The sequence below is a fragment of the Lepeophtheirus salmonis genome, chromosome 4 (genome assembly GCF_016086655.4).
Source record: "Lepeophtheirus salmonis chromosome 4, UVic_Lsal_1.4, whole genome shotgun sequence".
Classification (NCBI taxonomy): domain Eukaryota; kingdom Metazoa; phylum Arthropoda; class Copepoda; order Siphonostomatoida; family Caligidae; genus Lepeophtheirus; species Lepeophtheirus salmonis.
In genome coordinates, this window is record NC_052134.2 from 3,395,958 (window position 1) to 3,641,286 (window position 245,329).

The 245,329-nt window shown below is 30.7% G+C and overlaps 2 protein-coding genes across 2 annotated transcripts; one reads left to right on the plus strand and one right to left on the minus strand.

The window, feature by feature from the left end:
* Positions 1-47,556: 47,556 nt before the first annotated feature.
* LOC121116729 (uncharacterized) lies at positions 47,557-224,001 on the plus strand. Its single transcript, XM_040711024.2, has 4 exons — positions 47,557-47,831; positions 168,863-169,237; positions 217,636-217,841; positions 222,944-224,001. The coding sequence occupies exons 2-4, from the start codon at positions 168,949-168,951 to the stop codon at positions 223,355-223,357; spliced, it is 909 nt and encodes a 302-aa protein (XP_040566958.1). The 5' UTR covers positions 47,557-47,831; positions 168,863-168,948; the 3' UTR covers positions 223,358-224,001.
* A 7,829-nt stretch (positions 224,002-231,830) lies between these two features.
* Positions 231,831-233,211, minus strand: LOC121116392 (putative ascorbate peroxidase). The gene is made up of 6 exons (XM_040710645.2): positions 233,062-233,211; positions 232,741-232,982; positions 232,531-232,674; positions 232,308-232,464; positions 232,036-232,247; positions 231,831-231,968 (listed from the first exon to the last, which is right to left on the minus strand). Exons 1-6 carry the CDS (start codon positions 233,194-233,196, stop codon positions 231,884-231,886), a joined length of 975 nt encoding a protein of 324 aa, XP_040566579.1. The 5' UTR covers positions 233,197-233,211; the 3' UTR covers positions 231,831-231,883.
* Between the last annotated feature and the right edge of the window lie 12,118 nt (positions 233,212-245,329).

The window sequence follows — 245,329 nt, forward strand, 5'->3', positions numbered from 1 at the left end:
CTGCCCATACCTCTGGAATGACTCAGGATTGGCTCGCTGCCAACATGCCATTTTGGAACAAAAACATTTGGCCACCTCAATCACCTGATTTGAATCCCCTTGACTACAGTGTGTGGTGGCAAATTGAGAAGAAGGTCTGTGCTACCCGCCACCCGAATTTGGACTCATTGAAGGCCAGCGTCAATGAGCAATGGGCAGCCATGGAAGACCATTACATCATCAATGTGTGGAAGGCCTTCCGCAGGCGCTTTGAGGGTGTCATAGCAGCTGATGGCGGTTATATTCAGTAATTATATTAAATTTTAAACCAGAATTAATTCTCTATTATATAATTCAAAAAAAAAAATACGTCATACGAATTTTATTACACATTTAATTATTTGCCACAAATAGTCCGCGTATTTATGCAACTACCGGTATATTGTGTGGCACAATAGTGTTCCATGGATCATCTGTAAAATATTTTATAACCTTTTTGTTTAGAAGAAATGTTCAAATTTTATACTGAGATATCGTACATTTCATTAAAATAAATCAACAAACGATAACTTTTTTACAAAAGTATAAAAGTTTTTGTGTTTTTACAACTATTTCCCGACTACTTTTACTCTAAACTATGTATACACAAGTCGTTTGATTTTATGTTTCATTAAAAAGAAATCAAAAGAGGACATATAATCCATGATTTAAAACGATTTGGTATTTAATTAACCTACCATTAGTCAGCATCCTTTTTGATATTGTGGTCAATAAACTGAGTAAAAAATAAAAGCCCAAAAGGAAACCTATTAATTTACATTATAAACAGTTGAAATATTATAATAATTACTTTACTTCAATTTCCATAGATTTGCTACACATAAATATCTGTTAAAATGCGGGAAGTACTTGTATAAATAGAATACACCGAGAAAAAAAATAATTCTTATTATATCCTCAGGAGTGTCCAAGAGGGGTGGCTGAAGGGGTTGTAACCCTCCCCAAATTAAGAAATTTTTGATTTTTACTAGAAAATTTAATATTTTTTTTATTCACCGTTCCTTTTTATATGTACAAAGCAATTACGTATGTAAATATTATTGTTTAAAGTTATTGCTTGATATAAGAACTTTCAAAAAAAAATTCCGAAGGAGTCAGATGACAAATAAAAACACAGAATAGGTTATTTCATGCAAACAGTGTGTTCTAGTGGGGAAAGTTAAGTGTCTTTGATTTAAAATTTAAAAAAATGAAGCGCATCAATAATAAGAAAAAAATATTATTAACAAAACACATCCATAATTGTTACTACATAAAAATAATTGAAACCAAAATAAATACTAGCAATCAAGAGTCCGTGTTAGAACTTTTAAAACTTCTGAGGATTGACTTTAGTAGCTTCTTATGTTGGAGTGATACGGATGGATAGAATTTCACTTCCTGTGCAGCTCGGATTCAGAGCGTGACATTAGCATTGGGGATTCTCAAGAAAAGGGTAGTATATCTATCAGGTGATGCTATAAAGTTGTTCTAAGTTCGGAGTTGTACATTGGCTCATAGGATGTAAGCATTCAACAATTAATGCTTTAGAATTAATGGCTTTAAGCTTCTGTGGAGACTGATTCTTCCTTTGAGATAACCCAAAGAGTATAGAAGCTTTGATTAAATTCAAAGGTCCATTTTCTAGATCCTTGATGTCGATAACGACAAATCTTTGCAGAATATGTTGACAGTTCCACAATCTCTGCACGGCTTATGAAATTTGATACAATTGGCAGAGATATGAAACTGAGTTTTTAAATTTCATACCATCCGAAACATACATGAGGGAAATAAAGTTCTTTTTCTCCAAATTTCTCAAAGTCCTAACAAATTAAAAAAGTAATCGCAAATAGATTGAGCTTCGTCTGTTGGTTTAATAAAAGTCATTATAAGATACCAGGGTCAAAGACAAATAAAATCTTTTGTCCCTCTTTTTAAAGGGAAGTAAAAATGCCCATCGCAAAAATGGGGTTTGCGGCTTTAGGTCATGAAAGGTTAAAACACTTTTTCCAGGGCTTCTTCCTCTTTTTTTTATTATTTTTTTATTTTATATACACAAATTACATAAGAAACAAATGAAGGAAGAAGGATCATGTAAAAAGATCACATAAATAATTATTTTAGTTTATAATTATCCCTTTCCAAAAAAAACCCCTACCTAAACACTATACACATATTACTTATCAAATACAACTAAATAAAATCCTTCATCATGCAGAATTTAGAACAGACATACAAGCATATAACTTAAACCAAAATAGGAGCAAATAAGAATAATATAAGAAGCAATCCACCATTAAAAGTACAAACAGTCTACTTCTCCTGTTCACAAAGCCGGAGTAGAGTTTGCTCTATTAAATATTGATTGATGGCTAAAAAGTTAACTATTGACTCTCCATTACATGTGGAAGAATTAAGAGCTATAATGATAAGTGTAGCTGCTCGATATTCAGCACTTTCTATCAAAATCCCTCAGTCATCATCTTCGTCGTGGGCATGGGTCGGAAATATGATTAAATTTGATCCTTCGAGGTCCGTGCAATATTTTCATCTCATCAAGTCAATAACATTGTCGTTTTTTATTAACCTTAGCTGATGTTTAGAATTTTTTATTAAATCAGGTTATTTTACTTCAGGACTTTAAATATGAACTATAATGTTCATTTATGTTTTTTAAATGTAATCTTCCTGTTGCTTTTTATTTATATGATATACTTTTATCTTTATTTACACTGTTTGTATTGTAGAATATAAATAAATTATTTTAACCAAAAAAACAAAAAACAAACAAATAGTCTCCAAAGTCAGACTATTTCTCTTTAAAAGCTTTGTAAGATCTTCGTCTTGTTTCTTGGGAGTGCTAAGATTCATGAAGAAGACATGCTTCTTAACCTTGCCTCATATTATGTCCAGAAAAGAATGCACATTTCATAAAGGAAAAGCTGACCAAATAATGATCTGAGCCGTAGCCCATATTGTGGAATGAGCAGCAATTATCTCGTTGGGGAAGTCGGTACCCATCATGAGTCTATGATAGAACTCGCTGAACGAAATCTGTCTCTTCCATTCAAAGTCCGGTTTCCTGGAGATATTAATAAATCTCTTTTATATATTTTCGAAATTATATTCACTAGAAGTGCAATTCAGCTTCTAATGAAGAATTTAGGCCTTTTTATGGGGGTCAAATAGCATCGGTAAATAGCTTTTTAAGCCACTCTTGTTCCTCTTTCATGACCCTACTAGGAAATTGAGGCGAAGCATGTGGTTTGTATATAACTAGGAGAACTCCTTGTGTGTTATATATATCAATACTTCTCTGAAGATTCTAATTTCTCCACCTAGAGAGTTTTTGGTAAATAACACAATTTATAGAATGCCAATTCAAAATATGAACGCCTTGACACGCCCAAATCATGCCCAAGATTGCTTTTTCCTTTTTTTAGAAAATTTTTTTTTTTTGTGATTTGTGAAATTTTGAAATTTTTTTCCAAAAAATTAAATTTCCTAAAAAAAAATTCAAAAAACTCATTTCAAATATTAAATTTTTTGGAAAAAATACAAATATCCATAGCTATTTATAAAAGATTATCTTTTCCGAATTTTTTTTTAAATTGCTATCAAATATTTCATTTTCGGGGAAAAAAATTCAAAAAAATCACAGCTATTTACAAAAATAAAAATTTTGAAAAATAAATTCAAATGTTGGAAAAAAAATTGGAAAAATAAATTTCAAATATTAAATTTTGTAGTAAAAAGCAATAATTCCTTAAGTTGGAGAGGGCTACATCCCCTCCATGCCACCCGTACGGACACCCCTGATATAACGGAATCTTTCATAAACGATATTTTCTCATTTTGGAAAGACAATGTCTTTTTTGAAATTTAAAAAAAAATTAATATCAAATATTTTATTTTTTGGCAAAAAAATTCAAAAAATTCGCAGCTATTCACAAAACATTAAATTTTTGTATAAAAAAATTCAAATGTTAAATTCTTTGGAAAATACTGAAAAAATAAATTTCAAATATTAAATTTTGTAGTAAAAAAGCAAACACTTCTTAATTTAGGGAGGGCTACAGCCCCTCCAACCCGCTCCTGCGGATGCCCCTGATATAACGAAATCTTTTATAAACGATATTTTCTCATTTTTGGAAATACAATGTCTTCGTTTTTGATGATGAATTAGCCATTTTTTTGACATTGGATGGAAACCTAAAGCCTGGGCCATGTTGATATGTATCATGTTTGTATCTAAAGATCACAAAAGAGCATGCACTATTTTTACTCTAAAAAATAAATGGTTGAAAGATGAGGAGTTCCTCTAAAAATTTGTTTCAGAGTTATAATTGTAAACTCAAACTTGTTGGACTCGGAGTAAATTTAAGGCTCTGCAATATTGTAGTTTCTGCCTATATTCATGCTAGACATGGAGTGGGATTTGTATTTATTTCCTTCCTTTTATAGACTTGTAATCGTGTACATGGGAATTTTTTTTTTTTTTTTAACTCGCCGTCATATTTTCTTTAGAACTATACCAATAACACATGACGTTTCATATTTGATGTATGAGTTTTGGTTTGAGAAGTTCGAGAATGCTTGAGCTTTTAATATCAATTTTTAAATAATAATAAATAATATTATATTATTTATAAATAAGAGAAGATTACGTAATTTTGTATGAATCTGGACCTAAATAAATGTCGAGTCTGTGGAGCCAGACATCAAAGTAGAAAAAAGCCGTTTGACAGAAACAATAGAAATAAAATCATCACGTTTGAAGAATGATTGTCTTAAAAAGATCAAAATAGTTTGATAAAATCATCATGTCTTTAAATTGAGAGGTAAGGTTCGGTAAGAGTAAGAATCTATGAGCCGGATACTCATTCTAGTATCCAATAATTTATTAACAAAAAAAAAAAAAAAAAATGGAGACGAATTTGAATAAAACACAATTTTAAAAGTTTCACATATTTCATCTATTCTATTATATTCTTTTTGTAAGCTTCTTTGTATTCTTTTGTAGAAATAAAATTTGAATTACATAATATATACATATAAGTATGATAATAATTTAAAAAAATGCTAGGTTATCTATTTGAAGAAAAAAAAAAAAGAATATTTATTGTTCTTTTAAAATATTGAATGAAGAATGAAATTATTCTTTTAATACGGTTCAAAAATATAGGAATTGACGGTTAGTGAAAATAAATTTCCATTTCTTAAACTATTTTCAAAGGAATTTTATACTGTACATATCTTGAATTACGAACCTTCCAAATTATTTTGGCAATATTCACCTGCTTATTTTTTCTATTTCTAGAATATATGTTATCCATAGCTATTCTTCTTATGAAAGCTTTCAATTTTTTCCATAAAATATTCAGATAATGATGGATTGCTCACCTAAGAATGAAGGACAACAGTTTATATTTTTATAATTGATGATCGATCTTCTTTCAAGGAAAAATAAATACATTCATCACATTGAAATATTATTCAACTGAACTTAAATATAGGGTAATACTTAAATTTAAAATGTTTTTTTCTTTTGTGAGCCACGGATTTTGGTAGACATTATAACAAAGATTGTTAAAATGTATATTTTTTTCTTGAAAAATCTTTTGCAGAAATTCTATCAATTTCAAATTTGCATTAATCTATGGTAGAGGTTGCATGATTTTCCATTAAAATACCTAATTTAGACAATTGGAACTCGAAAATCTACGAAATATTATAGACATAACTGGTTATTTGGCGGTCTAAGTGATCATCTGATTCGTTGATTCTTATTGATGGAAATTTCTTACTTGCTTTTATATAATGGCATTTAACACTTCACAAGGTAAATACAAGGTATGTCAATGACATAAACCCGCCAGGGTTCCCTTTCAAATTGGGGCTCCGAACCTTGTGCTGGTCAAACTAAATAGAAGGATTATTTTTGGATGTCAGAGCGCTGGTATTAAAAGTTTAAATCTTAACCACGAAGCATTCTGATATATGGATCAGCATCCAACCATCCTTGCCCTTCAAAGGTGTTCAAATTTTTTCCATTTGCAGGATATCCAGTCCACTCCCACAGCTTTTGTTCCTCTCTTCGACTTCATCTTCAAGGGATCTCATCTCTTTGTGCCTCACTCTCATCTCATTTAATGGAAGGCTCCTTCATTGCTCAAATCCCCCTTCACATAAAGGTCTGAGAACATTTTAATCAATGTCTCTATTTTAAAGAATAGATCAATTCCTCCAGATCTTCTACAGAATCATCTTATACCTATACCTACTTCTTAAATAAGAAATAAGGATTTCCATAAAAAGACAGAATCATCAACTGAAACAGAGAGAGTTCTCAACCTTCATCCACAACTAATTCATTGAAATTTTTAGTCCTCTATATCTGAATTTAACTTTAATAAATAAAAGAGATGTTGAAGTAACCTCCTGCATTAAAGAATATTTTTTTTTTGCGAGTGGCACAAAATTAGTATGTGTACCGTTGAGTTGGTATTTTATTTAATTCATGCACATGACCCCCATAAAAGAAATTATGGATGACCACGTGGATAGTTCTATATATTAATTAATGGAGTGGGAAGTGAACCGATTACGCTAAGGAGAAGTAGCAGAAAGAACTACCCTTGCCCCCTGCTTTTCGTTGCTGCAGTTGAGTACCTGGTCAGGGTTGTTTTAAGAAAAGTTTGTGGAATGGTATAGCAAGATTGAGTCACCTGATAGATCTCTACGCTGACAATATCACTCTAACAATAGTGAGTAATTCTGAGCCATAACTTGTGAAAAGAATAGAAGTTATACTAAATTTGATTGAAAGATTTGGGAAGGTTTCAGGCCTTTCTACCACAAGAAAAAAACAAAACAAACAACTACCATCTTACCCATTAGACTGTGAAACTCTTCTTAAGGTCAAAGAGATACTTCCTGTGAAATAAAAAGGAAGATTGAGATGTTGAGTCTCGTTTGGTATAGAGACTGTGAGGATAAAAAAAACTGGAAGGACATTTGCTCAGTTATTCCTCCAAGATTATATAAATGGAGATCCTTTAATCTTCAGAAACGAATAGATCTGGACAATAAATATCTATGTGTCTGTAAAAAAACCCTTTTATAGGTGAATGAGCAATTATTGAAGAAGAAAAATGATTCAGTTCTCTATTTCACAAAAGTTACATTCCTGTGATTAAAAGACCGAAAAGTCAACTTGGAGGTGGTATTACAAGATTTTCCGTTGTCATTCCTAAAATTTGAATTGAAATTTTAATAGATCAACAGTGACTCATAGTGAGATCTATAGGTGGATCATGTTTGGGTTGGACTTGACGAACAATACAATTTCCTGGATATACCAAGCTTGGGGTGCAAGACAAAGAATCCTTTGGGATTGCGTTCCAGCTTATGAGAGCTATACCATGATTGATGTGATTAAAAAAAAATCTTGGGAAAAGTTCTTCTTCCAAGATCTACCAAACCCAAAAGATTTAGAAGATAATGCCATCAGGAAAAACGTTTTTACCTTATCTTTAATATGGACATCAATTTTACACTGGGATTTAATTGGGATGTATTTTATCATTTTGTAAGTAATTATTTCATTTTTTTATTCAGAAATTATATATATAAAACAAAATTTAAAAAAAAACACTATGAAGCTATGCACTGATTACCTGTAGTTGTGAGGTATCGTATAGCTATCTTGGAAATATTTTGAAACTTATTTAAATCATCTCCCCATCAAACCACTAGGATTTCGTTAATTGGGATGTATTTTATCATTTTGTAAGTAATTATTTCATTTTTTTATTCACAAATTATATATATAAAAAAAAATTTAAAAAAAACACTATGAAGCTATGCACTGATTCTACTTTTTTCTTTTGCAACTTTGCAGTATTTTCTGTTCTAGAAGATGCATGCTGTGAATTTTTTTATCTCCTGAAGTAGAGTCACATGTTAAGTAGTTATTTTGCTGCAGTAAAGTAATTTATTTTCTTATACCTTTGATCTGTAATAATCATGGTATAAACTAATTTAGTACTCTGGAACTATGTACTGTAAGAGCTAAGTATGTTGAAATAACAATGTGAAATAAGGTTTGATAAGTCTCTGTAAAATTTATGTCAATTGCAAAATATTGAAAATACATTAGTAGGGTAAAACGAACACCATGAAGATGGGCGAATGTGAACATGCCCATATTCGCCCATTCATGAATCTAATCAGTATTTTATCTTATAAATATATTTAAAGTAATTATGTAGAATAAATAATTATGTAAAAAAAAAAAAAGTTAAAAACATTTTTTACTCCAAAAAGGCCTACAAATTAAACAAAAAAAACTACTAGAGGGGGCTTTTTTCAGAAGAGCTACAATGACCACTACAAGAAGTTCAAAATGGAAGGAACAAAAATGAATTATCCCAAGTATTTAACATACCAAGAGCAACTCTGATGTGATATTCGCAATGCAACAGCAATAAAGCTCTGTTTACTCATAAGGAAGAAATGGAACTGAGTGACTACATCCTCGACTGATCTAGGATGTTCAACGGAGTGAGTATTGTTATAACTCATGAACTAGCATATCAATATGCAATACACCTAAAAAAAAGATATTTTTAAGATATGAGTCGATGAGAAAATTGAATGGAAAAACTGGCTTGGGGACTTTCATTTTCCAAGTTGGACACAATTTCAACTTTTTTTTCAGCTTTCATAGATTGAAAATATGCATTTGGATAAAAAACGATGACTGACAAATTTTGAAATGTTTTTGAAAAAGTTTCAGAGGTCGCCCAATTTTCTTAAAGTTTTGAAAATTGATGTTTTTTTGAAGAAAATTTCTTCTTCCGTCAGACGCCACGATCCCCAGGACTACTGTTTGGGGCGTTTGTTCTGTACGGAACGCCTACTTGACCTCCTCTGGTGATCCCCCAAGGCAACAGTCGTTCCAACGGTTGTAGACCTGGTCCACGGTGAAAATTTGCCTTGATCCACACGCAAACTTTCTTGCACCTCTGCAGCCTTCCTTCCTTAAAAGTGTCCGTCAACAGGTGGTGTGGGATCCTTGTGTAAGAGGACAACCCCAAGTCCTCATTCACAGCCCTTCTGATTGTCCCCTTGTCCATGTCATATTCGTTAGAGAGGCGATTCATGGATTTTGTGGGGTCCTCCTTTATCTTCTTCTTCAGGTCCCCCAGAAACCCCCCAAAACATGATTTTGACCATAAGTCTTTCGTTAATAGGTCAAATTTTTTCTTTCCAATATAAAAAATCTCACTCCAATTCCGTGGCACTTAAGGATGAATTTTCCCTCCAACTCTGAAGAAAAGGCGGATATGATATTTTATGGATACCTCAATTGTTTGAATTTACCTAAAACCTGGAAGAAGAGGATCACGAGTTCCATCTAAAATCAGGCATGGAAAGTGATTTACTGTTCAATTTGCAAATATCCTCGTGTTGTCTATTTTTTAATACTCCTCGTAAGGACTGTGGAAAAATGTTCAACACTGTAATGCATGCATTTGCAAGTTGCCCGGCACTCCAGATTCTCAGAGATTTTATCCCATTGAACATTGTTGAGATTACAGAAAAATTTATAACGAGTTTAATTTTATTTGGTCTCTCCTTAAAAAGATCAAAGTGCACCAACAAGGACAAAAGCTAACATCACATATAGTAACTTTTCGGAAATTCTGACTTTGGTTTAGGGAATTAATTTTAAATTAGAATGTTTAATTATATACATATATTTGTATGTAACTTCTCTTAATAAATAAAGTCATTAAAAAAGAAAAAAAAAGAGGGAAACTTCAATGATCCAGAAAAAGTTTTAGATGATGGTTCTCTATTTTTACATACTATTGCCAAAGATACCGTAAACCTATTTTTTTTAGGTGAAACGGAATGCAAAGAAAAAACCTTCTTGTAAACTAACCCATCAAAATAACTCGACGACGGTAATCAAGAAAATTGTTGAACGTGGCATAACAATCACTGACCCACAATAAATTTTGAAACTACTCTTCCGTACGCATTTCCAAAGGCTTATTAGTGGTTATAGAGCTATTTTTCCTCGATATAAATCCGGAATATATACGATTTTTACAGAAAATTTCATTTCCAAATACACAAAAAAACAATATTTTAATGATAAAGCTTCTGAACCTGATGGCATGGATGGAAAGATTTTTACCCAATGTGTAGATAAGGTAGCTCTCTACTTAGTCCAAATAGGAAAGTACGGGACAGAAACAGTGTCTTTTTTTCGAACTAGACGTTTCTGGATAAATATATTAATTCAGCAATCTCCTCTTGGGGAAAATTTAACTTTCAGAAGAGAATCAATCTGTATAACTTCTTAATAGTTTCTGATACCATTTACAAAGCAACAGCTATTCCATGTCTGGCCGAGAAAGCATTAGGAATTGAATCTACCTGGCTCAATCAATTGTTTCATAGATTTTATTTTGCTTCAATCAAAAGATTCAAATCTCTCATCGGAGGAGGACTATCTCTACTCTCCAGAATAATCCCAAAAATATACCAAACAGTTTTAATTGAACTTAAGGAACATCTGACTATTTCATCAAGTTGGTGTTGCACTTGGTTTGTTCTTGGAACAGATTTCATAAATAATCATCTGGAGAAATTTTCTCTATCCTTAGCAGCAATTGAAAGGATTTCATTGTCAGGAACACCGTCTTTTTCATCGTCTTCTACCATTGACCTGGTAGAAGACGATGAAGAACACCGTCTTTTTCATCGTGAGACAAAATTCCAATAGAAAGTTTTATTTTAAAACCCTTGTAGAAACCAGAAATTGGAATGGTTGGCTTTATCAAATAATATTGTTCCGATTCACCATTTAGGCAACAACTTAATGTTCAACTGTGGTAATTTTTTTTACTCGCTCATGAAAGCCGCAGAATTTCATTTAATGCCCATTCCATGGCATTTGAGAATGTCTTTCGAATCAAATTTTAAGGAAGATGCTGAAGAAATATGCAACAAGTTTTTAAAAGTTTTAAACCAACCGATATAATGGAAAAAGATTATTATGAGCTCAATTGCGAAAATTAAAGATGGAAAAAGTTTTTCTGCGTAATTTCAAATCTCAGCAGGATGTCTATTTTGTAATGCTCCTTGCAAATATTGCGGGAAATTATTTAATACAGCAATACATGGTTTTATTGACTACTCTTTGTATTGTAAAGAAATTTATTTCTCTTAACATTTCTGGACTACGGGATAAGTTCGTAACTCCTCTTCTATTATTCGGGGTCACATTAAATGTCGCCAAAGCTCCAACAAAGACACGTGTCTTGGAGTTTGCTCTCTCAAACTGTAAAAGTAGAATCTAAGACGTTAACTGAAGGTGAACATGTCAGAAAGGAAGAACTAAGAGGTATTTTTATTGTGACCACTGCAAGGTATTCAGCATTCACCATCAAATTCCTGATTTGAATGGTATATTGTGGAAATATGTGAGAATCTTATTGGTCACTACTCTTCAAGTTCGAATATCAATAGTAAGTTCCTACGTCGCCTGATACACATCCATAGACAGTTTCAAAAGTTGTGCATCTCAAAAGTGCAATAGTTGTCTTTTTTTACTTTTTTTTATTGCCATTGAAACTATAACTTTTTTTTACTTTTTTTTATTATTAATATTTTAATGTGAATTTTTAGAACTTTTTTAATGTTTGTTTTATATGTATGGACATATTTTGTGAATCTTTTTTGAGAATTATTCTAAACAATAAATACATAGGAAATTAAATAGTAATTATACAAACCAGAGGTCAAAAATGTATGTATGTAATAATGTACACTATCTGTTCACCATGTTTAAAGTAGTCATGTCGGTTTAGTTTCGGGATTGAATTATAAACTATAATGTTTCTTTATATATTTATTGCGTAGGTAACTTCCTAGACCTATAAAGAGAAAAATAAATAAAACGGAAAACGAGTGTGGTTGATATTGAAAAAATGTATTCTCTACTTGATGTACTTTTTTTTTTAAATCGGGTAATCTTTTTCGATGATCCTGTTTCTTCTCTTCATCATTATTAATTAAGGAGTTGAATTATTTTATGAAAGCCCCCCTTAAGCTGAATTATTAAACACCAACTTATAGTCATCCCTTGAATTACAAGTTTCAGGGTCAGCTTGAAGGAAATTATCGATATACCCAAAGATGTAAAAAAAATCAGGATTTTTTTTTGATCAAATTTTGCTTATGACAGTTTCCTATTATTTTTAAGTCTACTTTTAATCGTTTTGGAATATTCGATTGATAAATGAACCTTTCCGAATTAATAATTGCTTCAGACATTGTTTGTTTTTCTTAAAATTATATTTTTGGGTAAAAATCAAGAGCAGTGAACAAAGCTCAGATATATATTTACATAATAAAAATAGAAATATTACGAGTTCCTCCTATTTCATTAGTTGTACGTTTGAATTGGCCTAGAAACATATAAATCTTGAGAGCGTATAATGTCTGAATCATCCAACGGGCATGGTGCATAGCTCCTGGTGTAATAAAGTGTATATTTTGAAGAGGATTACCTCCAATAAAAATTATAATAAGTTCTAACAAATCTCTATAATCATTTCCTACTTGAACACGGAAGTTTTATCTTAACAAAGTCAAATTTTTTATCCTTCATACCAGAAATGATTTTGAAATCATTGGCCATAACTAACTTCAAGTAGGTTTTGTAAATTTTTCTCCAATCGTTCTGAAACCTTTTAAAAACTTGAATATCAGGTTCAGATGAGGTACCCATACAAATACAGAAAACACTTGCTAAAACCAATTCAAAAAAATTGTGTCTAGATGGAAAGTATGCAAGATTTCTTTGCAATTTTGACTCAATCATTGCATATTAAGAAGGCAAAAAAACAAAAAACAAATGGTTTAGTATCGTGAAGCCTGTACTGTTTTATTATGAGGTTTTTCAATATATAGCTAACATGACAAAAATTATACTGATATCTTAAAAATTCAAACAGCTCTGGTGGAGGCTTCATGATTTACTTGATATGAAGGGAAAAATTGCTACAAGTTTTATGGTTTCAGCTCATGAAAACTTTATGTTTCAGTGAATATAACTAATTTTATGCATACCATTATTTTGTTTGACCTATTTTTTCATCATGATACAACTAAATATTAATATTTTACTTTATAGTTCTTTAAACTAATTTTTCTTTCATATTTTAAGTAAATTTTTATATAATTTAGACCTTTTTCTGCGTAAATATAATAGTATGAGTTATTTAGGTCAACTTTAAAGTACATTATAGGTAAATTTAAACCTGATACTAGAAGTTGTACACTGAATAGAGCTAACACACCAGCTCTTCTTTAATGTACCATTTGTATCTTCGAAATGCATTGGCTGCAGCAATAGAAACTTTCTGATCCAATGTTTGATAGTTTAATAACTCCTTCTAAAATTTTAAATCATTAAGTGAAGCTTCATTAACTAAAAGTGCTTCAAACAAAGAAGGCCCATTAAAAACACTTGTGAATCAATTTTGGTTGTGTTAGTTTTATCTAATGTATAATTTTTGTTGAAGGTTTAACTTTAATTTTGTTACTAGCATAAATTTCTTAGAGCTAGCTACAAATGAAGATGATTTATCATTTATTAAAATTTTTGATGCCCTTATTCCCTCATTCTCCCCATAAAATCAAAAATCTCAAATATATTATTTTTTCTATAACTTAGTGATGTTTGGGATTCTCTTAAAGGGTGATAATATTTGTGCTATTCATATCAAGAGCTTTAATTTGATGGACAGACCAAGAACAAAGTCAATAAATCAAAACGACACTTTCTTTCCTATCAAAATTCCATTTTTTTCTCTTGGTATCTGTATAGTATTATAATCATTTAATCATATATTTATACTATTTGATAAATATTTGACAGTATGTTTTTTTTTTCAATTTATCAAACAACTTTTTTTCTTTGGAAAGAAAAAAATCAAAACAAAAGTTTAGTCAGGGGGAGTGGGTGTAGCATTTCCCCCTGTAGTCAAGGGCTTGAATGTGAATAATGATGAAATGGGGGCATGAACAAGCTAAATACTATCCGCATGGTGGTGTGACAGTATGTGGGCTTGTAGGCGCAACCTAAATATACTAAAAAGTTTATTCCTTTTTAGTTAATTTTTCTTGCACTCCAAATACAATTTTGAATAACCAAATTAAAAATATATTAAATCATATCATCATACAGAGTGTTGTACTATTTCGCCACAAGGCAGTGCACGACTCTTGATCGTTTTGTAAATAAACTAATGTGAGTAAACAATGTTCATTCCCCATTGACCAACTACTAAGTGATTATTGGCCTTTTTCTGTCTCCTGATTTTTGAGCGATAAAATAAAGATTTCATTGTATTTGATTATCTACAAGAAGGTTTATGAGCACTTCTCTAACTAATACCCATGATTATTGTACTCCAAAGAATTACAATACAGTATATACATGTATTCAAGTACTAGATTTTCAATTTGAAGAAAACTTTAAAAATAAAGTTTTTGTTTTACATTTAAAAAAAAAAAAAATGGATCTATTACAAATTTATGAATCATCTCATTGCAGAAGTATAATTGAAAAAAATTACATTTGATCGTACCTTGTTCAACCGCAAATAGTTCAAGTTAACACTAGAACGACGGTGGGATAACACTCCCCCCCCCTTTTATTGGACATATGATCTCAAAAAGGATCCCACGAAAGTTTCAAACCTATGCTGGCCAAAAACTATATTGTAAGTTTATAATTCAATAACAATTAAAACATAATTAAATATAAAAAAACTGTCAAAAGAATGAATTTTAATTTGTCTGAAAACAAATATTGTTCCCTAATTGGTCTAGCAGTTCAAGCGGTTCCTGCTCTTGAACTGTTAGAAGCAGTACCGTCACTGTAATATATTGCTTATTGGTCTTAGATTTAGATTATGGATCCAGGTCCGCTACTAAGCTTGTCGGGGGCCTTTAATATTTCTTAAGCTAGGGTTTCCCAAACTTACTAAGCCAAGATCCTCCTACACTAATTTTTTTTAGCTGAGGTCAACTTCACATGAAATATCTGTATGTCTGTTTAGATTGTTAACAATAATCAGTTCTCCATCTTCTTGCACCTTCCTTCACGGCCGCCCCACTTTGAAAGATATTCTCTTGAGCAACCTTAATTTTCAGGGACCCTGCTGGAATTGAGAGTACTACTCACTCAGTGTATAAGCTAGCTGCAGCCCTGTTTGTATCTAATATCATTTCCTGGATCTTAATTTTCTGGCGAAGTCCATTTTTTTGGGTGCCTGTTATCAAAACTGAGGCTGTATAAAAAAGAACCGTGACTGAAGTATTGAACCAAGACCGACAAAAATGAAATGAAAGAAACAAGACCGATAGAACCGCTGAATCTGAACTGGACACAACCATGCCTAGTACATGCTTGAACAAGTATAAATCAGCGGGTGCAAAAATGATTCCACCATCCTCTGAGGAAGCATAACTTTCTTAAAATGAATAAAAAAACTATGGCACCGTAAGTTCCTCTACACCAAGGTTAATGGAAATAGAAGGTCAGACCCTCATGTAATCGGGCTTGCTGGAATTTTCAATTTGATGTTTCTTACCAACTGCTAGGTAAGAGAGGCAGGTTTAGACAAAACATGCAACCAATCATAATCTATGACGTCAATATTACTAGAATTTTCAATTTGATGTATCGTACCGACTGCTTGGTAAGAAAGACAGATTTAAAAAAACACACAACCACTCATACACTATGATGTCAATATTAAGAATTATGGGGGAAGTAAAACATTAGTCGGTCACATGTTATGGTATAATCGTGTATTTCTTTTCACCTTGCTCTTGACGTAGTATTCATCTACACATTTTTTTTTTGAAGGATAACGTTTCAAAATCAGATAATATTTTACGGTGAATTTCCAAAAGACGACCGATTTTTTAGCAATATTGTCACAATATCAAAAAAAATGACGTCATCTCGTATTTTCTGGTACTTTAACGTCAGGGGTGTCCACAGGGAGGGGGGACTCTAACTCTTCCCAAATAAAGGAATAAAAAAATATCGCTCAGTTAAAAAACATAATGAAAAAAAGAGGAACATATTTTTCAGGCTTTCTTTTCTAAAAAATGATCATTGATCAAATTATGCAGTGGAACAAATTTTTTTAACTTTTTCAAAAAATTCAAAAACCACCATTCCTACAAATAATCCTGCGAACCCTTTTGAACAGGGTTGCCCGATTGGCCTTTTCGAAGTAGTTTGGCCATGAAATATTATATTGTTTGTTTTTTTAAAAAAATATTTGGCCTAAATTTGAAACAAATATGTATTTCATAGTTTTGATTTATGAAGACATTTTTTATGAAATTTAATTTAATAGGTTAAGTGGCTCATTAAAATATTTCATGTGTCAATGGAGCCCATTATACCCATTAACGCCTAACGTCCTCATATGAGGACGTTTAATATTTTGCATGTTTTTATTGATTTTTTTGGATATACTTTCTTATTGAAATAATAAAATATTAAACTTGGTTTAGGTTCTTTAAGAAATATTAATAAAATGATTTTATGATTTCATCTTTTTATAAAAAAGTTATCGGATCAAAATGGAGAAGTTTTAACAACCTGGACTGGTTTTTATATTTTCCTACTATAAAATAGTAAATATATATTAAAACATCCTTCATTTTCTTTAAAACATACTCACATAGTGTTAAAGTAACCTTGTGTACCTTTTTAGCAAAATAAGTAATAATGATTTTTTTTTGCAATACGCCTCAAAAGATACATGTCCTCATATGAGGACATCAGTCTGATACGTACTTAAAAAAGAAAATTTATTTTTGAAAGATATAATGCTCCAGTTATTGTGTTGCATATAATTTACGCATTAATTTCTTTTTGTTTGAGCTTCCAGTGAATAAAATTTTCAACAGCCTTGTCAGTGTGTTAGGTCAGTGAAACAGTTTGATGATCTTCAATCGCTGGTTTTTGTTAAACTGTTTGAAAACATGAGTTCACATTGTACAGGACTGACTCTTTATGAAATTGAAGCATTGTTAGAACCTGAAGAATGATTGATTCAGGACGAAGAAAATACTTTCGACATTGCTTTCATTCCCCCAAATGTGGACGACCTGATGGATGACGAGGATACTGACGACGATCTACTAGGCCTTCCACAAGTTACAGACGTTGCTGGAACTCTTGAAAGAATTTCTACAGAATCGCTCGAAGATTATATTAAACTATAAATCCAAATTGTTTTGGCGTCAAAAGGACCCTGTTTATTCAAAGCTCCATCAAAGGCAAGGCAATGAAAAATTGAAACTCGATCATTTTACCGAAAAAATGATGGGTTTAACACGTAAGGAGATGTTTGAAAATCTTTTTAATGAATACATTTTTAATCATATCATCACTGAAAGCAATCGTTATGCGATTCAAGATAGGAACACATGTTCATTTTCCTTACATACTAAGGAATTGCAAATATTCATTGGAATATTGATATTTTCTAGCTATCACAAACTTCCTTCCAAGGGGGACTATTGGTCATTTTCGGAAGATTTAGGTATAGATTTAATCAAAAAAACCATGCCCAGGGATCAATATCTAAAAATTAAACAAACTCTCCATTTTTTAAATAACGAAGAGGCTGCCAATAGAAAATATGATCCTGGTTTCAAAATTCGACTCTAATATCTATGCTTCAGAAAAACTTTACTAAATTTGGAATTTACCAGACACAAATAGCTGTGGATGAGATGATGGTTAAGTATTTTGGAAGAAATTCATTTAAGCAATTTATATGAGGGAAATCAATAAGGTTCGGATATAAATTATGGGCACATTGCGGACCATCTGGCTATTCTTACAATTTTGATCTCTACTGTGGAAAAGAAGACAAAAAAAAAAGAAGTGTGAAAGCTTCTTTTAGGAAATAAAGTTGTCACAAACATGCTGAAAGTTGTGAACAATCCAGAGCAGCATTGTGGATATTTCGACAATTTTTTCATATCCGTTCCTCTGCAAATATTGCAGTTACTGGCACTTTGAGGAAAAATAGAACTACAAGCTTACCTCTCATAGAAAATAAATCTTTGAAGAAAGAAGCAAGATTTGAGTCGAATTAAGAAATTGTTATAGCAAAATGGAGAGGTAGTAGTAATGTTATAGTCGGGACCAACTTTGATAATATAGAACACTTATCAAATGTAAATAGATGGTTACCTGAAGAAGTCAAGAAAGGTACTATCAAGAGACCACAACTAATAAAAAAATATTCTAAATACTTGGGAGGAGTCAATCGTCATGATTGGCTGGTCGGGAAATATCTCATTTCCCTCCGAGCGAAAAAATGATACAGACCCATGGTGATTCGACTGATTGATATGGCAGTAACGAATGCTTGGATTATTTATAAACAGGTCAATGATAAAAAAGATTGTCTATCATTAAAGGATTTTCGAAGACACATAGCCTTAGCTTATTTGAAAGGAGACTCCAAAAAAAACTATAGTAAAACTAACATATCCCATCGAAGATATTCGTTATGACCAGCTATATCATTATACCCAACAAAGAGAAATTCAAAGGCGGTGTCGTATGAAATCTTGTGTAGCAAAACCTAGAACATATTGTGCAAAATGTAACGTAACACATTGAATTGAATGTTTTAAGGCGTATCACATGTATATATTAGGATGTATTATAACCCTACTTTAACCGGATGTCCTCATATGAGGACAGGCCAAATCATCAGAATTAATAAGAATAAATACAATTTAAACTTTTATTTTGCTTCATTTCAACCTATTTAACTCTGTGTATAAATTTCATGAAAACATCCCTGTTCTAGTGTTAAGGTTGAATTATTGATGTTTTCATTTATTTATCAAGAAATAGTAGAACTAGGCGAAATTTAGATCTACAAATAATGAGACTATAGAAATGTATCATAGCTTTGAATATATTTAAAGAGAAAGCGAGCGGAATTTTGCAGATTTAGTTTTGATTGCTTCCTAGTAGAAAATATTATTACATTTTTTTTTTAATTAAAATAATTAATTAAGAATGATAACTCTAGTGAGCATGAAAGTTAATATATAATCAAAAAATGGTTAGTTAATATACTTAAACAATTTGGAGTGGTAATTATTGTATAATCAGTTATATTAATTTAACTGAGGTTGTATTACCAAATAGTAATAGTAACTGGCGTTGCCCTGAGTGATTAGGCGTCGACAAACTATCTTTAATGATATAGAACATCCCTCTCACAAAATCATAAGTGTTACACTCCGTTTTTCATGAGCACACTCAAATGTAGTTACTCAAAACTTATATGTTCTCTCCGCAAGAATAATAAAAGCTAGATTTTTTTGATATGACGTAATCAACGAAAGAGTACTTTAGGGTAGAGACTTAAGTATTCTATCTAGCTGAGCTTTTACTACTCACAGTCGTTGATAAACCTTCTTTAAAGTCACATTCCTTATTTTATATGATGTAATTCCCTTCTTAGCTCTTACAGTGTGGAGTCGAATCAAATATGAGCTGTCATAACGCCTGTCATTTTTACACAACGTTCTTATACAATTCTATAAATATATATACATATACTCCCTTTTATCTTTTAATATTGTTGCTCCTCAGGAATTTACTTGACGCAAACTATTAAAAGAGGATCCAGAATGGCCGAGAGAATGAAAGAGAAGTCGTAGAAGAAATTGATAACATCAAATATATTGTATTACACAAAAAAATATAACACTACTCTGACGTTTAATATCCTGTCAGGGTATTTATAGTTAGAAAAATAAAAGTACTCTGTCACTCATAAATAAAACACAGATTAAATGATCATAATAAGTAAGAAGAAGATCCATATGATCGAGAGTACGAACCAATATACATAACCAATATGATGTGTACACTCGATTGGATCGTTATTTCTTAGATCATATATCGACGCAGTCTTACACGGCGTTACCTCGCTAACACAAAAATACCTTATTTATTTTTATCAGCTGTCGATTTATTCTTCTCTCTTGATACGTCATGGCTATTGCATAATTTATTCTTTTTTGGCGAATTAAAGCATTAAATCAAGTAGCACATCGAAGGCTAACGTCATTATCAACGAAAAAAAAATATTTTGGTCAAAATTGACCAAACTATTTCCTCAGGCCAATGGTGCTCGATGCACTACTTGATTTTATGCTTTATGGTAAATATACAAAGTAATAGCTATTAGTGTTGAGACTCGGTCCAGCACCAATTCGGGTTTTTTTTCGGTTTGGTCTTAATTGATTTTTTCTAGACCGATTTTTCGGTCAAGAGCACGGTCTAATCTTTTTCAGACTCACTTTTTAGACTGATTTTGAATCTACCTAACTTTATGGACATATTTATTTTCGGTCTCAATTTATGGTCTGATTTTTTTGGTTTCATATATTATGAGACACCATTTTTTTTTTTCTAGATCAACTGTCATTCATTTTTATTAAAAAATCTCAAAAGTACAAAATAAGTTATAGAAAAAATACTGTAAAATAGAAAAATACGAACTTTTCCTTTGGACCGATCTAGACCGAATTTTTCTATGAACTAATTCGGCGAACAAAAAATATAAAATCCAGTTTGAGATTTCCAGACCGAAACCCAACACTAATAGCTATACTTATGCTCCGTTTCCAAAAGAACATGAATACAATTTCTTTTTGATCCCCCGTCGTTTATATAATATATATATATTGTCTATTTTATTATTTCTATGAAGAAATTATTTTGACTAATTTTTCATAGAAATAATATAATAACTACTCTTTTAATCAAATATTATTATTTATCAATATTATAATGGAGTTTCAAATTAAGTACTTTGTGGATTTTAATAATATGTGATTCATTTTAGAAATGGTGAAGAAATAATATGAAAGTGATAGTAAGATAAGTAAATAAGAGATAAATGGTAGTTGGTATGATTGACTTGTTTGGCTAACTAAGGGATGATTCAAAATATTTCACAACTCAACCCCAATAGCTCTTTTGCCTTCAAATCAGTAGATTGAGCTGTCTTTTGTGAAATAGATAAGATGTGAGAGGCTTCTTTCTTTTCCAAGAAGTTTTTGCAGAGCTTGGATGTATATTTTGGGTAATTGTCTTGTTGAAAAACAAGTTCTGGAACATTTTGAAGAATGCTTGGAATGATATAACACCTGCTTATCTTGAAAAACTAAGAGCAAGAATCCCAAAAGTCTGTAAAACAGTTATAGCATCAAAGGGAGGATTTTTTGATGAAGCTAAAATTTTAGCAAAAATACTTTGATTTTGTACAAATAAATGTCTTTACCCATATTCAACCTTAATTTTTCATCATTTAATAGCCTGATTACTTTGTTATCTGATGATAAAGTCATGGGTAGTTAAAAAAATAAGTGAAACTCCAATTTTTTACAAACTTTTTCGAGCCAGTGTAGATAATTTCAATCATTTTCTCCCTCTTTTGGGAGTTTGTTTGATTATTTAACAACCCTTAGCAGTCATAATAATATTGAGAGGTCTGATCATGGAGCACGTTGTTACTTTTATTGCATCAGGCAACCTTTATTCCAAAAAGAAACAGAAAAAAACACCTAAAATCACTTCTTTATTAGCCCTTGGATCCGAAATTATTATTGTTAACAGCTTTAAAAAATAATAATTCTAACTCAATCAATCAACGTTCCTAACATTGATTAAAAGATAAATAGACGAAACATTGACAGGTCCAAAAAATTAAGCATATATACCATTTGTGTCATCAAGGTAACATGAACACACATTCTTGAGATCCCTTCTCATGAATGAAAGAGTCCCGATTTGTTCTGATATTCTATCCCTTAGCGCCGATGCTTTAAGCATTTAACTCATTTTTAAACTAATACATGCATTGACAGGGTAAATTGATTATAATAATTGCGAATGATGCAATGAATGATTTATTAACGTCATAATTCAATAATAAGTATAGAGAATCTAGATAATAAAAATACCAAAAAAGAAGAGAAAAAAAAAGAAATACGTTCAACAAAATATGGTCTTACCAAATAATGATCAAAATACTATATCCATAGTATTATTATTAATGGATGCAATTAATATATTTTTGGTTGTTCATTTGAATGAATGAAAAGCGCTTATTCATTCATATAAATAAGCAACATTACAACACCATTAAAAATATTGGAAATAAAAGACAAGAAAATTCTTTTGCATACATGTATTTATTTCCATACATAACAGTAAAGTAACGTTGCTTTCCCCAACAGAATAATACATCGTTGGGGGTTCCCCATTTAAATGGAGTAAACTTCTAGTAAATCGTTTTCCCCGCTTACATCACACTTTGTATCTACTTCATGTAAGCACATGTAAGTGTTTCTTATTTTGTTGAAATGTACGGGTCACCGGGTCAAAATCTGTTCCTTTTTATTAAAAAAATAAAATTGTTAAAGGATGATCAAAATTGAACAATGTTTCGAGGTAGGTCAACAGCCTAAAAGTTTTGGAAATGATCAATTTTCTCAATTATTGTAAAAAGGTTCATGAATCAGCTTTTTATGTTTTTAACTTTTTCAAGATGAGGGAATTTACTCTTATAAATATTTTTGTTAATTTGAGAAACAAAAAAATAAAATTTGCAAAATAGTTGAAGAGAAAACTAATACATATATGTTATTATCGTGTGAGGAAAACTGCATTGAAGAAAATTGGCAATGTAGGATTGCCCTGAAGGAAAATTGCCAGTTAGTAAAATTGCCCGTGAGAAAATTGCACGTATTTTGATCAAACTTTGTGATTAATAATAAAACATTATAAATTCGCTTAATATTATTTCTGATAAATATGTAAACATATAAGTTAGGGTGTTCTAAATAGCTTAGGGCCTTTGAAAATATGGTTGAATACTCTCGATCCTTTAGTATTAGTTTTTTTTTTTTGGATGTTTGTGATGCTCTGGGGGTGGTTTTTAAAGGATCCAGGGGCCCAAGTACCCTGTGCAATCCGAACCCTAGAAACTATTTTTTGGTATAGGAGGGGTTCCTTGGATGTATTGGTTGAATTGGCGTTGGATTTTAGCAATCTCACTCTACCCCGGGACAATCCGAGGATGGAGGGTATTCAATCATATTTTGAGAGCCCCTAAGATATTTATTCCTCCTCCCTCCTTTCCATCCTTTAAATCCATTTCTTAGAAATTGGATTGAATTTAAAAAAATACAAGGAAATTGTATTACAATAATATTACTCACATTTAAAGGTACTCCCTTGGGGGGATGGAACAAACAAATATGTTTATACATTTGTCATAAATAATATCAATCGAATTTATAATGTTTAATACTTCATCATGAAGTTTGAACAAAATAAGGGGAATTTTCCGAACTGGGAAATTTCTCCAGAGCAATCTTCCACTGGCAATTTTCGGCAGGGAAGTTTTTCTAGTAACGTTATTTTATGTTAATACATTTTTTATGTATTTTATGTCCCTTTTCTTCATTACAAAACATGACATTTTTGTATGTAATATTTTCATTTTGTTGAATTGTTTAAGTCTTATAGTGACAACTAGTAACTTTTGGTTTACACATATCCAATTGGTACGTTTTATGTCAAATTGAGCTATTTTTAGACGGAAGGTAATGTATATATTGTTTTTTCTATATTTCATCCAATGTCCAGCTACAATGGAACTTTAACAAAGAAATAAAACAAAACAATTATCAAAAAAACAAGACAAGACAAGCAGTACTGACATAAATTGAGGTGTGCATACTTCCTCGATTAGGATGATTAAAAAATACAATTGGTTCCCTATCACCAATCTTAATGGTGTTTATAGGTGTTCTCTAAAAGTTGGTTTCTAAAAAGTTTCCACAGTCTGACGTCCTGATTCCCTACTACCATTAAATGCATAGTTAAATGATATTTTAAGCTATCCATACTTCTCATAAATTTTAACTTCTTGTAATTCAACAAAAAAAATTTATCAAACACAAAAGGTTCCTCCCCAAAGCTGATCTGTTACCCTTTTCCATTGGTTTAAACAGGAAAGTCCACACTTTCTCCTCCAGGCCTAATTTTAATAAAATTTTAGGCACCAACTCCCTAAATATTTTTGTCTTGTGACATGAAGTAAACATATGCAATTGGGTGTCAATTTCTCCACATTCAAAGGTACAAAGCTGGTCTAATAGGGATTCCCTGTAAACTTGTTGCAAGCTAGTGTTCTGCTATTTATAAGGGTTTGCAAATTTCTACATGCAATATTCTTTATGCTCTTTAGTGAGGAAAAAATTGACTTGAACTTTTTTTCTCCTTCATCCTGCTCCAGACTCCCACAATGGATTTTAAACAATGTACATTGTTCTACATTATTTCTGTAAAATCCCAATTTTAAACCTAATATATATCTCCCTCTTTTAATTGCCGGGGGTAACTCTAGATTAAAAGAAGGCACCCTGCTTTTATTAATTGGTTGTCCAAGTGCAATTAACATATTAGTGATCTGATAGCATGTAAATTTTATAATTCCTACTCCAACTAATCCATTCAACATATGCCAATCTCTTTATATGTCGCTGATGATTGTCTTTTTTTCTATAGCTGCCCTTTCTGCAGATCCCACCTTCTTTCTTACCCTTCTGTGACTCAAGAGTCCTCCCATTTTGATACAAATAGGATAGCTGTCATCTCCAATATCCCCTCCCAAATACAATTTTCTTCCAAAATACCAAATGTTCATCTTTTATTTCGTCAGAATATATAATATTCTTTGACCCGAAAAGTAAACACCCAAAATCACACCCCTGTGTAATGTCCATCATCCATGGAATATTTTTTTTTAAATTCTAAAAAGCATTTTTCCAAAGATCTTGAAAATTATTGTTTCAATAGACTTCAATCCAAATCCTCCCATTCTTTTGGGCACTTCCAGTTTTTCTATATTGTATTTCGGAAATAGTACTCTTCTTATATTTTGCAGCCTCTTAGCAATATTAGACATCCCCTTCCAATCTCCAGACAACAAATATATAAGTTTTGAATTTAAATAAAAGTTCATATCCTTCTGTCCCATACTTAGGATCATTGTGTTTTCTTTATTAATTCCGGAAACTAAGTTATATCCTTCTGTCCCATACTTAGAATCATTGTTTTTTCTTTATTAATTCCCAAACTAGACTTCTTTTTGAAGCGATCGTAGATCCTTATACAAAACCTCACTATTTTCTTAAGTTCTTCCTCATTTGGAGCCTCTATAAAATGAAGTTGTCGTCAGCATAAAATTCACATGAGATTTTTTTAATCTCCAAGTCCTATTCCAAATTCCTTGAAATTGGTCTCAAACTTTTTGGATCAGATGCAATGCTGCTCGGTTTTGGTATAAGAGTTATTATTCTATTTCTTAGAACTGATGGCATGTTTCCCGTCTTCCTTATTCTCTCCACCAGAAAATATGTTTCATCACAGAAAACCATGAAGAATGCAGCTGTAATTCCATTAATCCCTGGGGACTTACCTTCTTTTAGTTTTTTCTGAATATAAACTTTCAAATCACAACAGCTAAAAATGCTATTGTTACATTCAACGTTCTTTTTTTTTCATTCTGTGGGATTTTCCTGTTAAAAGGTTCCTATAAACTTTTTCGGCATCATCAATATCAATTTTTATAGGTGGTGGAGTGTTAGAGTAGGTTATCCCTTTTTCAACTGTAATCTATAATTCATAAAAAAGATTTTACGCTCAATTATCATCCATAATTTTTTGTTTTATTTTGTGAGATACATATTTTTCTTAGTTTATAACTTTTTTTTTATCTTCATCCATATCATAGATATTGATATATATACCTACAAAACATAAAATAATATAATATGAAATTACTAGAAGGAATTGCGTTATATTAGCATAAATAAACATTTTAGCTTACAATTACACCTCATAGCCATAACTTTTTTTAAATAAGATAATTTATATCATAAAAAAAATAATTTATATTATATAATATACGATCATATTAATAAATGGTTATCTTTTTTTCTGAGTAATAAGTCTGAAATACTAAAGTAGCCAATATAAATTTTCTTACAAGTACGAATACACCTTTTAATGCTCTTCAATGACTTGTAACAAGAATTAATTGAAGCTGTGATTTGTCCGTTGTTAACGATCCACTATATTATTTAATAAGTGTAACCCCTCGATCAGCTTCATTGATAACTTTCAAGGCATGAATTACTTCAAGGATTTCTTATAATCATATTTACTCGGCCATAATTTTGAATTGACTTTTAAAAACTCTTCTGGGAGTTTCAGAATATGAATTATATTGTTTGTAGCAAAATCTTCCTATTTTTTATCGATACATTTTTCTTTTAAATGTTGGTCTTGTTTTGACTTATTTTTGATTTCATTACAAATAATATTTAATTTTTGTATGCCAAATTGACTTTACTATTAAATAAAGTCAAACCAACAAGCTCTTTAGATAAATATTATGAATACTTACTAATTTTGGGAGAATTATGCAGTTAGTTTGTCAAATTCAAATAATTAAATTGATCATTTGAGGCTGTTGGAGCAGAAATTTCAAATATATTCGCAAGATAAAGATAAAAATATTCTGTATTCCTCGTTCCTTGCAAAACTTTTTAAATTTATTAGTTTTCTCTTTAACTATTATCAATTATACTTATAGTCAGACCTGTGATAAATAACCTGGCAGAAGGAAACAGGAAAAGTTATTCCTTAGTGCAGGTGACCTCTTAAACCTGGCTTGGTATTTTGACAAAATTTAAAGGTTGCTATTGGTGCATAATACAATTAGACGTGGGCTGATATATCTGGCAATATATTTAATATATGTAAACAGGGACGTTGATAACTTTCATCATTTGTGAAGACTTAGACCCAAAAATATCAATACCGTAATATTATTAAGAATTATTAAAAATATATTATCCAATTTTTTAAGCGCTTTAAGATTTCTTTTTTTCTTCTTTTTAGTGTGGGGGAGGGCCTGAACGACAAAATCAAAAAAAGAAAGAATGGAAAACATATTGTTGTTCAATTAGAACTTCGTTTTCCCTTATGCAATTCTTACAAATAGTGTGGCACAAAGTTTGCTTCCTTCGTCATTACATTTGGTAAAACATCCTAGAAAAAATTTATTCAGTTGGTCTTCCATAAAATCGTTCTCTTATTTTTAGAGCGGTCATCTTGCTAATATTCCTAAGTAGTGATCAAATTGATGAATCCGTACTTTATAACTCAATTTTTTTTTATTCAAATAAATTTCTCTCTCATGAGTCAGCTAAATATGTCTTGTCTCTGAAAAGCTACCAAAAAATACTTAGTATTGATTTAAATAAATAGTGTAACCTTAAATTATGAATCTCTTGGGAAAACCAAACAAAACGATTGTGATAAAACAAAACCAATGCAATCAAGGGTACGGGCACATCTAATCAAATATAAAATATTTTGAAAAGGATCGTTTTTTCTAAAATGATATTGAATCGGAAAATATTTTGATATCAGCCCAACCCTAAAAATAATAGAACAAAGGATAAAATGTACTAACAGTCAGTAATGAGAGAACATTCATTCTCAGATAAAGAGAGAGGAAAAGACGGAAATGTGGAGATACAATTAATTTATGCCAAGAAATCAATAAAAAGTCTAATGCCGGTCATTCCTTCTTTGTTTTGTACTCAATAGGGAATGTATGCAAGCTCTAAAAAGTAATTGTTAATAACAGGTTCATCTATAAACATTTGTAGTAGCCATATAATGTATTCTGTGCCCGCTGGGATTGCAGAGAGACGCTTAATACAGTTTTTGATGTAATGAATTTTTTTGTAAATTGTTGGAAATGAAAAGTTGTTGTGGTGACACGCTTAACTCAAATAATTCTTATATCAGTTTAGACTCTATTGACAATTGTATAATTATTTAGATTATTTGTGTATATATACAAGCAAAAATTTTGGGTCATTGATGAAAAACACATTAAAACAAATGTTTGAGTCCAGTTGTTAAGGAAATACTCTGTCAACAAATTAAACAAGGAAAAACAAAGCAAACATTAAACAGCTACGCATGCTCAGTACTGCCCATCTATTATTTATATTCAAATAAGTCATTTAATGTGTAATTTATTCATCACTTTTTTTTACTTAATGAGCAGACCTGAGTTAATATTTTTGTAACTGTGAGATTAATTTCAAAACCGTCGTGTTTATCGTTTGTCTTTTTAGAGACTAGAAGAATCTCATTAATAATTGTGATTGATTAGAAACATTACTTAGGGACTGAGCAATTAAATTCAAAACATGTGATGAAGCTAAGTGGTAAAATATGAAGCCAACTCGGCTTTGTCCAAATTAGAAAATCAACTCACCATTTAAATTGAGTAATAAAGTCACATTACAAATATTTTCGTACAGGTTCCAGTACCAATATTTTATAGGTATTTCAATATTCATCCGACTCAAAATATTAATCAAAAATGTCATAAACCCTTTAACAACGAAGATAGAAATAATAAAAATATATATAAGATGTTTTTGATTAGGTATAGTTTGCAATAATAATGAATAGGTATTTGTAACCTTGATTTACGAATGTGTCACATTTGTGGCATTATGGGGTCAAATGCCTATGTCTAGATGCCATATAACACATGGGTGGAAAAGTTCTGGGCTTCACCCATTGATAAATTGCTACATTATTTTAAATTCACTTCATTTTTAGTTAACACCAACCTTCAAACGACAGCTATCAAAACTTCGTTACAATTTGTCCTTTAGTTTGTGAGTTATTGTCTTAAAAGTGATGTTACTTTTTCCACAACAATGGTAAAAACATTTTCGTGTTTAAATTTTTTTTTGGTCTTTATTTATATTGTTGAAATATTTACAAAATAAATACAAAAAGTTAGACAGAATTGTGTTATGTATAATAAAAAACATAAATAAACACTATAGTTTAAAATTAGACCACCTAACCAAATACCTAACAACAGCTAAAATATAAAAATACAATTAACTAAATAAAATTAAACACAGATAAAATAATGTAACAACAACACAGTAAAATAAAAATACAACTTCGATCTAGGGCTTCACTTTCTTTATGAAAAGTTGATATTGCAGGGCGAGCCTTCTCAATTGCGTTTAATTTTCCCTATTATTGAAACAAAAAAATATTTAGAGGCAATGATTGATTTATAGTTTGTTTTTTTTGAAAATTTATCGAAAAATAAAAATAGTTAAATATTCATACTAAATGAAATATATAACTGGTAGAATTTAAAAATAGAAATATGCTTAAATAAAAACAAATTGTCACTAGAAATGAAGGAATAATAAGTAAAAGGTTGTATTTTTATGGATTTAATTGACAGTTTTTGTAGTCCAAAATTATAAATTGATAAAATAGTGTGTCTTAATTAGCATAAATTAACAATGAAAGTATATATAATAGTAATATATTAGACCCTTGGTATTAAAAAATGAGATTTGAGTAATACAAATGAAGTAAAACATCAAAATACATGCGCGTAATACGCAGTACCGAAATATAATATTTAGGTATTTATTGGGAACATGTTTGGAACTGAAATACTCATACAATGAGGCAAGTTAGAGAAAGACAGTAAAATAATTGTTTCAAAGTATATCTTCCATCTATAATACTTATTAATATACAAATCCTCTAACTCGATACAATTCGAAAATTTTAAAGAAATAACATCAAAATTTCCTTTTTTTCGACATTTTACTGATTTTCAAATCAATAACGTCCATTTTTGTGGACGTTTGATGGTTATTTTCTTGTTTAGAGGAGTCAAATGCAAAATAAAATATCCGGTGATACCAAATTCCCAACTTTTGTTATTTCGTTACAGTCTAATGTATGTATATACATTAGACTGTTGTCCCTATACCAATATTTTATAATAATGGTGGAAATACGTAATTTCTCTATGTGTATCTCTTGAATAATCTGATTATGATTTAATATTAAGATGAAAGGAGGGCCTGGAGTATGATTCACATAACTTTTTTTTTTTTTAACATTCTTTTTACTCCAAAGAAATAATGTTTTAGAACATATTTTCTATCGGAAAAGTCTTTTATTTCTTGATATTTTACAAATTTATATAATATTTATCAATTCTTGTAGATATATTAACTATTCATTGACTTATACATATATAGGTATGTCATGTTTAGATAAAAATAAAATAACGAAGCTACTGTCTCATTTATAAAAATAACAAACAAACTTCATCAATATGATTTACATAAATGATACTTGAAATCAATTCAATGTGTATACTGAGGGTTGTAAGTCCTAAGCTTTTTTTAGTGTGCTATTTTTTTGTTGTTGGTATCCTGAAGAGTATTTTTTATTTTTTAAATAAGTTATCATTATTATTTAATTCTTGAGAAAAGAAAATCTAAATAATTTGTGCGTGTGGTCGAGAGTAACACTGATGAGGAGCCGTAAGAGTTAGACAGAGTGTAGAATAGAAAATCAACATCTGAGTAATTTTTAACTTTATCCTTTATAGTGTATTTAAGTTCCGATGGATCTCTTCACTCCATCTACTTATCTTTATTATTTAAAACATTATAATTATAATGTTTCTTTTTTATTCTGCCTGTCATTCTCGATTCTGGTTTGAGTCTACTTCACCTCGTTAGACATAACGGACTTAATAAACAAGGAGTGGGGGAGGGTAAGTGTTGACTAATTTCACGTCGTGATAGCTAAGCGACTCTCCCTCCAAACATTCTTCAAACTGTTAGGGTAGCTGTATCATCCTTTGGTTTATTTTATTTTACAAACTGAAAATGAACACGGGTTTCATCCCTATGGATAGAGAGTGGGAACTCAACAACAGGGGTATTTAATTACGATTTTGTCGCTGTAATTTATAATAAGGAGATTTCTTTACGCAATCAAATAACCGAAGAAACAAAAATAAGCAAGTTTTGTTTTAATCCCATGTCTAAAGTGTAAAAAAGTTGGAGGAAAAAAAACCCCGCATGTGCGATCTTTCCTGCTCGCCAGTTTCAATACCGAGAAAGGCTTCAAAGAACCTTTATATCTACATTCGGATTGACTATAATATCAAGAAGTGCAGTGAGGATAGGAATGGTCTTGAATGTGCTTCCGGCAGATACGACCACAGCTTGTAGCGCTTTCTGAGCTTCATATAGCTGACGTAGAGGGCAATATCAAGGAATACCGCAATCCACAACACGCCCAAAGAGAAGAAAATGGATTCAAATACTATACGTAAGACCGTCCATGATAACTTGGTGCTTAAATCATATGTAAAGACAACGAAGCATCTCCTCAGAGACTCTATGAACCAGGAGATGCCTGACAGGTGTAAAGTTGTGCTCTCATGCCTCAAAATAGTGGCAGAGTTAAAATTAACTTGGATAATGCAATCTTCACACTAGATACAGTTTTGAATAGTCAAAGTTTGGGGTTCCTTAAGGAAATAGAAGAGGAGATTCAGGGCATCTTTCTTACCAAGAAAACAGTCCTAGTTATCGCCAGTGATGGGAAAAAGATGTCGCTGTACTTTTTTAAGGTTGGAGAAAGAGTGGACACAGATGAGTACTACAAGGTTCTGAGGTAAACTGTCTTGCTGTTATGAAAGAGCAGCTACACTGAAGGGAATTTTGTCTGGACCCAAAATGGTGGCTAAAAAAGAAACCAAACTCTCACAGCAACAATATGACTGACTTCCGTGCTGCCTACAGCCCTAACTTCAGCCTCCTAGACCTTGTAGTTTGGGACATCTTGAAAGGAAATTCCTGGTACACCAATCATCCAAATCAGTCGTTTGGCCAAAAATACTTCCTCTTATCCAAATTGTAGAGTGTATGATTTTTGGAGCTTATAATGTGGTCTTGAGCACCTCTGACTGACTTATTGCAACATCCCCCACACCACAAGGCTTTTAAAATTGAGTTTATAATTGTAAAAGTCCATGGAATTATATACACAGTGAAAGAGGTTGGTGACAGAATAATTCCATCATGCCTAGAGGCTCTCGTGTACCAGTAGATAGACGTACTAAAAAACTTCGAGGATTTGGCGTTCCCTTCGAAAAACCAGGTTTCGCCAGGACCTTTAAATTAATAATTAGAAGTTTATCTCAGGTCTTGTTGATGACCAGCTCACTTTCCTCCTTTATTTTTTGCCTTCTTTCATCATTTTATACTATACAGTATTACTGTCAGTATGTGTATAAGTGCTCTGTTGTGTAAGATGAAGAATGAGGATAAATATACCAGGGAGTACTTTAGTAAGCACCTTGAACAGTAGGGCGGGCAGTTTTAGGGGAGTAAAACCACTTTTTTGGAAATTGATGTTGACAAGTACTGTTGAAAAACAGTACTTGTCAACATTTCAACTCTGAAAAATAATTTTTTTTAGGTGCTGATACTCGATTGAATTTTTCTATATTTTAATTTACCAAAAATATTGACTTTTATTAAATCAAAAGATATTCAATTATAAAATTTTAGTTATTTTATTTTATTTCTAATCATATTGATAAGTTGTTCCATATAAAATATTTTTTATTTAATTAACAAATAGAATTGAGAACAGTAAATATTTTATGCCCAAATAAATCCAAAAAAGAATATTTTACTCACTTTGTATAGATATACATACATTTGTTTTGACGAGCAGAATTTTAGTTATTTTTTAACAACAATTAGTACAGCCAGTGCTGGTTTTAAGGGACACTTCCCTCACCTAAATAAATAGTTATGCAGCCCTCTATCTGATACAACTACTCTGTAACAGGCTTCTTCATATGAACCCAAGGTTTTTACTTTGTCATTGAAATTACAAAATTGACTTTTTATTTCTTCTGGTACTATCTTCGTAATGATCGTTTTTAGTTTAAAAAAAAACTTTGTGGCTACTTTTCGTTAATATAGAAAATACATCATCTGGATTTGGTTTATCAATTGAAGGCAGTTGTTGGAATGTATGGAAAGTTAATTGTTCTACTCTATTTTGTCTTGATACTCTTTATTACAGGGTATCTGTTGCTTTCTTGTCTAGGACACCAATAAAAAAAAAAATTCTGTGCTTTCTTGGAACAGACAGGAAGTTTTGTTCCATACGAGGAATTTTCTTAGTCAATGAACATACATATGATGATATTTTTTTAATTTACAAGAGGAAATATCTAATAAATTATGTCAATCATTAATTCATGAATCAATCTTTTCTTGGTTACTTCTTGGTAAAAGGTTTCATCAAATTTTTATATTTTTTATGATATGATGAATTGGCTACTCTTTTTGCAAGGATGGTAGGGATTGAATCTCTTTGGTAGATATTTATGACTTTGATAGCTACAATTTCACTTATTTCTATCACAAAAGGTTCTTTTTTAGTTAATGATTTAGATTAAAACATCTTTAAATATTCGTAGTTAAGTTTCCATTAAATCATAAACACTTTTAAAGAGAGGAAAATTGCACGAGTTGTTGAAGCTATTCTTTGCTAATACAAATCTTAAAATAAATTATCACTTGATAGTAGGTTTATAATAGAAACTGATTTTTGAAATGTGTCATTTTATTGTTTGAGTACATATAATGTATCGCCTTGTTAATTAAATCATTGTCTCTTGTTAACAAAGGATTTTTGCTGGTTCTATAAGTTTATTTTGAGGAATTTGTACTTTCTTTTGACGATTTAAATAGAGGTATATATTTAAATAAACAATGAAGCAAATATTTTTAAAAATAACATAACAAAGAATGAACAAGTAAAGTCTGAATTGTGTGCTTCCAATATAATTTTTTATTCTTTATTTATTGGTGGGGTTATACAATTTCAGTTGTCTGTAGTGCAGGTATTCTCGAATGGGGTACGTCGAGAATCACAAAGAGGAAGGTAAGATTTACAAAAAAAAAGTTTGAATACATGGCTGAAAACATATTTTGAAGGTGGTAAGTCAATGAAAAAAGTTTGAGAACCACTGTTCTATACTTTTGATACACTTCTAAGCAATATACCAATTAAAAAATGATAATTTATTTACTATTAAAATTGAATTTTTCGAATTACCATGAAAAGTACAAAAAAAATGAGGAATAATAAAATAATATGAGACATTCATATTTCAATCCTATTTCGGCAGCTAAAAACGTTTTCCCATGCAATTGAAATTGGGCAGGTATGCTTATTTTTATGCATAACATTAAAATATTACTAGCCATATTCTATTTTCTACCTTTTTGGTTTTTGACACACCCTATTGAACAGCCGTGTCTATAGCGTGGTACGCTATACACACGGCCTCCATCATCAAAATCTGCCAATCTATTCAGCAATACATCGAGACTGCTATTGCTTGCGAAGGAAGACATATCGAATAAAAAATATAGCTAAAAATAGTATTTAAACATATAGATAATTGGTTTTGAATGGTCTTTTCTTGATTCATAAAAATCCTTTTTTTCTTTTTTGTAATTGAGTCATGCGACTGTATGTTTTAAGTCCACACTCGGTTTTATAAACATGTTAGCCTTATATTTTTCAAAATCAAACATAAAAGCACCCAAAAAATAGTTGAGTATAGGCCCATCACTTTTACAGCTCTAAAGATTGTACATACAAACTCGTACAACTCTTAACATCAAATAGCTAATTTTAGAGGGTCTCTATAAATACATGTACATGGAAATATAACTACCTACAAATTAACATATTAGCATATACGTATATTTTTGTATGTGCAATTATCCATCTTCTAATAGAGCTTTTAAGCATATACTCATTTAGTGGAGTTGAACATATTAGAATATAAATGAAGGGCTTGTAAAAAGTTAGTATGGTTAAGATTTTTGTATAGTAGAATTTATATAAAAAACCAGATCATTACAGAGAAACAAAGTTAGTTATGACTGTGGTTTCTCTTGTTATTATCTTTTGGTATTTTTCTTTAGGCTTCATGTGTAAACTTTTGAAAATATTTATTAGATATATTATATTTTATTTGAGAGGGTTAATCAAAATTTCAGAAGCTAAAGTTAAAGGACATTTAATGTTGGATTGATCCTTATTTATTCAGTCAAGTTTAAGGCAGTCTTAGACCCGGTCCTATTGTCCTCTAACTGTCTGTCTTCAGAATTTTTCCTACAAATCTCGATGGTTTATTAAGTCAAATAAGATATATATATGTATAAGATCATTGTATCTGTAGATATCTTGTAAAAATTATTCATGTTTTCTCTATAATGGAAGATATAACTAATATATTACTAGCACGCTATCTTAAAGATAGCCAATGAAAAATTTAAAATTAGATTATTTATGTTAAAATTCTAAACTAAAACGATTTATTATAAATTATAATTATATAATAGATAAATTTCTATTGTAAAACTTCTTTGTATACATCATTTTTTTGTCCTTTTCTGTCCATTTGATGTAAATATAATCAAACCTTCATCCCCTTTTGACACTCTTGAAAATACAACATATAATTGACAATGTGAAAATACAGATTTTGGTAAATATAAAGCATTTTTTTAGACGAAAATAATCAACTTATTTACGAAAAATCAAACTTGCTCTCCAAGCCCAGGAATATAGTCTGATTATAGTTGATAATGTAAAAATACTGATTTTGGTAAATATAGAGCATTTTTTAAAAATCAACTTATTTACGAAAAATCAAACTTGCCATCCATAGCCCAGGAATATGGTCTGATTAAATATAGTCCTACCTACGTAACTTAAAATTCTGAACAACTTTTATTTTATGTCTAAAGCCTGTATCTGGCTCTATTTTTGAAATAAATGGGACATACATCACAGACAAAAATTACTTTAATACTACGTACAGGCAGCGGGGATCGAATTGTCGCCTACTTTAAACCTTGATAACTTGAAGACGACATTATCAAATAAAAAACAGGTTACCAAATAGGAAAGCTATTCTTGTCAGCTGACGATACGTAGTTCACTTAGCATCATGCCGTCATCATATGAGGAGATAAAGAGCTATAAGTGGAACGAGGAGCTTTCGAGGTCCGCCATAGTCATGGCATTGGTTAATAATGGAGGTGAAATCTCCAATTCAACGATTGTTTCAACCTTAGAAGTGAATTTACGGACTGTTCAGCGTATTTGTAAGAAGCTAGAGGACACCTGGGATGTTGATGCCACCATAAAGAGGGCACCCAAGGAGGAGGGCGCCGACAGGAAGGTCAGGGACACCGACTTTGTCGACAAGGTGAAGAAGATGGTTGAGGATGACCCTACCAGGTCCATGAAGGCCGGAGACAGGCCCTGGGTGTGGTAACAGGACTCAGCACCCTGCCATGTGTCCAAAATCTCCATGCAGTGGTTAACCAAGAACTGTTATGACGTCGTAACCAAGGCTTTGTGGCCTTCTAACTCTCCCGACCTTAATCCTTTGGATTACTTTGTTTGGGGCTATGTCGAGAGACATACCAACAGACATCCCCATAGCACCAAGTCCAGCCTGATGGACTCCATCAAGGAGGTATTCGGCAACATGGACAATGAGGTGGTCAGAAGAGCCTGCGGCCGGTTCAGAGGCCGTATTGAGGCCGTTATTGATGCCAACGGTGATTATATCAAATGAATGGCTACTCTATATCTATATGCTCGTCATAGTTTTAATTTTCAATAAAAAAGTTAAAAAATGTATATTTTGTGTTGTTTTTTGTAGAAAAATATTTGGACAACAATTTGATCCCCGCTCCCTCTATGTAGGATATTTTTACATAATTTAATCTATTATATAACAGAATAATAAAGAAAGGGAGAACATCCACAATGACGTGGATTGATTTTACCCTCTTTAAGGACCAACAAGTGGCACTGGACTGGACAGCAGTCCTAAATATGGACCGATACAACACTGGAGATATTAGACAGCACGAATATTCAAACATATTCGTATGAACATCTCTCTTTCCTACTTACACCCCACGATCAGAACAGAATTTTGTTTGGCTACAATTATAAAGTTCACCATTTTTAAACCTGTTTAACTCCACTGGGGGTTTTGAAAACCCCTTTTAAAGAAAAAACTTTTGTATTTTCTTATTGCCAGTCTTTATTTGATCTTCCTTGAATAGTTATTTATACGTCACCATGATTTATTTTTGAAGGAAATTTATGTTCCCATTGAAATATGTAATATTTTGATTTAAAAACAAATTAAATGGTTTTTTTTCCTCTTGGGACAATGTTGGACTTATGTCTTGCCTCATATCAGGGGTTCCGCAGGATTATATATATTGTTCTGCAGGGGGGGGGGGGTTCTTTAATTTTTCTACTTTTTTTCCACAAAAAGTACGAAAATTACAATTTTTTCGAAAAAAATTTTAAATATAAATTTTTTTGAAGAAAATTTTTACTGCCCCATAACTATGAAAGCTCAATAGCTGATAGGTCAAAAAATTAATTCAATTTTTTTTTTTAAATCCTGAGTTGTTTACAAAAAAGTGAAATTTTTTGGATAAAATTAAATTTGAATTATAAAAACTTTTGAAAAAAAAGTTCAGATCTGAAAAATCCATAGCTATTTAAAAAAATACACAAAAATGGGAAAAAATTTCAAAATACAAAGCTGTTTAAAAAAAGTTTTGGGCCAGATTTTTTTTTTTCAGAATGCTTACTAAAATCTTTTAGTATCCGAAAAGTTGAGCTAAAATTTAATTTGCTCATTTCAAGAATTAAATCTTCGATAAGTGTCCTTTGTCTAAATTAAGTCATCGAGGTATGTGCAGGATTATATTTTTGAAACAAAATTTCAAAATTAAATTTTTTGAGCAACGATTGAAAATGTAAATTTTTTTTTTATAAAAATAAATTTTAATTTAAGATTTTTTGGAATAAAATTTCAAAATTAATTTTTTTATATTATATTATTTGAAACAAATTTTCAAATATTATTGTTTTTTCATAGAAAATTTCAAAAATCCACAGCTATTTAGTAAAAATTATATTTATTGCAAAAAATTTCAAAAATCCACTGCTATTCAGAAAAAATTATATTTATTGAAAATAAATTTCATATACTAAATGTTTTGAAAAAAAATAAAAAAATCCTCAGCTATTCTCAAAAAATTAAACTTTATAAAAAAAATTTCAAATATTTAATTTTTTTTGATTAAAATGTCAAAAATCCATAGCCTTTTACAAATAATTAATTTTTTGAAAAAAAAATTCAAAAATTAAATTTTTAATCTTAAATTTAACATTTAAAAAAAAATCAAAGATTAAAGTTTGTAGTAAAAAGCAAAGACTCTTTAATTTTGGGAGGGTGGCAGTCCCTCCACCCCACCCCTTGCAGACGCCCCTAGTAATTGAAACCGGATTTATTCCGGAAGAATCAACATTTTCAAAACCCTTAAGGAATTATTAATAACTTACTACTAATTCAACTATTAATCCAAAACTTCCAACTTTGAGCCTCTTCACAAAGAAATCAAATTAAAAAAAAAAGGATAAAAAGACTTCTTTTCTTTGTAAGGAAGGAAAAGAAAAGAGCTGGCCCTCTTGTACGACTGCTCGAGGATCCTGAGAGTCCGCACCATCCTAGATGGAAAAAAAGAAGAAGAATACGGATGTGAGGCCACTGGACTGGATGAACAGTACTAAATGTCAACGTACAGCGCATTTTAAAATAGACTTTTTAATTACCCATGTTTTGAACATGTATCGACGTACAATCTACATGGTATACTATTTTAATATTTCTAATATAGTTTCTATTTATTTCAACTAACTTTGATGTTTTTATTGTTAGTAATAATTATACTTTCCTCTTTGAAATATTTCCTTTATTAATTTAAAACTATAGAAATTGGAATGTAATAAATGACAATTAAATTAAAAGAAATCAAATCAGTTAATCCAATATCGTTGAACAAACACATGTTGTTAATTAAACTTTTCATCTTTTTTGTGAAAAATAAATCTTTTTAATAATTTTCTTCAATGTGAGGACTAAGACGTATGATATAGTAAAAGCTATATTATTTACGTAACCTCATTAAAATTTATGAGTACTAATTTAATTCTCAAAATATACAAAATAAAACTTTATTGTTCTTACTACATATAATAATAACAAATGATATTCTGTTGAAGTCCCAAATCCATGTTATTAAGATTATTTTTAAAATAAAGATTTAATTTTTCTCGATGACAAATATTTAAACACGTACTTGCATCATTTTAAGGTATATTTATAATTGTAAAATGGATGGAAGATTTATAAAAAAGTATTTATTTATTGCATATCTTTGAAACTTCCAATCACGTAATTAAATACGTTTTATTTTTGGGGTTTCCTTTTCACCCAGATCACTAACTGCGTTATAAAAAGGATTCTTATTAGTGTTGTGTTTCAGTCGGAGACTCTTATATTTTTTGTTGGACTGAATTAGTTCGGTCCAACAAAAAAGCTTGGTCCGAACCCGTCTCGTATAAAAATTTGGTCTAGATCGGTACGAAAGAAAATTTTGGTCAAGATCGGTCCAAAGGAAAAATTTGGACTAGTTCGGTCCAAAAAAAAAAAAAAAAAATCGGTATAGACCGATTTTACAGATAAATTGTTTATAACATGACATAATAGGTTTCTTCAAGAACAATGACGCTATACGAAGTTTAAATAGTAGATTAATTTTTTGTTCTTATAACAGTATTTTGTTCTCATCGTAATTTTGAGAAAAAATGAATGACAGTTGATCTAAAAAAAAAAATTGGTCTCTCATAATATATGAGACCGAAAAAAATCGGTACTTAAATTTAAACGGGAAAAAAATTGGTCCATAAAGTGAGACTGAATCAAAATTGGTCTACAAAGTGGGACAAAAAAAATCGGTTCACGGTCTGAGATCGTGGTCTGGACCTAAAAAGTCCATAAAGTGAGACCGATTCAAAATTTGTCTAGAAAGTGAGACTGAAAAAAATTGGTGCACGGTCTGACACCGCGGTTTGGACCAAAAAATCGGACCAAATTGGGATACACCGAAAAATAGCTCCAAATTGGTCTAGAAAAATCATTTAAGACCGAACCGAAAAAAAAGTTCGGTGCTGCACCGAGTCTCAACACTAAATTTTATCATTGTTCGTCAAACTTTTTTATGAACTACATAGTAGATTTTATCCCTTTTTTTTTCTTTTTAGGAGATTATGAAAGTCATCATTATCAAAATATTATTACTGAAGTTATTAGATGATTTGCAAAAACGAAAACAAAAGCATAAACTTTCTCAACAAAATATGGTGTTATGTTTGGAAATGCGGCTTTTTATCTCAAGAGCTGTTAAAATATCTGCACCATTGTTTCAAATTTTCATGATAGTTTGTTTATAAATTTTCAGTAAGAACATCAAAACTCACATAAAATTGTAAAATAACGTAAAAAGAAAATAATTAGTTTATTTCTTTTGTAACTTTGGTTCTTTCATATTTGAAGCAAAAAATAATACTAAACACCTTAGAAACTTTAATTTGTTATAATAAGATCTTTTACAATCCTGAAGTGAGGTTATAAACAACTATTCTTGTAACAAAGAAAATATTATATTATCTTCTTTCAATGAGTAAAACCTGTAAGTTCTTGGATTTATAAGCAGTGATGTAAGTCGTGTTTAATTTTTTGCAGGACAGTTTTTTAAAATTGGTAATCTGAAGAATAAATTTTCTTATCTGTAACAGTTGTAATTATTATGTAATTCCTAAGTAGTGAAATCCCTTTCTTAAATAGATTCAATTATATTCAAAACCTAATTAAACATTCTTATGTACTCATAACGGGCTGAAAGTAGTCTTAAGGATTTGTCACAGAATTATAATTGTAAGTTCTTGTGTGACTAAAGTAGGAACGACGTCTGAGTAATTGTTGTATATATCCTTCTTTATTTCCTCTTGTAACAGCTGATCTCCTCCAAAACATTCTTAAAAATTATCAGGGTTACCATGTTGATTTTCAGTTTTTTTTAAAACCTGCACATACTATTTTCATCTCTATTTATAACACTATGCAGCAGAATTTTCGCTGTCCGACTAAAATCCACAATTACTTTTATTATTTAAGTCATGGGACACGAAAATGACGGTTAAAAAATTCAATCGTAGTAGATGTGGCCTTCAAAGTTTTTTATTTTATTTCATGACCACGTTTCAAAGTAAATATTTGATTCAAAGTAAAATTTCTAGTATGAAATGAATATATAAATGAAAATTTTAGTAGTAAAAATGGATAAAAAAAAATCAACAGTCAAATGATCAACTATATATTAATGAATCATGAATACAGTTACTAAAAAATGACTAACCATACAAAAATCAAGTGAAATAAAGGTTCTTATTCGTTAATCAATATTTTTGCATATTCTTTATAATTCTTTTATTATGATAGTGTAATAATACCTACAGAATATACCTTTTTTTACATCTTACAGCTCGCTTTTGATGGATTTTTTAAAGTTTACCTTTTAATTTTCTTACATACTACATAAATAATAAATAAACAATGCAATGTTGTATAAAAATATTTCAAAAATAAATATAGTTAAATCGATTCCATGACTAATTGTAATAAGTAATTAATATTTCAAAGCAGGATGAAAAATATGAAAATCAATCTAGTTATTTCATTTAGAAATATGGCTCGGAATCGAAATCATACAATATAAAAGTGAATTTTTAAAGGCCGAACCTACTACAATTGAAAATTTTAAAAACTACTTCTGTGTTTTAAGGCTTTAAGTGTTTTAAGTGTAATAGCCTCTGGAGAAATAAAGATTGTGATGGGAAAGTTCTCATGAATATTCTAATTTTTGCCTATTCATCTAGAATAATTCCGTTGTAAAAGGACCAATTTTGAATGGAGGAATATTGGATCCGAACACAAGTTTCATCATTATTAGTGTCATAAAAATAAAATTATAAGAAAAAGAGAACCAAAACTGACATAGTAATCATGACAATTTGAAAAATGTTTTGAAAAAGAGCAGCTTAGTTTTCATGATATTTCATTAGATTAGCTGTAAGTAACTATGAGAGGAAATTTAGAGTCCTACTCCGTCCCTATAGCTAGGGCATAGGCAGGAATTCCTTCATATGTACAGGGTGTCCACGATAAATTGGAACTATCTTAAAATTCAACCTGCTTGATAAAAATGAAATTTGGAGTGTATTTGTTAATAGGAAAAAGTTAGACATGATATTAAACAATAAATTTATTCAACATGTCCTCCCTCAGCAGCCACCATCTTCTCCATCCTGCCCCTAAAGGATGTGCATGCCCTGATGACTTCCACGGAATCGACAGCATTCCACTCCCTCGTAATGGAGCCGTTCAGGGCCGTGATGCTCTTGTGGCTGACCTTGCACATCTCCCTCTCCAACTTCCCCTACCAGTAGTAATCACACAGATTGAGGTCGGGTGAGTTGGAGGGCCAGGTTTTGCGATCCCAGAAAGTGATGTTGTGGGAGTTGAAGAGGTTAGTAGTCCTCATGGCGCTGTGTCGGGCACTCAGTCTTGTTGGAATATGAACTCCCTCCCAGCGGCCGTATGCTTCATCTAGGGGATGACGAACTCCTCCATGACTTTCGCAGTACCTTATCACATTAACCCTTTCCTTGGGATTGAAGAAGAAAGTTGGCATCACCTCACCGGTGCTGCAGATAACACCCAGGGCATCACGGAGGCCGGGAACTTTGAGGTGAAGAACGGAGGGACATCTTCTCTCTCTTTGTCAAGCCACTTGTCATTCTGGACGTTGTAGTTTCTGTCTACAGTCCAGTTCTTCTCGTCGGAGAAGAAGATGATTCTTCCTCCATGGCTCCTCAGGTCATTGAGGAGACGCTTACCGTTGGTGAGCCTGGTGGCCTTCATGGATGCTGTGAGGATGTGTTGTTTAGCTATTCGGTATGACCTGTACCCGAGGTCCTCATACATAGCCTTGGAGACCAGCTGCTTGCTCACTCCACGGTTCTTGGCCAACCTTGACAAGGAAGTCCCCGGCGAAGCCTTGATGGACTTCCGGAGGCCTTCAAGGAAGCGGGGAGTTCGGATTCGGTCACTTCTCATGTTGTGGGCCTTGTGGCAGACCTTCCCCTCAACGTTCCAGGCATTGAAGATCCGGTACACCGTGATCTTGGGGTAGTTAAGAAGCTTGTAGATAGCAGAGGGCTTGTGTCCCGCGCGAGCCAATTCGAGGACAGGATCTCTCCTTGCTTGTTCCATGATGACTATTGTTTGTTGTCAAAACAATTGTGGTGGAAGTTATAGTGTATTGTTCACGCAACCTTTTATATTAGTATGATTTAACCCCGAATATCCACTTTATGGATCTGGATGAAGTTTAAAGTAGTTCTAATTTGATCGTGGACACCCTGTATACTCATGTCTACTCTGAATCTAACAAGGACTTGTAGATATAACTTCTGTATTTCATGAGCACAACACAGATTTGGATACTTTATTTTCAGATGTTCTTTCTCAAGAGTAAAAGAATCAGAGTTTCAATTACTTATTTTAGAAAGTTTCTCTCAGAAAAAGATGTTTAATATTCATAGCTCTTATGACAATACCACATTAGAATTAAATTTACCTTTATGCATTTTATTCTCTGATGAGCAGGGAATCTCTGTCATTTATAGTGTATTTTTCTTTCTAAAGAAAATGAAAACCGAATACTATTCAAACTATTATGCAATTATACATATGTATGCATATTCATAATGCACTATTCACTATTGCATTTGCAAGCATTTCTTTAGAAATAGTTTTGAAACAAAAAATAAAGCATTTTCAATACTGCAGTTTGTATACATAAGTAACGTTTCAAAAGGTTTTATGGAATAATTACACACATACAATGAGGTTGGAACATATATATTATGGCAAAGTTTCACTTTTTCTCTAGGCCCATAGACATGCCTATACATATTTTTAGAAATGTCAATAGCAAATTAATAAATATAATAATAAAAAACAGCAGAGCTTAGCTAAAAAAATGTTCTGTTGTAGGAATACTTAAAGAGATATCATCATTGATCGTAGAAATGACAAACCACAGCATGCAATAGTTTAAAGCTTTAACTTTATTTGGTCTATCATCCAGAAAATCGTCACACGGAAGTCAAGCTATGCATTTGATTTGTTAAGTGCCAAGGTTCTCATCACGTTAAAGCTAAAACTAAGTGTAAAAATATTTGCAGGCATGATTTAAGATCAATAATTATATCTGCTATATATTCTGCTTTTTATTTCAAAGTCCCAAACTTGAATGGTAGCTACTGGGTCTACGACCTTGAGGTGATTCGGTATTGTATTTCTGATTAGTTAGTCTATACTTTTATTGTTGTTAGAACTTGTGTAGGTACACAATTCTTTCTACCATTTTAAATTATACAATATAAATAAATACCTTATAGGTAAAATGATGCTAAGAATAATTTTTTTTTTTTTAATTCTTGAAAATAATTTTATCAAAGGTAAAAATGCTTTTTTTTGTCTCATTTAAACCCTCCATTACAAATTTTTAGTTATTTATGCTTCTTATTACATGTATTTATTGCATGAGATTTATGCATCTTGGTCCTTTGAATCTACATTTGATTGCCAATATTTTTCATTATACTCAAGAAACATAAAATCAGATTATAAGCAGTACTTTATTCGTCTTGATAATGCCTTGCTTAAGATTTGTTCGTATGTTTAACAATTTTTAATCGAGGTTTGGTGAATTTAATAAACAGTTTTGCTCAAAAGTATACAAAAGTAGCTACATAAATGTATTTCATATAATACACGCAACCTTATCAAAATTGATGAGTACACGTTTGATTCATAAAAATCACTTAAAGCAATGAGCATTTTTATTAACATTTTTATCAAAATTAAAAATTTAATATTTGTACCACCAGAATAACAAATTATATCTTGTTGAAATACAAAAACATTGTTATTAAGATCATTTGAAAATAAACGAGTTTTTTTTCTTTTTGTCTTATATTAATACAACTATTTTAATTGATTTTTACATGTACAAAATGAATGGAATTAATTTTAATTGTTTCACTATTTATCATGTAATTAAATATATTTTATTTTTTCTTCCACCTTGAGCGTATTAGCGAGTAGGTAATAATTGAGTTATTTTTCAAATTACGATTAAAAATCGTTTTTGATTCACCTAATGATATCAACCATTTATTTTTCTCGATTCACCGTCGTTGTAAATACGCTGTAAAAGTAGATAAAGTTCACCGTTAGCTACATTTTCCTTTTAAAAAATCCCTGTTAAAGTGTTTATTATATATTTATATAACTTTTTGCGTAACAAAATATAACAGCATTCAATATTTAACCCAAAATATGATAACATGGAGTTCTCTACTTAAAAAAAATAAATAAAAAAAGGTTGGAAGTTTTTATTTTGAATCTTTCTCCAAAATTCCAAGGAATATTTCTTTATCTATTAATTATAATTTATTCATCATTTGACGATATAAATTGCTTATTTTGTGATATAGTTTACAATATAAGCTTACTTTAGAAACAGATAAAACTTATACTAATAATTAATTAAAATAAGGTATTACATAATGGTTTTTTTAACTCGCCCAAGGCACTTTAAAACTGTTATTTCAATTCAGGGATATTACGAAAATGCTCAATGTATAAAAAAAACAAAAAACTGCCATTTAGAAACACTCACAAGTAGATTAAAAAATGATTATCAAGCTATTGGGTAGTACTCTATCTATATATCGTTCGTTTTTCTCAGATCGTTCTATTTTTTGATCAGGTATATGAAATTTAATATTTTGAAAATTCAAATAAAAAAATGAATAAAGTTTTTTGACTTTCCAAAATAAAGTTCAGTTGAACATAAATAAGAAATGTCTTTTGTAAAAACAACAAGAGCTTTCTCAAATATTATCTGTTCGAAAAAAGAAATGGAATTTGAAAAAAAAACATATTTGTAATAATTTTATGTAAAAAACATGCGAGATTTTATTTACTTGTGAAGGGTTTTTTTAATTTTCAAAAGCTGTAATCAATATATTTTCATTCTTGAGGATATAATATCTGGGTATAAAGTGATGTTCCAGATAAAAGACAGAGAGTAATGTGGACAAGATCGGATAAGGAGTTATAACTAGAGATGTGAAAACTATCGAAATTCTCGTGGCCATACAAATAGAAAAAGGGTACATATTGTTAACCTGGAAGATATTAGTGCCTTTATTAATGATTTCATCTTCTTTTAAAACTTCAAACGTATTAGCGAAGGCGGACCAATAACATTCTTATAGTGATACATATATTGGGTTGTAAGCATAAGCATTTTATGGCATACACTTTTTTCTTTTGTTGCCATCATCAACAATGTATTTTTATTCTTAAAGAGGGAACATTTAAGTGTAAAGTTTTAACCATGAGTGTGTCTACAAATGAATGAAGGAGAGTAACGCTAAGGAGTCTAAAGTTTAAGTCATTGTTAGACTCAGAATAGAATTGAGGATCGCAGTAATTTTTGTCTATCGACGGATTCAATCAAATTATTGTGCATGGAAACCTATCTTTTTTATGTAATTAATATTAGAGCTCTAACTATATATAACTTTTGAAAATTTTAAATTTACTACTTTAGGATAATTATAATAACAAAAAGAAGTAGATTTAATGTCGAAATACGTGGGTTAGCACATCAGTGAACCCACATTATGTATTTACTAGATTGCGAGTTTTTCTTGTAGCTTTTTATTATTTTCTAAAGCTGTAATCATTATTTTTCGATTTTGAGGAGATAAAATATTAGAATAAAGTGTAACCAGAAGTGTGTGTGCTTTTGAATGACGATAAGTAACGTTGAGGATTTCATAGGGAAGTTATAAGCGTAAATCCTTGTTAGACTCAGAGTAGAGTTGAGTTTCGAATACAGACTAGTCACTTTCCATTTCATTTTTTTTACATACTGAAAATGCTTACAAGTTACAACCCTAGGGATTTGTGTTTATACCTTCATTCCCCTTTTTAGATACTTGTTTCTAATCTAATAGAACGTCATTGCAGCCAAGCTGCCCTTCTTCCAAACATTAATTAAATTGTCAGGGTGAATATCTATGATTTTGGTTGTTGGTTTTGTACATATGGGCAAGTCATATTTTTCACAACTCTTTAAATAGACTGATGATTCAATTCATAATTGGTGCTTGGTTTTATGCGAGGAAGTAGTTATTGCTGTGTGAGTTGCAAGAGTAAAAAAAGAAGACGATGAATCTCACCTTCGTCTTGAAAGGAAAAGGAGCTACGCTACTTTCGAAAAGCGTGCGCTTAAAAAAACTACTTCCGAATGGTAGGACAAAAAAAGGAAGTTTGCAAAAAAAAAAAAGCCTTACAATTCGAGGAATATAGAATAAAAAATAATTTATAACATACCATTTTGAGTTGTGAGACAGAAAGTGCTACTCAGGTGTATATTTTTTTTCACATTCTCCTTCTTGAATAACTTACTTACAACATACGTTAATTATATGATGAATTTGCAAACTCTTAAAGATTCCTCATTTTAACTCAACTTTGAAAAATCTACAACTACAAACACACGTAAGTAATAAGCTTTGTAAAACAAATATGTGATCAAAAATTGTCAAAATGTTGTCTTATGATTTTATTGAAATTAATATCAATTGCATTCGAAATTTATCATTAGTAACAAATATCGTATATTAATAATCACAAATATACACCTTTACGTACAATTACCGATTGAATATGCCTGATGTTCAACCCCGACATAATTTTTTCACCCATATAAACATTATAGTTTTTTTAGGAGATAATCACATGTAACAATCAACTCCATTTACTGTATTTTTAAAGATATTTGCTTAAATTTACATATAATGATAGTTTAAGGTACCCTATATTCATTATATTTCCTGAATAAATAAGGAAGTTTCATTTTTTATCTACATAAAATTAAAACGATAAAATATGGTACAAGGACATGGTTTTCCTAAAATTCTTGATTATTCTGTTAAAAACTCTTCCTTTGTTAGATCCCATAGATGGAATAAACTTGATCACTTCTGATGCTCTCGACCAAAATTATACTTCACACTTCTTCCATAACAATCGGTTCACATGACGTCAACCTGCTCGCAATAAGAGCTTTTGAGTTTAGCAAAGCAAATTCAATTGCTTTAGTTTCGTGTGAAGATCCTTTTTCCTTCGTGAAAGTTCAAACAGCCCAATAATTACTATCTGAAACTTTTCCTCTCCACCCATCAAACCTTTTACATTTAATTTAACAAATTGCTTTAGAATAGTTAAAGACAGACAATCTACAAAAGCATGGAATGTATCATTGAATATCTTACCACAGTCTTTACAAGTCCTTGAGAAAAAAAAATACAATTAGTACTTTCTTTTTTTAAACAATTATTAAATTTGAAAAAAACAAAAAACACACAATAATAGTTGGCCTTTAATAATTACAGATACAAAAAAAAAAATATATAATAGGATAAAAATCTAATTCATTTTTCAAGAGTTTTTACTTCTTCTTCCATTGTTCTAAAGTTTGTGTACTTTTAAACCTCTTTTCTAGATAGATTTTTATATTAAGAGAGGTTGTATCTATGTATATATATGGAAATGAACTCCCCATCAATTTTTGAATACATTATACTGGAATAGTTATTTGAAATTAATTAATACTTTGTTTGTCCAGATAATATCATTTTCACACAAGGGGGATTTAGAAAGCACTTGATGATTTTTTTTAGAATTCTATATAGAGTAAGTCAACAATGGATTTTTTTTTAATATAAGAAGTCCTGAGTTGGCATTAATTTGTAAAATAAATATTATAAATAAATAAAAAATCAAATAATACCCCTTTTCATATATATATATATATATCACTTATGAGGAGTAGTTTAGAGACCAAATTGCCATAAATACACTAGTACTTATTTATATCCAGATTTGGTGACTTAGATTCCAGACTTGACGTGTATTTAACTCCATATTTTGAACTCAAAATACCACCATTGCCACAAAATATTTTTACCCTCTACATGGTCAGTTATTGGCGCCATGGACATCATCGCATTTTTCTCGTTCCTTCAGGTTCTTAAAAAGGTTTTTTTAAATAATATAATTCGTGGACCATGAAGATAGACTGTGATTATCACAAAGTCACTCCGGTAATAGAAATCCGACAAGGAATTGAAAAGAAAATCAAAAATAATTCAAGACAATTCTCGGTCTGTATGATCATTTTAGAACTAATTAGGAGAATATTTTTTTAAGTAACTTCAATGGGTTTGCCAGAATTTGTATCCCTCTGGGTGTGAACAGAAATTTTATATTATGTATTATCAAAATACTAAAGTTACACAAAGGAGTTGAATTATTTAATTCTTTTGATATACTTTTTATTTCTAATTCAAACAAGTAATAATTCTACATTGGACAATTGATTAATATTAATATAATAAATGCTTTAGATGCGGAACATAACGAAGCAATTCCTATCTCTTACCAAGCAGAAAGCAAGATTTTAAGAGATAGAAATGACCAAAGTTCGATTTTCTATATTTTTGCTTTCACAGTTCTTTTTTGATGAAACTCCGATAAATGTGTACCATTAATTGACATTATAAGAAATACATTTTTTTGCTTTCTGTTGGTCTAGACGATAGGATTGTCCCTTGACGCCCTTCATAATATTCATTCAGATCTATAGAAATCACAACTTGATAGTCAATAAGCAATACTTTAATTGGATATTTGAAGTTATATATGATATAATTATTTACACATACTAAATCTAGATGAAATCAACTCCTCCATACTTTTACTGTAGAGCTTTACAATTATAGGTACGCCAAGAATTTTTGGAACCTTTTGTTCTGATAGACTATCAGTGGTTTTACTCTATATGCCACACTTATCATCTTTGAGACTATCATTAAAGTGAAAATTTCGAAGTATCGTTTATAACAACGTGAATTTTGGTTTAAATATCTTATGAATACATTTCTGTATTAACTTCTTCATCCTCTAAAATAACCTATAACATAGTTATTTAATAAATTTCCAATGCCCTCTTCATCAGCACTGTATACTTCATATAAAATGCTAAAATTTGGTGACTAATTGTGCAGCTAATAATATTAAAATACCTTCTTCGTTTTTTCGGTTCCGTTATCTAGTTTTTGAACAACTCTAGATTCAATAATACAACATTCATAAAAAATATAAATACAATTTTTAGAGTTTCTTTTATGTTTGTACATGTTTTACTTGCTAATTGGTCCATTAATGAAGTTAACTTTAATAGGAATATCCTAAATTCTAAAAGAACAAAAAGCTGAAGGTACATGGTCTAATCCTTAACAATTTTTTTTCTCGATATGATAAAAAAGAGAAAAATATACTTTTCAAACCCAGAGACACACCAACGATTTTAAACTGCCATAACTTTTGCATTTCTCATTGAAACAAAGCGAAATTTTCAACAATTATTCCTTATTCTAGACAAATATTAAATAATTAATAAAGCTATTCATTTATGAAAAGCATATGATAGGTAGAATGTTATTTTATCCAATTCCAAAAAATGACTCATTTTGAAGACTTATACAGCACAAACATAAAATTCAAATGTAAGATGCTTTTTTATAAATTTTAAAGATCTACTAATACTCTTTTTAATATTTTAAAAGTATGTTAAATAACATGAAAGATAATGCAATGAAAAATGAATCAAAATATGGGGCACCAGTTTTCCGTCGATACAACACCTTACTCACTCCGATTCGCTCATTGCTACATCTTCAAAATACGTGGAGTCAAGAAAGATTGAGAATCTCACATCCAATGCTTAGGGGACCTTTCATACTGTAAGGGTTAAACTTAGTCCCGATCTGTGTGGTCTACAAAAGTATGTGTCGAGATCAATCGAAACATACATTCCTATAGCTTAGTTCCATGTTTATAAACATAATCCATCTCGTACTGATTATTTACTTGAGAATCATGGTGGTTAAGTGTGTTTTAGAAAAGAAGGAGAGAGGGAAGTACTAATCGTTTTACTAAAATTTTGGGATGTTAAATAAAAGAAACCGAAAATCAACATGCTAACCCTGACAATTTGTAGATTGTTTTGGAGGAGAGTAACTACAATCAGCAGTGACAAGAAATGAGTAGAAAATGGAAATAAACAAGGATATTGGCACCTATATCGATCCTCAATTATACTCTAAGTGCAGCAAGGGTTTACAAGTACAGCTCCACAACAAATCCTCTAGGTCATTCCACGTCTATTATGAGACACATGTTCAATCAGGTTTGGAACATAATTGAATCATGTAGAAAAAGGATTACTTCTGCAGACCAATATATATCAGACATGATCCTCGTGTTAAATAACTCCTTTATGTCCCATAGAATACGGCAGATGTTCTCTGAACGAGATTTCAAAAGTAATTATCTCGGTCCTCCGATCCCTGTATTCATTGCATTAGAAGTCGTTCCTAATAAAATGATACGGCAAGCATCGACTGTTAATATTGGTCATGAAGAGAAGGACCTTTCATCAATCACAAGGCAAAGGTTTGAATGGTATTAGTGATGGTATGGAACATGCAGATCCAAAAGTCATTTTGGAGAACCCATTCACTGACACACGTCAAAAATGGCTGAGGTACAGACTGGGGACGTCCGGTATTTTTACAAACAAGTCACAGGGGAATCCTAAGGAGATAAATTGTTATTTTACCAAAAAAACAAATTGGAGACCTCTTTTCATTTATTCTACCAATGTTTCAAAATCACCCCAATACTTTGTATGGTGGAGGAAGAAGTCTGGAGAATTTTTCATGTGAGTTTGAGCCCTTCGGATTGGCTCATTGTAACATCCTCACAATAAAGGGATAGGTGGAAGATTGAGTAGCTCATCTCCAAAATACAATGCATAATATACGCAGTGAAGCACAAGAACCAAGATCTCCCTTCATGCCTCCATGATTACGAGCTACACATGAAGGTACAATCGCACAAACTCTATTATATATATACAGACATGGTGTTGCTTGTGCTATCGAAGAGCTCCGATAAACGGACGCTTTCTTCTTGGGGGTTGGGGGAGGAGGTTATTTTGAAATAAGTATAACTCGATTGAAAGAAAGAAATCAATAATTTAATTCCATTTAAGACTAACGCTGTTTATTAAGTCTTGATTAAATGTCTAAATTAAGTACTTGAGTTTATAGAAACACCGTAATGGCAAATATTAGATATGTTATAAAAAAAGAATTTTAATATCTTCTTGAAACGGAGAGAAGTTTTTCAAATATTTGAAAAATCTGATCTGATTTATGATATCTGAATACAATTGTAAATCGAATTTAAGGGATTTCATTTACTAAATCTTAAAAAAATAAAATAGGAATCACCCTAATGTTGAATTTGTGAGCCATTTTTTTTTTTTTTTCATATTACGAGTTTCTTTTCTTCTAAAGTTCAAATATCAGCTTACATTATTAGTTTCGATTTATTTTATGCAAATATAGTTTTTTGTGTGGTGGATTTAAAAGTTAAATATTGTTCACTAGTTAAGACTTCGTTGATATATTAGTAAATGAAATCGTATATGAGTTGCTGGGGAAGATATAATTGAAGCCTTAGTTGGATGGATTGATACATATTCGATCGAATGATAAGTAAAACATATTTTTAATTTCTAGGTATTAAGGTGTTAAATTTATTTTTACATTTTTAATTGCTCTAATTGACAGTATTAATATTTATCGTTTCTGTTCATGCAAGAAAATGAAGAAAAATTGCTGAGATGGCTATTTATTTGATATTACAAATAAAATTTAATCGTCAATATCACTTTAACATGCCTGAATGTGGTATCAACTAACAACCCTGTCATTTACCTTTTAAAATGCATTTTTTTAAAGGGAAAAAACTCATCTCGAGCCAAAATAAGTGGAAAAGTATATAAGAGGAATGATTTACTACTTAACAATTGAGATTGAGTTGTTGTCTTTGCTTTTGATTTATTATGCTTACATAAAAATATACTAAGAACTCAAATCTACAACTAAATAGTTATGGACATGAAATGAGGTAAAAATAATAAAAAAACTGAAGGATTACAATTTTTAAGAACAAAGACTTGATCTTTGCTTGTTAGAAAGGACATGAGACTTTATTCAATATCAAAGGCTTTGGGCTCTACTTGTACTTGCAAAGGCAATATCAAAAAAAATTCCCATCTCTGGTTCTAACCATTTTATTAGGGTTTTTTTTTGGTACAAATAATTTAGCAAATTATTCAGTATGTTTTATGACTTATATGCTATAGAGTTTAGAATGTATGAGTGTTTCAATTTTCGGCCGAGGACTTAAGTATATGTGCTCATTACAAATATTGAAAACGTCTCATTATGATTTAGGTATGTCCAGGGATGATATTTTTTGAGAGTGCAAGGAGAAAGTGGGAGTAAGATCTATCAATTTACTGAATCAAGACCCTTGTTAATATTAGCTACCTGTTATATGGTTTTTAGGAGAGAAAATGAATTACTGACATAAAGAGAAAAACTTTTTACATTTTAATTAACTTAGTCCAAGAAAAATACCATCGTTATATTTAAATGTAAGTATTTCATAATTTTAGATAGCACTTTTTCCAAATTACATCAAAGGTAAGGGGGAATTCTTCTTACAATGATAGATGTGAACAACAAGACTATTTCTCTAATAATAGAGAAAATAAGAAAAAATAACACACGCACCAACAGTGTTTCCTTTTTTGACCTCTTAATCATCTCTAGGTATGACACATAATTTTTTAACTTTGATGTTAATTGATCTATGACAGTGGTCCTAAAATATTTTACAGTCTCTTCTACCTGAGAAAATATCAAGAACTCAAAGGCAATTATGATTAAACTGAATATACAAGTTATAAATTCATCTATTTAAGGCGTTTTTCCACGTTCTACTTGAGGAGGCTCGCGTACTACAAAAATCTGAAAATCCCTACTTAGCTATGGTATATTCAAAAAATTATAATACAAATAGATATTTCATATATCCATAAACAAGTTATTGTACGTATGATTTCAATTAGCATGCAGATTCTTGTATACGTGTATGTTTAACTTTATACCTCATCACATTCACCGATACATGTCTTAAGATTAATCAAAACCCAGATATGTCATAGATTTCCCTTATTTAATGAGACCGAGCTACAATCTTTTAATTTCAAAAAAGATTAAATTTCTTTGAATTATTATTTTATATATATATTTATGAACTATAAACTCTAAAATTATAAAAAGCAAACTTTAGTCAAAATATAGAAGTAAGTACACAAATTTGATAGTTTTTAAAATGATGAATAATGAAGCGAATAAAAAGCGTTTGTTCTACACCGAATGAAATACATCACCCATGTCACAAAAAATATAAGGATAAAAGGCAATTTAATATTTAAATTGGTATAAAAAAACTTGCTTCAAAAGAGTAGATATATTATTGAAAAATATATAAACAATCTTTAAAATAATAAGTTGTTTTTATATTCAGTTATTTTGAAAGGTAATCTTGCAAATGTTATTTTCAATTAAGTTAATCTAATAATACCGGATGATTAAACCAAGTTTCGACATATATGTATTTATTGAAATAACATTACAGTAAATCAAGGAAAAAATGAAACATTCGAAGATATGTAAAATGAAAAGCACAAAGAAATATGATTAAAATTTAGTTCTCAATATCACTTCCCTCTGTAGCTTACATACTTGAAGAATTTGAAGAACAGGCCAATATTGCAAAGTCCATTGGGTTGAAATAAAGAAAGGAAGGAGACAACAATTCCTTTGTCGAAACCCTGTCCTATTCTCCTTAAACCACTCCTGAGCAAGATTGGTTGTGTGTGACGGTGCTTTGCCTTTTTGAAGAGCTTCGTCTATTCCAAATGTGGCATCAATCCAGGGTGATAATTTATCCTTCAATATGTTTTATATAAACATGTTGATTGACTGTTATTCCTTTTTTCTTCAATGAAGATTTTTTTTTTTTTTTCAGTGGAAGTGACCCCACCCTAGACCATCACAAAAGCTTGTTCTTCTCTCTGGAAGATCCGCCTTTTATTCAATGGAAATATACCGCATTTTGCTCATTGTTCATGGCCTGAGCAGTGAATAACTTTTCATGTTTCCACAGTACTCGTAGCTGTGTGCCATCTCCTCCTTTCTCCAAATGACATATCCCTTTCACCAATCGTTTGGTCTAGGGAGCCTGCAAAAGAAACTGGTCTTTATTTTCTTGTAGGGTGTTAGGTTCATATAATTTTTTAGCACATTTTTCATCATACATTAGCTTAGTACGGCTGCTGATGCCATTTTCCTTCTGCTTCTCTTGGGATTACGTCTGAGTTTTTACCTGTTGTTTTTGATCAATTTTGGTGTTTTTACTGTATAATTTGAAGTATTTTGCATATTTTGAAGGGATTAAGCGTTTTAGAGTATTAGAAACATCAGACTTGCTGACACAAGCATTAAAAAATGTGCATATTTTACTGGGGGTCTTTTTTGCATGGTGAAATTATTGAATATCTGCATTTATTTTTCTCAAATTATTTAGTCAGTATGTATACCTTTAAGCCTAGGAGAAGGAAATTTACTTTTTTCTTTTTCAAGGGATTACTTTTAACATCCTTTATAATCATTAGGAAACTTTAGAGAATTACATCAGGCCTTTTTTTTGTAGAATATTAAAAAAGCTGTAGCCACAAAATGTATATTAAAACTGTATATACGAGTATAATTAATATAGATTATTGAGAAAACAAATAACTAACTTTTTGTCCTAATTTCCTTTCATAAAAACTATTTTTGAGAGATGAATATTTTTTTTAATATCATTGTCAGTTTTCCGATTATCATTTAAATAATTAATTTTAATTTTTTAGCTATTAGTTGAGATAATTTTATCAAGATTCACTCATTGTGGATAAATTTGAGATATTGTAAGATTCAGTAATTACAGTTTGGAACTGACTATATAAAGAGTTTTTTTCCTTTTTTCATATTTTGATCGAGATTTGCAACCTAAAGAGAAATTTTGCATAGGTCATTTCCATACCATATGACAATTTTTTCGTTTCCCTAGCCGTAATTGAAATTCGAAAAAAGTTGAATATCATGCCAGTCTAATATACCATTTTGCAATGTACTGCGTTTGTATGTTTATATTTATTATTTGATATATTTGCACTTCACAGCAAGCATGTTTGTAAGGCATGGGAGGGTACTAAAAATGGATTTGAATGACTACTTTTTCGATCTCTAGTACTGATCAGTATTCTATAATAAATATAAGATTTATATAACGGGTTTTTCATTCAAAACGCTCAAAAAAAAATTTCGTTCGAAAAAAAAACGACGATCTATTTTTTTCCCTTTGACATATAGAAACTTCATTAGTATACATTTCATCATGGTTCAATCGATAACATAGAGATCTTTTAAGTCGGTTCCCAGTAATTAGGTCAAATACAAAAAGTGTTGTAACTGCTCCTTGATCTTTCTTACTTTTAAATAATACTTTTTCCATATCTTGTTGCATTATTATTTGTTATCTCTGCAAATAAAACTTTTCTAATCGGGAGAATCAAGAATTTGACTGTGGAAAAGTTTTTGTTTTCTCAAGCTATTTTGAATGTGGTACAACCCAGTTTAATTATTTAAAAAAAGAAGATTTTTGGTTGAAATTGGCCATTGTACCCTCACGAATTGATGCTATGAGTTAAAAATTGTAATTCATTTATTTTTTAGTATTAAACTAATCCGTTAAAAATATTATGTATCTTTTTTTTTTTTTGATAATTAAAGGCATTTAAGATATCCTCAATGATTTGCAGTTTCTAACATTTATTGTCTTTGCAGATGTTAAATGGTTTTTCCTTTTTCCTAATAACAGGCATCACTTCAACAAGAATGAATTTTATTCTGATAATATATTGCCTTGTGCATAGAGAAAAGTATTATTGGGTATAAACGCGACAGTCTAATCTACATACATGCTGGTCTATATAATTCAAATCATAAATCATACATAGTATTTAAAAAACTCCATGCGTTATTTTCTCCATGCTCTACATATTGCATTGTTTATACATAAATAATATAAGCGAATAAATAAAATCAATTTTTTATTCAGAGAAAAAATTCTAAAATATATTTAACGATATCGAGAAGGATCAGAAGCAAAAAAATAAAAATAAATAAATACATTGAAAATACCTATGGGGGATTATCTCACAAGATCCCAGGATTTCTCGAGGCATTAGATTTGAAAGAAAAACCCCTTATTTAGTCATTTCATAATATGAGCTTCATTTAATAGAGCATCAGCAAAGTAAATAAAATATATTATCTGCAAGCTATTCAACTAGTTGTTTAAAAACAATGGTGTATGCTCAGAAAAATTTCAACAGCGCCCTATATATGAGTAACATTTATCTATATTTTATATTAAATAATCATTTTAGCATTCAAAGAGTTCAATTATTTTATCGATTCTTATTGCTTTGTTTTCAAACTAGTATAAGTTTTATTATTGGGGTTCGGTCTTGAAATTCTAGACCGGTCTGAGACTGTTATATTTTTTGTTGGAACGAATTAATTTCGTCCATGAAAAAAGCTCGGTCTGGATCAGTCTCATAGAAAAATTCATCCAAAGGAAAAGTTCGATCTAGATCGATCCAAAGGAAAAATTCGGTCTAGTTTCGTTCTAAAAAAATTGGTCTAGATAGATTTTACACATGCATTTTTTATAACATGACATCATACGGATTTTCTAGTAAAAATTACGTCATACGTAGTTTAAACAGAGATACCTCAAATGATTTTTAATCCCGTCGTCTCTTATATGTATAGAGTATTTTTTCTAGAACATAACGTTTACTTATAATATTTTTTTGAAAAAATCTATGACAGTTGATCTACAAAAAAATGGTCCATAGGGTAAAGACCTAAGAAAATTGGTCCATAAATTGAGAAAGAAAAAAAAAATGCTCCATAAAGCGAAACCAAAAAAATTGCTCCATAAATTGAGATAGAAAAAAACGGTCTATAAAGTACGACCAAAAAAACCAGTCCACGGTCTGGACCGAAAAATTCGTCTAAATCGGTCTAGAAAATCACTAAAGACCGAAAGGAAAAAATAAATTGGTGCTGGACCGATTTTCAACACTAATATGCAAACAAGGATCATGCTCCATTGGGTCTGGTTGTGTATTTCATAATTATACAATCCTCAAGTTCATCAATTACTATTTGAGTTCTAAACGAGACCTACAGGATCTAAAAAAACAATCCGCCCACAATTATTGATACTTATAAAAATGGAGAAAGTGACAATTGGAATATTTCCAAGGACCCCAATCAAACACATTTTTCCGGGAAACGAAAAACCCTAAAACCAAATAATATACCTTTTTTAAAGTATATTATTTAAAAAAGAAGAAAAAAGTCTATAAAAAGTGTCACTTCAATGAAGATCATAGGACAATAGAGGTATATTGATAGCTCTTATAAAAACTATATGCATAAAATATGAATTAAACTTTTTTTCTAGCCTCTCTAGCCTATATAGATAGTTTCAGATAGAAAGTGGGTAATAGTTTCTTTGGAGAGTTAAAGGTCTTCCAAAAAAAAAAAAAATATATTTTTTTTGACAAAGATTTGTACCTAAATACCATAGTTTACAACAACAATAAAAATCCGTCATAAAACTTTTACTATCATCTGTATATATATAAAATAGAGTTTATGGATGTGTCCTTTATGGGTCCCCACACCGTCGGATTTTGGAGCTCTAGGAGAGTTAAGGGGTTTAGTTATAAATCCAAAAATGCATGGTGTCTCCAAAAAAAAAAAAAAAGCAAAAAAAATATTTGAATTAAGACGTTTTCTGAATGCATTTATTTTCCTCCTTGGCCCTACAACGCCGGGTAACCCATTGCTAGTATATACAAAAAGTTATAAAGGGAAAGAAAAACACATAAAAAAGACAGAAGGATTTACAATGGAATATTGGATTCGTAAATAAAATAAAGTATTTATAAATTTGTTTGGAAATTGGTTTGAGTATAAATTTGACCAATAAAAACTAATTTTTCACGGAAATATCTGTCATTTTCTGAAAAAAATTATATTTTTAAGATGAAATGCCAGAAAACATTTTGGCCTTACTATTAGTAATTATAAGATGCAATATTGTATTTTCAATTTCCAGAACGTTCTATGTGATAATGCAAATTTTTTTTTTGCAAGTACGAAAAAAATCTTGGTAGGTAAGCATTTCTCTTTACAATACCAATAAATGTATTGTGTTTATTTAATTCGATTTTGCAAAATTTGTGCCAAAAAGTTTTTTACAATGATCTTTGCGATTAAAAAAAATAAATCATAATACATAAATGCAAAGTTTGTTCAAAAGGTACGGTTATTTTTTTTTTTTTGAATATTCATTTATTTATAAATATTTATGTTGTCTCTTTCAAAGTAATCCCCCCTCAGATACTTGTCCCAACGTTGTTTCTAATCCTCCAATCACTTCGTTTTTCATAAGCGTTATACCTTTCGATTAATACCCTATCATTTGCTCTTCTTGTAAGAGAAGAAAATGAATCATTATCTAAAAAAAAAAATCATTATAATTTGCAAATATCGGTCCTTTCATAGGTTTCATTAGTTTTAGAAAAAAAGAAAAAAGTAAAAAAAAAATGGGGCACTAATAATCCTATTGTTCTTTTCTCTTCTTAAATATGATGGTTAAGAAATTATTGAGACGTTGTTTTTGGATAAAAAATATCCCACAAGCGTGATTGACAAGCCATGTACCAACAACAAAAAAATATGACACTTAATAAATCCTCAAGATTGACAAATATTTAATCTTACAAGGCTTATCAAAAGTATATCTCTCCCCCTTTCTGCAGTCGTGAGTAAAAATATTTGAGGAAGACGGAAAGATATTTGTATTTAATATTGAATAAAACACATTTTGATTCAATTTCTTAAAATCACTAATTTATGGATTTAAATTTAATTAGAACACATAATTTATTATGTATATTATCTTAGCATCTGTTGTTTCTTATAGTACAGAAATATATTTTAACAATTGCTATTTAATGAAAGAATTATTTATTTGCAAGGCTCTATTAACAGGATTGCGTGTCTAGAGTTTTTCCAAATGTTATGTGTACCTAATTAGGTATATGCGGCATTAGTTACAATGTCAGCCAAATCTGTGATATTGGGTTCTTGTCTTTTTATTACATATTTGTATGTAATTACCCATATGAATAATATCCAACCACTATAAAATCCGTTCACGCATTTTTATATCGATTATGCATAATATTTTCTTTTTAAATGGGATTACGATATTATTGATTCTTACTAGATTATTTTTGCAAAATTTATCGTACGTGTAAATATTTTATGCTTGTAGGCATCTACGTACATAGATTTTCTCTACATACCGTTCATTATATAAATTTTCTTCCCAAACAAATAGTATTTTGAGTGAGAAAAAGCTTTCTTAATGGATATTTTGGTTAATAAAAAATAGACTTAGAGTATATTATATAAATAGCCGTATCATCCGTTCGCCCTTATATGAACATTTACATTATTTCAATAAAATTATATCTGAACTTACTTATAATTTTACATGTATGTTAGTAGGGTCAAAAATTGTAAATTATTTTCTACTTGCATATATTTTAAAATCTATTTTCAATGTAAGAAGAATACACTCTCGAATTTCATGATCATTAAAGCCTTTTCATGCTTAAAGCAATATGTAATATAACATTTTAAGTTTATAAAGAACACTTTTAAGGTAATATAAGCGGTCCAAGGTCACACACAAGTCAACTTCTTCTAAATGTTTATTTGAGCATGTGTACTAAGGTACTTTTAGGGTGACCTATTAATTCGAAATTCTGTCGTATTTTACTGAAAAAGTGATGTTTGTAAAACTTTAGTCTTCAAAGGGCGTTTTATGACCTCTATACTTATTTGAAAATGAAGTTATGAATTTCAAAAGGTCCTTTTCTAAAATGATACAAAAGTATATAATCCATATTTTTCATTTGGAAGAAAAACAAGGTGTAGCTCAACGAAATACTGTGGATACTCAAACATTAAATTTTTTAGTAATTTTTTTTGGTAATAATTTAGTATACCACAACCGATATGAACATAATTTTTAGAAAAATATCTTTTTTCTACTTGATTATTTACCCTTTTTAATACATGAATGTACATAAATAATATATAATTCTTTATAGTAAAAGTTAGAAGAAAAAAATAAGCTTCATCAGGCTATTATTCCATGATAGAACTTGACATGACTCATTTTACTTAAACTAAATAGGTCACATAGGAAATAAAATTATACAATTGAACTATTATACACTGTAATTAGAGACATGGAATCAAAATCAAACTTGTTTATTTTTCTTTCTGCTGTCATTTGGTTCTGTAATGGGCCCTCACTCTGTACATGAGAAATTAATACACTAAATTTATTTCAAGGGGGATATATGTAGGTCTCATTCGAAAGGTCAAACTCCAACATGATCGCCTACACATTCCCTCTCATCATAGGTGATCATAGTCTCAATCATGTCCTCAGCCATTTATTAACTTTGGTATCAATGGGAGGAGATGCCATTTCCACCCTTAACATCAACAAATGTGCAGGAAATTTGACAGAAGGTATTGTCTCTGTGAGGGGGCTTACACAACTTGATGTAGGTCTTGAAATTCTGTGTTTCCTATCCCCTTGTATTTTCAATATTATGTGGATCATAAAATTTCCTTTGTAATAATTCTTAATTAAAAAGAAAAAACATATAGGATTTAAAGTGGGACTGCTCTTTTTTAAATTATTTATTAATGTATCTCGAAATCATTTGTTCGCATGTTCTCTCTTATTTTTATTTTTTCTAATTTTATTTCAAAATAGAATGTTGAAAAAATAATTTATTCATTATAAATATTTTCAACTCATTCACACATCAATAAACTTTCTAGATATCTGTAAGGAAACTTTTTTATCTATACTACTGCTGGAAAAAAGATCTTGTTGTTTGTTTAAACAAAAAAATAAACAAAGCCTAATTTATATAAAATAATACACAATCTGAACTTATTGGGGTCCATATATTTGAACATACTATTAGTATTAAAATAATTCCAAGAATTACTAAATATATTATTATCATATAATTTGTTTCTTACTAGAATGTATGGTCTAATAATTTGCTAAAATAAAATAAAAACATATTAAATTATGGCAAGTAAAATGGAATATATACTGTACTTTAAAAAATTATTATAAAAAATTATAGTTTTATATACATTTTACAGCTGGGGATTATTTTACTTTTCCCACTTACTAGGGGTCTCAATATCAATATACTCTACTGTATATTTATAATTTTATTAAGCCGAGAATGTCTTTACTATTAAATAAATAATCCTGTATCAGTTTGAGTAAGTGACGTAATAGGGCATAGCAAGCTAAAATGAGTATATTATCCGGACAGTGGCGTATCAGTTTGTAGCTTGAGAATGTAGCATTTTTTTACTGCAGCCATTATGTAAGTAACATACAAAAAAAAAAATATTTTAAATAATACTTTCATTCTAGGAGTTGTATTAGTTTGCCACAAGAAGGTGCCACTCTCTATAGGTTTGTTTACAGACTAATATAAGTAACTAACGCTCATTGAATAGTTAATTGGAGATTTGATTTTTTTGAAAAAAAGATTTGAGTTGCAATGAATATAACTACAAATATATAAACCCTTTCAGCTAAATCATTGTTTCGCAAACTGTCAGACGGAGGTTTGAAACAAATACTGATTTTTCAATGGCTCCGGAACACAAGTTGTCCAAGTCTATAGGAATTCAGGAAGGATATTTCTCCATAATAAAAAGTGAGGGACTTCAACTTTTAGCCATGCTATATTTGTCATACAAATTGAAGACCCAAAACTTGCAACATCATGATTTTTATAGAATTAAGAAAAGACAACTCGAAATCAATTTTTAATATGTTTAAATACTTTATTAGCTTTTTTTTATACAGTATGTCTTTCTTTAAAAACAATAATAACTTAGACACGCCACCAAAAATATTAACAGCTCTTGACGATGCAAGCCGGATCCAATGGGTACTACCGTGGATTAGTTTATCCAATGAATATTCTTTCAAAGAGACATGCACTCTTTTTTCCTTTGCTTTTTTTTGGACCAAATATTGAAATTTTTTAATTTTTTCCCCCTTCTTATTAGTAGAACAGATAGTTAATAAAATTAATGAGAAAATTGAATAATGAATGTCTTAAGGGATTAAAATAATTTTTTTTTCAAATTATTTTTCTGATCACATAAAATAAGGAAATTAAGGCAATTATTTGAATTCAATTCCCTTTTATTTTTATTTTACTTTAAAAAATCGACATTTTATGTGGAAAAAAGGGATTATCTCAAAAAATGTGATTTAAGACAAATAAGTCTTAAGAAAAGGGGGTCTGAAGTATTTTTCTTATATTTTTATATAGGTGTTACCTCTAGAGACTTGTCAATATATAATTAGATGGCGATTATTCCAGAAATGAGCTCAGTTCAATATATTCCTATTGAAACTATTCCCTCTTATGGATAAATTGTTTTTTAGAGTATTTCATAAAAAATCTTTAGAGTAGGGAATACTTTTAAAAATATTTAAAGTTTCTTTTTAAATCAGCATTATTTTGATGGCCTATGTATACAGTTATGTAATCAGTGAGAATGTTTTTGTTATAAGTTTTGAAAAAGAAAAATAATACAATTCCCTACTAAAGTGTCGGATGCATCCAGAATCTGTGTTTCCAATTATCTATATTTTTTAGTGATATATAATTTTTTTATATAAGTTAAGAATTTAACTGAAAACGCAAACTTTTATACATATACTTATTTTTAATTATGTCATTATTTATATTTTTGTCCATATTAGGTAATAAAATACTACTTTACCTTTCAAACAAAATCATTTGTGTCAAAGAAGTAGTTCTAATTGGTAAACAAAGCTTGAAATAAAAAAAATAATAGATATATTACTATTCGTTGACACTGATCAGTAGAGTTGTAAATCTTATAAACTCTGTAAAAACCCAAAAAAATTGACGTGTTAACTTTGAGAACTTGAAGCATGTTTGGAAAAAGAGCAGTTTAGTTGTCTTGGCGTTTCCTTAGGTTGCATACAATAAGCTGTGAGTAGTGTTGTGTCGGTCCTTATTTAAGACTGAGGATTGGGATCCACTCATGTCTGATCCCATCTATTTAAGTCAAGCACTACTTGTCAGTCCTTAAAGAAGGTAAAATGGATCCCTCGAGACGTCATCAACGGGGTTTTCCTTTTTTTTCAAAAGTTACTCTCTTATATAATAGTTAATAAATTATCTAACTCAGTAAAAAAGTAATATATTTGTTTTATATTGCCTTATAATGAAGAAATATATATTTTTTTGCAGGATATGTGCAATCTTCTTAATATACTCTAGCTAATAAATGAAGAAAACAAAAAATAAACTACTCCATAATTTCTAGCAAATACATAGGCAGGATCTACTCCTTCGTTGATCCTTCATTCTACTCTCATCCCAACAAGGACTTACACTTATATCACCCCAACAAATCCTCAATGTTACTCTCCGTCTTTCATTAGTACACATAATTGTCTTTAATTTATACTTATATTTCCTCTCCTCAATAAAATATTTTTAGTATTGCATTGAATTTAAACATTGGCAATTGTTTTATAATATAACACAGTATACCGGAAAAATAACTTGTTCAAACATCTAAACAAACATTAAAAAGACTAATATTAAATGTAGCACAATCTAGAATATTTAAAATAAATATTCAGAAATAACATTAATTGGACGATGTACTAAAAAAAAGAAGAAGAGTTTAAATCCCCAATAAAACATTCGTCCAAAGATTAACAAAATGTACAATTCCATTGAGGTTGTTTTCTTTTACTGTCCATAATTTATCGACTATACTTTAATAATAATTGCATCAACTCTCTCATTATTTTAAGTAGAGAGGAAATTTTCTTTACCCAGTTGTTTATTGAATAACGTACTCACCATATTATTAACGTCCCCATAAATTTTTGATAAAGATTGACATTCCCACAAAATATGATGGGTTGGTTCTTTTGAACATTGAAAGAAAAAGCCAATTCTCATTCGTCATTAAAATACTGGGTAGCAACCTCGAGAGTCCCAGATAGTATTCCGTATTTAAATCATCTTTCGCTCAACGTAAAAACCATAAGGCTTTATTGACTACGTTTTTTAATGTTGCGTTGTTCCAAATGTGCGTTGAATTGTATTAAAGTGGCTGTGGACATACGTTTTCTCAAGTAGGAAGTACTTGTATAACATAATTTCAGTCTAAAAGGGACGGGAGGATGGTTTATTGAATTGGTTGTTCCCAAAATAGATGAATAAAAGAGTAAATCCATTTTATTCATTAGACAATCTGTCAAGTTAACATCCGCAGCAATATCTGAGTTTATGGTACACACAATATTTTTGTTAATGCAACCTCTAGTTGGCATCTCCCATTGTAAAGACAATTTAAACTTTTTGACTATTTCAGTAGCACCATCACAAAAATTTTTGTAAACGCTTTGAGAATAATTACAATATTATAAAAATATCCGAAAGTCCTAATTGTGTCATTAGCTAAAATTCCACGTGGTTTAGCTTTAAAAATTCATTTAAATGAATTTTCCAATAGTCGTCATAGTCCCATAACTTTTTAATTTTCCATAGAAAAACGAAATTTATATCCCTAGGCCTCCAAAGTTCAATGGGTTATTGACTTTTTGGTGATTTTTTTTTGTTTTATAATTTCAAATAGCAATTTTCTTGACATAATATTTACCTAGCGATACTGTTGTGGAAAGGTGTAACTCGGAAGAGTTGAAGTTACTTTAGGAATAATATAAATATTACATGCTCTGATCCTATCCCATACTTGTATCATTACTTGAAAGACGAGACGTAAGAAGTTGTTTTCCTAATTCTTTTCCAAATCTCTTTCCCATTCATATCTCAACTTCCTCCTCAATAATTAAACAATTTCGATCACAGTTTTGGAAAAAAAATAGTTGCTATCGCCAACTACTTAAAATTCCATATACGAGTTAAAACTATAGATTTACAGCTCTACATATGAGTGTTCTGGTCTTTCTATAGTGAGTAATGCAAGAAAACTTGTTGCCAAGCAAATAAATATAAAACGGGGTATTTAATGTCTAAAAGAGTTTATATGTAGTTTGCTATTTATATTTCTGGCCTAATAATAAAAAAAACAAATGGTCACTAGCAAAATATGTTTTACTGCTTTTCAAAATATCCTCCATGAAGATCAATACCCTTTTGCATAATAAATCAGAGCCGTACGGTGGATGATCCATCATTTCTATGTTTTGGACTATTCAAAAAGCTCTTTGTTTTGGGATGAAGTGTGAGTACTTCCATTGTCAAAAAATATTCACCTCTCCTTCTGTTTTATTTTTCGGATTTCTTATAAGACTTCCAGCACATAAATGGTCGTGTACCGCTCAGAATTAACTGTTTTACATTGATCTAATGCTATTGAAGCTACGTTAACTGTCACACCGAAAAAATAGGCAACCACTTGCTTTCACGTGCTTCTCCCACGAATAACTTTTGTTGGATTTGGCTCATTCGAATGACCCATAGAGTCAATTGCTGTTTTCTTTTAAGCTCATACATGTATTGTCACCTGTGTAGATATTATACACAGCTTTTGATGCAGATGCAACAATTTTTTTAGCATTTCCTTGCACTAATCGAAACAAGCCTTCTTTAGATCATTTGTCAGATTACGCGGGATCCAACGTGAAGAAATCTTCTGTACAGCCAAATTCTCATGTATTATCCTATAGATATTGTCATACTGATCCCCGAAGGTACGTTGATCTTCCAGTATATGTCATATGATTGTCTTCTTTTATTATCTCATGCACAGCATCGATGTATTCTGGCACAATAACTAATTTTAGACGACCTTCAAGATATTGGTCGTGGAATGACTCCGCCCTTACTTGAATTCATTATCCCAGTTTTATAATGTACTGTAGGATAGTGTATGATCTCCATAAAGGGAATTAACTCCACTGTTGCCTGGATAACCTACGTCGAAAGTTATGAAAAATGATTGCACAAAAGTTGTAACAAGTACATTCCCTATTTTTAACTGGAAATAATATTTCAAATCACTATAAAATACTCAAATCATGCGTAAATAATAAAACCCAATTATAAAGTTGATACTTGTAAATACCAAGCTATCAACTGGATACCACAGATGGATCTTACTACGTAGAGTTTTTAGAAGGCCAGAAATATAGGAGCAACGTAATCCGGTGGCAGCAAGTTGTTAGATATCAAACACTATTAAATATATCCTTTTGCATCCAAACACTTGTATCCTCCCACATATTGTGTATATATGCCTGAATATTCGTATATTTGTGTTCAAAGGACTTACAGTAGTAGATTCTTTGTATAATATGTGAATTCATGAGCAATCATGTCAATAAAAATGAATAAAAAATGACATGGTGAAAGCGAAAGACGCCATCAGTTGACATGCACATATGATGCACTTCATAGAATATGTACATAATAAATTTAAATATGCCTTTATTTGTTTACTGTATATAAAATATATACATACATTACATCCCTGCTTACCTATTTTTGAGATATAAATATTTAATCATGTTTTGAAAAGAACATAATCTTTGAATATAAATAATGTTATTCATTATTTAAAAAAGAAACAATAAAAACGTTGAATGAAGTACCCCGAACTCGCACTGCACCAGTCAGATACCTCTCTGTTTGGGACTTTATTATTAAAAAATTCCGTCTGGTTGGAAAACCATGGTGTAGAGCAGTGGTTCTCAAATAGGGGTACTTGAGACTTTGAAAGAATATTTTACAACTGGTACATCACTTAAACTAAAAATATTTGGAGCTAGTAAGGAGGTACTTGGGTTAAATAAATATTTAACAAGTGGTACATCACTAAAAAAGGTTGAAAATCCCAGTTGTAGAGAATTGATTATGTATAAATTAATACATAAATTAATTTCATATGCATTCTTTCAAAAAAGTACGGGGAATTATTAATTTCGCAACGCTGAAGGGATTTGAAAAAAAAAATAAATTGTAGGTTGGCAGCACTGTCTTTCATTATGATGCCAAGTTTGAACACAATCTGTAGACCAGTTTGCTTGCAACAGCTGGATAAGTCAGTCTACCCTACTAGTACCCACGATTTTTACAATGAACGAAACTATTGAATAAAAAGTTTGCCTTAAATTTTGTGTCGTGAACGAAATTTCATGTGCTGATGCTTTGAAAATGTTAGACAAAGCTTTAGGTGAATCAGTTTTATCATAACCCCGTACATATGAGTGGTATACAGCGTTCAAGGAGGGTTGTGAGATCTTTGAAGAAAATTCAAAGTGATGCTGATTGTTTTCTTTGATATCTGCGGTCTGGTGAATCATGAATTTGTCCCAAAAGGACAAACCGTCTACAAGGAGTACTATTTGAGCGTACCAAGGCGTTTGCGTGATAAAGTTAGTCAAAAAGGGCCAGAATTGTAGAAGAACAGCTCCTGGATTTTATACGCAATAAATACAATCGATCAACCACCATGTTCAACTGATTTCGCTCCATCTTTATTTACCACTCTGTGGAACTCGTTTTTAGTCTATTGGATATATGAATCAAAATTCTTGGAAGGTGCTAAAGGCCATGCCAAAAAGTTCCTTAGAAATAATGTTTTCAGGACTGGAAAAAAAAACGTTGGCAAATGTGTATTGCATCCTTTGGAGATTACTTTGAAGGCAACAAAATACATTTTAATGATTTTATGTGAAATTGGATTTTATTTAACAATTCCTGGTATTTTTTGACAGTATGTAATACATTTTCTTGACAAAATAATATATTTTTTGCGGTTTAAATGAATAATACAATTTTTTGTAACCTCAACAAAAAATTTCCAAGTTTGTTAATAATTTTGAAACTAATGCTCAAATAGAATTCCATGCAGATATTATTTGATACACTTTTAATAATAAAGTAACAGATGATAAACACAAGATATTATAAAGATAGTTCAGTTTTTAGTAGAAGATACACATTAAACACCTCAGGAAAGTAACTAAGGGTTAATGATAATCGTATAAATATTAATAGTTCTAAATGAAATCGTTGTGATTTTTTAAGTCACTAGGTAAGACAAAGCTATATGATTGAGTTAATTATCAAATTGCTTTTGTTACCAAAAATTCTTTAGTACTGGGATTTGGAATGGTATAAAAAGGTTTTATTTAAATAAATCTAGTTTAAAGTGTAAAAAAACAACTTTTTCCTTGAATAAAACATCTAACTACATCCTACTAATGTCTATTTTTATTTTTCGAACCCTCAAAGATTTCTTAATCGTTCGGAATAAGGATTCTGAATCGATTAAAGTATATGACTTTTCCTAATGATATTTATTTGTAATAAGTCATTGAATTTATATTTTATCATTAATTATATGGTATCATTAAATGATGTATTAAAGTATCCATTGGAACTAATGACTTTACAAACTATTTTGTAGAAATAATCACCAAAACCATTAGGATTGACCATCTAATTTCACCTCAAACTTTTCTCATTATCCATTTCTAATACACAAACTATCAAAAAAGTCTGTAACAAATTAATTTCCCAAGCTTTTTATTTTTTTTTGCAAAAAAAGTTTTTTTTTTGAGTTAACTAGTATAAATGTTTACAAAAATTTATTCAATCATTAAATAGTTCTTTAATTGATGCCTAAATGAAGCAAAGCACTTTTTAGAAATTAGAACAAAATCACAAATGAGTATAATTTTTAATTACATTAATGGAAAGTCACACAACTTTTCGTTGATATGCAAATACGAGCAAGGTCTTTGAGAGCAGAAAAATAGGTTAGGTTAAGTTATACACTGTCTATACCTAAAAACAATAACCTATGGGTATTTAACTTCCCCCTAATGGCTCCAAAAATAAATTTATTTTGTAATTTCAAAAAAGAAGTAAGGAAAATTATTTCTTAATAATGCTTATTTGCAACCCTTCATAGTTTGATTTATGTGTTGGATCAACATACGAGCAATCTTTAACAAAAATAACAAAGGGAACATTTAACAATTAATTTTTTTACTTCATATATACAGGGTGGACAAGGTAAATTCGGAATAGCTTTAACGGGTTATTATGAGACTTTTATAAGAGATAGAAATATTATTTTCTATTAATTTGAAGCCCACATTAAACGTCTCCTTTTCAGATCATGATTTATCCACGGCGTCTCAATGACTTACACGCCATTGCTACCTCATGCGAATCCAGGTCCTTCATTGTCTTGACGATGGAGGCCTTGAAAGGCCTCAACTAAGGTCTGATTATTCTTGGAGGCGATCCTTTTTACCCTAACCCACAAGTAAAAATCCCAGGGATTAAGGTCTGGGCTGTTGGGAGGAAAAAAAATCCAGTATATTTAGTTTTAATAACTTTTGGAGAATCTTGGCCTTATGAGTAGGTGCTGGTCTTTCTGGAATGAATATGGCTTCTCATCAGTACCCTCATTCATTCATAGAATGCCCACGTCCTGGTAGACCTCCTTGGTTACTTTCTAGCCCTTTTGGAAGAAGTGGGGTGGGCATGTTCCTCCGTACTGATGACTCCCAGGACCATAACCGCAGGCAAATTCTTTGTTTTCATGAGTGGTTGAACCTATTGAGAGTCCAGACAGATCCATTTATCGTTTCTTAGGTTATGATTGGCCGCACGTAACCACCATTGCTCGTCAGTTGGTTAATACAAATCTTGCCATTGCTCATTCTGTCTGCCTTATCCTGCTCTGTTACCAACTCGATTTTACTTTAAGCCAGCCTTAAATATAAATTTCAAATATGTATTTTCGACATAATTTCAAAGTTTAAAGCTAATATGAGTTTGGTATTCATATGTAGGTATCTTTAGAGCGGTTGAAAATGTCATTTGATGGTATGCTAAAGAAATAGAAACTGAAAATCAATATGGTTATCCTGAAATTTTAAAGAATATTTCGATAAAAGAGAAGCTTAGTTAAATCACATTTTTTTAGATTAGATAAAATCAAATTATTTAATATAGTGTATGCCAGAAAATATAATTCACAAAAAAACTTTAAAATATAATTTTAATTTGACATCTATTTGATTTTTTAATCCGGTTATTTCAATACTGTACAATTAAAGTGATCAGAACTTAACCAATATTTATTCTGCAATCTTTTTACCTGCAAATTTGTATAATATGTTATATCCAAAAATTTGAGTCTAGGTATCAAATCAAATACTTACAAGACACTCAATCCTATGCAATATTATAAATTTCTATTATATGAATATATAGGCTTAGTATGAATCCACTCATCAACAGCTACACACATTCGTGTTAACCCAAATATTTAGTTATTTATAATATTATTATAATATGAAAATTTGCAATATGTACCACATTATACGGGGAGGCAGAATATCTCCATAAACCGCTTTATTCGAAATCCGTGGTATTTGAACCCGCATTATGCGGGGACTTCCTGTAGATATAAAAATCAAAAGCATGTTCTTTATTCACTTTTACTTTTATATAAATATAATTAATTAAATTTTTGATAAAAGCGATCACACCAAAAAATTAATAATATAAATATAATTAAATCATCAAAACGTTACTCTATGATTTGTTAAATATCAATTACATGAAATAAATTTGCATATTGAAAAAAAAAAAAAGAAGTCATAAGTGATTGCTTATATTGCAAATTAAAATTAATAATTCGTGTTTCTGACAAGAATTTTTGTTTTGTTTTTCAATGAATATATGTACAAATGATTTTTATATAATGTTAATTATATGTATGTATAAAGGGTCAAATAAACAATAAATCGTGGTTTTTTTAAACTCCGATTCATAATTTTGTTTATTATGCTGGTATAGATGGCCATAACATTTGGATTGTTACTTTGTTTTTGACAAATGAAAAGGTGGTTTTTTTTGGTGTGCTTTTCTATTATTGAAAAAAAAAAAATAGAATAAAAAAAGTTTATGAAAAAATTATTTATAACAACGCTTGAAAGATTGTTCATTCTTCAAAATTTAGTATTTTGTAAAAATAACTATTTTAACCGAATAAACAATATTTCAAAAGTTTTCTATAAATTTTCCGCTAAATTAATTTTTTAATAGAAAATTGCAGTGCACACTAAAAGACGTCTAACCTATATATTTGTCAAAAACAAACTAACTATGCAAAATGTCTGTTATTTTCAATGTACGTTTTGAATATCTGTGCCAACATAACAAAAAAAAAAAAAAAAATAATTGTATTTGAAATGAGAAGGGTTTTTGTGTTATTAGAGTAGTACTTCATAAAAATCCTTATATACAGCGTTGCTCTAATAAAATTCCCCGATATTTTATTAATAAAACATTTATATTAATTACAATTAAGAATACAGTTTGAAGTTATTTTATAAAAAATCAAAATTTGAGTCTTCAGCTCCCACTCATTTTTGAGACGCGAACAAAAACTCTGGACAGTCCTATTGTTCACTGTCTATATCCGTGATTTTCGTCTATGATAGACTCAAATATCGGTGTAAAGTAAATTAACCATTGGTTACCTTTTGGGTTGTTGCTTCAACATTTATAAAGCAACTGCCACATGTCACACCTCTTTTGAAAGGTGTAAGTATTAGAATTCCAATGACGTCATTGGGTTAGAAGAGTGTGAACTACTTTAGGTGTAAAAAGATAACTACTTAACCGGGATTTTTTACCAGCCACCCTGAAAATCTTAGTCTTAGATGTTAAGTATACAAATTTAATTTCTAAAACATGCGATGAAATGTCCAGGGCTTAAGAAAGAAAATAAGTTATTTTTTGCTCAAAATTGGCTGTCATTTGTATTATTATTATTTTTATTGTTTACTTTATGGAGAAAGTCCACATAACACTTTTCAAATCATTGACTAGCTTTCACCGTATTTTTTCTTATTCAGAAACCCTGTAAACTTAAAACCCAAAAGAGTTTTTGAACCATTATTTTGAAATAGACAAGTGCAGCATTACACTTAGCCCAATCAATCACAAATTAAGGAACATGTTGTTATGAAACGTTGACAGCTGTCTTTTGAAGGCTGGTACTAACTGAAAGTGAGGGGAATTATAATAGATTTGTGAAGTCCCGGGCTTTTCAGCCCATTTTTATACATATAACGTGCATAAAATACCAATAATTATAACAATATCTATGTTCTTATTAAAAATATTAAGTAAAACTCAACTGTTTTTTACAAAAAAATATTCTTTTTTAATAAGCTATGTATAATATGCATAGTTGTAGGGGGGGGGGTATATGTAGTAACCATGTATAAACATGGAAGTTGGCCCCCTGATTAAAAGAGGTATCAGGGGGAGTGAAGTATTGAAAAAGGGCGTATATATGATCACAAAGACCAGAATGGCGACCCCGGCATAGAAGAGGTAAGTTTATTTTATAAACAAAATCCTCAAAGAAATGGCATATAAAAAATAATGATTAAATAATGACTTATGATAATTGATACTGCCCCTCATGACCCTCCTTTGATGTAGTACGCCGGTGCCTAAGAAGTTGATATATAAATAAACCTATTAGTTCTCACACCGTGGAGTTAAGAAAGAATATATTAAAAGATAAATTTTCTAGTGAAAATAAGGAACTAAAATTTCAAATGTTGGAAAATAATTATGTATCTGTTGAGTTGGTTCCTTTTTTGGACAAAAACTTCACACACAATGGTTTAGATAAGTAGAAGCACAATTTCATCTCAAAGGTGTGAAAGATCAAAAGAACAAATTTTTTCATGTTATGTCGGGATTGTCTGAGGAACTAATTGGTCACTTCGACGAATCTGAGCTCGACGGAAGCGGAGATCCACCATATGATAATTTAAAAAGTATATTATACAAAATGTATGCTCCTTTGGAAGAATCTAGAACGAATAAATATATTGAGTTATTACACGCTAAAGCAGGACCTGAAGAATCTTATATACAAAAGTAAATTGATATTCCAATCAAATATGAATGCACGTGACGAATTAATCAACTTTTCAACAATGAGTGCAGTTGCACAAGAATGCAAGCCAATATTAAAACCACGATTTGGAAAATGATCTATTGTTACTTTTTATGTACTTGAAAAATTGTTAGATTCGGAGACACATGAATTACCAACAGTTGGGGTCAACTCCATTCACAAGACACTTTATAAAATAAATATATTATCTCAAAATCAATCAAGAAAGAATGCTTCTATCATCGAAAATTTGGATCATTTACTTTGTCAAATATTAATGCCATTGATAGCAAGGATGGTGATTACTTTGTGTCTCTCTTTTATTTTACAAACATAAAAAATAGGATTAAATATTTAGTGGCAAAGGTTCTTCTTGTAGTATTCTTCCAGCAAGACTTATATCTCACAATTTCTATAGCCTAAAAACAAGTTCTTTGAGATTGTTTGAAGACAAGGGGTCTGAAATTAGAAACAAAGGACTTATAGTTCATCCGGTTCAAAATTTAAAAGAGAAAATCTTCGGGTCATTTCAATTTATGGATGTCAAGCACCCTATACTAAGTTTATATTTCCTCAAAAGAAACAAAGTAATTTTCTATATTTGGCAAAGTAATTACATCTTGAAACACCCAGAGAAAGATATAATCAAATATCCTCGATCTATATAAATAAATTTTTTATTAAGGAAGAGTTACCCCAGCTATTTAGAAACTTTGTCACATTTAGTAAGTTTATCATTGACCAAAATATATCTCATAGGATTGTTACTACTGGACTACCTGTATGAAGTAAACCTCGAAGAGAAAAAAAAAATTAGAAGCAGCCAATGTAGAGTTCGATAAGCTACTCTATGCAAAAATAATTGAAAGATCAGATAGCCAATGTAGTTCGTCTATTCACATGATAAAAAGGTCTGACGGATCATGTGGAATATGCAGAGATTATATACTTTTAAATAATCAAAACATCCACAACAGCTATGCACCATCTCACATTCATAATCTTCCAAACTCTCTAGCTGAGTGTGAACTTCTTTATAAACTAGACCTCTCAAAAGCATGTCACCAAGTTCCCATGCTTCATAAAGATAGAGATAAAACTACAGTTTCTACTCCCCTTGGTTCATTTCGATATATTAGAATGCCATTTGGACTAAAAAAATCAGCAATGTTTCAAAGATACATTGAATTCAATAATTTAAGGGCTGGACGGAGTTTTATATATATATATATGGATGATTTATTAATATCTAGTAAAGCAGTAAATCATCAACAATTGCCTGGACAGGTATGAAAGCACCTAGAACAAAATAATCTAATTTTGAACATCAAAAAGTGTGAAATCCGAAAAGAAACAATACACTATATGAGATTCAATATCAACCGATTTGGAATACATCCATCTGACGAATCTAAAAAGGCACAGCGCGCAGTTGTTGGTAACAGTCGTTTGAGTGAGTCGATGTGAATTTTTGTGTGAAAATTGTCAAAATCGAGTATCGAGCTGCAAATGAAACTGCAAAGTCCCCATGCACAGAATTTAAATCCTCTTTGATTTGGGCAGGGTGTTGCCTTTCAAAAACAAATATTTAATGGCAGGCTCATACTCGATTTTCTCCATTTTCACAGATGAAAAAACAAACAAAAAACCTTTCATCAAGAGGTAAGCACCTTTGTCAACAATTACCTTGCTAGAGAAACTCGTCGAGTACTATTTGTATCTATTTTTAGGTGGAAAACTTTTCATACTACTCTCGTAGATAAATTAATGAGTGTGATTTTGATGTATAATACTTTTTGTTACTTATATTAATATTAAAATTTTTTCAGAAAGTTTTCCTATTTAAAAAAAAACACAAAGGAACCTGGGGATGCAATCTCTATCTCTAATAACTCTGATATATCTATTTTTAAACACTTGATATTTCATAGAGTCACAAAGTAAACCCCAATATACATTATAAATATATAACTTTATTGTTTACATACAATATTCAGCGGTTTATTAATCCCTTTCTATATAAGTACTAAATATTTGCAAGAAAAATGTTAAATAATTAATTACAAAAAATACTCATGTCAAAATATTAAATTCTAATTAATATAACATTAAGTTGCCTTTAAATTGAAAAGAACTATTGTACTTTTGTAAAAAAAAAGGCATGGATATCAGAACTTCAAAAATAATTTGATTATCTAGGACCCCCCCCCCAAAAAAAAAAAAAAAAAAAGACCACCCAAATTGTTTAAATGTATAATTGTGACAGCGAAGTTAGTTTAAAAATTAAATAAAAATGATGTCCAATTTAAAAATAAAAACTAATTACGTGTATTGCTTTTAATCTTCATTACTGTAAGATAAATTAAATAATTATTTACCATTTGTATAAAATATAACGCGTATATTGTAGGTATTTCAACTTTTTTATGCGTATTTATTCTAAGACTCTTTGTACCTAGAATTTTAGTATTATTTATTTTCCTTATGTTCCTTACTCGTTTAAAATGAAATATTATGGAAGTAACGAGATCAAATAAATATAATTTTCAACCAGAGCTCTTAACAAATTTGGTTTCCGAAATTTAATATTTTATTGGGTTTTTTAAGAGAATAACATTTTATGTGTTTGTTTATTTCTATATGAATGTTCTTTTTGGAAAATATTTTACCAATCCCCAAAGAGGAGATAAATCATCTGTACATTCCTTAATTGAAGAAAGAAAGGTAATAATAAATAATGAAAAAAAACAAAAACCTGTGGTACATTACTATAATAATATTAGTGAAAATGATAACTATGAGAGATGTTTTAAAAATTTATACATTTTTCAAAGATCGGTCATAGGGACGGATTAATATTATGCCATATTAAGGACCAATACAACTCTAGGGATACCTTCAAATCCAGATACTTTTATGAATATGTTATTTCCACAAAAAAAAGTAATCTAAAAGTACTCTAAATATACTGTAATTTCTTGTCATTTGTCGGTTTTTCTGTTTTTTTCCACAAATCAGTGTTCTGAACGCTCATGGGTTGCATTTGAATAATTTATTGTTTAGTTCTGAATACTCTTCAACGATTATTATTGAATAAATATACTAGTACCAACTGATTTTTGGCCTGTGTTGCTTTTTTTCAGAGGAGGGATTGTTAGATACAATAAAGATAACTACTTGATAATGAAGTAAGATTAAATATTCCAAATGACCCATATGTATCTTTAGCCCTCAATTGAAGAACTACTTTTCTTTAAATGAGTGTCATAATATTTAGATGGGAAATTTTACTATAGAGTTTTCATGACGCACATATATCAAGAAGTTACTTGAATGGACACTCAATGGAGCATAAAACCTTCCTTGGAAGGTTTGAAGATATTCAATAAATATATATCGGGTTGTTACTACATAGGCACGTCTTACTTCTAATATATCTTTTCTACAACTAAGTATATTGTATCTATAAGATTAGATATCAGGTTAAAACTAATTGTATGTACATAAATATAATAAATAACTTTCCTTTAAAATCAAATGGAGTTATGTATCTCAATTTGTTTCAAAGTTATGTACAATTATGGATTTATTAGTTTTGGGGTACCTTGGCCTATAAAAATGGGATGACAAATGACTGGATCACTGATCCTAATCTTCGTACCAAGTTTGTACCTTTCACCAAATTCTTATAACTAACAAACAGGACCAAAAATATAGCTTCAAATGAACTTTGTTGGCAAACTTAATTAATATTATCTCCAAAAATCTTATAATAAATCCAGTCTTTTCTTCTTTTCCTCTGTATTTAAGCCATTTGTCTTGTGATTCAGTATTAACTTCTCTACTACACACGTATTATATATGTACCTACATAGGTATGTATGTCCCTGAGATCTATGGATTAGTGTCTAAAACACAAACCATAACATACTCTTAGTAGTTACTTTTTGTATGCCCATAATATATCCTTAGATCGAATGTAAGTATATGTATGTGTATTATTTCATATTGAAACATACGACTATACTACATGGAATAGCCATAAACAACAACTACTACGAGGAGTCAAAAAAAGTTGGCAACATATTTAAAATTATATTTATGTATAAAGGAAGAAAACTTTAGTAATTACTTAGTTCAGTCCTCACAAATTTATAATTTACTTGTATTTACAGTTCTTTTCAAAAAGATTCAATATTTTGCGAATATTGACGGTCAAATAGTATCGGACATTATGAATATACTTAGATAGATACTAGGGTGTTCTGAAAAGATTCCGACCTCTTTGGGAAGATGACATCATCCGTAAATAAAAGTTAGTCGCATCTATCCAGCATCTGTTTGACAGTTACTCCCCAAAATATATACTTTGTCTGGTGGGAAACTTTTCAGACCAATCTAATATTTATAAAAGCTTAAAGGGAATTATTGAATGACCATGTAATACAGTAATTATTTCAATAACATTTCATGGGAATCAATTAATAGGAAAGCTATAGTATTAATTTAATATATTTAATGGCTTAATAAACAGTTCTATATAGTTTTGTGTAGTTAAAATATAAAAAGGGTTGATCTTTTTGGCAAGCACTAAGAGAACGCTGGAGTGGAGATGAATTAAGAATTTTGTTAAAATCAGCTGTTTGTTATATTATTTTATTGGAAGGAAGGAGAAAATTAATTAACGACATAAAGATGAGAACTTTGTTTATTTAAATTATCATTAGTGCAGATGAAATATAAACTTAGATTTAATAACATTAATATAGTAAAATAATTAATTGTCTTTTCTGTTTAAAAATCCTTACCGCAACTCTGATATCATTACTACCCCCTCCCCTCAGGAAAAAAAAATCATCATATGACAAAATCTCTCGAGGTACAAAAAACAAAAAAGTAGCCAAACTAAAAGGATAAAGTCCGTATGCTTTAGTTTATAAGTAAAAATTATTTCTGGCAAAAGGCCAAATATTTTTTTTTCTATTTTCCTATCAACTCTTGAAATTTTTTTAAAACTTTATTTATTATTACTTATTCATGTTAAAATACCTTTAGTTAGGAAGTCTATACTTAGTGACGAATATAAAAATCCAAAGTTATACCTATATTTTTGAACAATAATTTTACCATTATAAATGATACAAGTAGAAAAAAAAGACATCCCCTTGTCGTGGAAAGGACTTCAAAGTTACTCTTCAAGATCATAAAAATGATTTTATTATTGTAATAAAGGAGTTTTTAAGAATATCTACTACTAATATTTAGTACAACTAAAGTACTATAAATACTCCTAAGAAATTGTGGCTAAAAGTTTTTTTTTTTGTTTTGAACTTTGCAGCACAAAAATTGCGTTTTATATATCATCTTCTCCAAACTGAGTAATATCATAAAAAGTGAACTGTCAAACCTTAACATTTTGTTATGTTATTAATATGACTGAATGTTTTTTTTTTTTTTTAATTAAGCTAAGGAGAGTTCATACCCAAAATACAAGGATGATGTCATGACAATCACATAATTCAATTAGGAAAGAATTTCTCATTATGATGAAAACATAGATGGAGAAAAATTACGCAAACATGCTTATATATTATATACCAAATACTACATTTGGATGGTACAAATTATTTATTACATAATAAAAATAACCATGACTATATGACAAAATAGAGGGTTTGGGAAATCAAACAAAGAACAATTCGAGTAAGAATATAAGGGAAAAGGAGATATTTTTTAAGACAAGACGGTTGCAACAGCTCCTTTTTTTCGATCATCAAAACAGCTACAGTCACAAAATTTGCGTCACAATTTCACAACATTTGCAGATTTATTTGAAAAAATACAATAACTTTTGTCAGTTTTTCTTTGGGATATACTTCCTAAAATGGGATTTTAACTTTGTATAATAGGACTTAATCAATTTTTCTATTATTTTAATATGCAAGAAGGTCGTTGGTGTGGTATCCGTTGACTTGCTCCACAATAGTCTAGTTACTGAAAGTCCTGATGCCTTGAAGAAACTCTATTGTTCAACTTGTAAGTTCAATATTTCATCTACACCCAGCATAGGTAGAACAGAGTCCACAATTGATTTCCATGATTTGGTCCTTTTCTTCCAGTACACGACTGCATTCCATATTTTACGATATCTAATATATTCATATGGTGCCTATTGTACCTCGACGTAATACTAGTGATAGATTCTAGGACTCTCTCTGTGTTTGTGTTCTCCAACCTCTTTTGTTATTGAAAATCCAAGAAGAGTTGATCTTCCAGTAAAGATAAAACTTCCGTCTTGTTGGTGTTGACCACTAGTATAAATTAAATAGCTCAACCAATTTAGCAATTTCCCCCCTATTGTTTATTATTCTATAGTAATTTTGATATTCAACATACTTCTTATAGAGAATTTATTCGAACCATAATATAAATCATATTACATCTTAATCTGTTATAATACATTAAAAGTTTATAACTCAACACCTTATTATTCAGTTCTCAAAAAATATAATTCAGACTATTTACTTAATTTTTAACTCATACTAAATAGATTATTTTTAACTATTGGAACCGTTCCTGATAGCTGCAACATTTGACAGGTTATATTCAAATGGAATTTGTGTAAAAACTACAAACTGATATTTTCTCTAAATTAAATGTTATTTCATTTTGTTTTGTCTTCTCGTAATCGTGAATCAAAAAAATTAGTTTACAAATATATTGGGCCTAATCCCAACTGACGAAATATGTTAGATGTAGTGTTAAATTTTGGTGCGTATGAGTACAAAATGATTCAGCAACTGAATCTTCAGACATAGATCTTTCTTTTTACTTCCTCATTCAAAATCATGAAAAAAGTCATTTACTAAATGCAATATGGAAAGAAACACTTAAAATGCATACATTTACTAAGTTGTCAGTTAATTATTTATTTATACAAAGCTCGTTTTATCATTTACTTATGCTTTTGTGTACATTGTGCAATGAGGCATGGAAAACTAAAAAAATTAGGTATAATCCACAAGGTGGTTGATAGTATGAAGTTCAGGGGCGCAACATAAATTAATTTAAATGACTATTTCATCTAACTAATTTTTTTTATGCCTTTAATACAGTTTAGAATTAATAAGTATATCAAATAACAATACGTTGGGGGTAGAAGTCATTTCGTATTTTTTGCTTTATTTAAATGCTCTATAAGAAGTGTTAGAATCATCCAATTTAAGCCAAGTATGCCCTGTTCTGTTTGCTAACTTGTTGCTAACGAGAATTCAACTTTATAATAGACATCTTATAGAATTCCTTGTCCCTATTGGCAAAAATACTCAGACAACCAATTTTCACAGGCCTCTATTAAGGATAAATTTGTAACCCCAAGCGTGTTTGCTATAGACAAGAACAGATTGCGGTTACTTGGGGCCAGATACGAACCGTAGGGAGGATGAAGAATAACTTCCCATTCGAGCTCCCGGAGGTTCTGGTACATCATCAAAGATGTGTGTGGCCTGGCGAAGTATTAATGATGTCTTGTTGTCTCCTATTCACCAATGCTGGCTGCTTTTGTTCAATAGCCAGCTGCAAACAGTGGAGTTGTTCAAAGTAGATGGCAGAATTAACATATTTTTTTCTTGCTCGAACAACTGTTCTACAACTAGAACCAAAAGAGTATCGGCTCCGTATACATTACAAATGTTCATGGTCGGTTTCGACACGTTTTTCCTTTTCAGGTATTAAAAGTGTAAAATATGGCGAATTTCTTCTATTGATACCTCCCTTGACACAAGATAATTCACAACTGAACCGGCTAAGCGCAATACTGTACAAAAAGCGTTTGTAGTATGCATTCACACCTTTACCACATTTTATCGTATGATCTGATGTGACCAATAATGAACAAAATATACTTAGTTAAATTAATTTCCCCTAACCTTCTATTATAATTCAGGGGTTGTATTATTTTGCCGCAAGATGATGCCACTCTCGATACTTTTGTTAAAAACAAATATAAGTAAACAACGTTCATACCCCATAGTATCTATATCGTCGAAAAATTGTAATGTGGAACTATACATTAACGCTCGACCGATTTGGAGATCTCAGCATTGTATATAAAATAATATCCTATGCATGTATCATTCTCATAATCTTTTGAGAATTTTTAAATGGTGTATTCTATTTTATATGATTATATTTCAAATTAATTAACTTTACAAAAGTTTTTAATTTTTTTACTATAAATGACTGTCAAAACTAATGTTATGTACGTTAAAAAACATCAATCTCAGGAATTAAAATTATAACTCAGAGTAAAATGGTTGCATTTGAAACATTTAATTTCCATTTTGTTGTTTAAAATTTGTTGACTTCCTATTTTATTTTATCAAACGTCTTGCTTTTAGGACATTAAAAGTCGGTAATAGTATTTAACTTTTTATTGAATTACTGATTAATCTGAAATTAACATAAATACATCCCACCTCTCTCTCTCTCTCTTCTTTTAATGTATATTTTAACCTAAGTAATAATATATTGATTGAATATTTGTTTGACCCTTTTAATTTGAATCATTTATAAATATAACATAAAATATTTGTATGCCTATTTATAGAACATTGCGTATATGCAATTTCCTTTTTAAAAGCTTGCTTTTCTGTTCTTGTTTCCTTACGTCATATTTTCATACATATTTTATGCATTATAATTACCCTGTGAGTGCATATGTATATGCATAAAGTTAGATTAATGAAAATTAATGCATAGAATGTACAAATATGACTCGATTAAAATATGGCACAAAGTTGAGTTTCATTTCATTTAAGAAATTGTACTGTAGATACATGCCTAGGTTAAAAATGTTAGTATTATTTTTAATTATCATGAAATGTTGCCAAGGAGCGTTTCTTTATTTAATTATTATGTTTAACTACATGCAAAAACATTATAAGGTGGATAAATCTACATATATAGTTAATTAGCATTAATATTATACATATTATGTAGGCTTGTATGATAATTTAGTTCTACTAAATAAGAACTGAATCTGTACATCCTCCTAATTTGAAACACGAGGATATCCTACGCCCTTATATCCTTTATTCGAAACGTATCAAAATATATAGAAACTGACTATACTATCGCCATCATATTTTTGTCTAACATAACGTGCCATACTTAATTTTTGAAAGAAATATCCTTCTTGCAAGAATACCATCTTTTTGCTAAATCTTTTGGAACTTTTTAATCCCAATTTAAACCCAAATTCAATAAATCTTGAAGAATAACTTTTGCTCTAGATAACAAAGGTGAATAGATCAAAGTACATAGTAGACTTATATGAAATTTTCCGCTAGGTAATAATCCATTCACTCACAAATTCTTCAATAAACATCGACAAAGAATATTCTTTAGGATTCCAAACATATCCTCGAATTTTACAGGAGTCCATAGCTTTTCTCCAGTTACCTCCAGCGATTAAGAATTTTTTCTCAGTTAACCAACGGTCCAACCATATCACTTTGCCATTTCCCCAATTCGAAATACCCTCCAATGTTAAATTTCAATAAGTCTTGAACTGAATTATTACGTCTTCTATTGGATCAACCCTGGTCAATATATCATATCGTCCATGATTAATTTGAATACATTTATAAAAATTAATTTACCCTGTTCAGCGTTCTATTTTACAGCGGATATCGACAAATGAGCTGCACTTTAGATACAAATACATTTCTAGTAGGACAATTTTCACAAATCGGATCTTGATTTCTTTGTCGCCAATAGAATCGTTATAAATTTTTATACTCATTAGGCACGGCAACTTTGCTATACATCTGTGTAATATCTGATCCCAAAGCAACTCTACAAAACGACCATTTAAAGATATAAAAAATAAATGAAATCTAAAAAATGGACCTATGTAGATAGAGTCGTTCAACGATACCCCATTTTCTGATTTCATTGATCCATCGAAAACAATTCCATGATGAGGTAAATAAAAAAGTCGACTACTCTTAAAGTCGATTTGAGATACTCTTTCTATAAATTTTAGTTCTATTTATGTTTGTGTGGTTTTTAGATATTTTTATTTTTTGCAAATGACGGATATATACGAAGCATAGCTTCTTACGAATTAAATCTTCTTTTGGTAACTTAATATCTGAGTCTAAATTGGAGTTGCAATAACATTAATTCATAGCACTCTTCATATTGTTAATGTTTGATTTTAACTCGCCCACGTCCTGGGGCCTTTTCATTTCTACGTTTGCTCCTCGTTGGTTTTTTCTAATAAATAAAATAATCTTTTTCATCATCAATGAATGCTCTATTTCTAATATATATTGCTTTTTCTAATCAATTAAAGAAGCAATCCAAATCTTTTTCGATACTAAACTAAATAAATTGGATCACGTATCCGACTCCAAGGATCATTTGTTATGTTTTTATCTACTTTTCTTTGAAGTTGGGCTAAACTTTATTTTATTAGACCCATTATACTCTTAGCACACTGCATCTTAACACTGCCTAACAATAATAAAAATAAGGAAATTAATGCCGTGCTGATGTCAACAAAACGCATTTTTTGTCTGTCATTTTTTATCCATAGAAAAGTATCAGTTTTTAGATTATTAGTTTTAAGGAATCATTTTCATAATAATTGGATCTTCTGAATTATAGTGGTTTTTTTAAGGCGTTTTCTTTTTACTCAAAAAAAGTCTTCACAGAGTTGCAGAAAATGAGATCAACTGCATTCTTAATTATGATTTTCCGTCTCTATTTTTGAAACAATCTTTAAAAAAATGCACACATCGAACCCCCTCCCATAATTGAAGGGCAATGCATCAAAAAAATATATCTTATATTGATAAATTTCTCCCTTTTCTAAACTTTGTTATATGCATAATATATATTAATATTGAGATATAATATTTTCTCTTTGTATAAAGTGCGTAATGTGTGTACATATATATGATTAGAGTTGTATAATATATTATCTGTCACCACGTAAAAAATAAAAGTAGGCGAAAATTTGAAAAATTCTTAAGAAGTCCTATCAAAACCAAAAATCTACATGGTAACCCATGCAATTTGAAGAATGCATTGGAAAGAATATCTCTAATGTCGATCCCCAATTCTACTCTGAGTCCAACAAGGACTTACAATTATAACTCCGCAGCAAATTTTCAGGGTTACACTACGTCTTTTATGGGCACACAAAGTACAAAAGCAAGTGGAATACTCTTAAGTTAAATGATAATTACAATATCTTAGGAAAGGAAGTTCACTCCTCAGGAATTAAATAATAATGACAGTAGCCAAGCAAAAGAAAGCAAAAATGGGGCAGGTAAAATATTCAGACGATTTACATTACTACTTATATTAACTCCTGAACAAATCCTCAGTGTGAACATTTGTTTACCAGTAGTTTTAAAGGTTTTATTATGCATAAACACACGTTCTAATGATTAATTTATACTTAAATCCAAAGAATAAAAAAATATTGGAAAAGAAAAAGCACTTTTCAGATTGACAAATAGAAAACGTTTTGTTTTTGTCTAAGTTCATATTTTCTACAAATATAATCATCAAGAGTTGTAAAAAATATGACTTGGATGCATGCGAGTTTTTTTTTTAAATTAGGTAATCCTCGTAAATTATTGAAATTGAAAGCAATGGAGTATCAAACAAAAGTTTAAATTCAAAGTATTTTTTTAACAATGGATTCATAAACTTATCCTAGGACTAACCATTTCTGTATGAAACAATTATTTGAATTAAGTTTATTTACGGACTGAAAAATAAGGACTGGATTTACTGAAATATGGAACAAACTACATATTATGAATAGATTATATAAATATTGTTATTTCATCAATTTTTTCATGATTTTTTGGACTAATTTCGTTTGCACTTAAATAAATATAATTATTGGGAAGATCAAAGGATAAATAGTAAAAAAATTAAAGACCTATTTTTTAAGGATTAAGTTAAGCACTAGCGGATTAGGAAAATAATTAAAAAATATATTCTTTGCATAAATTCATCCAGGGGTTTCAATTTTGATTTTCAGTTTCTCTAACCTAATTTATTCATTATTTTACAAGACAATATGTATGTATATGTTTTGAAATTACAAATCTGATCAAAAAAATTATGGTTTGTATTGGAATACCTACGTAATACAATTAGTCAATATATCATTTAATGTGTTTCCCCATGTTCTAAACAACTTTGGGAAGACACCTCATTCCTGACTTGCTGCTGGTATGTACAATGTGATCCGGAATGTTTACCTACGTAGCCTCTGTGGTTGCCATTGGCGAGCTCTTGCTAAGCCTGTAAACTACATTGACCTTCCCTCGAACATACCCAAACATAGAAAAGTGAAATAGGTAAAAATCATGTGTAGAGGAAGGCCAAAATATCTTTTCTATTCTGGCATTTCATTTGCAGTATTAGACCCAGCCAAAACTTTAATAACTTTTAATGGTACCGGAATATTTTTGACGAAATCTCTACGCACATGGTTCAATTTAAAAGTTTATAATATAAATTTTTAGTCTTTATATGTTTGGTAAAAGTTAAAATAAGTATTTATTTTCATAAGTTAAAGAATGCTACTTTGCTTATCCTGGACTTAAGGATCTCCATTGTTTCGAATCAGTTAAATCTGAACTTTAACACTGTTTATTCAGTCAAAAAGCTTGCTTTAGCTCTCCACCAAAAATCCGGAAGGGGCAGGAAGCCAAATTCGACACCGGACGAATGAAAACGAATATTCAGAAGAACTTGACTTTGATAACTCGGAAACACACAATAAGATTAGGAATGGCGCCTTCCACAGTCTTAAAATTGATTTAAAAAATGGGTGAGAAGTCATAAAGAGACCAGAGATCCCACTTTTACTTCATCTATGACGTTACTAGGGTCTACTAAAGAACCTCAAGTTAAACTCTCCAACAAAATCACACTTTTTTAAGCAGTAGAACAACATGCATTAAATTTCATATTTAAATTTGATCCTTTGATTCCAATTTTAGGGTTATTTTTTGTCTGCTAACCTCGTGGCCTTCAGAAAAATCCATATTTTATTTATTTTTTTAGCTATTTTTATCTTCAAAGCCTGTGTAAGCGCTTGTTATTGAAGATAGAAATACATTATGTGAATATATTTTAAAGCCTAATATTAAAAAAAAATTATAAAGCTATCATTAAAATATCTACATCATGCTTATAACTCTAGTTCAAAGCTAAAAATAGGTGATTTTTATTCAGAGACTCTTAGTTGTGGTTGGGAGATAATAAAAGTTGAAGACATAATTTACGAGAAAAAAAGAGTCAATTTTCTAAATTTTAAGGGCATTGGGCTGCATTTAATAGTTTTTTTAAATTGTTCAAAATTTGTCAGTCATTATTTTTTTTTTTAACCAAATACATATTTCTAGCCTATGAGAGCTCAATATTTCAAAAAAAGTTTAAAATGGACCCCTCTAACGATACAAAGTCTAGTCATGCAAAAAAAAAAATCTTTTCAAAGGCAATTGTTTCTCCAACCAGTAATCAGATTAAAAAAATTAAACTAGATTCTCAAGGCATAATAGATTCTAAGTTATTTAATTTAATAAAATCATCTACAGCATCAAATTACAATCTTTATTCGAGGCCAAAAGCCTCTGCAGGCCTTTGCCACTTTGTGCCTCAGCAAATCCTGGAGTTCCTTCTCAATCCGACATATAAGTTCGTTTTTGATGTAGCAGGGTTTTCGGTTTGGTTGTTGTTTGATCGTGTCCTACATACAAAAATCAATTAGATTCAGATCCATCCGGTTTGGAGGCCAAAAGTCCGGAGATATTAAGTTTTCAAAATGGATTTGGAACCATTTGAGACTTTTTTTCGAGGTGTGGCAGCCTCAAATTCCTTCTTTAACCTGGCGAACGAACGTTTCAATTAGTCCCAGATTTAGAGACATTGTTATGTTGTCGCTCTCAAAGCATAACCCAAGGATGGCACCTTGCCTTTTCCAAATATTTGGTACAATTAATTCAATTTTTCCAACTGGCACAATTTTAAACAGGTATCTAACACACACAAAAAAAAATCAGCTGCTTAATTGTCCATGTTTGCCTAAGAGACCGTACTAAAGTTGCCGGATAGATAGCTTGGACCGACTATAGATTGTAGAACATACAATCGATCATAATTATATAATACATTGCATATACGAGTGTAATATGGCTATTTCAAAAACTATTTCTTTCTATTTTTCTATTTATTATCAAAGCACACAGGCTTCCAAATGTCAAAAAAAGGTGAGATACCTTATATAACACTTTGAAAAAAGTAACATGAACACAATCCTTATAGTGTTATAGCATTCTTCAAAGGACACGTGATGAATTATTTCTTCTATACCATTTATATATATTTTTATTTTGTAATACGAGAAAAGCCTAGGTACTAGAATGTATTGCATAGACCTAAAATATTTTCCAAATCAATGATCTAACTTGAGCAGATGAAGTTCATATATTGTGATGTGTGACCACAAAAACAATCTTCATCAAAAATGAAGAAAGGCCCTTTTTACTACAATTTTTGAGATTGTTTAAAATGCATAAGAATATTATCTATAGTCTATAACTTTCGTTTTTTTTTATCCAATCAGTAATTTTTACGATCCTTAAGAGTTTTTACGGCGCCTCTGAATGGTTTATGCACAAAATATAGTAATAGTAATGAAATATAGTTAGATATAAAGTACAAATATTATACAGAGAGTATAATTCATGATAAATAATACATCTGGTGAGTTAACACAAAAATAATCTGGAACAAAAATTAGGAAGAGGAGAAATTTCCAATTTTTCCCCATCATATGGATAGTGTGAGGAAGTAAAGCGTGTAAATCAATTTAAAGATTGTGAGAGTATTTAAAATGTTAAGAAAAATTTATTTTTCAATAGTGATCTTCAAATATAAATAAACAACTTTTGTTAATTGCTTTTATCAAATCACATTCCTTTAAATCCTTTCTTCAAATGTAGCTCCCTTTAGAAACTTCTCTATATTTCAATAAAAGAGCAATAAGACACTAATACAACATTTACTTTTTATTGTGTGGAATAATATGTTATTAAATAAGGGGATTTCTTTACCAAGGATGAAACAATATTTATGACCCTCCTGTTTTTAAGGGAAAGTATATTTTATTAAAAAAATGAGCTATAAATAAAAATGATTGGAATTCTTAATACTTTCTTAAAGATCCTTTTTTTAAGTTAAAAATATGATCACGCTTTATGAAATTAATTGAAACACACAACAACGATTTTGTATAGGGTGCATAGGCAAAAATTCACGTCCTATAATCTAAGTTTTAAAAAATTTAACTTTTTATTTAATAGACATATCACAGAGAAATTTTAAAGACAACGAAATCGATATACTTTAAGCAAAATTTATTTTATATTATGTTCTCCAGTAGCCTTTTATAACAGCCTCAACTCTGTGTCTAATCCTAACTCAAGCCTCAATGATAGCAAACTCAGGATATTTGATTCCCTTTTTGGTAATGTCAACCCTGAGGGATTCATATGAGATGTGGTATAGTATTTGACTAAATAGTACCCTATCAGATATAATCTAAGTCAGAAAACTTTTCTTAAAATGGTTTCTTGCTCCTTTCCAATCTTTTTCCCTTCACATTTTTTGACGGGAGATGTTTTGAAGTTCTTAAAATAAACATCAGGATCCTCATGGTCAGCTTTTTGGATTCTGATCATGGTCACATTAAGATTAGCAGGGAAGAACTTATTTATTATATGGGTAGTCACGGGTCTCAATTCCATTATCATACATCATCATGCTGGTGTAGGATCGTTATTGAACTTGGCCTCCAAGCTACGGAGGAAATTAGCTTCCTTTTGTGCTCACCGCTTCTTTAGACCCTTTCAATTCCTAATTTAAATTTTTTTTTGCATATTGTGTGCACTGAACAGAGTGAAAATACACTCCAACTATCCTGGGAATAGATTTTTGATCCAAATGCCCGTGAAAGCGATTATTGATTTTTTAGACCATACCATGAAACAATTAATTCATCTTGCAGTTCTGTAGTTACGTATGCAGTGGTGTTTGTTTCGGAGACTTCTCTAATTTTGAGACAAAGACAGACTGTACCCATGCATCTCAAGCTTGAATTGTTCGCTACTGTAATGGAGAGTTTTTTAGTTGAGTATATTTTGATGTTGAACTCCAATATCAAGTCGTGAGAAATAAGTGACTCAGTAGATCCTGTATCAGGCGGAGTTTTCATGCTAAAAGATTAACCTGACTTTGGATGAACTTCATCCTCGAGATATGGAGTGATATGATCGATCGATAAAGTTTTCAGTGGGATCATCGAGTTTTGATTGCATTAGAGATTTAGAATCAAATAAGCATAAAGGTTGATGTTATGTATTGTACTAGACCCATCTATAGTATTTATGTTTGAGTTCCGGTGGATGATGATGCTTCTTATTTGTGCTCTGATTTTGTTGTTGTCGTTGTCGATCATTGTAAGTAGACATGAATGCAACATCTGCTTGTTTGTCATCTTTTATTTTTTCCTCCATAGATGAAGCCGACTCCCAGGCCATGGCTCTTTGGATAAGCTTCTCATATTTTGACTCACTTTGACAAAGAAACTTTTCGCAGAGACATCTATCATTTATAACCGTGATCAAGCATAGGGTGTACAAATAGTCTTCATCGATACTTCTGAGCTCTGCTTCTTCTTTGTAATCTAAGAGGAGATGCCAGTCTGATAGTTTTTCTCCCTGCTTTTGATGATATTGATAAAAACCCATACAGTCGCGTTAAGAGGGGAATTTCCTGAAGAAATTTTAGGTGTATTTCATCTAAATGTCCTATAATGTCCATTATTGGAGTGTCTGGAGTTGTTGTGAATAATATATATTTTCTAATTTTAAAACTATACAAATTTTAACATCTCTGTTGCTCCGCTTTGCTCATCTGTCCCATATTATTTGTTGAATAGTAGAGCTCGTAACTTGTCTGCCATGATCTGAATTCCGCCAGTGTCGAGTCTTTTGTGAGTCTCTCTGGCTTCAAATCGTTATTTATTTTTGTAGTTTTAACTTTTGACTTCTTGGACCAAAGGGGGGTTACTTTCTTTTGTTTTATTGATTTTTGGAGAGTTTTAGGGTTGATAGCCTTCATTTCTCGACTGTTTCAGTGACCTCTTCAAAAATGATCTACTCAGCCTTGCCCTCCTCTTCCTCCCATTTCAACTCCGAGTTGAATCTTGTCTCCATTTCTTGTAAGGCATCATCGACTTTGGACATGATGAATTGAACTTTTTTCATCCTACCCTCGGTTCTCCTTCTAATATTAAGGACTCCACTCTTCCCATAAAGTTCTGAAGTGCTATAACTTTACAAGTTACATTTGTCTTATTCGTGGATAAGGCATTTTAATTGGTGGCTGCGCCATGTAGAGTTATCAACTTACGACGTCTACTGATATACGATTTTATTGATACTATTACAAATATATTCTATACAAAGGTACATTATAATATTATATATATAGACGTAGAAATAGAATGATTGTCAATTTCTATGAACAAATTATTATTTCTTGGGAAATGTCGCAAAAAAAATTATTGTCATAATTAAAGCACTTGAAGGATCATATTTGAAAAAAAAAAACAATATCAGGAACAAATTAAGTCTCGCAGGTTCAATGAAAGCATTGAACTATACTTAACTTTCCTGGTTATCTCATGTCATCCCAAAAATTTGAGTACAACATCCAAAATTGGACTAAAATATATTTGCGAAATATTAATCCTAATAATTATTTGGACATTTCTCTTTTTCTGGAATTTTGTTCAAGATTGTCCATTTTTGTAACTCACCACATATAAACTGATAAAAATAAGTAAGGCATATAAAATAAAGACTCTTATGATGAAATTTCATACTCTGGGACGTTATACGTTATAAATATAAAATAAATGAATGTATGACGATACTTATATTAGGATTATCTTTTATTTCTGCCGCTTGGTCTTTAATTTTTAAACATCACAAAAATGACTAATGATGATTGAGTATGACTAAATAAATACAAAAATTTGCGTATATTCATAAAATCATAAATAGTTTTTTAGTTTGACATAAATATTCTATTTGAGACCTCAATTATTTTATTACAACTATGATATTGCTAGGAAATCGACAAGCATGTTCATTTTTGTATGAATTATAAAGGATAAAATTTTTATAATAACCCTGAGGAAAGCAATACTACAATTGAGATAAAAATACAATTTGATCAGTATGTATGCATCAAATGATTTCAATTGGTTGAATTTTTTGCCACTAATACTTTTCAGCTATTTATCGCTGGACTCATTCCCCTTTCTTTAATGGAACTTGTACAACACTTTGTTGGAGTACTATAAAGATTCACCCAAAAGTTATGGTAGAGTAGCTAAGCACTTTTTAATCTTTTTGAAAAGAAAATAAGGAGGATAACTTATGAAAAGAGGATTCGGAGGCCCTGAACTAAATAATAAAATTACTATCCTGCATTCTGAATGGTTCCGAATCCCCTATATGTTTAGATTTAAGCAAGTGCCTTTTATATGGTCAAACCTTTCTCGTTGAGATCGTTCGTGTACTACAATTGGAGTATACTTTGACCTCATTCAGATCCTGAAAAAATGTATTGGGACCAATTTTTTTATTTTATTTAATATCATAGACAGAAATGGAATATTAATTTTGAATATAACCTCCATTGGCCTAAATCCCTCCCCCATTCTCCTACAATCTAACCATTTTACTTTATAAAGAAAAATATTAATCTTGCATAAACGCTCTCAGAAGTGGTCATATTGATTTTACAGTCAGACTATGATTTTAGAACTACTAGATATTTTAAATATAAAGTTTCAGCCTCATAAGTCAACGGTATGGGCACCCATTAAAGAGAGAAAGATACATATACACTCTATTATATATTCACACTCAGGAGTGCAATACTTGTATCTATGGATTAAACCCCAATTTGTAAGATCCTGCAAACCTTTTTTTTTGTTTTTATAACATAAAAATGTACAATAATATATACATATAGCCATATGTATTTTCTGTAAATACAATATGTATGGATATATATTTATCTATTAAGAAAATATTTTCCCAAATTTATATATTAAATAATATTCAAGTACTATAAAAAAATGTATTTGCCGTGTAATACAATACACTTTAAGTGTTATTTTTAGGATCATTTTACTTCCGTTTCTTGAGCTGTACTTAAACAATAATAGATAATAGGTTAGGGAAAATTCATTTCGTATTTTTTTCCTTTATTTCAAAGTTTTATAACCATTCAATTTAAGCCAAGTATGCCCTGTTCTTTTTGATATATTATTGCAACGAGAATCCAACTTCATAATGCCCTTCTGAGGGTACAAAAAACTTGCGCAATATGGTAATTAGTTGAAAAGTTATGTACTAGTTATTTAGATCTTTGAAATTGAATTAAAACAATTTTATAATGATTGTCTTAAGGAATTAAATACATTTTTTTTTGATTAATTATTATTCCGGTAATTTAATCTAAATAGATCAATTGAAAAAATATTTTAATTCTTTAAGACTTTCTTTAAACACTTTTATTGCAAACTGTGGTAGAAAATATCAATATTTCTTATAAGTATATTTTTAATCTTTTGTTCAATAATATAATTTCAAATCTTCTTTTTTGCTTAAAGAAACAGATAAAGCTTTTGGAAGTTTACTTTTGACATCTGGTTTCAACACAATTTATACTCTTTTTTGGAATCAATCTTAAATTTTGGAAGGAATGAAACATAATTTTCATGTGACTTTCTCAAAAATAAAGTGCATTTTAAAAATATTTCTGAAATCAGCAAAAAAGATGAACAAATAATCCAATAGATTCAAATAAAATAGTGTTGCGTCAACTCGGTTCGACTATACTTGAATAGTGCCTACAATTTCAAAATTCAAAAAAATCTATGTCAACATCATATATTATTGATTCGGTTAGATTTTTTAACTTGTCCTCATTATATGGTGTTTGGAGTTGTGTGATGCTGTTCTTAAATGATTTTCGAACCAATCTCAATATTGAATGAGGTGGTTCTAACCTTTGAGGAGATTGATTAGACCATACAGCGCCTTAATAAGAAATTTTATGATCTTACCGTTACTAGAAAATATAAGGCTATGTTTACGTGAAAAAGGAACAAAATTTAAAATAACAAATTTTATATGTAAAGTGTATAAATCCTTCTTTTCTTTTTTTTTTTTTTTTTTTTTGAGCAAATATCTGTTTTATCATTTTTTTATATTCAGAATACGGACTACTTAATTTCTAAAATCAAGCACCTAACATTGCTGACCCTGAATACTCAAAAAGTCTTCAAAAATAAATCTTCCAACATTCGCTAAACCACATCCAGAGATTTTTTTAATAAGGATAGAGTTAGACAAAATCAAGCAAAATATAGTTTGATGTCATAGTTATATTGAGTATTTACCTGCATTCCTGTAAATAAAGAAGGTATCACAAATTAAGGGGCCTAGAAAGCCATATAGTAAATAAAACTAATTTGAACGTTTTCTGGATATGAAATACATCAAAAGTATTCGCCCGGTACTGTTTTGCCTTGCTACGTCTTGCAAAAGCGTCACAAGGCGAAAACGTACAAGACAAAAATGTGCACGGCGAATCCTCTGGGCACGAACATAAATATTTCTTACCAAGGAATGTCATCATCCGTATTGTTCTCTAGGGCAATCAAGCATATTTGAGGCAGAATAGCGTCTTTCAGTCGAATAGTTCATAAAAATGTATACTGTACATACAGTTTTTTTTAAAGATATTTATTTATTTTACAATATATAATATAAAAAATACATCAAAGGAAATGTTGTATTAACATTTAGTTATTTTTAGTTAAAATATAAATAAACATTGTCGTGGTACAAGTTTAGACCTCAATATCTTTGCAACCCTAAGTCTATCTGCTTATTAGATTCCGCTGTATATGGAAAATTACAAAATCCTTGAAAATTATTCCGAATACGGACCCCAAGCCATTATTGTGTGCCTCCATGCCGAGTGCGTGCCCAAGGATGGAAATAAATATATGAATAATTATGGTAAATACCTTAAATTGATGTTAACATTTCCAGTGTTATGTTTTAATTTGAAATTGCTATGGTTTGTATAAATCACGTAATAGGTACAGGATTTATTTCGGAAAAAACAACATTCTTAATACTTTATGTACTATAATATACGTACGCCATCCTTAATTTTCCGGATTTAAAATCGTCACCCTGTAAATAGTGATGAATATAAAAAGATTGGTAATAATAAAATCAAATATAAATAACAACAAGATGGACATATATAAATTTATACGTCAAAATCGAAAATATAAATAGATTTATAAAAAAATCAAGGACATATGGATTCCATTTTAATACACACCCTCCTTTCTCATAAAAAATAGTTTCTTACTACAAATTTTGAACATCACAACTCTAATATGTAAATATAATTTATAATGTGTCAACCTCATGAAAAATAACATGCATTAAAGAAATCAAAGGAAATAAATATTTTTTTATCTTCATTTTTTGAAGCGATTCTTTCTCTCTAAGGATTTACTTTTATGCAAAGAAAATTGAGTTTTCATATGTTTGTATCTAAAATGGATTCGTTGATTATGAAAAATTATTTGCATCTGATTGATGATAGTTGCCACCAGACAGATAAATTATTCATGTATTTATGGCATAAAAAAGAAATGGTAAATAACAAAAATTGTTTTTAGAAGGAAAATTTCCATTTTCGAAAAAAAAAAATTAATATACTTTACATTGAATAATTAATTCCCCTTTCACAAATTTGTTTCTATTTTTATAAACATTGAATTTTAAATAACTTTTCTATCAATATTAAAGAAAATGACACCAAACGAATAGGGTAACAAAAAACCTTCAAAAATTGCCCCTGAAAAAAGACAATATTCTTTTTTAAATAAGAAAGTGTAGGACACAAATGTCTTCAATGCTATCTGCAAAGTGTATAACTCTCTATTTTTTTTTTGTGTGTCTAGAAACAGTAAGATAAACCATTGGGACTTGTACGTATACATATATAAGCATATAAATTATGCTCAACTTATAAAAAATAGGTATAAGTTGAACTCCTGATAAGAGTTTGATTAATTGAAAATGAGTTGCACTTGCACTTAATCAATTAGTTTTTCAATATTTTTAAATTAAGTTAATCAATAATAATTATTCTTCATTCAAAAAAATCATTTATCTTCATTGTACACATACAACCTTCATCATTTATAGATAACGCTTCACTCATGCAAGTCATGGATTACTTCACATCTGTTTACACTATTCATTTTTAAAATTACAGAACCTTTCTTTTCAAACCATTACTGTTTTGAGTCCATGAATTATTGACTCATTCTATCGTTTAGGGGTGAAATATGAATTCTTTTTTTATTTATTTTAGAAGTAACATAGCAGTATTTTAAAAATGAATACAAAAACAATATCGCACATGCGTGAACATAAAAACAGGTAACATCTTTTTTGAAGGCGTGTTTTTTTCTTTCCTTTAGATAGATCCTCACTCATTTTTTTCCTTTTCTCCAATATAACATTCAGTATGCACTATGTATATACTACATATATGACGTAGAATCGACGAACGTTGACGTCACAAAGTCGGAGTCTATTTCATTTATGCAATACAATAGTAACAAGGAATTTTTGAATGTAAATTAATCTATCAATATCTTCTCGAATACAAGCAAAAAATGATGAACTACGATGGAATTGACGATATAATATCTACGTCATGGATACTCCATGAAAAAAACTTCCTTCGATGATATTTAATAAGAAGTACTTCCCCATACTTAACAATAACGGAGATTTTGGATTAAAGTTAGATCTGAAAGAAATATAAGGAAATTCTATATAAAAAATTAGATCTTTCCATGAGCAAATTGAATCATATTTTATTATTGATTTTTGGAGCACACTTTCAAGTTTCACACCCAAAAGATGAAATTACCTAACAAAATCTTTGGTATTTCCACAACTCCATAATTAACTACTTAAATCACAATGGACAATAGTATAAGTCCCTATCTGTGCGTTCATAATCCATCACTCTTTTACAAAAATTAATTTTTCTATGGTTATTTAATTGAATAACTATTTATTTTTAAGGTCAATTAACGAGGTTGCATGTCTAGTGTTCATTCAGATGTTGTTAATTAATATATGTGTAAGCTCACACTTAAGTTGCAAGGGGGATATTTATCTTGTCTATAAGTTTATAAAAACTCTCATAAAAATAGGTAATTAGAGTAAAATAACTAGAGTTCTTTGAAATTTGATTTGCAGCTTTCTGTTAATTTTCGTTATTCAAATCCTAACTCGAAAACTTAGAAAATAAAAACATGTATTCAGGTAGCAACTACAAAAAGCTGGGCAATATTCAATAAGAATATTATTTTCATCTATACATATATATGGTATATAAAAACAAAAAAAAACCTATAAGAACGTCATTCCATTAAAAATAAACTAAATTATTGATCAAAAAAGGCATTTTTAATTATATGTTTCCAAAAATGAAAGGTCCATATCTTAGTTTAAAAAATAAAGTCATTTAATATACGAGTCCCCCCCTTAAAAAATCCTAGTAATCATCCCTTTCAATAAGAACTCTGAACATTTTTCAACATTTAATTCATATTAGGGAGTTTGGATTTGCTCAAATGTCTTAGACTTTTCTTTTGGGCTCGTCAAAGGAGACAGGAGGGTGGATATCGGAAGAAATCTTTTGAGCCAAATTAAAAGATTTACTTTGGTTTGTAAAAAGGATGGACGAATAAAGCTCAGAAATCTATAAAAGAGATTTCTTGTGTTTTACCTGCTGTAAATCAATCATTTTAACAAAGAACTTTGTTTTTTAATGGACACAACAAATTTACAAAGGTTTTTAATTTGCCAGTAGCCCACACGTAGTTACCTTTATTGTATCATGCAACCTGGCTTCCAAAAAGAAACAGAAAAAAGGCCCCAAATATGTACAGGGTGTGGTTTTACAATTAATTTTTTTTTAAACCGATTTTTTTTTTTGGAAACCCTTAGTCTTACAGCTTTAAAACCCAGTTTATCAAATTCAAAAGACAATTTTGTATAAATTCTGTTTACAGAGCATTGAAAATGTCCTCCGGGTACGACCGTCCTGTCGTGCGGTGATCATTGACGCCCTCCGTGCAGGCTGTGTGCCCAAACAGATCATCGACTTTCTCAAGTTGTCCATTGCAACGGTGTAAGGAGTCCGGAGGGTTGTGAACAACAGCAAGGAAGAAAGCAGATCAATCTGCGTACAAAATTAGATTTTGGACAATTTGTAGATGTTCTGGTATATGGAAATATGGCCCCTAGCTCCCTGGACTGGAATTATTTGGACTATTTCGTGTGGGGCGCCTTGGAGAGGGAATCCAACAAGCGTGCTCACAACAATTTGGCTTCTCAGAGAGTATCCATAGTTGAGGCTGTGAACAATATGAATAAAGATCACTTGATCATGGCGAGTAGCAATTTCAACACCAGGTTGGATGCCGTGGTTGAGGCTGAGGATTTTTGGATTGAATGATAAGATTCATGGAGGGTTGTTACGTTTGTATATAAATGGATTTAAAATATCTTTACTAATTTAAGAAATAAGAAGATTTAGTTTTTGGTCTCGAAAATGCTTAATTGTAAAACTACACCCTGTATATGCAATATGTATATATAAACATTGTATCAAATCAATTTTTGAAAAAAAGTATTTTTTTTCTTCAGATTGTTATATAAAGCAAATATAACCATGATAATTTTTATGGCCTTGCATTTAATATTTCTTTGTCTTTTTGATAAAAAAGAAACATATTTTTAAACCTGAACTCTTGAACTTTAATTATTATATGGATAAAGACTTTAAAAGTTTTCACTTCGTTCTTTGAGTGATGAAACTCTAAATATCTGTAGTATAGACAAAAAAAAAAATCATTGTCCCCAATTATGATTAACAAGTGTAAAATACAAGCTCAATATATTATTGTTTTAAACATTTCTAAGATGTCAATATCCACATTTCATCAAACATTCGTGTCCTAAAAGTACATCATATTTTAACTTTATTTTGAGGCTGTGATTTTGAGTTTTTATTTTTATAGATAAAACAACAGTTTTCCTCATTTTTATGCTACTGCAAAGTTTCCTCTTAAAGTTACATAATTTAGGGGATATCATGCACAAAAAAGATTATAAAGAATGACTTTATTGACAAGATGTATTTTTATTACTTCCATAAATATCTCAATCAACTACTCCCTGATAATTTCCAGCAATGGAATTGACGATGAATTATAAAAAAGATCTCGTTGGTTTATTTCGTTGTAACCATAAATTTTGCTACTAATATATTCTATTCTAAGCTACTTAATCATATAATTAAAACTACTCTATCCGCTTAAATCAATTTTTCAGTCCTTACTTTTAAGTAATCGAATATTCGATTCGATATTCCACTTGTAACATTCATAGTGGATGATCATTTTTTTTTTATAAATATGACATTTTTAAAAATTCTTTGTAAACAAGACGTCAAAATTTTTCTCTCGCTAGAGGGTTGAGTTTCCTGCTATAAATCTTAATTTTTTCATCTTCATATAACCATAGACAATATATGCGTTGGTTATAGACTTTGTATTCAAATATCTGGGAAATTTAAGGCATGTAAGAATTTTGGCTATAGTCAAATATCTTTATCTCATATAAGAAAACTAATATTGTTCCCTATATGATCCTTCAAATAAAGACTATTAATTTAAAATTCCTTTATTATGATGATCAATTTTGACTAATTTATGTGTAATTTGAGCTGAAAGGGATTGAATAATAATTTGTTAAATAAATTGGGGATAATTCTTCAGAGCATACAAATATAGCTTTATTTTTTAGGCATTTACCATGCAAAAAGTAAAAAAAAAAAAGTTTGAGAAGTAAGATAATTTTAGAAATATATAAATCGAACACATTTACTCTTGATTCCTTTATTTATCTTCCATATTAATTAAAATTGACATTGATTAAATGCTTGAATTAATTTAACTTTTTTGTAAGAAAGGGAAAGGAAAAAATTTCAAATATTTTTTAATCAATTTATTAAGGAAAAACAGTACGATTTTTATTAATTAATTTGAGAAGGGGTTTTTTTCCTCTCTTCATGTATGGAAAAGTATTGAAAGTGAAAGTAATAGATACTATTTAACTCTTATTTAGCTGAAATTGTTATGAATGGATTAAAATTTCAATACTTCCTATAATTAGTTACTGTTTTTTATTTTCATGGTTCTTAAGTATAATTCTTTCAATGGTTATATCTCCTAAAATTAAGAAAATCGTTTACTTTATTTTCAAAGAAGATTACTTTATTGTTTATTGTAAAGTCCAGTGGGTATTCTTTTAGAAGATTATATGAGCTTCATGTATTATATTTTAAACCAAAACACTTTATTTTCCATGATGCAAATACACGTTTGTTTCTCTGTAAAGACATTTATGGATTAATTTATATAAAGGATTTGTACATATATTTAAACCCAAAAAAGAAACAGAATAAATTCACATCTTAATTTATATTTTAATGTGTCTTGTTTGGGGACACACCATTACTGCAAAGAAAGGTTGAATGAAGGCATTATACACCATTCAAAGGAAGACGCTCTTGAGCATGACTCCCTCCATTCGATCAACGCCGACTGCAGGAATAGAGACCGTTTCAGTTGTCACTCCCTAAACTCTGCATACAAGCATAAGCAACTGATTCAAGATGGAGATCAAGGCATATCCTACGGGACACGTAGGATAGCATTAGTAATATTCCATGGCGTCGTAAGCATCGTTCCTCCTCTGATAAATAATTGTTCAAACTAAATTGAATCAAAGACTATCTGATCTGGGTCTAGAACTGTCATATTGACAACCTTGGTACAGTCATCTACACGGACTTTGGATTGCGGCATCGGTATTTCAAGAAGAAGTATTCGCCATCACACAATCAGTGCAAGTATCAATCTTCTCAAGTAAGAAAAACCATTAAGAAATGTCCTAATTCAATCTGATTCTCAATCGGCAATGGCTACTATTCTCAATCTCTGTATTACAAGGGATAAAGCCAAAAAGTGCAAAAAAAAAATATTGAAAAGAGGAATCAATTAGAAAGCTATACAACTTGACTAGTTTTAAGGCCATAATGATATGAAACGAAATGAATTTGAAGATTACTTAAAAGAAATAGGCACTAAGAGCTTCCAAATCATAAGTTGGTTGGAGTGCCTAAAAGCTTCATAAAGTAGGTCTTCGTCGAAGTAACGTACAAGTAATACAAATTAGACCAAAGTATGAAACATACATACATACATCATACTGAAGAAGTCAAAGCCAAAGAGTGCTATACTTGGACATGAGAAAAACAAACTTCTAGTACAAGCATATACAGATCACGGGCCATTTCTTGCCCGCCTGAGTAAATGAAAAAATATAAATGCAACATACAATGCCTGTATGGAAGAATCCCATAGCGCCGACCATCTTATAAACAGATGTCCTGCACTCTAGTAAGAAGAACATCAAGAAAAAAAATGAACAATTTTATGGTTTGAAAATTTATATAATATTATTTAATAAATATGGATTCAGAATTTTAATTTCAATAGAGGTTGAACATAGAATGTCATCTCATGGGTTATTTAGAATCAAGTTGTTCACACCTCACACTTTATAATAAAAATAATTTTGAATCTTTCACTAATTATACATTAACCCTCTCCTTTATCTCCATTTTTCAAATTACGGTTCATGAAATGGTCAAAAAATTAAGAGAATTGTTAATAATAATTAAAGAACGTATATTTCAATGTCTAACTAGTAATCAGAATATGCTGTAGTATACCAAATTCACAAGACTCACAAGAGAAGGGAAAACATATAAAAACAGTCCCCTCTCCCATGTTATAGGGATTATACCCTCAAACGAGACTAGAAATGAAGATGGTGAATGTGCCATTGTAATTGAGGACAACGTTGAGGGATTATCTCAAATGACTATAAATGAAGATGGGATTATTGTCAGGAAGACCCTCAAAGGAAAAAAGACTATAAATGGAGATGGTGAATGATGAATTAGAGAATGGAAGTGGATGGACGATGTCCAGAACAAAAAAAGGGTGATGTCCGTTTTTTTCCAAAAAAGATAAACCAATCAGTTAGGTTAATAAGGCACTCATCACCTAAGTGACCTGGTGGAACATCAAGGGGGAAGAAAAGTAAACGTGTTGGTACTAAGTATCAGTAATATACAGGATACGTGTTTTTGCTTGTTTCGAGAAGATAACGGGAATAGGTAATTGATTTGTGGTCTCTTGAATGACAATTATCGCGAAAAAAAATCAAAAGTAAGGAAAAGATCGATAAAACAATTTAGAAAAGGATTATACATAAACACAGTTCAAGATATGAGACGAGTGAATTTGACACTAATGAAGTGGTTAAGTACTACCAAGAATGGTACAGATGCCGAGACTGTGTGTTGGCTATTAAGTACCAGAAATGTGTTTTGAATAATGACAGGAATTAAATCCAGAATCTGTTAATAGCTCAGAAACTAATGAAGAAACATCACAAAAAAATTGGAAACAGATAGTGTATATATGATGATTAAAAATTATAATCTTCCATAAAGGGTCCCAGACTTGGTTCTAATTATCCGATCCATACTCATTTCACAATTTTGAAGCTTTCAAATTAGCAAAACAACACATTAGGAATGATTGTGTTCCTTGTTCTTGACAACAGACTAAAGCTAAAAACAAACAAAACATCATTTTATTAGTCACCTTACATCTTGTATGAGCAGAAAAATGCACTCATATTGGATTTGGATGAGGTCTATGTTTGTTTCAATAGTAGTGCATATGAGCCTAGTTAGCTTTCATCATACTTAGCCCAAAAATAATCAGAACCTTTATTTAATTATTTGTATAAATATGTTTATTTTTATCATATATTGTGTACAAGTTGCGATTTGTATAAGTTCCTCAAGTTACAACCAAAAGAATAAGATGAATATGTTTACAAGAAGGATTTACAGTACTTTGCATGAGAATAATGCAATAATGGAATATTCCATGGAGTTTTGATATATTCATCCTGTAATTTTTAGCTATTTTTGTACAAATTACTAAAATATAATTACCCTGTGGCTCATTATGAAATGCCCACAGTCTTATAACTCATAAAATGCACTAAACAAAAAATTTAATAGATCAAAATGAAATGACGCTATCAATTATTAGTTGATTACTAGAATGATCAATGTGTTAATTAAATGATGCATTTTTAGACAAAGAAACTGCTACTTGTACAATGCGCTTATACAAGTTGCAGCTCGTACAGACATCCCAAATTTGACGAAACATTAGACCAATATATAATACATTTTTTGAGGGGCTTAAGTCCTCCCAAAAAGAGGCTAGAGACCCCACTGGTGGTGCACGACCCTGTTTATGATGATTGAATAATTTTCACAGAAGGTGGTGGGAAAATATGATACACACAAGATAGTAGGATATTTCAGTTTTTGGGGTAGATAAATACCGGGCGCGGCGAAAAAATCTCAACACTTTGAATTAAGAAGTTTATCAAGGTGTATTTCAGCAACCAGTTGTAATAGAGTATGTCAATCAATAAAAATAACTAATATGATATCTTAGCTACCTAATCATCGATGTGTCGTCCTTGGCCAGAATGAAGACTTCCAGGCGTCCACGGAAGGCTTTGTAACCATTGTAGATATAGTCCGTAGACTTGGCATACCAGTGCTGGTTGACAGTGACCGTGAGGTTGTTGATATTTGGGCGACAGATGGTGCAGGCCTTGGACTCAACATGCACCCAAAAAGTAAAGTCCAATGGGTTGGCACCTGGAAAATCGGGGCCAACATTGTCTTTAACCAGAAAGGTAAGTTGTCATCCAACCACTTGTGGGCTTTTTTAGACGTATGTGCAGGTGCATCATCCTGCTGGAACGCCACGTTCATGTCCAGGGAGTTGGTCCAGTTCCCCAAATGCTTTGCAATCTCCGTTGGTTTCTTGCCAGCGACCAACAAAGTGCGTTGGTCACGTTCAAATGGCATTTTCTCAGCTTCTAAGAAACTTAGTAAGATGTAGATGTTTGTATATTTTTATTATTTCACCGGAACAATTTGGTCACATTGACAAAAACTTGATTTATCTAGCAAAATCGAAGTTTAACGATTTTTTCGCCGTACCTGGTACCTGAGGAATGTAATGGATTTTCAACCTCACAACAAGTTGGCTCATAAAAAGTTGTTATATGTACCTATGGCGTCAAATTAGAATTGAAGATAAAGAATGAGGCGTATTTTTCTCCTATATATAATGCAAAAAAATAGACACGTGATATTAAGACCTCCAAAAACTTCATACATGGTATATTTAAGTCGATCTGTAATGTCTCCTTTCAAACTTTTTTTAGGGTAAATAGAAATATTTTACTTAGGCAAAGTTAAGTTTTTAAAATAATTAGATTAAGTAGAAAAGTACAATGGAAAGGACGATATATTTTAATTATTAAGGAGAGTAATTTTAGAAAGTAATTGAGACAGAGAGAGCAAAATAAGGTTTTCTTCTAACCTATAATGAAAGAACGTTAATTATTTTTACATTTTAGAGTGTAATCTTACATAGACTAATAACAGTTAGATTTAATCCATATAATAATTTTTTTTTTATTGTAAATATATTTTCTACATCCTTCCTGCGTTTCACTTCTTGCTTCTCAGCCAATTTGATCAAGGAATAAAAACACAATAAAGCTAAACATAAATTGAATTATGTGTATTGCAATCAACGTACATATATAGTAGGTAGACTCTTAATTTATTCATAGGCAGGTTAATGTAAAAAGGTTTGTCCAGTTATTATTAATATGCAAATTCTTTAATACATATTGTATATATTTGTATACAAATATCTTAAACACAAAGGAAAAAGACTGGCAATTAAGTGGTGATTTCTTAAACTATCTGTTCAACTCAATATTTGACTTAATACTAGTCTTGTTGGGTATATTGGTACTATGGTAATAATGGGGTACTGATACGGTACTATACTAAAATAGTATTGGTAGGGCTGTGAAAAATATTAGCTGTCGGTGTGCAAAAATATAAAAAACCACAAATTCCATAGTAATCTGAACAAATGAAATAATTTTGGAAAAAAAGCAGCTTAGCTGATACATCGTTTTATTAGATTGGCTATGAGATGAAGGAAATAGATACGAATCCCACTCCGTTTCTAGCAAAGACATTTGCATGATTTACTTTGATGTCGATCCTCAATTCTACTCCTAGTCCATCATGGACTTACACTTTGAACTCCTCAAGAAATCCTTAGAATTACTCACCGTGAACAAAGAGATTTACAGCTTTTGACTTAAATTTTCTGTACATTGTTGTGGGGATTCAATATCAATATTTTACTGATACGACTTTTATGTTCGATAATTCGATCAAATAGTTTGAGTACCTATTGTCACAAGTGTAAAATAAATGTCCAAATTACAACAATTTTAAGTTTCAGTAAATGTTATTTGAACTTTAGAATTTATGTAGAGATGTGAACAAGAGATATTTCCAGTTTTTCGAAAGGTTTTCCACCCCCAATTTCGGAATGAATTATGGTCATGTTCTTAAAAATTACTGTTAGTATCGTTATATCTAAAAAGGACAATTTACCAAAGGGATATTTCATCGAAAAACACTTTGCCGAATTCCCATTTTGCCGAAAGACAATTTGGGACTTTTGTAAGAAAAATGAAGTTTTATTTATCGATATATGCTATTTATAAATTAATTTAATTTAAAATGAATTCAAATTGTAATTCGACAAAAATGTCTTTTGCCAATAGTACGCTCTTCTTAAAGCGTGAGATTACTATTGGCACTATTTTATGATGGGATAAGAGAGTTGAAATATTAATGGAACAATAGACAAGTACCTCAATTAGATTCACCCTTCATGCAAATGTTCAAAAAATTAGAAAAACTCTAACTTTTATCTCCCAAAATCCGTTCTTTAACAATTATAATTATTAACTGATCAGAATTCAAAGGCTTTATTTTTTCTGTTGATATGGTTGTTGCCTTTTGCTTAGAGATTCTTTAGGTATATAAACTTTTTTTAAATGAGTATATGTACACTCAAAGCTTAATATCGTTAGCGTTGATTTCTCAACTAATGCCGATGCCAAAAAAACAACTTTAATGCATTACATCAAACAAGGATTGAAAATACAAAAGTCTTGAACGTACATACTTTTATGTCTGAGGAAGAAGCCTATGCAAGTAAATATAAAATACAATTTATCAATTTAATAGTACATTAGTTGAATGTATACATCAATTAATTTACTTTTATCATACAAGGATAAATAAGGATATATAGTGGGGACATTGCAATATAGAAAGACTCAAACAGGGCTGATCAGTATTATGTTGGTTTTTGTCCATTTAGTCGAAAAATACTCCGTAGCTATATGGAACATCCAGACTTTTTTGACCAACTGAAGGCTATAAATTAAAATATTTAAATGAATTAAAAGAACGTTTTTATTAAATATTTTTCGGAGAACATAAAATAAATCAGATAATAATCCTTCTTTCCCTTAAGGTATTTATTCCACCAAAAAATTTCCATTGAATTAGTAGCTCACAGACACCTAAAGTGGGGGTTATTGCTTGTTCCTTTTTTCAAAATTAAAATAAAGATGAAAAGATGCGTGATTACTGATGATTTTCCCCCCCAAATATTTGTGTCCATATGTATGAAACTTTTCCCCAACTTTTGAGTTGTTTCTGGATTTCTGCTAACCTAAACGGAGTTTTAAATTTTTTCCAGCGGAGGGCAGTTTGTATCTATTTGCATACTGAATATATTGAATAAAATTGGCCCTTGATGTTAAAATTGTGGAAGTGCATAGGCAGAGTTTTTATTTTTTTACTCTAGTAGCAGCAGTACTCGGCAATACCTACATTTTGTTGGAGTCAACCAACATATCAAACGTAGTTTCTCAATACTTAGATGTTCTCTCCTCAAGAATAAATTAATATTTATGACAGCTTAAGATTTATTTAATACGAGCAAAGGGAGTACTTTAGCTGATTCATAAACCTCATCTAATGAGACATTCCATTTTTTTCTTCTTCACTATACACCTAAAATAATTTATTCATTTTTATGAAGGTCTTTTATACAACTCTATACGTATACTATTTTTTTTTTATATGACGCCACGCTCGATTGTATTGTTATTTCTTAGATCAATTATTTTAACACAAAAATGACTCACGGATAGAATAGATTCGAACAAACTTTGTTTAATTAATATGGATATGTATAAGACATCAGGGAACGCTATATGCAGTGAGGCCTGCATACACGCTCGATGCTACATGTAATACGCCTGCGAGATTTCATTAGTATGAGTACATTATTGTTTCTTGGTTTACAAATGACTTTATGCAGACATACATTCATACTCACAGAAAGAAAGACAGATAAAGTTTGCTTGATTAAATAAGATATTTATATCTATCCAAGTATAGACGTAAGGTTTTAGTTACATCATATTATTCAAATAAAATTTGACAAGTTGCACTTTGAGTTTTTTTATGCCCTCACAATTTTGACTGTCAAAAATGAAAAGACAAATTTGATGAAATATTTTGTTACTAGCACCGCGTTACTTCACTTACACAAAAATATACACTATATGTGGTTTCAGCTGTCGATATTTCTGCTTCAAATAAGTGTTATGAATGTTGTTTGCTTGAATTAGCATATGCAACCGTAAACAATTTCTAATAATGATTGAGTTACAACTTTTGCGTAGTTGCGAAGAATGGGCTTACTAGAAACTCATTTAAGGTATTTTTTTCGGTTCCTTCCGTGAGTAAAGGTTGGGAGGTATAATAAAGGTAACGACGTGCTCGCCTTTTTTAAAAATTAATTTTTATTTATTTAAATCTGTACATTTTAACAGGATATTTTTGAGGCATAATGAGGTTGATTGTACAAATGTAAGTACAAAAAAATAAAACATTCTTGGTCACAGCTTCTTAAAAAAATCAATATCCTGCTGAACATATTACAAAAGCATGAGAAAAGATCTGGTTTAAGACTCAACAAGCAAAATACCTCAATTTTTCCTCTGGGTACTTGGAAACCAAGTAAGGATCAAAAAGTAATACATTTTCAAGTCGAAAATACAATTGAGATCTTGGGCATGATTTGGGAGTGTCAATTTTCTCATATATTAGATTGGCATTCCATAAATTGTGCTATTTACCGAAACCTCGCTAGGTGGAGAAATTTATATTTCGGATGGTAGGGAATTTACCGCACAATTTCAGATATATGCCAATATTATTAAATTTTATAAACCATGCAAGTTAAACTTTTTTTTTTTTAAATATACAGCATGCCATTGTGGAATGCAGGGATGTCAAAATTCTGCAAAAGTTCGTCACAATCAACATCCAAGGTCTATAAAATGGACCTTTGAATTTAATCCAAGCTTTTATACTCTTCGGATTATCTCTAAGGAAGAAGAATTCTCCACAAAAGTCTAAAGCCATTGATTTTGCTTTATTAAACATTCATTGCTAGAAATCTTACATCCTATGACCCAATATACCCTTAAGGACTTTTTTTATGGCATCCCCTTTCCTTGAAAATCCTTAATGTTGATGACACGTCCTGGATCCTGGCGGCAAAAAATGGGCATCACTCCAACATAAAAAGCTACTTAAGTCAATCCTCAGAAGTTGTAGAATTTCTAAACCGTACTCTTGATTCCTTGTGTTTATTTTGATTTTAATTATTTTTATAAAGTAATAATTATAGATCTGTTTTATTCATGATATATTTTTATTATTATTGATGCGCTTCATCTTTTTAAATTTTAAATCAATGACACTTCTCCGACTAGAATACACTTTTTGCATGAAATGAGCTATTTTATTTATTTTTTTCAACTGGGCTCTTTGATTTAAATTTTTGGAAGTTAGATTTACATTTATTCTTTTTGTTTTAGGGTCCTACATGCCCCTTACGCCCTAGTTTGAAAACTGCTGCATAACACAATTCTTCTCTCTTTCTTGTCAATAGTATTCAACTGTAAAAAAGCCTATAGGTGGTTAAAAAAAAGTGAAAAAAAGAGCGCTCGTTCAATGTGTGGAATATTCCTTGTTTTAATTAACCCCAAAAATATGTAAATTATCTTATACTAGAAGTATAGAGTAAATATAAAATAAATTAATTATAAATATTTTTTTTAGTATAATGGCGCGTGAAGGATTTATTAATCGAATTAATGACAAAATACTTTTACGATTTAAAGGGTATCTACATACTTTAACATCCTTAATTACTGCTTATAATAATAAAAGAAAGGCTGTCAGATACAAGAAAAATAGTTCTTGATTAATGGACCAAACAATGTATATATAAAGAAAGAAACTTGGCCAAATGTGTCTCATTTTCTAAATTGAATTTCAAAAAGAAAATGTAGAGACGACTTTGTTATTGTTGTGGTACAAGGTAATCGTTTTATCTTGCTTTCAACTCTGCACAAGTAAACATGCTTCATTTTATTCTCGTGTAAACTAAACAAGTATATATTTTATTATATTATTATTTAAAGGACCCCAATGTTTATTAATTATTTTATTTACTTTGTGTATTATTTGATTGTTCTTGAGCTTAACTCAAAAATGTTCAAAAGATGAACAAATATTTATTCAACATCTTGAGAGTGGATAGATGGATGAAATATTTATAAGGTATGTGTGTTGTTTAAGGCACATGTACAAAGGGAACCCCGTTTTCCCAGTTGTTTTTTTACTCATAAGGGAAATTCAACATTAGTTCGTTTTTTAAGTTTTATGTACTTAGTATAGTAATACAATCCTCAGCTTCTCCAAAAACTAACTCTTTCATCACATATTGAGTGGGGATTTTAAATCCGGAGCAAGTTTAGACCTAAATATCTTGGCAATCCTGAGATCTAGGTTTATAAAAGTATGCTTATTAGATTTAGCTGACAAAATTGTATGAGAATCAACAAAAAATCCTTGAGAATATTAACGCTGTGAAGGAATTATTGTGTGCCTCCGTGTCTACCTCACGTTCAATGACGCAAATAACTTTATAGATAATGTTGATAGAGAACTTAAATGGATGTTAACATATACGGTGATATTCTGGAATTCTAAATTTGTGGAGTTTGTTCAAATCGTATAATTGGAAACCAGATTTTTTTTTGGAAAAACAAACATGTTTAAGATCGTTATGATATGTGGAGTTCTTGGACGGCAGATTTGAGCCCCTGCGTATGAACCTATGTGTGGGGCTTCTTGGAGAGAGAGAGAGAGAGTTCAATAAACGTGAACATAACATCTCCTTGAGTTGGAGGCTGTGGCTGAAGGTGGAGGTGGTTGGATTGAGGGATTTACTTCATTTTGGACACTTCCAAGTAAGACCAGAAGATTGGCGAATTAAATTTGGGAAATCAACAGTATTGTACATTATCCTTACATTTGCCGGATTTAAAATCCCCACTGTTAACTAATTAAGTAGGTTTTTGTGTGTGTGTGTTGGCAGGGGATGGAATTATAGACCCATGGAATAATCATACATGCAGCTTAGTTTGCTTTTCTTTATTTCGTCTTTTGAAGGAATTGAGCAAAATTTAACGTGGACTCTTTTTCCCGTTTTTTCAATCAATCCCTCCTTTGATGTTCCCCTCGTATGGAAATCCAATTTATGTCTGATTATTGTAGGTCTGTATAATTCCATGGATATATTTACATAATTCAAAATAGGATAGGCAGAGTTTGAAATTTGAGCTGGGGAAAAAGGAGGTGGGGGGGGGGAGGAATTAATTTTATTTTGCAAACTCTAAAAAAACTAACCTGCGCACTATTAGTGATACTTATAAAATAAAGAACATGAGAAGAATTGATAATTAATATAAGCTTAAGACCAGTTAAAAACTTACTCCTTCTTCTTCAAAAAATATTTAAATTTGACTATATTTGTTATTTATTGATGGTATGCCATTGTTTTCCGAAAAAGAAAATTTCCGGAAATGAGAAACCCTAGTATGTATCAGAAAAATTTTACATCCTTAAATATATAGTTTTAACTTTTAACAGCTTTATTATCTATTCTTACAGGTAAGTAATTTCACATACCGTTGATTCTGCGCCAAATAATCTGACTATGTCTATATGATTTCAACAAAAAAAAAACCATGGGTAACGATTTATATAGGTTTTTTTATTAGAAAAAAACAAACAAACAATAAAATACTGCTCAACCAAATCTTAACTTTTTTTGCTCTAGGATTCTTGTTTCTTCCTTTCAAAAATTTAAAAATGACTTTTAACTCAAAATTTCGGCTTTTATAGCCTAAAATGGTGTTTTTGTGAAAAATATTCATATATAACATCTATTTAGTTTAATGTTATTTTTCCCCTTAAAATATCAAACTAAAAGAGAAAAACATAAATATACTGTGGTGGTATATATTTTCAAATTCAAAAAAAAAAAAATCAAATATTTATTTATCGTTTTTGGAATGAGAGAAAATATCTTCTAAAGTAAAAAGTAAAGAAAAAGGACGAAAAAAGTGCGCTAAGTCCTATCGCCTTAAACTATTTTGCCTCAGAACATTTTACCTTAAGCTATTTGGCCTTAGGAAACTTCGCCTTAAAAACCATTTTACCTCATGGATATTTCGCCTTTATACATATATAAATGAATTATTGGTTATTCTTGGATGAAATTGATGTTCCCTTTGAATTATTTAATCAAAATATACATTATTTATTTAAGTAAAAACCTTCAATTCTAATGGAATAATGTTAAAATTTCATTATGTAATGAGTTTGTATCAGAAACAAAATAGAGAATATAATTATTACTCAATATAATAAGAAAAATAAAGAACCACTCAATGATTCCAATGGAAGAAGTGCTTATCACTTCTCTGTCATCAATTAACATTCGACATAATGGATAATTCATATTTGAAAAAGACTCATCGATTAACGAAATATTTTCAAAAATATTTATGAACTATATATAATGTTGCTCTCTATAGACCACAAAAGAATTCATTTTGATGTCAAGATGGGTATTTTCACGTTTCTTAAGGTCCAAACAATCAAAACATACCATCCCAATCCAGAACCAAAAAAGTTTGACGAGTATATTTATATATTAGACGCAAATTTCTGTGTGCATGTGTCTGGCTAAACCAGTGAATACATACATGTTGGTTTTTTGTCTCTGAAGGTTACGGTGCCCGAAAAATTTTTATCTTAAAAACAAACTTTTTACTAACAAAGACTACTTAATATAAACAAAAATATAGGCCTTAAAATCCTACGGATTTATTCTAGCTGCATTATCTAAACTTTTTTTTAAAAGAACACTATAAAAAGAATAGAGAATAAGACAAAGGATTTTCGACAATCATTTGAAAGTTGAGCAATTCACAGTTTAACAGTCGGTACTTGAATATTTTCCACTTTAAACATAATAATCTCCTTTTAAAAGATTTATAAAAACATGCAGTGAGTAAAAATTTGTCTTTTGTTTTATGTGAAGCAAAAGCCGGGAAGATCTACTTTATTTTTATATTAACTTAGAAATAAAGAAATGGGTCTTATATAGAAGACTGAGTAGAAGGTGAGGGCATGATTTATAGACCTTTTGCTTGCGTCATCTGTTTGTTATATAATTTCAAGGGAGATAGATGCATTTCTGTTTTATAAAGAATATCCTTCTACATTTAAAATACATATAACTAGCAAAAAGATAATTTTTGGTACACCTATATAATTTAATATTACTACGACTTTTAAGAGAACAACAATTAAAGATAAGTGTGAATTTTGATGAAAAGATTTTGGAATGATTGGCGCCTGTCAAGAATATCTATTTGAACAACTCAAGTAATAACTTTTCTTGGGATAAATTATAGAACTATGATTAAAAAAGGAAAAACAGTGGGTACATATGTTTTTTTTTATTATTATTATTTACGTTGTTTCCTTATTAAATCACTATGGTGAGAGCTTCTGCCTCAAAAAGAAAACTTAAATGTTCTTAGTTTAAGTATGTCTTGGATTTCTCTCATAGTCATGGCAAATAGCTCATCTGTTTATGTTTTGAAAATAAAATTTTATAATTATGTATTCATTATTATGTTGAGGTTTTTATAGAATATAAGTCATGCTTTCTTTCTTAAAGTAAGTTAGTTTTTTGGACACAAAGTAATGTTAAATAAATTGTGGAAATTATAGCTAATGTGTATGTTAAAAGGATTTTCTTTTCTTTCATCTCCCCTCTCATTGTTCTTATTATGATTATTTGATATGATGTCAGAGTAGTCAATAATATGTATTAATGATAAAATTTATGAGTTCCTTGTAATACCTTGTATTATTCCTCCACGCCTTCTCTTCGTTTCTCTTGGTCGTCCTGGATTTTTCTGATTAAATATAATCACAACAATATCTGATTATTCATCAGCTTGCAAATATATTAATATATATTTATTGGAGTATTACTTTTTTTTTTTTTTTTGAAAAACTCAGTTAAGGGTCGGTATATAACTTTTGTTTTTTGTAAAATATACGACCTCCAAAACCTTTTTTTCAAAGCTGTAGACATATAAAATGAACAAAGAGTGGGAGGAAGGAAATAAACACAAATCCCACTCTATATCTAGCAGGGACATGCTTAGGACTCTGATGTCTTTGTTCAATTCTACGCAGAGTCCAACAAAAGATTAACACTAATGTTAACCCAAGAACAAATCATCAGAGGTACTCTCTGTGATTTATGAGCAGACACACTCTTGGTTACAATTTATAATTAGGTGTTTTCACCTCAAGAATTAAAGAACAATGTTGCAATGCTGTTTAAAAATTATATCGACTAGCCGACATTGCTCTTTTCAGAAGTGATCTTTCTTATTTGTGTTGGAAAATCATTTTAACCTAGAAACAGATTGTTTATTTTGCAATGAAAATGTGTTGCAATTTTATCTGTGCTATTTACAATTGTAGAGCTTCAGTATGAATCCAACCGACAGGTGAAACAGAAAAAAGTTTTGTTTTTATACCATGTCTCTAAGTGTAAAAATGTGAGAACGAAAAGAAAGCAAGGCGTATGAGATCTCCTCTACACCAGTCTCATTGCCAAAAAGGCTGCAGATTCGGTTGGCATCTCCATTCGGACTGCCTACAACATCAAAAAAGTATATTAAAGCCTCATTATGTCCCATAATCTAAAAAGCACTAAAACTTTTGCAACAACAATATGGCTGAGTTCTGACCTACCTCCATTCCTGACCTTAACCTCTTGAACTTTTTAGTTTGTGCCATCTTTGTAAAAAAAATGGCGGTTACACATCTCATCCAAATTTGGATTAGCTCCGAGCTATTATCTTGGCTTCTTTGTTTGCCATGCATCATCAAAACACCAATCTGTTTGACGGCATTTCTAGGCTTTTATTGCTTGTAAAGAACACGAATTATTAAATAAAAAGAAGCTAAGTATAGAATTTAAACAAATAACTAATTTTGTGTTGAGTTTTATTTTTTTTAATTCTATACAAAGCACATTTTTCGTAATTTAGTCATGCTGTGGGCTTGTGTCTCCACTCTGTAAAAAGAAACACATGCATATCATTTTAATTTCCATCAAAAAGTATTATCTGTACTCAAATTTATCCTTTCATTTGTAAATGAAGTTGACATTTGTTTGCAACGAGTTTCTATTAGTTTTATGTTAGTTCTAAGTAATGTTATACTTTCTTTAAAAGTTGTAATTTATAATAGTTTCGCCATTCTGTCGAGCCTGCTATTACATGTGAAGGAGGACATATTGATGCCATACAAATTTCATTCTTCTTAATTTAGTCATGCTACTCCAAGTTTTGGGTTTCCATTCTGTATGTAGAATGTACTTTCAAATTGAGGGATCCTACTTTTTCCTAGTCAAAAATTAGTTTGCTCTTATATTCTATTGGAAAAAGATAATTGTTACTTGTTCCCCTTTCATACACAGAGTACCAAGAAAGCTTGATTTAATTAGTGGAAACATCGCCTTGAGGTATTTTTCCTATATACATATATATGTCAATGTGCATAGCTCTCAGTTTTGATTAAGAGGCTGTTTCTTAATTATTTTAATAGATAACTATTGATGGTGGTGTATTAAATTTCCTATATATGTAAGTAATTTATTTAAAAGGAATCATGGCAATGAAATCTTAAGTGAAATTAATTCTTTTACCAATATATTATTTTAATTATTAGAAAGCTATTTATATACTGCTTGATATTGCTGAGATATTACATTTGTATGAGCACACTATACATTTATGGATTGATAAAATTAAATTTTCTACAGACTTAAAGTAACTCAAGATGAATTTAAATAATATACACAAACAATTTCAAATCGATATAAAGAAAGTAGTAGAAAGCTTTCATTACGCAACAAGTATTCATCTAACATATCCATAGCTATGTATTGTACATATATGTGCAAGGAACAAAATATTCATTATCAAAGTACTAAAATAATCTTTTTCCTCCTCAACTATATTCAATTTAAATTGATACAAATCTAATTATTCACAAATGAACATCTTTTGTGGAAATGAAATAGATTTTACATTTGAAAAAGGAACAAAGGTACACTAAAGTGCCTACAAACACTTTTTAGAATAAAGAAAATTGTAGGAACTGTAAATACTTTTCTATTTGAATGGGTTGTCGTTTATTACAATAGAAAAACTAAGTAATACATAATAAATTTTTGTTAATTTGTGTAATCAAAAATGATATGAATACTTGCTAAATTTCTGTGAATGTAAAAACCATGCTTGAGTAGTGTTGGATCAGTCCAAGGACTTATAGCCTAATCTGTATCTCCTCCCGTCCCTTCAATCATTTATTATATTGGTCTAATTTTTTTATTATTCAACGATACTAAGGACCAATACCTCGGACCTTCAGTCATACGGTCCCAGCTTTCTTTATAGCTACTTTTCCCTCATAGTTAGGATGACCTCCGACTTTAAACTTCAGCTATCTTGAAAGCTACGTCATTTTAGTTGTACTAGTTACCATAAAAGACCGATAAGGATCGGTCCCTGGGAAGTTTTATTAGGAACGGACTCATACGACTGAAGTTTTTTTTAGCTATTTGAGACCGATCTAACACTTTGCCTGAGAGAATTTCATAAAAAAATTGTGTAATTCTGAAACACGACATAACTGTTGACAGAGCCAAATAGGGATGTTAATCGTTTATATTAAGGGCATATTTAAAAAAAATCAATATGGTAACCCTAACAAGTAGAAGAATGTTTTTGAGGAGAGCAGTTTATCTTTAATGACGTTTCATTAGTTCAGCTGCAATTCCCAAATTACTCTCTCTTTTAACTAACTTTAAAAAACTATGTCAATAAACAGAATATATTTTTGTCATCATTATTTTTATGAATGAAGCTTTTGAAGAAGAAAAGGGACAACTACTTTATAAATGCTGTCATTGCAAACTAATGCAACATTTATTGCAACGATAAAAAAGTTTAATAAAACTTTATTTTCTTTTGTTTTGAACAATGCCACAATTTACATATGCACATATATAATAAATTTGAATATACAATAAAGTTAATCCACTATAATAATTTAATCCACCCGCCAAAAATTTATTTGAACGGGTTATTTACAATTGCACACACTTGATGTGTACCATTTGAGGTACACATATTTGATTTTTCAATGCATTAAACTAAAGAATTTGCTGTAACATGATAAATTACCACAGGGATAATAGGATTATTTTGTAGGTATATTCTTTTTTGTATATTTAAACTCCTCCAGAGATTTATTTTATGATCTACTGTTGACTTAATTTGGTTCCAGCTACCTTCGAGAATACCATTACTCTTCCATGAGATGCCTAATACTATATCAACTTTCTTTTTTATATTTAAGTCCCTAAATTTGAGATCTCGGCCAAGATTCCATCAACCAATAGGCATAATAAAAGTTTTACTCAAATTCAACTCCATACCGGACCTGCTCTTAAATTTTCCAAAAGAAATTTAATAGCAGTCTTTTTATTAATTGAGCTTCTGAATTTGCTTCCACTGTTATAGTAATATCATCCGCAAATAATTCAATGAAATGATTCTCTCCCTGAAAACATAATCCAAACAGGCCATACTTTTTTAATATATCTACTACAAGCACCTCAATTGTAGCAATAAAAGACATGGAGCCAAAGGATATCCCTGCCTACAGCTTGTATTCAATTGAACTGGTTTACTCTCCACTCCATTCAATACAGTTTGCAAAGGTGATTACATTTAGAATAGGTAACTAAAATACACTCGGATTATTAATCATTAAAATAAATTTGTGAAAAATTTATTAAATATTTCTGTCTGTTTTTCCTCCTTTCCAAAAGAATAATAACTGCATAGCAAGAATAATCAATAAATTAAAAATATTTTCAAAAATAAATATGCATACTTTTTATACTTATAACAAGTTAAATTACATTTATATAGAGATAATAAGGGTCTTGTAACCGTATCCAAATAACCTGATTACGGTATAAGTAAACCTATACAATCAAAAAATATACAAAAAAGTATCCTAGACCCGAACTGACTTTGTGTATTCAAACATTTATTGATCTTAAAAAAGATCCAAGGGATTTGCCAGATCCTAAAAAGCTAGTATTACTTAATAAAGACAAAATGGATCTTGGATCTGAATCCCAAATACTAGGGTATGGTATTGATAAATTAGTATTATGCAGAATTGTTTGGATCTTAAAAAGCTTATAGTTTTGCTAATTATTTAATCCCTGTTTAAAAAGAATATTTGAAATCCCTCTCATCATTATGAAATATTTATCATGTATATCGAACGTATCTCTATTTATCTTGATTAGCGCTTGAAGCAACATTTATATACAGGGAGCGGGAACCAGATTGTCGCCTACTTTAAACCTTGATAACTTGAAGACGACATTATCAAATAAAAAACCTGTTACCAAATAGGAAAGCTATTCTCGTCAGCTGACGATACGTAGTTCAGTTAGCATCATGCCGTCATCATATGAGGGGATAAAGAGCTATAAGTTGAACGAGGAGCTTTCGAGGTCTGCAGTAGTCATGGCATTGGTTAATAATGGAGGTGAAATCTCCAATTCAACGATTGCTTCAACCTTAAGAGTGAATTTACGGGCTGTTCAGCGTATCCGTAAGAAGCTAGAGGACACCTGGGATGTTGATGCCACCATAAAGAGGGCACCCAAGGAGGAGGGCGCCGACAGGAAGGTCAGGGACACCGACTTTGTCGACAAGGTGAAGAAGATGGTTGAGGATGACCCTACCAGGTCCATGAAGGCCATGGTGAGGGATATGGGCTGCCATGAGAAAACAATAAGGACACCGCATCCTGCCATGCGTCCAAAATCTCCATGCGATGGTTAACCGAGAACTGTTATGACGTCGGAACCAAGGATTTGTGGCCTCCTAACTCTCCCGACCTTAATAATTTGGACTATTTTGTCTGTCTTTTATAAATATATTATGATCTTATAAACAGGCTATGTCGAGAGACACACCAACAGACATCCCTATAGCACCAAGGCCAGCCTGATGGACTCCATCAAGGAGGTATTCGGCAACATGGACAATGAGATGGTCAGAAGAGCCTGCAGCCGGTTCAGAGGCCGTATTGAGGCTGTTATTGATGCCAACGGCGATTATATCGAATGAATGGCTACTCTATACCTATATGCTTGTCATAGTTTTAATTTTCAATAAAAAAGTTAAAAGATGTATATTTTGTGTTGTTTTTTGTAGAAAAATATTTTGGCGACAATTTGATCCCCAATCCCTGTACATAATCAGTATAGTTTAGTTATTTATAATTCTAATAAATATGTTCTAATAACCATTGTGGTTATTTACTCAGGCTTTTCCACCACTTCCAATTACTCCTAGTATCCCTGCCTGTTTGAGAATACATTGACCCTTTTATATATCTACTCTTGGAATTGCCATAGAGAACAAAGTAAATATTTTAAATAAACACTTAATAATCTTTGTATACACTTATTTCCGTAGCTAAAGCTCTTGAATCAGCAAAATATCTTCCTATATTTTATGGTAAATATATATGGAAAGTCTAGAATTTATTGTGGCCTCAAAAATTATCAAACCGATATTGAGATATATTTGTGAGGAAAGTCTATCTTTAAGCTCTCCCATTTTTTTTTGGAGTAGTGAATTTACTTTTCCCAAGTTATTTTCATTATTATTTGACTCATAACTATCTTTTGTAATATACTCAAAAACCATATTGTAGATTATTCGTGTGTATTCATAAAAGAGTTGGATTAATTTTGATGATTTGGTGTGGAGTTATAATTGTAAGTCCTGTTTGGACTCAGAGTAGAATTGTGGATCGACATAGTAGTAATTCTTGCGAGTGTTCTACTTTATTTCTCTCATCCTCCCTCGTCAGAGCTGATTGTAGCTGATCAAATGAAACTTCATGACAGCTAAGCCTTTCTCATCACAAACATTGTTCAAATAGTCAAGGCTATCATGTTGATTTTTCGTTTAATATGCCATACCGTGGACAAGCCAGGATTGACTACAAGGAAGGAAATCCTGTTTGTTTGCTAAGATTAGTAGGGAATAGTCTATATGAGCTGCTCCTCCTTAATAAATGCTCAATTCTGTCCTCTACTCTGACAACTCAACCATTTGAAGCTGTCGATTGAACAAAGGTGGCCAGTATTTGTGAATAGGAGAAGAATCCTGTTTCATAAACACATAGGCAGGCCGCAATTATATTTGATGACGCGTCAAAAGCCCCAGAAGCTCGTATGGAACGTTCTTAAGCATCCAACCTACAGTCCGAGCCTGCAACCTAGTGACTACCACCTTTTTCTGTCTATGGTGAACGTACACAGAGTACAAATTGGGTATCAATAGTGGCCTGTGAAAATCGGCTGTAAGAGTTTTCTACCAATAGGAACAAGAGATTTTACGAGAATATATGATATATGTTTAACTTACTAATAATACATGTTCAAAACTAAATAAAAACAGCAAAACTACATCCTTTCTTGATATAATGTCATGAAAGAAGATGCGAACAGTTGTGGGATATAAAATGTGGTGCTATAAAAACATTTTTCTATACAGCTATGGGACATTTTCAAGAAACTTTGGGCTTACTTCTTTTCGTTGTAAATAAAGTTTTTATTATACATATATAAGTATGTAATTTATATATGCTATATATCAAGTATTCAATAGTAATTTTTGGATTATTTATGAAAAAATGTATAGGGAAAATGAAAAAAATCACCCATGAGATTTAAAGGAAATTTTTTATTTATTTAGATGATGGAGGTATAGTTATGATATTATATGCATATATTCCCAAAAGGTAATAACAGGAATTACATATATATATATAATTTTCTTTAATATTGTTTATTCTCAACCAAAACATGTGAACATAATTATTATCAATATATAAGTAAACAAGTTTATAAAAATATTTGAATACACATAGAAATTAAATTATAATAAAAGGGATTTTTACAAATGCATTCATGTTTGTACTGGGAAGCTTCTAAACGTGTATAAAAAGTAAGAAAATTACTAAAATGGTAGTGTCATTCTTTTTGTCCTCCTCCCCTGCTCACTAGAAATAAACAAATCAAGTATCAAAAAATAAAAACACAGAAAGACTCATAAAAAAGAAGAATTGAAAACATTTGTGACTAGTGAGACATGACAACGTAGGTCTGTGAGTGCTTGCATTTCTTCCTCAATCCCTTCCGGTAGTATTAAACTGTTTAACTGGACTCTGCGGTACTTATTTATGTAAACTTAAAAAAGAAAACAAGTAATAAAATTCTCGATCTTCATATCTTCGTCAGCTTCTGGAGGCATAAAAAAATAGTCAAACCATCTCCTTCAGTGTTACTCCCTGGCCTGCCATAACCATTTCCTCGAACATAACTCGTAGCTTTGATAACTCTTGGAAGCGAGAGGACATTTCTACTTCGTCTTTAGATAAATTTCATTTTCTTTCTTCTTCCAGGAAGTGTTTGAAATTCATAAAGAGAGAGAGAGCCCATCGCCAATTGGTATCGAAACAGCTTCTGACGCAAGTTTGTTAAGAGGGTACTTAAAATTCTTTTTGTGTTAATGAGAACGGAGTCATCAACAGCATCGTTACTATCAAGTAGTCGTTTCTTCAACAGACCTCTGGATTTGTTATGCCTTAAACTGCCTGCTATTACCATTAACCGATCTGCAGTGAACATTTCCAATGGCCAAGAGACCAGAAGTGTGTGGTTACAAACAGGTTTTCTTATCTTTGAAGCCCTGCCAAAGCTTCAAGGCATGAATTATATTTCGTGTTAGGATCATTTCTGTATTGCTCAGTATAATATTCAGTTTTAAACGTTGCTACTGTCCCCATTGTCAGCTTTGAAATTTAAAAAAATAGACTAGAAAATATTTTTTGAGGAATAATGGATCTTGATTATTTACCAATAAATTAATGAAGGAGCTTAAAAGTGACTTCTTCTGTGGCTTGGAAGAGGAAACCTTATTTTATGAACGTCCGAAAGTAAGCCACGTAGTAAACGCGACTGTGGGACTCGTTTCAAACATCGATCTCCAAGACTGATTATCTGGTGAAGTCCTCCCTTTCTCATAAAATTTTTAACAAAATCAGAATCGGAAAAGGGAATATTTGTTTTGTCATCAGGTATACACAAATTTTCTATCTCCTGAAGAGTCCTCACTCCTGTTTAAGGTCGGAACTTTTAGCAACATTTAATGTATTTTCTACAGTTAATCAAGTTCTAACTTTTATAAACTTTTATTTGTAAAGAAACGATTTTCAGTCGTTTGTTTTAAAGCATTTTGTTCGGTATGACAAAAACTATGCCATTTTAGAAGTGTTGACAAAAAATAACTACTGATGACATTAATATTAATTAATTAACACTAGACTTTTTATGATGTTGAATGATTAAATTAAAACGTAATATGAATTATTTAAAGATAGGAAAATTTACTCTCTGCTAATTGTATTATTACAAAAATAGTCATCCTTAAAAAAATTTCCATCTTTCAACAAAATTGTCGAAAATAGGAATTCCAGCACCTAGTTTTAATTTTAACACATCATCTGAGCGGATTGGTTTTTAACACCTGTTTTCGGTTCAATAGGCCTACATATGTACCGGAAATCTGCATGCCAGTATGCTGGAATTCTTTCCAGCACACTGCTTCGATTAGCCGTCAGTTGTATGCATCATAGCAAAATCTTGTTCGTTTTTTATGCTTGCAGACAAAGGAAGGAACAGAAGGATAATTTAAAAAAAAAAGGAAGATTAGAACAAAATCAGAGGACAAAAATTGCATTAAACTACTCAAAAATATAACTATCCTCACTACAACTTAGATCACCATCTTGTAAGTGAGTAAGTGAAAAATGCCTTGTTTTTGAATGGTGCTTCCGACAATCACTTTTTTGTTAGATAGTTTCTTCTTATATTTTACGGGAAAAGGACACTGTAGATCGTCTAATCATGCTGAATAAGTGTTCATCCTTACACTGAGTCTCTCACTCTGTCTGTCTCTCATCTCCTTCTTCATCCTCTTACTAGAGGGTCCACCATCGTGCCAGCAAAATAGCTGATGCTGCAAAAGTGGCAATGAAAGGTGTGCTGAGACCTTTCCACAGTACGGTCCAGTCTTGGAAGACCTTGTTGGTTAAGCACCAATGGATATTCAGAGAATTATGAGAAAGTTATTACTTTTAATCATATTCGTATAAGTATATTCAGCATACAATTGAAAAATCTAAATTTATGATTTAAAACTTGAGCAAAAATTTCAAAAATATTAACAAGAAATCATTTTGCCACAGGGATAAGATGTTATAATGCATAATACTTTTTTTATATACACCAGAAGACAAAAAGATAATTTTTTTAATCTTTAATTCTTCATTTTTACATAAGAAATAAAATATAATTTTATTAATTCTTATACAAAAAATAAACTTCACAAAAATTAACAAGGGTAATAATAATTTTGAGGATAGACGTATAGATATTGATATTCAAAAATAAGATTATCTAACTATTTTCTATTTATTTCATGTTGGGAATTCTTGAAGAAGAAAAAAAGGAGTTGTAATATATCATCATCTATTTTAATCATCATCTGAGAATTGTTATATAAACTCTAATACTTTTGTTGAAAGTGAGTGCAAAAATTAATAATATCCATACTAAAGCAAGGGTTGTTAATCTTACATCACTTTCAGTTCAAATTCTAGTCTGACAACTTTTTTAAGGGTTTTCATAACTCCATCACAAAAAGTCATGCTTTGCCAACTTTTTAAAGGGTTAATCCTCACAACACATTCTAAATTATTATTTGAGTCTCCATGAACAATTTGAATTTTTTCAAAATTGGATCATTCAGATTGGTAATATACAGAAACTATGAATATAATATTTTCAAGAGCCTTGAGTTGGGTGCTGCCGGAGATTTTGTTAAGATATAGCTGTCTGATGGCGTTTCTTTTTTTTACCGGCATAAATCTTATTGTATTTACATAGTTTAGTGAAGTTTTGGGTGCCATGGCAACAGTTGCTCAAAATATAAAGAAAATCGAATTTACGGAGGAGAAAAGTGTTGGACCGTGGCAATGATTTTTGTTCGTAACAACATGGATTTCAAATACAGAGATCTCAAATCCCGTCCCAAACTGGACCGTAAAAGAAGACCGAGACAGGTCGGTAAAATGGATGACTTGATTGAGAAGTAAATATGCTCCAGCAATCCAGATCTAAATATTGTTTCACTGATGGTATCATTTATAAAATGAAGAATTATATTGCCATAATATCAATTTTAATTTGGGGGTTATTAAAACCCCCAGGAAAGATTTCTTATTAGTATTTATTGTAACGAAAGATTAATAAAAACCTAATGGAATAAGGTTAAATGAAGGAGGCATAAGATGATAAACTTAACTCTTAAAGATTTATGATTAAGTTCCAAAAATTTCTTCTTCGAAATTAGGGGAAAAATATAATTTATGATCCAATTTTCTACCTCATTTGGAGTTGCATTTGAGTTATTCAATTATTTTATACATAGATCCTCATTGATGACGTTGTATCCTTATAATTAATCCATTAATATCGTAACATAAATACAATAATAATAACATACTGTATAGCAATGTTAAAAATATACTTACCTAAGTGGTTTACTTTGCAAATATATTTATGTATATTACGTCAAGTATTAACATATGTAAAAAGTGTATATCAAATTTTTATACCATGTTGCCGTACAAGACGAAAACTATGTACCTCGGTTCCATAGTGATAAAAACTAATACAGGTCGAAATAGGGAGACCAAGTGTTAATTGTTATTGCATTTGGATAGATAATAATCAGATTAAGAATCCTGACGCGGTCATACAGGGTGCGTCGACAAAATCTGCCACATTTTGAAGACGACAAATACAAGCTTATTTTATAATATTTATTGATAAAATAAAAATAAATATCTTTATTAGGATATAGAGCAGCTATCTATTCAATGTAGCCGCCGTCTGCGGCCACAACCCGCTCAATGTGGCTACGAAACCGAGAATAGGCATTTTGGATCTGCGTTGCTTCTATCTCACTGAATTTCTCCTTGATGCAGCTGAATGAGAGACTGCTTAGTGTTATGGGAGGAGCGGTTGGTCATTTTCGCCATGTAGGACCAGACAAAGTAGTCCAACGGGCTCAAATCCGGTGATGAGGGAGGCTAAAAGAGAAGGATACGAACGCAAAAGCATTGCTTTTCACCATTTTTGCGTCCGCTTAGCTTTGTGGGCCGGAGCCGAGTCCTGATGCCACATCCACAGCCGTGATGCCCGTGTTCACCCTGAGGCCTGTCTCGAAGATGTGGGGCGGCATGACATGATCCTCACTTGGCATGACCCCAAAGACCATGGCAGTGGCCAGAAACTTGGTCTTTATGATTCTGTGGGCGTCTCTGTTGTTTACGGCAATCCAGCAATGGTTCTGGGAGTTGTGGATTTGATCCTGAACAAAATTATTCTCATCAGAGAAGAACCAGAGCATGTTTGGCCTGAAGCTTTTGAGCAGCTGCAACCCTTGAGTCTTTTCAGTCAGAAGTTGGGCTGTCTGACGCCTGTAGGACTTGCACCTTAAGTCCTCATTCACACAAGCCCTCACGGTCCACTCGGCCACGCCCACGTCCTCGCCATGGCTCTCATGGAACGCTGGGGGTCCTCGTCGATGATGTCCCTGGCCTTATTGATGAAGGTGACGTCCCGGACAATCCTGGTGCTCTTCTCCTCCTTCTTCTTCCTGTCAACAACGTCCATCGGGTCCGATGACTCCTCCATCTGCTTCCTGAGACTTCTGACCGTTCTAACTGGTATTGACAGAAGGCCAGAGATGTCAGCATTGCTTCATTTCATGTGATCACTAAGCACAATCTGAATAGTAGCGCACCTACGATCTCTCTCATTAAACATAATTACTTTTCTTGGGCACTTAAAATGATGCTATCGCTACAAGTGGAAACAATAACTGAAGCCTATAACCGGGGGAAATTTTTAACACCAAAAACAGACGGATCAGACATCAGCTGATGGAGTAATGTCGTCTTTAAAATTCGGCTGATTTTGTCCACGCATCCTGTATATACAGACAGCCTAAAAACAAAGATGGAAACAAAGGGGTTGTATGGCCAATTTTTGATTCAATGGTTTCATTGAATAACGAGGCTTCTGTGTTTTATGCAGAGATTTTTGCCAAAAAACAAGGTGTAGAATCTTCTCAAGTAACAAAAAACACTGAACAGTGTAATAATCAGATCAGACTCCCAATCAGCAATTGCTACATTCTTTAATCCACTTACTACTAGTAAAGAAGTTTTAAAATGTAAGGAAACCATCATTAAAGGAACAAGTGAGGAAAATATACATCTAGAATGATGCAAAGGATATTGTGATATTAAAGGAAATGAATTTGTAGACAGCTTGTTATTGGGACACCTTCAAGCTACATAAAAAAGGTAATTCATGACTTCTTCTATCAATATTGGTGCGACTGATATAAAAAAGATCAAAGTATGACACTTTTACATTCTATGCTTAATAAGCCGAAGTCGAAGAGGATCAAGCTTGGAGACTCATTACACAAGCATACACTGGACATGGAATTTTTTAGCCCACCTAAGCAAGTGGAAGGACATGTATGTATGGAAGAATTGCCAAGTGCAAACCATCTCATCAATTGATCCCCCGCCTTATCTTATGAGAGACATCAAGCCATGAATGAAGAAAACGAAGACATTCTTATTTTAAAATTCATGAAATGTAAGAAAAAAGAAATATTATTGATTAAAATTTTAATATAAACTAGTCATTAGAACCTTCTGTATTGGCACAAATAATCTTTTATGTGTTCGTGTTCGTTGCCTTATATTTGTACAATTTTATTTTATATACATATGTATTATGAATGGCAAACATTAATAAATATTTGACTAACTAATGTTGCCCTATCATCATATTTGGAATTATAAATTGTTGGCATTTGTAAAAAAAATCATAGTACAAATATTGTTTATATTGATTTTATTTTAAAGACAATCTCTATTTAGTTTCTACGAGTAGAAGGATTCTGCAAAGGCTCAAAAAAATATCAAGTGTTATGAACTATATTTGGAATGGGAGATACCGGTGAATGAATCTTTATATCCAATAGAAGTTAAACCCCGTGATATGTCTATTGTTGCTAACACTGCTATATACCCATCTTTTACAAAGAAAATAACATTATGACACTATAAGTCTATATTCCCAAAGAAAAGGGAAGTTGAAAGACCAAATGGGCTATTTAGATTGAGGTTAGTTACGATTTCAGTAGCATTTTGAAAAAGTATACTCGATTCCCTTCACAAAATCCTTTTTTGAATATCTGAAGAAAAATTTCAAGCAATTCGATTACGATTCAATTTCATTGCTCACATATTGATAATATAGTCCTTGGATGTCCAACATGTAGATGGCGGGCAACATTGCGGACCACCAAATCTTTAGGTTTTAATATACTTCTTGATATTGTAGGCAGTCCGGACGGAGATACCAACGGTATTTGCAGCCTTCTCTGAACTGACAGGAGGAGATATCATACTCGTTGTCTTTTTTGTTATTTTTCCAACATTTTCACACTTATTATGGTAATTAAATGTTGCTGTAAGTTTTGAGTCCCCACTCTGTAAATGCAGGATTTTTAGGTAAAAATTTCTCGTACGTGTAGAACCACGATAAATCCCACGAAACAGAATCCTAAGCGAGAAATACTATTTATTATATATGTATATACGCCTATGACAATTTGGAGTTATTTTTTTGCGTAGCAAATAAATAGCCTACCACATTAAATACCATTTAAATAATTAAAACATAAAATACAAACATGACATATAATTTTCATAATAAAATTAACATTATTAGGGAAATTGAATTTGTAGTTTCTTTTTTTAGTATGTACACATATTCTGCATAGAGACACTTATTAGTGAGATTGATCTTCAATATGTGTACTAATAAAATATACTTTTTCATTCGTCATTTTTGTATTGTAATAAACTATCATACACTTGTATTAATGCCTCAGTTATTAGATACATTTACGTTAAAACTTCTCTATTACATAAATATAATTCAGTTTTATTCCCAATAACGAAATAAAATAAACAACTCTATTAATTATTTATTTATGTAAGTATATAATATTAGATAAAAAAGTTTTTTTTGTTCTTAATAAAGTCTATTTATAAATTTTTTTATTTTTTTTTTCATTTTAATCTTCTTTAGAATTCATAACTTTTTTCTTATTTAAAATTCAAATGAAAATACGTAAATAATGAAATCTTTAGAGTATTATGTTATATCAGCCTCGAGTTATTTTTCTCTTAAACCTCTGTTACTTCTCTGGTGTATTCATTCACCCCAGAGGGATGAAAAATTCTTGTAATATCTTATGTGTATCCTATTTTACTCCAATTTAGATGAAAAGTCTTATGTACTTCCTGTAGCCACTTTTTAAGAGATTGTATTTGATTAGATTCTGAGTTATGAAAAACCATGCCTGATATTATGTTATAAAAACTATGTTGGATTGAGATAGTGTGGTCAAGATTTAGACATGTTACAAAATGGCTTTGAAATGACAAATAACGTATTATGGATTAAATAAAAGCTATAATGGACATTAATAAATGTACTTATCTAACATCGTGTAAAGTTTCCAATTAATCTGTCGATGCCAAATACTTAATTTTTACCAGGTTATTGGTATCTTCAACCTTTACTTCTGCGGAATTTGAGGGTACTGTGTCTTAATTTTTTTTTTTCGATTGTAGATATTTAAAAGGTACATCTTTTGTACTCTTTAATTTCTGAAATATTTATTTAATTCTCTTGACGTTTAAGAAAGTTGTGCTGTTTTATTGAAATATCATATTAGATCACAAATTTTACTCTAGACTATTCCATAAACAATTGGGGGAAAAAAAAGATATACTGGATATAAATTGGTCATAACTTCCTTAATATTGAAGCTAAAGACATGATTTTGTTATACAAAATGTTTCTTTTTGCCATTATCTACCAGAAGAAAAGAAAAATATTTAATTTGAAATTTTTGCAGCACACCTACAGACTCTTTACTTTAATAAACATGACAATAATTTGTATACCCATAAATTAAAAAGATGAAATTAAATAATGATCCCCTTCGAAAGCCCCCTATGTTGTTGTAAATTTGAGGTAAAGTCAATACAATAGCTAAAAATAAAGCTTCTTTTTGAATTGATCTGACAAGAAAATATTATTTATTATAAGGGAACTATTTACAGTTATTATCAGTGATGCATAAAACATGACCTGTCGGTGTGTAAAAATATAAGAAACAGAAAATAAACTTAGTAATCCCGACAACATCAAAAATGTATTGGAGAAAAACAGCTTAGCTGTCATGAAGCTTTATTAGTTCAGCTCCAAGTAGCTGTGAGCTAAAATCCTCATGGTTTTTCTCCGTCTTTCATACCACATGGACTAGTTGTTACTTTATTATTTTTTGATGTTCTGTCTTCAATAATTTAATAATGATTTCAAACAGCTTTAAAAAATAAAAAAAACCGTTCAAATTGCCAAGATAAGGTCCCTTCCACTTTCTAGAGCAAACTTTATACACCATTTCTTCATTTGTCGCTTTGATTTATAATGTGGTCATTGAAAAAAAGAAGAGAAAATAGGGAAGGAGTTAAATAGAAGGAGTGGGGAGGCAGAAGAACTCAAAAGGTAAATCTTTTGTGAGAGTGGAATTCCGAATCTGTATTCATGAATGGAGGAGTCTGCTCTGGTACTATGAGGGATTTAATTCACCTCTCAACTACCTCTGCCTACTGTAATTGGATTGAAGATCGGAATTATCCGCCACAGAAATTCCCTGCGAATGAGATTCAACAATATTTACGTACTTCTACAAAATGGAATATTGGAAATCATGCGCAGGTATTCTTCCGAAATACATTTGAATCAAAAAATGAGTAGCAGTTGGTTTGAGAAGATTTCTAGTTAACTCTCAAAGATAGATTTATCCAGATGATGGTGGACTTAAAAAAGATTCGTAGAGTTCTTCGGCCTCAAAGAAATTGTACCTCCAGGAAATGGATATTTGAATTTAATCTTATCTTGATCTCTACTCACATTTTAACCATTACAAGATTTATACCATGTATAGATACTGCATTAAGATTGTAGGAGTCCTGATGATAGGCGGTGTTAGATTCTTTCAAATAGGAAGACTTGGTCTTCCAATAGATAAAGACGTATATTTTAGGTTCAGGGAGGTTTAAATGATTTACAACTGACTATCACAAATTTTAGCCAAAAACGATTAATAATAATCCATGCAGATATGTATATATTTTATCATTATTATTTTAGGCCAGTCGAATAAAATGATTACTTCATATGAAATACTAACCATTAGGGCTTTTACGAGCGGGGCTGTACTGCAGTTTGGTTTGGTATGTTTTTACCTTCAGTTCGGTACGACCTTAAATATATATCTAATGAAATATTAAATATTATTAAACTTGTTATTTTTTTATGTTAATAGATTTCGATAGGGAGGTAAGATTTTAATCCATAAGCATACTATGCAATTTAATTTATGGAAGTTAAGTTTATTTTTACAGAAGATATTTTTTTAAGAATTAAATATCGAAAAATACTTGAGAACTACATTAATTCTATTAATTTTTTTTTTTTACGAAATACCGTACTGAACCACATACTCTGAAGGGTGTACCACGATTTATAGCTGAACCGTGGATTTAGAGTAACGTCCCAGCCCTATTTTTAATCAAACTGAACTATTAAGAAGTTGAACAAGAGAATTTTCCTCATAAATTATTAATTTTGACCTAAAATTGTTATGTGTATCAAAATAAACAATGCATTTTATCGCTAAGGATATATGTATTACGAATATATCATAAAATTATCTAACAATGTTGTATATAACAAAAATTTTACTTTGTGAGGTTCTACATTTTGAAACATTTTTATGTTCATTAAAAGAACAACACTAAATTATCCTTATTTATAGTACTATTTGAACTTTTATGCATAAAAGTCGTAAGAGTAGTAATAATATTATAATAATTATGAAAGTTTATGATTTTATTTGCTTTTTTGAGATTATAAATATTTTTAATGGAACTGAAACTTTGCAGAGAAGGTTTTCCTGCCTAGGAGCAACTTTTACTAAGTAGCAACCATTAACAAAGTATAACAAATACTAAAATAATTGGATATTACTAAATTATATACAAAAGGATATGCAGTCAAATCTGGATATAAGAAATTTGGATAGAATAAAAAGATATTTAACGTTCTCACATACACCAATTTTTAAACAGACAATTACTTTGTATAGAAAAAATAAAAAAAGCGAATCAAGTCAACTTTTTTTTTTGGTATAAAAATTCATGAGAATGAAGAATTCACTTTAAGATTTTTCCTTTTTATAGTTACAAATTGTAAGCTTGGGTCAAAAAGTTTCTTATGTATGATTATTTTGAAACTCATTACACATTACTTTTCAATAATTACCGAAACATAATAGCTAAAAGCTTTCGATGATCAGACTAAATTAGGATCTAATCAAACACTGGTTGATTGGTTGATGAAAAAGTTATATACATTGGATATAAGAAAAATCCCTTCATAGTCAAATTTTTTTTTAATGAATTTATCTAAATTAGATATAAATGACATTAAATTGATTTCTCCAATTTAAGTAATGAAAATTCAGCATTTTATGGGGAGATCCAAAACACTTTTAGACTTCCGTGCACGCCTCCTGCATGTGATTTTCTCTCCATAAATCGGTATTTTGGAATTAACCTATTTATAGAATGCATCTTATGTATGTAATCAAGAGCTCATAACTATTATTTTTTCTTCTGATAGTCAACTTTTTATCTAAAAATCGCAGTTTAATTTCTCTGGATTTGACTTTATATGGATACTTTATTTTCAATTTACTTAAGTTTATTGAATATGCGACATATATAAATGTTATTAAATCCAAACTTTGTATAAATATCGACAATATATTTCAAATAAAAATGAATAAACTAGAAAAAAAAGTATTGATTTTACATTCTAACTTTATTTTTTCTTCCAAACAAACAAAAATTAGAAGAAAAAAAAATAATAATGACATGTTGTTTTTTTCTTTTTGGAAGATGTATACGAGTATAATGATTATCAAACACGCAACTTCAATATAAATTACAAAGTTTAAACCATAATCACGTCACATATATTACAACAGTTGTTAATTTATTGAAAAGGCTTGAGGTTTCATACATTCAATAATATTTATTTATGTCATGCTATTTATAAGTCTGTCATGTAATGTATCGTATCAAGTCAAAGTGTTTTTGACTATGAGAGTGATTTTCATACTTTTAAAGGGATTGAAATAATTTCTTGTAAGTGTATACAAAATCCTCCATGTATTTGAAAACATGGTTGGTTGATTTGAATCAAAGTATTTTCCTATCGAAAAGTGTTTTATTTTAATTAAATTTTGATAATATATGCATAAATTATTGTACAAGTCAAAAAATTAAGAAATTCACAATTTATATTATTAAAATACCTAAATTCATATTATATTTAATTAATTTTTTACGTAATAACTTATTGTCGAAGAATTTCATACATAATAAATATTCATGTGTAGATAATTATACTTTTCGACAAATTTTGATTGTTTTTTTATGTTTTTAATCTGGAGAAACTTAATACATTTATAAGGAGAAAATTCTGATTTTGTATACTATAGATGTTCTTTTGAAAATTATTCTTCTAACACGTCTACATAATTTAATGTTATTTACTCTTTGAAGGATATAAATTATCGTAAGTAGATGTGTTTCTCAAATTCAAAAAATATTATGGTTATTTCTGTATCTTTTTCTGAAGCAGAGAAAATACCCTGTAAATCCAAAATATATTGTTGTGTCGTTCTTTATTTAGGACTGCAGTCCATTCCGGTCCCACTGGTTGGTCCTTAAGCAGATAAAATCTATCTTTCGTGATGTCATTACAGGTTTTTCCCCTTTTGGGATTATTTCGTTATATAATAATAAGCTGGTGGAAAAGTAATTTCGTATTTCCCACCCTACCAAAGTATGTTTAAACCTTTAGCATACAAGCATAGAAATATCAAAAAATGACAGAAATATGGATTGTTTCTCTAAAAATTTTAAGATTGAATTACTTCTATCGATTTTTATTTTTTTATTATACTACTGAATATAATTATCCCAAACGGGCTCTTCGCTCGTTTTATCAAAAATCGTATAAATCCTGTATGGGACACAACATATATTATACAAAAAAAAGTTATATACCTATATATGTATATAACAAATTGATAAATATGAGATTTAAATTTATTTTACAAGTGGATTGTCTAATTTGTTGAATTGAACTTTTAATTAAAAATATAAAAAATATTTCTTCTATTTCCCATAAACTAATTATGATCCAATAACTTAATAATAGTATCTACATAACAAAATAATATCATAATAGTAAAAAGATTATTTTCATGAAATATCCATTTAATTGTTGGTGGTAAATGAATTAAAAATTAAAAAATTGTATTATCACTAAGGCACATTGCAAATGTCGCACATCCATCTTGACCGATATATTCCGGTCCTAGTCCACCAACTTTACACGTTTGCCTATTCGGAACAAATTTTGACATGTGAGATTTTGATGCATCGAAGAATTCATTCTCAATAGGGGATTGAGCTCTTTTTTCTCTTTTGTGCATCTCTAAAGGAGAAATCTCGACCAACGATAGAGTAACTTTATACTTTTTGATAGTACTTTAGCCAATAGTTTTTTAGTTAAGGAATTTTAAATTTCGAGGCAAACTGATTTGAGACTCATATGATTTATCCCCAAAGATTTAGAGGCTCGCTTGTATAAAATCCAACCATTACCAATACAGAGATCCATTGTATAACCAAACAGTCTCAAGTACCATCTCATGGACCGCAGAGGCGATTTATATAGGTGTGTTGGCATATCAAATTTATCGATGCCGCCTATTTTTCTATTACATTCTTTGATAACATTAGGACATATATTATGGATTTTGCTTTTGGAATCTCTGTAATATCTTTTGATTGTTTGTAATGGATGACATCCTACGTCTGACGATATAATCGTAACAACCCTATTGTCTTTCCACCTCGAACCCTTGATATTTTTTTAATTCTGCATCGCCTTCCACTCCATCAATTGTGGTTTATTCTATTGGGGTTGCCGTTACAGTACCTACATATCTACAGCCATATTTATCATTTAGATAGTTTACTAAGCTTATGCTTGAGAAAAAATTATCCCCATATATATATTAGTTTGAGAGATGTCATTTACAGTTTTGGCTAGAACAATGACTACTTTGGAAGTAACCAAAAGAGATTTTTGTATTCATTTAACTTTTCATAATTTTTGGAAAATGTTGCATCCCCTTGATACAATAAATGTCATGAATAAATCCGTCGATTCTAGCCGGACCAAAGAGCTTATAATATCCCCATTTATCAGGTTTGAACATGATATATTGCCTAAGGTTACCTGCCATTGTTCCCTTGTAGGCTACCATCACTTCGTCGTCAACGGATTGATTTTCTGTACAGCTCACATTTAGGAATTGTTTTGAAATCGAGGAAAATAAAGGCCTGATTTAAAAAAATCTATCATCGCTTTTATGAGCTACATTGTTGTTGTGGGGAAATGTGTGAAGGATCTTATTAATTTAAATCTTGAGGATGGCATAACATCCGCAATTTGGGAAATTCGGGTGTAAGTATTCCAGTAGTCGTCAATAGCAGGTGGTTCAATTACTCCCATTAGTAAAAGTATACCAATAATTTTTTTTAGTTCTACTAAATCTATCGAAAACGGAGTATTTTTCGCACTTTTGTGGAGCATGGAGATTGGTTTGGTAAACTTTATATCTTTCATTAAGTCTTTAGTAAACATTTGATAAAAGAGTTTTTATGGTGATTGCCAGTATTGAGGAAGTTCTTGTCTTAATTGTTTTAGCAGTGGAAGGGATACATCCTCTTTTACCCAAATATATTGAGGAGCTTTAACATTAGACTTGGAATTTTTTGTGTTTTTTTATAGGCCGAATGAAGGTATCTTCTTCTTCTACATCCTCAACAAAACCCAGAGGTTTCACTTTAATTCCATGACCTAATTGTGGATATTATAAGGTATTGATTTGATATTTAAGTCTAGAACGTAGTAGGGATCAAGAAGGTCATCATCATCTACATCTACCTCGAAGTCGCTTTCAATATTATCTTGAGGAAATAGCCACTTACTATTACTCTTCTATGTGAAATAGAAGCTTGAAGTAGGGATCTGGTAAAAATCTGCGATATTAAATTAAAAATGGCGTAGATTAATCAATTCATTAATTATATGTTTGCTTTACTTTCTTCGTAATTAATAAAATAAAGAATACTAAGTTATGAAACCCCCTCTTAGTCTAATACCAACAAAAAAAATTATCATACATGACAATAAGGCAAAAAATCCCGTGCGGGTAAAGGCAGTTTCATAAATAAAGAACATTTATCCCGTTTGGGATTTATTTATTTTTAAAAACAAATAAATATAGGTTGTGAATGAACTATACTCCTTTCGGTTATCCCATTAAAAAGTACATATATTAAACTAAAATTTATGAGATTTTTTTGCTATTTACCTGAATAACTTAAGATTGAACAATAAATAACACAAATAAAGTCCAAACCGAAAATTTCGTTTTTTGGATTTGAGGAGTAGTGTTCTTTTCTTTTCCTTCTACAAAACTAACAAATTAAAATATTTACAAACTAAAAGATTCAATGTACTCTTAAGATCTTTTGAAATCTTTTAGGATTAAAAAATGTATTATCATTGCTGAGCTACAAGTTTGTGTGTTTTTGTTTTTTTTTTTTTTTTTAACTTAAATATCCTGTTCGGTACTCAAAAACGATAAAGGGTTAACAAAGTATGTCTTGTTCCTGATTAATCACATACAACCATACGATAAAGAGTTGTAAAGATGTGAGTGTATACTACAAATGTTTTTTTGGAAAATACTACGATTAACTAATCCAGTTGGGAATTATCGTCCGTCGAGCATGGAGATATCAAACGAAGAACTTCGCCATATTGACATTTTTACTTTCCTGTAAGGGGAAAAAGCGTCGAAAGCTACCAAGAAAATTTGCGTTGTATACGGGGCCTATACTTTTTTAGTTCGACTTGCACAACAGTGGTTCGAACAATTTCGTTCTGGTGGTGAATGATGCACCATATATTAGCAGGCCTGTTGGCGAAAATGTCGATAAAATCATAGAAAAATCTTAGCAGCCGTAGCATCGCCAAGGAGCTGAACCTCGATCATAAAACTGTTTTGAACCATTTGTAGATGGCTGGATACAAAAAAAAACTTGTATAAGAGAAGAATCGTATTTCATTGAGACAGCGCCTGGCCGAACACACTTTTATGGCCCGCCAGAAGCTTCATAAGATCGGATGGCAAGTTCTTATGCATCCATCCTATATTTCGAACCAGACACTAATTGACTACCACCTGTTCCTGTCTATGGCCAACGCGCTTGTGGGCAGAAATTTGGCCTCAATAGACGCTTTTGAAAATTAGTTGTCCAAGTTTTTTTTCCAATAACGACAAATGCTTCTACAAAGTGGGCGGCATAATGAAATTGGATTCTTGTTGGCGAAAAGTTGTCAACCAGAACGGGCTTTACTTGGTTTAAATCAAATAATTGTAACTCTTCTTATAAAGCATTGAAATAAAGCAAAAAATTACGAAATTACGCCCCCCCCCCAAAAAAAAAAAATTATTTATAACTAAGTGCAGATAAAAAATATAAAAACAATCAAAGTTTGTTATAAAGTAAACCATTTATAAGGACAAAATATAAGAACAAAAATCAGAGTCAGACCATCTCAATCTTTTGAAGTTTTGTAAATTTATCATTTAGGAAAAACAATCAAAGTTTGTTGACTATTGCAAAGTAAAAACCTTTTGTTGACTATTGCATGGAATTCTAGAGACCTGGAATAATCATGCATAATTTTTATTACAGAAAGAGGAGAATATACATAAAAGGAGTGATTGGTTGGGAAAAAAAAGAAGGAAAATAAAAGACTACCTCATTTTTTATTCCATTCCTTCATGAGGGGAAATTAAAAAAACACAGTTAAGCTTCTTACATGATTATTCCATGTTTCTAGAATCTAATGACTAGTCCTATCAGTGACATATGTATTCCTATTGTAAACCTGTTTTCAAGTCTAGGAGGATGGTTTCCTCTTTGACACATGTCTAATTTTAATACAAGGCAACTTACGACACATAGCTAAATATAGGCACGAGAGGCGGTCATCTGACCCGTCAACAATAGAAAATTATTTTTTAATTCCGTATCTTTCATTAAATCTGTTTTAAAATATTTTTATTTTATCAAATACGTTGGAGTTTGAAAAATTTATTTACGTCATCTATACATAATAAAATGGGACTTTATGAGATACTAAATGACTGATTTACATCTTGCACTCCGAAAGAAGTTGTCAATCAATACTCTAAAACATGGGTTATCAAAGAAACTTAAAATACAAATTATCAGAGTTGCTTTGTTAAGGTATTGCCATATAAAGGATTTCAGAGCGAAATTTTCATATAATTGATGAAATTTAGTGAATTCTGTCTGAGATTATAAAAAATCAGATTTAAGTTAAGTCAAAGAAATTATTCTTATGAATAAGTATCAAATAAATCTTTAATGTATGTAAAAATATGTAATCATGAATGAATACAAAGTATTTTTTATTCAGATTACAGATGAAAGTTTGAAAAACTTTAATGAATATTGACAAATTGTCACCATAAGTCAATTTGAACAAAATTAAGAAACATTTCGCAAATAAATTTCTATGAATACCTCATTGTAGAATGAAGAGTTTATATTTTGAAAAAAAGGAAACTTTTGATATATAAAAACTTTAATGTTTTCAACTTTTAATATAATATTAATGTATTTTTAAAGTAACTCATTCTGAGGTTATGAGAAACTATCTTTTTACCATTCAATGTGTATTTTCGTGGTTTTTATAGGTTTTTTTGTTTTTTTCGTAAGAAATAAAGTGCCTTAATTTGAGTATTTTAAGAATAATTTTAAGGAGATAAAAGAAGGATTTTATTTATTGCAAAATTACCAAGTGTTGCAAAAAAAAAGTTTCCACACTCAAAATCATGTCGAGAAGGAATAATTACGATCGGATTAAAAAGTTTAGAAAATAAACTTTTAGCCTATACCAGTAATAAAGAAAATGTTACAACTTTCTTATTTTTTGGTCAAAAAAAAAAATGTCCTCCCAGTAAACCAGACCTTAATACAATGTACTATAATTTTTCGTCACAAATACATTAGAAAGACTTTTGGCCGATATTTTCTAACTGAGACAAACATTAAAAGTGTTTTAACAACAACACCATGAAGTAGTTCAAAAATTTAAAGTGTTTATATCAACACCATGAATTAGGTTTTTAATCTTCAGTGGTGACCCATGAATAGCGAGAACATCGTACCATACTCAGTGGTTTATCAAAGAAAATTAAAACTGCAATCCCTCAGAGTTGGTTACTTACGGTATTGTCATTTAAAGGATTTCTGAGCCAAATTTTCCTATAATGGATGAAATTGATTGAATTCCGACTTAGTTAATAAAAATCGGAATGCAACAGAATTTTAGCCTACATTTATTATTTTTATTTAGCCGTAGAAAAAAAAATGACTATTAGAACCTTCAACAGACGTAGGGTGGGCGTTTAGGGCCATTTTTTAAAATTCACATTTTAAGAGCACAATTTCGATTCATACCCATATTTTGAAGTGAAATAACTATTTATATGAACATAAAGTTTAATAACATTTCTTATAAACAAATCATATATGAAAATTTAATAATTTATCGAGCTATTTTGTTTACAATCCATAAAAAATGTGTCTCATCATACAAAATCATGTAAAATAAAGGATCTTATTTGAAGGCCTATTTTTAAAAGACCTTTTTTTTTGACAGATTATTAATTTCATTTACACTACATTTCATGTATTTCATCATTTTTGAAATGTATTTGTACTTTCAACAACAACATTCTAGTCAGGGGAGGTAATATAATGTATCTTGATGAAACCAAGAGAGCTTAATTGTCTTTCGTTGCTAAACTAAAAATACGATTACGGAACTTCATCCGACTGGCATTAAGTCAACACAACAGTAGATCCTTAAAAACATAAATATTCTTCACTCCCTTAAGACCAATCTTGCCACAAAAAGCTATTTCCTTTTATTTATCATGATGTATTTACTCAGTCAACAATAATTTTTTTAATGAGATGTTTTTAAATATACTTTATTCATCATATAAAGTAGTCAAAATCTTACTAAAAGCGTCAAATTCCAACCTTATTTATTTATCATAAAAAAGTATTTCAAAATATATGGTTTTTTTTTTGTTAGTTAAATATTTATTACTGCTTGCCATACATACATAAAATAAAAGCAACGAACACGACCACACAACGCAGTATTTGTTCTACTACAGCAGGTTCTCAAACCTAGTTTTGTTCAATAATATTTTTATTTCTTTACATTTCATAAATTTTAAAATAACAATTTCTTCGTTTTACTCATTCACGGCATGATGTATCTCGTAAGATAATTCGGTGAATCTATGGAATGGCTGGTTTGAACTTTGCAATTATTCCATACAGACAATGCACGTTGAGCTTATGTCCTTCTACTTGCTTAGGAAGGCTAGTAAATACCATGTCTAGTGTAGGATTGTGCAATGAGTCTGCAAGCTTGATCCTCTTCGACTTCGGCTTATTAGGAATAGAATGTGTATGTTTCATACTTTGATCTTTTTTATATGGGTGACACAAATATTGATAGAAGAAGTCATGCATTACCTTCTTTATGTAACTTTGAGGCGTCCCAATGGCAAACTTGTTTTGGCTCTCAGTACCCTTCTTCGCAAGATGGTCTGCAAATTTCTTTCCTGTAATGTCAAAAGTTCATTTGCACCATTCTAGATGTATATTTTCCTCACTCATTCCTGTGATGATGGAAGTTTTACATTTTAAAACTTCTTTAGTAGCAACAATTGGTGAATAGAAGTCTGATCTGATTATTACATTGTTCAGTGTTTTTTTCGTACTTGAGCTTCTACACTTTGTGATATGGAGAAAATCTCTGCTAGAAACACAGAGGCCTCTTTATTCAATAAAGCCATTGAATGGTAAATTGATGTATCACCAAAGTTGATGCATCAAGGTCCCCATCCATCTCCAATGTTTCCATCTTCGTCTTTAGACCATCTGTATAGATGATCGTGTCAGGATTCTTTATCTGAGTATTATCTATCCAAATGCAATTACTTTTTATGTCGTCACTTGGTTGATCCATTTCGATTTTAATTTGTATTTATCACAATAAACCGATACGCGAACTAATTTTTAAACGCTTTTATCTCGAGGTTCCGTGACCAGAAATAAAACAATCCAGCACAAGTAACTCTGTAAATCTTTTGGCTTTGTTTTTGTTTTTCTTACTCGCATCAAACAAAGTCGTTTACAATGAATGACGAGGTCAAACGTCATATGGTTGCCACTCTTAATCGGACTTAAATCAGAGACCTACTTGGAGATTTTGAAGGACAAGGTCCTTCCATAGGCCCTCAAGATCTCTAACGGGGGCCCATTATCTTCCAGCAGGAAGGAACACCTGTCCATACCTCCTCTGGAATGACTCAGGATTGGCTCGCTTCCAACATACCATTTTGCAACAAAAACATTTGGCCACCTCAATCACCTGATTTGAATCCCCTTGACTACAGTGTGTGGTGGCAAATTGAGAAGAAGGTCTGTGCTACCCGCCACCCGAATTTGGACTCATTGAAGGCCAGCGTCAATGAACAATGGGCAGCCGTGAAATACCATTACATCATCAATGTGTGCAAGGTCTTCCCCGGGCGCTTGGAGGGGCTCATAGCAGCTGATGGCGGTTATATTCAGTAATTATATTAAATTTTATACCAGAATAAATTATCTATTATATAATTCTCAAAAAAAATACGTCATACGAATTTTATTACACATTTAATTATTTGCCACAATTAGTCCGCGTATTTATGCAACTACCAGTATATGTCCAGTGGAGCAATTCCTAAAACTGTCTCCATTCCTGCAGTTGGTGTAGATCAAAATGTTTAGTCATTGCAAGAGTACTTTCCTTTGAATGGTGTTTAATATTTTCCTTCCAATTTTTTCTTTGTAGTGATTCCATCTCCCCATATTAGACACCCATAGGAAATGTTAAATAAGACGTTACCAAATCTGATATAAGTTAAAGTCCTCATGCTCCGAGACACGTTCACAAATGTATAGCTATTCTTTTCATAAAAATGCCATTAATAGAGTAGACATAGTTAATGCCTACTTTTAATTAAAATTAAATATAAAATGTGACGCTATTTCTTTGAGCGTACCCCTTTTGTCAGCTGGAGTATATTGCACAACCTTTGGCACACCTTGTCGCATGATGTATTTCTTTAACTATACAATATTACTTTTTAAATGAATGTAGGTTATGTGAATCATACGTGCTACATAAATTTGTATCGCTCACTTGTGAAAGGGCCGTCTCAGTTGATGAGCCTATTAATAGGCATATTAAGAGTGGAGTGTTGGAATGACTCATTCAACTTCCCATTGTAAAATCTGCTCAAGTCTTTTAAGAATACAGTTGGAAAGAGTTATTGGTTTGAAGGATTTGGACAGGCTATAATATGTTTTACCTGGTTTCGGCAGAAAACTTACTTTCATTTCTCTCCAGCATCTTTGTGTATAACCAGTGATCCGGATGACTTTATAAAGCTGTGAGATATAGGCGACGATGTTGTCATCATGTTGTTGAGGTACAAATGGTTTCAGTTCATCAGGTCCCGAGCTTTTTTATGAGTCAAAGGAGTTGAAGGATTCCCTGGCTTTCTTGATATCCAAGAAGTATATTTCAAAATCATTTTCTTGCATTGATGTTCCAGAGTACGTACTAATATTGACACAGGGGTTTCCCAACTATTGTGGCAAGAAAAAAGTTTGAGTTTTTCTTTTGTTTTTTTTAATTATGAATCCAAAGATATTTTATTTTTAAAGGTGACTTCTGTGTAGAATAGCAAAAAGGTTAATTAGCGTACCTATTTCAGGGAAGTAAGATCCATTTTTTTAAGGGGGGTCATGGCTCTCTTTGGTCTCATCTATGGTTAAGAAAGATAAAATAAATATAATTCCAATTAGATAACACTTTTAAAATTATTGGCAATCAATATAATCGTATACAGAATTGTTAATCAACATTCTAAGTTAAAGACTAAGGATCATATTATTCCGTTATAAAATGTTCTTATCCTGAAATATGTAAAATCCTTCAACTCACAGGGGAAAACCATTTTTGACGTCTCGATTTGACTTATTCTTTCCTTGTTATTTTGTTTACATTATCTTTTATCTAAAAGAAATAATTTGATTATATATTAATGAAAAAACACCTTTACATAATGTTTATCCATCAGAAAATAATATATGCATTAGAGTGGGTCGAAAATCAAAACTTTAGAAATCGCTGATAAAGGAATTATTAATTTTATAAAACTATGACAGACTATGCCATGACAAATTAGTGGACAATTGAACTTATTTTGAAGATTGCCCAATTTAGTTGAAACTTTATTTATGTATTTTTTGTGGATTTTTTCAATACTATTTTCATTGTTACCAATCATGGTAAATAATTTGATTCCTGGAGTAGTTTAACATATATTTCAAACAATATTAATCAATTGGTTTAAGCTTTGATCTTATTTAAAATAATTAAAGCTACTCCAAACTGTGTATTTTCTATATTCCGAGCAGTGGCAACGGAACTAGCTAATGTACCGCCTGGGCGGATGTTAATTTTGCCCCCTCCCCTGCAAATTCTAATAAAACTTGAGAAAGCCGAAAAGTGAATAATATAGGTATGCTAAGCAAGAAAAAAAGTAGCAATTCTTTATTTCCCTCAAATATATTTGTGATATTTATATACAAAAACTATAATATTAGGTTGAAGAAAAGAAAGTGAATTGATTAAAAACAAAAGTTTATAAATAGATTTTATGTGCCTTGTGATTTAAAATATCATGAATGACCTCACAAAAAACTTTTTTTTCCACAAAGTCACGCTCTATTGAAAGTATTGCAAAATCAGTCAACCTTGTTTGACTCATTGTTGACCTAATGTAAATTTAATGAGTTTTAGTTTAGAAAACGACTGTTGTGTCTAGTAATACAAATTCCACGAGTTAAAAAGATTATTTTTGAATAAACTGAAGAAATTGTAAAGGCCCTTCCATTTTTTCAGCATCAGCAGCTGAAAAAATGGTTTTGCAGTCCAGCCCTCTCAATGAGAACTCTTCTCTCTGAATGCTCTCATCAAGAGCATCTAAATTACAATTATGCTGTTTATCTAACAATTTGGACGGTGTGAGAAACCATGAATTTCTTTTCAATATTCTATAGGCTTTCGAGTCTAGAGGATACTTCTTCAACTAGTCGATATATCACTGACGACATTTCTCTTCTTAGTTCAGCGGCATCGACACTTTCTTCACATTCCATTCTTTTCTTTTTGTGAATTCGACGCTCTGTGCAGATTCCCATATCAGATCAAATTTCTGTCAAAAAAGAAAATGACAGCATCGCCTGAAGAATTGAACCTGTATCAGACCTCGTAGTTGTATTTTGTGTACATCTTCCATCAAACAGTCAAGTGTAGTGATGACTTCCATGAATTTGGTGTGAATAACTTTCACTGCATTTGATCGACTACTCAATCTCGTTTTACATGCCCATTTGATAGTTACACCAGTTATCTCAATCAAGATGTCATCAAAATGTCGACAGAGTCAGTTGTATTGAGCCTGCACCCTGAACCAAATTAGTGATATCTTCAGTCCATTCGATGCAAAAATCCCAATCTTATCAACAATGTTCGGTGGTCATTAGAGTCCGGTCTTCTTGTCGATGCCAATACCGTGATTAATGGATTTCTTAACATTACAAATAGTCTGCCTGTTGCCTTAGTCAAGTTTCGGATCTTCGTTTGGTCTGTGTTCCGTACAAAGTAGAATATCGATTCTTTTGTCTCATTGTGAGGCCATGTTTTCGATTGATTGTGTTACGGTATTTTAAGGAAAGGGGGTGTTAATACAGACAGCTTGTCAGTTGAGGGAGGGGGCGGAATAATCATTTCTTCTCCTGCTTTATTCGTATTGCTCTCTTTTATAAGTGTCAAAATTTCAACTACACACCCATAATAATTAATACCTAATGAATAATTACTCCTTATTAAAATCAGTAAAATAATTTTGTCTTAACGGTCGAGTCAATAGGGATTTTCATATTATAAAAGAAATTACTCATATGAAAAAATACACACCTTTGCAATGCATATGTTTTGTGGAACCTCTGAACCGCACTTCCTCATATTTTACACAAATTATTTTTATACCAATACACAAATTTCACATGTATTCAAATTCTGAAAAAGTTGATCAAGCCCCCTCTAAACAACCCATCCTTATATGGATTAACTTTTTTCTATCTTTTGAGTACCGTTCCATCCTTTATAATTTAAAGAATATCAGTGGGGGCAGATAGTTGATACTTTTATTATATTTTAAAATAGATACATTTTCAATAAATAATGACGAAACTTTATCAAATGTTCTTAAGAAATAAACAAAGACAGATCTTCTGTATTGAATACTATTTCATACAAATGATAAACAGTGATATTTGACCCTTTTTTTATTAAATTAATATCTTGTACATTTTAGAAGAGACCAAAGCACTATTATCAGTTATCAAACTACCCGTCGAAATTATATTATTCAGCTCTCAACAGATTGAATAATATAATTTAGGATGTATTGATATTAATTACTTATTTATAACCCTTTTAATATTAAAAAGTGTATACAGAGTAGTTTGAATAGTGAGATTTGAGTAATGCAAAAAAATAATGAAATGTTAGAAAAATGAAAAAAATAAAAAATTATTATATAATAATATTGAATTATTTTTCAAAGTACACTTATTACTATTTTTTTTCTCTTTTGTATGATTAAAACAATAAAAAGATTTTATTCATCATAAATTATTTAGAAAAATGTATGCCAGACAAGATTCTTGTAAAATCATTCTAAAATTTAATATTAATCGGATATTTAGTTGACTTTTTATCTGGCATTTTAATACTGTAAAATTTAAATAATCAGAACTTAACCAATATTTATTCTGCTACTTTTTTTAATTGCAAGTTTGACTAACAAATAAAAAACAAAAGTTTAAGTATCAAATCAAATACTTGTAGGACACTCCCCCCTCCTTTACGCAAAACTATACACTTCTATTGTATGAATGTATATTATCAACAACTACAAAAAATAATTGCCTTAATGAAAAAACTTTTTATAATTTATTATCAAATATAAAAAATGCAATATGAGGGGAAAGTACTTAAATATATAGGGAGTCAGAATAATTCTAAACACCACGTTATGCGAAATCTCTGTGTTTGAAACCTTGCTATGCGGAAATCTCCTGTACATGACATTAAAGATACAATGAAAGTTGTTTACGACTTTAAGTTTGTTCACAAAAGGATCGTCTTGCGGAAAAATTCCAAAATAAGAATATATAATAATTATTTGTCAATTTAAAACCGTATTTTAGGCACAAAAAAGATAAATTAAAAAGGAATACTTTTTTTAATTTATTTATGATGTACTCTCAAACTTCCTATATACTGTTACACCACCATGCAGATTAAATTTTTTTTTTTTAGTTTTGTCCATGCCCTATTGTAAGGGAATAGTGATGTTTGAAGCTAATAATAATAAAAAAAGAGTATTTAGTTGGTAGATTTAATGGGGTTTAAGAGAGTTGGAGAAACTACAAAAATTTAATAAGCGTATTTCCTCTTTTTTTATGAGAAACCCAAGAGAATTTTATTTATGTACATTGCACATATATTTTACATTTTACATGATATCAGAAGAAGAATCATTTCTTTCATTTATCTTGCTTAAGAATGATATGTTATTTTTCCTAAAAACACGGCATTTTGTATTATTTTTTTAGTAGTATTATAGTTGAGAGTCCATTTACAAACTTGAGCATCTCTATGCTACAAATTGATGGGATTTACGTCCCACTTAGAAAAATAATGATATATGGCATTTATTTTTAAAAACCGATTCAAAAACAAACTTAGTGTCCAACTTCATCCTTTATTCAAATCTCCACTAGATATTGCATATGACGAAATAATCAAGAGAGGTCTTGAAAAAGTTAATCCACTGACAAATGGAAATTTTAAATTTATAGTAGAAAAGATCCTAATACTGATATATTCAGTTTAAGTTTATAAGCATTAGGATTACGATTATAAAAATATTGTGTTCTTAGTTTTAAAATTATTCCTGACGTCACTTTAAATTGAGAATAATCAAGATGGAAACATGACGTCACAGACTATCAAAATTTAATATAAAAGTACTTTTATGCAGTAGCTTATTTCTATCAACTTATATATACATATTTACAGACGAGATTAACTTTTGTGAGCAGGCAGGGCTCCCTTTAGCCACATCTAATTATAATTCAACCAATCAACTTTCAGAACAATGATTAGAGAAAAAGAATACATAAAATAGAGTGTATTTTTTGTGGTATTGAGGTAATACCGGTAGTAGTCTTTTAAATCTTTAAATCCGAAAAAAATTCCAACAAAAACTAAATTCGATTTAAGATGAACCAAATTATTTATAAAGAAAGGCCCTATACTTTTTGGGGAAAATGAAAATACACACATTTTGTTTTCTAAAAATACTTATATTAGCGATGGAAAAAGAAATGAATAAAAATTTTAGCAAAAAAATTTTTTTTTTTAATTTTCAGAAAAATCCTTACACCGGCCACCTTTGAAGTTCAGTTTTTATTATATTTTTATGACTGGCAGAATTAACTTTGGTCTAATAAAATAAATCGTACTCCCTTTTTTCTTTTTAAATTGGGCGTGCTGAACTTCAGCTACACACCCTCGCTGCTAAACCTATTAAAAAGAAATGTACAGCCTTTTTCTTCCTTATGTTACCCATTGAGCTTTAACTTATAAAATAAGTCCTTTTCAGACAAATAAACAGACACATTTTGATTATTTAATAGGTTTGTGGATTGATATATTCTGAAATGTATACATATATTTGTTAATATATTACTATTTTTACATTGTCGTTAGGTGTTACATATTTTGACCACCCATTTTCAGATAAAAATATATTTTTTTAATCTTTAAATTCCACAAAACAAACTCAGTCTTTGAGGGATTTAACATTTCAAAAGTGTCAATAAAATAGCTTATAGTATGTGTGTTTGAATTTTCTAGTTTTTCATTATTCTCTTTAATAATTATTAAAGAGAATATTATTTAGATAGAAGGATACTTGGCGGTTTTTAAACAAAATATACAAGTATGAAAAACATAAGTTGTTAAAAATATATATTATTATCCTTTTATGAACTATCCCAACAACATTTTTTTTTTTTTCTATATTAAATAATTTAATTTGAAACTTTTCCAAATTATTTGAGGTTCTTATATTTATTTTACTATGAAATAAGATTTATCCCTCCCTAATTCTTTATATTTTTATGAATATTTAATTAACTCCTTAATTTTCTATTGTTTTCTTTTTCTCAAAGAATCACTCTTTACTATTGCTTGGTAACAAACAACCATGCAAAAGAGTTCCCGTTGGAACGTTTTGTATAATATACAGGGCGCATTCAAATTATTTTCTTTCTTCAAAAGGTAATAAAAACAAGTTACATAAATCAAAATAAGTTTTCATTTTGTTTCATAATGATGGTATACGTTTAAAGTTTCGTTTTCCACAGTTTTGGAAATCATATCAGATAGTCCATATGCTGAATAAACCAAACTTTTTTAATTCTCCGTGATTTTTTTGTTTTTTGTTTCTCTCTAAATTAATTTTCATGTAGAGGTTTGAAAGAGATTATTTTTTGTAAGCAAAAAAATGGAAAGTGCAATTGCGAACATATTTCATAGATGTGGATAATTAGTTGATTAAATAATAAGTAATTGGCAGCTTTGCAAAAGTCTTAAAAATGTGGTTTGTTCCAGAATATATCCAGTTCCAATTACTTCATTTTAAACAAACTGTTCCAACTTAGAATTACTGCATGACACCAGCTGTAAAGGTATCAATTCCTGAGACAGGTTAAATTCTTCTAACGCCGCTTCCATAAGCATCAAAGCATGTTACCAGGACCGCTTCTGGAGCCATAAGAACCTACATGGAAAATTTCAGCAGAATCCATCCTTTGGCTCGGTCAATATTGAAGGACCTACAAACACACACTGACCTTTACATTTAATATATAGATGAGTAATTAACCGATTTTCATAAATCACATCAATAAAAACTCAAAAACTATTTTGAGAATATTTTAATTTTCATTAAATATTCTTTAACACCATATTTTGTTAATATTTATTTTAGACGACAAACACACGTTCCTCAATACTCCAACATCTACAGCAACTAACTGCATTTCCAAAAAAACTTTAGAATCTTGCCTTTAGAATGAAACCTTGATCACCTTGCCACTATTTCTAGAGCCTTAAGTTATTTTATAATATCCTTTATATGTAATAGTCATTCAAAGTACTTAGGAAATCAAATAGCCCTGAATTAATTTAATAACCTAGAGAGAAGATCTTTCGGCCTCGTATAGAGACAGTTATTGATGCTGGAGAGTAATTTAGTGAATAAGTTTAATTAGAATTCGTCAAGCTTTTTAATTTGATAACTGCTTGGAGAGAAAATTGCTTCTGAAAAAAATATTTTTTTTTACGTCACTGACAGCTTGTGCAGCCTGTGCATAATATATGTAGAACTCAAAGTGATATATTAAAAAGAACACATGTTAAAGTTTTTATGTTTATTTTTGATTGTAGAAGCTTGCATATGAAAATGTTAGGGAAATTTACTTGTATATATGAACATTTTTTGCTCCTCTTCAAAATTGTTTCTTTTATACTATTCCATTTTCTAATATCATCAATAGAGCAAAATATTCCATTGTTATGTTTAAGAAATATACATAAATTTAAGGAAGAAACTTTGTTGAACTTGCGTTACGTCCCAGAGACAAAAAAAAATTATCTCGCCTTTGTTTCCAGGGGTCCATTTTTCTGCTTTTTTTCAATCAGTTTTGTGATTGTTGTGTGGTTAAATTATAATTAGCCCTTAATAAATAAATAACCGCCAAATAGGAACAAGTATGGCAGATTGATCCAAGTTGCTGTCAAACGAAACGGTTCATTACAAGTTTAAATCCTGGATGGAAATTTCAACATTTCTCAAAAAATTTGTGAGCTTTTTTTTGCCACATTCCAATGAAAATGCATCTTTAAAAAATGATATTAGTCGAAGAGGACTCCTGCAGACTATGTAAAGGAGGATCAGAGTCTCCTATCCATTTCTTGACAGAATTCAACTCTCTTACCAGGGCGAGAAGAAACCAGTGGGAAAATTGTGAGGACGTTCGTTGGAGTAAAAGTGATATACAAAGTTTCATCAAAATTCTCTTGGGCACTAAACACTTTGAGGACATTGAGGACGAGTAAAAAATATTTCATTTATTTATTTTATTTTTTAACCAAATATTATTTATTAATTTTTTATTAATGTGCCTTCATTGTTGTGTACAAGATGATTAAAATGTTTAACTGAAAAATATCTCCCCCTCAAAGATTTATGCATCACAGATTATTGCATCAAATTGCAGTATCCGTGACCCATGGAGGGTACCGTGTGTTTATGCTCCTTGGGAAATGACAATGGAAAAAAAAGTAGTGAACAATTCACTTCAATTTTTGAGTAATCATTCAATAGCTGCAAATAATTGTATAACTACAAATTGATTTTAGGGTTTTTTCAGTTTATTTTTGGAGGAAAGGTTACAAAATCGAATAAGATGAATAGCGTTGGGTTCGATTCAAAAATTTCTAGCTTGATTTTTTCTCATTTCCTCCTTATATATCTAATGAGGTTTTTCCTTTTTTAAAAGATCAATTACTTTTCTTTAAATAAGAAAAACTCCACTTTATGTAGCTTTTTACTGTCATTTTGAGAGTTACTAAATATAAATTTGACTTGTACTATTAGTCAAATGTTTTGATTCTTCAAAGTTTCAGTAAATTCCAATTTTCAAAAATATATTTGGAGCGAGTTTGAAAGAATTTCGGAAAATTGTAGACTACATTAAAGTTGAGCAATTTTTTGAGTTCGAGTAATACTTTAACCCAACACTACAGTGTGCAAGGTAAGATGGTGGACTTAACTTTAAATCAATCTGGATTAATTTAAGGTCAATATTTTATGATATTAGGTTGAATTACTTAAAGTAGGGACTATTTTGGATAACAAACAATAAAAACAAACTTTCAAAAATTAACAGGTTGTCTGATTTGCTCTACGCACTAGTGAGTTTAAAGGAGATCGTGAAGATCGTAGTCTTGGAGCCGGAGTCTTGTTTACATAGTTAAAAACAGAATGGCTTCAGGTCAGAGCATTTAGAGGTCCGTGGGAGCGGATGATACTTGAAAACTGGGACCATATAGTACTGGGACACTGAACCCCCAAAAAGTCAGGCTCAGTGGATGAGGTTGCATGCCAAGGATCTCAATGTCAGTGATTGGACAGTGAGGAGGTATGTAAAGGACTTGGTTAATGCCTCTTATGTACGACGACATTGGTAACTTTTTCAAGAGCAACCAAGGTCAACCATGTCAAGAAAGGCCATTAATTGTTGACTAGCTTAAAGCAAAATGGGTCAATAGTTTGCATTTGTTAATAGACTATTTTTCCTTTCAATATTCTATTTTGGACTAAGGTGAGAATATACTCTGTGCTACCCCTCACCAAAATTTGAATTACTTCAAGGCCTTCGTGGAACAGCAGTGGGTGGTCCTATTCGTGACCTTCATGATGAAGTGCTGCGGCGCCATTTATACCAAGGTCAGAGGCATATTTGCACCCAAACTTTTACTCCTTTTCATTCTAGAAAAATGTACACCCATTTGTGCGTTATCAAAAAGTCCACAATTTTACCTCACACACTGTGTAAGATATATCAAAAAACCAATTTTATTACCAATGGCCAACACATATCCCTCTAGTTTGAAAGTTATGCTTTCATGTGTATGTATATTTGTAGATAAGTTCCTCATAAAAAAAGTGACCTCAATAGTATTTTTTACCATCCATATTCTGCATCATCATTTTTTTCATTATTTTATATACTTCCATAACTTTAACGACTATTTTTCATAAACTATTATGAGTCCTTTGAGAATATATACTTTTAACATTAACTTTCAACGTTTGTGTTGTTGTTGTTTTTTCTTACTTTTTTAAAGGAATGTTTATCTCTTCACTTTGTAATCTAAATTTAATTTAATTTAATTTCACCGACGTAAAAATTTTTTCAAAGAATATTTATTTCTTTGGAATTTATTCTATCAAATAAATTATAATAAGATTTTTCCATTATTGCTTTCAGCTCCTTAATATTTGTTCATAAGTATCCAATTAGAAAGCAATTTATTCGTCAATTTAATTTCGCTTTCTCCAAAATCAACTGTATGGTGATACAAGAAAAGGAGACCAGTGGCAGTTGTAACACAGTTTTCTGTTTTTCGGCCAATTGCCCGCAGTTGGTTTGACCCAGACACACAAACGCTTAACGAAACTTAATGTCAGCTTATACCTATTCAAAAAACTTTTTTTTTTTTAAATTGTTATGCTTTTCTATCTTTTTTCATGTTTTTTGCTTTCAAAAGTATGAGCATTAATTTTTTTACCTTAGTCTTCTAACACCCTGGCTCATTGGCCTTAATGATTAAAAAAAAACCTATTTTTGAATTGTATATATATTTTGAATAACAAATAATTTTTAAATGCTAGGATTTTGTAGCAAAATGAAGCTAAAATTAATATTTGAACTTATCTGAATAATATATTATATAGATTATGTTCTGTAAATATTATACTATTATTGCCTCCACATACAAAGGCATTTTATTGTTTATTCCTAAATTCTAACGCATATATTAATAACTCACATTGAGAGAACCAATCAGAATATAAAATTTTAGAGTAATTTTAATAGAAGCCATAGCATGTACGTTGCTTTTAGCATTAAAATACAGAGAGTCGATAGACTGTTAACGGACTTTTCCTTAGACATAATGAGGTTCATACCCTCTGAATCAAAACGTCATTCGAAAAATTTTCATATTGTTATTATTTTTATAAAGCATAATTGTCCCTCAAAAATGTTATAGGATTAGGTATTTTTAAAATTGTGTTTTTTTTTATAATTATAACTTATTACATTTTGGAGTATTGGTCTTATTTTTTAGAATTATCTAAAATTAAAATATAACAAGAGGATGAAGGAATTGGTTTATACCTAAAAGGTTTATTTATCTTTTTATAGTGGAATTTTTCCAGTTATTTATTTAGTTATAAATTGATAAACTATTAATTGTTGGGATATGCAGTTGCAAAAAAACAGATTACATACTTCAAAAAAATGTAACATGAAAGACAAGAGGCAAAGTTGTATGTTTTTTTTTTTTTTTTTTTTGTAATTGGAAGCTATTTCTAAACAAATGCAAATAACCTATTTATCTAAATTTTTTATTATTTTCTCCATAGCCTTAAACAGTTGCAACAATTAGAAATATCGAGTTAGGGTTTGAAATTAAGAAAATTAGACTAAATACTATTTCATGAAAAATAAATCATTAGATGTTCAAGAGGTGAAACTATTGAATTTCAATGTATCGGAACAGGCTACGATATAATGAGAATTACATTATAGATCATTAATTTTATTATAATTAGATAATATAAATAGACTCTCATTAGCATCTTCTGGGCTCTCCCATACCTAACAGACTGTGAAAAATAAGCATATACAGAAGAATAATACGAGTTAGGGGACTACTGTTCATAACAGCCTCAATCTGTACTAATGCTGTCGCCATTTCCTGAAATGACTATTCAAAAGAGTCTTTATGAATTTTATAAGAGTTTCCCAACCTCTAAGAGGTATAAACTTCCACCAAAAACCACTATCTCGTCACCACACAAATATCTGGTCTCCATTTTTTGATAGAAACTTGTATATACCGGGCCGTGCAGAATTATTTACCGATTTTTGTTTAGAACATATTGTGGACATAATGACATTTCGAATGACTTGAGAAACAATTTATTCATACATTTTTAGAATAATAAATTAGTCTGTGATCAAATTTAATCAATGTAGCCACCATTTGACTCAATGACACTGGTCAGGCGACGTCTGAAGCTGCCACAGACTTGCTGGATGTAATCGGCGGAGGTCCAAGCCTTGTTGACAGCAGTCTTTAAGGCATTTATGTTCTTGTGTCGTTTTTTGCAGGCCTTGGTCTCCACGTGCGCCTAGATAGAGAAGTTTAGTGGGTTCAGATCCTTGGCCAAAAGTTCATGTAGGCCTTGAGCCACTCCTGAGCTTTCTTGGAAGCGTGGGCGGGTGCTCCATCTTGTTGAAACCCCAAGGAGAGTTCCCGACTATGGATTTGATCCACGGAAGGACCTTGGACGCCAGAATCTTCACATAATCCTCCGCTGTTAATCTGTAGCCAGTGGGGAACCATACCGGCTTCATGGCCTTCCCGTTGGATCTCCAAACATCTCCAAAGCTCACAACACGGTCATTTTGCCTGTTGAAAACAGGATCGACCGTAAAAGTTTTCTCATCTGAAAAAATGATGATGCGTCCAGATGAGCTCTTGATATCATTCAAGATTTTCTTGGCACGCTCAAGTCTGACTTCTCGCTGACGTTCAGTTAGCAGAGGGCGTTCAGTACGCCTCAGGTACTTTCCTCCAGCCCTTATCAATGCCCTTGAAACAGTTGATCTCGACGTTCCCATCTTTCTGGCCATGTCGGCAATGGGCCTGTTGGGAGTCCTCTTGAACACTGCCTTTACTTCCCTTGTTGAGACAGTGGGCTTCCTGCCAGCCCCAGGGGAATGTTTGAGATCGCCCCCAGCCTCCAAGCGCTTGGAAACGTTGTAAATTGTCTTCAACGAGGCCCCAACCTGTTCCTTAATGTTGTTATGAGGCACTCCCGCTCGGAGGAGGGCTGCAATTTCGATCCTCTTTGTTTCCTGATTGGACATGGTCTCACGTGTGGAAGTTGTTACGCTCTCACAGGAAGGATTTTTGTTTATTTTAACAGTAAAAATACGAAACAATCAGATTGGTTGCCACAAAACCTCTTAAAAAGTATATTTACATCATCGGTAAATAATTTTGTACGGCCCGGTAGCTCTAGATGCACCAATGAAGTTTTTTCCATGGTCTAATCATATAGAATGTGGAATCCCTCGTCTACAAGTAAATCGCCTCAAGGCTAAAAAGAAGTGTATAGTTGAAAGACTGTTAACCAACTCCAAATGAACAGCCCGGGTAGCCATATCTCCAAAAAGGTAGATATAATGCCAAAGATAAGTTTGTATTCTTCTTGTTCGCTCGAATCATTATGAAACCTGCATAATCTACTGGTGTGATATGGAAAGGAGGGCCAATCTTCGTTCCAATTTTCTGAGCCCCCGGTTTCACCACTGTTCTCTGGCAAGTTATGCATTTACGAAATTGATATCGTGCCCACTGACGTCCATTAATAATTCAATACTTTCTTCATATCATTGACAAGACACACTTCGGTCCGGCATTTAATAATGGAGTATGTTCAGAAAAAAAATCTATACTCAAGCAATGATTCTTTTGGTATAACAATAGGAAGTTGTTCTTCATTTGATAAGGACACGACATTCCCCAGTCTTCCATCAACCTTGATGATTAAGTCGTCCATACCATAATAAGGGCTTGAGGAAGCACGCTTGCATTTAATATCCAACTCTTTATCTGATTGGAGCTTCTTAATCATATACCCCAATTAAAGTCTCTGTTCACGACGTATCAAACATCTAGAAGATAGTTCTATGTCATCCATAGACAATGCTTCATTAAAAATGTTCTTTTTTCCTTTTAACAAAAAAATAAAACGTCTTTTTAATGAAGCCATTGTCTTTGGAGTTGTCTAGGAGTTATTCAGTGCCAAAAAACTTTTCTATAATAATGGGTCATTCCTCGATAAATTTTGAAAAGGAACCGATTCGACTAAATTTTGGCATGCAATATTATTGAGAGTAGACCAGCTTACAAATAAAATTTTGGATCTCTTACTCAATCCAATTCTGAGACCTTAAATATAGCATTTCAAATAATATTGTATTCGTGATATATTGTAAACGAAAGCAATGATAGGCACGTATAATAAACCAATCAAAAGCTATTAGTTAGCTTAATAAAACTTATGTTAAAGTTTTTGGTTTGAGTTTTGCTATTAAAAAAAGTAGAACTTGAATTATTAATCTTAGTTTTTGACCTGAAATTTGTCTTTAATTTTATTTTTCAAGTTTTAACCATATGAAATTTTTCATTTAAAAATCTTTAAAAAAATGTATAGAGGAAATTCCACGGAATTTTGCATAATGGTGTCATTTAGAAATATCATATTTTATTGATAGAGTAAAATAAAGTTTTTATCGATTATACTCTTTTTATTTGAAAATATAATAAATTTACAAAAAATACGATATAAATAAAGTTAAAAAAAATTTTGTTTTTGTAAAAACAAATAAGTTATGAAGAATAATGTTGTCGTAAAAATAACATTTGATAACTGGTTCAGTTTTGCAAATATTGCAAAAATTATGTGATTAAATGTTCCAGAAATTGAAAATACTCCTATTATTCTTTTAAAAAAACTGAAAATTGTCATTTGATGAAAGGATGGTGGATAAAGAAAGAAAAAACGAAAGAAATTGAAAAATTATAGATAAAAAAAGTTATATTTCAGTTAAACATCAATTTTTATTTGGGAAATTTATATGCAAACCAATCTCCAGACAAATTTCGACAAACTTTTTTCTATTTACTAATCCCATATTCCATTGGAAGTTCATTTTTTAGAACCTGAAATAAACAAAATTGCAATTTTCACCCATTTCTTTTTTTAACCCATAACTTTTTTGATTTTGAATAAATTTAGAAAACGTAACGTAATTATTTGTATAGTTGTTTTTTGAAACGCCAATCACTTTTTGATCAATAACTCAATCCATTTTTAATCTCCTTGAGCTGCAATTTTTTTTCTTTTTTTGGGTTTTGTCTATAGTATACCCCTCCTTATATGGCCTCCCCAAAAATTGACACCCCGTCTTAAACCTGCCCAAGCACAAAAGAGGAACCATTCAAAATTTCAGCCTTCTAAGCTAAACGGTGTGGAACGTATAAAGGACATCTATACACACACACAAAATCTCTCTTATATATATATATATACAGATTACACCATTATTCAATTAATTTTCCACTCTACTTTTGATTTAATTATAAGGATTCTACCTTTATATGGTGAAAATTCAGCCCGTAGCCACTGTTCCTAATCTCTTTTAAGTATCTATTTCCCCCTACCTGATTTATAAAAGTAACTTAAGTTTAGTATCTAGGTATTTTTATTACCGAATTAAGTTAATTAGGTATACTCAATATATTTTAGATTAAATTTATTAGTAAAAAGTTTGACATAAGTTACACATTGAATGCAATATAAATATTTTGTTATCTCTAAAAATAGTACCATGTCGTACAACAAATGCATTTAAATTTGATGTTCCATCCAGAATAAAAAACCCATATCAAAGTTGTAATTAAAAATGGATGCAGTATATCTAAAGTATTGAATAAAAATTGATTTGACTACTTTCTGTGCGCATTACCAAAGTCGTAACTATCTATAATCATATAACTAGTTTTTAGTTCAATTTAAATGATCGTTATAATTCCTTGTTCTTAAGCCTGTGAGTTTATGCTCAATCCTATGTACAATACAGAGCTGTGAAGTCGAGTCACATTACTTGCAGATGAGTCTCTGACTTGAGTGATATATGTTCTGACTTTTGATTCAAGTAAGACTTGGGGGAGGGGGGAATTAAATCTAGTCAAACTATATATGACTTCCGACTCGTAGAGAAACTAACTTATATCCAATAACAAAGGAACAAAGGTGAATGAAATATTAAAATGTGGCCCCCGCCACCCCATCCATTGATTGAGTAAGAGAAAGATGAAGATATAGATATACATTTTCTTCTTTGAATTGTATGATGTCATCAAGTGAGTCTCAAGTTTTTAAGCATAAGGACTTGCGACTCGAGTCTCAATTGAACTGAAATGACTCATGACTTGTTTTAGACTCGATATGGTCCAAACTCAAGTACAATGAACATACTAATAATTTCCTTAGCAGTCCTGGTCTCTCTGTATTTAAATATGTTGTACAGAGTGCGACAGGGGAATTTTCCATGATCATGAAAGAAACCCAAAACCTTTTTAACTTTTTATTAGAAAAGTATAATAAATGTTTTTTTGAAAAAAAACATTTAGCAATCAATTTTTGCAAGAGTTATTATATCTTGGAGTCCTGACAATGCTCTTAAGGTCGAGGTCATTATGAACTTCCCTCCCGTTGGTGATCTCGTCCACGTTGAACTGTTCAACCAAACGGCCCATTGATGATGTTGGACCTTCCTTGATTTTGGCCTCTAGGGACTTGAAAATTGTTTCATCCCGCTTCAAAACATTTCCTCCATTTCCAGCTCTGCTTTTGACTCCTTTTCCATTCTCCTTGCCCACCCTGACCCTTTGCTCCAGACTGTCGTCACAGACACGCCGACAATGTCTGAAATTCTTTTGGATCAACATCCCCGTCGAGAAGATCCGAAACTCTTTGCCTATTTGATTCCTGTTCACTTATTTTTCGTCCGATGTTGATCAAATTAAAACCATGTGGAAGAAGAACAACACATGTTTTGGAACATTGCTAGAGATCTCACATGAAACTTTAATCAGTGCAGAGAAATTAATTTTAATGACGTGGGAAAATTTCACTGTCACACTCTATTTATATACATATATTGATAACCTTCAAACTAAGGTAGAAAAGATCTTAAATATATTTCCGACGTATATAGATTATTTGGAGCAAGATATTTATGAGGCAATATCACATTTTAAAATGTTTCCTTAGGAAATATTTATTTTCCCAGGTCTACCTACATATATTAGTGAATAAAATAGCAATGAGCAAAGTTTTTCATTAAAAAATATATAGATAAACTAAAACGGATTGATATTCTCATGCCAGGCCTTTGCATTAATACATATATGTACGCAAAAGGAAGAAGAAGATTAATTGATGAAGGCCTTATTTGCACCTCTCCATATTTTAGAATGATTGAATGATATTTCAAAATAAAGACGTCTCACGAAATTAAACTCAAGTGTTGCTATTCAAAATAGTATAAAAAAATGATAATGTATTAAAATTATTGTTAATATGACACGTATGTGACGTTTTGATGAAGGGAAGTTCTTTCCCCGTTACTAAAGTACATATATATATATATATACTACATAATTTTATGTAAAAGATAAATAGAGATTTGATTTTTGTAGAGCGGGAGGAATTGGGTTATGGTACCCCTGATAAAGACATATTTAACATCAGCTGCCTATTATAGAATTTGAAGATAGGTTAGAAAAAAAAGATAATTACTCTGTGAAAAGGATAATAGTCTGCATTTATTATACCATTAGTTCAAAGGAGAATAGTACAGTTATATTTAAATATATATATTATGATTTTGTATTCATTTTTTGTAAATACATCAAAAATAAATGGGACCTATTTTCTCAATAATGGATGTAAACACTACAAAAGATTTATTGTAGAATAAATATACAGGGGTCGTAGGAATTGGTTGTACCACTACTATAGATTCATTTTTTGAGGTGTAGTGATTTTAATTCGTAAATTTCAAATAATTCACGTGACAACTGACTTTTTTAGCTTTCGATGGAGCTTTTGCAATCGCCTCTATCATTTCTTTAAACAAAAATGGAAGCAAAAATGAATTAGATTGCTGATTTGATTTAGGCCTGTCACAGCACACATGAAATTGTCAAATATTTGGGATCGAGAGGCACTCCGTCTAAAGGGTCAGAAAGCTCATGAGTGAGGGGAGAAGCCTTAAAATTGAGCCCAATAGTGGAAGGCCGGCCAGACTGATCCCAGAAGTGAGGAAGAAGGTATTTGAGGCTAACCCTAAGAAAAGTCAGTGGGTCCTTCCACCGTGTACAGAGGATTCAAAGACGCCGGGGAAAGTCTAATGAAAATGGTCATAGAAATATTTGTAAAATATATCCTTTTGTACGTCCTAGTCCTTTCTATAAGAAATAATTTTGATTTAAACACTTGCCTTCATTTAATTTCTGTATTTAATAATAGCTCGAGTAGATTTTCCGCATTACCCGGAACATTAAGAAATTATAATTAATTCCGAACTCTTCCCATCTTTTGAGTAATCAACTTACGACGTTTCTACTGATAGGTAATTCTGTATAACCTAGTACAAATCTATTCTATACAAAGGCACATTCTAATATTATATACATACTAGTTTAATCTTTCTATACGATGACCTCACATCTCCCCCAGAAGACGACAAATACCATAATATATTAACAAATTACCAACACATAATACTAATAGACTTCACAAAACATTAATATACAACACTGACGGATAATTATGTAATACTAATATTATATAAGCCGTTTTTAAGGATATTCAGGTTGATATGTTTTTAGGAAGCGTCTATTTCGTAAAGTGGAAATTTGTTTGTAGTATACATGTATATCTTTAGAAAACTTTATCCGATGTGACCAATAACGGACAAGATATATTTATTTAAAAAAAGTGCAGGAAACAGGAAATTATTATTTCCCTAATTCCATTATTCATTGTCAAAAATGAGTTGTAAGAATACGTAATTCAAAATTAGATATTGTCACAAATACTACTTCATAACAAAAAATAAAAATAATACGTATAACTATGTATATGTATAACTGAACAATTTATAAGTAAATTATAAATTACTAGTACTCTAATATCATTATTTAGCTTGTATATCCAACAACACAAGTACATTTTTGTTTATACATAAATCTGAAATCTTTTCTTATATCATTCATTATAAATTCAAATGGAATCGTTTTAAAATAAATATACATAAGTATATTTTATAATATTATATAAATCAAGACGGTCTTTTGTTTAAAAAATATCAAAGTAACTTTTTATTCTATTTTAATCATTTTAGAACTTATGACATAAACAGTTTTCATGAATAGATATTTTTCTTTTTTGATATCTATATATATAAAAGAATATATAATTTGTCCTACATATTCAAACCAACATCATTCTCTAACAAAAATTGATTCCAATCAATATATTTTGTTGTCACATACATTTTTGAAAGCCTGAGATTTCTTTCGAGGTCATTTCAAATCCATAATCATTGATTTGAGTCTTTAAGATAAAGAAATTAGCATTTTGTTATTTTGAAATTTTTTCAATGATGTGTTATACTCGTCTGTCTTATATTTGTTTTACAATATATATCCCTAATCAACTATTCGTCCAAATACTAACTTTTACATCTTTAAGACCTTTGAGTTACATATCCACAATTTAATTTTATATGTTGTAATACTTTTAATGATACCACATTGTACATCGGAGTCAAATCCATTTCCATCTAAAAGTTTCTCGAGGAATGACCAGTATATAACAACGAGCTTTAAGAGCATGTACTGGTAAGACGTTGTTTATTGTTTTGGCGGGAAGCCAGAAGTGTTGGGCGTTAGTTTAAAAAAAATAGAATCCATCAACAACAAAGAATATATTAAACCTGGAAAGGTCCCACGTCAGGCTAGTCAGGAAGGAACCTGAAGAATCTAAGATGATTATGAATCATCAGCAAAGTGTACTGATCATAAAACGAAATGACCATATTGACATTGTTGGGCCCAGTGTTTGGCCTTCAAGCTCGGCGCAAATGTGGGGTGCAGCTGAGAAACACAACACACCAATAGATCATCCTGCAACACAAAATCTAAGTTGATATTCAGGATCTAGCAGGAAGCCTGGAATCTACCAAAGGAGATTGTCATCAAGACCTGTTCCAGTTTCTGAGGTCGAATCGAGGCCGTTATTGACACAAAAAAGGTTATATTAAATAATAATTTTTTTATAAACCTTTCATTTAGCATTTGATTTTATTAAAATCGGATTATTAGTTAAGCGGAACATCCTTTCTTTTAAATGTGTTGGTTGCTATATAAATATTGTATCCTGTATATGTATTAGAGTTAAGACTTGATCTGAGACCGGGTTTTTTTTTGTTTGTTTTTTTCATTTGGTCTTTAATTGTTTTTCCTACATCGATAATGACCAAAAAATTGATAAATTTATATAATTATTTAATATCTTTAACAAAAATGGGGTTAAATTTTATCTAGACTGATTTTTGATACAAAGCCGGTCCATTTAATATTTGTACTGAATTGGCTAAATTAAACCCATCTCAAACCAATGTAAGATTTCCAAATCCAAACTTTAACACTAATAAGTATCATTAATGTCTTTAAAAATATACATTTTAAAAAATGAATGAAAAAAATCATTTTTTATTATGATTTGAACCTTTAGAAGGAAAGATTAAAATTACTCACAAGGGAAACTTTATGTGAACCTAAAAATGATAATAAATCATGAAAAGAGTTGTTTTCTTTTTATTAATTTCAAATTAAACTTTTTATGTGGGTGGTTTTATCTTTTAGTGCATTTAAAACGTGGTCTCAAGATTTATATATCTGTTTTTAAAACAATATATGTATATAAATATTTATAAGTCGGTTTTAAAGAAGGATAAACATACAAAAAACGGAACAAATAATTCCTATTCAAAAAGAGCATTAACTATTAGTCACCTTGTAATAGTGATGTTCAGTATACAGGTACTATGGTGGTACTAAACTTGACATAGCATAATAAAATTCCAGAGTTAATTGGGATATTTATTTGCTTTTTTTTTTAAAGCTTGAACTGAATTTCGAATTTTGTTTCATTAACAAATTTATTTCTTATATTGTAAAATGACGTTCTATTTATTAGTTTTTTAAAATTATTTTTTATTTGAAAAGTCTACTCTTTGCAAGGTCACACGTGGGACCAATTCCCATAACCCCGGCTCAGAGTCCATGTGAGTTGCTCTTTACGATATTTTTATATTTATAAGAGTATCGAAATAAATAAAATGGTTCCCGTGTTGCAGGCCTGAATAGAAGGGAATAGAAACAAAGAATGAAGGTAAAAAAAAAATAGTCAGAGAGAGAGAGGGGTGTAGAAGAAGACAGAGGGAGAAAGAGATAGAGATACAGAAAGAGAAAAGGGAAAGGATGTTTCATTTTAGTTAAAATGGAGCATTTTAATGTTCTCTGAGGCCACAAAAAAAATCATAGGAACATGCTTGGTTATTTTATACTTCTATTTGCTAAATTTCAAATTGATCTGTTCCACCATTTGGAATTCCATGTATCATAACACCAGAAACTGTCTTATAAAGATATCTATATATGGCATAGAAATAATGAATTTGTGGATGTCATAGAAAAAAAACGAATCCTTAAAAAGTATTATAAGAAAGCCGTTATTGAATTTTTTTTCTAGAAAATTAAAAACTATTAATAAACACTACAGAAGCTAAACACATTTGTTTTACAAATTTAAAAGTTTTTTGGTATATATAGCTTTTCAAGAAACAAGCTACATTTTCAAAAAGTACTCACAACTAGGTAAAAATACGTATGTACCGTTGTAGATATGACTCTTTATACCTCCAAGAAAACTTAAGTTTTTTTTAAACAATACAATTATTAAAAAAATATACAAAACTGTTTTTTATTACTTTTTGACTCTGTATATTTTTATGAAGCAAAGTATCAAAATTGTTATTGAGTATACTTAACATTATAGAAGAAAATATGTTACTCAATTACCTTGTATTTTTTGCTTTCCTTAGAGATTCACTACAGTTTGATTAAAAAAAAGTAAAGCACATCTGTTGAATATTCCATATATTTTTTTGAATTTCTAATTGTATTTAAATAGCATGTTACTATTCGATCCTTTGAATAATGTGCTGTGTATTTTCATTTTATTCTATTAAGATTTATTATCAAAGTTTTGTGATACAAAAATTAAATGAAAACAAGAAGGGAGGAAATCTTTTATCTTCAATATATTTATAGTTCATTTTGAATAGATATTCTATTTGATCATTTTCACAATTATCTATGAATCAAGTAGGATTGCAATTATTATCAAAATAAATATATGTATTGCTGATAATTCAAAGGAAAAATATCCTTAAAAAAGTATAAATTAGGAATCTTATAATTATTTTTAATGTGAATAAATAACTATTTAATATTTTATCCTTTTAAATCAAACTTATTGATAGTGATGGGATTGTTAGAGAGTATGAGGTAAAGTCGAGATGATTTTTTTTTTTTTTTTGGTATTAGTGAATAAAAACCCTTTTTAGCATCAGCTGCCTATTATATGGTTTTGGGGAAGACAATGAAATACTTAAAAAGATTAGAACCTTTCATATTTGACATATAGCATTAGTGTAAAAATAGTAACTCAGATATTTACTTTACAGAATTAAGCTCAGAGACTCTATTCATTCTTTATAAATAATGTGGTTTTTCTATTTTATACAAAAAAATGGATCCAAGGAATTCATTTCAACAGTCTTAGATTCTTTTTTTTTTTTTTTTTTCAATATTAGACTTCTAAGATGACATATAGGTAATAATATTAAAATGTACATATAATTTTTGAGTTACGATAATTTGGCACTCAACCCTCAATAAAGTAGTTATAACTATGTATTATAAAATAATTTACATCAAAGATAGGCGATAATTCTTCTTTCATAGGTAGATGTTAACCCCAAAAAATAAATTAATAACTCACAAGTTATCAAAAACTCAATTATATTCAGGATGCACAATCTATCTATGACGCTATAATGGCACGCTTTCTGGTATAAGTGTGAAAAAAGAAAGTTCATGAAGGAGTTATATTCATTTTATTTTTACTGCCCATTTTGGAATCTATACCATTATGGCATTTTTTTGCAGTTTCCATTCTTTTAGTTTCAAACCCATTGAGGACCTAACTATCTTAGGTAACAATGATTTATATAAATTAGATTCTGGTCCGACATTTCTCCATATCCATAATGAACATGATCAATCTTTATCGAATATTGATTTGGATGTTTCACACGATAACTTAACAGGAGATCTAAATGTAATTGATCCAACTCTTATAAATAATAAATTTGATCATGTCCTTTATGATTGTAAGGATGTTACTGAGGACAAAGTAGTATCAGGACGAATACATAAAGCAGAAACAGAAACTCCCATCCCCTGAACCAAAGATATTTCTACTTATGAAATAATATCAAAATTTTCACCTCTTCAAAATTTCATCAAAAAAAAAAATCTTCTACTTATTCTCAATACGATATATAGTCAGACTTTTCATTGATGATGATTTCAATCAAAAATTTTGCTGAACAAACGAGCACCTACGCCCATCAACAAACTATAACATTGAATGTAACTATAGGTGGAATACTAGTTATGATTGGTTTTTCTTTTGTTATCAGAATTTACCAAATACCCAAATAAAGGGTTCTATTTGAACAAAGAAGGAGTCTGTCCAACAATTTTAAAGAATGTGATAAGGTCATTCGGTTTGGGGGCAGGCTCAAATTTTCATATATTTTCTAGGTATATAATAAATATACCTATATCAAAGTTAATAGAAATACAGAGTTATATCATAACGCGTGTACGACCGATGTTTGACTTTCACCACGCTTTTAATATTGACGTCATAGTAGATGAGGGGTTGAGTGTTTAGTCAAAATATGTTTTCTTGCCAGCAGAGAGTACGATACATTAAATTGAAAGTTCTACCAATAGTGACGTCATGTACTGTGAGTGGTTGCGTGTTTTGTCAAAATCTGCCCGTCTTGCCCAGTAGTCGGTACAACACATCAGATTGAAAATCATAGAATGCCCGATTACATGATGATGGTTTAACCTTGTATTTCTATTAATCTTGATCTATATAAATAAATTTTGAAGATCAGGGGGAGTGGGACAGACTTCCCTACTCCACCTATGACTAAAGTCTAATAGATTTGAAAACTTTTTACACCAAATTCTTTTTTATTTATGGTAAATTATAGAATTATGAGAGGATATTTTTTTTCATTTAGTTGTAAAGTTTATTAAGTTGATACATCTGATTGCAAAGTTTGTTGAAAACTGGATACCTCATATATCCGATGTAATGAATATTTTCAATGAAACTTAGCACAGTTGATTAGTGTTATAAGATAAACAAATACTCAAATTTTCATTTACGTAGGACCCCTCGTTAACTTTATGCACTAAAGGGTTAAATTTACACCAATAGAATATTTCATTTCACAAACAGTAACATACAGTGTGCGAGGTGCAATCGTCAACTTTTTGATAGGGAAGAAATAGTGTAAACTTTTACAAGAATGATAAAGAGTACAACTTTGAAACTTTATCACACACTTCTTTATTGAAATAGCTTTCTATTTTTCAAAATTACTTTCTTCGGCTTCTACCATTGGCTTAAAGACGAAGCACCACTTATTTATGAAGGCCTCGGACATGGCCGCCAGTACTGATCGACAGAACCCTTGAGTTCATCCAAATTTAGTTAAGGGGAAGCAAAGGCTCTTTTTTCATGTACGCCCCTACGGCATAGTCGAAGGAGGAACAGTCTGGGGAGAGAGTTGGCCAAACCGACGTTTATGCTTTAACCAATTCCACAATTGCTGGTCTACGTTGCTGTTGAACACAATTATCAATATCGTCGTACATAAGAGGCCTTCCCCAATTCCTTCAAATACCTCCTCAGAGCCCAATTATTGATATTTAGAGCCTTGGCATGCTGCCTGATCGACTAAGCCGAATTGCTGATGATCTGATCATGGTGTCCACGTCCTCAATTATCTCGATTTTATAAACTTCTGGTGATCACGGTGTCCACGTCCTCCATTATTTTCATTTTCCGGTGTCTAAAGATGTCAGCTGACATATCATGGTTTTTATCTGAAGTCTCCATGGTTTTAATCTAGTAAAAGACTCTTGGAGCACCCTACGACATTCATGAAACTTACTTGATATTGTTTTTAATAATTATTGACACTAATAGTCCCAACTTTTAATAAGGCTCAAGTATTTTAAAACATTTACCCTAAACTAATCTAAATTGAAATAAACAACTAATAAAACCCTAGAACACTGTATGTACCTAAAGTGTAAAGCTAAGATTAATAATTTATCATACACTTAATATTTATAATAAATATGTGTTCAAACGTCCATATTTATTTTCCAAAGGAGTGATGCAATTTAAGTAATTTATATATTATTGCAAAGTGAAACTGGGTAGAAAAATATTTTAAATGAGTATCCGTTAGGGTATAACGGACTCAAATCCACACCTTTATAATAAATAAAAATTATACCTATCAGATGTTTACATAGATATATATAAACTGTACATATGTATATAGGTAAGGGCGACCGGAGATAGTTGCTACACGCCCTTCTTCTCCAAGATCAAAAACATCAACTCCTGCAAAAATTGATAGAAAGTAATTATTCTTTAATACTAAAGTCAGTTTTTCATTGATTTTCTCTAAAATTAAACTATTTATTTTTGCTAACAATTGATATAATTTCGAGAAATCCCTCATTAAGGCTCAAATAAGAGATTTTTTTTTCACTCATTGAAACGGGATCCGTTGCAATAAGTTGCCGCAATTTTCCACGTATTCATTTGTATATTTATACCTCAGAGTATGCTAGGGTATAATCCAAAACAGTCGAACTGATCCATCAGAAATTTAGCAAATGGAACTATGAAATAGCCAAGGATTTTCCTAAGTGGATGCTTTTGACGGAAAAACTTCATTTCCATTCTTTCTTTCTGTATCTCTCTCCTTCTCTCTGTTTCTCTCCTCTTCCTTTCTCTCTCTGTCTCTTTCTACACCTCTCTCTCTCTCTTTTCTCGTACCTTCATTATTTGTTGTTATTTCTCTCTATTCAGCCCTCTAGTAATATATATTTATAAAATAAAGTAACCAGGCTTAGGGTTAGTTTCAATATTTAAAGGGTCGCATTTATTTGAATTTTTGTAAAAACTACTGACTCGTATAATGTATTAATTGATTCCAACAATTGAAAACAAATGGCCTATGCTAAGTTATATGGTGGTTATGATTATTATGTAAGGAACACAAAAGTTATGAAATTCTCCTTTGGTCTCCCCTACAATATCTATTGAGAATAAAAAAGGAGACAGACCTCATAAAAATGCAAATTCAAATTACTTTTTCAAGCATATCAAAGTATATAAGTGAAAAAACTAACATTTGTAAAAAAAAATTCACAAAGTATTTGTATATTTATTTAATGAATATTTAAGAAAACGAGGTTTCCTTATAAAAAAGTATTAATTTCTTACTCCTTTTGTTTGGTTGAAAAGAGAGTCAAGTAAGAAAGTATATGTGTGCCTACCTTAATTGGAAATTGTGTAACAAATACTGTTAAAAAAATTGTTTACAATGTTCTTCATAATTGCATATCTTTTTATGTAAGAAAAAACGGATTTCTATCCATCTTTAAGGTCATTTGTTGAAGAAATGTTGAATAAGGGCTTTCTAAAAGTCAATTTGGTTTTAATATTTACATTTTTTTTTTTTTTCTAGAAAAGACAAAAGTATTAAAAAGGAGACAAACGAACAAAAGACAACAAACCCGTCTCCTGGGGTGGGATTCCAGTGGAAGTAAGGACATGTCTGTCCTAACAAATAGTGGGGAAAGTAGAAACTACCTTGGGACTGGGTCACATTCCAACTCTACCAAAGGTCATTCCCGCGAAGAAAAGACTGATGACATCAAAATGAGGCAGCGAAAGTCAATTTCCGTGTCTCCATCATCACACAAAAAGACTAGTCCCGATGGAAAAAAATCCTCTTCATCCAAGAAAAACCATCAGGCAGACCATCCAGGAGCACATCCATCACAGCCTACTATCAAAGTAGAGGTCACTTCAAGCCCTCTTAAGCATGGGAAATCAAAATGTGAGTAGATAAAATTAATCCTCCGTTACTTCCCTGAGTTGATAATTAATCCTACAGACTCAAATATCTTTATCATAGTTTATTTATAATATATGTATGTCACTTTTATTTTAATTATTAATTTATCATAATACATGACCTCAAAAGACTCGGGCTTCACACATAGTTGGCACTATTTTTTTAACTCACCCTATTGTAAATTAGTACTAAGCTTCAAAGGAGAGCTGTCAAAATCTCATGAGAATGTGTTCTTTAGTTTGTGAGTTATTGTGCTCAGTGGAGGCCCCAAAATGACCGTGTTTTAGGAGAGACCATTGACAGCATCCCTTAGAAGCACTGAATAATCATCATGCGTCAAAAACCTCTCAGTGTCATGGTCTGGGCCGGTGTTATCTCAGACGGAAAGAAAATGCCGCTCATATTCATTGAGAAGGTTATGAAGATCAAGGCTATGTCGGTCGACAAAAATCATTCACTAGCTTCATGACATATATGGTGACCTAAGGGAATGAGATGGAGTACCCTCTCATACTGAAAAAGGTATGCAGGGCTGGTGATAAGCATGTCATGCTGCCTCTACCCATTTGAGCGAATGGAAGCTACTTCAAAGAAAAGTTTTTTTAATTTATATTGAATTTATAAACTAAAACATATTTTCACTAAACGTATTTCTCACCTTGTGCTTACAGTGCGTTTAAAAAAAATCAAGAAAAATTATTTAGCTACAAGAACTTGGCCACTTCTTGAAAAAACTAAGAACTACACTGCCAATACATAGCTTATTGACTACAACTTGAATACGTATTTCAAACGATGCCACATTATTTGGGGTCAGACTTCTGATTGGCCCTTGAGATCAAGTTGAATTATATAGTGTATTTTAAGGTATTTAAGATCAACTGTACATATATGTTTCCAATATGTACAAATACAGAAACAAATGTATAAGAAAAATAAGGGTATTTTTTTTTTGTTTTTTTTTAAATAAATAAATTGTTTTTTCGTGAATGAAGTTATATAGTGTTTGTATAATATACCAATGAGGAAAAACTTTGGTTGTTTGTATATAAAGTGAAACATGGTGTAACGGTTACTTGATTTAAGAGTGTCACTGCAGTAAGCAGCTTTGTTCAGTTTGTAATAGCCATGGCACTGCCATCCCCAGATAGCGGACCCACAAATCATTACGTAGTTATTACAAAGGGTCATCAATTCTAACAGTACTTTACGCCTAGATTAGTGATTTTTTTTTTTATTTTAATCGTATTTTCTTCATTTAAATTGTTTGTTTTTTTTTAATTTTAAACAGATATTTTTTTAATCAAAATAATCACAGGTCTTAATAACATTAGATCGAGCCGTAAAGAATTTCCATATCATCTAATGGTTACTTTAAATCATAAAGTTTATATCAAAAATATTGGTTAAATGAAAACAAATATAATGATTAGAAGATTCGTTTTGAGTAATTTATGTAATAATAATGAGGGATTGTGGAGTTACAAAATTATATACAGCCCGTGTCACAGAATTTAAAAAAAAATCGGATTTAGACTTTAACTCGAATATGTATATAATCCCAAATTTAGAGCTCAGTTTCATTATATTTATGTATAAAGTATATACCTAACTTGATTTTCTTTAGTTTTTTAACTAAATTAAATTGTCAATAGAATAACTAATGGAAAAAAAGGTTTTCTAAATAATAAGTCATTTATAAATCCAATACGTGGATTCGGAATATACATGGTGAAATGAAGTAATGTGCACAAAAGTGGCAAAATGATATCTAAATTTATATTTTTCAATTGAAAATCAATCAGGGGTGAAATGAAGAACAAGGGTCTCGAAGCAAAAAAAAAGAACTTAAGTGAGCTTATATCAGCAGCTGCTATAATACTTATGTTACGCTACTTTTTTTCTTTTGTTGTCAGTTGAGGCAATATACAGGGTGCATCATTAGGAGCGAATATACGAACTCTGTAGTTTTTATTATACATACTAGGTATATAGTGTATAATCTCTTTTGTTTTGTAAAATAGTTATTTGTTGAATATCTAGTTTACATTTTGCATTGACTTATAAAGGATGTCTTCTGGTTCTGGACCTGGTAGGAAAAATGACCACGTTTGAAACTATTTCAAAAATTATCAACAACATCTGGAAAAGCTTGCTAAATGCAAGGACTCTAACAATGAACTATAGGGTATAGTATCACAATTAAAACCTTTTATTCAGGTTAGAAAGTGTATTTACAATGTTTAATACAAACTGTTCCAATTTTCATGTGCAACTATGCAATTGTACATATATAAGTAGTTTGATAAAAATGACTAATTTCACGCCCATCCTTTTTTTTATTTTACTATAATTTAGAAAGCTGAAAACTCTTGATTTTCCAAAAAAAAAGTTAAAGCACCTCTTATGCAATAAAATTAATTTTTCAGCATCTTTCATTATCTGTATCTATACTTTACAGGCTCTGCCGCTCAATCAAACTTGAGCTACCCAACTTTGAAAAAGTTGGGTATCAAACTTATCTACATGCCCACTACTTATTACTGATTCACCTGTAGGAGTGCAGCGACTTTAGATAAATTTGTTATATCAACTTTACCTAATCAAAAATTTAGATGGATGATATTTGCTACGATTTTACCTTTTCGCATTGTCGAACAGCCCCACATTTACAAAATGGTTCAAACCCTCAGGCCAAGCTATAATTCCGTCCAGAAAGCATATTACTGATAAGTATTTGGAGTATGTCTTCGAAAAGGAGTAAAAAAAATGTTCAGATTTTTTGCATTATGAAAGAGTATGTCTTTCAATCGATGACTGGTCGGACATCCATAAAGAAACTATAATATGTGTCTACTACTCCTTTTTTCTTACTTGAGCCAATAGACACATCAAGTTAACAACACACCTCATGAATATCTTCTATATTTTGTTCAAAATTCAATAACAAAGACTAAACTTGATTTCAATTGTCATGTAGGAGGTATTGTAACGGACAATGCCGCCAATGTAAATATGGTATCCCTTATATATATATACAGCTCACTTATAAAATATTTTTGCTCATGACCTCTAAATTAAAGATGTGAAAAGTAAGGTACTCCATATTTTTAAACATTTTCGGAAGAATCTCTATGCCAGATCAAGAGATCGAAAGGAAGGTGGTTAATTTATCATCATACACCAAGAAAAACAATGGAACACAATGTCAGATTGTCTCAAAACCATATACATATATATATATACCTGGTCCATTCCTATGAAGATATATGAAGTCGACAGGGCAGTTATAGTCAAAATTAATCAAATAATAAATGGTATATTTTATATAATTCATAATCAATTTGCATTTAAGTAAAAATATATATAAAGTTGAATTAAATCAATGATAAAAAAAAAGTCAAATAATTTAAATCCCGATGTAAATCATGAATTAAATCAACTTTATTTAAATCAGGCAATTCTGCTTGACACACTGATTACAAATCTGTAACTAGTTTTCCGTATCGAATCTGGTTTTTAAATAATTTCCGATCGGAGTTTGTTTACCCTTTTTATAGGTTTGACTCAACTTTTGAGTGAGAAAAAATCAGTTACTCATATTAAAATTTATATATTCTTTGAAAATTTTTATATTAAAGTCAAAAGTGTTCCTATGTTCAATATACGACCTTCCAATTTTGATTAAGGGGAATTAAAAGGTTAAAAACCACTATGTTTTATTTGTAAAGAAATAATTCTTTGGTTTTTAAATTTTTTCGGCCTCAACGGAGTTCGTCGGAAGCAATAATTGTATAGCTTTCAAGTAGCGCCGTTACCCCCACAATAAGTTCTTAATGCAGTGGGGTAGGTGTGGTTACATTCTGGAGGCAAGATTCTTCAGTATTCTTGTAAATACGAGTTGGAACGAGGGTTTGGGGTCGAAAAAAAATATTTAAAAAAAGTGTTTGGCAGAATATTTTATCAAACTAAACTAATTGCAATTTAGGTCCCAAGTTTTCATTAGTACGATTTATGGAAATCATTTAATCGCTTCCATTTCAAATATACAAAAAACGATTATTAAAAGTCATTTTTATCATTTGAAATTTGCTAAACTCTTTGAACGCAAATGACTTCTCAAATAATGATGCTACAGAACTTCAATTGGTGGCATCAGATCTGGTGTCATGAAAGAATGTTAAATTAATGGGTTTCTCTAAATAGGGTAGTTAGAGCTGGAATTATTTTGTAAGACCCAACATCTTTAATATATATTTTTTTAAATCGCCAGTACCTAGTATATAAATTACTAATCACCCACATAAAAATAAGATGTTACCTAATTTTGTTTTCATTATTTTGTGTACTCTATTACTCTAAAATCTCTTAATGAAAATTTATTGCAAGAAAAACCAAAAATTTACAAGATCAGCGTGTATTTGTTAGGTTAATTCACTGTATGGAAAATCTGGTACATCTTATGATTTTAACAAGTTTGTATAATAAACTTTAAATGGAATTTTATCATTATGGAAAAAGAATAAATTGTTTTTGATATTTGAAACTTTTGTATTGCCTTATGCTACACCCTATAAATGGTGTGCATAATTTTTGGGACTAATCCCCCCCCCTCCAATTGATCAAGAACTTCCAACCCGAGCTTTTGGAGCTTCTGGCGCGTCATGAAAGATATGTGTGGCATTGAAATGTCTTGATGAAAACTATTCCTCTACGACAGTGAGTTTCTTTTTGTATCCAGCCTTCTGCAAAAGGGTCAAAACAGTTTAATGATTGATGTTCAGCCTGGGCGATCCTACAACTGCTAATCTGACGGCTTACCTCAATATTTTCCATGATTTGATTGACATTTTTGACAACAGACTTACCAGTGCGTGGTGCATCGTTCATTTAGAACGAAATTGCTCAAAAACACTGTTGTGCAACAACTCCAACAAAAGTATCGGCCCTGTATACATCGCTAATTTTCTTGGTCGCTTCTACACGTTTTTACCTTTCAGGCTGTAAAAGTGTAAAATATGGCAGAATTTCGTCCGTTGAGACCTCCATACTCGATGTACGATGATTCACGACTGAACTGACCAAGCACAATGCTGTCGAAAAAAGTGTTTGTAGAATACACGCACTCCTTAACCACGCCGTGTCGTATGATACGATGTGACCAATAATAAACAAGATATACCTATTTTAAAAAAAAGGGCGGGAAATACAAAATAATTTTTTCTCCAACTTAATATACGAATGAAAAGTAACATTTATAGCAAACATAAAAAAAGACGGATCAAGATAATAGTAGTAGCATGTGCAGAAGAGCAGGTCACAAACCAAAAAGTTATATAGTTGAATGTATGTAGTTCAAACACATACTGCAATGTTATGCATAAAAATAAGCATACCAAATTTATATCAATTCTCGAAAAATTATAGTTTATAGTAAATAAATTATTACTTTATTAATTAGTATCTTTCTAAAATTAGAATTTCAAATGTATAGAACTAGTGGTTCTCCAAAAATTTTATTGACTTACAATCTCTTCAGACACGCATACTCTACATAGCATAAACACTTTTTTTTTCTTGTAAATCTCACCTACTTTCGGGAGTATCTCCACGTAACCACAGGGGTACCATTTGTGAATCACTGTTATAGAGAACTGAATTCGGTTTGTCATACTTTTATGGCCCTATCACTAAATAAAGGAGAAAAAAATATAGTACAAATGTACAAAATATGTATCCTCTTCTTCCGACAGCTGAAAAGTAATTAAGTGAGGCTGTGCTGGACTAGAGCTGTGTTATCACCGAGAATTTACAATGATAAATGTATTGCTATCACTTACAAAGGATTATTTTAGATGGATCTCGTACTTACTAAAAAAAGGTATAAATAATCCGGCTATTAAAGACTGTCAATCAATTATCGACAATACTGATTAATTATCTTACATACTACTTTGTGGTCCATTAAAATCTGAACACTTTGAATATAACTTCAACAAGATATAATGTATTAATTAACAATATAATTGCATCAAAATTAATACAATAAATAGATATGTCTGAGCTCTGTTCATCATTCTCTTAGGGGCAATGATGGCTTCCAGGCAGCGATGAAAGCCCTGGTACCCACTATGGATGTAGTCCTCTGTCATGGCGTCTCATCTCTTTGAAGACCTTGGTGTTTGGATGACAGACACTGCAGGACTTCCCTCCCAGAGGGGCTAGCATAAAGGCTGTAGGTAGGCCAAAAGTGTCACAAAAGAGTTCAAAAGAGTCTTGCAGCAGAGGAGGTGCCCACCTCCTCCGTGACACACCGACGTCACCGAAGTAACAGTACTGCTCTTCTTTGTGTTTTCTCGTATTATTTTGGAAAGAAACCTTATCAGTGCCCAGGGTCAGCTGTAAATGAGCAAATCAATATTACACAAGGGATCCTGGAGTCCATAGGCGGAAGAGTATTTAGTACTTCTTTAAAAAATAAAGTCTTGTCAATGCCTTGATGCCCTTACACATTAGCGCATCAGCTCGTACTCATATCCGCAGGAGGTCTCCGAGGTGAACAGCCTCTGGTCGATAGAATAATGTAAGTAAGGGAATTCGGCAAATTGGATCCGTAACTTCGGGATAAGGATTGGCTCTGAGGAATGGGATAATCGGGCTTTGTGATGTAATATTAGAAATCATAATTAGAATAATGATTATTATTATTATTTTTTATCTACTACTGCCTTACTATGACAAACTGTCAATAGAAATGCCTCATAATAGCTATGATTGGTATAGCTAATATCTTTAACCACTAAACCAGTGGTCTTTCCAACCACTTTTTTGATAGCTCTCTGGACAGTCTGGTGGGAAACTTCAAGATCTCTTGCATGGCCCCACATGGACTTGAGGGGATTGGCCTGAGCTGTTTTTTAAACTCTTTTGGGTCCAGTTTGGCCTTTTTAATAGAACCCTTCTTCCTCTGTAATGTTTCTGACTTGCTGATGGCGAAGAACGGGGGTCCTGGAGACTCCCAACTACTTGGAGTATACAAACGGCAAATTTGTCAATCACGTTCAAGTGTAATTTTCTCGACTTGCATGGAAGCTAGAGAGCTCAGGTTTGTTTACTTTGTAACTAGTTGTTTATGTTTTAATATATCGAAATATGAATAAATTTCAATCACTTAACCTTCATTAATTATTCAATTAGTAAGTCTTCCGATTTTAATTGACAATGGTAAAAAAGAATAAATTGGGCATTTCTCCTTTTCTTCATTTTTGTTCGAGATTATTTTTGTGTTGACGCACCCAATATGGTCTGTACAACACTTGGGCTGAAAACACAAAGTTAACACGTTATTTTCTTTCAAAATTCTTTTTTTTTTTTTAATTATTTTTTTTTATTGTCTTTGAGTGGTAATTTTTCCCATCAAGAAGCAGTGTTAAATTAAAACACGAAATTGTTTTTGGATCCATTTCTTCGGAAATAGAAAAAAAAACCGCTACATTTACCACAAGAATTCACAAAATAAAGAAGAAATTGTCATACAATTTTGAGAGCTATCTCTTGAAGGTTGGAACAAACATAAAATGAGGAGAATTAAGAAAATAATAGTGGCATCTATTTATGAAGCCCTCAACTTTTCTGCCCATGAGATATTTAGTATAAGGATGGAGTAAAGAAGAGTTAATCAATCACTCAACAGTTTAATACGAACAAGAGGGGTTTCTTGAGAAAGACATTTTTCCACTATTAAATAGCTTTTCTTGACTTATCTGTCACCTATCTACATTATGTACATATAAAAAATCTGGGAAAAAGTTTTTGTATAAAAGGGATTACGAAGCAAGAAATAAAGGGGTAAAGTATTTTCACGCTAATATTTGTATCATTCAAGTCGTTCTGAGTTTTGAGGGGATAATATAGACATACTAACGTCTTCAAAGAATTTTTGTGGATAAAAATTTATATAAGAAGATTAATTAATTTATGTCTTTACTTCTTTCTTTGGGAAGGACTAATACATAAACATGGCCTATTTGTAGGGATGAGGGCTCACATGTACGTGCGTATTAAAGCAATGCAATTATTATAAGTATTTTAAAATTGAAACATATGAAGATAACAGACTTTAACAACCCGTTAACGCATTTTCCGTTTATTTGTTCATTTTTTAAACGAAATGATCAACACGTGTTGAATTACTGTCCAAATTTTGTTGTTCATGATAAAATGTCTTATTTCGTAGAAGTTCATTTTGACATAACATAAATGATATCACTTAATCATTTATCTCCGTTATGTATATCATTTTGTTTTATAGAATTTACTTCATGTAAGTTGCTTAGTTAGATATGGAGTAATTCATGATTAATATTTTTTTTTAAATATGCAATTTGAAGATAGGGTTCTTCTTGTAGTTTGTACCAAAAATATTTTTGTTAGTTACAAAGGCTATAATAATTACTCTTTTCTTCTTGAAGAGATAACTATAAGTATAAAATAATCATTAGTGCATGAAAAACGAAGGACTGAGGGTTTGTTGTGAAGAAATGATTTATAATCCTTGTTGGACTTGGAGGAGAAATGAGAATCACGTTGGAGAAGTTTTTGCCTATATCATTTCTAAATAGGAAGAGGACTTTGTGTTTTTTTTCCTTCCTCCTATGACGTTTCATTAAACGTCATAGGAGTTATGCTTCTCTCCTTACAAACATTTTCAAAATGTCAGGGTGAAACGTTTATTTTTTGGAGTATTTTAACATACCAGCGCTTCATAAAATTTAGAATCTCAGTTCATGATATGCTCAACGTCTCTAGCGTGATAGAAAAGTGTAAAATTTTACTTTAGGTCTTGAAATAAAGGATATCATTTAAAAACAAAAGAAACAGTAAAGATATGAACATTGTTAAGAGTTTTTACGTTGATCGTTCAACTTTTCCTCGTTCAGGTGCACAAACGTCGAAAAATGAATTAAAAACATGAAGTGTACTCATTTTTACTCAATATCCTATTAAAAATTATTTATATGTACCAATATAAACAATAATTTAAATGTATTTTTAATGTTATTTTTACAAATTATTGATAAAAAGTTCAAAAACTATCGTTTTTTAGAAATATGCTTTGTCCAGTTATTGATTAAATAACTTAATAACAATTCATAACGTTCCTATAAGTTTTAGATTCACATTGACACACCCATAAAAAGGTGATGGTTTTTTTTTTTTACTTTATACATTGACAGAAGAAGCCAATTTCCCGCTTCCCATTAAAATACTTAGCAGCATCCTTGAGAGTCTAGGAAAGTACTCAGAATTTAAACTGTCCCTATATGTAATTGCCTTATGGCTTTCTTGGGTACGTTTTGAATGTAGCATCGTTCCGAATATGTCTTGAATGGTGTTGTGATGTGTGTATACATATTACATACATTTAGTCTTTAGGGGAATGTTTTAAAGAAAAATAAGAAACTTTTTTTTTTAGTTTACGTCCAATTAATATGATTTTAGATATTTATTTCCAAATATTCCTAAGTGTTCAATATTTTATAGTATTATTTTTAATTTTAGTTTGTCAATATGTTTTAACAAACTATTTTTTCTAATATCCTATGTTCCATTATTAAGGGATTGTAAATGTTTGAATTCATGTCAATAAAGGATAATACAAAAAAAAATTTCATTCCTAAATCGTGTAATAGTCAGTTGATGTTAATAAAGTTTGATTTCTGCTTTCTCCTTATGCTCTACGAAAACTTTATACAACTCCATACTTATATATATTGACATTTCAACATATTTAAATACCGGTCTTTGACCCGTTCACCCTTTTCTGATCACGTCATAACTTTTGAAAAAAAATTCTTTTCATGCCTTCATTTGATTTTAGTTTTAAGTCTTGCAGTAAAATAGGTCTTTAGAAAGCAATATAAAAGGAGTAATATTAAAGTTTTTTTCTGTTAATCATCCCCTAATCATTTAACAGACTTATGATATTAACAAAGGTCTTGTCTTAATTGAGTAGTAACATATGTAAATCTCGCTCGAACCTTCTTCTCGCACTCTATAAAAATGCCATCACTACACATTCGATCCTTCAAAGAAGGAGGTTTTATACATATATATATACAAATTCATATTTTTTTATTATTAAATATTATGGGTCCTTATGCATAAAATTGTATTTTTTTTTTTTTTTTATATTCATGTACACATCCATGTTATATTAAGAAAAACAAAGCTTAAACGTTTACAATTATGTGGAATACTATGATCAACACTCTTCTTTGACTGGGATAATCTATTTAGTGTGTTACAATTATGTTATTTTTTTGTTCCATGTGTCAGCTTTCTACCAACTCAATCATTTCTATAATAAATGAACAAAAAAAAAGGAGATGTTTCTATGATCAAAACATTTGGTTTTTTTTTAATAATATGATGTTCCTTCTCATAAAAACATATAACTTATTGATAAAAGTGTGCGGAAGATGTTCTTCATCTGAGCTTTTATCAAAAAAAAAAAAAAAAAAACTATTTTCCTATAAAGATAATAAAAAATATTCTATAAATCCATTAAATAATATAATTGTTTCTTGGTAAAAAAATATTTTTTATTAAGCATAAAAAATCAATTCAAATAAATTCAAATGTAAATTTGTCACTCTTTTAGATGAAGGGTCCTGTTATTTTGTAAGATAAAAATGAGAGCCATACGAAGCATAAAATACAAAAATAAGAAAGAAAGATAAATCTCCATTGCACCTGTTAAATAAGGATGAAAGGGAACTTAAGAACACAAGTTATTATTTGCTAATCCAACTCTATCTAAAGAAGAAATCCAATGCATTTCTGTATGATTGTATTTATTCATCTAATGTATGATTCACGTTTTAATATAAATCCGGATTCTCATCCTAACCAATCATTGTATGGAGTAACTCAGCCAATTCAATTCATCACGTTTGATAACATTTTAATTTTTCGTGGTCAACCCCAAATAAAATTTTATGGATCCCCTAAAGGTGCCAATAACATTGATTCTCAATGGGAAAACGAAAATTTTACTTAAATCAATATTTAGAATCCCACAAATAGAAGGAGGGAGGGGGGAAATCACAGTTTTTATCACATAGTTTTTTCTTCATAACTTGAAGTTTTTTGTCAATCCTTTTTTGGGGAGGAATATACAAAAAAAGAGTTTTTTTATTATAGCCATAAAAAATTCAAGTTATTTTTTAGTTAATACTTAAAGAGGCTTTATTTCAATAAAATGAAATAAAATTGTAAAGGGGAATCGTTGTCGGTAAAAAATTGATTAATTTCCATTGATCCCTGTCCATATGAACTTTGATGGATAAACCTGACACGGGAAGCCTACTCGAATCATACGGAGGCTCTTGTCGTTTAAGGTTATATCATTGAACAATTATATCCTTGAAGGTGAGTTTTTATAAGCCACCATTTTGACAATTTATCCATGATCTCTCTACAAACTTCAATCCTTGAACCGGCAAAAGGATCATTTTGACCCAACTGGGAAGTATTCCTATTCAAAAAGAATAAGTAGTTCGGAAAAGCCTTTATTATTTTATTATTCGTTTTCATGAGTGGGTGTGTTTTTTGTATTTTTTTTTACATTGCCTGTTCATTATTAATTATTTTGTGATGTTATATTAATTTATTTTTTTACCTTCAAGTATAAAATATACAATTTTTAAAAGAATATCAAAAAGACGTTTTTTTTTAAATATCAGTCCAAAGCTTATATTTATATACATGTATTAAAAGTTACGCATCGTCGGACACATCAAAGAGGTTTTTATGTTCATGTACTTTATATAGACATCGTGTCTTAAATTTGAGATTTTTTTTTAAAACCACATTGACAAATATGTTAGTAAGAAGTTTGTACAAGAATATTTCCATTAAAACATCGAGTAAAAAGGTTCTGAAAGATTTAAGAACACAATCAAAAATGCACAAAATTCAAGTTTCCAATTATAATTTTTAACTTCGGACATGAACATCTGTTAGAGGAGACTATACAATTATCATTCAGCGATTACTTCGCAAAAAAGATGACCAAAATGAGGCAAATAAAAAAAAGCTTATGTCAATACTCCTATTGAATTTGAGCATGACAATTTTATTCTAATATAACCAGACAGAGACGAAATATCTTCACATTATCACACACCAGAAAATATAGAAGTGTTGAATTTTAACTACAAATTATTAGAACCTCAAACTTTAAACTTTTGTTTCTCAAAAACTATACTTTCAATCGATTTCAGATATTACATGATTATTAAATATGTAAGAAGATTAGATAAAAATATCTTTTGATATCATAGGTTGACGTACTAAAGAGTTGTAGCAACTTAACCGTTAAGTGTCCGACAATTTGGAACGTCCGACGATAAGTAACATACTGTATTTCTTATTTAATGAAGAAAAGTATGGAAAACAAATATCTTCTCGTTTTCTTTCATTACAAACATATATATATATATATATATAATATGGAAATATAGAATCTTTTTTCAAGTAATTTATTAAATGAAGAATTAGTCATTTTTTTCTAAAGATTAAATTTATTAAAAAGACTATGTATGATATTAAAGTAAGACATACAATGTACGTACTTGCATCCTGTATTTTTGAAATAGTTTCATTTACACTTTAATATTTTGTCTTAATTCAAATCAAAGTGATTTTGTGTAAAATTCCAAATTTTGTTAAATCTATAAAAAATGTTACATAGAGAACAATTAACAAAAATTCGTGTAAATAAAATGTTTGGTTCCATATCAAAAGGTATTCATTCATAATTACTAAATACATGGAAAATTGTGTATGTAAAAACATAGTTAAATATTATTGTTAAAAATTAATTTCCTTTTATAAACCTAAAAATCAAAAAACATATTCACACATACATTATTAGAATATAAAACTGACTAAGAAATATATAAAGAAACCCTTTCTGAAAGATAAAAGACATGAGAAAAGGAAATGATAAGGACAATTAAAAAGCAAAACAAAAAAATATTCATTCTTCAATAAGTAACATATACTCAGACTTAAATTTTATTGTAATGTTTCTTAAACTGTCTTATGATAAAATTTATAGTTTTGAAATGTAGACTGCTGGATAAAATTATGTTCTCTGCAACTGTAGAATCCTGACGGAAAAAAATGAATTTCTTGCTGCTGCTGAGATAATTATTCTTCGAATATCGTATGGCTCGATAAGCTTTTCTTCAATTAATTAATGAACAACAGAAGTTTTGACAATACTGATGGGACAATCTTGTACGTGAGAAAATGTACTACTAATATCCAATTCTGTACTAGAACAACCTTAAGGCGAGATTCAGGACAAATATGAATTCCTTGAAGAAGGAGTGTGTCTATCTTCAGATTTCCAAAAATTAAGTTATTAACTTCTGGAACAGTTAGATCTTCCCACGAGATGATTCGTTTATTTTTAAATGTAAATTTCTCCGAACTTTTTCTTGTATGAAGTGATAAACAAATTTGTGAAACCTCTGATTGATGTCAATATGAATTTAAGGATGATATGTGAAAATTAGAAATCCCTTTTATCGCACAACTATTCCCATCTGTGAGATATGTATCTCACTAAATATAAATATAGAATATATGGAGTCTCAATTATACACTAATTCAATGCAAAACTATAATAATATTAATAATTATAATTCTATTTTTGAAGAATAAAAAAAAATAGAGATCCTAATTATAGGACAAGTCACTATTTTTCTCTTTTTTCATGTTTTTTCATTCTTGAGGAAAGAAAGTCTTTTTATAAAAGTGACTACGTGTGAGTGGGCTTATAAAAAAACGAAGAGTAACCCGGAGGATTAGAATTTAGGAATGTCTTTGGAGTAATTCAATGAAACACCATCTATGATAGTTAAGCTGATCTTCTCTGAACATTTTTCGAAATGTTAGGGGTACCACGATTATTTTTTGTTTTTATTACATCCCGTCAAATCATATTTTTAATGCTCCAACTATTCTTCTGAAAGAAAAAAAATACCGTAGTTTGTTTAATAAAAAACAAAAGGAAATGGAGTTCATGTTCCACATATTATCATGAATAAATCTAGAAAATATTAGAAAGTCAAATATATTTATGGATAAAAATTTGATATTGAATTTGTTTAAATAAAAACTGGTTGAGCTGGGATTGATTGAATATCAAGATAATATTATTAATCAGTTGCAAGGATTTCCCTCATTAAGAAGCTCATTTTTTTTAACTCTTTAATTATAATAGTCCCAAGTTATTTACACATTTAGATTGACTAATATAAATATTACGTGGAAGTAATAGTAAAATCATTCTTCCAATGATTATTTTTTTATAATCCTATTTATCCTTTTTATTTGTGTCGAATAATGCAATAAATAAAAAAACTCAAGTCCTAACTTTTCTTTATCAAAATTGTACTGTCTGACAAAATCACTCAACTATAGAAATGTCACTAATATGTCTATAAAAAAACTTTGCTCAACATTTCAGCCTATATTAAATTCCAGTATTTTCATTTCTTCAATACTTATAGTTAATTTGATAAATATTACCGAGTATAAGTATGTAAATAAACAACTTTTTCCAAATATCATTTCTAATGCACGATATGTAATTTTCCTTATTACGTCCATTAGCTTATTGCTGGTTATGAGTTTTCGGATTTACTCAAGTTAAAATCTTTCTCAATTTTTAAAAAGAATAATGTTTTATTTGTTGAAGTTTTTGTAAGTCGAGATTTTTGAGTTGTTAAATAATAACAACTAACTACTAACAAGGGCTCTAAAATTAAATTTACGATTTCTCAAAAAAACAATTGAATTGTCCACTTTTTCCGAATGAGGCAATACATTTAAAACACTGGAAGGTCATACGTAAGACATTCACATTTGTCATGTTTAATCAACCATTGATTATACATTTGCAATTGGATCCATGAAACTTTTGAGGTCAAAAAATTCCAAACTTTTCAAAATAAAAATTCCGAAACTCTTGTATCAAAAATGATATATATTACGAATTACGTAATGTTCAAATAAATGAAAATAGATATTGGCTTTTTAATATAAGTATGTTATTATATATGAGATTTATCAATGAAATTTGGAAGAAGGTAATGGGAGGTCCACAAGATCTAATAAGATCTTATTTTGGTACAAATTTGAAATATATAGAGTACTTTATTGATGTACAATTAGAAAAAAATGTAACATGCGCAAATTCTATTATTGAACCTTTGGTTCGATTTCAACCAACAAAGTATTTTGGAAAATTTAAAACACGAACCAAAAAATTTACTACAAATTTGCTTGTATTTTAACATATTTTTAGACATTTAATATCTATAATTAATTTTAAATTAAAAATATATACTGAGAATAAATTGATTAAAGTATGGCATATTTTATTAATTTTTTCTTAATGTCATTTTAAAGTACATAAAAATTATTTTTTTAAAGGGTCATTCAAGAAAATGTGTACACAATTTCAGAAGAAATGATTTTACAAAAAAAAAGTTATTCAAGGAATATTCCATAGCAGTTATTATCTAAAAAGGTCAAAATATTTTTTGAATGGGCCCACATTTTATTTCCTTTAAGAAAAATCATATTTAAAAAAATAAACGAAAAAAAGAATATTTACTTTTGCCTAGGTCCTGATCACCCTAAAATCCGCTATTTATGTCACCTATAAGATATGTAAATATGGAAAGGATATTTTTTGATTCACTAGAGATTAAAAAATGTTTCACCGAGCATACCCATTTAAACATACGAAATTTACATAAATACTTTGAAAAAATGTACTTAATACATTGATAATTATCAAATGTTCAATGAGTATAAGGAAAGAACTAAGGGGTTTTATCCTTCTTATCTCTGACTGGCTAAAAATTGGCAGCTTCCATAATATCTATTCAAGAGGTCTTTATTCGAGTGGTTTTATTTACTATTTTGTGGGATTAATATGATTATTTGTTATAAAAATAGATCCACTCTTTCCCAAACTTTTTATTACAAAATCTATCTCATATTTTGAAACAATCATTTACCAAGAGGAATTCATCTATTCGTCTCCTCGTCTAAGTCTCCCTGTTTCTTGAGAATCAGTTTATACATGACTTTTGACTACCTTTCATCCTCATACTGATTGTAATTTCAAAGAAGTTCATTCTTTGGAATCTGTCTCTTTTGTGACTAAGGACTGGCACAAAAAGATAACAAAGAGCTCACATTGTTTTGGGTGCGGATTTTTCAAGAGAATATCACTGAATATAGTCAACTCATGAATTACTCTTTGATATGTAGTAACGGATGATTAATTGAAATAGAGTTCTTTGCATGACGAAGAGTTTTGAAAAAAGAAAAGACCAACATTTCTTCACATTAAAGTCAAGATATTTTTTAGTTAGGAATTATTACATTTTAGGTTTTAAATAAAGGCAACGACAACAGACGAAGATCTATCAAAACTTTCTCTTCATTCAGTTTATAGAAATTTAAATACTATTTTTATTGGAGCCGTCTTAATGCTATTACAATGTAAGGAAATATCGATGTTTTAACCGTAAATTTCAAAGCATTTTGGAATTAACACATTCATAATACATACTTTCTATAAATTGAACTTGAGTCCTTCATGTAGGACTATCTAAAATATTTTCTTTGCCTTTTGACAGTTGACGTCGCGTACGATAAGAAAGTTTGACGTAATTTACAAGTATTTTTTCTTGCTTGGCACCTCTTAGTGTATAAATTGACGTACTAGAATAGTTTTTATTGCAACATTTGAACGCTTGCATATAATTCTAACATTAAGAAGCACTACTTTGATTTTTTTTATACAATTTCGCAACCTCAAATAATGGATAGGAGAAATTTGAAAAAAAAAAAAAAAACAAATGGTCTCTGGCCTTCCGTTGCCACCTGTTAGTTATTATGTTTGGATTTATTTTTCATTTATGATCAAAGAAAAATAAATATTACTTTTACTTATCGATATTATTTGGTACAATATGATTTAAATAAATTGATATACGAATCAAAATCCTATGTTTTGATTGTGTCTTACACACCTCATCAAGACACAACAAAGAATACCTGTATCTTTATGTATTTCAGAAAAGCTCAATGGTTTCATAGATATCAATTTTCAAAAACTTGGCATTCTTAAGCTAGCTATATGCTAGGAGGTTCATTAGGTATTGATTTTTGTCTTCTCCTTTTTTTTTTTTTTCATCATCCTTCATCTCAAGGAATTTCAAATCCTACTTTAAAAAAAGAAGAATATTATCAAAAATATATTTATCTACTTTAAAAAAAAGAAGAATATTATCAAAAATATATTTATCATACTTGAATTTTTAAAAAGTATATATATATTTTTTTTTTCTGTATCATCAAGCTTCAATATCTCCTTTAAACATACATGAATATAAAGTTATCATATGCTTAAAAAAATTATAACATAATTTATCATATTTTTTTTTACTTGTTTTTAAATATATGAATATTTTTGCAAATTGTACATTAAAGCAATGTTTTCATATTTATATCATTTTATCATCATCAGAAGGAAACTTATAACTAAATAATGCTTGATAACATATCCAGAGGATTCACTTTAAACATATAAGCTTGAACGTGTCCGCCTTGGATAATATTCAAGTGACTAACCCTCATTTTAGGTCCCCCTTTCTATAATATTAGATATATTTAAGAAACAAAAATGGACCACTGGTATTAAAAAAATTGATTTAACACCATAATTTAATTGTATTGTCATCTTTTTAGTTGATTATATACTTGAACCAACTCGTTTTTATGTCAAAAAGCCATGAAGAAATATTGAAATATATAATGAGAATGTTAATCATAATATTTATTTAATACTTAAATTATAGCAACAAAAGATTTATATTATATCTACAGTGATATGAAACACCATGTGATAATATGATAACCATTTTAGTAAAAAAAAATCAGATGATCCTCAATATCATTTAGTTGAACCCACAAAAAAAGACTTATATATCTAAAAAAGAACTATTAAAGCGGGTTACCCAATTTATTGTGGGTGTACACGTATTCGTATATATAAATATTGTATATATTAACATTTGTTTGTTGATTAACAGAAGTATTTTAGAGAGATACTCTTCTCCCAGTATCATATATATATATATACCCAAAGGTGAAATCCAGTATGAATGGGTATGTTAAAAAAAAGTCAAACTGACAGTTTGAAAAAGGTTTTAGATGAGAGAAACATGACGTTTCATTAGATCAGCTACAATCAGCTGTGACAAGAGAGGATGGAAAAAAGGATATAAACAAGGACCTTTGCTAGAATTTCTCCGATGTCGATCCCCTATCCGAATCTGAGTCCAAGAGGGCTTACAATTATAACTCTGCAACAAATCTTCAGGGTTACGGTCCATCTTTTATGTCCACACACAAACGTTTAAACAGGTTTTGAATATAAAGGAATCTATTTAAGAAAGAATGTTTACTACTCAGGAATTAAATAATAATGACAACTGCTAAGGAAAATAAAATTACTTCTTTATACTACCAATGACAAATTAACGGGCTGGCTAAAAAACACACTGGATTTACATGTATGGATATTCTTATATATAAGTGTACGTCTACTTATATGATAGATGTGGTAACTCTCCTTTAGTTTCTTTAAATTCTAAAGTTTGTGAACGATTTTATGACTTTATACATAATCGACTAATTCCAATTTATATATTAAAATAACAAATACACAATAGTGATTAAACTAACAAAAATGATCAACCAGTAAAAAGGATGATATATTGCTAAAGGGTCTTAATTAGATGTGTTTCTTCCATTCGTTGGGATCCAAATCTTCATAGTAATAGGAAGATGGATAATTTCCTCAAAGAAACTAATTGTTTCATACATATATTCAATTCAAAGCATAGCAAGATAATTATTTTTAATGCAGTGGAAAGCCCATAGGAAAAAATTGATAACAAAGTACGTTTAAAATGGTTGTTCAATAAATACTTATCTTCATTTTGTCGAAACTATGCGCGTAAGTCCCTATTTCCTCATATATATTGCCCATTTTCATTGACTAAATATATCTTATATATAAAAAAGTTATGGAAAAGGGATCAAGGAATTATACTAGGGTTGACTTGAGACTCGAAAGGTACATTTTTGGTCATTTGATAACAAAATAAGGAATGTCTGTTTGATAAAAGGGTATCCAAATATTATATGTGACTTGCACATGGTAATTTGATTCCACATCTGAATTATAAACATACCTGACATACAAATCACGAATCTGTATCAAGTTCTTTGTATCAATTTTTTTTTTTTTTTTAATTTGAATTTTTGAGTATTTTGACTTTTTTTAGGTTTAAGATAGAAGAATATGATATATATGTATTTAGAAAAAGACCATATACCTTTGATGACTTCTGTAATATATTAGCTATTATCGATCGTCTTTGAAATGACTCGATGTTGATATTATAATAAGTGAGAATTAAAATTTTTACCCTTGCTTCCACTTTATTTCTTGAAAGTATATCTCAAACTAGAAAGCTACACCATCCCTAGAGTGCAAGCTCGAATTTGATACAGCAATACCTTCTTTTTTTGTTTACCTATTAAAATGCTGTTGGGTTTTTAATTAATACGTAGAATGTACACCTATATAAGCACAAATATATAGGAAAATTAATGGGTATAAATAAAGGTTGTAGTTTACAAAGTGCATTACTACATTTATTGACAGTATGCCACTCTTCAATTGCATGTACAAAGAAATGGAGGATCCTTTAAGAAATAGTGACTAACGCAATAAAGGATTAAAATAACACATTGATTTATTTACCTATGTAACCACTCTGAGTTTAGACAGCTTTTAGTATGCTCTGGCAAAAATGAAAATTAATTATCTAAAATATCTCGACTTTTTTTGATAAAAACAAAACAACTTTTGTTTTTATCCTTTGTCTCTGAGAGGAAAAATGTTGGAACGACAACAAATAGGCAACGCCTTTGCAGCCCCCTCCGCATCAATGGTATCTCCATTCAGACTGCCTACATCAAGAAGTCAATTATGACGTCATACATCCAAGAAGAACCAACACTTCCTCAGGAGCAATATGGCTTACTTCTGGTCTGCTTCTATTTGAACCTATTCTATTTGATAAAATAGTTCCTCCCATCGATATTTTTTTCAAGTTTATCTCATATTTGAATCACATAATAAATTATAGTCAATGAAATGCATTTGCGTTTGAAATAATAATATTTTTTATTTTGAAAAAGATATATTTTTGAACAATAAGAATCGATTTTACTTGGCATTGAATTGATTTTATTTATTCACTATGATATTTTGAGGTTTTTATCGTATTTTTTGAGGTAGTACATAGTTAAAATGAATGATTGTTTCATTGTTTCCAAGTATTGTCTAATCTATTAAAAGATAAGCCGTTCATTCATTTTCTTCTGATATTGTAAAAACACGAATGTATAATACAATTCTATTTAACATTATTCATCCTGTTTTGCAGGTTTGGGCCTGTTCAAACTTTTTCCGTTCATTTGTTCATTTGTTTAGTCCTGGAAAACTTCCATTCATTCGTTAAACTATTTACCTTCATTGAATAATTTCTTTTAAAACAAAATATTGATGATATGATAATTTTTTGTCAAAATTTAGTCACCTTCAAAAAAAACTTTTCTTTTCAAGAGATGTCAATTCTAAGTTACCATAGATAGCTTCACTTAATCTTTTGACGCATGCATTCTTTTCTTCTTTTCTGTAGTTCGTATAGGTTTGCATAGATACAGGGTGTGTGGAAAAAATCTGTCGCTTCAAAAAACAACAACTACACGCTTATTTTATCATATACATTGATAAAATAAAAACGAATATCTTTATTAGAATATAAAGCAGCTATCTGTTCAATGTAGCCGCCGTCTGGGGCCAAACCCCGCTCAATACGGCTACTAAACGGAATACAGGCATTTTGGATCTGCGCTGCTTCTATCTCACTGAATTTCTCCTTGATGCAGGTGATGAGAGACTACTTGGTGTTATGGGAGGAGCGGTTGGTCATGTTCTCCACGTAGGACCAGGGTGATGAGGGAGGCTAAGAAGAGAAGGGTACGAACGCAAAAGCATTGTTTTTCAGACATTCTTGAGTCTGCTTAGCTTAGTGGGCCGGAGCCGAGTCCTGCTGCCACATCTACGGTCTTTTGCTGACAACAGACTTGCCTTGGCTCTCATAGAACGCTGGGGGCTCTCGTCGGTGATGTCCCTGACCTTGTTGATGAAGGTGACGTCCCGGACAATCCTGGTGCTCTTCTCCTCCTTCTTCTTCCTGTCAACAACGTCCATCGGGTCTGATGACTCCTCCATCTGCTTCCTGAGACTTCTGACCGTTCTAACGGGTATTGACAGAAGGCCAGAGATGTCAGCATTGCTGAATTTGATGTGATCACTAAGCATAATCTGAATAGCAGCACACCTACGATCTCTCTCATTGAACATAATGACTTTTCGTGGGCACTTAAAATCATGCTATCCCTACAAGTGGAAACAATAACTAAAGCCTATGACCCGGGAAAAATTTTAACACCAAAAACAGACCGATCAAACATCAGCTGATGGATTAATGTTGTCTTTGATATGCAGCAGATTCTGTCCACTCACCCTGTAAATATAAAACTTATGCGTTACCTTCAGAGCCCTCTAGTAGAAAAAGTTATCTGGTTTGTATATGTTTAACAATAAAAAACAGCGAAGAAATTTACAACTAAATGAACACCGTTTAAATAATTTTTCCATTATTTTTTCAATTTTTCTTCTGTTCAGGCGCTCAGTCGCCTAAAAATGAACAGAAAGCATGAATGTTTTTTGCTCAACATCCAAGTATGCTGTTTTGGTTATATTGAAATTTATTTTATGTCACAATCATGTATACCCACATTTAGTATCTAGGTAATTAGAATCTTATATCCGAATAATCTGAATAAAAATCAACAAAAAGTAAACAACAAAAAAACTAGGCAAACATTATTTCCTTATTAGCTTAAGTATTTTATAGTTACATATAGAGCTATTATTTATGCGTACATAATTATGAAATTGAAACCACAAAAACAACACAAAAGTTATTATCTTTAGAAGTTAATATACAATGTTTTACAAACTTTTGGAGTTGCACATTTTGTATTTATTAATTAAAATTAATGATTTTTCATTGCTTTTTTTTTTATATTCTTTACTTATAAAATAGGTGGATATTTTCAAAATATATTTTTACTATTGATAAATTAAATTCTTTGCTTGATTTAAGAAGCTCTATAGAAAGAGTGGACGTCAATGATTCAGCGTGAAATAAAAAAAAATATATGACTCACTTAAAAGTTACTAATCTTGCATTATAAAAAGCAAGAGTTTATGATGAACGACATAGAATTAAAGCTAAAAATTAAGTGTCGAAACGTACCTATTAAGACAGAGATGATACCAGATACTTGCAGAAGCATGACTAAATTGCAAAAAAACGTGATTTTTATGGAATCACAAAAAAAAAAACTCCAAACCAATTTGTGATATGTTTAAATATTATATGTAGCTATATATTTTTCTACAATATATCCTCCTGTACACGCAATAGCAGCCTCGATACACCGCCGAAGAGATTCGCAACTCTTGACGATGAAGGCCGTGTTCATAGCCTATACGCAGTCATGATGACATCTTGGAGCAAATCTTAACTTGGACGAAAGGTGCAATAGACATTCTTTTCCTAGATGCCCCCAACTGCAAAGCCCCGGAGTTGAGCAAAGGGCTGGAGAATGGCAACATTGAGGCACCCATTTTGTTGCAGCATAAGTTTTTGTTCTTTTGGATTTATGAGACTATAATATAATTATGTATATAGTAAGTAGTCTGGATGAAGATGCCAAGGTATTGGCAGCTTTATGGGTACAAACACTGTAGTAGAGGAGATTAACAAACGAGTTGCCTTTTGTGTGTTGCTCTGATATTTGTATACTTACAGATATTAAAAGAAAACCAACTTCTTTATTTTGGTTTCAGCTAGTTCTTGGTTGCGTAATTATGCCTCGTATTTAAAAATAATCATTTGGATTAACTTGTGGGTCTCCACTTTGAATAGAAGATTATTTATTTTAATTAAATATTTTTTTCCAAGGCATGATTTTAATTTTTTTATATCATTCTCCCTCATGAACAGAACGCAAATATTTCTTCACATTGCAGAATTTACCTTGTTAAATGAGCTTAAAGTTAAAATTCATAGAAGCTGCATAGAGTACAAAAAAAGTGTTGGGAAGACCAGTACTAATTTTTACAAATATTGATCACAGGGTTTCTCACTGACCGTATTTAACAAAATATACTTCTACATTGGAAAAAAATAAATAAATATACTTTCATTGAATATTTTTCAATGTGATTATAAACTTTCTACCTATATTTTTTCTTTCTCTAGCCATGAGAGAAAATATATGGAAAAATATATAAAATTACATCCTTGAATTGCTTTTTTTTCCTTACTATGCGTACAATTGGAAGGAGTTTTAATATTGTATTGAAGGATTTATTTGTTTCCTCAAGATTTATACTTTTGTAATCTCAGGGAAAAGATGGGAGGTGAATTTATTACCACCTAGCATTTCCATGAATTTATCAGGTATTTTATTAAACCCCCTGGTACATATGTTACCAGGGGGGTTCTAAAATTAGTGTCACATCAAAAAAAAATAATTGATAATTATATAATAATAATTTTGGTTGCTATTGGAATATGTATAAATACTTTTTTATAGATGTAATATTGTTCTACAATTGACCCATGTGGCATTAAATGTGCTTGCCTTTGTTCAGAACAACTTGGCAGATAAGCCTCATCCCTCACCTGCAGCTAGTACGCACAGCGTATTCCAGAGTGGACTACATTGTATAAGTTAGTTCACACGTCATACTTCATCTTTCTATCTCGAAATTAGAGACAGCCAGAGCAGAAATTTTACATTCAATAATTCAACCTTTTAATACGAAGGAAATGACTTGGGTAAGTGAGGCCATGCGACGTGTTGTGCAGAAAAGAGTATATTATTGGGGTAGGATGATAGGAATCTCGACTTTTTCGAGGTATACGGACAATTAGCACTTGGGAGAATCAAGATGAATCAAACAGATGAAAGTCTCATTATGTGGTGATTTTGTCTTTTATGGTGTATGTCTGGGGTTTTTAGGAGTCTGATTCATGGACAGTGAAGGCCGGAGTAGATCATTATGTAATCCAGAGTGGCATTATGCAATGTTATCGATGTTCAAGTGTAAAAATACCAAAAGCAACTAAAAGGGACGGATTTGCAAATTTGGAAACTACCGTACTTCTCCCTCGATACTCCATAAGAGATAAACTCATAACCTCTTCCATATAATCTTCAATCTACTTTCGTGATACTCCAAACTCCAAATAATACGAATGCCCCAAAAAAAAGTTGGAATCTCTCTCCTCCTATTCAAATAATATACTCTTTTCTTCCCAAAGAATCACTTCCCCTCACTTAGCAAAGTATTATTATTAAAAGGTTGCGAGAATTGAATTTCAACTGTCCTCTGTCGCTGTCTCCAATTTCGAGATAGAAAGAGAAAGTATGACGTGCAGGCTTATACAATGTACCCCCGGAATGTTTACCTCCACGACTACCATTGGCACTCCTTCCTTAGCCTGGAAACTGCATTGACCTCCCCTCAACCATACTTGTCATTGAAAATCTAGTTTGTTCACAGTAGGGTCAAAATTGTCTAGCCCCCATTTTAAAATTATTTTTGAAGTGTGGGCTAAGGTCCAATATAAATATATATGTATTTATATACTATTACAATATTTGTTACTTTGCTAATGAAATACCTACATCACTTAATTTAATTACATTAAAGTTAAAAGGTCTACAAATAAAGGTGGATTACCACATCTATCGTATGTATACACGTTGTATAAGTGTATATATATTATAAACCGGTCCAAAAATCTAAATGCTTATTTGTACATGTGTCAAGATATTTAATTCATTTTTTGTATAGTTTCATACGCACTTTTTTCGCTCGTAAAAAATGTCTTATTTTGTGTCTACAAACTGCAATGTGTGGACATAATTGATTGTATGTTACCAATTGAAGAAAAACGCTTCTCAAGCCCATCAAAGGTTTGTGGAAGCTTACGCTGGACATGCTCTAAACAGAGCACAGTGCTTCAGGTGTTTTGAAAAATTCTAAAGGGATAATTTTGGCATGAGAAATGAAGAGCGATTCCGGCACTGAAAAAGTTTGAAGATGGTATGACATTCTACAACCCGGTGAAACCGTTAATGGTGATTTCTAGAAATAACAATTGACCGATTTGAACCATGCTATACGCCAATAATGCCCAAAATATGAAGCCAGGCAACACAAGGTAATTTACCCTTAATGGCAATGCACCACGATATCGCTCTATAGCCACCCGTCAGCTTGTTGAATAGTACAACTGGGAAACTCTTGCTCATGTGGCTTACTCACTAGACCAGCCACCTTCCAATTATTACTTGCTTGCATCGATGAGCCACCCACTCAATGATTTAGGCTCCGATTTTTACGCTGAAGCCAAAAAATAGATCGATAGCCTGTTTGCAGCCAAAGACGAACAATTTTTTTTTTTGGAAAGGCATCCATAAATTGCCGGAAAGATGGGTAAAATTTTGGCTAGTGAAGGTTCATACTTTGAAAATTAAATCTGTAACCATTTTTTCATAATAAACGATTAATTTTTTTTTTAAAGTATCATTTCATAGGAGCATAACTGGTAGATATATTTATACAAATATATATATGTAAATAATTCAAGGAAGTTTTTTGTGGGAGCAACACTTATCCCAATAACACAAATATATATATATGTATATATTATCGAACGATAAGTGTGGTAACCCACCTTAACTCTTGATATGATTGAAATTGAATGTGCATGTGCTAAATTAAAAATATGACTCATTCCATGCATTAAGATAGTAATTTAACTTTTTAAATTAGAATACAATTATGCAGTATACTAATTTCTTGATATACGTATGTACTCATGTGCTTATATTATGAATAAAGTCATTGTTCAGTAGTTCTACATTGATATGAATGTCATGTTTAAAGCCACTTATTTGGGTACAAAAAATGAAGCATAATTTTTAGTGTGAATATTAAGTTCATATTACAATGTCGGAGTTTGATACAAAAGACTAAAAATAATTGTATAATTAACAAGCATGGCACGTTATTTTACACGGTTTGAATTTAATTATTGTATTATCCGCAATAGTAAGTAAAACGAAGATAGAGCCTTCTTTTAACATTCGGAAAACCTCTAGCCACAATGGTTAAATTATAATTTTATAATATAAGGCAGACTATTGTGAAAAAATGAATGTTTTTTTCAAGTTTTTTTATAAGATATTCTAGAAAAAAATGACTTTTAGAGTAGAAAGTATTTTTTTTTCTTTATTTTGTGAAAAAGTAATATTTTTGTAATAATATCGTAAGTTTTCTATTGTTTCTCCTTTATATAATCTCATTTGAGTTTGTTTTTCTTTCGCTATCAATAGATATAATTCCATCAAAGTTCAAAACTTACTCAGTAAGTATACATTTAAGATATTGTAACACTCAATACAATAGAAACAGTTGTATCAAGTAATGTAGTTTTCTTTATGCTGTTTATTATTATATATTTATCTAATTAATTCACACTTCACATCAGGCATTTTTTGTCAATCAGAGTTGGGCCCTGAAGTGAAATATACATATAAATGTTTCATTTAGTAGACAAAACACCGTCATGGAGTCAACAACAGAACATTTTAAGCCCATTAGATTTTCAGAGGCCGATTACAGGTACGCTGTTATAATGATGATTTTGGTGAACAACGATCTGGATATTAGCAATTATGATGTTTCATAAGACTCTCGGAGCTGACAACAGGACTCTGCCCCTGCTATACCTCTAAAAAGACTCAGGTTTGACTCCAGAAGCATTGCTACATTTGGGTGTCCAAAAGATAATTTGCTTCCTAGCTATTACCCCCAAGGGCAATAAAAAAAGATTACCCGCAACTATCCTAAGTTACAACACATATTCAAGACAAAGGTTTATTTTAAATATATTCTAGGAGAGGGTGCCACGTTGCAGGGTTATATAGAAGTAAAATACCTACATCGAATGAAGGTAGAATAAAATATACAGACAGAGGGACGTAGAACGAGAAGAGTGGAGAGACAAGAAGAAGGAGATAAATATAAAAAGAGGTTTTATTCCAGTCAAAACAGACGTTAAATGAGCTCCTAAACAATATCATAGAAACATGTTTGGTTATTTTATACATTTACTTACTAAATTTTGGACTAACCTGCTTTACTCTTTTGGATTTCATGTGTGATAACACAAAAAATAGACTTATAAATATATGTAAGAAATGATAAACATTTTGGGGGCTTTAGAAAGTTTTATTGGAGCTACAGCCGCCAAAAAGATATAGTGACGCACATTATACCGGGCCGTGCAAAATTATTTACCGATGATGTAAATATACTTTTTAAGAGGTTTTGTGGCAACCAATCTGATTGCTTTGTATTTTTACTGTTAAAATATACAAAAATCCTTCCTGTGAGAGCATAACAACTTCCACACGTGAGACCATGTCCAATCAGGAAACAAAGAGGATCCAAATTGCAGCCCTCCTCCGAGCGGGAGTGCCTCAAAACAACGTTAAGGAACAGGCTGGGGCCTCGTTGAAGACAATTTACAACGTTTCCAAGCGCTTGGAGGCTGGGGGTGATCTCAAGCATTCCCCTGGGGCTGGCAGGAAGCCCACTGTCTCAACAAGGCAAGTAAAGGCAGTGTTCAAGAGGACTCACAACAGGACCATTGCCGACATGGTCAGAAAGATGGGAACGTCGAGATCAACTGTTTCAAGGGAATTGGAAAGGGCTGGAGGAAAGTCCCTGAGGCGTACTGAACACCCTCTGCTAACTGAACGTCAGCGAGAAGTCAGACTTTAGCGTGCCAAGAAAATCTTGAATGATATCAAGAGCTCATCTGGACGCATCATCATTTTTTCAGATGAGAAAACTTTTATGGTCGATCCTGTTTGCAACAGGCAAAATGACCGTGTTGTGAGCTTTGGAGATCCAACGGGAAGGCCATGAAGCCGGTATGGTTCCCCACTGGCTCAGATTAACAGCGGAGGATTATTTGAAGATTTTGGCGTCCAAGGTCCTTCCGTGGATCAAATCCATAGTCGGCAACTCTCCTTGTGTTTTTCAACAAGATGGAGTACCTGCCCACACTTCCAAGAAAGCTCAGGAGTGGCTCAAGGACAACATGCACTTTTGGCCAAGGACTACTGGCCCCCACAGAGCCCAGATCTGAACCCACTAGACTTCCCTATCAAGGCGCACGTGGAGACCAAGGCCTGCAAAAAACGACACAAGAACATAAATGCCTTAAAGGCTGCTGTCAACAAGGCCTGGGCCTCCATGGACGCCGATTACATCCAGCAAGTCTGTGGCAGCTTCAGACGTCGCCTGACCAGTATCATTGAGTCAAATGGTGGCTACATTGATTAAATTTGAGCACAAACTATTTTATTATTCTAAAAATGTATGAATAAATTGTTTCTCAAGTCATTCAAAATGTCCACGATATTTTCTGAACAAAAATCGGTAAATAATTCTGCACGCCCCGGTATTGCGACTTTCTATTAACATTTGAATGAGCTAACCAAAATCAAATAAGATAATAATTACTCATGAGAATATATTTCATGTTTAAACATCTTGGTTTGTTATGTATTAGTTCGCCAGAGGACCCTGAATTTTTCTATCGAAACAAGAAAAGTAAAATACATATTTTTTTTTTTTTTTTTAAGCTGAATATAATTTTTTTTATTAATATAGTTTATGCTTAAAAATCAATTTGCTATAAAAACTATTTATATTCACTAGTAAATTTTGGTAGTAAGATATTACTACTTTAAAATAATCCATTCACTTTTTAAATGGCAACGGGTTATTTTTCAAAAAATATATTCTAATTTATTGGGATAGTAGAATCCAATTTTAGGATCCAATATAAATCATTACATGTATAAATTGTATTCACTTATTCCATAAACATTTTAAGAAGTCAATATAGAAGCTTTTTAAGAAACCCAAATATGTTGTTCTATATATTACTAAATATCATTATACATCGTGAAATATTTTCATATTAAAATGTTCCAAGGCTCTCAAGTCTCAGGTAATTGATGTGAAACTCACGCATTAATACTCTATCATTAATCATGAAAGTATAAATAATTGATTTGTTATCCCAATATGTTAAAGTGGAGAAGCCAAACCCTGCATTAGAGCCTCATAATAAGCCAAAAGTAACCAAAAATGTAATATCTGTCTGACGTGAATAAAGGTTTTTCAATTAATCACAATATATTGAAATAAACTCGATATCCCTGTTTAATGACGTTGTAATAATGATGACGTCACATATAAATTTTACACAAAACTAATTTCAAAAATGAAGAGCCCTTGTGTTCATATAGCTACTTTGATTGCATCTCTTGACCTTTCCATTAAAAAGGAAATTTAAAAAAAAAACCCTGAAATGAAATAGGTTATAGTTTGACAATAACCTCATCTTCTCCTTGCAACTGCCGAGCTATTTCAATATTTTGTGACATTTGACTTCAGTATAAAACACAATGCCTATAATTTTTCATGTCTGAACATACTATTGTGCGTTAATCACGATCATTTTAAATTTACTTGAGAGCAAAGCTCATTTTATCATTCTGAAAACCTAATTTCTACTTTAAATTTTTGTTTAAAATTATTGACATTCTCCCATTTTTTCAAAAACTAAATTTCTTTTTGAATCAACACTTAACAAGCTTTTTTATCAATTGAATTTTCAATTTTCACTTCAATGACACTTTTGTCTCCTTCACAAAAGTAAAAGGTCTTTGATGGAGGTTTTCAGGTATTATTTGTTGAAAAGAAATGACTTACATGGGCCCAATAGGAAAACATATTAGAATAAATATCTTTTTTTTAAGAAACCACTTAAAAAGAAACTGATATAGGTACATCATCAACTGATTTGCTATTGATTCTTATATAATAAATTGAGATGCGGATACTATTTTGTAGGTTAATCCCAAATAAAAAACTTTTATTTTATCCATTTTTACATTTCACAACGTCACCGTTGTAAAAATATATCCATTAAAATATGTATTTGATTTTGCATTGTCAAAAATATGATTTAGGTTTATTACCTTGTAACCTAAAAACAAATTTATTTATCAAATATATCCTCTACGAGAATTAAAACAGAATTATAACAGCTTTTTTAAAAATAATACGTATTCCCAACTGAAATAATTATATTTAGGCCAGGCTCAGTTGCCCTCCCGGTAATTAGGCCTGCAAAAAAAAGTTATTTAATTTTTGTATCCATGAAAAAATTAAAATATTTTATTTTAGGTTGAATTGATAGATTTCGAATCCTATCAAATTGTTGAGAACAAAACTCTAAGAATACCCCTTCAAGAGCTTCAAAATTGAAAGGAATAGATAACGACTGTTATTTAAAGTCTATATAAATATACGACTGAAAAAAGTTTCGATAAAATTATCCACTTCTCAAACGTCTGATTTTCAGTAATTAAAACATGAATACAGGCTTTTGCATCAAAAATTATCGAAATTGGTGATGGCTTTGTGATATTTTGGAGTTTTATTTAGTGAATTGACATGGAATACAAAATACTAATTACAAATCAGTACTAAACTACCTTTTTTCTATCAAAACATGATATTTCTTATACAAATTATACCATAACATTTTATAAAACGAGAATAATACTTTTTTTTGTTGCAACTTAAACAATGTTTCAAAGCTGTTATCATTATTTTTGAACAAGGAACGTGTGTACTCATCAACGATGGGGAGTTTCACTGATAATTTCTTGGAGAGCTATACGTGTACGGGTTGGCGAGATAAATCCGAACATAATTCAAAAGTGACTTTCTAAAATTATAGACTAGATACAGATGTAAACAATACAACAACAATTATTTGTTTGACATTTATGTATTATTTTATTCAATGTGACTGCCCTCAACGGCAATAACTTTCTCGATCCTGGCCCTGAAGCTCTTGCAGGTATTATCCACATCTGCAGCCGAGGTCATCGCCCACTCCTTCTTCATGGTTGCCTTTAGTCTTTCCACGCTGTTGGGGTGCTTGGAGCAGTCCTCCCTCTCTAACTTTCCCTAGAAGAATTAATCCAACAGATTACAATCGAAAGAGTTGTAGGGCCAGGTCTTGGGGGCCAGAAATCGTAAAAGTAAACTCTTGGTTGATCTTGAACATATGGCAAGAGACAGAGTACTGTTGCCATAAGTAGGGGTCAGGGACGTTTGCCTGAACCCACGGAAGTACAGTGGACCTCAAACACTCCACATACACGAGCGAATTCGATGACAGTGGATCTTTTGGTTTACTCTATGACTCCATGTGGATAATTATTATACACAAGACTGCAACCTCTTAATTGGGACACTCTGATGTAAACTCTGCAAGGATACCTGTCTTATTCTCAATTGAATTGTCTCTGGGTATAACTAGGGCTTTGTAAGTCCTTGTTTGAGTTCGAGAGGAATTGAGGATCGACATTGTAGAAATTTCTGCCTATGTCTTTCGAAATAAAGAGTAGGATTTGTGTACATTCCCTTCTTCGCCCTCTCCTAGTTACCAACAATTAATGTAAGAAAGCGTACTGACAACTAAACGGCTCCCCTTCCAAGTATTGTCTCTTTTATATACCGGCAAGTCATATTTTCTACAACTCTAACTATTGCTATTTACCCCATCAGCACTTACAATTAAGACTTTTATTAACAGCCCAAGAGTATTTTTGATAAAATATAATTATTATGTTACTGTTTGTCTAAGAAATAAAAATATCCAAATGTATATTGCATTAATGGATATATAATATTCCATTTCACCTTTTCTTTTGACTCTTGACCTCTTTTAACAGATGAAATAGACGTCTTATTTTTGGGTACAACGTGTATGATTGCCATTCCGTCATATTAGTTAAAGTTCAGATAGAATATATTATTGGATTAGGAAGAGAGGAATCTCGAGTTTTTCGAGATATAGCAATTTGGAGGATCATGCAAGTAGATGGAAGGTCTCATTATGTAGAGGAGGTTGTGAGTTTGACTCTTATAAAGTATTCCCGATGAGAGAGGTACAGAGAGTTGATCCGTGGACCAGGGATAAGACTGGAGAAGATTATATCTCATTAAATAAAGCAATTTTTCTTCTATTTTTTTTTTTTATATTTGTCTAAAGTATATACATAAAAAATAGAATTCGCAAACTCTTAATGTAAGTACATAATCAAAAAGGCTGTCATTTTTTTTTTTAACAATAAAAAAAAATTTAAAAGCATTAGTTGAGTCTTTCTGGCTATTATATACTATTCCCTTGCCTGGACTTTTCTGTTGTTTGATGTTGATAAAAAATCATTTTTTGAAAGTTGGAGGGTAAATCCCTCTGCAATGATGATTTGTACTTCACTGTAGCTTCCCGTTAATCTGCTGCCTTCCCACAGTATGTGGTCAGTTGTTTCTCTTGTTAAACTGCAGAAACAAACAATCTGCTCACCCCTCTTTGTAGTATTTTTTTGCCGTTTAAGAGTACCTGAAAGTACTATGTACTTAAATCATTTCTCAGGAGAGGTGACATACTTATTTTTAATGGCTTTGATGCTTTGTTGTGGAGTTTTTGGGATTTTGCAACGGCTTAAATAAGCAATGAAATGAGTAAGTATAGGTTGTGTTAGACATCTTCTCATGTACCAGGTGGAAAATACTGATCTTGATTCTAAAAGGAAGTATTGGTAGCTCTACTAGTAAAAAATTTCCTAAGACTGACCTATAAAAGGTCAGTCTAAGCCATTGATTTACAAGAGAATGGTAAACCTTACCATTTGAATTATGTATAAAAGTAGAGCAGCTTCACTATCGTGGCATTTTTTTGATCAGTTACATTCAACCTTAAAAATAAGGAAATAAACTGAAAGTAAGCTAAGAATTGCTCGGGTGTATATCCTCATTTCTACTCTAAGTCCAACACGGACTTAAAACACTCTTTGGCATTCTATCAGTCTTTCCCTCTGTTTTAATTTTTTTTTTTTTTTTTTTTATGTATTTCCGAACGAATAATTAAAAAATCTCAGTTCAGATTGCCAACACCAAAAAATCTCCAACACATTTTCATTAATATTTATATAACTCCAGTCGCAACTTCCCCCACACTAATAGTGATATAATATGTTAACCCGTAGTTCCCAAGCGGAGATCATTCAAGTCTTTGTGCATCGTCAAGGGCTCAGCAAGAGATTACATCAATAATAAATAAATCATTCATTTTTTTTTAAATGTTTGGGATAAAAAATACTATGGCCCTCTGCACTGATGACAAACTTGGGAATTGCTGTTAAAGATATTAATATTTAATAGAGGTAGGGACCTGTACTTGAGACTAGCGTCTCAGCTTGTATTTAAGTCCAATCTTTGAAGATTTACTACTCGACTTGATTTCACAATCAAAGACTTAATAGGAACTTGAAAGTTATCTTATACTGAGCTCAAGAAAAGCCATAACACTACATATTGAGCCTTTACTTTAGTTATGAACTTAAAATTAGCTCAAAATATATTAGAAAACTTGAACTGAACTCGATGGAAATATTCAAGGACTTGAACTTGTGAGCAAAGACTTGAGACTCGATTTGGACAGTTAGTATTTGTTCGTTTTCCCGTCTATGACGTTATTGCATGTCTTTCTGTATTGAACAATATATTGAGGTCACAATTGACTCTTCGTATGACATTTTTCTGAATATTAAAAAATAATCCTTTCGACTTAAAACATGAAGATTAGTTAAAAATGTCCCCATAAATTAAAAGTTTTTTAATGATAGTTACACTCCAGAGCAAATATAACTTTGTTTAATAAAATACTCATTTCTCTATGAAAGCAAAGTTAAAGTTATAAAGAAGAGAAGCATATACTTTCAGAACATTAGGAATAAAATATCATTCGTAACAATGGGAAAGCTGATGACAACATATGTATGTATATCAACTTCATTAAGACAGATTCCGGTCTAAAAAATTATATATAAAAAAAATATATGATTTGTTGATCTATACGAATGCAGTTTATAGAGTTTTAGTTATTTATGATTGACAGCTCTCACGTAACTTTGTGATATACATTGTAACTTTTTTATGGGGACTGGAGCAAGTAATTTCAGTATATTTTTTAAGGACAATAGACTAAAAATATTTGCAGTATGTAGAGATTCTTTAACCTAAATAATATATCTTTAATCCTTTCAAGCCCCCAAAAGGTATTTGAAAGAATTTTTTGTTGAATATCGTTCTTTTGAGATCTTTAGAATCAAACTGATATTATTCAAATTAATAAAAATTCAATCTCATCCTCATTATGGGACACGTATGTACCTCTGGGTGTGAAAAGAGTTTTTGATTTTTTTTTTTTTATCTATGCTCAATTTCTCATTTTTCATGTTAGAGTACTTTTATTTCATATTCTATTTGACACAACCATTATGGATGATGCTATTACATAAAATGTAAATGTCATTTGGCATAAATAATCAAAAAAATTTACTATTCCCTTTATAAATTATTGAAAAATTTAAGAGGATTAATTTTTAGCAAAAGTTTTTATCATTTAGTTAACATAAAGGTACATCACAAGCCATTCATACAACAAAAGTTATATTTCATTTATCTTTCCTGCACAATATACGCATTTTGTTGTAAGAACACCATAAATTTGTTATTCATTATATATATTCAATTCAAGTGATTGTATTTGTATAGAGGGAGAAGTCTCATAAATTAAAAAGCTCCTTGAGGCCGTCTAGTCTCTGTTCTAAAAGTATGACAATTTTTTACTTGACGTCATTACAAAGAACTGAAAAAAACTTCTATTGGATGTTTTTATTTTTATTTTTGTACAATAAAAAATGTCCGATCAACAAGAAAAACGGCAGAAGGTGTTGCGATCTACTCCGCGCAGAAGTAAATCTCCGACAAGAAGATCTTCACAGTAGACGCTGTTTTGAACAGAATAAATGATTGCTTCTTGGCAGAAATGATCAGCTCAGATCGAGAGAACCTTTGGGGCCAAAGTCTTGGTCCTTGGCGTCGTCGCATCTGACATCAGCAAGATGCGTCCCTACTTCTTCAAGGCCAACGAGAAAGTCTACACGGACGACGTCCACTAGAAAGTCCTCAAGTACCATGTACTTCCATGGTTGAAGAGCACGTTCCCCAGGGAAAACTATGTGTTTACCCAAGACGACAACTCGGCACACACATCCAAGAAGGTGCAGCATTTCTGCAGGAAGAACATGACTGCCTGCTGGCTGGAAGACTTTCGTCCTCACCCCATGTGAACCCCCTACACTTTGCTTCTTGGTGCGTCTTAGATGGCAAGAAAAACAAGACTTATCACCCAAATGTCGATGCCCTGAAGGCTGTGGTCACGGAGGAGTTGAGCAACTTGTCCTCGGACTTCATTGAGGTTGGCTGTGTTTTTGTTCGTCCCCGTATTGACACCATCATTCAGAATGGAGAGGGAAATATCGAATAAAAAGTGTAGTATATTGTTGAATAACTAACTTTTGCTCAAAATAAAGATATGTAGAAGTGAAAACGGTTTTTTAAAATTTTCCCATTTTTGAGTACTCTCCCTGTGTAATAATCAGCAAATCAAATGGAATTACGAAGAAGAAATCTATTATATACCAGTTGATACTTAAAAAAGCATATATTTATTTAACAGATCATTATAGTAGCTTTCTAAATATTCAAAACTCCCTTTTAATTAATTATTAATAATGTATGTAAATATAATTTCACAAATCTACTATCAAATAAAAAATATAAAAAATTGATTCAAGAATATGTGCATTAACCAATATTAAATTTATGGGATATTGGTGTACCCATGGTACAAAAGGGGGTCTTTAGTACACAACTTACACTAACATTGATATATATGTACACCACAAAAATTAGCTCATTTGAATAAATTTATACTAACATTTGTGACGTGTCATCATAAAAGTAGGCTTGGATCAAAAATTATAAAATGAAGAAAATATGATTTTCTTGTTCTAGATATTTTACAACATAAGAGAGGATTATTATGTACCCTTATATCAGCAAAATATTATATACACTACGACGTTATCATAAGTAAATCTTTGAGTTTATCAACTAATGATGTTCTTTCTCTAAAATTTTAGACTTAAAAATTGCGGGTTTTTGGCTTAAGCTAATATATTTCTTGTTTAACATTGTATATATAATTTTGGTAACACGTAAGAAAGAAGTTAATTCGGATATGATTATCTATTTGTTTAATAAAATCAAAATTTATTTCATTTTTAATTAGCTAACATTTGGTTTTTTGTTACACAAATTCTCTACAATTTTTGTTCATTCACGTCCACAAAGTTTGAAATAACTCCAATTGAATTCCAGAGATTTAAAGGAACAAAAAGAAGATATTTATTGCAATATTTGCCTCTTTTGTGTTTTTACTTTAAAAATATTTTGTCAATAAAGCAAAATGTGTCTGTCTACGGAGGACACATTTTTGAGTGCCTGCTTAATTTCTTATAACTGTGTGACTACTTGATCTACAAAATAACAAGGTAGCAACGATTGTGTGTATTTAAATTGAATACATAATGAATTTGGGTTACAAAGGCGTTGTACTTATTTTTATAGTTTAACTCCTTCTAATCAATATGTGGCAGAGATGCAATGAACTGAGAAGAAGAAGGGTTGAAGAGAAGACATCGCTATTTTATTTTAGTGCCAGATGTCGTGCAAATAATATAATATTGCAAATACTATTAGTTAGGGAAAAAGCATCTTAAAGCAAAAAGAATATCATATTATAGGATATTATGAATGTGACTCTTGTTCTTTTATCCAAGTTATTATGTAAGTCATTTCCAATGTTAGTATCATCATAACCATACTTGTTTATATTGTAATTAGGAATGTAAAGGTAAACACCTTGTCTGTATTGTTTAATACTATTTATTAGTGTTTAGACTAGGCCCAGCACCTAATTATTTTTCCGTTTCGATCTTATGTGATTTTTTAAAGACCGATTTTTCGGTCCAGACTGCGGTTTCAGGTCATTGACCGATTTTTTTCAGTCTCACTTTTTGGACCGATTTTTTTTTCGGTTTCAATTTATGGACCAATTTTTTTCGGTCCTATATTTTATGAGAATATTTATATGAGACCGGTTCATACCGGTCTTTTTGTTGGAACAAATTAGTTCGGTCCAACAAAAAATATAGCAATCTCAGACCACCCTAGGATTTCCAGAGCGAATCCCAACACTAGTATTAACCTTTTTTGATAAATATACTGATCTCAGACTAGTCTAGGATTTCCAAGAGCAAACCCCAATATTAGTATTTACCTTTTTGATCAAATATACGTAATGCTTAGTAATCATACCCATACAGAAATATAAAATAAATTTGTATTTGTTTAATTTTTTTTGTTGTTCAAAAAATCTTAAACCACTATGGACTCTTGTATTTTCCCCATAGAAAAATATTTTTTTTATATATATATGACTACTTTTAATGACTTAAATAGATTAAAAATGATTCCACGTAAAAGAGGGATGCAAATATAACTTTTGGTACCACAACCTCTGATTTCGTCAAAGTTTTAATAAAATATTTATATAGCATTTATACAAAATTGTCAGCTTTAAAATTCCAAGTATTTATGTACTTTTAAAGCTACAAGAGCTCAAAACTAATAGATATAATTTACTGAATCTATTATATAGTTTCCCATAAAACTGTCCAACTATATGTACATTTGATTGTGACACTCAACATAACAGTAAATTATATTAATTTGGCCATTTCCAATCAAATTTAGAACTGAGCTTTCATACTTATTTGATTCAATATGAAGCTCAGTACCGTGTTTCTGTTCGTTTAAGTATCTGATATAGTTCGTTGGGCTAAAAAAATGAAATTTAAAAAAAAGGATTATATTATAACTTAAAGAAAGAAACTTGAAATAATATTTTTAAATTTAGTATCATAACTTTAAAATTGAAAAGCCTCTAAATCCTTGAGAAATAGATAATTTTGTTTTTCAAAAAAATCATTTTAAAATGACTTTTGAAGACTAAATCTTTCAAAACATTACTTTTTTATCAATACACAACAGAATATTAAGTTAACAGATTACCCTAAAAATTGAATACCCCAGTACATGCACTAAGATAAAAATTAGAAGGCCTTGTTTGTGAACTTTGGCCTTTATGTTATCTTAAAATTATACTTATAAATTTAAAATATAATAAGAGTATTGCTTTAAGTATAAAAAGGCTTTAATGATCAGAACATAAGCAGATTGTTTCTTATTAGTTTGAAAAAGTTAAATAAACCACACATTCCTGTTTAAAAAAGTAGTTTTTGGGGGTAGGAGGGGATTCTAAAAATGACTGGTTGATGACGTCATGTCTGCTTCAAAATTCTGAACATTGGCACAATAACGGCGTATGAACGTAAATCTGTTGTATAAATCAGTATAGGGATCCCTAAATTTAGATAAAAATAGAAAGCAAAAAAATTATTCCAAAAAAATCATTTGAATATTTAAAACGATTAAATATTAGTCTTGTGTTTGATATCCTCTTTGGACACAAATATCGTTCCAAATTGGTCTTAAAAAAATTATTTTAGGCATAATCGAATAAATTCGGTCTTGAACTGAGTCTCAACACTAATAATGAACCAAAATATGCTTTCTAAATTGAAATATTATTTTGCTTCTTATTCGCTTATTTTTCATAAAATATTTAATTAGTTTACCATTCTGAACCATTATTATACAAAATGAAAAGACTCATTTTATATCCAAGAAATAATAATCATTATAATGAGTTATATCATCTTTAATATGCCATCTTCAAAAGAAGAGGAGTCTACTGTTGTTGCTCTTAGATCCCTTCATTATGAGCATCTGGGTTTTTTATTAATATTATAATATTCATGAAGAAAAAGAGGCCATTAATATATATATTTGTAATCTCAAGTCATAATGCCTGCGTTAAAAACTATATTTTTAATAGTTTATATAAAAAATGACTATAAACGAGTGAAGTTAACATGTCTAATAAGTAATTAGCTTTGCCAAATGATTCATCATTATTTGGATGTGTGTAATGTTGATTTTTTGATGGAAGGGGAAACAGGTATTGCTCTTTTGCAGAAAAATATTTTTTAATTAAGTATATTCATTAATGATCGTTATATAAGCATAGTAGTTCGAACCTTTAACATAATATTAGGCAAGAGTAGTTATTTCTACTTCGTTTTTATCCATAATGTATCAGAAGTAGAGCCTGGGGCTTTTAGTGAGGCAAACTCCAGAGAAGATACTGGGATGTAATCAAAGGTCTAATCATAGGACAACACGAGAAAATGGGAGACATAAGAGATGAAAAATTGTAAAGCATAGTACAGTTGGAGCAATTTGGAATCTTAAAAGAAAGATGAGGACGATGGTTTTTACCTTTTCATGAACTTGTTTCTTTGAACAAAGAGTGCGAAAGAGTCATGGATTCGTGTCCCCTAAGTGAATACAAAGTATTTTCGAATATGAATACTATTATTTGAGTAGATGATAATTAATTGATAGCAGAGAAGTAATTAGCACTTCTTTCATTCAAGTTGCTGTCGTGTTTGTTTATTTTTTGACTTATTTAAAATACTACAACAGTAAAGGTTCGTACCATATGCTACTTTTTCCCTTCATCTCATGGCTGGTCTCCTCCAAACATTCTTCAAATTGTCAGGGTGGCCATATTAATTTCAGTATCTTTCTTTTAGTATGCCAATGGGTAGTATTGTTTTCATCTTGGTAATAATTATCGAAGGACATTTTATAGAAAAGAGCAATCCTTCATATTTACTGTTTTTATAAATTGTCTTCATATATCATATAATGGCGGTTTTTTAGGAAAATATATTTCTTTCTATTTTTAAAATGCTTTTTTCAACAAACCATTTTTTTATTTTTAATATTACTTTATACAACTCTTAGTCTTTCAAATGATTATATAATATTATAATGATTGCAAGGCCCTCAATCAAGCCAATCAATCAACCCTGCTTCTTGACTGAATAGACCACGAATATTGATAGTGCCTACAAATTTAGGCGAGAAATAGACCCCTTACCCCCAATCTTCCACAACTATTGCATCATAGCATAATTTTTGTAACCAAATAATTTTGTATCTAATAATAGTGATGGGTCCGGATATATACTTGTACTCGGAACATAAATGTAAAAGATACCCATATATATTACTTGTCAAAACGGGAACTTGTTTTTATCTGGGGATTTATCAAATATCTAAATTACTATTAACAGGTAATTTCGAATATTCCCATTTTTTATAAGTTATTCTGTACAATAATGACTGATCAAACGAAGTAGTTTATAGCGATTTGTGACGTCATCATCTTCCTTAAGAACCTGCCCAGAAATGCTGATGATTACATCACAAAAAATGGCCGCTTGTTTTGGTTTTCAATGGTTCAAAAATTAAAAGGATTAAATCTCTTTTTTTTCCACAAAAACACTTTAATTCGTTTTTTAACATAAAAAATAATTAAATCAATTTTCTAGGAAAATAAAATATCAACAATAATCGACCCTTTGAGTCAATTTATAATTACTAGAATACTGTCTGAAATCTGCTGAAATATGGATAGAGCCCTATATTTCATACCCTTCTAATGAATGTGTCGTTTTAAATCCACTCTTCTCCATTTATTGACATATCAAAACCCTTTTGTATTATATCAGAAAGGAGCTATAGATATTTAAACGTTGCATTCCCGAGTACATTAATAGTATAAGTGCATGTTTAACTGTTTGATTTATGAGAGAATAAATCTTTCAACAACTTGACGAAAGTAAATATATATTTAACATACATATTTAGATATATTTACTAATAAAAAAACTGGTAAACTATACATTTTCGATTTTGAATAGATGTTTGATTACATCTACATGGATATAAATTAATTAACATGTAAATGTCGTCTATTACCACGAGATGAACCCTTTGTTACTTCACTTCAAAGCCTTACGTGAGTACTTCTCAGGGGTTTTTAGATACTCCATTATTAAGATAATATTTGATGAGTATATAACTCTATTTGCTCATAGTAGTAGAGTGAATATTTTTGCACTGGTTCCGGTCCCTATATAAGGTATCAGTAATTGTTACTTTTTGACTAAAAATATAAAACAAAATATCGTTAAGGGCAATTTACACAGGCGAGACCAGGATTTTTGTTTGAGGTGCCGGCTTGCTATGAAATTTGTTGATTTTTTTATATAAAAGAACCTCTTTAAACACTTTTTTTATATTAAAGACAACTTTGTGTGCGATGGTGAGAAATGGAGAGTGTCAGCAATTTGAGAATTACGTCACCGACGGGCCAATTTTGTTAATGACATAATGGAGCTACAGGTACCAGTTTTAATAACAGTTTAGTATACAACCGTCTCATATCCGTCAGTACCTAAGTAACAATATGATAACTAGTGATGTAAATCGTGTGAATTTTTCAACTGACTCATTTTTTTGGAATTGGTGATCTGAAGATTGAATTTTCTTTTCCTTCGCATTTCGCATTATTATTTAATTCATGACGACCCGTGAACTTCCTTAACTATATATATATTAAATTAAATTCAAAACCTGGTTGAACATCCATGTGTGCTCATAAAGGACGGAGAGTAACCTTGAAGATTTGTTGAAGAGTTATAATTCTAAGTCTTCGTTGGACACAGAGTATAATTGGGGATCGACATCGGATTAATTCTTACCAATGCCCCCTCATCCTTTGTCGCAGCTGATTGTAGTTGATCTTACCCAAAACATTCTTCAAATTGTCAGGGTTATAATGTTGATTTTCGGGGGGTTAACATGCCCAATATCCATATTATACACAACTTTCATCACTAATAATAACTATAAGCGTCAATGGACTAATTGAAAAAAATTTACAATCATATTTTATAGCTACTAGTTCATAATCTAAAACACTTGTAGACTGTAGAGGATAAATTATTTCTTAGTTAATAAATTATTATTTAAAAAAGACTCGTTTTATACTGAGCAAAGTGGGGTTAGCACATCCAGAGAGGTGTATAAAATATGCCCTAAAAAGCGGGAGCGGTTTTCTAGTTGGTAATCTGAACATTTTTTTATTTTATTTATTTTACTACGCTGGTGTCATTGTTTGATAATTATTGAAGACAGAACATCTAAAATTAAAGTAATAGGTAATGTGTGTGCTCATGAAAGACGTAGAATAATAATAAGGGCTGGCTTGGAGGTTTTAAGCGTAAGTCCCTTGTTGGACTCTGATTAGAATTGAGGATCGACATTGGATTAATTCCAACCTTGCTTTAAACAGAGTGAGATTGTTTATTTATTTTCTTCCTCTCACGTCTACTTGCAGCTGATCAAATAGAATGTCATTAAATCTTAGCTCATCTCCTCCCAAACAGTCACAAAATTGTCAGGGTGAACATGTTAATTTTATTTTTATTTTACATACCAACGGGACATAAAGTATGCATCATTGCACATCTAACATGCATGAACACTCTACACACAATTTATTTCTAAGAACTTTGCATAAAATTATAACTTTAAGAATTATCCCCCTTTGAAATGAAGAGTTGCTGTGGTTTAAAATGTATATTGTATGTTTCAGAGAAAATGCCTTGTAAGTAATTTTTCGTGCATTCCTATATTAATGAATCATTGTATTTTCACTCCAACAAACAAATTCACATTTTAAATCACATAACCTCTTTATTTTGAATGGGATAATTTTGTAGATTTGGAGTAGACGTGGGCTGATATATCTGGTCAAAATAGGAAATAGGTCAAAATGTCTAATATTTGCATCGTATTGGTATGGGAGAACATTCTTAGAAATTTCGATATTTGCTCTGCAAGTTGGAGAAAGGGAGAAAATCAAAAGTATAATTTTTTCTTCATTTTTCTATAGCCAGGGTATGCATAACACTCAAATTTATTGCACTTAGATGAATGAATGAAGCAATTTAAACTATATTCATATGTGTTATATGATAGGTTGAGGAAAAGTAATTCCGTATTTTCCGCTCAGTTTTGAAATATGTAAATCTTGTTTAAAATTTGTCACATCGGATCATAACACATGTCGTTATAGAGGTGTGAGTCTATATTAGAAACATTGACAGTATTGCCCTTGGCCGATTCAGTAGTGAGCTATCTTGCGTCGAGTATGGAGGTATCAAAGAAATAAATTCGCCATATTACCTTCCATTTAATTGAGTGACCCTTCGAAGTTCTAATTATCCGAATAAACTCAAAAAAGGGGAGATCCTTCTCTTCATCCGTCAAATATTCTTCACTTAGCGTTCCTACACTTGACGTACCGAATTTATTTCCTTATCATTAAAAGGTTGTAAGAATTGGATTTCAACTTTGTGCTGTTGCTGTCTCCAATTTCGAGATAGAAAGATAAAGTATGAGGTGCGGGAAAACTTATAAGGGATCCTCATAATTTTTTTAATGATATCGAATTGGAAAATATTTGTCCATATCTATTTTAAAGATATGCAAAGTTCTTAGAAGTACATTGTATTTACATTTTTTGTTCCAAAATTATAAATGCAAGTCCTCGTTGGACTAAAACTAGAATTGACGATCGATATCAGATTAACTTCTCCCTACGTCCTTCCAGCTAAATAAATAGAAAGGTTTGTATTTATTTCCTTCTTCCCCTGCTCGTAGCTGCTAATCAAACGTCATTATAGCTTAACTGTCAGAGTGACCTGATTAATTATCAGTTTATTTTTTTAATATACAACAAGTAATACTAGGTCCATAGATGAAAATAGAAAAATTATAGCGTAAAAAAACGAGAAGAAACAGTGAGGATTTATGGCTGAGTTATATGTGTAATTCCTAATTGGACTCCGAGCAGAATCGAACATTAACATGTGGCACTAGTTCATGCAAGTATCCTTACTAGAAACAAAATTGGATTTGTGTCTATTTCCTTCCTGTGTCCCGGATGTATATGATGCAGAAATCACTCATTTGTATCACAATTATGTCAATTCCATTTATAAGTTGGACTTCGTGATATACGGTCTATACGGCGAATTATAAAAACTGGACACTTCAAGCTCAAGCCTGATTTATCAAAAAAAACTACTGAGTCACTTGTTATTGGAAAACAAGTGGAACATGATCCTAGACTGGTAAAGATAATGTGCTTCTCTTTTCTAGATATTTTGGTCCACGTAATGGTATATAAATAGTTATTCGGAGCTGTTATGTGATTATGTGTTTTACAAAATATAAAACAAACCTCTTAACTTCGGTAGACTTATGTTGAAATATCTTACTATCATTGAAATTCACAATTGATTGGGAATCCTTCTCCAAACAGCCAAATTGCTTATCACCATATTGGGATATTAATCGCGCAAAAATTGAGGATCTCAACACAAATAAATAAATTATTATATGTTTTCCATACTATATAATTATAAGTTGTTTTACTGAAAACAATAGTTCAAATGTAACTAAATAATAGTAAGATTGTTTAGTATTGATTGAAAAAATAATAAAGTATCATTGATATTCTTCAAAATTGGCATTCCCTATTTATGAGTTCTCCGTTATTTTATTGATTAATTCGGTTTTATTTTGGACATGTAAATGTTATTTTGTTATTGTGATTGTCGTCAGGCGATAAAAAATTTCAAACGCCTTCCTATTATTAGTTGTAGAACTTTTATTGGTCTGTATTGCAAACTATTACAAGTAATAGAAGTCTTTAGAAAATGTGATTTTATGAGTATTATTCAAGTATTTACTAAAATATATATATCTCTTTCAGGAGAGATAAGTAAAAATCACACTTATTTAATACATCATTTTCAGTTCTGTAAGCAAGATAAACTCTTTATCAACATAAATTAAAAATTAAAATCTAGTTGTAAGTTTATTATTTATCACATGAGCGTTTCACGTTAAGTAAAAATAATATCCACTTATTTTTAAAATATAATTGAATATAATATTAAGATAGCGGTATATATCCCGTATTGAAAGAAAAGGAAAAATATTCACAAATGATTAGATGAAGTTGTTCAAACATACAACAACAAGGCAACCAATACTAATAGTTGTGAAGAATAATATATTCATAAACGTAGATAGATGGTCACCTATTTTTTTTTTTTTTCATACCTACATTGGTATAGTATGAAAATAAAATGTAATTCCCCCTTTATATGATGCCAGGCCCAGTTTACAAGTAGCAAATCTTACATTTTGAGTTAGATTCCTTATAACGTTAGAGCAAAATACAAGTAGGGGCCAGCATTTTCGACACATTTGTTACGTCATTAAAATGGGCTAGCTTACTTCTGTCAAATTATAAAATTCGTGAGCAACACACCTTTATTATCCGCCACCTTGGGCTTAATACATACATTAACGATAATTTTAAGAAAAGTTCAAGAACCAACAACAGTAGGTTTTATTTTCAACTTTTTTCCAATTTCAATTACGGGTAGTATGGAAAAATTGCTTTGGGGTATAAAAATTACCTATTCAAAATTTAAGTCGCATATCTCGATCAAATTATGAAAACCCCAAAAACTCTTTACTTAGTGAATATAGATACTAACAATATATTTTTAGTTATTTTGGATGAAATAGTTTTGATAGACATTTTTCTAACTTATAAAAAGAATAATAATTTTTTCTTCTAAAATTGTCTTAATGAGTAAAATGAGATAAAAATTTGGGAAGATTTGATGATCCACGCATCATCTTTTTTTGTACGTTTGCTTTTTGTCACTTTTTGCTCCATAGTTTAGCTTCAGAAAAAAAACTTTAAAAATATTTTTGTTAGTTGGTATAATGTCCATCTTCCTTAATTTATATCAAATAAGGATTAATTCTGTTTTTTTAATTTTAATGACCAAGAAAATAACTTTTGTCTCCTTTCAAACTTTGAACTAGATGTCCTCCCCAAAGTTTATTAGAAATACAAATTTATACCATAACGCTTGTACGACTGATGTTGGACTTACACAACGCGATTTAATAGCGACGTCATAATATATGATTGGTTGCATGCTTTAATCAACATCTGTCTGTCTTGTCCAGCAAACAGGACGATACCTCAAATTGAAAATTCTTACCTTTTATTTATATTAGCCTTGGTTCTACCTAAAGATGACCTCATAGTAAAATAAAACTTTGAATACCTTACCTAATCCCAAGCCGTAATCGAAATTTGACAAAAGTTGAAAAACAAAAGGGCTTAAGAAGCAGTCCTAAGTACCAATAGGGCATATCCTAAGACAGGAACAGAACAAAGAATTTGGGACTGACACAACGCTACCGGCAGATCCTATTTTTTAGAAATGTACTTCAGTCCCTGGGATGTATAAGCACTTAGCGACTTAACGTTTGGCCTGAATGTGAAACACCATTCAATTCCATTAAAAACCTATAATAACTTATAACCTATATGAAAATAATAATTTATACGAAAAAAGTAATATCATTTTCCACTGGAACATAAATTCTGAATATATAATACATAAATTCTTTAACTTATAATAGATGAAAAGTATGAATACACATTAAAATATGGGAGCTATCCTTTTTAAAGAATGACTATGTATATGGGTATGTTCAATTCAAAATATACTACATACAAGTAAATTGGTGCACATTGTACGTACTAGGGTTTCTCTCCCGAGATCGTGGGATACAACTCCAAGCTTTATCAAAATTAAATGACGTTAGAAATGTCGAAAAACAGGACTCATTGGCTCTAGAAAACTAATCAGAGCACAATGAGGGATAATCAAAAAAAATGGAGAAAATGAGAATTGGGAAAATTAACCAAAAAAAACAACAACATTTCTTCTTAAATATAAAATGAATCATTTAAATTTGGGGGTATTTATTATTTACTAACGGGATCCCGTAATTCAAAAGTTTGTTTCCCGGGAAATCAAAAACCCTTGTACGAAAAAAATATATTGTCTGTCTAAAAATAGGGTGTTTTTTTTATACTTGACAACTTAATTACAAATGAGGGACTCTTGATTATGATTCATGGTCGTATATGAAATTATTATGAACTCTACATTATATAATTATCATTTTGTTGATGGCTACTTCACAATTTTATAATGTGCTCAATTAAGAAAAAAACAATGTTGAACAAAAATCAAGAAAGATTTTTTTTTTTTTTTACAACATTTGATTGACCTGTTTTAATTTAATTATTATTTTTGAATAGCATATATATTCAACTTTTAATTTTTTCATTGTAACGATGCATTTTTAATTTGAGTTATAATCTGTATCAAAATAAAATAGTAATTATTTAAATTTAAATATTTATAGAACGTTAGATTTGTCATACTTTTTTATTTTGTTAGAAAGCTCGTAGAGAAAAAATAACATGCAAAACAGTACATATTTTCCCTTAAATCCTTTCAAGTTTTGCTCTTAATCCTTTGTAATTTGTATACATTGTAGACTTTTTACAGTGTAAAGTTTTTAATATATTGCAGACCTTCTTCAGTTTAATTATTTTGGAAGTAATACTATAGAGATAGCTGGAAAGTCTGTGAAGTTATTATAAATTCTCCATCCTAAGACGTTTTCCTAGTTACTTTAATGCCTAAAGCATTTCATTTATTACATTTGAAAAAGGAGGAAAAGTAGTCATTAAAAGGTTAAACGGGATTAATGAATGTCTTTTTGGCCTTTAATGACTTCAATTTCCTCTTATTTTTTAAACATTTTCTTTGATAATCCCTAAAAGTCTATGTAAGATTAAATATAATTTATCTACTTATGTGACGTCAGATTTGAAGAAAATAGGTATCTTTTGTCCCATATTTTTTTCTCGTTAAAATCTTATGAAATATTCTTATTTATTGATGTTTTTTTACAGCTTCTCATCATCAAAAACGTCATTCTGCCTCAGGTCAAGATGGTGGAAGCAACACATTATCCGAGCCCACAATCCAAGTTCGTCGAAAGTCATCTCCATCACTGAATCCCAATGCTTCGGAGGACACTGCTTCTTCACCAACCTCTAAAAAGACTAATCGACGAAGGAAAAAGTCCAATGAAGATCCAAACGAAACACTTTTGACGGTATTTTTTTTCCTTATTGATATAAAAAGTTGTTAAATGTTTTTAAATACTAATAATTAATCAATATATTCATTGGGGTTTCCTTTCTACTTATATAAAGCATCCTGTTATACACTGAATACTTTTTGTGTTTGAAAAATCATTTGGCTTTAAGTAAAATTACATTGTATATCCTCATAATGCTTTATTTGATATTTGGCCACAAGAAGACAGACTAAATATTTTATATAAAAAGGGGGACTTATCATATATTTCATGTCTTGTGTATTTTTCTTGTGGTAGATGATTATGAGATTAACTTTTATATGGTCATATTTTATATTAGGGATATTTATCAATGAAACTCGTGACCCAAGGTTCCCGATAATTTTATTGTCAAAATGACACATATTCCACCTCAATTAAGAGGCATCTCTCAGTCAAATCTATATGTATAATATGTAGATTCTTGAAAGAAAGTACATCTTTAAAAAACTGAACATGAGCAAAAAGAGACTTGTCAACACCAGAGCAAGTTAGATTTTTTTTTCAAATTGAGTCTGGATTAGATTTGTATTCATCGGTAAAATATTTTTCTTCATCCTTTGGAGTCACAGCAAACTGTACTTAAAGCAGCATACTTGCATCGTCACAATGAAATAATTATTCGTGGATGGATTTTATTTAAAAGGCCATAACATCAGGGCCTAACTAGGCCAATATGTATATATCTTAAAGATCAAAAAAGCGTATTAGCTTCGACAATAGACATGCTATATTTTCTCCTCAGCCTCTGTAAACAAATTAAAGTTTAAAGATAGGAAGGAGATGTTTTAAGTTTTTTTTAGCTGACGATCGCAGTGAGTTTTTAAACGTGTTTTAGAAGCATTTGAATACAAAGCCTGTCAGCAATAGAAATATGTCTATGAAATATTGGGCAGTATTTAGATTAGGGGGGGGGCTTATTTTTAAATGTGCAAAATATTAGAGATATTTAGGGTCTCAAACATGTTCCTTATGGAACCATTTTGAAAAATAATATTTAGAGGCAACTCAATTCCCCAAAAGTTTTAAAAATTTAACAACTTAAAAAAGGAAGTTTTTCTTTTATATCACCTATACACAGCTCTTTTATCAAAATAAAACATTTAGATCAACAAAATGTTTTATTTTACTATTACTAAGTATCAGATCAAAAGGCTGTGTTTATTTTAGAAGATACAAATAAACCCATGAACCAGAATATTGATCAACTTGCCCTTAATAGAGGCATAATTCGCTGAAAACGAATAGAGTTTTGACTTGCAAAGGCTATTAAACTGAAGACAGACTTTCAAAGTAACTTTAGCTTTCGTAATTCTTTGGGATGATTCATGGTGTTATATGGAAAACTGTCGTTTATATATCAAAATGACTTCTAATGTAAATTGTTTCACAATGCATTCACAATTGAATTTAAATCTGAATGTATAATATTTCTGAGATGTTAATAATAAAAAGGCGCATTGGGGCTAAAAATTTGGACTTTATGACATATGAAGACGGTATTTAAAGTTTTTTGAACAGCAATTAAAATTTAAAATCAAGTAAAAGGTTTGACTCAAATTGAACAATTTTTATATGATAAATAAAACTAAATAGTAAAATGATTCTACAACTACAATGCCCATTTTTTTGTCAGTAAATCCCCAACGATATATCTAGAGTTATTATGAGAAAATACAAATATACTAACATTTCCTTTACTTCTCAACCGATTATTGAAAATCAAAATTGAATAAATGTGTTGACTAAAAAAAGGAAATTAGTTGTCAATTTATAACAAAACTTAATAAGATATTTATGTACTTCAACACTAAAAATCCCTATAACGTCTAATTGCCAGTATCCGTCCTACATTATTACAAAAGTTTTTAAGAGGGTGTGGAGTGGATATTGACAAATAAACTCTATGGCATTTTTACTTTAGAAATACTTTTCTGATTATAGTTTCTTATAAAGGAATAGTTATCCAGTCTCAGTCAAAGAATCTATTAGTTGAATTATTGAATTTCAATAATCGGTTAGGAAAAAATAAAGGAAATATGAATAAACTTGCATTTTCCTCCTAAGTACTTTCGATATAAGATAGCATAGATAAAACGTCTAATGTACATAGTACCTACATATATTTACGGGATGGGGATTTTACATCTGGGACAAGTTTAGACCTCAATATCTTTACAGCTCTGAGATCTATGTTTATGAAAGTGTCCTCATCAGATTTAGCTGGCAAAACACTATAAGAAAAAATATAAAATTCTTGAGACGTCCTCCGAATACAAACGTCATGCAGCCATTATTGTGGGCCTCCTTGCCGAGTGCATTCCCAAAGATGCAAAAATTCCATAGATTATTATTTGAGAGAGCTTCAATTGATGTTAAGAAATACAGTGTTGTTCTAAAATTTTAAATCGGTGCAGTTTGTTAATATTGGTTAATTGGAACAGGATTTATTCCGGAAAAATCAACATTTGTAACAACTTTTTTTGTGAAAAAAAAAATAGGCGTACCTTTATTTATAATTCTGACAAACAAACATTCTAAGTGGATATAACACAATCCTTACACATATCTGATATGGGTAAAAGAAAAAACAATAAGAAGAAAAACGACCAAATCATAGCTTTTTTCATTTTTTTTTTCTTTTATACACGTACCCAAAAGTCCGAATTAACGACCATTGCCGGAAATATTAGCTAAAACGTCTAGTTTTTCTCTATTACACCTTCCAAATTTGTTGGTTTGGGTTTCCTGTTACATTTGTAAGAATATACTCTAACCTACACATAACTGATGATGGCCTCCACCTTAAAAGCCATGGGAAGATTCAGATCGGTGGCCACTACCCATTCCGTTTCTAACGTCGAGACTTGTGGGTTTTTATTTTTTAATTTTACTTCACACATTCTTAACAAAGGACTCACATATTTCACTAGTAGAAAATATGTGCTAACGTTTCTATTTCCTCACTACAAGATGTTAGTTATTTGACTTTTTCGTAACATTTGTAAAAAAATTATGTTTAAGAAAAGGACAAAGGCCAGGCTGGAGGATGTGGTTGGTTTGAGGTGTTGACTTTACGATAGACCCCTACATATAAGAGCAAAAAATTTGTGAATCGCTTAATTAATTCTGCAAAATAAGTTATAATATACATCATTCAAAGATTCCCCAACTTGAATATGATATAATGACATACTTTTCTTGATTATTTTTCAAGATTGTTTTTTTAACTCAGCACATTTCCTTTTGTATAAATTTACATAGATAATATGTATACGTGTGTCAAATAATTCTATACTTGTCTTAAGTGTTTTTTGTGAGAAACTGTTTAAATAATTTATTTTATTTTATTCCAAAGGCTCTATTACTTAAGAAACATAGAACGTGAGGAATGTAAATAAAATGACTAGCTTTTTTTTTTTTTTATTCTTGACAATAAAAGTACTATTCTCATCATTTTACATTAGGGTACATTAAACCGCCTAATGTTCTTAGATTGTTTGAGTTATTCTCTCAAATATGAAACTTGTTGATTAAAAGAATGTATGCAACAAAATTGAAGGTGTTCTTGGAGGGCCACTGAGCACACCAGGGCCATAACATAAAATCCAAAACTGCCTTATGACTTTTCCTTAGTATCAATTTAAAACTATTGATGTGAATAAGACAAATAGTGTTGTGTCGATCATAATTTCTTCAATCCTGTCCACTTTAAAACTGGTTCTTCAATACAGCTAAATAACATCAATTCAAAGTGAAAAAACACCTCAATGACGTCACGAGAGATTTAGTTTTTTTTCTTTTTCAAGGACTACAAAGTTTGACTACAGTAGACCCAACTAGACTGGACCTCAGTCCTTGATCTTAAATAGATCGATACAATACTAAACTCAAATACAAACATATTATGGAACGACGTAGATCAATGGACAAGGAGCTATGGATAAATTATACCCTTGAACTCAATCTGCGTAGTCCGATACTTGGTCGTGCCCTAAGACAGAAAAGTATATCTATATCGACTTTAAGGACAATTTTGTCAGATGGAGGAATGTGAATACTATAAAATTTATTTACACTTAATCACTGCAACTCCATGTGACCAATTAAAGGAACGTTAAAAAAACATATTATGGTAGAATGCCAGTCATGACAAGGTTTAAGGAGAAAATTTAGAATTTATTTTATGACCCCGTTTATAAATCAATATCATATTGAACAGCACAATGAAGTTCCAAGAGCAAAGATTAGAAGACAATGATTACTTGGCGCAGTTTATTGATAATCTACATAGTGGCCATTTTGACAATCAATCGGTTATGGACAAATGCTGCTAATTAAGTGTGTTTGGTTTTTTTGTTTTTTGTTTTTTTTATGGTTTAGCTACTACTGATTTAGGACATAATTGATAAAATATAAAATCTAAACATTCAATAATTTAATTTCTCAGAGAATATAAGATAAAATTTATTACGAATATAAAAAGAAACTTTTCAAAGGAACGATTCAAGTTTAGGATAAGGCAGAATTTGTAGTGTATCCTCTTTTACCGACAGATAGAAATGACTAAGTGAGGGCGTCTGCAAGGCTAGGGTAATGCTACCACTGAGATTTTCAATGTTATAAGTATTACTGTCATCTATTGGCCCTATTTTAACTGCTTTTAGTATTTAATAGAAAATTAATAAATAATTTGTGGCAGTATTCGTCAATCGGTATTGGTCAAATTGTTTCTCAGTGCTGGTAGCGACACACATTGCAGCCATGAAGTACCACTAAATTACTAGTTACAGTTAAATATTATTACTTAGGTATGTTTGGAAACCTAATAATATCAAGAATGTACTTTCCATCTAATATTATTTATTTCATTTATTTAAGAAATCAAAATATATTTATTTTCTATTTAAAAAAAACAACACATTTCACTGACTGGTATAGTGGTTTACTCTCTCTCTCTCTCTCTGAGGCAGTGATAGTCATGTTATGCTCAAGTACATTGTACACATTCATATAATTAAAACAAAAACAGTATTTGAATAGAATAATTCGTTATCTTTATATTTTCCCATGACTAGGTAAACAAGATGGAACTCTTTAGTCGTCGTCGACTCTCCTCTCCGCCCAGCCTTCTCCAGGATCAGCAATTCCAACTTCTCGAGGGTATGATGGGTAATAGTGGACAAAAACACGGAGCAGAGAGCAATTCTAGTTCGAGAGGCTCCTCTGGTCACGGATCTCTTCAACAACTCGCCATTTCCGGCCTAAATCTCTCATCCACAGATATGAGGAATAACACCATACGATCCGGACATCAGGACATTGGAACGCTTTTTGCTGCGAATAATATCACTTACCAGGATCCCATTTCCATTAATCTTGTGAATGCACCTGATAACTCAACGACCCAATGCGATTGTGGGCATATCAATTGTCCAATGTGCAATCTGATGATGAATTTAGAGCTTACAGATCCGGATCTACTCAAATGAAATACTCTACTAGATACTTATAATTTATTTCATTCCTGGTCGTGTTCTTCGCCTGTTCAGCCAATGCTTTAAGATGATTTTTTTAAATGTTCATGTAAAAAAAGTTTAATTGTATATATCTATGTACTACAAAGATACAGAAGCAAATAAAAAAAATACATTATTTATTTTTTTAAAACTAAGTTTAGCTATGACGCTGTCGAATGAATGAAAATTATTTTAGCAATTTTATATTTTTAGTTCATTTGACAATCCGTCACAAAAGGGGAAAAATAAAGTGACTTCAATATTTTCTACTTAATAATAATATGCATAACTATGGTTATCAAATTAAATAATTACCATGCTAATAGTATTTTTTAGATAATTTTTTCGTTCTTTTTTTTATTATTATTTTTATTGTGTTTGTACATATATTTTAAAACTAAATAGATTACATGTTGTATGTCTTCAAGTTTCATGAGAGTTATAATTCTGAAAAAAAAAAATCGCTTCATTTTTCGCGAATTGAACTTGCATATTTTAGTATTTCATGTATAGTATATCCAAAATCTGTAGTTATTTTATCTTTTTCGTTTGATCTTTTTTCATATATATGTATATATTACAAATCATCTAACTTTTAATAAATGCTGAATTTATAATTATTACGAGTGTTGTTCCTTATTAAATCAATCTCAGTCAAAATCACAGTTTTTGAATTTTCAATTTTATAGGACATCGAATAACATAGCCAAAAGGCGCATCCATGAAGTGTATATTTTCATACTAAAAAAACCGAGACCGATAAAGCTGAACCGAAACCTTTGAAATGAAAGAACGGAGGCTGGGACTGACAGAACTGCTGAACCTGAACCGGGCACAACCTTGGATTATATTTTCTAGTAGCAATTTATATCAGAGACGTTTATGTTAAGAAGGAAAACTTCATCAGGGGCTGAATATGTATATTTACATGTGGCAGTTCGTCTTGAACTTGTCAAAGATACTGAACTAACACAACATAAGTTCATAAGCCCATTGGTCAATATTTTTCCAAATTTTTACGGAAAAAAACTTAATTCATTAGATTTACATAGTCAAATGTATATTTATACCTACAAAAAGAGGGTTCTGATATGCTGGATATTAAAATCAAATAACTTAATAATATCCGTGATTTATGAATTTCACATACCTTATTTTTTTAAAGACATTTGACTATTTAAATCTGATAAATACTTTCTTTTCATAAAAATATGACAAATGGTTGACAAGTGGGCTTATTTTGTGTCATTTTTAAAGTTTATCAGTTCCTCTACCTATTTGTAGAGCGCGTGCTCGAACCTTTGATTATATGGTTCTAGTATTAATTTTTCAATATATGTGAGACTATCACAAGAAATCAACTCCTAAAAAATATGTGAAAAGGAGAAATAGCGCTTTTTATACTTTTAGCCATTTGTTTCATAAGAAAAGAAAAGACTATTCTTGTAAGATGAAATTTCACTACTTTTAGATAAAAGTTCTAAATACCGCAAAGAAAACTGTGTAGCTTAGAATCTTTCAATTCTATCGCCGCAATGGCCTCTTAAATATGGTACAGCATGAAATTATATAATAAGGACGAATAAAAATTTATGTTGGTAAGATTAGATTCTTAACCACCTCATCTGTTTTGCTATATTTTAAATCCTTCGACCCCATTATATTGATATAAAAGGTATATTTTCGTCATTTATTTTGTTCTTCATTTATTAACAATATCTCTAATATCCTAACTTTGGAGCTTAAAGACGTCCAATTTCGTGGTATGGATATAGAAGAAGGACGTAGAATTGAAAAGTATCTCAAAATTCGTTGTTCGTGTTCTCTTGGGCCAATGGATCCATCAGGAAACAAAACTCATTGTTTTAATTGGTTTGATTATGAACGTGTTTCTTTTCGGCGAGATCAATGCCTAAAATTTCTTATATTTCTCCACTGAGTCATGAAGCACATGTGTTTTGACATTTTGATGCCCTGTATAGGGAAGATAAAAAGATGAAATTACCAAATTAATGGATGGAGAGTTTCTTTGACAACTTTTTCTTTCCTCACGGCTATGGGGAAATATAGAGTTCAGGAACTTTACATTCATCATTTAAAAAATGGGTTCATTCATAAGCAACATAAGTTGACTTGAAATCCATCTAATAACCCGTCAATCAAAATGTTAATAAAAGAAGGCAAGGCATTAAAAATTTTCAGGAGAACATAATGATGAATCATGGTATTTTTGTGCCGGGAAGAGTTGCATCTCATTATGATCCTAAAGCAGTTTATTTACCAAGTCATTGGAATAGGGAAGTTGTATACAATAAAAATAAACAATCATGTTTGGACCAACGATACGATAATTTTTTATTCCTATGAACTTATGTAATAAAAAAAGCCTTTGGCTGATAGGACATTAAATATTAACGACAGTATTATAATAGGAGCACATGCACCATGTCCAAAGTGAAGCCAGATATTACAATAGGTGGGCTGAATACGCTTTAAAAAATCAAAAATATGTAACGTTATTAACTATGGACTTTTCTGAAGCTAAATCAATTCCTTACTCGTGAATTAAAAAAAAGAAAGACATATTTCCTTGTTCTTTATAAAATTAACCTTTTTGCTATTGAGAATGAAGAAAAAGGAACATCTAATATATATATTTTTGATAAGTCTGAGCAGATACATTTTTATCTCATGTTTTCTTGTTCTATAATAATTTTAGGAAATTATTAAGAAAGGCTCAAATGGTGTGGTATATCTCTTATCTAAAATTTTTAGAATAAGAGGGAAAGTTCTTCTACTTTTAACAATTAATTTCCTTTGCAGAGGCCATAATAATAAGCTTTTGTAGCATACATGGTCATTTGTGGTGCATTAGATGAAGTTTCTCTACACTTTCTTGTTGAAAATCATTCAAAGTTTTCGCCAGACCGCAGCTTTGGTGTAATTTTCAAATCTCATTATAAACAAAAAAAAAATTGAATGTGTGGAAGATTTAGTAGAAGTTATCGTCAAATCATCTACTGAATTCAATTTTGTATCTTCTAACAAGAGTAGATGCTCACAAATACAGCGGTATAATTGGCGGACGTTTTTAGAAAATTTATTTCTATCTTTTAGAAGGATTAAAAAACTATCACATATTCATTTTCAAATCTACTCCTCCTGTAGTTGTATACGTAAAATAATGGTCTGATACTTCAGAAACTCTTTCTGTGAACTTATTAAAACATGGAATTTTGTAGAATGAATTGCCTCTCTTGATTCCTGAATAGTATATTATTAATGAAAAAAAACCTTATCGGAGGAAAGAATTGAATATTTTTTTTTAAATGTCGTTCCTTTCATTTCTTGTAATGAAAAGAAACAACATTTTTTTCAATCTAAAAAATGAAACAAACTTCCCTAATTAAGAATTAACAAATATTATTTTTTCTCAACATAAGAATTTCTTGTCTACGTTGACTTTTTCTCCTATATCCGTCACTTTATCCAAAGATTATTCCCCATGTAATTATTGGGGAGAAGATACTCCTATCAACATTATTGGCTAATTTATTAAAAGGTCTCACTCAACATTAGGTTAGTTAATTTTATAAATTTTTTAATTCATCCCTTCTTTATTATCAGACTGAGCATGCTATTTTGATTTTACAAGTAAATTATTAACCCATTTTGATCCAGAACAAGGACTCTCACATGAATATGCAACTGATGTATTAAAATCACATGCAAAAACAAAAAAGTTTTCATGCGAAGGATGTGATTTACACAGTAAATATTTGGAGAAGGAGAAATAAAAATGGGGAACTTGTAAACAATACACGAACAAAATAACCTCGAAAAATCCTGCAAAATATTTACATGTACGAAATACAACTGATAACCTCTTGATGTAATTAATGTACATATTATGTAAATATGGGGTTTTTTTTCTTATGCAACGAAATTTTTAATAATTTACCATTTGAAAACTATTTCTAGGAATTACTTCTACATTTCGAATTTTCAACAAATTGCATTTGTGCCACCATATCAATGTGTTTATTTTTTGCTCTTCATCTACGTATTCTACGTCATTTCTAACTTTGTTAAAAAGTTGTTATCATATTTTCTTCATCACTTAAATATTGTAATAGACGATATTGCTAGAGTATGAGTTAAATTAGTTTAGAATATTGAAATAACTTGTAAGCTAGTTCAATTTGAAACTATTAGTACATGGAAAATTACCCCTAAATACTCTTCTAACAATACATAAGATCTTAATTAATTCATTAACCCAATAATTGATTAATTTATTTTAATTTCATTATTTTTAACAAAAAAATATGAAAAGGAAAATAACATTAAACAATGAAAATCAAAGAAAATTATTATTTTTTTATTTAATGAATTATTTATTTACCTAAATCCATTGTGAGGTTAATATTCTAAGGAGATCGTATCAATTCGGGATTTAATATTTTTGATGAAGGAATTAAAATGTAAGACAAATTGTACAACTAATTTTTTAATTGTTATTTTTGTTGGGATGCAACAAAACGAAATTTTTAGTACATATTTATGTTATTTATCCTATAAAATATTATATTTAGTTGTTAATAATTATACACCAAAAATTTATTCATTTGTATTTTTGTTTTGTTTTTAAATTTACCTGTAATTTTTTAATAATCCAAGAATATACCTATAAAGAGATGTGAATAAATCATCCTTATTGAGTATTTAATCTAGGTCAATATAGCTTTATACCAAAAGTGTGGTTACACCTGAATTATATTGTCATACTAAAAAATAGATAAGGAAATTAAGATAATCATTTAATCAAAAATCTATATTACATACATATTTTGTAATAGTTCACACGATATAATTCTGTCAATCTAAAATTAACATGCCAACTATTTAATTAAAATGATGACTCAAGTTTGGTCCATTGGTTTGAAGTTTGTTGCTAACTTACTAATCAGTACGGATCACTTTTAGTCAAAAGCATGTGACCCTGGAATAAACATTAATAACTAATACCGAAAAGCCATTAGGTATATGAAATATATCTAAACAACTTGGAATCAAATTTTGGAAAAGATACCAAATACTCTATATGTAAGGCACATCCATATTATTCAAAACAAAATGACTTGGCACAAATTAAATTGACGAATTTGAACAATTTTGGTGAACTTACAGATTTTTTACAATTTAATTCAACTCAGATCTAACAAGAGTCAATACTTGTTGTTATTCCATGCATTTATAATAAAGTCACCTCCCATTATGTTCAGCTGTACCAACTGTTATAGCTACGTTATTTTTTTAATAAAATTAATTCTAATTTGTACACTCTACGGAAAGTTAATTAAAATATTTATATAATAGAAATTCTTGAGCATTGCACGGAGAAAAATAGACTAATATCGACTTAATTTTACGAACAACAACCGTATGTTGCTTTCTTGTATTTGCCTCACATATGTCCTAGCCAAGACTTACACATAAAAACAATCAAACAGTTCAATAAGACGAGCGCAAAATTATGTAAAATCAATAACATAGCTGAATCTTATAGTTCGCATTCGACAATGTCAATAGTCTAATCCCAGGAATCACTTCCCATTTTGAGTATTTTCAAAGAAAAGGAAGCATATCTAGCTGCAAATGACAAAATTATTGCTCTCAATTTTATTTTATGAATTGGCTCTACAAATTTCAATTTAGGGGTAATAAGATCTTTGACGCTCAAAAGAGCAAGATTTACTATCCGATTTTCAGATTTTTTCGTCTTTGCATTGTCTGCAAGCCGAACAAAATGGTTGCTTTTAAGCTCTTGTCATTCCCCCTCCACATTAAGAGAAACAAATTCAAGTAAAAAGAAAGTCAAAGGGCACTCGGCCATACCATGCAAAATATTGTTAAAAAACTATTCGATAGGTCAGAAATGAGCATTATCCACAATTAATTTTTATTACACATTTCTCTACTTCACTTTGCAAGTGAAAGAAGTCAGTTCCATATTGAATTTAAGTTAATTGTTTATTATAAGGTACACCGTTGTGTTTGGGGTTCACAACTAACCCTCCCCCACTCCGTTATACGAGAACATTATTCATGCGTTTGTTCTCATTCAAAGGCATTTATTTTCATGAATATGATTTGGCTCAAGAATTCCTCCTTCATTTAGTTTCATATTTGATCTAATAAGAGAGGAACATATATTTTATGTAGGAATATTATTGTAATCTATATTCACGCAACCTAACCACCTTATTATATTTAGGTTTTTTTAAATAAATGTTATTAACTTAATTAACTATAAATCAATCCAAATCGACCTTTTTTAAAGGCAATTTTTTTTAAATTGAAATATAAGGTTTATTCTATAAGTTCAGCGATGATAAAAAGCATTTGAAGAAAAAATAAAAAAGATATTAGCATCTAAGTAAAGTCCTTCCTTTTACTCGATTTTTTGGTGTTTTTATAGATTTTTTATTAAATATAGGTGATAACGTAATAAATAATTCATTTTTTTAATACTAAAAGGTTTTTATCAATTTATTATTTACTTTGATTTTAATACATATCGTTTTTTCATGTCGAAATATGGCACTGAATCTTAGTTATACCCTAAAATTTGATTTTTTTAAAAGGTTTTAAAGACAAAACCTTCATTAATTTAAGGTTTTAATGGGCATATTCGTGTTCTACGGCTTAAATAGCAATAATAAATGTGGGGTTCAGCCTTCGGGCAAAAATGCTGTTGCATTGTGTAATTAATAACTATCTCACAACTTACAAATACAGCAATATTTCAATTTGTAAAGATGAAATGTTATTTAAATTGCTAGAGAATACAATGGCGTCACCCAACAGATGATGTAATTTTAAGGAATACAAGCACTCTTAAGCAATCCATACTGATATTGGCCCCAGCGATAGTGAATCACACCCCTGGCAGATAATGTATATTTTTAGTTTGCTCGTGCTTTATTATATAGGATATAGAAGAAAAATCCCCTAGAAATCATAAGAATTTGAGAAAAAAAAATAATATTGTGAGATGACTGATGAGCTATCTCTGAATAAAAACTCAGAAAATCCAAAAAAGCCTCAATAACAGAGCTCATCAAAAAGCTTCAATCTAAATGAATATACAATCAATTCCAAACACGGGTCAAAAACACGAGCATGCATTCGAATTCCTAATCATTTGCATGCAAGGTTTGTTCCAGAATTATCTGACAAAGATGTTTGTACAGTACGCTTAGAAATAGATGAGTGTATAACGTATATTTGTACAGTCTATCACGATCAATTGTTATTAGTTGAGAATGAAACCCTGTTGCGTCTCATTGAACATTGTGAACACCTACAAAAACTTCTTTTAATTGCCATGGATTCTAATGTTTGTAATCATCTTTAGGGCAATAAATACATTGACACAAGAGGAGAAATTCTTGAAAACCAAATCGAGGAACATAACCGTATAGTGTTAAATGAAGAAAATGAACCTACTGCTGTCACTCAAAATTGTTTGTGCGTTGGAAGGCCTCCTAGCTACATAAAGAAGGTAGTGAGTGACTTTTTCTTTGAAGTTTGGTGCAACATATACAGGGAAGATCAAAGAATGAAACATTCACATCATATTTTAAAGAAACCATAACAAAAGAGTGTCAAATTTTTGCGTCAAAACATGAACTTACTTGTTCAAGCCTACACAGGCCATATCCATTTTTGGCCCATCCGAGCAAATGGAAAAATACAAGTACAATGTGCAATATTTGCATGGAAGAACCATAAATTGCAGACCATCTTACTAACAAATGCCTATCGCTCTCATATGAGAGATAACAAGCCATGTAAGAAGATGATGAAGATCTTTGTATTCATAAACTTATTAAATGTACAAAAATGAAACAAATTATTGATAATAACTATAAAATTAAGTAGGACTTAAGATCAATTTCTCCTGTGGTATCACATATACCTCTTTGTGTGGTTGTGTTCTTTGACGTATGAAATATAACCATTGTTAATATCAGATATTTGTTATATATATTTATTTTTGTTATTGAGATATTCCACGTCCCTACCTTTCTGAAGATCCAGTCCAGCAGACCCTAGACTTGTCATTGCATCATATTTAGCACCTATATAACCCTATGATACCCTTTGAACATAACCAAAGACACTTTGTTATACATGTTTAGGTAATTTATATTTTTTCTGATTCATTTTTTGAAAACTACAATAACGAATTCCAAAAATTACTATAAACCCTTTTGGATCCTGCCAATATCGAAGTAATCAAAATCTTTTTTATATACCAAACTTAGAGAATCAAGTTTTCTAAACAAAAAAAGTGATTTTCATTCAGCTCTTTATAGATAAACACTTTTAGGATCATTTCAGTATTGTATATTAAAAAAAAACACATTTGAAATAGAATGCTTAGTATTATTTATTTATGCAATAGCTTAACCATTAACATTTCATTAAGGATTATTTATTTTTCCGAACATTTTTAAGATTATCAGAAGTCTTTTCGATGATACGAGAATATAATCTTTCAATGTGTTTGGTCCAACTAAAAGGAAGAGGATTATAAGGAATAAGAAAATCTATTCAGAAAGTATGTAATATGTTTTACTCACTTTTTAATATCGTTGGCATAGCGCTTGAACATTCCAGCAGTTGAGGCCTTGTTACAGTCATAGTAGGTGCAACTTGATTCTCCCGTCTTAGTTGACTCAACCTGAATATCTCTAAAGAGAGTCATATCAATGGGAAGAGCAAAGCCCTTGAACTCTCCAGTCCTCCAAAAGAAAAGCTTGTTTGGTGCTCCAGACAATTCGGGATCAATGTACTGATGAAATAATGATAGAAAAATTAAAGATCTGACCTCAGTGCTCACTCACTCACTCACCTCTTGAACCCAACAATGATTTGGATCTGAGATTTTTTTATAGTAAAAGTTACTCAAACCATCTTTGTTATCGTTTTCCCATGCTCTATTAAAGGGGCTACCCGCTTTTCCCAATGTATGTAATCCCATTATGGCAACAACCTCATTAGGTTTGAATCTATGTAGACATTCATCCAAAGGGCAATAGAAACATAAAAATGTTAAATTAAAATTATTGACTTACCCGAAGGTTTCTTTGAACCAAGGCATTAAAGTGTCAGAAGTATCAAATGGAGAGGGAATAACCATATTTTGAGAATGTCTTGGACTAGTGGAACAATCTGTGCGACCAAATTTGAAACGAATGTTCACTTTTGGAGTCTTGCAGCTTTGGATTTTTATATTGGATATTATTTTAGTACCTACATAATCGGTCTTTATTTTTCATAGATACCTTTCTTCCTGACATCTTTCATTGTTAATATCAACCGACATTTCAAAAGCTGCTTTGGAAGCAAGTGCCCATAAATCAGCTCTACTAATTGAATCTCTATAACTTTCATATACAGGCTCAAGTGAATTGAGTGTTCGTTCGATTCCTACATTTGCAGGATGATCCAAATTCAAACAAGCGTCACATCCATCAGCACAGTCGTGAAATACCATGCGAACAATTCCAGGGATCAAAAATTTGACCTATATGTACAATGTTCATAGGTGGGAAAATGAAGGGTTATATTGATTCTTTACAAGAGAGACGTGAAAAAGAGCTTACTCCATCTTCTTCCGCTGATCCAATGGTACTTTTCAAGTCCTCCAAGATTGTATCCACAGTAGATTTATCCAATGCATGGATAAATTTGGGTATAAAGCAAAGGGTGATCAAAAGTGAGGTTATAACTAATTTCATTGTTGTTCATTCAATGATGCTTCTAAGGGAGTTGATTGCATTTTTTATAGGAGGCTAGTGTTAGGAAAAGGTGTGGATATATTCCATTAAAGAGGGAAAATAGAGCTGACATAATTACTTAAGTAGTTACTTTACATACATATGACTTATGTATGTTTTTGACTAATTGATTATTGATTCCCAATTAACAAAGTAAAATGATGTCGGATGAAAAAGATTATGAGTACTTTTTTTGTCTATTTTTTATATGAAAATTTAACAAAATAGTTTTCATTTTTTAGTTAAAGATTTTGAATATAACGTCATTAGTAGGGCAAAAAATGGAACCTGAACTAATAACTCTACGTAATATTCTTCTAAACTTGAATTTTTGGAAATTTTTTCATGACTCATAATAATTACTTGGTGCAATTTGTCCTTTACTTCTATGTTGCAAATCTGAAGAGATATCTCAAATATTATCTTTCATATTTGTCTCCAGTACTATCATGATCTTCTTTCCAATAACTCATTTCTACACAAATGAGTTTAAGTCTAATATAAGAAAAATAGTTTTTTTATTTTGTTAACTCTAATTATGCTCTAATATAAAAGGAGCCTTAAGAAAGGTGGGTGCTATACGCAGTATACGAACAGCTTCCACATAATTATTATCATTTATGTTAATGCCAGATTATATGTAGTCCTTTAAAACTAATTTTTATAAACAGTGAATTCGACATTATAGGAGAAAAAAAAGAAAAAGTACTTTTAAAAAAGCAACTAATTTCACCTAGAAATTACATTTACCTTGCTAAATATGGTTAATCAAAGCTTTAAAATTTGCTTCTAATAATCCCGTTCTACACTTTTAGCTTTAAAAACATTTCTCTAAATTTGAATTGTCAAAGACTAATCAAAGTTCAAACTTATTTTTCATGATCCAATAAAAATATGGAAAATTCGACATAAGATATCGATTTTCTCAAAACGCCCAGATTATTTCTTTTTTAATTTTCAAAATCGATAAATATAGACATCTAGGAATACTAAACAGCCTTCAAAAAATTTGGGAACGATTCATGTTTTTACATTCGTGATATGGTACATGAGCTGAAAATTTCTGGGATTAATACATAGATGACGCTATTTTTATAACTAGGTTTCAGTTATTATCAAGTTATAAAAGACTGTCAAAAAGGCTGGGATAAAGGCTGTCAAAATGTTATCGCAATCTGTTTTTTTTTTTTGTTTTTTTAGTTTTCGAGTTATTGCAATACCACTTATATTGTTTCCAAAACAGTGGATCAAAAACAATTTCGTTTTTTTAATTTTACACTGCTAATTGATGAGAAAATTCAATCGAAACAATGGCTTGAAAAGTGTAGTGGGCACTCTACTCCTTTAGAAACAGCAATTAAACGTTGGCTTACTCACTTCAAACGTAGTGGTAGAGACACCAATCATAAGGAACGCAGTGGACAGCCAAAGAAGGCGTTAACAGCCGAAAATATTAAAAAAAAATCCACAAAATGGTTTTGAATGATTGGAAAGTGAGGTTGTGTGAGTTAGCTGACATCGTAAATATATCAAAAGAACGTGCTGTCTTTATATTTCAGAAGTAATGTCCATGAGAAAGCTCTGTTCAAAGTGTGTGCCGCATTTGCTCACTTTTGGCCAAAAACAAAAACGTGCTGATGATTCTGAGCAGTGTTTGGCCATGATTAAGCAAATGGGAATTTTTGCGTCAGTATGTGACAATGGTCTTAACAAGCTCAATCACTTAACTCCGGAATCAAAACGATCATCATCAGAGTAGACTATAACTAATGAACCTCCTCAAAATCTCCTGAATGCACAAGAATCAGCTGGAAAGGTAATTCAGGGGCGTCTGCAGGATTATACAGGGTGTCCACGATCAATTGGAATTATCTTAAAATTCAACCTGCTTGATAAAAATGGAATTTGGAGTGTATCTGTTAATATGAAAAAGTTAGACATGATATTAAACAATAAATTTATTCAACTTGTCTTCCCTCAGCAGCCACCATCTTCTCCATCCTGCACCTAAAGGATTTGCATGCCTTGATGACTTCCGCGGAATCGACAGCATTCCACTCCCTCGTAATGGAGCCCTTTAGGGTCACGATGCTCTTGTGGCTGACCTTGCACACCTCCCTCTCCAACTTCCCCTACCAGTAGTAATCACACAGATTGAGGTCGGGTGAGTTGGAGGGCCAGGTGTTGTGATCCCAGAAAGTGATGTCGTGGGAGTTGAAGAGGTTAGTGGTCCACATGGCGATGTGTGCAGGTGCTGAGTCTTGTTGGAATATGAACTCCCTCCCAGCGGCCGTATCCTTCATCCAGGGGATGACAAACTCCTCCATGACTTCGCAGTTCCTTATCGCGTTAACCCTTTCCTTGGGATTGAAGAAGAAAGGAGGCATCACATCATCAGTGCTGCAGATGACACCCAGGGTCATCACGGAGGCCGGGAACTTTGTGGTGAAGACCGCAGGGACCTCACCTGTCATTCTGGACGTTGTAGCTTCTGTTGACAGTCCAGTTCTTCTCGTCGGAGAAGAAAGTGATTCTTCAGGTTATTGAGGAGACGCTTACCGTTGGTGAGCCTGGTGGCCTTCATGGATGCCGTGACGATGTGTTGTTTGGCCATTCGGTATGACCTTTACCCGAGGTCTTCATTCACAGCCTTGGAGACCAACTGCTTGCTCACTCCACGGTTCTTGGCCAACCTGGACAAGGAAGTCCCCGGCGAAGCCTTAATGGACTTCCGGAGGCGTGTGCAGATTCGATCACTTCTCATGCTGTGGGCCTTGCGGCAGACCTTCCCCTCAACCTCCCAGGTGTTGAAGACCCTGTACACCGTGGTCTTGGGGTAGATAAGAAGCTTGTAGATAGCAGAGGCCTTGTGTCCCGCGCGAGCCAATTTGAGGATGGCGTCTCTCCTTGCTTGTTCCATGATGACTATTGTTTGTAGTCAAAACAATTGTGGTGGAAGTTCATACAACCATTTATATTAGTATGATTTAACCCCTAATATCCACATTATGGATCTGGATGAAGTTTAATGTAGTTCCAATTTATCGTGGACATCCTGTATACATTGTTTTTAATTTCAAAAATTAAAATTCTTACTCTGCTGTATAATTTGCCCGAAGTACTTTTTTAATAAAAAAACAGTTAAAATATTTCAACATGGGGGCTACACCCCCTAAAAGCCTCCTCCCGCTGCGGACGCCCCTGTTATGGTCTCATTATTTTGTGATGTGCATGTTGTAATACTGAAAGACTACCTTAAGAAGGGAAATACTCTCAACAGTCAATATTATATAGCGTTATTTGAGCATTTGAAGCGCGAAATCACGGAAAAACGACTCCATTTGGAGAAAAAGAATATGCTGCGCCATGTTACAAGTCAATCAAAGCCATGTCAAAACAAAATGAATTAGATTTTGAATTGCTTCCCCCATCCACCTTACTCTCCATATTTGGCTTCCAGCGACTATTGGCTATTCACAGACCTAAAAAATGCTTGGCAGTAAGAAATTTCGCTCAAATAAAGAGGTTATCGCTGAAACTGATGACTATATTGAGGCAGAAGATGAAGCGTTTTATAAATGTGGCATTGAAATGTTGGAGCGGGGATGGAATGATTGTATTGCTTTTGATAGAGATTATATTGATGAATAAAGCCCATTTTATGGGGGAAAAATTGTGTTTTCTTTATTAAGATCGATACTTTTTAGGTCATGTGTGATATATCTTTGTAAATAGAAAGTGTATTAAAAACAAATCCATTGTTTTCAATGGATTTTTTTGTTAACATGTATCTCTTTGTAAGGACATAAACATTAATTGTCTATTAACTTGTGTATTGATTTTTTAATTGTAACATTGTTTTGATTACCAAACTTGGTAATCAAAATAGTGCCTACATGACAAAGGAACTCGACGATTATCATTATTCTATTCACATTATTGATATTTGGGCTTACAAAATGTAGTTCATCTTTGACATTTAAATACCCGGAATTGAATCAACGAAACCGAAATTGCAAGGGGTTGACTGCTACAGTGTCAGGACCATAAACACTATTCACATTTTCACCCGTCTGCCTTGCGTTTTCGCCTTTATCAAAGAAAAACTGTAGAATATGATGTATTTTCTCCAAAGCGGCCATCTTTGATGTACACTCAAACAATGCAGATTCAACCAATCACAAAACTATATATGAAGTTGTTTAGTACAAAATCTTATCTTTCTAACACCACCTATCGTAAATTGATCGCACATATACAACGCAAGATACACATGACTAGAGCCATGACTAAGAAAAATAATAGATTTTACCCTACCTATTATATAGATAAATATTATTCAACTTCTAAATTGAAGTTGAATTGAGGATATTGAAATATATTTATATGTATAGAAAAAAACCTTATAGTATACTGGATCTTAGTTTGAAGAAGAGTTTCTAGCTTTTCTAATAATTCAAATCCAAGACTAGTATTTTACTTAAATGCCTTTTTCTATACAATACCCATAAGTCTTAGGACAACTTCACCAGCCAAGAAAGAATACAAATATTTATTTTTCGAAACATATTTTTACGACATTGTAATCAACGTGTAATTTTCTTCAAAATGAGTGCCATTTTTTTATTTCATAAGGCCACTATTTGCGGCAAATACTGCTCTCAGACAATTCGGAACTACTTAACACGCTGGATGGATGGCCTCCTCTGACAAGTTGTCCCATGCAAACACTACTGTAACTTTCAAGTCGCCGACGCTAGGGTAGGAAATCACACTGACCTCCCTTTCAAAAATGGACTATACGGAGAGTTCCATTACATTGAGATTTGGGGAGAAGGGGGCCGGCCATATGTTCTTGCTCCAAAAGTGCCCTAAAGTGGTGTAGTACCATCTTGCACAGGCTTTGCAGTATGTGAAGGTGCTCCGTCCAGCTGGAAGTATTTGGGACCAGATGGATACGTTGATTGACCTCCATACCCTCGGGAATGAAGATCAAAGTCCTCTTCATCCAGCAGGAGGTGATACCCGCCCCGACCATCACAACCACCGGCGTTTGGCTCTTGAAATTCAGGGGAAGGTTCTCAATACTCCAACCCAGTGCCTGGTCGTTATGGCTGGTGTACGTCAGCTCCACGGGAATCTCTTCTCGTCAGACCAAAAGATTAAAACTTGCATACAAAAGTGAATTTCAGAAGTACCTTCACCTGAGTGAGCCTCTTTGCCATTGTAGCCTCGCTGAGAAGCTGCCGCTTGTGTGGACGATACGGCTTCATCTTAAGGTTCTCTATGACCACTCTTCGCATGGTTTTTGAGACACACTAGCCTCATGAACCATCTTTCTCGCGGGGCACTTCTTTTTACAGTTGATCTTCGAGTTCGTTGCCTGTGTGTCCTCATGGACTTTGGTTGACCACTCCTGGGTATGTAATCGATATTTCTAGTTTCCTAGTACCGCTTAATCTTGTAATGAACCGATCACTTGGGCAGATTGAGGGTTTTCAAAGCCTTGCAAATGCTCTTACAACTCTTCCCTTCCAAATGAAGCAAAATACTAGCGCGCTTTGGGATCAAAATAATGTCGTTAGAGGCTCAGAAACACGTTTTAGAAAAAAATATGACTTACAAAATAAAAATATGGAGATTTCGTGAATCAGTTGCATCAAACAGAATTACAAAATATATATTCGTGTACCAGAAATATTAAGTTGAACTTGCTGTCCAAACTCTCATGGATTACCCTGTAAATATCCTTATTTCAACTTCAATTTAGAATCTAAGCAGATTTAAAATAAATATTTTTTAGAGGCCTTTTTTATAAACTGTTTTATAGCATTTTTCGAAGATCTTTTTCTTTTTAAAGAAAGGAATGTTTAATTTTATTTGTAGCACAATTTTTTTTAACATCCAAGCTTTTGACAAATAAATTATGGTAATATTTTACATATTCACTTTTTTTATTATTTCAAAGTCGGATAGAAAGCTGATAGACGAAATGGGAGTTTATCCTAGGAGAGACTGGAGGGTGAATTTTACAGAACTAGGAATATTACACGAGGAGTAAAGTAAACCAAAGTGGAATATTGTCCAAAAAAAGATACTTTTAGTAAGCAAATTGCAGGTAGTTTCTTATAGCAAAACTATACAACTCTTTGAATTATCTGTAATCAACAAGTTTTTGTCTTAAAGACAATTTAATTTTTATGAAAATATTTTTGTTTAATTTACTTTTATGATTAAGAAAAGCTTAATCTACAATATTAAGCTTCTAATTGCAATATTTGTTTTGCCCTTTTGAGTAGCGTTTGATTGAAGATCAAGTAGGATGGTTACAATTCATATATTTATCTTTAACCTTTGATAAAAACAATTTCATTTCTATTTTCATATATTTGGGTGTTTGATATTACTAGGATACGAGCGAGTGCGAGGAAAGGCCGTGAGCGAGTCATGTGGAACTATTTAATCATTTTTATTTTAAATTGGCTGCCTATGATGTTATGGTTTGGGAGGATAAAATATCACGTGATTCTACTATAGAAAAAAAAGAATCTTCTTTACCTATTTCAAATAAGACTAGAGGAGTTAATATAAAAAATAGTTGATTTCTATTTTATAGATCTATTAACAGTCAACTCTCTTAAATTTATCCCCCTAAAGTAGCTAATATGAAATAGCAGAATAATAATCAAAAATTAATGACTAACACTTTAGCCGTAAAAGTAGATTACTAGTAAATTGCTAAGTTAAAGGATTATACACCCCCTTTTGACCATGTGGAAATACTAATTTTAGTAAATATAAAGCAATTTTTTTAATTGCTTGACCATGTGATTTAATTATTGTCCTTGTCAAACTTCCCATATTCCTTCTTCCACCCTAATGAAGATACACACTAAGATTACCTCGTAGGTTCTTACAAATTCCCTTATTTAATTCGTATTAAAAGTATTTCCAAAAATTGATGGTGGTATTAAAAATATCCGTCTTATAGTTTAAAAAAAAGTTTTCCTCGCAATAAAATGAAATTTGGCTGATACAATCATTAGGCAATATTGAATTTTTCTGACGCAATAATTTTCGATGATTACATCATACATCAGTATAAAAGGACTCAGAAAGCACCATAGGATGTTAGTTGAAATTCAATATCCGAAATGGTGAGAGAGCACTCTTTGCAGACCAGGGCCAAGGCTGTTGGCATGATAGAGGGTGGATCAAGCTAGAGAGACGCTACTCAAAGGTTCCAGATTCCTAACAGGACCATTGACAATTGTTGTAAGAAAAGGAAGGATGAACAAACCCTTTCAAATCAGAAGGGTTGAGGAAGGAAGAAAAAATTAGCAAAGTTCCCAAACTGGTGATTTCAAAATCTTTGACCTTAAAGAGTCAATCCACAAGGAAACTTGCAGCAAGATTGACTTCAAAGGGCTATCCAATATCCAACTCATCTGTCCACAACTACCTGTAGCACTCTTTGAATTATTTGCCATATGAAACCTTGTCTGCACCCCAAACTTTCAGAAAACCGAAGGAAGGCCCTGCTTCAATTCTGTCGTGAGCGGAAACACTGGACTGCAGATGACTGGAAATGAATCCTCTTCAGTATGAAAGTCCATTTGAGCTATTTTATGCCCCAAATCCCTACACAGATCGGGTTTGGGCAAGAGATAAGGGAGATGTGGAACCCACTCCAACTGTGAAATTTCCTCTGAAAAATTCAGGTTTGGGCCGTTATCAGCCGGCAGGCAGAGTCAGGTCTTCACCTGATTCCACGAAATCAAACTGTGACGGCCGAGTACTACGTAACGGAGATCCTCAGCAAGTCTCTGATGTCAGCTTTGTCTCGTATTGAAGAAACTGGACCTCCTTTGAAGAGGAAAATGTTGTTTGTCACATCAAGAGCCTTGTTCACCACTCCAAAAAGGCACAAAAGTGGTGTTCAGACAACTTGGATTCCTGCCAACAGTCCTAATTTGTCTCCCATTGATAATTTGTGAGCCTTGGTCCAGAGGGAACTCAATGAAAATGCGCCAGCAACTTCAGATGATGAATTTTAAAAAAACTGACAAAAGCTTAGGAAAAAATTTCTCAAGATACTTTGAATAATCTGTATGAAGGGATGCCAAAACGCATAAAAAATGTATTAAGCTTGAAGGTCATCATATTGGGAAGTAAATAAAGCTTTTTGACAAAAAAAAATCACTTGTTTAGATTATTTCATGATTTTTTTAAAAAACCAACATCAATTTTTGGACATACTTTAATATACGTTCTGTTAGTACAATAACTCGTTTTTTGTATTTTTAATTATTTTGATGCATTTTCGAATCGACTACCCATACCTTAAAAAAACTTTGGGACACGAAGAATCGATCTTGTTTTATGGAAAAAATCAACTTACACAACTTTTATTTTATGTCTAAAGTATGTATCTGTTTTTGTTTTTTTTAAATAAACGATTTTTTATCATTGTTTTTGTACATCACACACACTTAAATTATTTTAATACTGTGTAGGATATTACAAAATCGACTCAACAAATTATTAGCGACAAATGTAAATTATATATATACAAAATAAAATGAGACATTTTTTATGAAGAAATAAATATATTAATTATGAATAGATATAAAATTCATCTTGTTCCTATCATACTTCCAAATCCATGTAAAATTCTCCCTCTTCGTCTTGTAAAGCTAAAAAAGAAAAGTAAATGAATGTGTTCAATATTTAAAACGAGTTATACTTATGTTAAATAAATTACACATCAACAAGTTTGAGTCCATAGAGCATACCCAAGATGAAAATGATGTTAGACAAACACCTTGCACCCCATTTCAGACTATTAAAGTAGTTGTTTTTGTTCATATTACAGTAATTTAACCATCTCAAGAAAGCAGAGTTGACTCCTTTCATGCTAAGGAGATTCCAAGATTGGAATATTCTAGAGATCCATTCATGATGACCAGGGAATTTCAATATTTCAAATATAATTATTTGTTACATTATTTCAATTTGAACGACGCACGGTACTATAATGTGATCTTAAATATCATTATTTATTACTAAAAGTATGACGTTTTTATCGTTACATTGAAAAATTAAACATTATCAAGTATTATAACATATGTTTTTAATAGTAAGTTAAATGAGTATAGGTAAATTGAAAAAATACAACTATAAAAAAATTATATTCATTATGAATTTAAATAGAAGTTATATGCAGAGCATCAGACAAATTTTAAATGACAAATGATTCGATACGATATATAAAATAAAATAAGTAGATTCAAAAAGTGATTAGCGACTAATGTAAGTTATTATAAATATACAAAATGTAATGAGACATTTTTAAACAGAAATAAATATATTCATTAGCAGAAAGAACATGCATTGTAGACAAAACTATCGAGAAAATAAAGGCATATTAATTATCTTTAAGAGTCTATAATCCTCTTCACATGTTTTGTTTTTTTAATGATAAAAGAGTCACAAAAGTAATAAAGAGTCCAGGTTATATAATTATACATCACAAACTCTACTTTGTAGATGGAATTGATATCAATGTGATTGAGATATGTTATTTCTGCGTCAATCAACTCGTACATCAAAGAAACTGAAGGACTCGTACAAATAAAATAGTTTTTTTAGAGTAGCAGACGAAGCAAAGTTGACTTATGAAAACAAGAACGTTAGAATTTCAATGAAGAAGTAGTTACTTACTCGGGCATTCAGTCAATTATTTGGTCTTGTAATGGAACTCATTCGTGGAAGTATACGATTATTCCGTAGAAGATCTAGAGGAATTTAGGTATCCTTCCATTAAAGAAGATAAGATCACGTGAACAGAACATGAAAAGAGGATCAAAAGGCGTGGGGCTAGAATATCCAAATAGAAAATATGAGCTCCTAGGAAAAATGAAAAGATGTAGACTCAATTCATTTTAATCCAGAGATAAGGATAATTATTTTAAGCATTTCACTAATAACAAATAATATTAATTATATTTTACAAAGGTACGTGGCAAACTATAGATAATGTATTGGAGGAAGATGTGATCACAGCAAAGATTTGACAAAGAATGAATTAATAAGAAAAAAGCTGAAACACAACAACCTTTTTTTTTTTCAATCTTGCAACGCCATTATTATTTTGATATAATATATTTTCGTCATGAATTCCCGAATTTGTTCTTCATATATTAACAATATCTTTTATATCCAAACTTTTGAGCATGGAGACGTCACATTTCGGAATGTGGATGTAGACAAGGACGTAGAATTGAAAAATATCTCTGAAAAAGGTTGTTTTTGTTCTCTAGGACCATTGGATCCATTAAGAAACAAAGCTCCTTCTTTTAATTGGTTTGATTATGGATGTGGGGTTTTTGGTCGAGATCAATGTTTAAAATGTCTACTATATTTCCATTGAATCATAAAGCCTATGCGTTTGTACATATTGGTGCCCTGGATAGGGAAGATCAAAAGATCAAAATCAAAATTATTGAACGGAAAGTTTGTCTCACAACTTTTTATTTGATCATGGCGATGGGGAAATCCAGAGTTCAGGGACTTTTACACTCATTACTTGAAAAATGGGTTCACACATAAGCAACATAAGTTGACTTGAAATCCATCTAATAACCCGTACAATTACTAATGAACGAATGAGAAGATATTAAACATTTTCAGGAGAACCTAATGAAGGATCGTGGTATTTCTGTAATGGAAAGGGTTACTCCTCATTATGATCTTAAAGCAATTCGTTTCCCAAGTTATTACAATAGGGAAGTTGTATTCACTTCCGCCACCCTTGGGAAGCCATAATTGTCGCTAATGGATTTTTTGTAATTATGATCTTAAAGCAATTCGTTTCCCAAGTTATTAAAATAGGGAAGTTGTATTCAAAGTACTACCCTATTTTTTCTTTTGTCATATGAGTTGAACTAAACGTCTGTGAGATTTTATACAGTATATTATACTCCATTTTTTTTTATACTGTATTGACATATTATATACGTCAAGGAACACTATATACAGCGCACCCTGGCACTGTTATTTATACTGATAAACTTTGCTTTATGCATGTAGACAACTCCTCAGGAAATCATCAGTGTTTCACTCTATTTTTCATGAGCAGACTCACATATAACTACTCAAAACTTATATCAATTGACATGGCGGCTTCTGTCCTCAAGAATAAAAGAATACAGACAAACTTTTATTTATTAATATAGGTTTGAGTACTTTCATTTCATGTGATATATGACAAAACAATTATATAACAATACTTTTATGCTATTTGATACAACTTGTAGTAATTTGGCATAAAGAAAAACCTATTTTTACTATTTTCTCTAATAAATTATTGAAAAATTCGACAAGGGATATTTTTGAAAGCAATTTCTATTATTTAGTGAACACAAAGGTAAGTCACACATACAACAAAAGTTATTTATTTATTTATCTTTACTTGCACAATACAGTACAATACGTCTTCTTTTATTGTAAAGTTGTTGTAAGACCATCATTAATTTGACGATATATTGTATTAGCTTTGTTTTATACTTATATTTAATTCAATATAATATATTTAAATACCATCAGCAAAACAAATGATATTACGCAGAAGAAAATTAGAATATACCAGATGATACACTATGAAAAAGAAAGTCCAATACACCCGGAGGAATACATAATATTCCAAAGAATTCAGACATGAATAGCTTCTGATGTATACAAGGACCGGAACCGGAACCATATATCAGATTAACAGACCATTTCCTATAAAAATAATATAAGGTTTTGAAGTGGATTGTTTCAAATGTGCAAACAAGATGTTATTCAGTGCCTTACAAAATAAGATTAAAAAAATAGAAATTTGTTTGAACCAGTGTTGCAAAATTCCGGGAAATTTCAAGCATGGAAACTTTCTAGGAGAATTTTGGGGAATTAATCGGAATTTTCGGGTAAAAACAGTGTTCAACAAAGAATTTTCAATGTTGAAGGCTGGAGACAGAAATATTCAGTGTGAAAAATATAAACAGAAATAAAATAAATACACTGTTTACGGGGTTTCTTTTTAATGTTTACA

Coding starts and splice junctions, on each gene's coding strand:
- LOC121116729 (XM_040711024.2), top strand. CDS start 168,949: ATGTCTGTCCTAACAAATAGTGGGGAAAGTAGAAACTACCTTGGGACT. Junction 169,238..217,635: donor TAAGCATGGGAAATCAAAAT/GTGAGTAGATAA, acceptor GTTTTTTTACAG/CTTCTCATCATCAAAAACGT. Junction 217,842..222,943: donor CAAACGAAACACTTTTGACG/GTATTTTTTTTC, acceptor TCCCATGACTAG/GTAAACAAGATGGAACTCTT.
- LOC121116392 (XM_040710645.2), bottom strand. CDS start 233,196: ATGAAATTAGTTATAACCTCACTTTTGATCACCCTTTGCTTTATACCC. Junction 232,675..232,740: donor GAAAGATGTCAGGAAGAAAG/GTATCTATGAAA, acceptor AAAAATCCAAAG/CTGCAAGACTCCAAAAGTGA. Junction 232,465..232,530: donor TGGTTCAAAGAAACCTTCGG/GTAAGTCAATAA, acceptor ATGTCTACATAG/ATTCAAACCTAATGAGGTTG.